This window comes from Coregonus lavaretus, assembly GCF_964263955.1.
Source record: "Coregonus lavaretus genome assembly, chromosome: 6".
NCBI lineage: Eukaryota > Metazoa > Chordata > Actinopteri > Salmoniformes > Salmonidae > Coregonus > Coregonus lavaretus.
The window spans coordinates 21,635,780-21,924,137 of NC_139993.1; positions in this window are offsets into that span (position 1 = coordinate 21,635,780).

Below are 288,358 nucleotides of genomic sequence, written 5' to 3' on the forward strand. Positions count from 1 at the left end.
ACGAGCTGCCCAGTGACACAAGCCTACCAGATGAGCTAAATCAATTCTATGCTCGCTTCGAGGCAAGCAACACTGAAGCATGCATGAGAGCATCAGCTGTTCTGGATAACTATGTGATCACGCTCTCCGTAGCCGATGTGAGTAAGACTTTTAAGCAGGTCAACATTCACAAGGCCACAGGGCCAGATGGATTACCAGGACGTGTACTCCGAGCATGCGCTGACCAACTGGCAAGTGTCTTCACTGACATTTTCCACATGTCCCTGACTGAGTCTGTAATACCAACATGTTTCAAGCAGACCAACATAGTCCCTGGGCCCAACAACACTAAGATAACCTGCCTAAATTACTACCGACCCGTAGCACTAACGTCTGTAGCCATGAAATGCTTTGAAAGGCTTGTCATGGCTCACATCAACACCCAGAAACCCTAGACCCACACCAATTTGCTGATGATGATTGTGGACTACAGGAAAAGAAAGAGGACTGAGCATGCCCCCATTCTCATCGACGGGGCTGTAGTGGAACAGGTTGAGAGCTTCAAGTTCATTGGTGTCCACATCACCAACAAACTATCATGGTCCAAACACACCAAGACAGTCGTGAAGAGGGCACGACAAAGCCTATTCCCCCTCAGGAGACTGAAAAGGTTTGGCATGGGTCCTCAGATCCTCAAAAAGTTATACTGCTGCACCATCGAGAGAATCCTGACAGGTTGCATCACCGCCTGGTATGGCAACTGCTCTGCCTCCGACCGCAAGACATCACTGGGGCCAAGCTTCCTGCCATCCAGGACCTCTATACCAGGCAGTGTCAGAGGAAGGCCCTAAAAGTTGTCAAAGACTCCAGACACCCTAGTCATAGACTGTTCTTTCTGCTACCGCACAGCAACTGTTACCGGAGCGCCAAGTCTAGGTCCAAAATTCTTCTTAACAGCTTCTACCCCCAAGCCATAAGACTCCTGAACAATTAATCATGGCTACCCAGACTATTTGCATTGTCCCCCCACCCCACCCCACAACCACCCCCTATTTTAAGCTGCTGCTACTCTGTTTATTATCTATCTAGTCACTTTAACTCTACCCACATGTACATATTACCTCAATTACCTTGACTAACCGGTGCCCCCGCACATTGACTCTGTACCGGTACTCCCTTTATATAGCCTCCCTACTGTTATTTTATTTTACTGCTGCTCTTTAATTATTTGCTATTTCTATTTTTTACGTATCCATTTTTTTCTTAAAACTGCATTGTTGGTTAAGGGCTTGTAAGCATTTCACTGTAAGGTCTACACCTGTTGTATTTGGTGCATGTGGCAAATACAATTTGATTTTATTTGATTCCAAAACCAAAAATATGTCAGATAACTTTTTGTTCATGGCTCCTTCTTTGTCCCCGTTTCTTGCATATCATCATGTTGGAGGCTGAAGGGGCAATGGAATGCAGTTGACTTGAAAGACGTGAAAATGGAAGTCGGAATTAGCTTAGAATTAGGAATTTGTTTCCATGGCGCCGTACTTAATATATACACTACAGGTCAAAAGTTTTAGAACACCTACTCATTCAACGGTCTTTCTTTATTTTTACTATTTTCTACAGTGGCTTTGTTCTGCCTGTTGGTGTAATGTGCTCCAGTCAGGACGCGCCAAGTCGGAGCCAGGGGAGGTTCAGGCGATCATATGCATGGCTAGTGCCCCCATGTGCCAAGCTCCACAATGAAAGACACCAGGGTGGTGCTTCAAATCTCGGGGTAAGTTCCCCCTCCTGGTCTCAAGAAACAGGGCTACATGCTGCAAACCAGAAATCCAAACATAGGTTGCAACTTGTCTTAAAAGAATGCAGCAAAAACATATTATTTTTATGTTGCCATTTCGATTCGTATAAGTATGATAAATCCTTACCAGAAATATGTCAATTTGTTTATGGCAGGAAGTCAATATGCATGTCTGAGCGGGCTGGCTCATCCTCAATTGAGATGCTACGCTATCATTGTACAGCATTGATAAAGGAAAACAGTGTCTCAAACAGAGGGACTTTGTTTATGGTTACCATTCATGCCATGCACTGACTAACAGTGACTCACCATTGTGGCTCATTTGCGAGTTACTTTCACAGCAAACGTAAACCCATGAGATAATCGGACCCAGGTTCACCATGGAATCGATATGGGAGGTGTGGTTCTAAGTATGTCCTTGTGTTTTGGAACGGCGTATCGTCATCGGAACTACGCATCATCCTCTTCATCTGTGTCGTGTTCCTTTGGCTTGCCGCATCAGTCGATTCCAAAATATGACATTTGTCAGAGATGTAAAACAGACACAGCCTCACACTGATGACCTTTCCAGGATTGCCCCCCGAGCTTCCGTTCCTAGCTGTCTCTTATTATTGATGTGTTAGGGGGAGAGCAGAAATGGCTCAGTGCCCGAGGAGCACAGGAAAGCGGGAGTCCCTTTTATTAAGTATGGGGAAGGTTTTCAGCTACAGCAATAAAGCAGGCTGAGAGGCTGGAGTCTTATCTTGGGCTAAAGGCCTGCCGTTGGCCCGGGCAGACAGGAAGGAAACCGTGACACAAATCCTCTGCCCTTATTCCCATGACGAAAGTTTCACACTTGCCATAAAGAGAAACACTGCCCAAGCTTCCTTCCCAACAAACCAGAGAAGAAATCTAAGAGCTATTTTTACTTCAATGAGCGACTCGACATGAGCAATCTGAGTAAAAGCGAGAGAATAATCTTTATTGACTTATTTTTGTAGAGGAAGTGTGTCTGCAGTTGAATAACTTGTCACAGCTTATTCAGTGGGGCTTATGAGCAACTCTCATACTGGTGTTTGGTGTTCATTGTTAGACGACAGAGAAAAGTGGTTGACCAGTCTCAGCGAAGGTGATGGCGCCAGTCCAAGGCAGTAACTACATATGAGGACACCGAGGTCCAGACCACATAATTTGTCTGGGTCTCAACCTACTGTTGAGGGTTAGAATAGAAGATTACACAAGGTGCAATTTCAAAACTGGGTTGTGCAACTCATACTTTATAATTATCCATCTATCATAGTTTTGGAAGTGTTACAACACAAAGCAAAAGGTATCAAATGAGGGTATGAGGTCCTCTGTAGCTCAGCTGGTAGAGCATGGCGCTTGTAATGCCAGGGTAGTGGGTTCGATCCCCGGGACCACCCATACACAAAAATGTATGCACGCATGACTGTAAGTCACTTTGGATAACAGCGTCTGCTAAATGGCATATTATTATTTATTATTATCAGCTCTGGTGGAAGTATTTAACAAGTGCTACTTTTCTTCGCTTCAGCAGGCTGTAGAGGGACTATGTCCGAACTTGCATACTAAAAACTCCACATAGCTTGAGCGTATTTGATTAATTAATCAGTAGTGACAGCCACAGCATAATTTCGAAACCGATCCCAAAGTGTCAGCTCTGATTTAGAACATGAAACCATTGAGAGAATACAGCAATACTGGCAAGTGCCAGATGAACAATTCAAGTCTGACTCGAGGCTCTCAGATTATAACTATTTAGTGGGGTTCCAAAAATAATCTGTTTGTATTACTTAACCTGACAACTCGCTGCACTTATTTCTAATTCAGACAAGAGAAGGGAAAAAAGTAATCTGGATGTAAAAAAACCTCTTGGATTAGAAGCAAATGTTTTGGAGCTGGCATTCTTCAACAGGTGTTTTCCAATAAAGCCATCGATACATGATAAAAATGTTTGATAAGTTCTAAAGCCTATGTGATGCAGTCATAATAATGACCTATTGGACTTCATATAAGGTGGAGGTGACATGGTCCTTAACTAGCCTCTCAAAGCACTTCATGATGTCAGAAGTGAGTGCTACGGGGCGATAGTCATTTACACTGAACAAAAATATAAACGCAACATGCAACAATTTCAAAGATTTTACTGCGTTACAGTTCATATAATTAAATCAGTCGATTTAAATAAATAAATTAGGCCCTAATCTATGGATTTCACATGACTGGGAATACAGATATGCATCTGTTGGTCACAGATACCTTAAAAAAAGGTAGGGGTGTGGATCAGAAAACCAGTCAATATCTGGTGTGACCACCATTTGCCTCATGCAGCGTGACACATCTCCTTCACATTGAGTTAATCAGGCTGTTGATTGTGGCCTGTGGAATGTTGTCCCACTCTTCAATAGCTGTGAGAAGTTGCTGGATATTGGCGGGAACTGGAACATGCTGTCATACACGTAGATCCAGAGCATTCCAAACATTCTCAATGGATGACATGTCTGATGAGTATGCAGGCATGGAAGAACTGGGACATTTTCAGCTTCCAGGAATTGTGTACAGATCCTTGCAACATGGGGTCGTGTATTGTCATGCTGAAACTTGAGGTGATGGCAGCGGATGAATAGCACGACAATGTGCCTCGTCACGGTATCTCTTTGAATTCAAATTGCCATCGATAAAATGCAAATGTGTTCGTTGTCCATAGCTTATGACTGCCCATATCATAACCCCACCACCAAGTGTTATGAAATATAATGTCATGTAATATTTTAAATTGTATATAACTGCCTTAATGTTGCAGGACCCCAGGAAGAGTAGCTGCTGCCTTGGCAGCAGCTAATGGGGATCCTTAATAAATACAAATACAAATAGGGCACTCTGTTCACAACGTTGACATCAGCAAACCGCTCGCCCACATGACGCCATACACGCTGTCTGCCATTTGCCCGGTACAGTTGAAACCGGGATTCATTCGTGAAGAACACACTTCTCCAGCGTGCCAGTGGCTATCGAAGGTGAGCATATGCCCACTGAAGTCAGTTCCGATGCTGAACTAAGTCAGGTCAAGACCCTGGTGAGGACGACGAGCATGCAGATAAGCTTCACTGAGATGGTTTCTGACAGTTTGTGCAGAAATTCTTCATTTGTACAAACCCACAGTTTCATCAGCTGTCCGGGTGGCTGGTTTCAGACAATACTGCAGGTGATGAAGTCGGATGTGGAGGTCCTGGACTGGTGTGGTTACACGGGGTCTGCGGTTGTGAGACATTGCAGGCGGCAAAATGACATTGCAGGCGGCTTATGGTAGAGAAATGAACATTCAATTATCTGGCAACAGCTCTGGTGGACATTCCTGCAGTCAGCATGCCAATTGCATGCTCCCTCAAAACTTGAGACATATGTGGCATTGTTCATATGGAACATTTCTGGGATCTTTTATTTTAGCTCTTGAAACATGGGACCAACAGTTTACATGTTGCGTTTAGATTTTTGTTCAGTATAGTTCAGTTACCTTCACGTTCTTGGGTACAGGAACAATGGTGGACATTTTGAAGCAAGTGGGGACAAAAGACTGGGGTAGGGAGATATTGATTATGTCCGTAAAAACTCCAGCCAGCTGGTATGCACATGCTCTGAGGACGCGGCTTGGGATGCCGTCTGGGACGGCAGCCTTACGAGGGTTAACATGCTTGAATGACTTACTCACATCGGCCACGGAGACCGGGAACACACAGTCTTCGTGAGCGGCGGGGTCCCACGTCGGCAGCTCTGTGTTGTTTTCCTCGAAGTGGGCGAAGAAGGTGTAAACAACATATCTGTGTTATTACAAGTTATGACACTGCTTAGAATAGTTAGTCACACAAAAGCTCTCTTCTGTTGGTTCTCCGCCAGTATATGAAAGGTCTGTACATATTCCAATGGCTATCTACTGCTCTGTCACTCCTTTTCATTCTGTGTGAGTTCTTTGAATATTAAACATTTGGTTTTTCATAATGTGCTATTTGCTCCACGTTCTTGATCATATACAATGATTGCTGTACATTTCTGAAATAAACATCATATTTTACATTCAAGCATTCAACATCTTCAGTAATATTCCTATAATTGCAGGCATGTGTTTAAAGATGTTGCTAAAAAATACCTTTGGATGCTAAATTAATTATCCAGAGAAAGATGGAAAAATAAATGTATTTTCCCACTGCTACGACATTATATCTGGATCACATAAAACACTATTTTGTGGCATTATCTTGAGAGAAGAATATCTGTCTTCTTCACATGGCACATTGCGTATGCTAGGCTATATTATACAAAATTCGTAATTATGTGTCAAGAAGAGTGATGCGGCCATACAGTGTTATCTTTGCATGTCTTGGCCAAGACAATCTGTAAAGTTCTAGAAAGCATAATATCTGCAACCTGCTGACCCTCACTCTGTTGCTGATAAGACCCTTCAAAGCTCCCTGAAGGTAAGATGGGGGGCTTTTGAAAAGAGAGCAGTAATCACTTCCATATCCTCCTCCTGTTTTTACTGTAGTCAATGTGGCCGGTGCTCTCAAGTATAGAAAGTTCAGAATAGATCCTGAGCCAGATTAAAAGAAAGAGGAACAATCTAGTAGGGGTCCTTTCCCACTAGACTTCTAAGGTCCCTGAGATATCACAATTATTATGAGCAAAATTGCACGCTCATAATGATTAGCCTAAAGACCTGTTGTCCAGGGTTTGCGGAAAGCCCAGTATTGTTTTCGCTGGGGAGAGCTTTGATATACTTGTCAAGTGAGCCGGTTTATGTGCCTTTTTATCTCCTCCTCCTGAAAGTTCGGTGTGTTTTTGTTTTGCTACTGACTATGCACTTCTCGGGCAATTAGGGTGCGATGGAAGAGGACTGATGAGAGTGATATTGTTCCACATCCAGACCCTGTAGAGGAACCCTCCAGAGTTGATCAAGGACCACCATGAGTTAAGCTCCAGGACTATGCTTAGTGCACATCTGCATACAGCAAAGGTTTGCCACATGCTGCACCTATATGCTTCATCCTAAAACTGCTATGATTTTGTCAAATGTTTTGTCAGTCTGCCAAATTGTGGCCTTTATTCCCATGGGCTATAATATAATTCTGAACACTACCTTATATTGTCTGATTTCTCCCCAGAAAATCCCTTAACCAGTGGTTGCCCTTTAAAGGTGAAGCTAACATTTTGATGACTTGGCTACGTATATACACTCACTGGCCAGTATATTAGCTGCACCACCCAGTTCATGAAAATTGATCGCTCCTACAGACAGTCACGTGGCCATGGCTTGCGTTATAAAGGAGGCAGACATGCATCGAGGCATTCAGTTACTGTTCGATTGATCATTAGAATGGGCAAAACGAGTGACCTAAGCGAATTTGAGCATGGTATGATCGTCGGTGCCAGGCGTGCAGGAACCAGTATCTCAGAAACGGACGCCCTCCTGGGCTTTTCATGCACGACAGTGTCTAGGGTTTACCGAGAATGTACAACAAATAAAAAACATCCAGTCAGTGGCAGTACTGTGGGCGAAAAACAATTAGTTGACGAGAGAGGTTGGAGGAGAATGGCAAGAATCGTGCAAGCTAACAGGCGGGACACAACAGACAAATAACCGCTCTGTACATTGCAGCAGACGACCACACCGGGTGCCACTCCTGTCAGCTAAAAACAAGAAGAACCATCTCCAGTGGGCATGCAATCACCAACACTGTACTATTGAGGAGTGTGAAAACATTGCTTGGTCCGACGAATCCCAGTTCCTGTTGCGTCATGTTGATGGCAGGGTAAGGATTTGGCGTAAATAGAATGAGTCCATGGACCCATCCTGCCTGGTACAGGCTGGTGGCATTGGTGTATTGGTGTGGAGAATGTTTTCCTGCACACATTAGATCCCTTGATACCAATTGAGCAACAAACGTTTCTGAAACCTTGTAGAATCCATGCCCTGAAGAATTCAGGCTGTTCTGGAGGACAAGGGATGTCTGGCCTGGTACTAGATGGGTGTGACTAATAAACTGGCCGGTGAGTGTACAAGCGAAAAGGCCACATATGTCAGACATCTGAACAGTATGCAGATGAAGGGAGCTTCTTGAATGTGTCTGCCTCTCTCTGGTACAAAACAGCTTGTCCTGAACTACAGACAAGGGACAGAACATACAGTTCTTTCAATTTTAATATCCTGTAACAACAACCCAATTTGGGTAAATATTGACAGAACACATGTTGGGTTATTTTGACCCAGCCAGTTGGGTCATTTAGTTGGGTTATATTGTTATTGGTGCTGGATTATTGAGCTATGACCAAACGGTTCAGATCAGACGACTGGAGGCATGGCTTAGTAGGGACTTTCAAATAGTTTTTTTGGACCAACCGTGAGAGAAAATATAATTCCGGTTCATGTTCTGTTGTATTGTCTCCTGAGTGGCGCAGTGGTCTAAGGCACTGCATCGCAGTGTTAACTGTGCCACTAGAGATCCTGGTTCGAATCCAGGCTCTGTCGCAGCCGGCCGCGACCGGGAGACTCATGGGCGGCGCACAATTGGCCCAGCGTCGTCCAGGGTAGGGGAGGGAATGGCCGGCAGGGATGTAGCTCAGTTGATAGAGCATGGCGTTTGCAACGCCAGGGTTGTGGGTTTGATTCCCACGGGGGGCCAGTATAAAAAAAAGATCTATTCACTAACTGTAAGTCGCTCTGGATAAGAGCGTCTGCAAAATGTAAATGTATTGTCATCACATCTTAAGGTGGAGCACTGTAGCTTTTCTGAGGCTTACACCAGAGTATGAGTGCATATCCAAAGTTGGGAGAGTTAACACTTTGTTATAATATTTAAATAATAATGTTATCACATTTCTATTAAAATATCTAATGTGCAAAAATATTGAAGGATAACAAAAATATGCAGTGTACAAACTTAACATGAACAGGAATGACATTTACTCTCACGCGTGGCCAAATGTAGCCGTCAGTGCTACTGTGAACCGCATAACAAAATGCCTGCCAAATGGAAGATGTATAAAATAATATATACAAAGTTGATGCAATTTGAATGTCCAAATTTGCTTGAGATGATTTTACTGCAACACTGCTCACTGCATCCACGTTTCTTGACATAGGCATTTCAAAGAGCTGTCAGTCAAGGTGAGCTCATTAATATAAGCTCCCTGCCCACTCAGCCAGTCTTTTTAAACTTCTTGGTAGTTAGCCATGAGATAAAAAGTAAATTTGTTCTAATTTTAATCATTTCGATCCCCCCCAAAAAGTATGGGTGATGTTTCAGTGACTCAAAAGGCTATTTTACATTGGAATCAGAGTTACTGTTCCACACCAGGTTATTTTCAGGAGGTGTGGCCTATTGGGGGTGTGGCTTGCAGATAGTTTCTTTGGGCCACCTGTGAGAGTAAATGTCATTCCTGTTCATCATGTTAAGTTTGTTCACTGCACATTTTTACTTGTTTTCAATGTTTTTGCGTATATAATAGGAATGTATTAATATTATTAAAATATAAAGCTGTAATTATCCCAACATTAGAATATGCATAGTACTTGAGGAACTTATGCTCTTGTGTAAGCCTCATTAAAGCTACGAAATTGTCAGCGCTCAATCTGAGCATGTGATAACAATACAACAGAACAGATGAGCCGGAATGACATTTACTCTCACGGGTAGCCAAAAATAACTTGCTGAAAGTCACTGCCGTACTAAGCCATGCCTACTGTCTTCAACAAAAACAACCCAACTAAGTGAGCCAACTGGCTGGGGCAAAATAACTTAACATGTGTTCTGTCCACTGTTTACCCAGCGCTGGGTTATTTACTCAGCTTATAATTTTTTTGTCTAAGGACAATTTGAGAAATCAGTCAATCTGCTCTTAAAAAATAACCGTTGACCAAGTGGGCGAAGACTGACAATGTGATTCATTGTGCTAAAAGGACAAACACTCAAGTATCTTTTGCCAGCTGGTTATCAACTCTTGAAAGCTGCAGCATCATTAGGCGATGGCTAGGTGATAGTTTGAGAGAGACTGGAGAGACTTTACTCCTATGCATGTAGTCTGGTTATGCCTCTGGTCCATGAAAGTGTGACTGGGAAATGAAGCAGTGTTTACACCTTGATCTCAGCCAAGCAGAACGATGTCTCTGTCAAGGTCTCCAGCGCCCCCAACTCTCCAACCACTTCAAACCTGTTCCATTTGGCCTGAAACAATAAACAGTCTACGCCCTAAAGGGCAGCGGTAACGCCAGCAGGATGGCATGTTAAACAGTGTATCGTTGCCCTTCAGAATAATTCAGGGGCCCGTATTCATAAAGCGTCTCAGAGTAGGAATGCTGATCTAGGATTAGGTCCCTGCTCTCAATATAATCATATTAATTACCATCTAAAAGGCACAACTGTTCATTTATCTAATCCTTCGCCCACTTCGCAAAAATCCCAATGGCACTGGAGGGCATAGCGGCCGTTTTACGGCTCCTGACCAAATGTGCTATTTTGTGTTTTTTTTTTGCACTGATCTTCTTTTTTTTGTACATAATATTTCCGCCATCGTTTCCTATGACCAAAAAGAGCTTCTGGACATCAGAACAGCTATCACTAACCTTGACTTGGACGAGGACTTATACTTCAATGAGTCGGAGGCGAAAGACATATTGATTATCCCGGACCATGCCCAAAACCCTAACACTCGAAGAAGGAGGAGACGGCCCGATAGAGGCCAGTGTGCAGGATACCTGACGAGACTACGTCGGAGAGTGGATACATTTATCCTCCGTTCTATTGGCGAACGTGCAATCACTGGAGAATAAACTGGATGAGCTCCGTTCGAGACTATCCTATCATGTGATCTGAAGAACTGTAAAATCCTATGTTTCTCTAAGTTGTGGCTAAACAAGGACATGGTAAATGTAAATCTAGCTGGTTTTTCTATACATCGGGAGGACAGAATGGTGGCGTCAGGGAACCTCAGGGGAGGTGGTGTGTGTATTTTTGTTAACAACTGTTTCGCTGGAATATGTTCCGAGATTCATCCGATGGCACTGAGGAGTTTATCACATCAGTCACCAGCTTCATTAATAAATGCATCTACGATGTCGTCCCCACAGAGAACGTACGTACATATCCCAACCAGAAGCCATGGATTACAGGCAACATCCTCACTGAGCTAAAGGCTAGAGCTGCCACTTTCAAGATCGAATCCTATTACATATGCTCTGATGCTCGTTGGATGTGGCAGGGCTTGCAAACTATCAGGGATTACAAAGGGAAACCCAGCCATGAGCTGTCCATTGACATGAGCCTACCAGATGACATAAATACCTTCTATGCTCACTTCGAGGCTAGCAACACTGAACACAGAGCACCAGCTGTTCCAGACAACTATGTGATCACACTCTCTGTAGCCGATTTGAGTAAGACCTTAAAACAGGTTAACAAGGCCAGATGGATTACAAGGATGCATACTCAGAGCATGTGCTGACAAGCTGGCAAGTGTCTTCACTGACATTTTCAACCTCTCCCTGACCCAGTCTGTAAAACCTACATGTTTCAAGTAGGCCACCATAGTCCCTGTGCCCAAGAACGCCAAGGTAACCCCGTAGCACTCACATCTGTAGCCATGAAATGCTTTGAAAGGCTGGTCATGGCTCACATCAACACAATCATCCCAGACCCCCAGGACCCACTCCCATACCACCCCAACAGATCTACAGATGATGAAATCTCTATTGCACTCCACACTGCCCTTTCCCATCTGGACAAAAGGAACACCTATGTGAGAATGCAGTTAATTGACTACAGCCCAGCGTTCAACACCATAGTGCCTTCCAAGCTCATCACTAAGCTCAGAACCCTGGAAATGAACACTTCCCTCTGAACTGGATCCTGGACTTCTTGACGGGCCGCCCCCTGGTCATGAGAGTAGGAAACAACACATCCGCCACGCTGACCGTCAACACGAGGGCCCCTCAGAGGTGCATGCTTAGTCCCCTCCTGTTATCCCTGTTCACCCACGACTGCGTGGCCGCACTTGACTGCAACACCATCATTAAGTTCGCCAACGACACGAAAGTAGTAGGCTTGATAACCAACGGCGATGAGACAGTCTACAGGAAGGTCAGCGAACTCTCCCTCAATGTCAGAAAGACAAAGGAAGCCTCCCAAGTGGCGCAGCGGTCTAAGGCACTGCATTGCAGTGTTGCGACATCACTATAGCCTGGGGTTAGATCCCCTCAGCCGGACGTGACCAGGAGTCCCATTTGGCAGCGCAGAATTGTCCCAGTGTCATGAGGGTTTGGCCGGGGGGCTTTACTTGGCTCATCGCGCTTTAGCAACTCCGCCTGTAGGCTGACTTCGGTCTTCAGTTGAACGGTGTTTCCTCCGACACATTGGTGCAGCTGGCTTCTGGGTTAAGCGAGTGGGTTTTAAGAAGCGCGGCATGTTTCGGAGGACGCGTGACTCGACTTTCGCCTCTCCCGGGCCCGTTAGGGAGTTGCAGCGATGAGACAAGATCGTAATCACGAAATTGGGGAGAAAAGGAGGTAAAAATTAAACAAACAAAAAAACTATCAAAAAGACAAAGGAGCTGATCATGGACCGACAGGAAACAGAGGGCTGAGTACGCACCCATCCACATCAACAGGGCTGTAGTGGAGCAGGTTGAGAGCTTCAAGTTCCTTGGTGTCCACATCACTAAGGAATTATCATGGTCCACACACACCAACACAATCGTGAAGTGTGGCTGAAAGGATTCGGCATGGGCCCTCAGAGCCTCAAAAAGTTCTACAGCTACACTATTGACAGCATCTTGACTGGCTGCGTCACCACTTGGTATGTCAACTGCTTGGCATCCGACCGCAAGGCACTACAGAGGATAGTAAGTATGGCCCAGTATATCACTGGGTCCGAGCTCTCTGCCCTCCAGGACCACTATACCAGGCGGTGTCAGAGGAAGGCCCTAAAAATTGTCAAAGACTCCACCCACCCAAGTCATAGACTGTTCTCTCTGCTACCACACGGCAAGCAGTACCGCTGCACCAAGTCTGGAACCAACAGGGCCCTGAACAGCTTCTATCCCCAAGCCATAAGGCTGCTAAATAGTTAGGTAAATAGTTAACCAATAGCTCCCCGGACTATTGCATTGACCCTTTTTGCACTAACTCTTTTGACTCATCACGTACGCTGCTGTTAGTGTTTATTATCTGTCCTGTTGCCTAGTCATTTTATTCCTACCTACTGTATATGTACAGTGGTGGAAATAGTACTCAATTGTAATACTTGACTAAAAGTAAAGATACCTTAATAGAAAATTACTCAAGTAAAAGTGAAAGTCACCCAGTAAAATACTATTTGAGAAAAAGTCTAAAAGTATTTGGTTTTAAAAATACTTATGTATCACAAGTAAATGGAATTGCTGAAATATACTTAAGTATCAAAAGTAAAAGTATAAATCATTTCAAAATCCTTTGATTAAGAAAACCAGAAGTCCATTTTGTAAAGTTTTTTTTTTTTAATTGAGGGATAGCCAGGGGCACACTCCAACACTCCAACATAATTTTCAAACAAAGCATTTGTGTTTAGTGAGTCCGCCAGATCAAAGGCAGTAGGGATGACCAGGGATGTTCTCTTAATAAGTGCGTGAATTTGACCATTTTCCTGTCAAAATGTAACGAGTACCTTTGGGTGTCAGGGAAAATGTATGGAGTAAAAATTACATTATTTTCTTTAGAAATGTAGTAAAGTAAAAGTTATGAATAGTAAAGTAAAGTACAGATATCCCCAAAAAACTACTTCAGTAGTACTTTAAGGTATTCTTACTTAAGTACTTTACACCACTGTATATGTACAGTCGTGTTCAAAAGTTTTGAGAATGACACAAATACTAATTTTCACAAAGTCCGCTGCCTCAGTTTTGATGATGGCAATTTGCATATATGCCAGAATGTCATGAAGAGTGATCAGATGAATTGCAATTAATTGCAAAGTTCCTCTTTACCACGAAAATGAACTTAATCCCCCCAAAAATATTTCCACTGCATTTCAGCCCTGCCACAAAAGGACTAGCTGCCATCATGTCAGCGATTCTCTCGTTAACACAGGTGAGAGTGTTGACGAGGACATGGCTGGAGAGCACTCGAACATGCTGATTGAGTTAAAATAACAGACTGGAAGCTTTAAAATGAGGGTGGTGCTTGAAATCATTGTTCTTCCTCTGTTAACCATGGTTACCTGCAAGGAAACATGTGCCGTCATCACTGTTTTGCACAAAAAGGGCTTCACAGGCAAGGATATTGCTGCTAGTAAGATTGCACCTACATCAACCATTTATCAGATCATCAAGAACTTCAAGGAGAGAGGTTCAATTGTTGTGAAGAAGGCGTCAGGGCCATCTCCTAAAGTTGATTCAGCTGCGGGATCGGGGCACCACCAGTGCAGAGCTTGCTCAGGAATGGCAGCAGGCAGGTGTGACTGCATCTGCACGCACAGTGAGGCAAAGAATTTTGGAGGAAGGCCTGGTGTCAAGAAGGGCAGAAAAAAAGCCACTTCTCTCTAGGAAAAACATCAGGGACAGACTGATATTCTGCAAAAGGTACAGGGATTGGACTGCTGAGGACTGGGGTAAAGTCATTTTCTCTGATGAATCCCCTTTCCAATTGTTTGGGGCATCCGGAAAACACCTTGTCCGGAGAAGACAAGGTGAGCACTACCATCAGTCCTGTGTCATGCAAACAGTAAAGCATCCTGAGACCATTCATGTGTGGGGTTGCTTCTCAGCCAAGGGAGTTGGCTCACTCACAATTTTGCCTAAGAACACAGCCATGAATAAAGAATGGTACCAACACATCCTCCGAGAGCAACTTCTCCCAAACATCCAAGAACAGTTTGGTGACGACCAATGCCTTTTCCAGCATGATGGAGCACCCTGCCATTAGGCAAAAGTGATAACTAAGTGGCTCGGGGAACAAAATATCAAAATGTTGGGTCCATGGCCAGAAAACTCCCCAGACCTTAAACCCATTGAGAACTTGTGGTCGATCCTCAAGAGGCGGGTGGACAAACAAAACCCCACAAATTCTGACAAACTCCAAGCATTGATTATGCAAGAATGGGCTGCCATCAGTCAGGATGTGGCCCAGAAGTTAATTGACAGCATGCCAGGGCAGATCGCAGAGGTCTTGAAAAAGAAGGGTCAACGCTGCAAATATTGACTCTTTGCATAAACTTAACGTAATTGTCAATAAAAGCCTTTGACACTTATGAAATGCTTTTAATTATACTTCAGTATACCATAGTAACATCTGACAAAAATATCTCATAACACTGAAGCAGCGAACTTTGTGAAGACCAATACTTGTGTCATTCTCAAAACTTTTGACCACGACTGTACATATCTGCAGTGCATTCGGAAAGTATTCAGCTCCTTGACTTTTTTCACATTTTGTTACGTTACAGCCTTATTCTAATACCGATTACATACATTTTTTCCTCTTTAATCTACACACAATAGCCCATAATGACTAAGCATATATAAATAAAACACAGAAATACCTTATTTACATAATTATTCAGACCCTTTGCTATGAGACTCGAAATTGAGCTCAGATGCATCCTGTTTCCATTGATCATCCTTGATGTTTTTACAACTTGATTGGAGCCCACCTGTGGTACATTAAATTGATTGGACATCATTTGGAAAGGCACACCCCTTTGTATATAAGTTCCCACAGTTTACAGTGCATGTCAGAGCAAAAGCCATGAGGTCGAAATAATTGTCCGTAGAGCTCTGAGACAGGATTGTGTCGAGGCACAGATCTGTGGAAGTGTACCAAAAAATGTGTGCAGCATTGAAGGTCCCCAAGAACACAGTGGCCTCCATCATCCTTAAATGGAAGAAGTTTGGAACCACCAAGACTCCTCTTAGAGCTGGCCACCTGGCCAAACTGAGCAATTGGGGGAGAAGGGCCTTGGTCAGGGAGGTGACCAAGAACCCAATAGTCACTCTGACAGAGCTCCAGAGTTCCTCTGTGATGGGAGAACCTTCCAGAAGGACAACCATCTCTGCATCACTACACCAATTACGCCTTTATGGTAGAGAGTCCAGACTCCTCAGTAAAAGGCACGTTACAGCCCGTTTGGAGTTTGCCAAAAGGCACCTAATGGACTCAGACCATGAGAAACAAGATTCTCTGGTCTGATGAATCCAAGACTGAACTCTTTGGCCTGAATGCCAAGCATCACATCTGGAGGAAACCTGGTACGATCTCTATGGTGAAGCATGGTGGTGGCAGCATCATGCTGTGGGGATGTTTTTCAGCGCCAGGGACTGGGAGACTATTTAGTATAGAGGGAAAGATGAACAGAGCAAAGTACAGAAAATCCTTGATGAAACCTTTTCCAGAGCGCTCAGTACCTCAGACTGGCGCGAAGGTTCACCGTCCAACAGGACAATCAAGCACACAGCCAAGACAATGCAGGAGTCTCTGAAGTGGCCCAGCCAGAGCGGCCCAGCCAGAGCCCGGACTTGAACCTAATCGAACATCTCAGGAGAGACATGAAAATAGCTGTGCAGCGACGCTCCCTTTCCAACCTGACAGAGCTTGAGAGGATCTGCAGAGAAGAATGGGAGAAACCCCCCAAATACAGGTGTCAAGCTTGTAGCATCATACCCAAGATGACTCAAGGCTGTAATCACTGCCAAATGTGCTTCAACAAAGTACTAAGTAAAGGGTCTGAAGACTTACATTTACAAAAATGTCTAAAAACCTGTTTTTGCTTTGTCATTATGGGGCATTGTGTGTAGATTGATGAGGGGAAAAAATAATTTAATCAATTTCAGAATAAGGCTGTAACGTAACAAAATGTGGAAAAAGTCAAGGGGTCTGATTACTTTCTGAATGCACTGTACCTAATTTACCTTGTACGCCTGCACATCGACTCGGTACTGGTACCCTGTGTATATAGCCAAGTTATTATTAGTAATTGTGTATTTATTCCTCATGTAATTTATTTATTTTTTTCTCTCTGCATTGTTGGGAAGTAAACATTTCACTGTTAGTCTACACCTGTTGTTTACGAAGCCTGTGACAAATAACATTTGAATTTTCATCCTTAATACTTATCTGAGACGCTTTGTGCATACGGGCCAAGGTACCCAATCCTGTCCTTTAAGTCACTTTGTCTCGTCTTTAACTCCTTGCTGCCATTGAGTCCAAAAAGGAAACTGGAGATTTTTTTTGTTGGGGAGGCAGTGTTGGGGAGTAATGAACTAAATGTAGTTCAACTAGTAATTTAACTACATTTTGCTGTAGCTTGGTGGTAGTTGAACTAAATTCAAATGTTGGTAGTGTTTTCAGTAGTTAATACCTTTTTTTGCCATGTAGAGGTGTAGCTAACTACTGGAACTACACACTACGTTTTAGAAAACATTTAATAAAATATGGGTGAATAAGGCAAGAATTTCCTTTCCTTTTCGGCATCAGACCTGTCTAATTCTCACTTGAAACATAGATTTTGTTTTTAATAGGCTAAATTACACATTCTGTTAACATCTGACCCCAGAATGAACTGTTCTTGCAATTTGTAGTCTATGACATTTCAGATTTAGATATGATAATTATCACTAAGTAGTTTTGATGCAGTGAACTACTTTTTCTATGTAACTTTAGTTAAGTAAACTATAGACTTTTTAAGGGTTGTTTTAGTGTAGCTTAACTTCTTTCAGTATGAAATAATTGGTAGCTTGGTAAACTACAGTATATTTTCAGAGTAACACCAACAATGGCGACAGGATGCATTGCAATCTCTAAGATTTGGCTGCCCTCCCCCCTTTCACTCACAGAGGCTGTTAATCACTTGAAACATAGCGATAAGGCCTGAAAACATTACAGAACAGTCTCTTCGAACAGACTGTTCGGAAATGCGGACGCTGTTGTGCAATTCTCTTAGGTTCCCGTTTTTTGGCAAAGTGCAAAGGACTTGGAGTTTCAGAAAGTATAGCTCCGTCTTCCTTAAAAGGGTGTTTATTAGTAATATCATTATCCTAAACGACAGCCTAAATGTTAGCTACAATGTGGCTAGTTGCTCAAATGAAGTGCTTTGATAAATGATTGTCTTAAAAGGGACTTGTCAATCGCTGAGCTGGAAGTAGATGCAGCTGTATGCGGCTGTAGTAAACAAGGTAATTACAAAGCAATTCAGACAAATTACTGTCTCTCTCATGCAACCGTGAGGCAAGCTGAAGAGACATAAAGGACTATATTGGATGACATAAGTTAACCAAATCAACGATAACAATATTAGTCTTTGCCAAAATGTGTCCAGTTCAACATAATTTCCATAATTAAGTTGAGAATTACAAAATAGATACATTTCTCTATTGTTCATGTCTCATTCACTTTCTTCTGCTGCTTAGGTCATACCAGCCAGCACACATACAACAGAGGATCTTTGAAAATCTCTCCCTTTAAATTGGAGTGCTTTGTAAGCTTGCTTCTGGCTAAGCGAGATCAATGCATCTTAAGTGGAAGTGGGGAAATATAAGCCTGCCTTTAATTCATGTGAGGATGTGACCTCAGAGACCAACCCATACGTCGGCATATTGAGCCACTTATCCCCTAGAGAACATCAATAACAAGACTGTTGGTGGGGAACATATATTTAGTGCTGATAGGAAAATGTGCACTGTTTCACTCAGATTTGCCCATGGATCCGACCCAGCGTGAACGATTAATCATTTGAAATACACTGCCCCTGATCTGAGGCGTATGTGTGTCTGTGTGTGTGTACATTTGTGTGTGTATGTTGTGTTTGTGTGTACGTTTGTGTGTGTTCGTTTGCAAGTGCATATGTGTGTGTGGACATGGGAAAGACAGTGGACAAGAGCAGGCCCGGTCGACTCGTCATGCTTGTCTGCTTAGCAAGGGCCGTTTGATCCAAGAACCTCATCAGAGTCTTAGAATATCTTCTGGATCTGCAACCATTACAAGGCCCTGTAATTTGTTCCATACCCCATTCCGAAGTAGGATATCTCTTGTCAGACTCCAAATCTGCCTTCACTTAATTCCCAGGTAGGCTCCTCGTGGCTGGCATCCACTTGGAAGTGAACCCACTGCAAGCGGAGGGTCTGGTTGGTGTTGCGTGTTCAAATTGAGAGAGGATGCTGACCAACAGCAACTGGGATTACACCATGATCTCATATCCACTGATCTCAAAGTCCACAGTTCACTCCCCGACTGTTTGATGTGACTGTGGGGCACTCTTTAGGACAGTACAAGAGTGCTGTCTTGTTTTAGTTTTTGCCATGTGTTTTCCCCTGGATTGATTGAAAGCTGTTCTGTAACAGTTAACATTAAGGTATACTTAAAATTAATTAATAAAGAGTTCATGTGTTTTCTCTGCTATAAATGCCATGGCGCCCAAGTTGGAGCCTAAGTAGAGAGCTCCTGTAAACATGTACATATTTTGTTATTTGTATTAATCTTTTTTTTATCCGCTGTTTTGTTTTTGCTAAAATTAATTTTTATTGCATATATCTGGTGGTTTTGACCCACACACTTGCAGATTAGCTGGCAGGTCAACTATTTTTGGCTTTGGTAGATAAGTAGTCAGCTGCCTGATGTTTTTGTTTGAATTATGCATCTGGACACAGTATCCAGCTTTTTTGTTTCACCTGGCTGGGTCATTTTCACAAAACTGACATTTGACAATTTTTCATGACATTTCCTCTTGGGTCACTGAGAGTACGATCTGTACATATTTCAAAATTATATTTGATCAGATATTATGCATTTTTACCACAATTTCCACAACTTAAGCACTTCGTTACTTATCTCATTACTATTACACATAACCTTTTTTGAATATATTTTTTTGTGATAATCATTTGTGTCAACATGTTATTTATATTATATTTATGTACACATATTTGGATAAAGTACAAAAGTCACACTATCAGATTAAGCCAAAATTGCTAAAGTACATCTTTTAGTTTTCCAAATATTTCCTAAATATTGGTGCATTACAGCAATGATAAGCAGGTTTTGGAGATGAGACTGCATGTTTCGGTAATGAGTGTTGCATAGTTTGCCATTGAAAAACTGTACTGATCTCTATCAGATATTCAGTAACCCAAAAAAGTATCTAAGTGTGTCGTGTTAATCCCAAATGACTTGAATACTAAAATCAAAACAAAACACCAAACAAATTACTAAAATATAAACACAACACGTAAAGTGTTGGTCCCATGTTTCATGAGCTGAAATGAAAGATACCATAAATGTTCCATATTCACAAAAATCTTATTTCTCTCAAATTGTGTGCACAAATTTGTTTACATTCCTGTTAATAAGCATTTATCCTTTGACAAGATAATCCATCCACCTGACAGGTGTGGCATATCAAAAAGCTGATTAAACAGCATGATCATAACACAGGGACAATAAAATAACACAATGCCACAGATGTCTCAAGTTTTGAGGGAGCATGCAATTTGCATGCTGACTGCAGGAATGTCCACCAGAGCTGTTGCCAGAGAATTGAATGTTAATTTCTCTTTCATAAGCCACCTCCAACGTCGTTTTAGAGAATTTGGCAGTATGTCCAACTGGCCTCACAACTGCAGACCACGTGTATGGCGTTGAGTGGAAGAGAGATTTGCTGATGTCAACGTTGTGAACAGAGTGACCCATGGTGGCGGTGGGGTTATGGTATGGGCAGGAATAAGCTATGGAAAACGAACACAACTGCTTTTTATCGATGGTAATTTGAATGCACAGAGATACCATTACGAGATACTGAGGCCCATTGTCGTGCCATTCATCCGCCACCATCACCTCATGTTTCACCATGATAAGGCACGGCCCCATGTCGCAAGGATCTCTATACGATTCCTGGAAGCTGAAAATGTCCCAGTTCTTGCATGGCCTGCATACTCACCAGACATGTTACCAATTGAGCATGTATGGGATGCTCTGGATCGACATGTACAACAGCATGTTCCAGTTCCCGCTAATATCCAACAACTTCGCACAGCCATTGAAGAGGAGTGGGACAACATTCCACATGCCACAATCAACATCCTTATCAACTTTATGCAAATGGTGGTCACACCAGATACAGACTGGTTTTCTGATCCACACCCATACTTTTTTTTAAAGGTATCTGTAACCAACAGATGCATATCTGTGTTCCCAGTCATGTGAAATCCATAAATTAGGCCCTAATAAATATATTTCAATTGAATGATTTCCTTATATGAACTGTAACTCAGTAAAATCTTTGAAGTTGTTGCATGTTGCGTTAATATTTTTGTTCAGTATGCATGTATTTTCAAAAGTAAAAAGTGGACTTGTGAAAATGGGGGATATCCTCCTATAAAATGCAACCGTGCATCAATCTAAACTACATAATAAAAATATCCCCATCAAAATCTTCCAGTTTAAGCTAAAGATATTGCATGGGCTGCCTCTCAATCCACCACATCCGCCTATGTCGGCCTTCCGCATCTGCGGTGGAAGGTGGCCGAGCTACAGCGGTGTTTGTTAGACCATGAGACATCACGAAAATCTGTCTTCTCACAAAACGTCTGTAGCGTCTGAACGGTTTGGCCTACAAACTATTATTATATCCATGGAAATGGGAGACTCTCAAGAACACGATGGTGTTCGCCGTTTTGCTCTACGACCCCCACAAGTGTCACAGGACTTGTCTGAAGGTAACCCATACAAACACATAAAAGTATGTAGGTAGTTTTGTGCCAACAAAAATAAGGGGTTAAATATGTGTCCCAAAAACAGACACTTCAAAACTTTATTCTTTTTCTATTTTTTTCACTGTCTTTTTTTACATTAATTACTGTGTTATTCAATGTGTTTCTATGGGCTATAGTAGTAAATGCCAAATTCTATATTTCATCAAATAATCTTTCAATATATATTTTTTATACCTAATGGGGTCTTAAAATTCCAAATCAAATAGCTAAATGATCAATGGTATGACCATATTAAAACGATTTCATATGTTAGCTTAGTACCCCAATATTTCTCGACAAACCTTAACTGTTGTTTTACAAAAAAAAACATATATACAATAGTCTAAGAAGTGGTCCTAGTAAATAAATAAAGTTATCAGCACAGCACACACATAGACTATACATAAGCATTAGCTTATGATCAAGCCCACTCATGCCTCCATGTTGGTAAGGTGATGGATCTCTGAATTTTTCCCGATTTGAGCTTTTTAGACATTTCAGAAATGAGAAGGACAACTGGGGTAAAGGGGGTGTTTGAGAATAAGAACCTCATTCTGAAGGCATACAGTGAGGGAAAATAGTATTTGATCCCCTGCTGATTTTGTACGTTTGCCCACTGACAAAGACATGATCAGTCTATAATTTTAATGGTAGGTTTATTTGAACAGTGAGAGACAGAATAACAACAAAAAAATCCAGAAAAACGCATGTCAAAAATGTTATAAATTGATTTGCATTTTAATGAGGGAAATAAGTATTTGACCCCTCTGCAAAACATGACTTAGTACTTGGTGGCAAAACCCTTGTTTTTCTAGATTATTTTGTTGTTATTCTGTCTCTCACTGTTCAAATAAACCTACCTTTAAAATTATAGACTGATCATTTCTTTGTGAGTGGGCAAACGTACAAAATCAGCAGTGGATCAAATACTTTTTTCCCTCACTGTATAAGCGAATATATTCACTTAACTTGTGCTCATCTAAGGACTACTCCTCTAGATGATGCATCATGGCTGAATAAAACTTTAGTTAAAAACTGCGTTTTTACAGGAACTTGAAAAAGTGTTGCGGTAATGGTCCAGCGACACTGTTATTATGTAATAAATATCCTAGTTTCATGTAAACCTCAACTAGTTATAAACATTTTATGACATACTACAGCAACTTATTTTGTGTTTTATTAAAATAAATTAGATTATCAACAATAACAAAAAATGTATAAAATTACTGGAGAATTTAATCTGGACACATTTCGGTAATGAATTTTGGGTGAAAATGTACAAAATTCAAGTTAAAATGTTTTTAAAATAAGACAATTTGCCAAAAACTGGACATCTTAGTCTTCAGAATGATTGTTGATTTTTGCATATGCGTCATAGTTTTGGAACTCAATTTGCTACAGACTGGTTTCAGGAGAATCACCCGGCTGCTGGTTCCTAATCTTTCGAGAACATTGTTTCAGGAGTCACCTGAAGATTGAGAGGAATGGGAGATGCAGTAGAGGAATGCAGCTCTGTGACAGAGGGCTCGTAGTAAGGATGACTGGCTACTACTCTGAATGATGTGTGTGATGAGGCTTCTGGCACCCAGAGCTGCTGAGACATCACCCATGTGGGTGCCACACAATGTGAAGGAGAATTCCAGTGGCTACACGACTCAGGCTGATTCACAGATTAGCCTTCAACAAGATCGTTACCAGACTTCATCAACCATTTCCCTGACCACCGTCCTCTGATCAAGCCATGAACTGTCCCTCTCCATCTTTAGAGGATGCATGCACTCAAATACTTGGCCTCTATTGGTTGACCTAGCTAGCTTTAGCTATGTTACTCATGATGCTGTACAGTGCCTTCGGAAAGTATTCAGACCCCTTGACTTTTTCCACATTTTGTTACATTACAGCCTTATTCTAAAATGGATTAAATAAAATCAATTCCTCAGCAATATCCATAATGATGAAGCGAAAACAGGTTTCTAGACATTTTTGCTAATTTATTTCTAAAAAAAGTATTCAGACCCTTTGCTATGAGAATCGAAATTGAGCTCAGGTGCATCCTGTTTCCATTGATCATCCTTGAGATGTTTCTACAACTGGATTGGAGTCCACCTGTGGTTAATTCAATTGATTGGACATGATTTGGAAAGGCACACACCTGTCTATATAAGGCCCCACAGTTGACAGTGCATGTCAGAGCAAAAACCAAGCCATTAGGTCGAATGAATTGTCCATAAAGCTCAGAGACAGGATTGTGTCTAATCACAGATCTAGGGAAGGGTACCAAAAAATGTCTGCAACATTGAAGGTCCCCAAGAACACAGTGGCCTTCATCATTCTTAACCTTTTCACCCATACCAACAAACGGGTCTGTCATTCTACAGTGGTCCCTGCAGTAGCGACAGCATACACAATCATCCAAACCAGAAAAGGTAGGCTACATTAGTCCTAGCACTAACTGAGGAAAGATCTACGTAACACAAGCGGTCATATTTACAGTTGAAGTCGGAAGTCTACATACACCTTAGCCAAATACATTTAAACTCAGTTTTTCACAATTCCTGACATTTAATCCTAGTAAAAATTCCCTGTCTTAGGTCAGTTAGGATCACCACTTTATTTTAAGAATGTGAAATGTCAGAATAATAGTAGAGAGAATGATTTATTTCAGCTTTTATTTATTTCATCACATTCACAGTGGGTCAGAAGTTTACATACACTCAATTAGTATTTGGTAGCATTGCTTTTAAATTGTTTAACTTGGGTCAAACGTTTCGGGTAGCCTTCCACAAGGTTCCCACTATAAGTTCGGTGAATTTTGGCCCATTCCTCCTAACAGAGCTGGTGTAACTGAGTCAGGTTTGTAGGCCTCCTTGCTCGCACACACTCTTTCAGTTCTGCCCACACATTTTCTATAGGATTGAGGTCAGGGCTTTGTGATGGCCACTCCAATACCTTTACTTTGTTGTCCTTAAGCCATTTTGTCTCAACTTTGGAAGTATGCTTGGGGTCATTGTCCATTTGGAAGACCTATTTGCGACCAAGCTTTAAATTCCTGACTGATGTCTTGAGATGTTGCTTCAATATATCCACATAATTCTCCTTCCTCATGATGCCATCTATTTTGTGAAGTGCACCAGTCCCTCCTGCAGCAAAGCACCCCCACAGCATGATGCTGCAACCCCTGTGCTTCACGGTTGGGATGGTGTTCTTCGGCTTGCAAGCAACCCCCTTTTTCCTCCAAACATAACGATGGTCATTATGGCCAAACAGTTCTATTTTTGTTTCATCAGACCAGAGGACATTTCTCCAAAAAGTACGATCTTTGTCCCCATGTGCATTTGCAAACCGTAGTCTGGCCTTTTTAAGGCGGTATTGGAGCAGTGTCTTCTTCCTTGCTGAGCGGCCTTTCAGGTTATGTCAATATAGGACTTGTTTTACTGTGGATATAGATACTTTTGTACCTGTTTCCTCCAGCATCTTCACAAGGTCCTTTGCTGTTGTTCTGGGATTGATTTGCACTTTTCACACCAAAGTACGTTCATCTCTAGGAGACAGAACGCGTCTCCTTCCTGAGCGGTATGATGGCTGCGTGGTCCCATGGTGTTTATAATTGTGTACTATTGTTTGTACAGATGAACGTGGTACCTTCAGGCATTTGGAAATTGCTCCCAAGGATTAACCAGACTTGTGGAGGTCCACCATTTTTTTTCTGAGGTCTTGGCTGATTTATTTTTATTTTACCATGATGTCAAGCAAAGAGGCACTGAGTTTGAATGTAGGCCTTGAAATACATCCACAGGTACACCCCCAGTTGACTCAAATGATGTCGATTAGCCTATCATAAGCTTTTAAAGCCATGACATAATTTTCTGGAATTTTCCAAGCTGTTTCAAGGCACAGTCAACTTAGTATATGTAAACTTCTAACCCACTGGAATTGTGATACAGTGAATTATAAGTCAAATAATATGTCTGTAAACAATTGTTGGAAAAATTACTTGTGTCTTGCAAAACTATAGTTTGTTAACAAGACATGTGTGGAGTGGTTGAAAAACTAGTTTTAATGACTCCAACCTAAGTGTTTGTAAAGTTTCTTCAAGTGCAGTCGCAAAAACCATAAAGCTCTATAATTAAACTGGCTCTCATGAGGACCACCACACGAATAGAAGACCCAGAGTTACCTCTGCTGCTGCAGTTGATTAGAGTTATCAGCCTCAGAAATTGCAGCCCAAATAAATGCTTCAGTGAGTTCAAGTAACAGACACATCTCAACATCAAGTGTTCAGAGGGGACTTTGTGAATCAGGCCTTCATGGTCGAATTTCTGCAAAGAAACCACTACTAAATTACACCAATAAGAAGAAGAGACCTGCTTGGGCCAAGAAACATGAGCAATGGACATTAGACTGGTGGAAATGTGTCCTTTTGGTCTGGAGTCCAAATTGGAGACTTTTGGTTCGAACCGCCGTGTCTTTGTGAGACGCGATGTGTGTGACCGGATGATCTCCGCATGTGTAGTTCCCACCGTAAAGCATATAGGAGGAGGTGCTATGGTGCGGGGGTGCTTTGCTGGTGACACTGTCTGTGATTTATTTAGAATTCAAGGCACACTTAACCAGCATGGCTACCACAGCATTCTGCAGCGATACTCCATCCCATCTGGTTTGGGCTTAGTGGGACTATCATTTGTTTTTCAACAGGACAATGACCCAACACTGCTCCAGGCTGTGTAAGGGCTATTTTACCAAGAAGCAGAGTGATGGAGTACTGCATCAGATGACCTGGCCTCCACAATCCCCCGACCTCAACCCAATTGAGATGGTTTGGGATGAGTCGGACAGCAGAGTGAAGGAAAAGCAGCGAACAAGTGCTCAGCATATGTGGAACTCCTTCAAGACTGTTGGAAAAGCATTCCAGGTGAAGCTGGTTGAGAGAATGCCAGGAGTGTGCAAATCTGTCATCAAGGCAAAAGGTGGATATTTGAAGAATCTCAAGTATAAAATATATTTTCATTTTTTTAACACTTTTTTGGTTACTACATAATTCCATATGTGTTATTTAATTGTTTTGATGTCTTCACTATTATTCTACAATGTAGAAAATAGTAAAAATAAAGAAAAACATTGAATAAGTAGGTGTGTCCGAACTTTTGACATGTACTGTACATACTTCATGCTACTGTAGAAACGACAACACGATATACAGAAAAAAAGGCACTTACTTTGATAGGAGCGCACACATGTCCAAAGTTTTAATTTTTTAGGAAAAGAACAATGGAGGCAATGCGAGCACCAGCCAGAAAATGTGCCATTTCGTGGAAGACTGCGCAAATGTCTGCATACTTGATGGGGAAGGGCTCTCCTCGAAGAGGGAAGTTTGTACGGCTCATTAAAGCCTCAAACATAAATTGTCCGCAACAATGAAATGGGCTACTTCTATGTGAATTAATGAGGAGGCAGAACACACCTCAATTTAAACGGTTGTTAGAAAATACACATTTTTAGAAAATAATTTGAAATTGACAAGTTGAAAACTAGCAGGCAGTGCGTTTTAACTGTCCTGTTGTGTAACGATCACATTTTGGAACAGTGAGTGCATGTCACGCCCTGGCTCTGGACACTCTTAAATGTTGAGCCAGGGTGTGTAGTGTCTATGTTGTATTTTCTATGTTGTTGATCTAGATCGTGTAGATCTATGTTGGCCAGGGTGGTTCCCAATCAGAGGCAGCTGTTTCTCGTTGTCTCTGAATGGGGACCATACTTAGGCAGCATGTTTGGCACTAGTCATTGTGGGATCTTGTTCCGTATGGTTTGTTTTGGTGTTAACCTAGGACTTCACGTATCGTTTGGTTTGTTGTTTTTGTTCGTGTGTGTTAAGTACGTTAATTAAATAAAATGTACGCTTACCACGCTGCGCCTTGGTCCGTCACTTCCTTGAACGATCGTGACAGAAGATCCCACCAAAAGAGGATCAAGCAGCGTGTCCAGGAGCAAACGCCGGAGGTTACGTTAGTAGATGTCCTCCTCGGTTGGGGGAGAATCACGGAGGAGGAGGCCGTCCGTTACCGGAGGGCGATGAATGAAAATGCCCAGGCAGGAGAGGAGAAACGGCGCCAACCGTGCCGACGACGGACACCCGAGAGGCAACCCCAATAAAAAATGTTGGGGGGGCACCCGGCGTGGACGACGGGGCAGCAGGAGGCATGCGACAGGGCGTATCTGCAGACTAGGAGAGGAGGCCACCAGGTTACGGGGGCTATTGGTCCAGAGGGAGCAGGAGTTAATTGGTCAGAGGGAGGAGCTACAGGAGGCGTTAAGGGAGAAGGAGAGTGTAGAGGCACGGCAAGAGGAGCTGGTTAGGCAGCAGAGGGAGCAGAGGTTTATAAGGAAACCCAGTCCCGGTCCTCGCACCAAGCAAGTGGTGTGTGTCACCAGTCCGGTCCGGCCCGTTCCTGATCCCCGCACTAAGCCAGTGGTGCGTGTTCCCAGTACGGCTCGACCAATTCCTGCTTCCCGCACAAGGCCAGTGGTGTGTGTTCCCAGTATGGTTCGGCCCGTTCCTGCTACCCGCACTAAGTTAGTGGTGCGTGTTCCCAGTACGGCCAGACCCGTTCCTGCTCCTCGTACTAAGCCAGTGGTGCGTGTTCCCAGTCCGGCCCGGCCCGTTCCTGCTCCCCGCACCAAGCCAGTGGTGCGTATCCACAGTCCGGCCCGGCCCGTTCCGGCTCCCCGCACCAAGCCAATGGTGCGTGTTCCCAGTCCAGCCTGGCCTCTGCCTGCTCCCCGCACCAAGCCAGTGGTGCGCGTCGCCAGCCCGGTCCGGCCCGTTCCTGCTCCCCGCACCAAGCCAGTGGTGCGCGTCGTCAGCCCGGTCCGGCCTGTTCCTGCTCCCCGCACCAAGCTAGTGGTGCGCGTCGTCAGCCCGGTCCGGCCCGTTCCTGCTCCCCGCACCAGGCCAGTGGTGCGCGTCGTCAGCCCGGTCCGGCCCGTTCCTGCTCCCCGCACCAAGCCAGTGGTGCATGTGTCCAGTCCGGCACGGCCCGTTCCTGCTCCCCGCACCAAGCCAGTGGTGCATGTGTCCAGTCCGGCACGGCCCGTGCCTGTTCCACCGGTGCCTGGTTCGGCACCGGTCAGCTGCTCCACTCCGGAGCCTGAGTAATCCGCTCCACCGGTGTCCAGTCCAGCTCCAGTCAGCGGGACCAGACCAGGGGCGCAACGGGGAGGTGGAGAAAAGGTGTTGGTCACGCCCGGAGCCGGATCCACCTCCGAGGCGGAATGCCCACCCGGCCCCTACCCTCTTGTGTTTGTGTGGCGCGGTCACAGTCCGCGCCTTTGGGGGGGGGTACTGTCACGCCCTGGCTCTGGACACTCTTAAATGTTGAGCCAGGGTGTGTAGTGTCTATGTTATATTTTCTATGTTGTTGATCTAGATCGTGTAGATCTATGATGGCCAGGGCCAGCTGTTTCTCGTTGTCTCTGATTGGGGTCCATACTTAGGCAGCATGTTTGGCACTAGTCATTGTGGGATCTTGTTCCGTATGGTTTGTTTTGGTGTTAACCTAGGACTTCACGTATCGTTTGGTTTGTTGTTTTTGTTCGTGTGTGTTAAGTACGTTAATTAAATAAAATGTACGCTTACCACGCTGCACCTTGGTCCGCTTCATCTTATAACGATCGTGACAGTGCATTCTGACATCACGTGCATAAAACAACTCAAGCTGGGGCGACCGTTAGAGATATTTGGATCTCACGTGTGAAAAGGTTAAATGGAAGAAGTTTCGAACCACCAATAGTCAGGATCGAGGGAGAGATGAACGGAGCAAAGTACAGAGAGATCCTTGATGAAAACCTGCTCCAGAGCGCTCAGGACCTCAGACTGGGGCGAAGGTTCACCTTCCAACAGCACCACGACCCTAAGCACACAGCCAAGACAACGCAGGAGTGGCTTCGGGCAAGTCTCTGAATGTGCTTGAGTGGCCCAGCCAGAGCCCGGACTTGAACCCGATTTATCATCTCTGGATAGACCTGAAAATAGCTGTGCAGCAACGCTCCCCATCCAACCTGACAGAGCTTGAGAGGATCTGCAGAGAAGAATGGGACAAACTCCCCAAATACAGGTGTGCCAAACTTGTAGCGTCATACCCAAGAAGGCTTTAATCGCTGCCAATGGTGCTGCAACAAAGTACTGAGTACTAAAGGGTCTGAATACTTATGTAAATGTTATATTACCGTTTTTAATTTTTTATAAATTAGCAAACATTTCTAAAAACCTGTTTTGCTTTGTCATTATGAGGTATTGTGTGTAGATTGATGAGGGGAAAAAAACAATTTAATTAATTTTAGAATAAGGCTGTAAGCTAACAAAATGTGTAAAAAGTCAAGGGGTCTGAATACTTTCGAAGGCACTGTATTGCTTGTTTGCTTTTTGCTTTTGAAGTGCTTTTGAATATTATGAAAAGCGCTATAGAAGTTTAATAAATTACTATTATTATTATTATAGATTGATTTAAATTTGTTCGGTAACACTTTACATTAAGATATACAGTATAACATAATTTACAAAGCTTTTATAATAAACGTGGTATAAAGACTCATTAACTATCTATAAAGTAATCAACTGTTTATAAACTACTTGTAAACACCTTTTAAGGCCATTCTTACCCCCTCCTGATAGATCTTGTGAGATTGTACAGCAGCTTCAGAGTTACTGTAGAACAGGTAGTTCCTCACACAAAATAATCCATTCATGCTGACTATGTAGTCATTCTTTAACTCCATAGTACTTGACATGGATCCGTATCATGTGTCGTTATTTGACTGCATAATGTACAGGTTTTCTCCGGTCTGCCCGTCTCAGATACCACCAGGGGTTGGAATCGGAATTTTCCTATCGTTTTGTTATGAACAGAAACATTATTTTTTTCAATACATTTCACTGTTCCGACCTGCAAAATATAATTCTGAACCGGTTTGAACCCCCAAAAAAGTACCGGTTTATATTGTTCCTTTCTGTTCCTTTTTAAACCTTTGAAATCGTATTTTTTTTTTACATTAGACATTAAATTACTTCAATCAGTGCGGATAGAGCAGCTTGCTATGGAGCGGGCAAGCTATAGTTAATTACATGCACTTTTGCGGGGTGGGGAGAGAACTAGAGAGGCTCTGGGCATCTTGTTATGACACTGCATTATCTGAGGAGCGGCTTCTTTGGAGGAACTTTGAACGTCTTTGAACTTCCTAGATGGCTTAGCGTTGGACCAGAGCTAGCTACTTCGCTAGCTTGTGTGTGTGTAGAGTGAAACCAGAATTAAAAACATATCTTACCTTTTTGTAGTTAATAAATCCAATGTGAAACTTGATAACTATAGTATCCTTAACTAACATTGAAAAAGTTAATCCATTCTTCTCTAATTAAAAGTCTCGGAATCACGCTTGTAACGTCAGTAGGCTATAGTAGCCTATGGTTTGGAGGGGGAGGGGCAGGTAGCCTACACACCACAGGAGGTTGGTGCCACTTTAATTGGGGAGGACGGGCTCGTGGTAATAACTGGAGCAGAATTAATGGAATGGTATCAAATACATCAAACACATGGTTTCCATATGCTTCATGCCATTCCATTCACTCCGTTCCAGACATTCTTATGAGCCGTCCTCCCCTCAGCAGCCTCCACTGCTACACAAGCACACACACTGGCAAAGATTTTCCACTGGCAGGCAGACACTGGATTCAGTTTCTGAGTGTCAGAGAGGGCTTTGCATAGGCGCCTTGTTAATGCCCAGAACGTAAAATAACGTTATTAACCGGTTCCCATGCTTTTAAAATAACGGTTCTGTTACGGAACAGTATAGATCACTTTCATTCCAGGTTCTGTTTCTCGAAACATGTAGTTATTTTACAGTTTTTGGTTCTATTCCCTGAACAGGTTCCAACCTCTGGTTACCACTTAATTTGAAGTTGTCATCATGAAATCATAGCTCTCAACTTCCATTACTCTCCATTGGATAGTAGGCCTTTTTCTCTCTGTGTACGATAACTATCAATGTACAATGAGGTAGACTTCAGCAGATCCAGAGCATGGCACATATGTTAAATTGTTCTCCTTCCCATACAATGCCTTCAGAAAGTATTCACACCCCTTGACTTTTTCCACATTGTGTTGTGTTACAGCCTGAATTTAAAATGGATTAAATTGAGATTTTGTGTCACTGGCCTACACACAATACCCCATAATGTCAAATTGGAATTATGGTTTTAGAAATTTTTACAAATTAATTAAAATTGTAAAGCTGAAATGTCTCAAGTCAATAAGTATTCAACCCATTATGTATGGCAAGCCTAAATAAGTTCAGGAGTAAAAATGTGCTTAACAAGTCACATAATAAGTTGCATGGACTCACTCTGTGTGCAATAATAGTGTTTAACATGATTTTTGAATTACTACCTTATCTCTGTACCCCACACATACAATTATCTGTCAGGTCCCTCAGTCGAGCAGTAAATTTCAAACACAGATTCAACAACAAAGACAAGGGAGGTTTTCCAATGCCTCGCAAAGAATGGCACCTATTGGAATATGAAAAAAAAACACACACAAAAAACAGACATTGAATATCCCTTTGAGCATGGTGAAGTTATTAATTACACTTTGGATGGTGTATCAATACACCCAGTAACTACAAAGATACAGGCGTACTTCCTAACTCAGTTGCCGGAGAGGAAGGAAACCATGCTCAGGGATTTCACCATGAGGCCAATGGTGACTTTAAAACAGTTAGAGAGTTTAATAGCTGTGAAAAGAGAAAATGGAGGAGGGATCAACAACATTGTAGTTACTCCACAATACTAACCTAAATGACAGAGTGAAAAGAAGAAAGTCTGCACAGAATACAAATATTCCAAAACATACATCCTGTTTGCAATTAGGCACTAAAGTAAAACTGCAAAAAATGTGGCAAAGAAATGAACTTTACCTGAATACAAAGTGTTATGTTTGGGACAAATACAACACATCACTAAGTACCACTCTTCATATTTTCAAGCATGGTGGTGGCTGCACCATGTTATGGGTATGCTTGTCATCGGCAAGGTCTAGGGAGTTTTTTAAGGTAATAATAAACTGAATAGAGCTGAGCACAAAATCCTAGAGGAAAACCTGGTTCAGTCTGCTTTCCAACAGACACTGGGAGATGAATTCACCTTTCAGCAGGACAATAACCTAAAACACAAGGTCAAATATACACTTGAGTTGCTTACCAAGATGACATTGAATGTTCCTGAGTGGCCTTGTTACGGTTTTGACTTAAATAGACTTGAAAATGGCTGTTTAGCAATGATCAACAACCAACTTGACAGAACTTGAATAATTTTTAAAAGAATAATGTGCAAATATTGTACAATCCAGGGCTCCGGGCAGCCGAGCGGAAATGGAGGAAAACTAGACTCCATTCTGGAGACCTTCTCCCTTACCTCACCTCGCTCATCAACTCATCCTTGACCGCTGGCTATCTCCCTTCCGTCTTCAAGAGAGTGAGAGTTGCACCCCTCCTCAAAAAACCTACACCCGATCCCTCCGATGTCAACAACTACAGACCAGTATCCCTTCTTTCTTTTCTCTCAAACTCTTGAGCGTGCCGTCTCTAGCCAACTCTCCTGCTATCTCTCTCAGAATTACCTTCTTGATCCAAACCAGTCAGGTTTCAAGACTGGTCATTCAACTGAGACTGCTCTTCTCTGTGTCATGGAGGCTCTCCGCACTGCTAAAGCTAACTCTCTCTCCTCTGCTCTTATCCTTCTAGACCTATCTGCTGCCTTTGATACTGTGAACAATCAGATCCTCCTCTCCACCCTCTCCGAGTTGGGCATCTCCGGCGCTGCTCACTCTTAGATTGCGTCCTACCTGACAGGTCGCTCCTACTAGGTGGCGTGGTGAGAATCTGTCTCCGCCCTCTCCTATTCTCTCTATACACCAAGTCACTTGGCTCTGTCATATCCTCACATGGTCTATCCTATCATTGCTATGCAGACAACACACAATTAATTTTCTACTTTCCCCCTTCTGATAACCAGGTGGCGAATCGCATCTCTGCATGTCTGGCAGACATACAGTGAGGGAAAAAAGTATTTGATCCCCTGCTGATTTTGTACGTTTGCCCACTGACAAAGACATGATCAGTCTATAATTTTAATGGTAGGTTTATTTGAACAGTGAGAGACAGAATAACAACAAAAAAATCCAGAAAAACGCATGTCAAAAATGTTATAAATTGATTTGCATTTTAATGAGGGAAATAAGTATTTGACCCCTCTGCAAAACATGACTTAGTACTTGGTGGCAAAACCCTTGTTGGCAATCACAGAGGTCAGACATTTCTTGTAGTTGGCCACCAGGTTTGCACACATCTCAGGAGGGATTTTGTCCCACTCCTCTTTGCAGATCTTCTCCAAGTCATTAAGGTTTCGAACCTGACGTTTGGCAACTCGAACCTTCAGGTCCCTCCACAGATTTTCTACAGGATTAAGGTCTGGAGACTGGCTAGGCCACTCCAGGACCTTAATGTGCTTCTTCTTGAGCCACTCCTTTGTTGCCTTGGCCGTGTGTTTTGGGTCATTGTCATACTGGAATACCCATCCACGACCCATTTTCAATGCCCTGGCTGAGGGAAGGAGGTTCTCACCCAAGATTTGACGGTATATGGCCCCGTCCATCATCCCTTTAATGCGGTGAAGTTGTGCTGTCCCCTTAGCAGAAAAACACCCGCAAAGCATAATGTTTCCATCTCCATGTTTGACGGTGGGGATGGTGTTCTTGGGGTCATAGGCAGCATTCCTCCTCCTCCAAACACGGCGAGTTGAGTTGCTGCCAAAGAGCTCGATTTTAGTCTCATCTGACCACAGCACTTTCACCCAGTTCTCCTCTGAATCATTCAGATATTCATTGGCGAACTTCAGACGGGCCTGTATATGTGCTTTCTTGAGCAGGGGGACCTTGTGGGCACTGCAGTATTTCAGTCCTTCACGGCGTAGTGTGTTACCAATTGTTTTCTTGGTGACTATGGTCCCAGCTGCCTTGAGATCATTGACAAGATCCTCCCGTGTAGTTCTGGGCTGATTCCTCACCGTTCTCATGATCATTGCAACTCCACGAGGTGAGATCTTGCATTGAGCCAAAGGCCGAGGGAGATTGACAGTTCTTTTGTGTTTTTTCCATTTGCGAATAATCGCACCAAACCGTTGTCACCTTCTCACCAAGCTGCTTGCCGATGGTCTTGTAGCCCATTCCAGCCTTGTGTAGGTCTACAATCTTGTCCCTGACATCCTTGGAGAGCTCTTTGGTCTTGGCCATGGTGGAGAGTTTGGAATCTGATTGATTGATTGCTTCTGTGGACAGGTGTCTTTTATACAGGTAACAAACTGAGATTAGGAGCACTCCCTTTAAGAGTGTGTTCCTAATCTATGCTCGTTACCTGTATAAAAGACACCTGGGATCCAGAAATCTTTCTGATTGAGAGGGGGTCAAATACTTATTTCCCTCATTAAAATGCCAATCAATTTATAACATTTTTGACATGCGTTTTTCTGGATTTTTCTGTTGTTATTCTGTCTCTCACTGTTCAAATAACCCTACCATTAAAATTATAGACTGATCATTTCTTTGTCAGTGGGCAAACGTACAAAATCAGCAGGGGATCAAATACTTTTTTCCCTCACTGTATCAGTGTGGATGTCAGATCACCACCTCAAGCTGAACCTCGGCAAGACGGAGCTGCTCTTCCTCCCGGGGATGGACTGCCCGCTCCATGATCTCGCCATCACGGTTGACAACTCCATTGTGTCCTCCTCCCAGAGTGCAAAGAACCTTGGCGTGACCCTGGACAACACCCTGTCGTTCTCTGCTAACATCAAAGCGGTGACCTGATCCTGCAGCTTCATGCTCTACAATATTCGCAGAGTACGACCCTACCTTACACAGAAAGCGGCACAGGTCCTAATCCAGGCACTTGTCCTCTCCCGTCTGGATTACTGCAACTCACTGTTGGCTGGGCTCCCTGCCTGTGCCATTAAACCCCTGCAACTTATCCAGAATGCTGCAGCCCGTCTGGTGTTCAACCTTCACAAGTTCTCTCACATCACCCCGCTCCTCTGCACACTCCACTGGCTTCCAGTTGAAGCTTGCATCTACTACAAAACCATGGTGCTTGCCTACGGAGCTGTGAGGGGAACGGCACCTCCTTACCTTCAGGCTCTGATCAGACCCTACACCCAAACGAGGGCACTACGTTCATCCACCTCTGGTCTGCTAGCCCCCCTACCTCTACGGAAGCACAGTTCCCGCTCAGCCCAGTCAAAGCTATTCGCTGCTCTGGCACCCCAATGGTGGAACAAGCACCCCCACGACGCCAGGACAGCGGAGTCACTGACCACCTTCCGGAAACACTTGAAACCCTACCTCTTTAAGGAATATCTGGAATAGTATAGCAGTAATCCTTCTACCCCCCCCCCATAAAAATAAGAGCGTCTGCTAAATGACTTAAATGTTAATGTGTAAGGAGGCTTACCCACAAGACTTACAGCTGTAATCGCTGCCAAAGGTGATTCTAACAAGTATTGACTCAGGAGTGTGAATACAGGTAGGGGGGCTAGCAGGCCAGAGGTGGATGAACGTAGTGCCCTCGTTTGGGTGTAGGGTCTGATCAGAGCCTGAAGATAAGGAGGTGCCGTTCCCCTCACAGCTCCGTAGGCAAGCACCATGGTTTAAGTGAGATATTTCTGTATTTAATTTAAATTTAAATCATGTTTTCACTTTGTGGTATTTTTTTTTGTGATCCAATTGACATTTTAGTCATTTAGCAGACGCTCTTATCCAGAGCGACTTACAATTAGTAAGTGCATACATTTTTCATACTGACCCCATTGGGAAACGAACCCACAACCCTTGCATTGCAAGCGCCATGCTCTACCAACTGAGCTACAGTTTAATCCATTTTGAATTCAGGCTGTTACACAACAAAATGTGGAATAAGTCAAGGGGTATGAATACTTTCTGAAGGCACTGTATATAATTAGAGTAATTTCAATATATATTTAATTCAGTCTTGAGAGAAAAGACATCATTATAATCAAATCCAGGTTTCTTTCAATTAAATGCTGTCTTCAACAATCTGTTTGCTAGGACGACATTAATATCCCTCCTGTCAAGAGAATAAAAAAAATACTAAGCTATAAAATGTACCAAATGTATACTGTAGATCTGTATTTGTATTTGTATTTATTAAGGAGCCCCATTAGCTGCTGCACTCTTCCTGGGGTCCTGCAACATTAAGGCAGTTATATACTATTTAAAATATTACATTACATTGTATTTCATAACACTTTACCCAATACATCTAGTGTGTTCCCTCAGGCCACTACTCTACCATCACATATTGACAATATAACATCCATGTGTACGTGTGTGTCTATATGTATGTGTGTGTGTGCCTGTGTGTGTGTCTCTTCACAGTCCCCGCTGTTCCACAAGGTGTATTTTTACCTGTTTTATAAATCTGATTCTACTGCTTGCATCAGTTACCTGATGTGGAATAGAGTTCCATGTAGTCATGGCTCTATGTAGTACTGTGCGCCTCCCATAGTCTGTTCTGGACTTGGGGACTGTGAAGAGACCTCTGGTGGCATGTCTTGTGGGGTATGCATTGGTGTCCGAGCTATGTGCCAGTATTCCAAACAGACAGCTCGGTACATTCAGCTCGTCGACACCTCACACAAAACAAGCAGTGATAAAGTCAATCTCTCTTCCACTCTGAGCCAGGAGAGACTGACATGCATATCATCAATGTTAGCTCTCTGTGTACTTTTAAGGGCCAGCCGTGCTGCCCTGTTCTGAGCCAATTGCAATTTTCCCAAGTCCCTCTTTGTGGCACCTGACCACACTACTGAACGGTAGTCTAGGTGCGACAAAACTAGGGCCTGTAGGACCTGCCTTGTTGATATTGTTGTTAAGAAGGCTGAGCAGCGCTTCATTATGGACAGACTTCTCCCCATCTTAGCTACTGTTTTATCAATATGGTTTGACCATGACAGTCTACAATCCAGTCTGTGAACTGTAACAGGTGATGACATCCACATTAATTGTAATAAAATCTATCAGTACTCAGGTTACTGCCTAGTGCCTACACGAAAACCAAGTGCATAGGAGACTGTGTGCTTTTCTGTAGTCATGAATAGGTGATTTATTCTGTATTTGGGCCTTGAAGGTCTCCCATTCAAGCTTTGAGATTTATCTCTTCTAGATTCTTACCCAGATCTATGGTAGATTTGGTGTTTTGTATGCGCTGAGGAGAAAATGGGAGATGCTGTTCTCATTAACATTGTATCTCTGTGTTGTCGTGTTCTTTATAGCACAGCCGTTGCCTTTTTGGCTCACGGATTTATCTTCATGACCTTCATTTTCTGTTGGTGCAAATCTGAAATCGCTGGGAATATTCCTACCCTAAAAGCATTAGGGGTTTCCCTCTTACTTACTTTCATCGGGCCCCAGGAACTGCTCCAATGACCCCCAAAAAAGGCTCAACAACAGACTTTGCTTGTTATGGGCTCAGCAAAGGTTGGCTGCTTGTTGGGATTTCCACTTGCAATGCCTAGAAAACCCCCCCAAAATGTTTGCTCAAAGGGGTCGAAGAATGTGCCTCCTCTCTCTCTCTCTCTCTCTCTCTCTCTCCATGCTTTGGGCGTTCGAGGGGCTCCCTCGGCTCCTTCTTTGCTTGTTTTGGTGGCACGCACCACCAAAAGACTGAGCAAACCATACAGTAGATTGTTAAATGTTAGCTTTCTTTCCTAGCGCCCCCATGCAATGCGGGCCCCTTACCTACGATTAATTTATTACACATTCAGCAAGTTTTCCATGGATTCCGTTTTCCCTTGCAAACTGTTTTGGTCGAAGTGTGTTTACACTTTGGACAATAGTCCTAATTCAACCCAGAGCGGCATTGCCCGCGATTTACATGCAAGGGACTGACATTTGCATTGAAAATCAAAGGGTCTGAAGCCAATGACTGTTTCCCCCACGCAGTTACCATAACAAGCAAAGAATTTAAGGAGACTTTACAACCATCTAGATTTACAGTACGATAATACCCAGACGCTCATTGTTTGTCGGTGGCAGTTGGTTGGAATGACCATTGGTTGCAATGACACACACTGATCTGTTACCTACTTCATTCAAGCTATACTCCACAACATGAGGTGTTCTAAAAACCGCAAAACCAAACCCCATCACGGGTTTGAGTCAATATGGTATTTCTTATAGTTCCTTGTCAACAGTGAATAAATACACATGTAATGGCTATCAATCCTGGCAGCCTTTGATAGCTCTGTTAGCAGCAGCTTTTTGACTGGAGGCATTCTGTGGTGAGAAGGTGGTTCTGGTGTTTTTCATACAGGAAAGGGGTTGCCATGTTAGTTTTATCAGTTAGTTGTGGGCCAGCTGTGTAGGCCTCTTTGTCTCTCTCTCTCTCTACCTCTTTAATAGGCAACAGTGGCATTGAGGAAATAATGAATCACGCTTTTAATTGATGTTTTTTATGGAGTTGAGAAAATTGGTTACAGCAATAGGAAGTCGACTTGTATCCTGCTGCTGCATACACCATTGCAGGATGACATACGCTCTAAAGCAGGGTTCTTCAATTCCGGTCCTGGAGGGCCGAAACACTTCTGTTTTTTATTTCTACCTGGTAGTTAATTGCACTCACCTGGTGTCCCAGGTCTGAATTAGCCCCTGATTAGAAGGAGAGGATGAAAAACAGAGGTGTTTCGGCCCTCCAGGACCGGAATTGAAGAACCCTGCTCTAAAGTGATGTCATGTTTGTCACATTACACCTAATCTCTATCCCTGACACTTCCGGCCAAATGCACAGAAGGTCTTGTGGACCAATGCCTCAAACTTGGCCTTCATTAGTTAGTGTTAGGTTTCAAATCTAGTTTTAAGAAGATAAATTGTGGAAATGGGCAGGGTTTAGCAATAATTATGACTTTTTGACTGTGTTAAGTAGTGATGATGACAAATACTTTACTCAGTAAGGTCACTCCTATATAATTATATGTTCACTCCCACTAAGGCCAACTATGAATGGTTGATATCCCAGGCTTATATGTGACCGACCGCCTTGATTTGGTCTTATGTAGCAACATTTGAAGACACAGAGCTACAAAATGGTATTTCATACACTGCATTTAAGGCAACAATGGGAAAGTAATTCTGCTTTGAAAGTTGATAAACTTGTAATCTCACTTTTGAGAAAATGGCATTTGAATGTTTTGACTACCGAGGACCTCTTCAGCATTGTTCACACCTTCATAAGCTTTGGCCCCACCCATCTCGTTTCGCTCTCAGGGCGTTCAGAGGGCACACTTGACGCTCTGGCCAATGAGTAGGGTTGATCCGAGCATTCTGACCTCACAACGGCAGTCAAGCACCCAAGCTAACTGGCTAACATAGGCTAGTTTGTTAGCTACTTCCAGACACAAAATTAGGATTATGGTTCATTGTTTACCTCTTGATAACATGAAAACAGCCTAACCAGCTCTGCTAGGGCGAGTAAAATGGTCAATGAGAGAACACCTCACTGACCATTTTACTCGCCCTAGCAGAGCTGGTTAGGCTGTTTTCATGTTATCCAATTTAATTACACTTTTTTGCCAACGTTTACTGACAGCGGCCATATTCAACGGGTGTTGTGCGTTCATAAATTCATCAGTTATCTGCGCTGTGGCATACTCAGACTGAATTTACGAACGCACCCGAAATGGTTACTTGCATAGTGGAGTCTTTTGTTAAGACATGTAGCTAGCTAGCTAGGTAAACAATGAACCATAATCCCAACTCATGACGTTACTACCCTGTATGAATCTGCAGGTAGCTAACCAACCAGGTTCAATGTTAGCTAGCTAACATTAGGTTCTAACTAGCCAAGCAAATGGCTCTGAGATACGAATAATACGATCATACACGTAACGTTAGCTAGCGAGCCAGCCAGCTAATGTTAGCTAGCTAGCTAACAGTACACTTTAACTTGAAATGAAACCACTTTCTATAAAAATTAGAAACATGTAATATCTGAAAATGTAGCTAGCTAGACTATCTTACGCTTATACACCACGCATGATGGATGCGTCTCCCTGTCACGGATGCTATGGTTGCCCTTAGTTTGAAGATGTAATCCGGACACAGGTGTTTTCTCCATCTCTTTAGCTATCATACTCTAATTCCACTGATTTTAAAACTCGATCCTCCAGAAAGTGGAGAGCATCACTTATGCAGCTCCACTACACCACTCATTATTTCAGCCAATCATGGCTAGTGGGAAGGTTGCTGTCTTTTTCTGTGGCTTAAACAACTAGGCTCGTAATTTAACCATTTTATTCGTATTTACAGATGGCATACACGTTTCTTATTAAGGCACATGAAAGTTCACATTTTCCAGAAGGCATTTCTGCCAAAAAACCCATTTTGATAAAAAATAATAAGTTTATGTTCAAATGGCTCTCCTGTGAAGTACTGACCCGCGACATATGCCTAGTTTCCTGCAACTCATCACATATGTGCTGTGTGTGCAATCGCCTGGGGACAACGTTACACCAAGAAACACTTACCTTGATGAAAGCCCTCAAGCTAAAGAAATTCAAAGTGTCTTTCTTCTGGAACCAAGTTACATGTTCCTCAGTACACAAACACGCACAAAACAAAAATGAGCCATACCGTGCAGTGCTGGGCCCAGTCAGGACACATTCACCCACTCCCCCGCTGAAACATCAGCCACAAAATGTTGGCACCATTGTAACAGGTTGTAATCAAGCCCTGGTCTCCAGCATGGGAACAGAAGAGGAATACCTGATGCGGTGGTCTCAGGTTGGACTACTACAAATCATCTTGGTTCTGACACACACACACACACAAATGCAAGCTTTGCAGGTCCATCAACCCATTTAAATACCTCTCACACCCTACAGTAACCTGTGGATCATGAGAGAACCTTCATAAATCAGCAGAACGTTAAAAACCTATTTATTGACGCTTTATGTAGTGTCCTGTAATACTTAATTTGAAGTGAGACACCTTCGGTCATTCACAACACATCAATAAAGACTCTATATTGCATGACGCTTTACTTAATTTCAAGTCAGACCCCTTTGGTCATTTATAGCACATACATAAATGCCTTGTATGATATGACGCTGTACTTACTATAAAGTCAGACACCTTTGGTCATTCATAACACATACATTAATGCTTTATGATGTAAACACAAATGTATTAACACTTAGGGAATTATAACTGAAAGCTAAAACAAATAAACATTAAAGACATGTTTAAACCATACATTTCCTTTTATTTGTACATTTGATCACATTTCAGGAGAAGACCCAGTAACAAAAGTGTCTAAGTAACAAAAGTTTATTATAAAAACAGGGGGCAGGCAAGCGACAGGTCAAGGGCAGGCAGAGGTCAGTAATCCAGATCAGAGTCCAAAAGGTACAGAACGGCAGGCAGTCTCAGGGTCAGGGCAGGCAGAAACAGGAGACAAAGGGCTGTGAGACATGGGTTTGATCCTAGACACATGAAAAGTATCATGTATACGGAGGGTACGGGGCAACAGAAGATGAACAGCAGAGGGGCTAATAATCTTGGAGATGGGGGAAGGGCTGATACACTGGGGGGAAAGTTTGCGGGACTACACCCGGAGGGGCAGATCTCGGGTGGACAGCCATACCTTCTGCCCGAGACGATGCCGGGGAGCCGGGTTCCAGTGGCGGTCCGCTTGTCGTCGATACATGGAGGTGGTCTTGAGAAGAGCCGACCGGGCTCTCCTCTAGGTACGACGACAGTGGTGGACAAACATCTAGGCCGAGGGTATGCCGACCTCTTCCTCTTGCTCCGGGAAGAGTAGGGGCTGATAACCCAGGGAACACTCAAATGGCGAAAGACCCGTGGCAGAGCAGGGAACGGTGTTGCGGGCGTATTCGACCCACACTAGTTGCTGGCTCCAGGTGGTGGGGTTGGCGGAGACCAGGCAGCTCAGAGTCGTTTCCAGGTCTTGGTTAGCTCGCTCCGACTGGCCGTTGGACTGAGGGTGGAAACCGGAGGACAGGCTGGCCGACGACCCAATGAGTGTGCAGAACGCCTTCCAGAACCGGGACGAGAACTGAGGACACCGGTCGGAGACCATGTCCACTGGGAGTCCATGGATCCGGAAGACGTGCTGCACCATGAGCTGGGCCCTCTCTTTGGCGGAGGGTAGCTTGGGGAGAGGAATGAAGTGGAAGGCTTTGGAAAACCATTCCACAACTGTCAGGATGGCGGTGTTGCCATCAGACAGGGGAAGACCCGTGAGAAAATCCAGGGATATGTGAGACCAGGGACGGTGAGGAACAGGCAGAGGTTGGAGGAGCCCAGCCGGAGCTTGCCGAGAAGACTTGTTCTGCACACAGATCGTGCAGGCGGCAACGAATGCGAAGACATCAGGAACCATGGTAGGCCACCAAAAGCTTGTCGCACAAAGGCCAGGGTCCGACGGGAGCCTGGGTGGCATGCAAGCCTGGAGGAGTGGGGCCATTCCAGGACCGAGGAGCGGACAGCGTCAGGAACAAACATCCGGTTATCTGGGCCCCCCCTGGGGTTTGGCTGGGAATGCTGCGCCCGCTGGACCTGCTTCCCTATTCCCCAACTGAGTGGGAAGGATGGTCTCGGATTCCGGGGGTGTAGCCACGGGGCTATAGCGGCGTGACAGCGTACCTGGCTTGACATTCTTCGATCCCAGTCAGTATGAGAGGGAGAAGTTGAACCGGGTGAAAAGCATGGTCCACCTAGCTTGCCTGGAATTGAGACGCTTGGCGGTGCGGAGATATTCCAAGTTCTTGTGGTCTGGCCAAACAATGAACGGATGTTCCGCCCCCTCCAGCCAGTGCCTCCACTCCTCCAACGCCATCTTTACCCTGAGAAGCTCAAGATTCCTCACATCGTAATTCCTCTCTGTGGTGTTGAGGCGATGGGAGAAGAAGGTGCAGGGATGTAACTTGAGATCCAGGGCCGAACGCTGAGACAGGACCACCCACATTCTGACATCCGAAGCATCGGCCTCCACCACGAACTGGCGGGACGGGTCAGGATGAACCAAGATGGGAGCAGTGGTGAAACGGTGTTTGAGGTCCCGGAACGCCTGATCAGAAGCTGGGGACCATGTGAACAGAACCTTGGGAGAGGTGAGTGCAGACAGGGGGGAAGCCAGGGTGCTGTAAGCCCGGATAACGCGCCGATGAAGGTTGGCGAATCCCAGGAAACATTGCAGCTGCACTCTGGACGTAGGCTGGGGCCAATCCACCACCCCTCTCACCTTCCCAGGATCCATCTGTACACTCCCTGCAGCGATGATGTAGCCCAGGAAGGGGATGGTGGGGCAATGAAATTCGCATTTCTCCGCTTTCACAAAAAGCTGGTTCTCCAGGAGGCTTTGGAGGACCTGTCAGACGTGGAGCATGTGTTCTTGGGTGGAGTGGGAGAAGACGAAGGATGTCGTCGAGGTAGACGAAGACGAACCAGTTAAACAAGTCACGGAGAACATCATTAACCAGGGCCTGGAACACAGCTGGAGCATTGGTATGGCCAAATGGCATGACCAGACACTCGTAGTGACCGCTAGCCGTGTTAAAGGCAGTCTTCCAATCGCCCCCCTCCCGTATCCGCACCAGGTGGTAGGCATTCCGTAGGTCCAGCTTGGAGAACACATTGACCCCCTGGAGCGGCTCGAAGGCCGAGGAGATGAGTGGTAGCCGGTAGCGGTTCTTCACGGTGATGTCGTTGAGGCCCCGGAAGTCGATGCACGGGCTCAGGGTTTTGTCCTTCTTCTCCACAAAGAAGAACCCTGCACCGGCGGGGGAGGTGAGGTGGAATCCTTGGGCGGGCGAATGGAATCGGACTTCCTCTCCTTCCTTAATTCCCGTAGTCACCCATCGATCCGAATGGTTAAGGCGATGAGCGAGTCGAGATCGGTCGGTAGTTCCCGGGCTGCAAGTTCATCCTTTACTTCCTCCGATACTCCATGCAGGAACGTGTCGAACAGCGCTTCCGAGTTCCAGGCACGTTCAGCTGCCAACGTACGGAAATCCACTGCATAGTCTGCCACACTGCGGGATTCTTGTTGAAGCTGGAGTAACTTCCGGGCAGCCTCTCTGCCGGGACAATGGAGCATCGAAAACCTTCTTTACCTCCCGCATGAACTCCTCCAGACTGAAGCATATGGCCGACTGTTGTTCCCACACTGCCGTAGCCCAGGCGATGAGGTACGCATTCCTAGAGTGGCCCGAGGGGAAGGAGGAGGGCTGCAGCTCGATGATGAGCGAACACTGAGCGAGAAATGCCCGATAGGTTCCCGACTCTCCAGCGAAGTGTTCCGGGGGAGGTAAGCAAGGTTCTCGGGAAACTGGGGTGGCAGGAGAGGCCGTGCTGCTGACAGCCGGGTTACTGAGGGGCTAGGAGGTTACCGTCATGGTAGGCTTCCTAACAGACAACCTTCGGAATTGCTCCAGCAATGTGTTAAACACTCGGTCATGGCGTTCGGCCAAGGTCCGGAACCCAAAAGTTTATTACAAAAGCAGGGGGCAGGCAAACGACAGGTCAAGGGCAGGCAGAGGTCAGTAATCAAGATCAGAGTCCAAAAGGTACAGAACAGCAGGCAGGGTCAGGGCAGGCAGAGGTCAATAATCCAGGGTGGTGTGACAAGGTGGTCCTCTGTAGCTCAATTGGTAGAGCATGGCGCTTGTAACGCCAGGGTAGTGGGTTCGATCCCCGGGACCACCCATACGTACAAATGTATGCACACATGTCTATAAGTCGCTTTGGATAAAAGCGTCTGCTAAATGGAATATTATTTATATTATTACAAGGTACAGAACGGCAGGCAGGATCAGGGTCAGGGCAGGCAGAATGGTCAAAACCGAGAAAACTAGAAAACAGGAACATGAAAAAGACAGGAGCAAGGGGAAAAACGCTAGTAGTCTTGACGAAACAAAACGAACTGGCAACAGACAAACAGAGAACACACTGGGGATAATGGGGAAGATGGGCAACACCTGGAGGGGGGTGGAGACAATCACAAAGACAGGTGAAACAGATCAAGGTGTGACACATTTTTTAAACAATATAAATACATGAAGTTTCAAAAATTCAGTAATGCAATTACATTGAACATTACACAGGGCTGTGAATAGCGTAGCTTGTACCTGAGCTGGCGGACGAATGGTTCTTGCCTCTTCCTGCTGGAGGCACTACATGTTGGTTCCAACCTTAAAAGTAACAACAAAGAAAGTTAGCAGGTCTGTTAGGAAATGCCTTTGTCACACCATCTGGATAAGGACATTTCTGTGCTGTGCCAGAAACTCTAAATGGGAAGATAGGAAACTATTAATTTCGTTTCATTATATTCCTCTTTCATTTACAAATCTCATGACGTGACTATGAGACATGGCTGTATCTAGAGGGATTTGTATTTAGCTGAGCCTGCTAGCTAAATCATTTGAAATAACAATTGAAGTAGCTACAGTATGTAATCTAACTCAACACTTTACTACTACGAACTAATTTAAATTACAATAAATAAAGATTAACTTACTTGTCTTTCGTTGTCCAGAGGGAGCACAAGTGGGCAATTGATTTGCGAACTCATCACATGATCAGCGTCTCATGAGCAACACAAAAAAAGTACTAGTTTCGGTACATTTTCCAAATAAAAGTCCCAGACGTAATAGTAGGAAAGTGTCTATACCCATTCATGATATATGAAAAAGAATTGTCTAAACATTAACAATGATTCATATTTGTTCATATTTAAGTGACATTTGCATAAAATGTGGGTTTTAAAACACGTTCCAAGGTCAAATAAATGCCCCCAATGTGAATCACTGTATATGGAATACATATTGGCTTAGCTCAATAACTATTCTGGGTGATGCAGTAAAAGTATTGAAGGGAATACTCAGTATGGTCTGTAGAATGTATATATGGTGTCATTTCCAAACCGGAAAATGTAGGTTAAATTAGTCCTAGCGCTAACTGAGGAAAGATTGATCTAACACAAGCGGTCATATTTAGCTAACTCTGGGCTGACAGAAACCATAATATGAATTAGCTAATATAAATGACTATTTACAAATCATCACGGGTGAACTCACCATTGATCTAAATAATTGAGTAAAACACTTTCTAAAAATGGAAAATAATTGATGATGGGTAGTTTGTGCGTGCAGCCATGTTTGTTTTTTAAGGTCAACCAAAGATAAGAAGATGTGACAAGATGAGTTTGGTCTGTTTGCAGTATACATGTTGAAGGGGGCGTGTTGTCTACCATCATTCACTTCCCTTTATTCACTTCTGGAAGTTTTCTCGAAATGTCACGGATCCCCCCGGTACTGCTGCTCATTCCGTTCACCAGCTCCGGAGGTCTACTTCACCGGCCTTCTAGGCGTCACTGACCTGGTTCATTACCACCAACGCCGGACAATCTTGTCTCATTATGCACACCTGGTTCCCATTCCCCCTGATTAGTCTGTGTATATATGTGCCCTCTGTTCCCCATTGTCCTGGTTGAAACATTGTCCCATGTCCGTTGGTCTCGTGAGTACCGTGTATTGTGCTTTTGTTATTACGGGTCTCGTCCCGTGTATTGTGTAGAGGTTATACCTCACTCTTTTGTTTGGGTTACATTGTTTTGGGCTTCGTCCCCGTCGTTTTCCATGACGTACCTTGTGTTGGGTGGAGTAAATAAAACCCCTAATAGATATTTGTGCGCCTGTCTTCTAATCATTATACAACGTGGCAGAATAATCGACCCATAAAAATGGAGACAGCGGGAAAGGCAGAGCTGACGACCATCGTAGAGACAGTTCAACATCACGAGGACTGTCTCTCTAGACTCGGCAGGGCCATGGACAGCGTGCTGGCAACCATCCTGCGGTTGGAGGGGGAAAGTGCAGTCCCTCCAGTCTCCAGTACCGGTTCTGGCACCAGCCCCAACACGAACACGACCTGCCTCCATCCCATTTTTTTATGTTTTTATTTAACCTTTATTTAACCAGGTAAGCCAGTTGAGAACAAGTTCTCATTTACAACTGCGACCTGGCATCTGACCACCCATCTGAGCCGGTCCTCGGAATACCCCTGTCCCTCCCGGAGCGCTATGACGGCGCGCCAGCGAGATGCAAGGGATTCTTTCTGCAATGCGACTTGTACCTCGCTCGCTACGCCAAGGCTGTCTCCGGGAGAGACAGGGTTTCCAGTCATCTCGGCACTGACCGGAAGGGCCCGGGACTGGGGTGCCGTGGTCTGGGAAATGGGTGGCACCGAGGTCGAGTCCACGAGCGCTTCACCCTCCTCTTCCGCACCTGCACATTGCCCAGAGAGCCGTGCCTACATGCCCACGGGTGTGGGGGACCGCCTCCTTTCCTGGGCGCACACAGCGCCTGTGTCGGGTCATCCTGGGATAGGCCGTACTATCGCCTTCCTGACTGAGAAGTACTGGTGGCCCACCTTGGCTAGGGATGTCCGGATTTACGTCTCTTCCTGCTCCATCTGTGCCCTGTCTAAGACACCCAGACACCTCCATTATGGAAAGCTCCTTCCCCTGCCTGTTCCATAACGACCCTGGTCTCACCTCTCGATGGACTTTTTCACTGACCTTCCCCCCTCCCAGGGGAACACCACCGTTCTCGTCGTTGTGGACCAGTTTTCCAAAGCTTATCGCCTCCTTCCTCTGCCTGGGCTCCTGTCGGCCATGCAAACCATGGAGGCTCTTTTTACACACGTCTTCCGGCACTACGGGATCCCGGGGGACATTGTGTCAGACCGTGGTCCTCAGTTCACCTCACGCGTATGGAAAGCGTTCATGGAACGCCTGGGGGTCACGGTCAGTCTCACCTCCGGGTACGGTCCTCAAGCTAATGGGCAGGAGGAGAGGGTCAATCAAGAAGTGGGTAAGTTCCTCAGGTGTTACTATCAAAACCGGCCGGGGGAGTGTGCAGATTTTCTACCTTGGGCTACGTACGCGCAGAATTCCCTCTGCCACTCCTCCACTAACCTCACTCCTTTCCAGTGCTTGTTGGGGTATCAGCCGGCCCTGGCACCTTGGCATCCGAGCCAGACCGAGGCCCCTGCGGTAGACGAGGGGTTTTGGCGCACTGAGGAGATCTGGAACTCTGTGCATATTCGTCTCCAGCGGGCTGTGCGTCAGCATAAGGAACAGGCCGACCTCCACTGCAGTGAGGCGCCTGTATTCTCTCCAGGCGACCGGTTCTGGCTCTCCACCCGGAACCTGCCCCTCCGCTTGCCCTGCCGGAAGCTGAGCCTGCGGTTTGTGGGACCGTTTAATGTCCTGAGGAGGGTTAATGAGGTAATGTACCGTTTGCAACTCCCTGCTGATTACCGCATTAACCTGACTTTTCATGTGTCTCTCCTCAGGCCAGTGGTGCCTGGTCCCCTCGCTGAGGCTTGACCCAGTGATGGCCCGCCTCCTCCTCTGGACATCGAGGGAGGTCTGGCGTACTCGGTCCGTGAAGTCCTGGATTCGAGGCGTCGGGCGGGGCGTCTCCAGTACCTCATCGCCTGGGAGGGGTACGGCCCAGAGGAGCGGTGCTGGGGTCCTGCATTGGACATCCTGGACGCTTCGCAGACCAGGGATTTTTACCGTCGGCGCCTGACCGTCCCGCACCACGTTTCTGTGGTCGTCCCTGAGGCCGGTAACGTCCCGCTGCTTGTGCAGTGCGTCGGGGGGGGGGTGTACTGTCACAGAAACCCCCTCGGTACTGCTTCTCATTCCGTTCATCAGCTCCAGAGGTCTACGTCACCTGCCTTCTAGGCGTCACTGACCTGGTTCATTACCACCAACCCCGGACTGTCTTCTCATTACGCACACCTGGTTCTTATTCCCCCTGATTAGCATGTGTATATATGTGCCCTCTGTTCCCCATTGTCCTTGTCGATTGTTGTGCAATGTTTGTTGGTCTCGTGATTACCGTGTACTGTGCTCTTGTTATTACAGGTCTTGTCCAGTGTACTGTGTAGAGGTTACACCTCGCTCTTTTGTTTGCGTTACATCCCTTTGATATATATATACACGTGTTTGTTTTGGGCTTTGTCCCCGTAGTTTTCCATGACGTACCTTGTGTTGGGTGGAGTAAAAAAAAAAACTAATGCGTATTCCTGCGCCTGTCTTCTAATCATTATACAGTTGAAGTCGGAAGTTTACATACACCTTAGCCAAATACATTTAAACTCAGTTTTTCACAATTCCTGACATTTAATCCTAGTAAAAATTCCCAGTCTTAGGTCAGTTAGGATCACCACTTTATTTTAAGAATGTGAAATGTCAGAATAATAGTAGAGAAAATTCTTTATTTCAGCTTTTATTTCTTTCATCACATTCCCAGTGGGTCAGAAGTTTACATACACTCAACTAGTATTTGATAGCATTGCCTTTTAAATTGTTTAACTTGGGTCAAACGTTTCGGGTAGCCTTCACACAATCTTCCCACAATAAGTTGGGTGAATTTTGGCCCCTTCCTCCTGACAGAGCTGGTGTAACTGAGTCAGGTTTGTAGGCCTCCTTACTTGCACACGCTTTTTCAGTTCTGCCCACAAATGTTCTATAGGATTGAGGTCAGGGCTTTGTGATGGCCACTCCAATACCTTGACTTTGTTGTCCTTAAGCCATTTTGCCACAACTTAGGAAGTATGCTTGGGGTCATTGTCCATTTGGAAGACCCATTTGCGACCAAGCTTTAACTTCCTGACTCATTTCTTGAGATGTTGCTTCAATATATCCACATAACCATCTATTTTGTGAAGTGCACCAGTCCCTCCTGCAGCAAAACACCCCCACAGCATGATGCTGCCACCCCTCTGCTTCACGGTGTTCTTCGGCTTGCAAGCCGCCCCCTTTTTCCTCCAAACATAATGATGGTCATTATGGCCAAACAGTTCTATTTTTGTTTCATCAGACCAGAGGACATTTCTCCAAAAAGTACAATCTTTGTCCCCATGTGCAGTTGCAAACCGTAATCTGGCTTTTTTATGGCGGTTTTGGAGCAGTGGCTTCTTCCTTGCTGAACGGCCTTTCAGGTTATGTCGATACAGGACTCGTTTTACTGTGGATATAAATGCTTTTGTACCTTTTTCCTCCAGCATCTTCACAAGGTCCTTTGCTGTTGTTCTGGGATTGATTAGCCCTTTTCGCACCAAAGTACGTTCATCTCTAGGAGACAGAACGCGTCTCCTTCCTGAGCGGTATGACGGCTGTGTGGTCCCATGGTGTTTATATTTGCGTACTATTGTTTGTACAGATGAACGTGGTACCTTCAGCCGTTTGGAAATTGCTCCCAAGGATGAACCAGACTTGTGGAGGTCTACAATTTTTTTTCTGAGGTCTTGGCTGATTTCTTTTGATTTTCCCATGGTCAAGCAAAGAGGCACTGAGTTTGAAGGTAGGCCTTGAAATACATCCACAGGTACACCTCCAATTGACTCAAATGAAGTCAATTAGCCTATCAGAAGCTTATAAAGCCATGACATCATTTTCTGGAATTTTCTAAGCTGTTTAAAGGCACAGTCAACTTAGTGTATGTAAACTTCTGACCCATTGGAATTGTGATACAGTGAATTATAAGTCAAATAATCTGTCTGTAAACAATTGTTGGAAAAATTACTTGTGTCATGCACAAAGTAGATGTCCTAACCGACTTGCCAAAACTATAGTTTGTTAACAAGAAATGTGTGGAGTGGTTGAAAAACTAGTTTTAATGACTCCAACCTATGTGTATGTAAACTTCCAACTTCAACTGTATAACGTGACACGAAAGATGATTGAACCATCCCTCACCTTATTGCAATGTATAATGTCAACAAACATGGCGCCACACATAGCTGCAAATAGCTTAGCGTTAGCTCATCATAATCAGTATGACCTTTGTAGTGTATTAGGATTATGTCTTTGTTAATGGTTTTAAGTGGAACTGAAAGAATGTTGTTTATGTTAGGTCAAAAGTAGCCAGTTGTAGGGTGACGCCCCAGGGGAGACAGGTGATTGGACCGCAGAGGGAGCAACCCATATTTTTACATTGTTTATAAGTATATGCTGGAGGCACAGGAAAGCAGAGCAGCCATTACAATTCGAGGACACTGCTCTCCGGGGGATCTTGACTCCTGTAACTCTTGCTGAAAGCTTGTGATATGAATAAAACGTATGATCAAAGGTTCAGTATGAGCGGACTCCTTTGTTTATCAGCAATAATTGCCAGCATTTACTCGATACGACAAATGGCGCCCAACGTGGGGCTGGTCTGCAAATCTTCTTTGTTTCATTCGTTGCCGCCAAGCTAACTCGTTCTGAAGTCATGGCCAGAAAAGGGTGAGTTTTTCCTCACAGCTTTGGAAGTTGTTAGTTTGGATGCTATGTGATTGTACACTGGAGGAATGTACCATTAGGACTGAAATGTGCCTCGTGTGGCGTTATTGCTGAGAACTGGGGGTCTGGCTAATCATTATCAATTGTTGCACTGGTAGACAGGGCAAAAGGGGGGAGAGTAGGCTTGGAATTTTAGAGCAATCGATGGTAGGGATTAAGGCAGATATTGGCAGATGTACAAGGCAGAGATACGTATACATTAGGGCACTGCACCATTTAAGACCCCGGGGTGGGCCATCTAGGAATGGGCCGAAAATCTGTTTGCGCGTTAGAATGTGCATTCGGTGTGTTCTAAAGAATTCGGGTTGATGAGATTTATCTGATTGTGATTATTGCTCATCTTTCATCCGACGGGGTGTCTGCGTGGGGTAATCTCTCAGTGGATTGTCATTGAACCCACGGCATCACAAACGGTAGAGAAATAGACAAAGGAAAAAGGGCAGTGAAGGTACCTGGTGCGTGGGGCCAGCCACAGGTTAGCTAAAGGCTAATGCTAATGCTGATGCTAAATGCTGGTTGTGTTTCATGCCACATTGTACATAAAGGCTAAGGCTAAATGCTAAATGCTAATTGTGTTGCGTGCTACATGCTAACGGGTGACCTTAGGGGGGCCATTGCGATGGAATAAGCCTCTTAAAATATGTTTGTGTGTGTAGAATTCAGAGTTCTATGCAATTGTGAGCTCTGTTAAGTGTAATTGTTTGATTATAAGGTATAAAATGGTGAAGCTGTAGCGGAATGCTAATGGTCTATTGTCTGGGAATCGTATCGTTAAATGTATTTGCGCATGCGTTTAATTTTACGACACTCTGTTACACTGTGTTGCGGGGAGGCTGAGACAAACAAAAAGGAACAAAGAATTAGACATTTAGAGTCTAATGGTGTATTTTGGTTGTTACATCGGCTGTTGGTTAAAGATGAAAATATTTTTGTGACCTATTGAATGGATAAATGAGAGAGATATGTTGACGGATTAAAAATAAAAATAATTAAATAAATAAATTAAATAAAAATGTTTTTGAGCGATCTACAGTGGGGAAAAAAGGATTTAGTCAGCCACCAATTGTGCAAGTTCTCCCACTTAAAAAGATGAGAGAGGCCTGTAATTTTCATCATAGGTACACGTCAACTATGACAGACAAAATGAGAAAAAAAAATCCAGAAAATCACATTGTAGGATTTTTTATGAATTTATTTGCAAATTAAGGTGGAAAATAAGTATTTGGTCAATAACAAAAGTTTCTCAATACTTTGTTATATACCCTTTGTTGGCAATGACACAGGTCAAACGTTTTCTGTAAGTCTTCACAAGGTTTTCACACACTGTTGCTGGTATTTTGGCCCATTCCTCCATGCAGATCTGCTCTAGAGCAGTGATGTTTTGGGGCTGTCGCTGGGCAACACGGACTTTCAACTCCCTCCAAAGATTTTCTATGGGGTTGAGATCTGGAGACTGGCTAGGCCACTCCAGGACCTTGAAATGCTTCTTACGAAGCCACTCCTTCGTTGCCCGGGCGGTGTGTTTGGGATCATTGTCATGCTGAAAGACCCAGCCACGTTTCATCTTCAATGCCCTTGCTGATGGAAGGAGGTTTTCACTCAAAATCTCACGATACATGGCCCCATTCATTCTTTCCTTTACACGGATCAGTCGTCCTGGTCCCTTTGCAGAAAAACAGCCCCAAAGCATGATGTTTCCACCCCCATGCGTCACAGTAGGTATGGTGTTCTTTGGATGCAACTCAGCATTCTTTGTCCTCCAAACACGACGAGTTGAGTTTTTACCAAAAAGTTCTATTTTGGTTTCATTTGACCATATGACATTCTCCCAATCCTCTTCTGGATCATCCAAATGCACTCTAGCAAACTTCAGACGGGCCTGGACATGTACTGGCTTAAGCAGGGGGACACGTCTGGCACTGCAGGATTTTAGTCCCTGGCGGCGTAGTGTGTTACTGATGGTAGGCTTTGTTACTTTGGTCCCAGCTCTCTGCAGGTCATTCACTAGGTCCCCCGTGTGGTTCTGGGATTTTTGCTCACCGTTCTTTTGATCATTTTGACCCCACGGGGTGAGATCTTGCGTGGAGCCCCAGATCGAGGGAGATTATCAGTGGTCTTGTATGTCTTCCATTTCCTAATAATTGCTCCCACAGTTGATTTCTTCAAACCAAGCTGCTTACCTATTGCAGATTCAGTCTTCCCAGCCTGGTGCAGGTCTACAATTTTGTTTCTGGTGTCCTTTGACAGCACTTTGGTCTTGGCCATAGTGGAGTTTGGAGTGTGACTGTTTGAGGTTGTGGACAGGTGTCTTTTATACTGATAACAAGTTCAAACAGGTGCCATTAATACAGGTAACGAGTGGAGGACAGAGGAGCCTCTTAAAGAAGAAGTTACAGGTCTGTGAGAGCCAGAAATCTTGCTTGTTTTTAGGTGACCAAATACTTATTTTCCACCATAATTTGCAAATAAGTTCATTAAAAATCCTACAATGTGATTTTCTGGATTTTTTTTCCTCAATTTGTCTGTCATAGTTGACGTGTACCTATGATGAAAATTACAGGCCTCTCTCATCTTTTTAAGTGGGAGAACTTGCACAATTGGTGGCTGACTAAATACTTTTTTCCCCACTGTATTTAGTCCTGAGTTAAGTCTTATAGCGAATGTGAGTGGGGGAATATTGAATATGGTTGAAATAACTCAGTATTGCATTAACTGCTAAAATATTTTTCTGTGTCTCTGTTCTTTTGTCATATGAGAGGAACGATGGAGAGAGAGAGAGAAAGAGAGGGGGTGCTGACGTATACATCACGTCACGTGACACGACGGAGGATCGAGTCAAAAAGGTTTTGGTACTGGTCTGTTTGCAAAATCTTCCCCTACAGGATATTTGATGTTATGACAATTTCACAGAGGCTTGGCAAGAGACTGATCATTTCAATAAAATTTGCATTTTAGAGTCTCTGGCATCACTTGGGTTTGATTGCAGTTGGGTTGGAAATCGAGTACTGACATTATTCTGTAAAATTAAGATAATTAGGTGCTTATAGAGCAAGGGGGTTTATGGGAATTGTAGTGTTGTAAGGTTAGAGGGCTTTGGTTTTAGGATTGTAGTCTGAAGTTGACTACTTGCATTTGATGGGTTGTGGTAAGATAGCCACTAATTGATACATTGGTAAAATAGGATATAGAAAAAAAAAGTGATTTTAATTATTCATAATTTTTAATAGATTTTTTATTTTAATGTAAAAAAAAATTTGAATAAAATTTTTAATTGAATTTTTAATATTCATATTTTGGTTGATTGATTAAAAAAAAAAAAAAAAAAAACTTTTTTTTTTTGTTTTTTTTTTTGGTTGTTGTTTGGTTTATATTAATAATTAAAGGGGGGAAGCCATAGGCTATATAGTCTAAAATAAAATAAGTCACAATAAAGGAATATAAAAGAGTAGTTACAATGGGGAGAAAGGACAGCAAGGCTATGAAAGTCATTACACCGGTTGATAGAGTTGAGAATAGTAATCCTTTAGTTAAGGGTATTGCTAGGTTATCCGGCAAATGAAACAAAAGTTGCCCTTCATTCTCAAACAAAAACTGATAAAAGATTCCAGCGATAAGATAAACAAAGGTATAGAGGAAAATGCTAAAGGAAGAAAAGGCGACAGAAAAACTAAGGGCAGAAGTTAGTACACCTTTCTCACATACGGATTCAGCAAAAAGACACCCACCTTACGAGAAGGAAGTAGAGCTTAGGGATGTTTATCCTCAGCTTCCAGTGATCATCCAGGAGGGTGATTATTGCATCAGAGATGAAGATGAACGAATAATAGATAGAGGACAAGCAGAAACGACAATAAAAATGAATCCAAAACTCCAGAAGGAAGAAAATGAGATGTCTGGAAGAGAAGAGTGAGGTTAAGGAAGATGGAACTTGAAGAAGATGATGAAGATGAAGATCAGAGTGATTGAGAAGAGATCATGGGTGGATATGACTCTGTGATCAGAACGAAGTTGGCAAGAGAGGAAAGAAGGATACTAGAGATTTGATCTCTGATGGAAGTTGAAGGAAGAAGGATACAAGAGATTCGAGTTCAGATGAAGACAGCGATAAAGAGGAGACTAAAGGTGCTGTGTATTCAAAAGGAGTTTATCCTACAAGGACTGGCACAGAAGAAATAGAAGGAGATATAGACCGATGCTTATCATGCCTGGATAAAGCGAATAGTTTAGAAGAAGTAACACAACTGGATGAACAACTCAAGAAGGGAAGATACAGAAGAAAACCTGCTGAGAAAAGAATCCCAAGAATTGGAGGAGAAGAATACATTGAGGTCAAGGAAAGGCCAATAGTAAGAAGATGATGGAAGATGATATTTCGAGGACAGAACTTAGAATATAAGCTTTTGAAGAATCCTGATATGTCAACAGCAAGAAAGAACAGGATCAAGGAACTCTCAGAAAACTCAATCATACAACTGGTGGAGAAGAGAAGCTTTGGTTATGAAGAATCAGAGGGAACCAAATCAACAATCACTGCTACAGCTTCAACTGAACAAGGCCAACCGCAATTGTACCAGCCACCAAGGGCGGTACCAGGTGTTTCATATCCACAGCCAGTTTCGGGACAGACACAGAATTGGAGAGGAAGAGGACGAGAAGGCTTAGAAGGAGGAGGAAGATTTCAGCTACACTTCCAGCAACTTTCAGAAGAGTGTTATAATTGTGGACAGATTGGTCACTTTACCTGTGAGTGCAATAAGTCAGGAGGAAACAACAGAGGGAATTTCAGAGGAAGATACAGGGGCCAGTCAAGATCATCTGGAGGACCGGTGAACCCCTACAGGGGTCCGGAGCAAGGATTCTAGAGGTGCCTAGAAGATACGAAGGGGGGTGACAGCTGGTAGCACCAATTAGGAAGAAAATATCTAACAATTGAAGTAAAAACAGAGGACTATGAGAAGTGATAGTGAATAGTGGAAAAACTTTTATCTGTGTTCAGCCTAAAGAGGTTAAACATCTCGCTATGTAAAATTAACTAATTAGGATAGGGATTTGAGGTAGTAAAACAGCTAATTACTCTTAAGGAACCAATTGAGCTCTTCTATAAAAAATCTAAGAGGAATTAAAATAGACATACTAATATTAGAACATATACCTATTGCATTGTTGGAAAGAGATGCATGGTGTAAATTGAACTGTACAATAAGATGTACACTAAACGGCTGTCTGGTAGAAGATTTTAAAAGAATAGGGTTTTTGGGAATCATATTTGCTTAAAAAGATAATATCATAGGAAGGATAATAATCTATTAGACTGCCTATTAGACAATCTGTCTGGAAAATAAAGTTAAAAGGGGTGACTGTTATTCTGGGTTACATTCCTACACCAAGAGATTTCAAACTAGGCTAAAAGGTGTTTAGTCGTTTGCCAAGTCTGTGTGTGAAGAAGTCAGAAGCAGGTGGGGACTTCCCAATCACATATTCTAAAAATCTGGTGGTAAAGGGATTTTGTGAATAAATCAGTGGAAAAGGGGTTTTAAAAGTTAGGAGAAAAGATTAGATTAAAAAAGTTAGGAGAACTAGGGTTGAAGGAACTCTAAGACAGTAAGCTAAGTTTCAAAGTTAGTAGTAAGAGAGAGAGAACAGTGGTGAAGGACATTTTAGAGTTTAGTGGGAAGATAGATATGGTAGGAGTTTAGATCTGTTAGGAGCAGATGCATTGAGAAAGTATGCGTTGCTGAATGATAAGAGAAGATTGAGGGTGATTGAGTATCTATATTTACAATTCCCAGCAGGAAGATCAAGGTAATTGTAGGTGTATTTTTTATAATCAAAAGTTTGAAAGTGAGGGTTTAGAGTAGGAAGAGAGAGTGAATGTAAGTTACATTTACGTCATTTGACACTAGTGGTGATAGATGGAAGTACAAGCAAAGAGTTCAAAGCTTTGGGGAAACTAGATGAAGTAACAATAAGGACATTAACACGTCAGTCTATTAAAACAACAGTGAGAAGCAATTTAACTCTTTCAACATTGATAGTTATTAAAGCCATAAATATATCACATTTGATTATAAGGGAACAAATAGCTCCAGCACCAATTTTAGAGGAAAAGACTGTTATTAGGGTTAGGATGAGTGATCCAGCTCATCTTCATTGTAGATGTGAGAGATGGAGTGGAGAGGGGACGTTCCTCCCACATGGAGAGATAATTATGGAGAAGAAGTATTGTTATCAGGACCAGAAGTAGAAGCTGTTGCACCTAGTCAAAGGAAGTATAGTTTGTACAACGATATGAAGTGGAAGAGGGTTATGAGTGATTGTTCATTTATTTTGCGTAATGTTACAGAGAAAGATCAGGGAGAATATATGTGTACTTATCTAGTGCAAGCATTAAAATTTGTTCCGGTTAATAATTATTGGTTAAAAGGCTATGTAATTCGTAAAGTGACGCTTAAAATGGAAGATGTGAAATCTGTTGAAGCTTCCACAGTCACCGAAGGAGTTCAGGAGGAGTAGATTACAGTAGTCACTCCAACAGTAAATAATACACAGAGGATATCGGGAACTTTCCCACTAGAAGTAGTTAAGGGTGTTAATACATCAACTTAATCAACTACTTTAATGGTAACTTTGGAAGGGATTAATGATGCGACGGCAATAACAAATGTAGGAAGTATGACACCGACACCGACAACAACTTTTCTGAAATTAAAGGGGGTAGCAAGAAGGACTCAGGGGTTTATGTTACGGATGGAGAGTGCTGTCAATGATAGTACGAATAGGGTTAAAATAGGAGAGCAGATAGTAGTAGAGAACAATATAGATTCATCTGAAATAGTGAAGGATACTATCATGGAGGTACAGGATGAGGTCTTTGATTTTAATGACAGACAAGGAGAGGTATCTGATCAGTACCGCTCATTAGGGAAGAGAGAAACTAAATGGATGGGTTTGATTCTTCTGTTGTGAAAATTAAAAATGGATGGGCAGGTAGGAATCTTTGGTTCCAGCAGCTAGCTCATTCTGTAAGATCAGGGAGGAATCTTGAGGGTCCATGTCTGTTGAGAATTCCAGCACCAAACATTTTGGAGACGGTCGCTCGACCTCTATCAAGTATGTGTCAATCTTATGCTTTGTCATGGCTGTTGTATCAGCAACAACAATCAGTAACAGATAAAATAATGTCGTTGTCAAAACATTTGTTTAAGCCTAGGTTTAAGTGTTCTTGGTTAAATGAATTACCCTATGGGAATTTGTTAGATGGGAAGGAAAATCAGGTAACAGCGAACCCTGAAGCATTGGAGGTGAAACCATTGAGGGCTAAAAGTTGTTTTTGTTCTAATAAAACATATGATGTAAGGGGTATGTTTATGGGAATATCAGATTGTGATGATTATATGATAACTTTGGGTAAGCATGACCTTAAGGGTAGTAATGAGAAATATAATGTTACTTTTTATGTTCCAGTTAGTAAGAAGAGCAGGACTTTGAGGGTTAAAAGATTAGCTTTTGCCTGACAATGTGACTATTGGGAATTTTAGAGATATTTGGAGGGTTTGTGGTGATGAAGCATATATATTCTTACCCTATGGATGGATAGGATGTTGTTACATGTCAACGTTGAAGCTTCCATATGAGGTTTCTACCATTAAAAGAGGGGTAGCACCAGACACAAATAAATCTGAATCTAGGTTTGGAAATAGGGTGAAAAGGGACATGGCGACATTTCATAGTCTGGGAAGCCTATCATTGGAGGATAATTCTAAGAGAGAAGGGGGGACTTTTTCCATGGTATGGTGTAACATTTTTGGCAGATCATATTGATAATATTAGCAATACTTTGATTCCAGATAGTTCAGATAGTATCACTATGCGTTGAAGAATATAAGGGATGCGTTTGGTAGATCTGAAGGAGCTGGATGGTCAGCGAAGACTTGGTTGCAAGATCAGTTAGGCCCAGTAGGAGCAGTGATGGATTAGATTTTAATGGCAGCTTTGGTAGCACTGTGTGTGATGTTTGTAAGGTGTTACTGACCTTTGAGAAAGCTATGATATTGAGATAGGTTGGAGTAGTGATGCCTGGAGACAACACTCAGATGCCGTTGTTGACTGTTCCTGATCTGGATGAAGATGGACAAGTGGAACTGGATGATAAATATCCTTTTTGAATATTTGATCATTTTTCAATTGTTCAATTTTTTTTTTTTCAATATTAGGGTGATTTTAGTATGATTTTATGAATCAAAAGTGTATGAATGAATCACATTATCCTATTTCATTATTCTATCATTTATATTGATTCATACATCATTTATATATAATTTTTATATTCTTAGTTGATATTGATGTTTAATTTGAAAGTGTTGTTTTGCAAAAGATACTGTTTGGTCTTTTCTTTTCTTCCAGAAGCATTTGGGGGAATATGTGGAGATTGAAATACTCAAACAAGGACAATATGAAGGGACAATATGAAAGGACAATGACTGGAGGAGATGGAGCAAGGAGGGTGTGGAAAGATTCCGATTCCATCATCAACAATACATTGGAAGAGGAGACTACGGGGGAGATGAAGTGTAGTGGACTACATTCCAGTGTCTGCAATGAAATATAGACATATTTGCATGTGTAATACATAATTTGTGTCATATTCTTAGGTATTAATTTTTGTAGAATGATATTTGATGTTATTGAATACATGTGGGGAACTTAGATGTTTCTGTTTATTTCGTGAATGCTTAGGGACAGGGAGTCTAGGCAGTGAGAGGTCCACTATAGGGTCCGATGGGTTGACCAGCCTTGGTGTGGACATTTTTTGGATAGTATTTTGTTTGCTGGGGCTTTCATGTGTATTTAATTGCATCATAGTTTCAAATGCATTTATAAAGATTTATGGATTCATCGGGAGTACCTAGGTGGTTGCCTGGGGCAGAGGGACCGTGAGAGAATTTTACTGTCTTGATTGATGGATGGATTTGGAACGAAGGTTGCCAGACAGTTTTTCGCTCTCACACTCCATAAAGATTTGTTCATATTTCATAGTAATGTATTCACACTTCATAAACAGTTATTCATATTTCATAGAAAGGTATTTACACTCTAGAGAAAAATGTTTTTTTGGTTTAATGTTAAAGATACTCAATAAGATAAATTGTTACTTGTCATAATCCTATTCTGTTTGGTTTCGAGACTTTTAGTTCGTCTCGAAGGGGGGAAATGTAGTGTATTAGGATTATGTCTTTGTTAATGGTTTTAAGTGGAACTGAAAGAATGTTGTTTATGTTAGGTCAAAAGTAGCCAGTTGTAGGGTGACGCCCCAGGGGAGACAGGTGATTGGACCGCAGAGGGAGCAACCCATATTTTTACATTGTTTATAAGTATATGCTGGAGGCACAGGAAAGCAGAGCAGCCATTACAATTCGAGGACACTGCTCTCCGGGGGATCTTGACTCCTGTAACTCTTGCTGAAAGCTTGTGATATGAATAAAACGTATGATCAAAGGTTCAGTATGAGCGGACTCCTTTGTTTATCAGCAATAATTGCCAGCATTTACTCGATACGACACCTTCAAAAAAGTATTTGACACACATCATATGTGTCCATTACAATCTATGCAAGAATCGGAATGCATGATTTGTCACCTGTACTTGAAAACGTGAATAAAACAGTAAATACATTATGCTCCATATATACGGTATACTACAGTAGAAATGACAACACGATATATAGAAAATAAGGCACTTACTTTGATAGGAACGCACACATGTCCAAAGTTATTATTTGTTAGGAAAACAACAATGAAGGCAATGCCAGCGCCAGCCTGAAAATGTGCCAGGGGGAAATTGTTTGCGCTATATTGCAGCATACTTCATCTGGGGAAACACAAGGGAGGTGCTTGGGCTCTCATCAAAGAGAAACCTTTGTCAGGTTCAGTAAAGTCTCAAAAATAAATTGTCCGCAATAGTGAAATGGGCTACTTCTATGTGAATTAATGAGGCAGAACACACCTCAATTCAAACTGTTGTTAGAAAATAAAACTTGTAAGTAAATAATTTCAAATATATAGATAATTAGCAGTATTAACAGTATCTTTGTTTGAGGGCAGCGCGGGTTAACTGTCCTGTTGCATTAAATCATGCGCATAAAAAACTCACGCTGGGGCGACCATTAGAGATATTTTGAACTCACGAGTGAAAAGGTTAAGCATTGTTGTGAACACAGAAAATCAAATTTTGTTGTCTTTCTATCGAAAGGTGTGAAAAACTACTGGGGTACACCAGAAAAAAAAGGGGAAATCTGAAACCTGCAAAAACTAAAAAACGGAAGCAGCAAAAATGTATCACTGATTTTTACCTCTTAAGGATCAGACACTTCTTTTCAATGTCCGCCTAAAATGACATACCCAAATCTATCTGCTTGTAGCTCAGGACCTGAAGCAAGGATATGCATATTCTTGGTACTATTTGAAAGGAAACACTTTGAAGTTTGTGGAAATGTGAAATGAATGTAGGAGAACATAGCACAATAGATCTGGTAAAAATATGTTTTCTATTTTTATTTTTGATGCAGCATTTTTGACATGAATAAGAAAAGCCATACATGCAGATAGGGAGCTGGGGGTAATTTAGATGTTGTCTACAAGAGGGCAACAGTGTACGTGCAAAGTTTCAGACTGACACCTTCAAGAATGAGGGAGCTACATAACATTTAGTATGAAGTCACCCAGGTGTCCCTAACGAGTTTGCCCAAATGTACCCAAGTGGCCTCCAAGTGGCCGAATTGGTAAATTGATACATTTTCAAGTACATAACTATAGAGAACATACAAAAATGCTATGGTAGTAAACAATACAAGTTTACACACTCCCAAGAATGTCATACATGATGGATCATTAGCTTCCCTACATAAAATGTACTAACAGGAGATGCGACGAGAATGCTGATCCAATGCCTCCCAACACAGAAGTGTTTAAGATAAGGGCCAAGTTAGCAGCCAACACTGATCTAATGTCATAAGTGAACACATCACAAACCACACACAAAGTGAACAAATATATATATATATACAGTGGGGAAAAAAAATATTTAGTCAGCCACCAATTTATGCAAGTTCTCCAACTTAAAAAGATGAGAGAGGCCTGTAATTTTCATCATAGGTACACGTCAACTATGACAGACAAATTGAGAATTTTTTTTCCAGAAAATCACATTGTAGGATTTTTTATGAATTTATTTGCAAATTATGGTGGAAAATAAGTATTTGGTCACCTACAAACAAGCAAGATTTCTGGCTCTCACAGACCTGTAACTTCTTCTTTAAGAGGCTCCTCTGTCCTCCACTCGTTACCTGTATTAATGGCACCTGTTTGAACTTGTTATCAGTATAAAAGACACCTGTCCACAACCTCAAACAGTCACACTCCAAACTCCACTATGGCCAAGACCAAAGAGCTGTCAAAGGACACCAGAAACAAAATTGTAGACCTGCACCAGGCTGGGAAGACTGAATCTGCAATAGGTAAGCAGCTTGGTTTGAAGAAATCAACTGTGGGAGCAATTATTAGGAAATGGAAGACATACAAGACCACTGATAATCTCCCTCGATCTGGGGCTCCACGCAAGATCTCACCCCGTGGGGTCAAAATGATCACAAGAACGGTGAGCAAAAATCCCAGAACCACACGGGGGGACCTAGTGAATGACCTGCAGAGAGCTGGGACCAAAGTAACAAAGCCTACCATCAGTAACACACTACGCCGCCAGGAACTCAAATCCTGCAGTGCCAGACGTGTCCCCCTGCTTAAGCCAAATACTTATTTTCCACCATAATTTGCAAATAAATTCATTTTTTTTTTGTACAGTGGGGAAAAAAAGTATTTAGTCAGCCACCAATTGTTTAAGTTCTCCCACTTAAAAAGATGAGAGAGGCCTGTAATTTTCATCATAGGTACACGTCAACTATGACGGACAAAATGAGAAAAAATAATCCAGAAAATCACATTGTAGGATTTTTTATGAATTTATTTGCAAATTATGGTGGAAAATAAGTATTTGGTCAATAACAAAAGTTTCTCAATACTTTGTTATATACCCTTTGTTGGCAATGACACAGGTCAAACGTTTTCTGTAAGTCTTCACAAGGTTTTCACACACTGTTGCTGGTATTTTGGCCCATTCCTCCATGCAGATCTCCTCTAGAGCAGTGATGTTTTGAGGCTATCGCTGGGCTACACAGAATTTCAACTCCCTCCAAAGATTTTCTATGGGGTTGAGATCTGTAGACTGGCTAGGCCACTCCAGGACCTTGAAATGCTTCTTATGAAGCCACTCCTTCATTGCCCGGGCGGTGTGTTTGGGATCATTGTCATGCTGAAAGACCCAGCCACGTTTCATCTTCAATGCCCTTGCTGATGGAAGGAGGTTTTCACTCAAAATCTCACGATACATGGCCCCATTCATTCTTTCCTTTACACGGATCAGTCGTCCTGGTCCCTTTGCAGAAAAACAGTCCCAAAGCATGATGTTTCCACCCCCAAGCTTCACAGTAGGTATGGTGTTCTTTGGATGCAACTCAGCATTCTTTGTCCTCCAAACACGGCGAGTTGAGTTTTTACCAAAAAGCTATATTTTGGTTTCATCTGACCATATGACATTCTCCCAATCCTCTTCTGGATCATCCAAATGCACTCTAGCAAACTTCAGACGGGCCTGGACATGTACTGGCTTAAGCAGGGGGACACGTCTGGCACTGCAGGATTTGAGTCCCTGGCGGCGTAGTGTGTTACTGATGGTAGGCTTTGTTACTTTGGTCCCAGCTCTCTGCAGGTCATTCGCTAGGTCCCCCCGTGTGGTTCTGGGATTTTTGCTCACCGTTCTTGTGATCATTTTGACCCCACGGGGTGAGATCTTGCGTGGAGCCCCAGATCGAGGGAGATTATCAGTGGTCTTGTATGTCTTCCATTTCCTAATAATTGCTCCCACAGTTGATTTCTTCAAACCAAGCTGCTTACCTATTGCAGATTCAGTCTTCCCAGCCTGGTGCAGGTCTACAATTTTGTTTCTGGTGTCCTTTGACAGCTCTTTGGTCTTGGCCATAGTGGAGTTTGGAGTGTGACTGTTTGAGGTTGTGGACAGGTGTCTTTTATACTGATAACAAGTTCAAACAGGTGCCATTAATACAGGTAACGAGTGGAGGACAGAGGAGCCTCTTAAAGAAGGAGTTACAGGTCTGTGAGAGCCAGAAATCTTGCTTGTTTGTAGGTGACCAAATACTTATTTTCCATCATAATTTGCAAATAAATGCATTAAAAATCCTACAATGTGATTTTCTGTAATTTTTTTCCTCAGTTTGTCTGTCATAGTTGACGTGTACCTATGATGAAAATTACAGGCCTCTCTCATCTTTTTAAGTGGGAGAACTTGCACAATTGGTGGCTGACTAAATACTTTTTCCCCCCACTGTATATATATACTATTTACACACTATTCACAATTACAGTATTTAAAACACCCTCAGTCCTCTATTCAAGATTGTTCTGCTGATGCCAAGTCCCATAGCAGTCTCTTTCTGCTGTACTGCAGAGGGTAACAGAACAAAATCAAATCAAATCAAATCAAATTTTATTGGCCACATGCGCCGAATACAACAGGTGCAGACATTACAGTAAAATGCTTACTTACAGCCCTTAACCAACAGTGCATTTCTTTTTAACAAAAAAAGTAAAAATAAAACAACAACAAAAAAAGTGTTGAGAAAAAAAGAGCAGAAGTAAAATAAAATAACAGTAGGGAGGCTATATATATAGGGGGGTACCGGTGCAGAGTCAATGTACAACAAGTAGTGCAGGTGATGGGAGCTTTCTTGTGACACAGATTACAACGACGCCTCCCTGCTGTGCCCTTTTGGCCCTGAGGCACATTCATGTCTGCAATTATGTATTTTGGCTGGTGAACACCACTGGTGCCAGGAGAAGAGGGGACAGAGGTAGAGGGGACAGAAGGTGCTGCAGTGGACTTTGTGCCTTAGTCAGCAAGCTGTGTCATGGGGGTCTGTCCACAGCTCTTAGCCATTTCCTTCTGGAGGATGAATGCATTCACCACAGCAATGTCGATGAAGTGATGTAACATTTCATTGTCTTGTGGAGAACATTGTAGTAGCCTATCAGTGTGTCTGACAGGTCCACACCTTCCATGCTCTTGTTGTAATCCTTTACAGCAGCTGGAATGGGGATATTGTTCTTGGTCCATGCCCCATTAGCGTCCTTCACACGCCTGCTGACATGATCGCCACTGTACGATTTGTGGATAGTGATGCACATGACCACCTCTCTGGCATCCATCCACTTTACAATGAGCAGGTCATCTTTACGCATGCCACCCCTATCAGCCCTCTTAGGCATGTTGTTTACTTTTGTTTTGGGAAAACCCACTCTGTTGGGACGAATGGTGCCACAAGACCATACATTCACTTCCTCAGGTCTGTAAACATGGAAGGGCTTGTGTAAAAGTTGTCCACAAACAGTTTGTAGCCCGTCCCCAGCAGTGCAAAATCCAATAATTCCATAACGAAATCATAACTAAGTCCATTACCGGTGGCTGAGATGGATTTCCCCTCGTAAACAAAAAAACTCCAAGTGTAGACACACAGAATTGGCCAAAACAAACAGTTTGTAACCCCATTTTGTTGGCTTGTTACGCATATATTGCTTGAGGCCAATTCTAGCCTTTGAGGCTACCATCCTCTCATCTATGGACAGGTTCTGGGCAGGCTGAAAATGGGTCTTGCAGGCCTCAACCATGGTGGAGTAGAGAGGTTTGATTTTGCAGAGCCAATCAAAGCTTGCTGTGCTTCTCTTCTTCTCATTGTCGTCGTCAGCTTGTGGGTCACCGATATGAAGCGCCTGCCAGATAGTCAGAAACCTGGTAGAAGACATGACAGTGGTGGGAAAAGGCAGTTGGTAGAGTGTTGATGTTCTCCGGTAGTCCTTCAGGTTTTTCAACTTCACAAGCCCCATGTAAATGACCAGTAAGATGTAACAGCATAGGTCTTGGATGGAAATGGGCTTCCATGTCTCTTTCTTTCCTGCTTGCTTCTTAGCCCCATAATTGTTGGTGTTAGACACCAGCAAACCAAGAACTGACAAGGAGAAAAACATCTGGAAAAGAAGAGGGGGCTGTACTTTCCAGTCATGTCCAGCTGAGGTCCTGGCTGCCTTTTCTTCTAAATGTTGGTGGAAGTGGCTCCACGTCATCCTCTAGCACAGTGTGCCAACGGTCCTGTGCCTCTGTGGTTGCCGCTTGTGCACTTACTGTCCTCCGCTTCTTATCTGGCCTCTTCACACCTCTAGATGGCCGGGCGGGAGTGGGTGTTGAGCCAGAGACAGCAGCATGGGTCAGACTGAATGAACCCGTTTCTACATTTGAATGAGTGGGGGAAGGAGGACTTGAATGTGGTCTCTTTGGAGTTGGCTCCCAGAAGTCATCTGAGTCAGAGTCTTTACCACTATTGAATACTTTTAAAAAATCATTAAGAACTCAAGTTCACTATGACTTATTTTATTATTACCTTTATTTTAGCAGGGGGTGAGCCCTGGATCAATACTTTTACTGTGATGGGTGATTTGAAGGAGTCAGGCGCAGGAGGATAAATCACAGAATACAGTGAGTATTATTCCAGAATACAGAGTTACGCTTTATAGCGTCAAACAGTCCAGTGCGCAAAACAGGCTCACTGGAACAAAGCAGGCACACTGGGAAAATATACCCCGGCAATACAGAATACAAGGAGCTCAACCAAGTTTCACTCTCTTCACAATAAACAATCACCCACAAGGACAAGGGGGCAGAGGGAACAATTATACATGTACTAATGAGGGGATATGAACCAGGTGTGTGTAATAGACAAGACAAAATAAATTGAATAATGAGATGAGATGCGGCAGTGGCTAGAAGGCCGGTGACGACGAATGCCGAAGCCTGCCCAAACAAGGATAGGAGGCAGCTTCGGAGGAAGTTGTGGCATTTACGGATGAGCCCTGCAACAATACATCAAATAAACAACACATATCTATAAACATATATATATATATATATATATATATATATATATATATATATATATATTATATAGATTTTGGAGAACAAAATCATTATTATGAAATATGTATACGAATAGCAAATAAGACACTCGAAAACCACAGCGACAGCATGACATAGTCAACATAAAATACACAGGCTATACATTGTAGGTCTCTATATACACTATCGGTCGAACGTTTTAGAACACCTACTCATTCAAGGGTTTTTCTTTATTTTTACTATTTTCTACATTGTAGAAAACTATGAAATCATGTAGTAACCAAAAAAGTGTTAAACAAATCAAAATATATTTGAGATTCTTCAAATAGCCAACCTTTGCCTTGATGACAGCTTTGCACACTCTTGGCATTCTCTCAACCAGCTTAACCTGGAATGCTTTTCCAACAGTCTTGAAGGAGTTCCCACATATGCTGAGCACTTGTTGGCTGCTTTATTTATTTATTTTTTATTTATTTCACCTTTATTTAACGAGGTAAGCCAGTTGAGAACAAGTTCTCATTTACAACTGCGACCTGGCCAAGATAAAGCATAGCAGTGCGATAAAAACAACAACACAGAGTTACATATGGGGTAAAAAAACATAAAGTCAAAAAATACAACAGAAAATATATATACAGTGTGTGCAAATGTAGCAAGTTATGGAGGTAAGGCAATAAATAGGCTATAGTGCAAAATAATTACAATTAGTATTAACACTGGAATGCTAGATGTGCAAGAGATTATGTGCAAATAGAGATACTGGGGTGCAAAAGAGAACAATAAATAACAATATAGGGATGAGGTAGTTGGGTGGGCTAATTTCAGATGGGCTGTGTACAGGTGCAGTGATCGGTAAGGTGCTCTGACAACTGACGCTTAAAGTTAGTGAGGGAGATAAGAGTCTCCAGCTTCAGAGATTTTTGCATTTCGTTCCAGTCATTGGCAGCAGAGAACTGGAAGGAATGGCGGCCAAAGGAGGTGTTGGCTTTGGGAATGACCAGTGAGATATACCTGCTGGAGCGCAGACTACGGGTGGGTGCTGCTATGGTGACCAATGAGCTAAGATAAGGCGGGGATTTGCCTAGCAGTGATTTATAGATGGCCTGGAGCCAGTGGGTTTGACGACGAACATGTAGTGAGGACCAGCCAACAAGAGCGTACAGGTCACAGTGGTGGGTAGTGTATGGGGCTTTGGAGACAAAACGGATGGCACTGTGATAGACTACATCCAATTTGCTGAGTAGAGTGTTGGAGGCTATTTTGTAAATGACATCGCCGAAGTCAAGGATCGGTAGGATAGTCAGTTTTACGAGGGCATGTTTGGCAGCATGAGTGAAGGAGGCTTTGTTGCGAAATAGGAAGCCGATTCTAGATTTAACTTGGGATTGGAGATTCTTAATGTGAGTCTGGAAGGAGAGTTTACAGTCTAACCAGACACCTAGGTATTTGTAGTTGTCCACATACTCTAGGTCAGACCCGTCGAGAGTGGTGATTCTAGTCGAGTGGGTGGGTGCCAGCAGCGTTCGATTGAAGAGCATGAATTTAGTTTTACTAGTGTTTAAGAGCAGTTGGAGGCTACTGAAGGAGTGGTGTATGGCGTTGAAGCTCGTTTGGAGGTTTGTTAACACAGTGTCCAATGAAGGGCCAGATGTATACAAAATGGTGTCGTCTGCGTAGAGGTGGATCTGAGAGTCACCAGCAGCAAGAGCGACATCATTGATATACACGGAGAAAAGAGTCGGCCCAAGAATTGAACCCTGTGGCACCCCCATAGAGACTGCCATAGGTCCAGACAACAGGCCCTCCGATTTGACACACTGAACTCTATCTGAGAAGTAGTTGGTGAACCAGGCGAGGCAGTCATTTGAGAAACCAAGGCTATTTAGTCTGCCAATAAGAATGTGGTGGTTGACAGAGTCGAAAGCCTTGGCCAGGTCGATGAAGACGGCTGCACAGTACTGTCTATTATCAATCGCGGTTATAATATCGTTTAGGACCTTGAGCGTGGCTGAAGTGCACCCATGACCAGCTCGGAAACTGGATTGCATAGCGGAGAAGGTACGGTGGTATTCGAAATGGTCGGTGATCTGTTTGTTAACTTGGCTTTCAAATACTTTCGAAAGGCAGGGCAGGATGGATATAGGTCTGTAGCAGTTTGAATCTAGAGTGTCACCCCCTTTGAAGAGGGGGATGACCGCGGCAGCTTTCCAATCTCTGGGGATCTCAGACGTTACGAAAGAGAGGTTGAACAGACTAGTAATAGGGGTTGCGACAATTTCAGCGGCTAGTTTAAGAAAGAAAGGGTCCAGATTGTCTAGCCCAGCTGATTTGTAGGGGTCCAGATTTTGCAGCTCTTTCAGAACATCAGCTGTCTGAATTTGTGTGAAGGAGAAGCGGGGGGGGGGGGGGGGGGGGGCATGGGCAAGTTGTAGCGGAGGGTGCAGAGTTGGTGGCCGGGGTAGTGGTAGCCAGGTCTGACTCATTCCAAACCATCTCAATTTGGTTGACGTCGTAGGGATTGTGGAGGCCAGGTCATCTGATGCAGCACTCCATCACTCTCCTTCTTGGTAAAATAGCCATACACAGCCTGGAGGTGTGTTGTGTCATTTTCCTTTTGAAAAACAAATGACAGTCCAACTAAGCCAAACCAGATGGGATGGCGTATTGCTGCAGAATGCTGTGGTAGCCATGCTGGTTAAGTGTGCTTTGAATTCTAAATCAATCACAGACAGTGTCACCAGCAAAGCACCCCCACACCATAACACCTCCTCCTCCATGCTTTACGGTGGGAAATACACATGCGGAGAGTCTCACAAAGACACTGCGGTTGGAACCAAAAATCTCAAATTTGGCCTCCAGACCAAAGTACACATTTCCACCACTCTAATGTCCATTGCTCATGTTTCTTGGCCCAAGCAAGTATCTTCTTCTTATTGGTGTCCTTTAGTAGTGGTTTCTTTGCAGCAATTGACCATGAAGGCCCGATTCACACAATCTCCTCTGAACAGGTGATGTTGAGATGTGTCTGTTACTTGAACTCTGTGAAGCATTTATTTGGGCTGCAATTTCTGAGGCTGGTAACTCTAATGAACTTATCCTCTGCAGCAGAGGTAACTCTGGGTCTTCCATTCCTGTGGCGGTCCTCATGAGAGCCAGTTTCATCATAGCGCTTGATGGTTTTTGCGACTGCACTTGAAGAAACTTTCAAAGTTCTTGACATGTTCTGTATTGACTGACCTTCATGTCTTAAAGTAATGATGGACTGTCATATCTCTTTGCTTATTTGAGCTGTTCTTGCCATAATATGGACCTGGTCTTTTACCAAATAGGGCTATCATCTGTATACCTCACCTACCTTGTCACAACACAAATTATTGTCTCAAACACATTAACAAGGAAATAAATTCCACAAATATACTTTTAAGAAGGCACACCTGTTAATTGAAATGCATTCCAGGTGAAGCTGGTTGAGAGAATGCCAAGAGCGTGCATAGCTGTCATCAAGGCAAAGAGTGGCTATTTGAAGAATCTCAAATATAAAATATATTTTGATTTGTTTAACACTTTTTGGTTAATACATGATTCCATATGTGTTATTTCATAGTTTTAATGTCTTCACTATTATTCTACGATGTAGAAAATAGTAAAAATAAAGAAAAAACCTTGAATGAGTAGGTGTTCTAAAACTTTTGACTGCTAGAGTAGATATATTTATATAAAAGCCATGAGCTATCCTCCCCTCACCATTCTCCACTGGCTTTACCTCCCCTGCACTCACTTTTTTATATATTTACAGACCTACAATGTATTATAATAATAATATAATATGCCATTTAGCAGACGCTTTTATCCAAAGCGACTTACAGTCATGCGTGCATACATTTTTGTGTATGGGTGGTCCCGGGGATCGAACCCACTACCTTGGCGTTACAAGCGCCGTGCTCTACCAGCTGAGCTACAGAGGACCACGTATTAGCATAGCCAATGTGTATTTTATGTCGACCATCACACGCTGTGGCCCTCGAGTGTCTCATTAACTATTGGTAGACATATTTCACCACAGTGAGTACATATATACAGCTCTGGAAAAAAGTAAGAGACCACTGCACATTTTTCTTAAATCAGCATCTCTACATGTGTAACAGCCATTCCATTCCAGTGTCTGTTGAATTCCAACACAGGCACACCTCATTCTACTGAATTAGGTACTGATTAGGTGATCACCTGAACCAAATCTTATTTAACGAGGAAAAGTATAAATACCACTGCTGTGGTCATCACTATCATCTTGCAATAAGACCAACTGGATGGCAAAAACAGTGTGAATAGTACCTCAAAAGTAATATTAATCAAAAAATAACGATTGACCTTGCCAAAAGAGTTGAAAAGGAAAGTTTTGAGTGAGGAAAAGAAGGGTTCAATTATGGCTTTACTGGCAGAGGGATACAGTGAGCGTCAGGTTGCTTCCATCCTTAAAATTTCAATGACGGCGATTCATAAGAACAAGTTCAAGCAGCAGACATTGGGGACAACAAAGCTACAGGCGAAAACGACTCTCTACTGACCGGGATGACCGCCAACTCATTCGAATGTCACTCAATAACAGTAGGACGACATCAAGTGACCTACAAAAAGAATGGCAAACGGCAGCTGGGGTGAAGTGCACGGCGAGGACGGTTCGAAACAGGCTCCTAGGGGCAGGGCTGAAAAAAGAGAAGCAAAGAAGAGCCAGGCTGAAGTTTGCAAAATACCATAAGGATTGGACCGTAGAGGACTGGAGTAAGGTCATCTTCTCTGATGAGTCCAATTTTCAGCTTTGCCCAACACCTGGTCGTCTAATGGTTAGACGGAGACGTGGAGAGGCCTACAAGCCACAGTGTATCGCACCCCACTGTGAAATTTGGTGTAGGATCGGTGATGATCTGGGGCTGCTTCAGCAAGGCTGGAATCGGGCAGATTTGTCTTTGTGAAGGACGCATGAATCAAGCCATGTACAAGGTTGTCCTGGAAGAAAACTTGCTTCCTTTTGCTCTGACATTGTTCCCCAACTCTGAGGATTGGTTTTTCCAGCAGGACAATGCGCCATGCCACACAGCCAGGTAAATCAAGGTGTGGATGGAGGACCACCAGATCAAGACCCTGTCATGGCCAGCCCAATCTCCAGACCTGAACCCCATTGAAAACTTCTGGAATGTGATCAAGAGGAAGATGGATGGTCACAAGCCATCAAACAAAGCCGAGCTGCTTGAATTATTGCGCCAGGAGTGGCATAAAGTCACCCAACATCAATGTGAAAGACTGCTGGAGAGCATGCCAAGACGCATTAAAGCTGTGATTGAAAATCAGGGTTATTCCACCAAATATTGATTTCTGGAATCTTCCTGAGTTAAAACATTAGTATTGTGTTGTTTAAAAATGAACATTAACTTATTTTCTTTGCATTATTCGAGGTCTGATAACACTGCATCTTTTTTGTTATTTTGACCATTTGTCATTTTCTGCAAATAAATGCTCTAAATGACAATATTTTTATTTGGAATATGGGAGCAATGTTGTCAGTAGTTTATAGAATGAAAAAACAAGAATGTTATTTTTACCCAAACACATACCTATAAATAGTAAAACCAGAGAAACTGATAATTTTGCAGTGGTCTCTTAATTTTTTCCAGAGCTGTATATATAGTTCATTTGAGTTACCAGCCTCAGAAATTGCAACCCAAATAAATGCTTCCCAGAGTTCAAGTCACAGACACATCTCAACGTCAGCTGTTCAGAGGGGACTGTGCATCAGGCCTTCATGGTCGAATTGCTGCAAAGAAACCACTACTAAAGGACACCAATAAGAAGAAGATACCTGCTTGGCCAAGAATTATAAGCAATGGACATTAGACCGGTGGAAATGTGTCCGTTGGTCTGGAGTCCAAATTTGAGATTTTTGGTTCCAACTGCAGTGGCTTTGTGAGACGCGGTGCCGGTGAACGGATGATCACCACATGTGTATTTCTCAACGTAAAGCATGGAGGAGGAGGTGTTATTGTGTGGGGGTGTTTTGCCGGTGACACTGTATGTGATTTATTTAGAATTCAAGGCACACTTAACCAGCATGGCTACCACAGCATTCTGCAGCAATACGCCATCCCATCTGGTTTGGGCTTACTGGGACTATCATTTGTTTTACAACAGGGCAATGACCCAACACACCTCCAGGCTGTGTAAGGGCTATTTTACCAAGAAGGAGAGTGATGGAGTGCTACATCAGATGACCTGGCCTCCACAATCCCCCCGACCTCAACCCAATTGAGATGGTTTGGGATGAGTCGGACGGCAGAGTGAAGGAAAAGCAGTCAACAAGTGCTCAGCATATGTGGGAACTCCTTCAAGACTGTTGGAAAAGCATTGCAGGTGAAGCTGGTTGAGAGAATGCCAAGATTGTGCAAAGCTGTCATCAAGGCAAAGAGTGGCTATTTGAAGAATCTCAAATATAAAATATATTTTGATTTGTTTAACACTTTTTGGTTAATACATGATTCCATATGTGTTATTTCATAGTTTTAATGTCTTCACTATTATTCTACGATGTAGAAAATAGTAAAAATAAAGAAAAAACCTTGAATGAGTAGGTGTTCTAAAACTTTTGACTGCTAGAGTAGATATATTTATATAAAAGCCATGAGCTATCCTCCCCTCACCATTCTCCACTGGCTTTACCTCCCCTGCACTCACTTTTTAATATATTTACAGACCTACAATGTATTATAATAATAATATAATATGCCATTTAGCAGACGCTTTTATCCAAAGCGACTTACAGTCATGCGTGCATACATTTTTGTGTATGGGTGGTCCCGGGGATCGAACCCACTACCTTGGCGTTACAAGCGCCGTGCTCTACCAGCTGAGCTACAGAGGACCACGTATTAGCATAGCCAATGTGTATTTTATGTCGACCATCACACGCTGTGGCCCTCGAGTGTCTCATTAACTATTGGTAGACATATTTCACCACAGTGAGTACATATATACAGCTCTGGAAAAAAGTAAGAGACCACTGCACATTTTTCTTAAATCAGCATCTCTACATGTGTAACAGCCATTCCATTCCAGTGTCTGTTGAATTCCAACACAGGCACACCTCATTCTACTGAATTAGGTACTGATTAGGTGATCACCTGAACCAAATCTTATTTAACGAGGAAAAGTATAAATACCACTGCTGTGGTCATCACTATCCTCTTGCAATAGGACCAGCTGGATGGCAAAAACAGTGTGAATAGTACCTGGTAGAACTAATCGAGCGTGTGTGCATAATGCAACTTCCCCTTTGTCCTCTGGAGCTCAGCACAATGGCTTTTACTCACACAAAGGGCCATCACATACTCATGTAAAGACCAGCTCATTGGCTAACTAGCTAGCTATTTTTCAAAACGATTAGGTCATTGGACCAAGATACACTTAATCAAGTGAACACCGCCCTTCTCATTGGTGCGCTAAAATACATTTTGTGTAGCCTATACATCATGCAGAATGCTGATAAAGGTTTGGTTGCCTTTTGAGTATCTGAGGATCACAGAAAAACATAACTTGACCGGGTGAAACAAGGTGTAGCGTTTATAGTACGTCGAAATGCTTTGTTGCAAGTTGAACGAGTCGGAATTCGGGCGGAACGCTGTATACAACATGGATCGTGTTAGGATACAACAATCGATTTTATCAAACAAAACTACACTGGATTTGATCTCTGGGACCCTCAGGATGACAAATCAGAGCAAGATTACTGAATGTAAGTACATTATTTACCTTCAGATGTGAATGTGTCAAGCCTGTCGGCGTGATAAAAGTGTTTTGTTGTTGTGCACTATCCTCAAACAATAGCATGGTATTTTTTTCCGCTGTTATAGCTACTGTAAATTAGACACTGCAGTTAGATTAACAATAATTTAAGCTTTCTGCCCATATAAGATATGTCTATGCTCGGGAAAGTTTGCTTTTGTATACAACGTCATTGTTGTCACATTGTCCGTATTGAGCATGAACTGTCCCGATTACGGGACACAGATCCAGTAGAGGTTAAAAGGCCCTACCAATGCTTTTTGCTGTGCCCTACCAAAAAGGCCCTACCAACGCTTACAGTCTAGTGTGAATACATTTTTACGTATGGGTGGTCCCCGGGAATCGAACCCAATATCCTTGCGTTGCAATGCTCTACCAAGATAGATGCATAAATGGGTTATAAATGCTTTGTTAAGCCACAATGTAATATGATTTATAAGGCCTTTATTAAGCTGTGTTTATGCCACCCTTTATAAAGCACAGGTATGTCATATTTGACAAAGTAGGTTTGTCACATTTATGAACCCTTTATAAAGCATGACCTACGGTTATAGATGATTTGTAACACATTTATGTAGTGTTTAATGAAGTCTTTATGAAACCATTATAAGCTGCACGTAATTTAAAGCAGGACCCATTTTTCTAACAAAAATGAGAAGTGATGCAGACAATCTCTCCTCTACTTTGAGCCAGGAAAGGTCAATATGCATTTTGTTAACGTTAGCGCTCTTGGAACATTGCAGGGCAAGACGTGCTGTTCTGTTTTGAGCCAGCTGTAGCTTTATTATGTCTTTCTTTGCATCACGTGACCATATTACCGGGCAGTAGTCAAGATATGATCAAACTAGAGCCTGTAGGACTTGTTTAGTCAGTTGTTGTGTTAAGAAAGGGATGTAGCTCAGTTGGTAGAGCATGGCGTTCGCAACGCCAGGGTTGTGGGTTCGTTTCCCACGGGGGGCCAGTAAAAATAAAATTATGTATGCACTCACTAACTGTAAGTCGCTTTGGATAAGAGCGTCTGTTAATGACCACCAAAAAAAAAAAGAATGCTGCGCATCTCTTTATCACAGACAGGCCTCTCCCCATCTTGACAACAATTGAATAAATATGCCTTGACCGTGACAAACCAAGAAGTTTCGTTTCCTCAACTTGTTCTATAACCACATTTTTCATAACCAGATCCAGCTAAGGTCTAGAGCTTAAGGAATGATTTGTACCAAATACTATTAAAAACTAAAAACAAAGTTTAGGTAGGCATTGGTCTGAAGCTGAAAAAGGACATTCACAAGAGCGCCGCAATGCCTACTCCACCCATGCTCTACCAAGGTTTTCCAGAACAAAGCTTTGACCTACTGCAGTAGCTATGTTGGACTATCGTACTTCAAACAATGTGTATGCAGGTTGCTAAGAATTCAAACCTTCTCAAACAGCCTAATTTGTCACGTTGTATAATGATTAGAAGACCGGCACAGAAATATGTGGCGAAGTATAGAGCCCACCTGGCCTGTCTCGGGTTTAGCCTCTTCCCTGCCCTGCTGTACTCCAGGTTGCGGTGGTCCGTCCACACCAGGAAAGGGTGTTTGGACCCCTCTAGCCAGTGCCTCCACGCCTTCAGAGCCTTCTTGACCGCCAAGAGTTCCCGGTCCCCTATGTCGTAGTTCCTCTGGGTGGGGCTCTGCTGCTTGGAGTAGAAGGCGCAGGGCAGCAGTTTTGGAGGGGTTCCGGTGCGCTGGGACAGCACTGCCCTGACTCCTACTTCGGAGGCATCCACCTCGACGATGAAGGGGAGTGAGGGGTCAGGATGTGCCTGCACGTAGCGTAGCGAGCAAGGTACAGGTCGCATTGCAGAAGGAAGCTCTTGCATCTCGCTGGCGCGCCGTCAAAGCGCTCCGGGAGAGACAGGGGTATTCCACGGACCGGCTCAGATGGGACGGAGGCAGGTAGTGGTCATATTGGGGCAGGTGCCGGAACCGGTACTGGAGACTGGAGGGACTGCACTTTCCCCTCCAACCGCAGGACGGTTGCCAGCAAGCTGTCCATGGTGCTGCAGAGTCTGGAGAGACAGTCCTCATGATGCTGGACTGTCTCTACGATGGTCGTCAGCTCGGCCTTTCCTGCTGTCTCCATTTTTAGAGGTTGATTATTCTGTCACGTTGTATAATGATTAGAAGACAGGCACAGGAATATGTATTAGGGGTTTTATTTACTCCACCTAACACAAGGTACATCATGGAAAACAACATAGACAAAGTCCAAAACAAACACGTACAGTATATATATAACCCAAACAAAAGAGCGAGGTGTAACCTCTACACAATACACGGGACGAGACCCGTAATAACAAGAGCACAATACACGGTACTCACGAGCCCAATGGACATGGGACAATAATCGACAAGGACAATGGGGAACAGTGGGCACATATATACACATACTAATCAGGGGGAATGGAACCAGGTGTGCCTAATGAGAGAAGACAGTCCGGGGTTGGAGGTAATGAACCAGGTCAGTGACGCATAGAAGGCCGGTGATGTAGACCTCCGGAGCTGGTGAACGGAATGAGCAGCAGTACCGGGAGGATCCGTGACATTATTCATACTCTTTGAGGAGATGCTCCCACAATAATGTGATTTGTACCACATACAGTGCATTCGGAAAGTATTTAGACCCCTTGACTTTTTCCACATTTTGTTACGTTACAGCCTTATTCTAAAATTGATTAAATAGTTTTTACCCCTCATGAATCTACACACAATACCCCAGTAATGGGGTATTGGGCTCCCGAGTGGCGCAGCGGTCTAAGGCACTGCATATCAGTGCTTGAGGCATCACTACAGACCCCCTGGTTCGATTCCAGGCTGTATCACAACCGGCCGTGATTGGGAGTCCCATAGGGCGGCTCACAATTGGCCCAGCGTCGTCTTGGTTTGGCCGGTGTAGGCCGTCATTGTAAATAAGAATTTGTTCTTAACTGACTTGCCTAGTTAAATAAAGGTAAAATAAAATGACAAAGCAAAAACAGGTTTTTAGAAACTGAAATATCACATTTACATAAGTTTTCAGACCCTTTACTAAGTACTTTGTTGAAGCACCTTTGGCAGCGATTTCAGCCTCGAGTCTTCTTGGGTTTGACACTACAAGCTTGGCACACCTGTATTTGGGGAGTTTCTCCCGTTCCTCTCTGCAGAAGAATGGGAGAAACTGCACAGATATTTTCAGGTCTCTCCAGAGATGTTTGATCGGGTTCGGGCTCTGGCTGGGCCACTCAAGGACATTCAGAGACCTGTCCTGAAGCCACTCCTGCGTTGTCTTAGATGTGTGCTTAGGGTTGTTGTCCTGTTGGAAGGTGAACCTTTGTCCCAGTCTGAGCACTGGAGCAGGTTTTCATCAAGGATCTCTCTGTACTTTGCTCCGTTCATATTTTCCTCAATCCTGACTGGTCTCTCAGTCCCTGCCGCTGAAAAACATCCCCACAGCATGATGCTGCCACCACCATGCTTCACCATAGGGATGGTGCAAGGTTTTCTCCAGAAAAGATGCTTGGCATTCAGGCCAAAGAGTTCAATCTTGGTTTCATCAGACCAGAGAATATTGTTTCTCATGGTCTGGGAGTCCTTTAGGTGCCTTTTGGCAAACTCTAAGTGGGCTGTCATGTGCCTTTTACTGAGCAGTGGCTTCCGTCTGGCCACTCTACCATGAAGGCCTGATTGGTGGAGTGCTGCAGAAATGGTTGTCCGTCTAGAAGGTTCACCCATCTCCGCAGAGGAACTCTGGAGCTCTGTCAGAGTGACCATCGGGTTCTTGGTCACCTCCCTGACCAAGCCCCTTCTCCCCTGATTGCTCAGTTTGTCCAGGCGGCCAGCTCTAGGAAGAGTCTTGGTGGTTCCAAACTTCTTCCATTTAAGAATGATGGAGGACACTGTGTTCTTGGGGACCTTCAATGCTGCAGAAATGTTTTGTTACCCTTCCCTAGATCTGTGCCTCGAAACAATCCTGTCTTGGAGATCTACGGACAATTTATTCGGCTTCATGGCTTGGTTCTTGCTCTGGCATGCACTGTCAACTGTGGGACCTTATATACCTGTCCAATCAAGTTGTAGAAACATCTCAAGGATGATGACTGGAAACAGGATGCACCTGAGCTCAATTTCGAGTCTCATAGCAAAGTGTCTGAATACTTAAGGTATTTCTGTTTTTTTATTTTAAATAAATGTGCCCCAAAAAATTTAAACCTGTTTTCACTTTGTCATTATGGGGTAATGTGTGTAGATTGATGAGGAAAACAATTAATTTAATCGATTTTAGAATAAGTCTGTAACGTCCAAAAATTTGGAAAAGGGGAAGGGGTCTGAATACTTTCCGAATGCACTGTATCTGAAAAGTGGGACTCACAACTTCCCTGGTTAAGTGACTCCATAAGGATTCTAATGAAACAAATAGATCATGCTTTTAAGATGTTTGTTAAAAGTCGGCGTAGTGTTGATTTGCAAAGATATAAAGCAATGAGAAATAGTGTGGTTAAGGAACTTATGGCTGCAATCTAGCACTGATAACAGGCAAATTACACGAGTTAAACAATTTCTTTATTCAATCTGTTGAGGACCTTGCCAGGAATTTTAATCACTCAGAGATCAGTGTAGGTACTGTAGAAAATGATGGCATCAATAGCTTCACGATTAGGGAAGTAGGTCATGCAGAAGTCTTGAAAATAATTAATAACTTCAAAACCACCTATTCAAAAGACGCGTTAATTTAGACACAGAAAATATGTAAAGAAATACAGTGACATGCTGGTCAAGCCTCTCACCCACCTGATAAATCTGTAAATAACTACACAGTTTCAAGACGGGTGGAAAAGGGCCCTGGTAACGCTGCCCATTTTTTAATTGGGTGAAGTCGACCAGACATGTAACTATAGATCGATTAGCATTCTCCCAGTTCTATCAAATGTATTGGAGAAAGTTGTTGCAGAGCAGTTATTGGCCTACTTGGAGGATAATCAATTCCTGCATTCACAGCAATTCAGCTTTACGCGTAAACACTCAACCTCAACATAAACAGCTAACCTTTTTCTGATAAACATTCATTGGACAAAGGCAATGTGATTGGGGCTATTTTTCGAGATTTAAGCAAAGCTTTTGACACCATTAATCACAGCATCCTGGTCTGAAAACGTTCAAGGTTCAAATTTTCTAACAGTGCACTAAGATGGTTTGAATCATCTCTCAAGAACAGGAAACAAAGTGTTAGTGATCAATAACATCAGGTCTATAGCTCAGACTAGGATCGGTTCTAGGTCCGCTTCTTTTTAGTTTATACATAAATTATCTTCCTGAGGCATGTCCAGGGGCTAGTATTCAGATGTATGCTGACGACACTGTAGTTTATGCGGCAGAAAAAACATGTCTTTGTGTTACTGATGTGTTGACACAACATATGGTTTCAATTGTAACTCATGCTTGACATTGAATATAAAGAAGACCTTTGTGAGTTGTTTTTCCTGCAGAAAACTTTCTAATGGTAGAGTCACTCAACATTATGATCAAAGGAGAGCGAATCAAGCAGGTTTCTGAGAATCAGACTCTCAGCAAAAATTTTATAAACATGCAAAGAAAATCAGAAGAACAGTGAATGCAATTCTCAACGGTTTCAGGTTAATAAGAAACCGCTTACCCTTTAATACGGCACGTTTGTTTTTACACACAATGATAATTTCACAAATATCATATTGCATGACAATATGGACTCAGGCGAAACTTACAGTAAACTAATCTATAGAATCCCTCTACAATAGAGCTTTGAAAATTCGAGACAAAAAGCCGATAAGGCACCATCACTGCCATGTGCTAAGGAAACATAATTTGTTCAGTACTGAGAGTTTCTGTACATTTCTCAATGTGATTTTGTTTTAAATGCCTGAGTGGACTCGCACCACAATCACTCTAACTCAGTGACCTTATTGCAATCCACAGGTATATGTACTCGGAGGGGCACTAGCTTTGACTTTAGAATTACAATGTGCAGGACAGCACTTTCTCAGTCAACCTTCTCTGTAAAAGGAATATGACTCTGGAACTTGCTTCCAGATGACATTAAGAATGTGCTAAATCTCAATGAATTCAAACTTAAAGTAAGAACCTGGCTCAAATTGCGGCAAATGTGATCACTTATAAATCTCTTAACAGCGTTTCTGGACATGGATAATGCCAGGTTCTGGACTAGAGGACAATGGCTATGCTCCATTTGGCTGGGTCTTTTAGACATGGCTGGGCTTGGGTCTATGTTTTTGAAACTATATTTGGTATTTTTTTGTTGTTGTTTTTGTTTGTTATTGTTTATGTATGTGTGCAGGTATGTATATACATTTATATGTGTATGCACATATACACTCAGTGGACAATTTATTAGGTACACCCATCTAGTACCGGGTCGGACCCCCTGTAGCCATGAAGGGATGCATTCTGGTCAGCAAAAATGTTCAGATATGCTGTGGCGTTCAAATGTTGCTCGGTTCGTATCAAGGGAGCTAACATGTGCCAGGAAAACATTACCCACACCATTACACCACTGCCACCAGCCTGTACCATTGACACCAGGCTGGATGGGGCCATGGACTCATGCTGCTTACGCCAAATTCTGACTTTGCCATCAGCATGACGCAACAGGAACTGGGAATCATCAGACCAGGCGTGTTTTTTTCACTCCTCAATTGTCCAGTGTTGGTGATCGCGTGCCTGTGTTTTAGCCGCTTCTTCTTGTTTTTAGCTGATAGGTGTGGAATCCGGTGTGGTAGTCTATTGCAATAGCCCATCCGTGACAAGGACCGATGAGTTGTGCATTCCAAGATGCCGTTCTGCACACCACTGTTGTACTGCGCCGTTATTTGCCTGTTTGTTGCCCGCCTGTTAGCTTGCACGAGTCTTGCCATTCTCCTTCGACCTCCCTCATCAACAAGCTGTATTCGCCAAGTGGATGGCGAAAGACAGATTCGCATCCTGCTCCGTGTGTTGGTGAGACCGGAAGGAGGGCTGACATTCTGATTTCTTCACCTGGCTGAAAACCTGAGATGGCGCCAAGGGGAGAGCCTGAGGGAGGGAGGCACTCGGGGGGGAACAAAAAGGTCTCATGTGAGCACGGTCACAGAGAGAACTGCTGCACAGGAGGTCCATCTTTTCTTTTTCTGTTAAGCTGGATAAGCTCAGCCAAAGTGCCCTTTCTCCCACCACTGCTAGGCTCATGGTATGACCACAGCCTTGAATCACACTATGGGAGGCACAGAGATTTAGATCTGTAATCATGCAGATCTCTTCCCAAGCATCTGGATTAAGGGGTCCAAGTCCAGTTGCTTCCCCACCTTCTTTAGAAGCTCAGTCTGATAAACCAACAATAAAGCGGTCACACAGAGCTCTGATTGATTGGGCCAAGGCTTTGTACGTCTTCTGAAAAATGGAGTGAGTTGATTCCTAGGGAGTGAGGTGCCGGTGCCATTAATAACATGGTGTAAGGGATTGAGGAGGTTAGCTAGTGACGTCTCCACCATGGGAGGGTTGCCAAACCCAGATTCACCATATTGTGGCTGTCAAGGCTCGGGGTGCCCCTAGCAATAATCCTGTTAGTGAAAGGTTTGTCCCACAAGCTTTTAAATTCCCTGAGGCAAGCTGGTACCGCGGGGAGCAGTTGCTTTATTGGGTCTGTACGAGACGGGAGTATCTTCCCATCGTACAGGTCCCTTAATAGGCCCTGAGCCCCTACGGGAGATGGCCACTCGATGTCAAGTCTAGCCGCGGATAGCTTGCAGACATGGTAGAGCCCAAACTCCAACAGAGGAATGGCGGCTTCACTGCTCTTAGGGCCGTCAGACCTGCGGGCCTGAGAGGGCGGGAGAACGGGGTCGTCAACCTCCATCTCCGGTGCCATCTGGAGGATATCTGTGAGATTAATCCAATAATCATCCTCGTCATCATCTAGCTCGCCTTCCCCTGACACTATGTTGTCAGACAGAGAGGGGAGGGAGTCAAGGCTGTCCATGACCTCGCCATAGCTGGGCTCAGTTGCGGGGAGGCGAGAGGGGCTATTGAGATATATGCTAATTTAATCCTCCTCAGACCTGCCCTAGTCAGCCTAGTGGCTAATAGCTAGCAATGATGAGCACAGTAGAACGCTAAAGCTGCGAGGCTAGTGGGGCTTTAGCTAGCTAGCAGCTACCTTGTGGTGAACATGTGCTGTAGCTAGCCGAGTGCTGGCCGAAGTGAACCGTGTGGGGCAGAGTTAGCCTTCAGGTAGTGTGCTGCCACGACTGAGGGAGCCGTGAAGCTGAGACGGTCGGAAGTTTACATACACTTTGGTTGGAGTCATTAAAACTATTTTTTCAACCACTCCACACATTTCTTGTTAACAAACTATAGTTTTGGCAAGTTGGTTAGGACATCTACTTTGTGCATGACACAAGTCATTTTTCCAACAATTGTTTACAGACAGATTATTTCACTAATATTTCACTGTATCACAATTACAGTGGGTCAGAAGTTTACATATACTAAATTGACTGTGCCTTTAAACAGCTTGGGCAATTCCAGAAAATGATGGCATGGCTTTAGAAGCTTCTGATAGGCTAATTGACATCATTTGAGTCAATTGGAGGTGTACCTGTGGATGTATTTCAAGGCCTACCTTCAAACTCAGTGCCTCTTTGCTTGACCATGGGGAAATCAGCCAAGACCTCAGAAAGAAAAATGTAGACCTCCACAAGTCTGGTTCATCCTTGGGAGCAATTTCCAAATGCCTGAAGGTACCACGTTCATCTGTACAAACAATAGTATGCAGGTATAAACACCATGTGTCAAGAGTGCTGTAGGTGGGTGTAGTGGTGGAATCAAGCTCAGGACACCGAAGTATAGTCCAAAAGACTTTAGTTCAATTTCCAACAAGGAAAATACGAACACACTTGCCCGAAGGCGAAACTACGCACGAAGGCGACAAAAATAAAGGCGCACCAAACATGTGCGTAAATGCTCCAACGCAGTGGAGTGAAGCTCAACCGAGCGAAATGGCAAAATACAAGCACAACACACGACAGACATAAATCAATCACACACAACACTAGACAAACACAACGAGAAACTTATAGGACACTAATTACGCTAAACGAGAACAGGTGTCACAACAAACAGACAAAAGCAAACGAACATGAAACATACAACGGTGGCAGCTAGTATTCCGGAGACAACGAACGCCGAAGCCTGCCCGAACAAGGAAGAGAGGCAGCCTCGGCCGAAACCGTGACAGTACCCCCCCCTTGACGCGCGGCTCCAGACGACCCGGAGGGCGCGGAGCAGGGTGCGTCGGGTGCCCACGATGGAATTCCGTCAGGAGAGACGGGTCCAAAATGTCTCTCCTCGGCACCCAGCACCGTTCCTCCGGACCGTACCCCTCCCACTCCACTAGATATTGGAGACCCCCCATCCGACGTCTCGAATCCAAGATGGACCTCACGGAGTACGCCGGTGCCCCCTCGATGTCCAATGGGGGCGGAGGAGTCTCCCTGATCTCACTTTCTTGGAGTGGGCCAGCTACCACTGGCCTGAGAAGGGACACATGGAACGAGGGGTTAATACTTTTATATTCAACAGGCAGTTGTAATTTGTAACACACATTCGTTCAACCTTCTCAGGACTTTAAATGGCCCTACAAACCGCCGACCCAGTTTCCGACAGGGCAGGCGGAGGGGCAGGTTTCTGGTAGAGAGCCAGACTCGATCACCAGGTGCGTACACCGGTCCCTCACTGCGGTGGAGATCGGCGCTCGCCTTATGACGTCGGAGGGCCCGCTGCAGGTGGACGTGTGCAGCGTTCCACGTCTCCTCCGAGCGCCGCGCCCACTCATCCACCGCAGGAGCCTCGATCTGACTCTGCTGCCAAGGTGCCAGAACCGGCTGGTAACCTAACACACATTGGAAAGGAGTTAGGTTAGTGGAGGAATGGCGTAGGGAATTCTGGGCCATCTCGGCCCAGGGAACGTACCTTGCCCACTCCTCCGGCCGGTCCTGGCAGTATGTTCTAAGAAACCTACCCACATCCTGGTTCACGCGTTCCACCTGCCCATTACTCTCCGGGTGGTAACCCGAGGTGAGGCTCACCGAGACCCACAACCGCTCCATAAAGGCTCTCCAGACCCTGGAGGTAAATTGGGGACCTCGATCAGACACAATATCCTCGGGTACCCCGTAGTGCCGGAACACATGGGTGAATAGTGCTTCGGCAGTTTGCAGGGCGGTAGGAAGGCCCGGCATGGGGAGCAAACGACAGGCCTTAGAAAACCGGTCCACAACGACCAGTATAGTGGTATTCCCCTGTGAAGGAGGAAGGTCAGTAAGGAAATCCACCGAGAGGTGAGACCATGGTCGTTGTGGAACGGGCAGGGGTAGTAATTTACCCCTAGGCAGATGTCTAGGCGCCTTACACTGGGCGCACACCGAGCAGGAGGAAACATAAACCCTCACATCCCTTGCCAACGTGGGCCACCAGTACTTGGCACTAAGACAGTGCACTGTCCGGCCGATACCAGGGTGTCCAGAGGAGGGTGACGTGTGAGCCCAATAGATCAATCGATCCCGAACCTCGAGCGGAACGTACTTCCGACCCTCCGGGCATTGCGGTGGACTAGGGTCGGTGCGTAACGCCCGCTCGAGCTCAGCATCGACCTCCCACACTACCGGTGCCACCAGACACGACTCCGGCAGTATGGGAGTGGGCTCCACGGACCTCTCCTCCGTGTCATACCGCCGAGACAGTGCATCTGCCTTACCGTTCTGTGACCCAGGGATGTACGTGATCTTAAATGTAAACCGGGTCAAAAACATATTCCATCTTGCCTGACGAGGGTTCAGCCTCCTCGCTGCCCGGATGTACTCCAGGTTACGGTGGTCCGTCAAAATGAGGAAAGGGTGTTGAGCCCCCTCAAGCCAGTGCCTCCACACCTTTAGGGCCTGTACCACGGCTAACAGCTCCCTGTCCCCTACGTCATAGTTTCGCTCCGCCGGACTGAGCTTCTTAGAATAAAAAGCACAGGGGCGGAGTTTAGGTGGCGCGCCTGACCGTTGTGAAAGCACGGCTCCTATACCGGCCTCAGACGCGTCCACCTCTACCTGAAATGGTAAAGAGGGATCCGGATGCGCCAGCACTGGGGCCGAGGTAAACAGGTCCTTCAGCCTCCCAAACGCCCTGTCCGCCTCGGCAGACCACTGCAGACGCACCGGACCCCCCTTCAAAAGAGACGTGATGGGAGCTGCCACCTGTCCAAAACCCCGGATAAACCTCCGGTAGTAATTCGCAAACCCCAAAAACTGCTGCACCTCCTTCACAGTGGTTGGTGTTTGCCAATTACGCACGGCTGACACCCGGTCTACCTCCATCTTCACCCCTGACGCAGACAACTGATACCCCAAAAAGGAGACCGACTCCTGGAAAAACAGACACTTCTCTGCCTTAACATACAGGTCGTGCTCCACCAGCCTCCGCAACACTCTGCGCACCAGGGCCACATGCTCGACACGGGTAGGCGAGTACACGAGAATGTCATCTATGTACACAACCACCCCCTGCCCCTGCATGTCCCTGAAGATCTCATCCACGAATGATTGGAAAACTGACGGAGCGTTCATCAACCCGTATGGCATGACAAGATACTCGTAATGGCCCGAGGTGGTACTAAAGGCTGTCTTCCATTCATCGCCCTCCCTGATGCGCACCAAGTTGTACGCGCTCCTGAGATCTAATTTAGTGAAGAAACGCGCCCCATGCAATGACTCAGTCATGGTCGCAATCAGCGGGAGTGGATAACTGTACTTCACCGTGATCTGATTGAGACCACGGTAATCGATGCACGGGCGTAAACCACCATCCTTTTTCTTCACAAAAAAGAAACTCGAGGACGCAGGGGAAGTGGAAGGCCGTATGTATCCTTGTCTCAGAGATTTGTCTATGTAAGTCTCCATAGCTTTCTTCTCCTCCTGAGACAGAGGATACACATGGCTCCGTGGGAGCGCAGCTCCTGCCTGGAGGTCTATCGCACAATCTCCCTGCCTATGGGGCGGCAACCGCGTCGCCCTCGACTTACTAAACGCAATAGCCAAATCCCCATACTCAGGGGGAACGTGCAATGCGGGCACCTGGTTTGGACTCTCCACCGAGGTAGCCCCTACGGAAACGCCCAAACATCGACCCACACACTGGGCAGACCACTCCATCAGAGCCCTCTCCTGCCACAAAATAGATGGGTTATGGGTACTCAACCAGGGCATGCCCAGCACCACCGGATACGCAGGCGAGTCAATCAGAAATAGCTGAATCATCTCCTGATGACCCCCCTGCGCACACATCCTAAGTGGCGCAGTGACCTCCCTGATTAAGCCCGCACCCAACGGACGGCTATCTAGGGCATGAACGGGGAAAGGGACATCAACAGGAAGAAGGGGAATCCCTAAGGCTAAACAAAACTTCTTATCAACAAAATTCCCAGCCGCGCCTGAATCTACCAGCGCCTTATGCTGGGAATGAGGTGCTACCTGTGGAAAACGCACAGGTATACAGAAATGTGCAACAGAGAGCTCTGGGTGAGTGGGGCGCCTACTCACCTGGAAGGAATCCCCAGTGCGGGACCTGTCGTTCTCTCCCCTAGGAGGCCATCCCCAGCACCTAGCCGCGCTGTGTCCTCCCCGACCACAGTTGGTGCAGGAGATGGACCCCCTCGTAAGCCGACCCCTCCTCTCTCTAGCGCCAGCGCCCCCGAGCTCCATGGGGCACGGCTCGGAGGCGCTGGAGGGTGAAATGGACGGACCCCCCTCGGAACGTCCGCGGGTAGCTAGCAGGTTATCCAGCCTGATGGACATGTCGACCAACTGGTCGAACGAGAGGCTGGTGTCCCTACAGGCCAGCTCCCGACGGACGTCCTCGCGAAGACTACATCTGTAGTGATCGATGAGAGCCCGCTCATTCCACCCTGCATCTGCCGCTAGAGTACGGAATTCGAGGGCGAACTCCTGGGCACTCCTCCTCCCCTGCCGGAGGAAGACCAGACGCTCCCCCGCCGCTTTCCCCTCCGGGGGATGGTCAAACACCACCCTGAAGCGGCGGGAGAACTCGTCGTAGGTGATGGTATCCGCGTCGATCCTCCTCCACTCCGCGTTGGCCCATTCCAACGCCTTCCCGGAAAGGCAGGAGATCAGGGCGGACACGCTCTCATGTCCCGTAGGCGCCGGGTGCACGGTGGCCAGGTACAGCTCCACCTGGAGCAGGAATCCCTGACACCCGGCCGCGGTCCCATCGTAGGCCCTCGGGAGCGAGAGTCGAACTCCTCGGGGTTCCGGAGCAGGAATGGGCTGACTGGCCGATGGTGCTGGCAGGGAGGATGGCGGTGGAGTCCCCCAGCATCGGATGGTGGTGATCACCTCCTGCAGTGCGGACCCCATCTGCAGGATCTGGTCACTTTGTTCACGGACCTTGTCCTCCAGCGTCGCCTGGGCTGCTGCGGCTCCTGCTGATTCCATTCTTGTGGTGTGTGATTCTGTCAAGAGTGCTGTAGGTGGGTGTAGTGGTGGAATCAAGCGCAGGACACCGAAGTATAGTCCAAAAGACTTTAGTTCAATTTCCAACAACGAAAATACGAACACACTTGCCCGAAGGCGAAACTACGCACGAAGGCGACAAAAATAAAGGCGCACCAAACATGTGCGTAAATGCTCCAACGCAGTGGAGTGAAGCTCAACCGAGCGAAATGGCAAAATACAAGCACAACACACGACAGACATAAATCAATCACACACAACACTAGACAAACACAACGAGAAACTTATAGGACACTAATTACGCTAAACGAGAACAGGTGTCACAACAAACAGACAAAAGCAAACGAACATGAAACATACAACGGTGGCAGCTAGTATTCCGGAGACAACGAACGCCGAAGCCTGCCCGAACAAGGAAGAGAGGCAGCCTCGGCCGAAACCGTGACACCATGGGACCACACAGCCGTCATACCGCTCAGGAAGGAGATGCGTTCTGTCTCGTAAAGATGAACGTACTTTGATGTGAAAAGTGCAAATCAATCCCAGAACAACAGCAAAGGACCTTGTGAAGATGCTGGAGGAAACAGGTACAAAAGTATCTATATCCACAGTAAAACGAGTCCTATATCGACATAGCCTGAAAGGCCGCTCAGCAAGGAAGAAGCCATTGCTCCAAAACCGCCATTAAAAAGCCAGACTACGGTTTGCAACTGCACATGGGGACAAAGATCGTACAAAAATGTCCTCTGGTCTGATTAAACAAAAATAGAACTGTTTGGCCATAATGACCATCGTTATGTTTGGAGGAAAAATGGGGTAGCTTGCAAGCTGAAGAACACCATCCCAACAGTGAAGCACGGGGGTGGCAGCATCATGCTGTGGGGGTGCTTTGCTGCAGGAGGGACTTGTGCACTTCACAAAATAGTAGGCATCATGAGGATGGAAAATTATGTGGATATATTGAAGCAACATCTCAAGACATCAGTCAGGAAGTTAAAGCTTGGTCGCAAATTGGTCTTCCAAATGGACAATGACCCCAAGCATACTTCCAAAGTTGTGGCAAAATGGCTTAAGGACAACAAAGTCAAGGTATTGGGGTGGCCATCACAAAGCCCTGACCTCAATCCTATAGACAATTTGTGGGCAGAACTGAAAAAGCCTGTGCGAGCAAGGAGGCCTTACAAACCTGACTCAGTTACACCAGCTCTGTCAGGAGGAGTGGGCCAAAATTAACACAACTTATTGTGGGAAGCTTGTGGAAGGCTACCCAAAACGTTTGACCCAAGATAAACAATTTAAAGGCAATGTTACCAAATCCTAATTGAGTGTATGTTAACTTCTGACCCACTGGGAATGTGATGAAATAATTAAAAGCTGAAATAAATCATTCTCTCTACTATTATTCTGACATTTAACATACTTAAAATAAAGTGGTGATCCTAACTGACCTAAGACAGGGAATTTTTACTAGGATTAAATGTCAGGAATTGTGAAAAACTGAGTTTAAATGTATTTGGCTAAGGTGTATGTAAACTTCCGACTTCAACTGTAGGTTAAACTAGATGAGAGAATGGCGCTAGCAATGCTACTGTGTGTCCAGGTGGGATATGCTAGTGAGGTTAGCTTGCTTCGTGGCCTAACCGAGTCTCAATAGCTAGCCGTGAAGCTAGCTACCAACGTAGCCTGAGGAATAGAAAAGCAATGTCTACGCAAAGGAAAAACCTTTCGGTTAGTACTCAACCTCTTGACAGGGTCTGAAGACCTACGCCGGCAGCGATATCCTACATGGTTCGCTTGTGAGCAATTAAGTAGGAAAACAGGGATCCAGTCGTGCTGAGGAGAGCTTTCAGAGAGTAATGCTCTTCGCGAGGAAGATAAGCAAGAATGACCAGAGGGCGGGAGAGTGGCTCCTTATAAGGAGGTGAGGTGCTCACCTCATTTTCCACTCTACCCATCTGTGATACATCAAAATGAGTATTTGAAAGAAAACTTAACAGCCTATAAATAGGGCAACCCCTATTTTCAGAGAATGAAGACCCACTATCAACAGATGTCAGGCAATAAAGTGGAGTTTTTAATCCCCTCTCTGCAAAAAGAAACAAGGTCATATACTGTAAATTTGGCTGATTTCTGCCGCACCTTCCTACTTTAGCTTTATTGATGTTGTAAGCTACAGCCATTTTTGGGAAAAGGGGAGGATATCGCTTTTTGTTTTACAGGAAGGTAGAATCTGGGTCACTTTGGAGATGGTGGTAATTGTTTTGTCTTTGTTGAAGGGAATAATGTATGACAGAAACATAACATTTAGCTAGGTCTTCCCATTATTTCTCCTCTCATTGATGTTGCCATCTGACCAGCTCATACACAGAACAGTTAAATCTGCTCAGTCAGGTGGAGAAAGGTTGACCCTGTGAAAAACTGGTTAATGTCAGCATCAGGGCCCCTTGAAAAGTGTAGCTTTGAGAGTGGGCAGTATGGCAGAAGAAGATAAAGACAGTGAACGAGCAGAGCCTCCCTGAGATCAATTATCTCAGCACCTTTAACACTGAGGCAGACACATCGGGTTTGAATGGAGGGAGCATGTAACACAATGCTGTAGGACACACAATGGAGTCTCTGGTGAGACACACAATGGCTACACAGAGGTTATCTTGTGGGCCCATTTCCACAAGGATCAATAGTCTTACAATACCGAGGTCTGTGGTCTCTATACCACATGGATGTCTGTGTTGAACAAAGCATTTTTTGTGGACTGGTGATGACGCACTGTCACGTTCGTTTAAAGACGGGTCGGACCAAGGCGCAGCGTGATATGCGTACATGTTTATTTAACACGAATAAACAACCGACAAAACAACAACCGAAACAAAACGTGAAGTCCAAAGGTACAACACAACAAACCTTAAATGGAACAAGAACCCACAACTAGACAGTGCCAAAAGGCTGCCTAAGTATGATTCCCAATCAGAGACAACGAGCGACAGCTGCCTCTGATTGGGAACCACACCGGCCAACATAGAAATACAAATCTAGAAAACTCACACCCTGACCAAACTAGCTAGAGTTCTGTAGGCCAGGGCGTGACACGCACATTTGTGAGCACTGATAGTGTCCCACGTCATGTTTTTTCAACTTCTAGGAAGATTACTTTTTTAATGTGATTAGTGATTAATTTATTTTTGCCCCTCAGGTTTAAGGTCATCCCCATAACTTCAATCTTATTTTAATACGGTAAAACTACTCATTAGGTGTGCTTGCTGAAAGCAAAGCACAACTCTAGATTTCATACGTACTCATATTATTAGTAGACTTGTGACAGCAAACGTCCCAGTTTAAATCTTCATTATACTTCTGATTTATTGTAAGTGGGGCTTGCGAAGCAAGAGACCCCCCTTTAAATCTTCAACATTCTTCTGGCTTATTATTATTAGTGGGACTTGTAAAGCAAATGTCCCAGTTAAAATCTTCATCATACTTCATCATACTTCTGACTTATAGTTATTAGAACACTTCCATGTCTGGCTTATCCCCACTTTAAATCTTCAACATATTTAGTGTGACTTGAGAAAGCAGCCACCCCATAATAATGTACCACGTATTTCAGACATTTTATTATTATAGTTATTATTTACAACGCTACTCCTCACACACCGTTTAAGCTACAAACGCCATTCAAACTTTCAAACGTGTAGACTGATCTGGAGTAGGTTACTTGCATGTAACTTTTTGATATATTTTATATTTTAATAGTTTACAAAGTGGAACTGACAGCATTTCAATGTGAAATCCCATTCAAATCTGTTCATATACACCCCCAGGAAGAATATGACACATTTAAAAAATGATATGGTCATTTTCACATTTTTATAAATTCATAGAATGTTTGGGAATTACTTCTAGTAAAGCATTTGTGAACATTCTATAGCCATATAGAGTGGGAAAGTGGCTGTGCGTTTCGACAATTAATAGACACTGCAGTAAAACCTAATAAAAACATTTCTTAGACCGGTGCGCCATAGCCAATCAGAGCTACAGTAGGCCTATATGCAAATAAGCTGTTTGCTACACGGGCCTGACATCTTTCACTTTGAACTGGAAAGTGTGTTTACAGGCAGTAGCAACAGCACGACTTTAGATCATTCGAACGCATTTACCAAAAGCCACAAAATACATCTGAATGGATTTCTGCAAAGATGTAAATACCACAGAAGTCCTCTTACATTTGGGAACTTCACAGTCCTATTGATCAAACAACCATGAAACAGTAGGCTCTCTCCCTCAGTTATGCACATCAACAACAACAAGATCAACAACTAATGCTAGCCAGAACAAGATGAGCTAAAATCTAATGAGGGAACATTAAATAACCCTCTCAAAACTTTTCAGAATTGCACTGATAAACGATGGGGAATACTAGCCTGCTCGTTCTTCTGCAGCTTGCCTGCAAATGCATACGCTAGCCTATTAGCCACATTATGACTGACTTGTGATCATTGCCCTTGCTAGTTTGATTGTATTGACATTCCCAGCCTTGGTTAGATTTGTCAGTTTTTGTCCATTATATTGACTAATTTAAACTAAAACTGTGCATCCCGAATAGGTGGAGGAAGCAAACAATGTACCAGGCCAGCTGTGATTTACAACCTGATAGCAATATATGTTTGACTACCAAGAAATGTGAATAGTAGCCTGTTCGTTCTTCTGCAGCTTGCTTGCCAATGCATACGCTAACCTATTAGCCACTTTATGACTTAAGTCCCCACAAGAATAGTAAACAAACAAAAATGTAACCAACTGGGGACATTTTGTTAGTCCCCACAAGGTCAAATGCTATTTTCTAGGGGGTTTAGGGTTAAGGTTAAAATTTGGTTTAGGGTTATGAGCTAGGGTTAGTTTCAGGATTAGGAGCTAGGTTTACGGTTAAGTAAGTTTAGCTTTTCCGGGAGAAAGACGTCAGTGCCCGCGACACGGCTGGTTTTCCCTTTATAATACATGATTGTCTGGAGTCCCTGCCACATATGTCTAGTTTCTGAGCCGTTGAATTGCGATTCCAAAATTACACTACCGAAAATGACACCGTTAGTGAAAATGAAATGATCGTTCCTATGAGGTAAAATAGTGACTGACACTCAAATGTAGGAATCGGTGTTAATAATGTGTTGTGATGTCTCTACTTATGTGCAGTTAATTGAACCACGAACAGGTATAACAGTTGTAAATACAATGTAATAACACAAATTACACTGTGCCATGTACCATGTGCATGACAATCATTGTAAAGTTAGAATTACATAATTTTATAGCGAAAATAAAGTAATGTTCTTGGACTCTTCAACATTTTACATTTACATTTTGTCATTTAGCAGATGCTGTTATCAAGACCGACTTACAGTAGTGAGTGCATACATTTTCTTACTGGTCCCCCATGGGAATCAAACCCACAACCCTGGCGTTGCAAGCACAATGCTCGACCAACTGAGCCACACAGGACCTCAAAGAAGGGTTCAAATGGACCAATGAACCGTTGCCAGTCGGTGCATCATTCATTGTCCACGCCTTTTCACCAGCTGACCTTCTACTGCTGCCGCTGATTCCAAAAGTCCACTGAGTTTAACCTTTTTCTAACAAGATGTAAACCTTTCCATCCCTCATGGGGAGGATTTCAACAGCTATTATTAGAATGATAAAAGTCAGAAAACCATTCCCATTTTTGGCCCCCGGAGCCAAACGCCTCTTGTCTTTTGGCAACGGCATGAAGCCGTTAAAATTAATTTACCAAAGCATTTGAACTTGGTGAAGGTTAATTTCCTCCCGAAAGCCTGTTTTCATCCCTTCACCTTAGGTACATGCCAAATCAAAACCATTGAACCTGTAAAAACCAAAGCCTTTCTGGGCTGTAGAGCCCTACTAATCCACATGAAAAGGGGAGTCCTCTGTAAGTTTGAGCAGTGACGGTGTAATTTTCTATTGGAATTCCTCGAGTCATCTGTTTATGGTGGCATCCCCAGTCATCCCGTAATAATGCCAAAACACTTGTTTTGTTTGGGGATGTTGGAAAGAATGCGTAGCCATGATAGACTGGTACTGCCAAAGACCCTTGATGATGCCTTGTCCTCCACAACCACTCCCAGATGGTATGCTAGTTTTATGAATACGCTTTCCTAATTATTTTGAGCTTCACTTGTTTGGCACCGAGATGACCGTGTTCTCCGCAGAAATAAACTGTTTACTATTATGAAATGTGGGAAGGTTCACAGCTTTAGATATGGCCTCTCTCCTTTAGGGTTTGTGAGTAGAACCATGTCATTCCACTCGGCGCTGTCATCTGTTCAATGTCAAATCAAGTCTTATTTGTCACATGCTTCATAAACAACAGGTGTAGACTAGAGCTGTTGCAGTGACCGTATTATCACCACACCGGCAGTCATGAGTCATGACCGAAGAAAACTTCTATGTGACCGTTGTGTCATCTTATACACTCTGGACATGTTTTAGTAGTACCCAACTCGTTAACGATCATCAGGTGCTAATGGCCTGGTAGTCAGTGCTCTATTGTCCCTCTAACCACTCTGACGTCAATGCAAATTATATCGAAATTAACATTCAGAAAGTATTCAGACCCCTTGACTTTTTCCACATTTTGTTACGTTACGGCCTTATTCTAAAATGGATTAAAATATTTGTTTTCCTCATCAATCTACACACAATACCCCATAATGATGAAGCGAAAACCGGTTTTCAGAAATTTTTGCAAATGTATAAAAAACAGCAACCTGAAATACCTAGACCCTTTGCTATGAGACTCGGAATTGAGCTCAGGTGCTTCCTGTTTCCATTGATCATCCTTGAGATGTTTCTACAACTTGATTGGAGTTCACCTGTGGTAAATTCAATTGATATGATTTGGAAAGGCACACACCTGTCTATATAAGGTCCCACAATTGACAGTGCATGTCAGAGCAAAAACCAAGCCATGAGGTCGAAGTAATAAAAGGGACATGACAGTCCGCTTGGAGTTTGCCAAAACGCACCTAAAGCCTCTCAAATTTTAAAAACCTGTTTTTGCTTTGTCATTTATGGGGTATTGTGTGTAGATTGATGAGGGAAAAAAACAATGTAATCCATTTTTTTGAAAGGCTGTAACGTAACAAAATGTGGAAATATTCAAAGGGTATGAATACTTTCCGAATGCACCGTAAATAAGGTCCCACAGTTGACAGTGCATGTCAGAACAAAAACCCAGCCATGAGGTCGAAGGAACCGTCCGTAGAGCTCCGAGACAGGATTGTGTCGAGGCACAGATCTGGGGAAGGGTTCCAGAAAATGTCTGCAGCATTGAAGGTTCCCAAGAACACAGTGGCCTTCATCATTCTTAAATGGAAGAAGTTTGGAACGACCAAGACTCTTCCTAGAGCTGGCCGCCCGTCCAAACTGAGCAATCAGGGGAGAAGGGCCTTGGTCAGAGAGGTGACCAAGAACCCGATGGTCACTCTGACAGAGCTCCAGTTCCTCTGTGGAGATGTAAGAACCTTCCAGAAGGACAACCATCTCTGCAGCACTCCACCAATCAGGCCTTTATGGTAGAGTGGCCAGACGGAAGCCACTCCTCAGTAAAAGGCACATGAAAGCCCGTTTTGATATTGCCAAAAGGCACCTAAAGGACTCTCAGACCATGAGAAACAAGATTCTCTGGTCTGATGAAACCAATATTGAACTCTTTGGCCTGAATGCAAGCGTCAGGTCTGGAGGAAACCTGGCACTATCCCTATGGTGAAGCATGGTGGTGGCAGCATCATGCTGTGGGGATGTTTTTCAGCGGCAGGGACTGGGAGACTAGTCAGGATCGAGGGAAAGATGAACGGAGCAAAGTACAGAGAGATCCTTGATGAAAAGTTACTCCAGAGCGCTCAGGACCTCAGACTGGGATGAAGGTTCACCTTCCAACAGGACCACGACCGCAAGCACACAGCGAAGACAACGCAGGAGTGGCTTCGGGACAAGTCTCTGAATGTCCTTGAGTGGCCCATCCAGAGCCCGGACTTGAACATGATCGAACATGTCTGGAGAGACCTGAAAATAGCTGTGCAGCGACGTTCCCAATCCAACCTGACAGAGCTTGAGAAGATCTGCAGAGAAGAATGGGAGAAACTCCCCAAATACAGGTGTGCCAAGCTTGTAGTGTCATACCCAAAAAGACTTGAGGCTGTAATCGCTGCCAAAGGTGCTTCAACAAAGTACTGAGTAAAGGGTCTGAATCCTTATGTAAATGTGATATTTCCATTTATATCATTTTTATATAAATGTGCAAATAAAATCTAAAAACCAGTTTTTGCTTTGTCATTATGGGGTATTGTGTGTAGATTCATGAGGGGGAAAAAAAACAATTTAATATATTTTAGAATAAGGCTTTAACGTAACAATGTGGAAAAAGTCTAGGGGTCTGAATACTTTCTGAAGGGACTGCATGAGCCCTAGCTTGTGCCTTATACAATACATAGCCTACCGCATATTACACATGGCAGAAAAACATAAAAAAATACTGATTTAAGATATCTTTGGTACATAATTGGTCTAGCCTAAATTTAGCAAATTCAGAGTTAGCCTGCAATTATATTGAATTTGTATTTGATTTAGAATATTCTCTAGTAATAGGGCATTTTTTATATTTGTATAATCAATAGGCTGACACATTACCTTTAGCTACAGAATATCTCACCACTGTGAGTTTCCATCTCCCCTCTCTCTCCTTTACTACTTTCTCCAACGTGCCGAGAGAGTTGCTGTCAACAATTTAATAAAATATGTTTAGTTGTGTTCCCGTACAGATTTCACCTGGTTTCCCAAATTAAGCACTGTGTAGCTGCAGGAACAGGGTTGGAGAGCCCATGGCATACAGAGTTTGGGCGGAATATCACCTGTTGTGCAGCGAAATAACCAGAGTAGCCTACCCGACATGAGGGACAGTGGCCTCCATTCGCTTTCCCAGTGCATACTGATGACAGGTCTTTTTTGTATTTCCCCTGTTCATGCCCATTTGATAATGGGCCATTCTAAATCATAACAAATTGTACATATTACAAAAAAGACAATCACTTGATATGATCACTTGATGAGAGAACAGCGTGTGCAGCCTGATGCTAAAAACAGAGCACAAGCTTTTTTTTTTCACAATCTCAAATCATCAATAGCCTATAGATGCATCATGCAGCCCAAACTGTATATATTTTGATTTCTAAGGCATTCTAAGGTTTGTATCATTCACAACTAAAGTTGCCAAAATCTAGCGTATAGGACCTGTTTAAAATAATCACTTTTACGCTCAACATAACCACTTCATATGTAACTCATTTCAGGAAACTAGGCGTAGGAGGCATTTGAACGTAAACATTTGTATTTATGTTTTATTTTTTGGCAGAAATACCTTCTGGAACATGTGAACTTTCATGTGCCTTAATAGCAAACTTGTATGCCATCTGTAAATAATAAAACATAGTTAAATTACGAGCCTAGTTGGTTTAGCCATGGAAAAAGACAGGAACATTCCCGCTAGCCATGATTGGCTGAGATTATGGCTGGGCTGGACATGCCGACAGATGAGTTCTGCCTTGTTGCACATGTCTATCTATAAAATGAGCTTCTCAGTATGTGTAGGTGATGCTTTCTAACATGGCTTTTTTGAAAGATATCACAAAGAACTGCAAAAGTGTTGCTCTCCACTTTCTGGAGGACCGAGTTTTGAAATCAGTGGAATGCCAGGTGAAAGCAGAGTATGATAGCTAAATATGCGGAGGGAGTCAAAAAGAGAACACAGAAGATTGTTGTATAAATCTTCAACTAAGGGCAACCATGGCATCTGTGACAGAGAGGGAGAAGCATTAATCCATGTATACGGGTAAGAGAGTCTAGCTAGCTACATTTTCAGATATTACACATTCAGAAATGTGTTTTCATTGCAAGATAAAGCATACTGTTAGCTAGCTAGCTAGCTAACGTTAGCTGGCTGGCTCGCTAGCTAACGTTATTTGTATGATCTGTGTAGTAATATTATTCATATCTCAGAGCCATTTGCATTGCTAGTTATAGCCTAATGTTAGCTAGCTAGCTAACAAGGAACCTAGTGTGTTAGCTACCTGCAGATTAATGCAGGGTAGTAACGTTATGAGTTGGGATTATGGTTCACTGTTTAGCTAGCTAGCTAGCTAGCTACATGTCTAAACAAAAGACTCCACTATGCAAGTAACCATTTCACTGTACCGTTTACACCTTCTGTATCCTGCGCATGTGACAAATACACTTTGATTTTATTTGATATAGTGAGTGTTTACCAAAGACGGTAATGTGAAGAACAACATGACCTGCACCAAAGTCAAATTAGGTTATAACCGTAGGCCAACTAGACAGTGTCCAAGTTCTAAAATTCTCCAGTAGAATGCCCTGTTTTGATTTTATCACAATTTCTGCAATTAGCTCGCAATTAAGTTGTAAATAATGATCTTGTTGTGAGTTTATTTTCCTGTAATAAAGAATACAAATTAACAGAAGTTAAGACATTGTCAGCTATATGATATGGTCATTATTGAACTGGCTAGCCAGCTAACAAGCTGTTGCTTTTAGTTGCCTGGTTTGCTAGATCGAAATATATACTAAATTCATTTTTAAACAAATGGGTTTGTTGGTGTTAAAATACACCAGTTATGATATTTTGGATCGCCAGTCGTTTTTGTGTTTATACTTTTTCATAACGACAACGACAAATTTGATGTCGGACGACAATAGAATGTTCATGACGTCACTGCGACAACTCTATACAGACATGTCGATAGACGTAGTATAAACCAGCCTTTAATCTTGAAATATTTGGTTGTTTAGTACACTACCGTACTCACTCTGTTTAGCACATGACCTCACATGTAAGTCCTTAAAGAGATGGGTGGGGCTAATGCTTAAGAGAGTGTGAACGATGCTGAATGGCTGTAGACAAAGAAGAGCTCTCCAGTAGGTGTACCAAAACATTCAAGGATCATTTTCTCAAAAGTTGGGTTACAAGTTTATCAACTTTCAAAGCATAATTACTTTCCCGTTGTTCCTCAACTATAGTGTATGATATACACTTTTCTAGCGCTGAGTCTCTACTTTTATCCAATATAAAAAACACCATTTAATATGTTGCTACATAAGACCGAATCGAGCTGGTCAGTCACATATGGGCACTCTCGCTCCGGAATGATATCCTTTCTATTTTATTCAGCTAAGTTAAATTATATTCTTCTTACTATAAAATCATATAATATCAAATAATGGCACGGAACTTATAAGCATACCTTGTCTGCTAAATGAACAAGCCTACAGCCTATGGCATGGTGCATAGACAGATAACATACAGTAGGCCAACTCATATTCTGTTCTTCTTAAATACATTTTCTTCATATCATAATGTTTCTTTAGACTTGCCTAAAATAAATAATGGATTTATTGTGAAGGTGTATATTTAATAGATTTATTATACTTTTTTAAATGTAGATGTTCCAAAGGCACGCATCAGCGGCTTGTTTGCGGGAAGGCCTGGAGATGCTAAACGTGTTTATGTTAATTACCGGTCAATTACCATGAGATCGGCAGTCTTTTGAATGACATTAACCCTAGTGTAGACTAACAGTGAAATGGTTACTTACACGCCCTTCCCAACAATACAGAGAGAAAAAAAATCTAAATAATAGAAAAGTTATAACACAAGGAATAAATACACAATGAACAACGATAACTTGGCTATGTACACAGGGTACCAGTACCGAGTCGATGTGCAGGGGTACAAGGTAATTGAGGTAGATATGTACATATACAGTGGGGAAAAAAAGTATTTAGTCAGCCACCAATTGTGCAAGTTCTCCCACTTAAAAAGATGAGAGAGGCCTGTAATTTTCATCATAGGTACACGTCAACTATGACAGACAAATTGAGAGAAAAAATTCCAGAAAATCACATTGTAGGATTTTTTATGAATTTATTTGCAAATTATGGTGGAAAATAAGTATTTGGTCACCTACAAACAAGCAAGATTTTTGGCTCTCACAGACCTGTAACTTCTTCTTTAAGAGGCTCCTCTGTCCTCCACTTGTTACCTGTATTAATGGCACCTGTTTGAACTTATTATCAGTATAAAAAACACCTGTCCACAACCTCAAACAGTCACACTCCAAACTCCACTATGGCCAAGACCAAAGAGCTGTCAAAGGACACCAGAAACAAAATTGTAGACCTGCACCAGGCTGGGAAGACTGAATCTGCAATAGGTAAGCAGCTTGGTTTGAAGAAATCAACTGTGGGAGCAATTATTAGGAAATGGAAGACATACAAGACCACTGATAATCTCCCTCGATCTGGGGCTCCACGCAAGATCTCACCCCGTGGGGTCAAAATGATCACAAGAACGGTGAGCAAAAATCCCAGAACCACACGGGGGGACCTAGTGAATGACCTGCAGAGAGCTGGGACCAAAGTAACACAGCCTACCATCAGTAACACACTACGCCGCCAGGGACTCAAATCCTGCAGTGCAAGAAGTGTCCCCCTGCTTAAGCCAGTACATGTCCAGGCCCGTCTGAAGTTTTTTAGAGTGCATTTGGATGATCCAGAAGAGGATTGGGAGAATGTCATATGGTCAGATGAAACCAAAATATAACTTTTTGGTAAAAACTCAACTCGTCGTGTTTGGAGGACAAAGAATGCTGAGTTGCATCCAAAGAACACCATACCTACTGTGAAGCATGGGGGTGGAAACATCATGCTTTGGGGCTGTTTTTCTGCAAAGGGACCAGGACGACTGATCCGTGTAAAGGAAAGAATGAATGGGGCCATGTATCGTGAGATTTTGAGTGAAAACCTCCTTCCATCAGCAAGGGCATTGAAGATGAAACGTGGCTGGGTCTTTCAGCATGACAATGATCCCAAACACACCGCCCAGGCAACGAAGGAGTGGCTTCGTAAGAAGCATTTCAAGGTCCTGGAGTGGCCTAGCCAGTCTCCAGATCTCAACCCCATAGAAAATCTTTGGAGGGAGTTGAAAGTCTGTGTTGCCCAGCGACAGCCCCAAAACATCACTGCTCTAGAGGAGATCTGCATGGAGGAATGGGCCAAAATACCAGCAACAGTGTGTGAAAACCTTGTGTAGACTTACAGAAAACGTTTGACCTGTGTCATTGCCAACAAAGGGTATATCACAAAGTATTGAGAAACTTTTGTTATTGACCAAATACTTATTTTCCACCATAATTTGCAAATAAATTCATTAAAAATCCTACAATGTGATTTTCTGGAGAAAAAAATTCTCAATTTGTCTGTCATAGTTGACGTGTACCTATGATGAAAATTACAGGCCTCTCTCATCTTTTTAAGTGGGAGAACTTGCACAATTGGTGGCTGACTAAATACTTTTTTCCCCCACTGTAGGTAGAGATAAAGTGACTAAGCAACATGATAGATAATAAACAGTAACAGCAGTGTACGTGATGAGTCAAACGAGTTAGCGCAAAAAGGGTCAATGCAGATAGTTAAATAGTTAGGTTAAAAGTTGGGTTTAAGTTAAAAGTTGGGTGAAAAAAAGACAAAATCCCTTAAATTGACTTTTTTCAAATCAAACAAATGTCCACGTTGATTCAACGTCATATTGAATTTGGGGATTGAAATGATGTGGAAACAACAGTTATTCAACCAGTTTTTTCCCAATGAGATAGTTCTGCATGTGTAATATGGCTGCCAGTGAACCAAAGGAAAAACAGATGCATAGGGATTACAGTGTAATGTTGTCCATGTTTTTATCTTACATTTGTGTCAGTAAATGTTTCCCCCTTTGTAATGATAAGAAATGTGGTTTTGGTGTGCTAGTAATGATAATTCTGACAATTACCATATGTTTGAAATGAAAGAAAACTAAACATATATTACTTTGCTGCTATGTCTGGTCTGGCAGTTACACATTTACACGACATGTAACTCAATACAGGGGATTGTGAAGATTTCTTCAAAATAATCCCCACAATGTATGGGTTACCTTCAGACGAGTCCCGTGAGACTTGTGGGTCGTAGAGCAAAACGGAGAACACCATCGTGTTCGTGATCTCCTCTTTCCATAGAGTGGTCAAATATTATTTGTAGGCCAAATCGTTCAGACGCTACAGACATTTACGTGAGAAGACAGACACCGCTGTCCCTCGGCCACCTTCCACTGCAGATGCGGTAGATTGAGACGCAGCCCATGCAAAAAATGATATCTCTAGCTTAAATTGACAGATGTTGATGGGGATTTTGATTTTTTTTATGTTACTTAGCTTGGCGGACGGGTTCTCCTTCCAGGTCTCCCTTACAGTCCAAACCATTACCTCATTTGATCTCTCCCGAAGCGGCAGTTTCTCCTGACACGTAGGAACCGAGACACTCACAACAAACAGGTGATTAGCATCAGTAGGGGGAAAACAAACAGTGATGGACCCGATTCCGAACGATGCCTTATGCCGATGCAGAAGATGGCTGGCAGGTGGAGCCAATTGTTGAACAATGGACCCTGCCAGGGCTTGAAGGGTCAATGATTGCTGACAGATGGGGCCCCAAAGCCCCAAGAAGAAAGCAATCAGGTGGGCAAGCGAGATGGTTGTGATCAGGGGGATGCGAGAGCAACATGATGTCAGCCTGAGTCAGCGCAACACACACACACATTACGGCTAAGCTATCCCCTGCCCTCCAGCTAGGCTGATGTAATGTCCCCTGCTGTAATGCCTCATGTATGGGGGTGGGCAGATGTGGGTGGGGGTCACAGAGAGTATTTAACAAGATAACCGTGGACAGGTGCCACAGAGGCTGTCCGGCTCAAAGGGGACCAATACTGTCCGTCTGAAGAACCCGTGCTCGGTTCTGGGGAAATCCCGTCCCTTTCTGGGTGTGTAGATGTTTGGTAGTGCCACTGGTTATGTTGATGATGATTCATGAAGTTCATTGGGTTATTTCCACATTTGATGATTCTGAGAAAGATATGAGAATGAAATTGGACAAATACCTATGCCCAATTTCCAATTTCTCAAGAATGAGAAATACTATGATTAACCTGCTTCAGCTTGTTAACAACATCATGCGTAATACTGGAGACTTGGACCTCCTGAATCATTTCTTACCAATTTCTAAATCTGTTTATGGAAGAACCCAATGGAGAACTGACACAACAGTGGCTCTGTTCACCACGTATGATGCTCGATCAATTACTCAATGAATCACCATTCAGGGAAATGCAACATGAAAGAAAATGAAATTACAGAATAAGATACGGCTATAATTACAAAAATTCCAAGGGAACGCCAGAACACCTGGAATCTCTCGAGTGGAAGTAACATTATTCCATCTGTAGCCATAGCAGAGTCTGAATCCATACAGCTGGCAATCACTTTAGAGAGAGGGAGTAGAAAAAGAGAGAGATCAAAAGAAAGAGAGCTAGAGAATGAGCGCAAGAGAGAGGAGGAAGGGAGACCTACCTATATGATATGGATCAATGGCATTGCCCCTCGGTGGTCCCTAATTAGGCACCAAACGAAAGACAACTGACAGAAACAGTAAGAGACCAACAACACCACCACTACTCTTGTCAAGAGGGCGCAACAGCATCTCTACTTCCTAAGGCGGCTGATGAAATTTGACATGCCGCCCCGGGTCCTCCAAATACTACTGCTGCACCATCGAGAGCATCCTGACCGGTTGCTTCACATCCTGGTACGGGAATTGCTCCGTCCACGACCGCAAGGCCCTCCAACGGGTGGTGAAGACGGCCCAGTACATCACTGGGACCATGCTTCCACCCACCCAGGACATTTACTTGAAACGGTGCCTGAAGAAGGCACGCAGCATCATCAAGTACCCCACACACGAGCTGTTCTCTCCCTTACCGTCGGGCAGACAGTATCGGAGCATGAGGTCTGATACCAACAGGCTCAGAGACAGTTTCTATCTACACGACATCAGACTGCTGAACACTTGAACTGGACTGACCACCTGCTCTGATTCTCCACACCTTAGCACACATCACAACTGCTGCTACCAGATTCTTGTTATACGGATACATTTATGCACTTGCCCCCCCTTCCCCAATACACGTGTAAATGATGTACTATAAATTGTGCCTTCCTGTATTATACTTACGCTACCTGTCAAAAGTTTGGACACATCTACTCATTCAAGGGTTTTTCTTTATTTTTACAATTTTTAACATTGTAGAATAATAGTGAAGACATCAACACTACGAAATAACACAAATGGAATCATGTAGTAACCAAAAAAGTGTTAAACAAATCAAATAGCCACCCTTTGCCTTGGTGACAGCTTTGCACACTCTTGGCATAATAACTATTAGCATATGAATACACATTAGAAACTTTGGTCAATACAGACCTACTAGCAAACAATACTAAAGGCTATTAGTTAGCGTAACAATAGACAATGAGAATAAATAATGCTAATTCATTGAGTTCAAACACAACACATCAAAAGGTAGTAAGTTGAACTTGGAGAGAAACAATTAAATAACATATGAAAGGGCACTTTCATCAATAAGGCATACTGGAAGAAGTGTCCTCTGATGGCTGCCAAACCAAGGAATATTTGGTGTGCTCGGCAGCCATATTTAACCTCTAAAAGTGGTTCTACTAAGCTAGCATATGGAATTGTTTTAAGATGGTTGTCACGCCCTGGCTCTGTGGACTCTTATATGTTGAGCCAGGGTGTGGATTTTCTATGTGTTATTTTCTATGTTGTGTTCTAGATCGTTTAGATCTATGTTGGCCAGGGTTGTTCCCAATCAGAGGCAGCTGTAGCTCGTTGTCTCTGATTGGGGACCATACTTAGGCAGCCTGTTTTCACTAGTTTGGTGTGGGATCTTGTTCCGGAAGGTTTGTGTTCAACCCAGGACTTCACGTATCGTTTGTTTTGTTGTTTTGGTTCGTGTTGTGTACTGCAATAAAATAATGTACGAATATCACGCTGCGCCTTGGTCCGCTTCCTGTAACGATCGTGACAGAAGATCCCACCATAAAAGGACCAAGCAGCGTGCCCAGGAGGAGAAGCTGGCGATGGCTCAGGTGGGCGAATGGTGGTCATGTGAGGACATATTCGCGGGCAGAGGGCCCTGGGCATAGGTACAGGCCCTGGCAAGAGAGGAGAAACGGCACCAACCGTGCCGACGACGGACACGCGAGAGGCAACCGCAATATTTTTTTGGGGGGGGTCACACAGCATGGACGACGGGGCTGCTGGAGGCAGCTACAGGGCGCATCAGCGATTTAGGAGAGGAGGCCACCAGGTTTGGGGGGCTGGAAGGGTGGTTGGCGGAGCCTAGAGGTAGAGCAGAGCCAACTCCCCGTACTCAGGCTAGGCAGCGTGAGACTGGGCAGGTTCCGAGTTATGCGGAGCTACAGATTGTGCCGCGAGTGTTCCGGCACAGTCCTGTACGTCCTGTGCTAGCACCACGCACGTGTCGTGCTAAGGTGGGCATGCAGCCAGGACGGAGTGTGCCGGCTCAACGATCGTGGCCTCCAGTACCCCTCCTCGGTCCCGGATATCCTGCGCCAGTGCCACGTGCTGTAGTGTCAGTACGAGTGCACAGCCCTGTACGTCCTGTGCTGATGCCTCAAACAGAGTGTGTGGAAATAGGCATTCAGCCAGGACGGGTTGTGTCAGCTCTCCGTTCCAGACCTCCAGTCCGTCTCCACAGTCCAGCCCGGCCTGTTCCTGCCCCTCGCACCAAGCCAGTGGTGCGCGTCACCAGCCCGGTCCGGCCCGTTCCTGCTCCCCGCACCGAGCCAGTGGTGCGCGTCGCCAGCCCGGTCCGGCCCGTTCCTGCTCCCCGCACCAAGCTAGTGGTGCGCGTCGTCAGCCCGGTCCGGTCCGTTCCTGCTCCCCGCACCAAGCCAGTGGTGCGCGTCGCCAGCCCGGTCCGGCCCGCTCCTGCTCCCCGCACCAAGCTAGTGGTGCGCGTCGTCAGCCCGGTCCGGTCCGTTCTTGCTCCCCGCACCAAGCCAGTGGTGCGCGTCGTCAGCCCGGTCCGGCCCGTTCCTGCTCCCCGCACCAAGCCAGTGGTGCGCGTCGTCAGCCCGGTCCGGCCCGTTCCTGCTCACCGCACCAAGCCAGTGGTGCGCGTCGCCAGCCTGGTCCGGCCCGTTCCTGTCCCTCGCACCAAACCAGTGGTGCGCGTCGTTAGCCCGGTCCGGCCCGTTCCTGCTCCACGCACCAAGCCAGTGGTGCGCGTCGTCAGCCCGGTCCGGCCCGTTCCTGGTCCCCGCACCAAGCCAGTGGTGCGCGTCGTCAGCCCGGTCCGGCCCGTTCCTGCTCCCAGCACCAAGCCAGTGGTGCGCGTCGTCAGCCCGGTCCGGCCCGTTCCTGCTCCCCGCACCAAACCAGTGGTGCGCGTCGCCAGCCCGGTCCGGCCCGTTCCTGTCCCTCGCACCAAACTAGTGGTGCGCGTCATCAGCCCGGTCCGGCCCGTACCTGCTCCCCGCACCAAGCCAGTGGTGCGCGTCGCCAGCCCGGTCCGACCCGTTCCTGCTCCCCGCACCAAGCTAGTGGTGCACGTCGTCAGCCCGGTCCGGCCCGTTCCTGCTCCCCGCACCAAGCCAGTGGTGCGCGTCGTCAGCCCGGTCCGGCCCGTTCCTGCTCCCCGCACCAAGCCAGTGGTGCGCGTCGTCAGCCCGGTCCGGCCCGCTCCTGCTCCCCGCACCAAGCCAGTGGTGCGCGTCCTCAGCCCGTTCCGGCCCGTTCCTGCTCCCCGCACCAAGCCAGTGGTGCGCGTCGTCAGCCCGGTCTGGCCCGTTCCTGCTCCCCGCACCAAGCCAGTGGTGCGCGTCGCCAGCCCGGTCCGGCCCGTTCCTGCTCCCCGCACCAAGCCAGTGGTGCGCGTCGTCAGCCCGGTCCGGCCCGTTCCTGCTCCCCGCACCAAGCCAGTGGTGCGCATCGCCAGCCCGGTCCGGCCCGTTCTTGCTCCCGCACCAAGCCAGTGGTGCGCGTCGTCAGTCCGGCACGGTCCGTGCCTGTTCCACCAGGAGCCAGAGCAATCCGCTCCACCGATGTCCAGTCCAGCTCCGGCCAGCGGGGCCAGACCAGACCAGGGGCGTTACGGGGGGGTAGAGAGAGAGTGGTGGTCACGCCCGGAGCCGGATCCGCCTCCGAGGCGGAATGCCCACCTGGCCCCTACCCTCTTGTGTTTGGTTGGCGCGGTCGCAGTCCACGCCTTTGGGGGGGGGGGGGTACTGTCACGCCCTGGCTCTGGGGACTCTTATATGTTGAGCCAGGGTGTGGATTTTCTATGTCTTATTTTCTATGTTGTGTTCTAGATCGTTTAGATCTATGTTGGCCAGGGTGGTTCCCAATCAGAGGCAGCTGTAGCTCGTTGTCTCTGATTGGGGACCATACTTAGGCAGCCTGTTTTCACTAGTTTGGTGTGGGATCTTGTTCCGGAAGGGTTGTGTTCAACCCAGGACTTCACGTATCGTTTGTTTTGTTGTTTTGGTTCGGGATGTAGCTCAGTTGATAGAGCATGGCGTTTGCAATGCCAGGGTTGTGGGTTTGATTCCCACGGGGGGCAAGTATAAAAAAAAATATATATATATATATATGTATTCACTAACTGTAAGTCTCTCTGGATAAGAGCGTCTGCTAAATGACTAAAATGTAAATGTAAATGTGTTGTGTACTGCAATAAAAGAATGTACGCATATCACGTTGCGCCTTGGTCCGCTTCCTGTAACGATCGTGACAATGGTCATACCATGGATCATTTAGCTATTTGATTTGGATTTTTAGGACCCCTTTAGGTATCCCACCAATATATTTGAATTTGGCCTTAACTACTATAACCTATGGAAACACAATGAATAACATATTCATAAAGTCCAAAAAAGACAGTCAAAATATAAATCATAAGGAATAAGGTTTTGAAGTGTCTGTTCTATATCTAGGAGACATAAGAAAGGTCAGGAAATATTTGTGTTTTTTTGGTCACATATTTAAACCTTTGTTTTTGTTGGCACTAAACTTCCTCCATACTTCCATTCATTTATATGGGTTACTTTCAGACGAGTCCCGTGACACTTGTGGGGGTCGTAGAGAAAAACGGAGAACACCATCGTGTTCGTGAGTCTCCCCTTTCCACAGTGGGGTCATATTAGTGTGTAGGCCAAATCGTTCGGATGCTACAGACGTTTTCGTGGTCTGACAAACACCGCTGTAGCTCGGCCACATTCCACCGCAGATGCGGAAGGCCGACATAGGCGTTAACTGACGGATTTTGATGGGGATATTTAAAAATGTTACTTAGATTGACACACGAGATTGACACACTTGGTTCAGGAAATGGTTGTTATCTGGCCAAACATCTCTGAACATTGAAATTCTCGATAGGAGCTTTGTCATTTTTAGTAGGGGTATTACGGTTCACCAAACCCACAGTTTGGTACATATTGCGGTTTTGGGGTCAGGGTTTGGTTCGGTTTCGGTTCAGCGGGAAAATGAAATACCAACAGTAGTACTTTTTGGTTTATTTGGCAAAAGATGCAAAACTAACCCAGGAATAGATCATGAGCCAGATGAGAGCACAATCAGGAATAACAACACTTTGTATTTTCTTAAATGAAAACACACGATTACTCATCCACAACAACACTGAAATAAAGTGCAATATGAATGTGAAATCAATATCTAAACATGGCTCAGACATTATATACAGTGGGGAAAAAAGTATTTAGTCAGCCACCAATTGTGCAAGTTCTCCCACTTAAAAAGATGAGAGAGGCCTGTCATTTTCATCATAGGTACACGTCAACTATGACAGACAAATTGAGATTTTTTTTTCCAGAAAATCACATTGTAGGATTTTTTATGAATTTATTTGCAAATTATGGTGGAAAATAAGTATTTGGTCACCTACAAACAAGTAAGATTTCTGGCTCTCACAGACCTGTAACTTCTTCTTTAAGAGGCTCCTCTGTCCTCCACTTGTTACCTGTATTAATGGCACCTGTTTGAACTTGTTATCAGTATAAAAGACACCTGTCCACAACCTCAAACAGTCACACTCCAAACTCCACTATGGTCAAGACCAAAGAGCTGTCAAAGGACACCAGAAACAAAATTGTAGACCTGCACCAGGCTGGGAAGACTGAATCTGCAATAGGTAAGCAGCTTGGTTTGAAGAAATCAACTGTGGGAGCAATTATTAGGAAATGGAAGACATACAAGACCACTGATAATCTCCCTCGATCTGGGGCTCCACGCAAGATCTCACCCCGTGGGGTCAAAATGATCACAAGAACGGTGAGCAAAAATCCCAGAACCACACGGGGGGACCTAGTGAATGACCTGCAGAGAGCTGGGACCAAAGTAACAAAGCCTACCATCAGTAACACACTACTCCGCCAGGGACTCAAATCCTGCATTGCCAGACGTGTCCCCCTGCTTAAGCCAGTACATGTCCAGGCCCGTCGGAAGTTTGCTAGAGTGCATTTGGATGATCCAGAAGAGGATTGGGAGAATGTCATATGGTCAGATGAAACCAAAAAAGAAATTTTTGGTAAAAACTCAACTCATCGTGTTTGGAGGACAAAGAATGCTGAGTTGCATCCAAAGAACACCATACCTACTGTGAAGCATGGGGGTGGAAACTTCATGCTTTGGGGCTGTTTTTCTGCAAAGGGACCAGGACGACTGATCCGTGTAAAGGAAAGAATGAATGGGGCCATGTATCGTGAGATTTTGAGTGAAAACCTCCTTCCATCAGCAAGGGCATTGAAGATGAAACGTGGCTGGGTCTTTTAGCATGACAATGATCCCAAACACACCTCCCGGGCAACGAAGGAGTGGCTTCGTAAGAAGCATTTCAAGGTCCTGGAGTGGCCTAGCCAGTCTCCAGATCTCAACCCCATAGAAAATCTTTGGAGGGAGTTGAAAGTCCGTGTTGCCCAGTCGACAGCCCCAAAACATCACTGCTCTAGAGGAGATCTGTATGGAGGAATGGGCCAAAATACCAGCAACAGTGTGTGAAAACCTTGTGAAGACTTACAGAAAACGTTTGACCTGTGTCATTGCCAACAAGGGGTATATAACAAAGTATTGAGAAACTTTTGTTATTGACCAAATACTTATTTTCCACCATAATTTGCAAATAAATTCATAAAAAATCCTACAATGTGATTTTCTGGATTCTTTTTTCTCAATTTGTCTGTCATAGTTGACGTGTACCTATGATGAAAATTACAGGCCTCTCTCATCTTTTTAAGTGGGAGAACTTGCACAATTGTTGGCTGACTAAATACATTTTTTCCCCACTGTAGGTCTAGCTAAAATGGTATTTTAAAACAAAACAATGTCCACAAAGTGTAGTAGGCCTATATCATAAAAATAACAAACTGTAGAACATTACAGACAGCAGTGCATGGTTTTAAGCTTCAGATTGTATTCATTCAATTGTCATGTTCTTCTTCAGAAAAATAAGCATGTCCACATTCTCTGCTGAGATGGCTGATCTGCTGGCAGTTACAAGGTTGGAGGTTCCTGCTACAGCAAGGTAACACCTTGCCATCTTGGCAACATGAGGGTACTTGCCCCCATTGCACTTCCACCATGCCAGTGGATCAGAATTTAGGGGAATGATATTCTCTGTCTTGTATGAGGTCACCTCTTATTTTATCAGCTTGGAGAATGGTTTGCTCATCTTCTGGGTCTGGAAGAGCTCCCCAAAGAGCTCTGCCAAGGCTAACGTCTTGTGTGGAGGTGGTGCTCCAGATGCCTCTGAATCTGTTTGCTCTGGGGATGAGCTGGCTGCTGTAGTCTCATCTGTGGCTTGACCCTCTGTAAAGTACAATTAGACAACATTTGGAAAGTGAATATGTGACTCACCACCTCTTTTCAGTCTTATGTTGCAAAATTTGAAATTGTGTTTTTTACATTGGCTAAAAGTAGAGACTCAGAGATAGAAAATGGTATATCATACACTGCAGTTGAGGAACAATGGCAAAGTAATTCTGCTTTGAAAGTTTATAAACTTGTAACCCCACTTTTGAGAAAATGTCCCATGAATGTTTTGGTACACATACAGAAGAGCTCTTCTTTATCTACACCCATTCAGCATCATTCTTAAGCCTTAACCCCACCCATCTCTTTAAGGATTCACATGTGAGGCCATGTGCTAAACAGAGTTCACATGTTCATGAAATACGATAGATGGCCATAATCACTCCCAGACACACCTGGCTAACTTGATGGGTAATGTAATCATCTGACGAAGATTCTTAGACATGTATCTAGCTAAAAAATGAACCATAATCCCAACCCATACAGTACATTTACATTTTAGTCATTTAGCAGAGACTCTTATTCAGAGCAACTTACAGTTAGTGAGTGCATAATTTTTTTTTCATACTGGCCCGCCATGGGAATCGAACCCACAACCCTGGCGTTGCAAGCGCCATGCTCTACCAACTGAGCTACTAGAACTACAAATGAATTGTCATAGCTAGCCACCATGCATGAAATGCTGTAGTATGAATCTGCAGGTAGCTAAAGCTAACCACTTAGGTTCAGTGTTAGCTAGCTAGCTAACATTAGGCTATAACTAAAAGTGCAAATATTTTCTGAGATACGAATAATTGTCATGCCTGCTCCCACTCCCCCTCCCTGGCGCTCGAGGGCGCCAGGCTGCCCATCATGACGCACACCTGTCACCATCGTTACGCGCAACAGCGCTCATTGGACTCACCTGGACTCCTTCCCTTTGTTAATTACCTCCCCTATATCAGTCTGTTCCTCTGTTTGATCCCTGTGTCAGCATTAATGTAATTATGTTTCCCCTGTCCAGACGCTGTCCATGTTTTGTTTATGTCTGTTTATATTAAATATTCACTCCCTGTACCTGCTTCTCGTCTCGCAGCGTCTGTCCTCACAATAATATTACTACACAGATCATACATGTAACATTAGTTAACTTGCAAAGAAAACGACTTTGACAAAATTTGAAATGTATCAAATATCAGAAAATTCAGACTCTTACATTTACATTTACATTTACGTCCTTTAGCAGATGCTATTATCCAGAGCGACTTACAAATTGGTGCATTCACCTTATAGCCAGTGGGATAACCACTTTACAATATGTTTTTTTTTTTTTTTTTTCTTTGGGGTGGGGTAAGGGGGGGTAGAAGGATTACTTTATCCTATCCCAGGTATTCCTTAAAGAGGTGGGGTTTCAAGTGTTTCCGGAAGGTGGTGAGTGACTCCGCTGTCCTGGCGATGTGAGGGAGCTTGTAAGGTCCCCCTGCTCAAGCCAGCGCATGTCCAGGCCCGTCTGAAGTTTGCCAATGAACATCTGGATGATCCAGAGGAGGAATGGGAGAAGGTAATGTGGTCTGATGAGACAAAAATTTAGCTTTTTGGTCTAAACTCCACTCGCCATGTTTGGAGGAAGAAGAAGGATGAGTACAACCCCAAGAACACCATCCCAACTGTGAAGCATGGAGGTGGAAACATCATTCTTTGGGGATGCTTTTCTGCAAAGGGGACAGGACGACTGAGGGGAGGATGGATGGGGCCATGTATCGCGAGATCTTGGCCAACAACCTCCTTCCCTCAGTAAGAGCATTGAAGATGGGTCATGGCTGGGTCTTCCAGCATGACAACGACCCGAAACACACAGCCAGGGCAACTAAGGAGTGGCTCCTTTAGAAGCATCTCAAGGTCCTGGAGTGGCCTAGCCAGTCTCCAGAACTGAACCCAATAGAAAATCTTTGGAGGGAGCTGAAAGTCTGTATTGCCCAGCGACAGACCCGAAACCTGAAGGATCTGGAGAAGGTCTGAATGGAGGAGTGGGCCAAAATCCCTGCTGCAGTGTGTGCAAACCTGGTCAAGACCTACAGGAAACGTATCATCTCTGTAATTGCAAACAAAGGTTTCTGTACCAAATATTAAGTTCTGCTTTTCTGATGTATCAAATACTTATGTCATGCAATACAATGCAAATTAATTACTTAAAAATCATACAATGTGATTTTCTGGATTTTTGTTTTAGATTCAGTCTCTCACAGTTGAAGTGTACCTTCGTTAAAAATTACAGACCTCTACATGCTTTGTAAGTAGGAAAACCTGCAAAATCGGCAGTGTATCAAATACTTGTTCTCCCCACTGTATATATACAGTACCAGTCAAAAGTTTGGACACACCTACTCATTCAAGGGGTTTTCTTTATTTTGACTATTTTCTAAATTGTAGAATAATAGTGAAGACATCAAAACTATGAAATAACACATGGAATCATGTAGTAACCAAAAAAGTGTTAAAGAAATTCTTCAAACAGCCAACCTTTGCCTTGATGACAGCTTTGCACTTTCATGGCATTCTCTCAACCAGCTTCACCTGGAATGCTTTTCCAACAGTCTTGAAGGAGTTCCCACATTTGCTTAGCACTTGTTGGCTGCTTTACCTACACTCTGTGGTCTGACTTATCCCAAACCATCTGAATTGGGTTGAGGTCGGGGGATTGTGGAGGCCAGATCATCTGATGCAGCACTCCATCACTCTCCATCTGGGTAAAATAGCCCTTACACAGCCTGGAGGTGTGTTGGGTCATTGTCCTGTTGAAAAACAAATGATAGTCCCACTATGCCCAAACCAGAAGGGATGGCGTATCGCTGCAAAATGCTGTGGTAGCCATGCTTGTCACGCCCTGGCTCTGGGGACACTTGTATGTTGAGCCAGGGTGTGAGTTTCATTTGTATTCTATGTGTTCCATTTCTATGTTGGCCAGTGTGGTTCTCAATCAGAGGCAACGAGTGTCAGCTGTGTCTGGTTGTCTCTGATTGGGAATCACATTTAAACAAGCTGTTTGCCCACAGTGGTTGTGGGATCTTGTTCTAGTTGGTTTGTGTTAGACCGTTGACTGTCACGTTATCGTTTTGTTGTTTTGATCGTGTATCACCTATAATAAATATGTTCGCATTCAACGCTGCGCCTTGGTCCTCCTCTCTTACCGACGAGCGTGACAGAAGATCCCACCAGAACTGGACCAAGCAGCGGGTCCAGGAGCCATCGCCAGGGAAATCCCTAGCGGATATCCAGCGCCTCCTCGACTGGGTCAAGCCGGGTGAGGAAGAGAGGGGCTTGACGTGGAAGCAGAAGGGCGAAAGGCTGGCGAGAAGTATGGAGAGCTGGTCCACGGGTAGGAGTGAAGCCCATAACATTTTTAGGGGGGGGCTAACGCCGTGGACGACGGGCCAGCAGGAGACCAAGACAGAGCGGCCCAGCGGGTTGGCAGAGGAGGCCGCCAGGTTACGGGGGCCACTGGTCGAAGAGGGGATGGAAGGTGTAGAGGCACGGCGAGAGGTACTGGGGTGTGTTACCAGTCCGGTCCGGCCCGTTCCAGATCCCTGCGTAGGGCCAGTGGTGTGTGTCCCCAGTACGGTCCGGCCTGTTCCTGCTCCCCACACCAGGCCAATGGTGCGAGTCTCCAGCCCGGTCCGGCCCGTTCCTGCTCCCCGCACCAAGCCAATGGTGCGCATCGCCAGCCCGGCCCGGCCTGTTCCTGCTCCCCGCACCAAGCCTATGGTGCGCTTCGCCAGCCCGGCCCGGCCTGTTCCTGCTCCCCGCACCAAGCCTATGGTGCGCGTCGCCAGCTCGGTCCGGCCTGTTCCTGCCACTCGCACCAAGCCAGGGGTGCGAGTCGTCAGCCCGGTCCAGCCCGTTCCTGCTCCACGCACCAAGCCAGGGGTGCGTATCGTCAGCCCGGCCCGGCCCGTTGCTGCTCCACGCACTAAGCCAGGGGTGCGCATCGTCAGCCCGGTCCGGTCCGTTCCTGCTCCACGCACCAAGCCAGGGGTGCGCATCGTCAGCCCGGTCCGGCCCGCTCCTGCTTCCCGCACCAAGCCAATGGTGCGCGTCGCCAGCCCGGTTCGGCCCGCTCCTGCTCCTCACACCAAGCCAGTGGTGTGCGTCGCCAGTCCTGCACGGCCCGTGCCTGTTCTCCACACCAAGCCAGTGGTGGGCGTCGTCAGTCCGGCACGGCCCGTGCCTGTTCCACTGGTGCCTGGTCCGGCACTGGTCAGATGCGTTACGCCGGAGCGAGAGCAATCCGCTCCATCAGTGTGCAGTCCAGCTCCGGCCAGCGGGGCCAGACCGGACCAGGGGTACTTTGGGGGGTTGGAGAGGGAGTGGGGATCAGGCCCGGAGCCGGATCCGCCGCCAAGGCGGAGTGCCCACCCGGTCCCTCCCCTGTGGTATTTAGTTGGCGCGGTCGGAGTCTGCGCCTTTAGGGGGGGGTACTGTCACGCCCTGGCTCTGGGGACACTTGTATGTTGAGCCAGGGTGTGAGTTTCATTTGTATTCTATGTGTTCCATTTCTATGTTGGCCAGTGTGGTTCTCAATCAGAGGCAACGAGTGTCAGCTGTGGCTGGTTGTCTCTGATTGGGAACCACATTTAAACAAGCTGTTTGCCCACAGTGGTTGTGGGATCTTGTTCTAGTTGGTTTGTGTTAGACCGTTGACTGTCACGTTATCGTTTTGTTGTTTTGATCGTGTATCACCTATAATAAATATGTTCGCATTCAACGCTGCGCCTTGGTCCTCCTCTCTTACCGACGATCGTGACAATGCTGGTTAAGTGAAATGGTTAAGTGTGTTATATCACAGACAGTGTCACCAACAAAGCACCCTCACACCATAACATCTCCTCCTCCATGCTTTACGGTGGGAAAAACACATAGGGAGATCATCCGCTCACCCACACCGCGTCTCACAAAGTTGGAACCAAAAATCTCCAATTCGGACTCCAGACCAAAGGACACATTTCCACCGGTCTAATGTCCATTGCTCGTGTTTCTTGGCCCAAGCAGGTCTCTTCTTATTATTGGTGTCTTTTAGTAGTGGTTTCTTTGCATCAATTCGACCATGAAGGCCTGATTCACACAGTCCCCTCTGAACAGTTGATGTTGAGATGTGTCTGTGACTTGAGCTCTGTGAAGCATTTATTTGGGCTGCAATTTCTGAGGCTGGTAACTCTAATGAACTTTTCCTCTTCAGCAGAGGTAACTATGGGTCTTCCATTCCTGTGGTGGTCCTCATGAGAGCCAGTTTCAGCATAGCGCTTGATGGTTTTTGAGACTGCACTTGAAGAATCTTTCAAAGTTCTTGAAATGTTCCGTATTGACTGACCTTCATGTCTTAAAAGTAATGATGGACTGTCATTTTTCTTTGCTTATTTGAGCTGTTCTTACCATAATATGGACTTGGTCATTTAGCAAATAGGGCTATCTTCTGTATACCTTGTCACAACACAACTGATTGGCTCAAACACGTTAAGAAGGAAAGGAATTCCACAAATTAACTTTTAAGAAGGCACACCTGTTAATTGAAATGTATTCCAGGTGACTACCTCATGAAGCTGGTTGAGAGAATGCCAAGAGTGTGCAAATCTGTCATCAAGGCAAAGGGTGGCTATTTGAAGAATCTCAAATATAAAATATATTTTGATTTGTTTAACAATTTGTTGGTTACTTCATGATTCCATATGTGTTATTTCATAGTTTTGATGTCTTCACTACTATTCTACAATGTAGAAAATAGTAAAAAGAAAGAAAGACCCTTGAATGAGTAGGTGTGTCCAAAGTTTTGACTGGTAAAATGCCTCTCATGTGATGTATTGACATTCGACATACACCTAGCTTCCTGAAACAGGTCACATAAAAAAATGTATGCTACTGTTATAAAGGCTATGTTCATCAAATCAGAAAATTTAAAGAATACACTATTATCTATTATTTCTAACTACATTTTGTAGTCATATTTAGTCACATTTAACGAATAATCCCAATGTAAACAATACGATACCTGTTTATTCTCCCAGGTCACTGACAGTTTTCAGACAAGTTGCAGTATCCAAGTGAGCGAGGGCCTTGAACCTTGGATCCAGAGCCATGCTTCTGTGTAGGTAGTCCTGAAAGGTGGGGTCAGAGTATATGGTCATCTCTGATTGAAACCTTGACATCTCTGAATGTGGGGCCAGTCTTCATCACATGGTATCATGGATTTCAGGACCATGGTTTTCAGAGGCAGGATCATTGGTGTGGTTTCAGTGCTCATCAGGACTGTTAGGGATTTTAGTGGTTTGAGCACCTTAATGACATCCCAGCCAGTCTCACATTGTCAGACAAGGTGACAATGTCTTTGACATTTTTCATGATGGTCTGTCAGTGCAGGGTAAACTGCAACCTGCTGCCTCAGGTAACGCTCAACCATGTCATAACTTGAGTTCCAGCGAGTGGGGGTGTGTGTGGGGAGCTTGGACATGAGCAGCTGTTGTGCTGCGATGAAAAAAGGACACTAGAGGCTGCCATTTTACCTTATATTTATATTAACAGCATGTGTATTATTTTACGTTTGCCGTTCACTCATGTGCTGTGTTATTTACGTTGACTGCTTTTCACTTAAACTGTTAAACTCTGACACCCTCTGGTGGCATTTTCTAAGTTACACATACAGTTGAAGTCGGAAGTTTACATACACTTAGGTTGGAGTCATTAAAACTTGTTTTTCAAATTTCTTGTTAACAAACTATAGTTTTGTCAAGTCGGTTAGGACATCTACTTTGTGCATGACACAAGTCATTTTTCCAACAATTGTATACAGAATTTTTTGGGGGGACCTCCACAAGTCCAAACGCCTGAAGGTACCACGTTCATCTGTAAAAACAATAGTACGCAAGTATAAACACCATGGGACCACGCAGCCGTCATACCGCTCAGGATGGAGACGCGTTCTGTCTCTTAGAGGTTAACGTACTTTGGTGCAGAAAGTGCAAATAAATCATAGGACAACAGCAAAGGACCTTGTGAAGAAGCCACTGCTCCAAAACCGCCATAAAAAAGCCAGACTACGGTTTGCAACTGCACATGGGGACAAAGATCATACTTTTTGGAGAAATGTCCTCTGGTCTGATGAAACAAAAATAGAACTGTTTGGCCATAATGACCATCGTTATGTTTGGAGGAAAAAGGGGGCTTGCATGCCAAAGAACACCATCCCAACCGTGCAGCACGGGGGTGGCAGCATCATGCTGTGGGGGTGCTTCGCTGCAGGAGGGACTGGTGCACTTCACAAAATAGATGGCATCATGAGGAAGGAAAATGATGTGGGTATATTGAAGCAACATCTCAAGACATCAGTCAGGAAGTTAAAGCTTGGTCGCAAATGGGTCTTCCAAATGGACAATGACCCCAAGCATACTTCCAAAGTTGTGGCAAAATGTCTTAAGGACAACAAAGTCAATGTAATGGAGTGGCCATCACAAAGCCCTGACCTAAATCCTATAGAACATTTGTGGGCAGAACTGAAAAAGTGTGTGCGAGCAAGGAGGCCTACAAACCTGACTCAGTTACACCAGCTCTGTCAGGAGGAATGGGCCAAAATTCACCCAACATTTGTGGGAAGCTTGTGGAAGGCTACCCGAAACGTTTGACCCAAGTTAAACTATTTAAAGGCAATGCTACCAAATACTAATTTAGTGTATGTAAACTTCTGACCCACTGGGAGTGTGATGAAATAAATAAAATCTGAAATAAATCATTTTATCTACTATTATTCTGACATTTCACATTCTTAACATAAAGTGGTGATCCTAACTGACCTAAAACAGGGCATTTTTACTAGGATTAAATGTCAGGAATTGTGAAAAAACGAGTTTAAATGTATTTGGCTAAGGTGTATGTAAACTTCCGACTTCAACTGTACATTTTAAACTACCTTCATTTGATACATTTCGATTTCAAACTATAAGTCTTACAAACACATGCTTAGTACTGTTAGAATGGTAAGAACCATGGGATTATGATACAGGTGTACAGCAAACATGTGACTATTACAGAGCCAGAGCAACAACAAGCAAAGAAAAGCAAAGAAAAACTCCCCATGTTGGGGAATAAGAGGTTTGAAAGTCTAGGTTTGAAATAAATTATGTCACCAATTACCATTCCAAAAGGATAAAAAAGTAATTGTAATATATTTTACCTAATGGTAGCGCCTTAAACAGGCGTAAATTCCCATAGGAAGTGCAATGTGCCATGCCTTCATTTATCTTCTTACAGGAATTATATACATATGAGGAGAAAGCTGGTCATAACCTTTTCAATCATGTAATCAGATCTTATGTCTGATTCCCAGTTCATCCACCCTAGCGATCGGGACTTTCGAGTTATCATGTAGTTTTTTAAATAACACAAAGACAGGCCAAACTTATTTTCCCATTGGAAATGACAAAAATGTGCATATTGATGTATGGTAGCAAAGTCAGCAAGACAAAGGAGCTGATCGTGTACTACAGGAAACGGAGGGCCAAGCACACCCCCCATCCACATCGACGGGGCTGTAGTGAAGCAGGTCGAGAGCCTCAAGTTCCTCGGTGTCCACATCACTAAGGAATTATTACGGTCCACGCACACCGACAAAGTCGTGAAGAGGGCACAACAACGCCTCTTCTCCATCAAGAGGCTAAAAAGATTTGGCATTAGCCCTCAGATCCTCAAAAAGTTATAATTTTACAGCTGCACCATTGAGAGCATCTTGACTGGCTGCATTACTGCTTGGTATGGCAACTGCTTGGCATCCGATTGCAAGGCGCTACCGAGGGTAGTGCGTACAGCCCAATACATCACTGGGGCCGAGCTCCAGTGCTCTATGAATATGACCATAGCGCATGATTTATGAGTTTAACAGGTTAACTCCTTACATTTTCACGTGTGAAATTGAATTGAATTAACCATTTGCTTGCTTTGCATGGTGTGCTGTGATCGCCTGTGAGAAAAAGACTCCATTACAACCCTCTCTATAGCACTTCTAAAGGAAAGTGCTTATTTCAAACGTGTGAGTGTGACTCCCATTGTACATCAGTACATACTCTAATTGTATTTTTGTTGCCCCCTGTGACTGCAGACACGGGGGGACATGCCCGACGCAGCTGCGAGAGGCTAACGATGCTACAACACAGCCAGCTCGGCTTGGAGTGGGGGAGAGGAGAGCCCAGCAGCCAGCCATCGACTACCGTACCAGCCATCGACTACCGAACGAGCAAACGACTACTGTACCAGCTAGCGAGCACCGGACCAGCCAGCGACTAACGAATACCTGCTCGGGTAGAGCTGAACTAACCCTACTTGGGTAGAGCCGAACAAACGAATGAACCCTGCTCTGGTAGAGCCGAACGAACATCAACAAATGCTCTGTGAGTGAAATAACTGTGTCAGACTTCGGATGTGGATGCAGTGGTGGAGTCAAGCGCAGGACAAGGAGGTTCAATTCAAAATGTCTTTACTCAATAAAGCACAGGGAAAACAAAGGCCTCAAAAACAAAGGAGGCGAACGATTACGCACACACGCGTAAACACTAAACATACACGAGACACCGAACGGACAAGCGGACAATATCACACAACTGCAAACAAACCAAAAGGGAAACTTATAGGTGACATAATCAATACTCAATACGAAACAGGTGCACACACAAGACTAGACCAAACAACTATCGAAAACATCCAACGGTGGCAGCTAGTACTCCGGGGACGACGAACGCCGAAGCCTGCCCGAGCCAGGAGGAGGAGCAGCCTCAGCAGAATCCGTGACAGTACCCCCCCCCATGACGCGCGGCTCCAGCCGTGCGCCGACCCCGGCCTCGGGGACGGCCAGGAGGACGTGGAGCAGGGCGCGTAGGATGAATACGATGGAACTCCGTCAGGAGGGATGGATCTAGAATGTCCCTCCTAGGCACCCAGCACCGTTCCTCCGGACCGTACCCCTCCCACTCCACGAGATATTGTAGACCCCCCATCCGACGTCTCGAATCCATGATGGACCGGACTGAGTACGCCGGGGCCCCCTCGATGTCCAGTGGGGGCGGAGGGGTCTCTCTTATCTCACTCTCCTGGAGTGGACCAGCTACCACCGGCCTGAGGAGAGACACATGGAATGAGGGGTTAATGCGATAGTCATTAGGCAGTTGCAACCTGTAACACACCTCATTCAATCTCCTCAGGACTTTAAATGGCCCTACAAACCGCAGACCAAGCTTCCGGCAGGGCAGGCGAAGGGGCAGGTTTCGAGTCGAGAGCCAGACTCGATCTCCCGGGGCGTAGACTGGGCCCTCACTGCGGTGGAGGTCGGCGCTCGCCTTCTGCCTGCGGATGGCCCGCTGCAGATGGACGTGGGCAGCGTTCCACGTCTCCTCCAAGCGCCGAAACCACTCATCCACCGCAGGAGCCTCGATCTGGCTCTGATGCCATGGTGCCAGAACCGGCTGACAACCCAACACACACTGAAAAGGGGTCAGGTTTGTAGAGGAGTGGCGGAGAGAGTTCTGAGCCATCTCTGCCCAGGGGATATACCCCGACCACTCCTCCGGCCGGCCCTGGCAATAGGATCTCAGAAACCTACCCACTTCCTGGTTTACTCTCTCCACCTGCCCATTACTCTCCGGGTGGTAACCCGAGGTAAGGCTAACCGAGACCCCCAAGCGTTCCATGAACGCCCTCCAGACTCTAGAGGTGAACTGGGGACCCCGATCAGACACTATATCCTCGGGAACCCCGTAGTGCCGGAAGACGTGAGTGAACAAAGCCTCAGCGGTCTGTAGGGCAGTAGGGAGACCCGGCATAGGAATGAGACGACAGGCCTTAGAGAACCGATCCACAACGACCAGAATAGTGGTGTTCCCCTGGGAGGGGGGAAGGTCCGTGACAAAGTCCACCGAGAGGTGAGACCACGGCTGTTGTGGAACGGGCAGGGGTTGTAACTTCCCTCTGGGCAGGTGTCTAGGCGCCTTACACTGGGCGCACACTGAGCAGGAGGAGACATAAACCCTCACGTCCTTAGCCAATGTTGGCCACCAGTATTTAACACTAAGGCAGTGCACTGTCCGGCCAATACCTGGATGTCCAGAGGAGGGTCACGTATGAGCCCAATAAATGAGTCGATCACGGACCTCGAGCGGCACGTACGTCCGACCCACTGGACACTCTGGGGGAGTAGGGTCGGTGCGTAACGCCCGCTCAATTTCCGCATCGACCTCCCATAGCACCGGTGCCACCAGACAAGACTCTGGCAGTATGGGAGTGGGCTCAATTGACCTCTCCTCTGTGTTATACCGCCGGGACAGGGCGTCTGCCTTACCGTTCTGGGACCCTGGGATGTACGTGATCTTAAAAACAAACCGGGTCAGGAACATGTTCCACCTAGCCTGACGAGGGTTCAATCTCCTAGCTGCCCGGATGTACTCCAGGTTACGATGGTCGGTCAGAATGAGAAAAGGGTGTTGAGCCCCCTCAAGCCAATGCTTCCACACCTTTAGGGCTTGAACCACGGCTAACAGCTCCCTGTCCCCTACGTCATAATTACGCTCCGCCGGGCTGAGCTTCTTAGAGTAAAAAGCGCAGGGACGGAGCTTAGGTGGCGTGCCTGAGCGTTGTGACAGTACTGCCCCAATACCGGCCTCTGACGCGTCCACCTCTACCTGGAACGCTAAAGCGGGGTCCGGGTGCGCCAGCACCGGAGCCGAGGTGAATAGGTCCTTCAGTTTACAAAACGACCTGTCCGCCTCAGCCGACCACTGCAAACGCACCGGGCCCCCCTTCAGCAGGGAAGTAATGGGAGCTGCTACCTGTCCAAAACCCCGGATAAACCTCCGGTAGTAATTGGCAAAACCCAAAAACTGCTGCACCTCTTTCACAGTGGTTGGGGTTTGCCAGTTACGTACGGCGGACACACGGTCAATCTCCATCTTCACCCCTGACGCGGACAACCGATGACCCAAAAAGGAGATGGACTCCTGGAAAAACAGACATTTCTCTGCCTTGACATACAAGTCATGCTCCAACAGCCTACCCAACACTCGCCGCACTAGGGCTACATGCTCGGCTCGTGTAGAAGAGTACACTAGGATGTCGTCAATGTACACTACCACTCCCTGCCCATGCAGGTCCCGGAAGATCTCGTCCACAAATGATTGGAAGACTGAAGGAGCATTCATTAACCCGTATCGCATGACAAGATACTCATAATGACCTGAGGTAGTACTAAATGCCGTCTTCCATTCATCCCCCTCCCTAATGCGCATCAAGTTATAAGCGCTCCTGAGATCCAGTTTTGTGAAGAAACGCGCTCCGCGTAATGATTCAGTCATACTCGCAATCAGAGGTAGAGGGTAACTGTACTTCACCGTAATCTGATTGAGACTACGATAATCAATACACGGTTGCAAACCTCCGTCCTTCTTCTTCACAAAAAAAGAAACTCGAGGACGCAGGGGAAGTGGAAGGCCGTAAGTATCCTTGTCTCAGGGACTCAGCTATGTATGTTTCCATAGCTGCCATCTCCTCTTGAGACAGAGGATACACATGGCTCCGCGGAAGTGCCGCACCTGTCTGGATGTTTATCGCACAATCTCCCTGTCTATGAGGTGGCAATCGCGTCGCCCTCGTCTTACTGAACACGAGAGCCAAATCCTCATACTCAGGGGGAATGTGCATTGCGGGCACTTGGTTCGGACTCTCCACCGTGGTCGCCCCAACGGAAACACCTAAACATCGCCCAACACACTGGCCAGACCATTCCTTGAGAGCCCTCTGTTGCCACGAAATAGTGGGGTCATGGGTGACTAACCAAGGAAGCCCCAGCACCACGGGATACGCAGGAGAGTCCATGAGGTACAACTGGATAATCTCCTCATGACCCCCCTGCGTCTTCATCTTTAGTGGCGCTGTGACCTCCCTAATCAACCCAGATCCCAACGGGCGGCTATCTAGGGCATGGATAGGAAAGGGTGCATCAACGGGCAGGAGGGGAATCCCTAACTTAGAACAAAATTGCCGGTCAATAAAATTCTCAGCTGCGCCTGAATCGACTAGCGCCTTATGCTGGGAATGAGATGCAACCTGAGAAAATACCACAGGTATACAAAAGTGAACAACAGAGAGCTCTGGGTGAGTGGAGCGCCTACTCACCTGAAATGACTCCCCAGTGCGCGACCTGTTGCCTCGATGCCTCGGAGACCCTCCCCAGCACCTAGCCGCAGTGTGTCCTCCACGGCCACAGCTGGTGCAGGGGACGGCCTCCCTCGGGCTCTCTCTCCTCCTCCTCCCACTAGCGCCAGCACCTCCGAGCTCCATAGGGATCGGCTCGGAGGCGCTGGAGGATGGAATGGACGGCCCCAACTCGGGACGTCCGCGGGTGGCCAGCAGGGTATCTAGACGGATGGACATGTCCACCAACTGGTTGAAGGATAGATTGGTGTCCCTGCAGGCCAGCTCTCGACGAACGTCCTCACGCAGGCTACACCGGTAGTGGTCGATGAGGGCCCTCTCATTCCACCCCGCATCCGCCGCTAGAGTCCGGAAATCCAGGGCGAACTCCTGTGCGCTCCTCTTCCCCCGTCGGAGGTGGAACAGACGCTCCCCCGCCGCTTTACCCTCAGGTGGATGATCGAAAACCGCCCTGAAGCGGCGGGAGAACTCCGCGTAGGTGATGGTGGCGGCGTCTATTCCCCTCCATTCGGCGTTGGCCCACTCCAATGCCTTGCCGGAGAGACAGGAGATGAGGGCGGAAACGCTCTCGTATCGCGAGGGCGCCAGGTGTATGGTAGCCAGGTAGAGTTCCACCTGCAGGAGGAACCCCTGACACCCGGCTGCGGTGCCATCATACGCCCTCGGGAGCGAGAGCCGAATCCCACTGGATTCCAGTGCTGGTATGGGAGGACTGGTCGATGGTGGTGGTACAGTAGGAGGAGGTGTGGGCACTCCTCCTCTCTCCCATCGGCGCAGGGTGTTCATCACATCTTGCATGGCTGACCCAAGTTGCTGGATCCTGGCGTCCTGGCAGCTGAGCCGATCCTCCAGCGACTCGGGCGCCGCCGCTGCTCCTGCTGACTCCATAGATGGTGTGTAATTCTGTCAGACTTCGGATGTGGATGCAGTGGTGGAGTCAAGCGCAGGACAAGGAGGTTCAATCCAAAATGTCTTTACTCAATAAAGCACAGGGAAAACAAAGGCCTCAAAAACAAAGGAGGCGAACGATTACGCACACACGCGTAAACACTAAACATACACGAGACACCGAACGGACAAGCGGACAATTACACACAACTGCAAACAAACCAAAAGGGAAACTTATAGGTGACATAATCAATACTCAATACGAAACAGGTGCACACACAAGACTAGACCAAACAACTATCGAAAACATCCAATGGTGGCAGCTAGTACTCCGGGGACGACGAACGCCGAAGCCTGCCCGAGCCAGGAGGAGGAGCAGCCTCGGCAGAATCCGTGACAAACTGCTGTGTTAGTTTTGCCCTCTGCTCATAGTGGTAGCCTATAGTCCCAACTTCTCGCCGCCTTAAACGTTTCTAACTGGGCGCTTATTAGTTTTAAACAGAACCAATCAAACAAATACTTTAAAAAATATTGTCACTATTGTAAAATTGGAACTTACGTATAATAAATAACCTTTTATTGTACTTTGCTTGTCTCTGTGGTTGTGTTTGCCGTGGGATATTAGAACTCTTGACATCAACTTATCTGATACATGATTTAACATATTGTGGAACATGGAACCTTTATAGAGTAATGGATGTCTTTAAATAAGTGTACAGATTGAAAAAGAAAATAAGGGAGGTCTATACATTCATTCATATACACATTTAGAGCCAAGTCATGACCTAAAATGTACATTAAAATCCAACTTTTGGTTCATTCTTTCTTCATTTACATCAATGCATGATATTTGTAAAAGCTATTACTTAATTCCTAAATCTATTGGTTCTCCATGATCAAATACTTTGTTTCCACACACCTACAGGATACTCAATGTCATTCTGTGATCGGGAATGGGAGAAATATTTGAGTCAGGTGTCATTATTGTTTCAATATGTGTTGTAGTCATGACAGACAAAGACAGTTAGGCAAACCTCACTAAATTGCTACAGTTATTGCAATAAGCATATTATACACTGAGTGTACAAAACATTAGGAACACCATCTTACAATTGAGCACCCCCTTTTGCACTTAGAACAGCCTCAATTCGTCGGGGCAGGGAATCTACAAGGTGTCAAAAGCGTTCCACAGGGATGCTGGCCCATGTTGACTCCAATGCTTCCCACAGTTGACTTGTGGCCTGAGACGAGTGACAGAGTGAAACAGCCGTGTCTGTGTGAAGAAATTAGCAAACTGAAAGCGGCTTGTTCTAATCCAATTGTTGCAGCAGGCTCAACCGATACCCCGCCCGTTTCTCTACAGACAGAAGAACTAGACAATAGTTGTGTAGAGCACACTGTGCTTCATACTCTTTGAGTGAAAGAGAGATGCGTGCTGGCAGCTGAAAATAACTTTTTTCCTGATCACAGATAATTACAAAAAATTCTCCATATCCGTTATCATACTTGTTTTGTCCAAGTACTCAGCACACCCCTACCTAGTTACCATACCCCGTTCAAAGGCACAAATGTTTTGTCTTCCCCATTCACCCTCTGAATGGCACACATACACAATCCATGTCTCAATCGTCACAAGGCTTAGAAATCCTTCTTTATATCATATATTATACAAAATAAAGCAAACTGGATGGAATATGGGGACAAATGCACCAAATTCTTTTTTAATCTTCAACATAGAAATGCTACCAAAAATAATTTACTGAAACTGGTTCCAAATGAGTCAACCATGATTCACCAAATTATATTTTGAAAGAGGAAGCAAAGTACTTTAAGCATATGTTTTGGATTCAGTCTCCTCCATCTCCTCTAACCGAAGCTAATTGTATGGATTTTTTATCTATTGATCATGTAAAATTAACAGCTGTACAGAAAGATGAATGTGAAGGTGAAATTACAGAAGAGGAACTGCTTGATGCAATTAACCTCTACGGGATCGGTGTCCCATATACGGAACGGTTGAGCTGACGTGCGCTAATGTGATTCGCATGACTGTTGTAAGTAACAGCAAACTTTCCAGGACATAGACATGTCTTATATGGGCAGAAAGCTTAAATTCTTGTTCATCTAACTGCACTCTCCAATTTACAGTAGCTATTAGAGTGAAACAATACCATGCTATTGATTGAGGAGAGTGCACAACAACAAAAAAGGTATCACGGCAACTGGTTTGATACATTCACCTCTGAAGGTAAATAATGTACTTACATTCATTAATCTTGCTCTGATTTGTCATCCTATGGGTCCCAGAGATAAAATGTAGCATAGTTTTGTTTGATAAAATCAATTTTTATATTCAAATATAGGAACTGGGTTATACAGTTTGAACCCCTGCTGTCCCTGGCTCCACACCACCCCGCCCGGCCATCTAGATATGTGAAAGTTTGTGTATACGCTAATGATCCTTCGTGTATGACATTCCTGGGAGTGTGTAAACTTACATTTTGTATTACCATAGCATTTTTGTATGTTCTCTATAGTTATGTACTTGAAAATGTATCAATTGACCAATTCGGCACATTTGGGCAGACTTCATACAAAATAGTCCAGGTTTGCAATGCTTCACCGGATCAATCTGAAACTTTGCACACTCTCTGAATTGCGCCTAAACTGCAATATTATATTGTGGCCTTTCTCTCGCATTTCAAAGATGATGGAACAAAATAATTAATAGAAAACACATGTTTTTTTGTTTGTATTATCTTTTACCAGATCTAATGTGTTATATTCTCCTACATTAATTTCACATTTCCACAAACTTCAAAGTGTTGCCTTTCAAATGGTATCAAGAATATGCATATCCTTGTTTCAGGTCCTGAGCTACAGGCAGTTAGATTTGGGTATGTCATTTTAGACGAAAATTGAAAAAAAGGGTCAGATCCTTAAGAGGTTAAAGCCTTTTTAAGTCCAGGAAAACTACAGGGCTAGATGGTATAGCAGTTGAGGTATAACAAACCTTTTTTTGATATACTCAGAGGACCGTTATTACCATGTTTTAACCACTCCTATGTAAATGGTAGATTATCAGACACTTAAGAAGAAGGTCTGATTTCATAATTACTGAAACAGGATACAAGTGGGAAATATAAAGATCCAGTCCATAAAAAAATTGGAGGCCCCTTACACTTCACTGTTGTGATGCAAAAATTCTAGCAAAATGTATAGCGCATAAAATGTTGGACATTATTCATTCTAATCAGAAAGGTTTTTTACATGGACGATACAGTGGAGATAATATAAGGTAAGTACTGGAAACAATAGAAAACTATGAAAAATCTGGGAAACCAGGCCTGCTATTCATAGCTGACTTTGAAAAGGCTTTTGATAAAGTATGACTGGAGTTTATATATAAATGCCTGGAACGTTTCAATTTTGGAGAATATCTTATAAAATGGGTTAAAATCATGTATCGTAACCCTAGGTGTAAAATAGTATATAATGGCTACTTCTCAGAAATTGTTAAACTGTCAAGAGGAGTAAAACAATGTTGTCCACTATTGGCATATAGATGTATTATGGCCATCGAAATGTTAGCTATTAAAATCAGAACCAACAATAATATCAAGGGATTAGAAATCCAAGGCTTAAAAACAAAGGTGTCATTGTATGCTGATGATTCATGTTTTCTTTTAAATCCACATCTTGGATCCCTCCAAAGCCTCATAGAGGATCTAGCTAATTTTTCTAACCTTTCTGGTTTACAACCAAATAATGATAAATGTACTATATTACGTATTAGATCACAAAAAAATTCAACTTTTACATTACCGTGTAGTTTACCAATAAAATGGTCGGATGGTGATATGGATATACTCGGTATACATATTCCGAAATAAATAAATAATCTCACTCCAATAAACTTTAATAGAAAGTTAGCAAAAACAGATAAGATATTGCTACCATGGAAAGGTAAATACCTGTCTATTTGTGGAAAAATCACCTTGATTAACTCTTTAGTAATATCCCAGTTTACCTATTTGCTTATGGTCTTGCCTACACCTAGCGAACAGTTTTTTTAATTACATGAGAAAAAAATATTCCTTTTTATTTGGACGGCAAGCCGGACCAAATTTTACGAGCCTATTTCTATAATGAATATGAATTCGGAGGGCAGAACTTATTAAATATTAAAGCATTAGACCTCTCACTAAACGCTGCAGTCATGCAAAAGTTATACTTAAATCCGAACTGGTTCTCTAGCAAATTAGTAAGAATGTCTCACCCTATGTTCAAGAATGTTTTTTTTCCATTTATTCAGATTACAACCTCTCACTTTCAGTTATTTGAAAAGGAAATCATCTCCCAAATATCGCTATTTTAAAACAAGCCATAGTAAGTTGGTTGCAATTTCAACTTAATCCACCAGAAAGGACAGAACAAATAATGCAAACAATATTGTGGTTAAACTCAGATATACTTATTGCCACATTTTTTTTGGATAAAAATCAAATAAAAAGGTATAATCTCCGTAAATGATGTCATAGGTAGGACTGGTGTTGTTATATCGCACATGCAGCTAACAAAAACATATGGAAATGTCTGCTCTACCCAAAATGACCACCAACTAATTGCAGCATTCACGCAAAAATGGAAGAGGAAAGTGGAAGGGGCAAAAATTTAGGAACTTGTCTGTCGGCCCTGCATTAAAGACCATAATTGGTTAAAGAATACTGTGATAAATAAATAAAAGTATATCAGTTTAATTTAAGGGCCCAAAAATTGACAGCTGTGCCATATAGATTGCAAAATAGTTGGGAAGAGATTTCTGACATACCGATTCCATGGCACATGGTTTATGAACTGATGCACAAAACGACGCCGGATTCAAAACTCATAATCTTTCAATTTAAATTATTATACAGAATTCTTGCAACCAATAGAATGTTATTTATATGGGGGATACAACCTTCCCAGCTCTGCAGATTTTGCTACGAAGAGACAAAATCATTAGATCATTTGTTTTTGTACTGTCCATATGTAGCTTGTTTTTGGTCACAGGTCCAGGAATGACTGAAGAACTGCAATATTTACCTGGAGCTCGCCCTGGAGATAGCACTACTGGGTCATCTGAAAAGTCATAGTCAATCGATAAATAATATAATAATACTTTTAGCAAAAATGTTTATTTTCAATTTACAATCTGTATAAACAATGAGAAATCTTGTGAAACATTACAGCACAGTTGAAATATATAGGGCAAATAAAATCCAATATGCATGGTGTTAAGAGATAGATGGGAGGGGTTGAATGGAGCTGATGGTCGGGACTAATAACAGGTAATAATAAAAAGATAATGTAAAACGTAAAACATACTGTGTCCATAAAACGTATATCGGTTATAGGTTAAGAACTTTTGTGAAAGAGCACAGTTTGAAAGATATGGCAAATAGAAATCAAACCGGATGGACATCAGAAATAGATGGGAGAGGTTGAGGGAAGAGGAAGCACAGGAGTAAAAACAAACAAAATAGAACTATTGTAAAATAGACTGTGTCCATAAAATATATATAGTATATATAAGCTGGAAGTAGAGGACTACACGTTGTTGTTCACTAGTTTACTCCAATTAGGGGAGGGGTGGTAGGGTTAGAAAGTAATTAAGGAAAATACGTATGTATATTGTAATGAATACTCGGACAGAGTGGTAAGATCCAATCGCAGAATTGCGATGCTTTATTAGAGTACAGACAAGGGAATAGCTTAATCGTGGTCGGGCGGGCTGTGGTCAAAACCGGGCCAGGCATAGACAGGCAGAGGTACCAAGGGAGCGGGCTTAGTCGTAGTCGAGGGCGCAGGCACAGGGTCAGAGGACGGTAATCACTGGGGTAGACAAGCAGAGGATTAAGCAATTCGGGGAGTCAAACAACAAGGCGCAGGTCGGGTACACGGGTAATCAAAAACAACAAACACTCTCTCTCTCTCGGAACAAAACGCTTAGCAAGTCACAATGGAACAATACCTCGCACCGACTGAACTTCTGAGCACACCTTATATCCTACCCTAATTACGGACAGGTGTGCTCAGAACTCAGGTGAACCAGATCGAGTCTGATGACTCCCCCTCTCTGTAGATCGGGGAAGTGTCAGACTCTGTCTAGACCCAGCCAACCCCCGATCCCTTACAGTATCCCCCTCCCCAGGGCCGGCTCCTGACGGCCTTCTACCTCTACCGGGTGGTCTTCCTCTGGGTTGGGGTCCGGGATGATCTGGGTGTTCAGCGTGTAAAGTGGCCTTGAGAGCGGGGTCTAGTATGTCCTTAGCAGGGACCCAGGACCGTTCCTCAGGTCCATATCCCTCCCAGTCCACGAGATATTCGATGCCCCCTCGTCTCCGTCTTGACTCCAGTATCTCGTGGACTGTATAGGTGGTGTCCTGTTCATCCTCCAAAGGTGGTGTAGTAGGTTGTTGAGCGATTGGTGGGTACATCGGGCTATAATGGACAGGTTTCAGCAGGGAGACGTGGAACGTAGGGTTTATCCTGTAGTGTCGAGGGAGTAACAGACGGTAGGTGACAGGGTTAATACGTCTCTGTACCTTGAAAGGACCAATGTACCTGGGTTGGAGCTTTTTGCAGCTCCGTCGGAACCGCAGGTCTCGGGTAGACAGCCACACTCGTTGCCCGGATTGATAAGTGGGAGTAGGTCTCCGGCGTCGGTCGGCGTAGGTCTTTTGCTGTTGGGAGGCTTGACTGAGATGTTGATGGGCCGTCTCCCAGACCTGCGCACTCCGACGGAGCCACTCGTCCACCGCCGGTACCATCCCTGATGCGGTATCCCACGGGAACAGGGGTGGTTGATACCCTAGAACACACTGGAAGGGCGTTAGGCGTAGGGAGGTGTGAATGAGTGAGTTCTGAGCATACTCTACCCAAGGAAGGAATCGGCTCCACTCTTGCGGCTGCCGCGAACATTGTTGCCGTAGATATTTCCCAATTTCCTGGTTGAGCCGTTCTGTCTGCCCATTGGCCTGGGGATGATATCCGGAGGTTAGGCTAACCGAGATGCCCAAGCGTTCGCAGAAGGCCTTCCATACCCGGGATACAAACTGGGATCCCCGGTCGGAAACAATATCCTCCGGGACACCAAACTGCCGGAACACCTGGGTAAACATAGTCTCAGCCATCTGAGTGGCGTTAGGCACACGGGTCATGGGCACTAACCGGCACATCTTGGAGAAACGATCGATGACCACGAGAATTACAGTATGGCCCTCTGATTCTGGTAGGTCGGTAACAAAGTCCATTGCAATGTGCGACCAGGGTCGTTGAGGAGTTGGCAATGGCATCAGCTTACCCTCCGGTAGTGCACGAGGTACCTTGGACTGAGCACATACTGGACAGGATAAGACATAGTCTCTGATGTCATCTGTGAGGGAATCCCACCAGTATTTTCGGCTGATGAGTCGTGTAGTTCGAGTGATTCCGGGATGACCAGATCCCAGCGACGTGTGGCACCATTCCATCAGTTGAGGTCGAAGGGGAGCTGGTACAAACACCTTAGACACCGGGGTTTCTGGAGGGGCTGGTTCCGCTTGTAGGCTCTCCTGAATTGTGTCATCGATAGCCCACCTCACAGGACCAGCACGGCAACTCATGGGGAGGATAGGTTCTGGTTCCATGGGTCTTTCCGCGCGCTCGAACCGTCGGGAAAGCGCGTTCGCCTTACAATTCTTGGATCCGGGAATATAAGAGACAGTGAATTGGAAACGGTTGAAGAATAAAGACCACCTTGCCTGTCGGGAGTTCAGTCGTTTCGCACTGTGAAGATACTCCAGATTGCGGTGGTCCGTGAGCACTTGGAACGGATGATCTGCTCCCTCCAGCCAATGTCTCCACTCCTCCAGTGCTAACTTCACCGCCAGTAATTCCCGATTTCCCACGTCGTAGTTCTGCTCGGCCGGATTCAGCTTCTTGGAAAAAAAAGCACAGGGTCGTGATTTAGGCGGCTCACCTTGGCGCTGGGATAGCACGGCTCCCACTCCAACCTCCGAGGCGTCCACTTCCACGATAAACGGCAAGGTAGGATCCGGCTGACATAAAATGGGAGCGGTGGTAAAGCGTTGTTTCAACGTCTCGAAAGCCCGCACTGCCCCCTCCGTCCATTTCAGACCACGACCCTTGTAGCTGGTCATCGCCGACAGGGGAGCTGCGGTTGTGCTGAAATTACGTACGAACCGTCTATAGTAATTGGCGAACCCTAAGAATCTCTGGAGCTCCTTCACCGTCTGGGGTTGAGGCCAGTCTCGTACAGCTTGCACCTTGGATTCATCCAGTTTTACCCCGTCGGGAGTGAGTATGGCCCCAAGGAAGGAAATCGTAGTGACATGGAATTCACTCTTTTCGGCCTTCACGAACAGAGAGTGTTGTCGGAGTCGGTCCAGAACCTGTCGTACATGGGACACATGTTCACTCAGAGAGTTAGAGTAGATGAGGATGTCATCAATATACACTATAACAAAGCGATCAATCAAGTCCCTGAAAATGTCATTCATGAACGCCTGGAACACAGAGGGCGCGTTAGTAAGTCCATAGGGCATGACACAATATTCATAATGTCCTCGATGGGTGATGAAAGCGGTCTTCCATTCATCCCCTTCTCTAATGCGCACCAGATTGTACGCACTCCTGAGGTCCAGTTTACTGTAGATGGAGGCCTGCCCCACCTGCTCGAGGGCTGCTGGAATCAAAGGAAGAGGGTAACGATTTTTAATGGTGATATCGTTCAAACCTCGATAGTCTATACAAGGACGCAGTCCGCCATCCTTTTTCTTAACAAAGAAGAAACTGGATGCGGCGGGAGACGTAGATGGGCGAATGGCCCCTTGCTGTAGTGCCTCATCAATATACTGGCTCATAGATTCTCGTTCCGGCTGTGACAAAGGGTAGATTCTACCGCGAGGAGGTGTAGCCCAGGATAGCAGATCAATGGCGCAGTCCCAGCCCCGATGCGGTGGTAACACGGTGGCCCTCTCCTTGGAGAACACCTGCGCGTAATCCTGGTACTCTGTTGGAACAACAGTAGACACCGCACCCTGCGCATCCTCCACAGTAGACGTCTTGCAAGGTAAATTGAGGCACTCTGCCCTACATACCTCACTCCAAGCCGTGATATCGCCAGATTTCCAGGAGATGACCGGATCATGGGTAACGAGCCAGGGGTGACCGAGAACTAGCGGCTCCCGTGGAGCGGAGATGACAAAAAAAATGATGTTCTCATGGTGTATGGAGCCCACTTGTAACTTGATTACCTCCGTACGGTGCGTAATGAACCCAGAGCCCATGGGCTCACCGTCTAGCGTGTTGACCGGCAGGGGAGGTTGAATTGGGATAAGTTGAACTCCCAATTCCTCAGCGAGACCCACATCCATAAATCTGGCAGCCGCCCCGGAATCGATAAGACCTTCCAATCTGCGCACTCTCTCTCCAACAGATAAGGTAACTGGCACATACATTTGTTTGGATGTGATGTTGCAAACGGGAGTCTCACTCACCGGTTTGGCAGTTCCGAGGCGATATTCTGGGGTACGGTTTGGTCGTACTGGACATTGCCGAATGAAATGACCCGACTGACCACAATACAGGCATAGTCCGTCTTGCCGACGTTGTTTTCTCACCGAACCCTGTAGGGGTGACCGTCCCAGTTGCATAGGTTCCTCCTCAGATTCTCTCCCCCGCTCTGACGATTGCGTAGGACCAGTGACCGAGGGCTCCCGGACTGTGGATACCTTGTGTTGCACTATCAGATTATCAATAGCGATGGCGATGTTGATAAACTCATGTAGCGCAGTGATATCTCCCCGACAAGCCAACTCAGTCTGTACTTCTTTGCGCAGCCCTCTTCGGAAAACGGTGAGAAAAGCAGTCTCGCTCCATCCGCTACCGGCTGCTATAGTACGGAACTCTAAAGCGTAGTCGGCTACTGTGCGACGGCCCTGCCGAAGTTCACATAGTTGGTCGCCCACGCTACGCCCAGATACTGGGTGGTCGAACACCTCTTGGAACAGTCTCTTGAACTGAACTTCCGCATTCAACTCGGGGACCTCAGCTGCCCAAAGCGCAGTAGCCCAATCCAGTGCTCTTCCCGTTAGCAGAGAAATCATGAAATCCACCCTGCTACGGTCATCGGGAAACATAGTACGATTATACGACAGATACAGGGACGTCTGGAGTAGAAACCCCTGACATTTGCCAGGTTCCCCGTCGTACCTTGTCGGTAGAGAAATCGGAGGTGCATGACGAGGACCGACCGTGCTCGGGGTGGTGCCTTCAGCCGCACCAGCGTTGAGTAGCTGCAGGAGTTCATCCATCTGTTTCTCCTGTATCTCCCATCGCCTCTGTAATTCCGCTGGATCCATGGTAATGGCGAGGTATTCTGTAATGAATACTCGGACAGAGTGGTAAGATCCAATCGCAGAATTGCGATGCTTTATTAGAGTACAGACAAGGGAATAGCTTAATCGTGGTCGGGCGGGCTGTGGTCAAAACCGGGCCAGGCATAGACAGGCAGAGGTACCAAGGGAGCGGGCTTAGTCGTAGTCGAGGGCGCAGGCACAGGGTCAGAGGACGGTAATCACTGGGGTAGACAAGCAGAGGATTAAGCAATTCGGGGAGTCAAACAACAAGGTGCAGGTCGGGTACACGGGTAATCAAAAACAACAAACACTCTCTCTCTCGGAACAAAACGCTTAGCAAGTCACAATGGAACAATACCTCGCACCGACTGAACTTCTGAGCACACCTTATATCCTACCCTAATTACGGACAGGTGTGCTCAGAACTCAGGTGAACCAGATCGAGTCTGATGACTCCCCCTCTCTGTAGATCGGGGAAGTGTCAGACTCTGTCTAGACCCAGCCAACCCCCGATCCCTTACATATATGTATTTATATGTATATATGAATGTATGTATGTATGTATGTACGGTACCAGTCAAAAGTTTGGACACACCTACTCATTCAAGAGTTTTTCTTTATACAATTTTTTACATTGTAGAATAATAGTGAAGACATGTTTTTCACAATGTTTTTCCAACAGTCTTGAAGGAGTTCCCACATATTCTGAGCACTTGTTGGCTGCTTTTCCTTCACTCTGCCGTCCGACGCTTCCCAAACCATCTCAATTGGGTTGAGGTCGGGGGATTGTGGAGGCCAGGTCATCTGATGCAGCAATCCTTCACCCTCCCTCTTGGTAAAATAGCCCTTACACAGCCTGGAGGTGTGTTGTAAAACAAATGATAGTCCCACTAAGCCCAAACCAGACACGGTGTCGGTGAATGGATGATCTCCGCATGTGTAGTTCCCACAGTACAGCATGGAGGAGGAGTTGTTATGGTGTGGGGGTGCTTTCCTGGTGACACTGTCTGTGATTTATTAAAAATTCAAGGCACACTTAACCAGCATGGCTACTACAGCATTCTGCAGCGATATGCCATCCCGGTTAAGTGTGCCTTGAATTTTCTCACAAGACACAGCAGTTCGAACCAAAAAGCTCAAATTTGGACTCCAGACCAAAGGACACATTTCCACCGGTCTAATGTCCATTGCTCGTGTTTATTGGCCCAAGCAGGTCTCTTCTTATTATTGGTGTCTTTTAGTAGTGGTTTCTTAGACCATGAAGGCCTGCTTCACACAGTCCCCTCTGAACAGTTGATGTTGATATGTATCTTTACTTGAACTCTGTGAAGCATTTATTTGGGCTGCAATTTCTGAGGCTGGTAACTCTAATGAACTTATCCTCTGCAGAAGAGGTAACTCTGGGTCTTCCATTCCTGTGGTGGTCCTCATGAGAGCCAGTTTCATCATAGCACTTGATGGTTTTTGCGACTGCACTTGAAGAAACTTTCAAAGTTCTTGACATTTTCCATAATGACTGACCTTCATGTCTTAAAGTAATGATGGACTGTCGTTTCTCTTTGCTTATTTGAGCTGTTCTTTCCATGATATGGCATCTTCTGTATACCCCCCTACCTTGTCAGAACACAACTGATTGGCTCAAACGCATTAAGAAGGAAATAAATTCCACAAATTAACTTTTAAGAAGGCACACCTGTTAATTGAAATGAATTCCAAGTGACTACCTCATGAAGCTGGTTGAGAGAATTCCAAGCGTGTGCAAAGCTGTCATCAAGGCAATGGGTGGCTATTTGAAGAATCTCAAATATAAAATATATTTTGATTTGTTTAACACTTTTTTGGTTACTACATGATTATTCTACAAAAATAAAGAAAAACCCTGGAATGAGTAGGTGTGTCCAAACTTTTGACTGGTAGTGTATGTATTTATATGTGTATGTATGTATAAGTATATATAGATATTAGCAAAAAATATATGGGGGATTGGAAGTGATGCAAACAATTACATTGATGGAAGCTTCAATCTATCTGCAATATTAAAGCTGATCTACCCCCTTTATTTTCTTTAACAAAAAACAACAAATCCTTCTTTAACCCGTCTCCTCCCCTTCATCTACACTCCTAATATTGAGTTGCACCCCTTTTGCCCTCAGAACAGCCTCAATTCTTCCGGGCATGGACTCTACAAGGTGTCGAAAGCGTTCCACAGGGATGCTGGCCAATGTTGACTCCAATGCTTCCCACAGTTGTGTCAAGTTGGCTGGATGTCCTTTGGGCGGTGGACCATTTTTGATAGACAGGAAACTGAGAAACCCAGCAGCGTTGCATTTCTTGACACACTCAAATGGGTGCACCTGGCCCCTACTACTAGGGGTGTGCCGATCTCGTCATACTCATATTCATAATCGTATCCATTTTATCACACTTGAAATCTGATTTACTCGTGATTGGAAGTGCGCTTTAAATGCTGGTAAAGCCTATACCTCAAGTGCACATTACTGCGCTATCACTCAGATCGCATCGTTATGTTCCTTCACTCATTCACACACATTGTTCAAAGGTAAACGATCCCGACAGATGAAAATGCACATTAGGGCTATTTACTTACTTAGTTCTATTCAATTATCAACGAAATAGGCAAATAAATATACTAACGCATGGCTGGCTACTACATTTATTCCAGGCACAGATTTAGATGAAGGTAGGCTAATACGTTTGCCCCATATATTGTTTCACTTTCGAGAGGAGCAAAGCTTTTCTCTCGCGACATTTATGCCACAACATTTGTACAATCAAAATAAACTATCTATATTTGTAATTTTATTTTCTACATGATCTGTCGCTCGGTAAACATGCCTGAGCTAGAATAAATAATAATAGCAAGAAGCATTGGCTTGGATCACAACAAAGAACGTTAACGTTACTAGACGTTCGTGTTATACGCCCACCCTTCCTCCTGACCAACCTCCCTCCTTTCGTTTTTGGCTTAAGTAACCCCCTGTCTTATGTAAACATTCCAAACATAACATATTATACTAATTTGAGGGACACAGATGTACATTTATGTTAAGTCTAGCCAGCTTCATTTAGCTACACATTCCATCTCAGGCATCTTCCATATTATGAAGGTGGATATTGATTGTGCACCCACCGCATACTTGAGCCTGCTTGAGCTGGGCTTGTAAATGCGTGTTCAAAAGAGTGGGCAAGTCAGTGCCACTTTTTCATCTGAAATTAAAATTCAAGAAAGGTTATCTTGCAAATTCAGCAGACTATGGTGTGAAATAGGATGTTAGAAGTGCCGTCTTTCTTTTATTACTTATCATTAATGCCATATTTGGTGTGCTTATCAATGCACAATCACCTTTTTCCCCACTCCTATCGATAAAATACTTTTATTAAAGGGGATTTTCACCCTGGGGGAAACTGGGCTTGTTTTCATCATGTCCGAGGCATTTCTAGGTCCGTGAGATGTGTTTCACACATAATTTCCCAGGAGGAAGGCAGGTCTGGGCTTCACGCGCTGAATGATACACCCTATGACGGCTTCCAGTTTATTGATAGGGGGGCAAGATCTGAAAATAAAATAGCCTCTGAAAGACTTCAACTCGTGTGGGGCGGTGCTTCGTGGGCTTTTTTGAAAGGGAAGCAGACACTAACAACACAATCCTTTGGGCAAAACTGAAAGAACTAACCAGACCGCAATGGCTTCAAGTGATTCCTCTCATCAACATTAATTGTAATCCAACAATGTGTACACCACCATCTTGTCTATTTCATGTCTTCTCTCATTGATCGAGACAGGTGTCTGTCATCATGACATGCGACACTTTGGGGTGGACACCCACCAGTCTCGATCAATGAGAGAAGACTTGAAATAGCCAAGATGGCGGCGTACACTTAGTTGGATTACAATTAATGTTGATGAGTGGAATCACTTGAAACCACCTGCAACTGGACAGACAGTTTATGAGACTCCTGTTTCCACAAATCGAGGATGAAGACTGTATCGCCAAGCTAAGGTTGGTCGAACATTCTCTTTGCTACACCAAACAATACCTATCCTGTAACTTCCAGTAATGGATATCGAAATCTTTGGTTAAATAACATTATCTGGTGTAACAATCTGTAGCTACAGTTCTACAGTTCTCTGCACTTTACTTCACCTGAGATACACAGAACTGTACTACACTGTTCATACTGTATTTTTTTGTACGTTACTTTTACCATATAACATTCTTGTTGAATACCCAGTTCTCTTTTTGAGTTAGCATTAAATAGTGTACACTCCCCTGTATTTTAGATTTTGACAAATATACATTCTTTGGATATCTGAATGTCTAACATCTGTTTGATGCTACAGAGCTCTGTACAGCTTATACAGTGGGGAAAAAAAGTATTTAGTCAGCCACCAATTGTGCAAGTTCTCCCACTTAAAAAGAAGAGAGAGGCCTATAATTTTCATCATAGGTACACGTCAACTATGACAGACAAATTGAGAATTTTTTTTCCAGAAAATCACATTGTAGGATTTTTAATGAATTTATTTGCAAATTATGGTGGAAAATAAGTATTTGGTCACCTACAAACAAGCAAGATTTCTGTCTCTCACAGACCTGTAACTTCTTCTTTAAGAGGCTCCTCTGTCCTCCACTCGTTACCTGTATTAATGCCACCTGTTTGAACTTGTTATCAGTATAAAAGACACCTGTCCACAACCTCAAACAGTCACACTCCAAACTCCACTATGGCCAAGACCAAAGAGCTGTCAAAGGACACCAGAAACAAAATTTTAGACCTGCACCAGGCTGGGAAGACTGAATCTGCAATAGGTAAGCAGCTTGGTTTGAAGAAATCAACTGTGGGAGCAGTTATTAGGAAATGAAAGACATACAAGACCACTGATAATCTCCCTCGATCTGGGGCTCCACGCAAGATCTCACCCCGTGGGGTCAAAATGATCACATGAACGGTGAGCAAAAATCCCAGAACCACAATGGAGGACCTAGTGAATGACCTGCAGAGAGCTGGGACCAAAGTAACACAGCCTGCCATCAGTAACACACTACGCCGCCAGGGACTCAAATCCTGCAGTGCCAGACGTGTCCCCCTGCTTAAACCAGTACATGTCCAGGCCCGTCTGAAGTTTGCTAGAGTGCATTTGGATGATCCAGAAGAGGATTGGGAGAATGTCATATTGTCAGATGAAACCAAAATATAACTTTTTGGTAAAAACTCAACTTGTCGTGTTTGGAGGACAAAGAATGCTGAGTTGCATCCAAAGAACACCATACCTACTGTGAAGCATGGGGGTGGAAACATCATGCTTTGGGGCTGTTTTTCTGCAAAGGGACCAGGACGACTGATCCGTGTAAAGGAAAGAATGAATGGGGCCATGTATCGTGAGATTTTGAGTGAAAACCTCCTTCCATCAGCAAGGGCATTGAAGATGAAACGTGGCTGGGTCTTTCAGCATGACAATGATCCCAAACACACCGCCCGGGCAACGAAGGAGTGGCTTCATAAGAAGCATTTCAAGGTCCTGGAGTGGCCTAGCCAGTCTCCAGATCTCAACCCCATAGAAAATCTTTGGAGGGAGTTGAAAGTTCGTGTTGCCCAGCGACAGCCCCAAAACATCACTGCTCTAGAGGAGATCTGCATGGAGGAATGGGACAAAATACCAGCAACAGTGTGTGAAAACCTTGTGAAGACTTACAGAAAACGTTTGACCTGTGTCATTGCCAACAAAGGGTATATAACAAAGTATTGAGAAACTTTTGTTAATGACCAAATACTTATTTTCCACCATAATTTGCAAATAAATTCATTAAAAATCCTACAATGTGATTTTCTGGATTTCTTTTTCTCAATTTGTCTGTCATAGTTGACGTGTACCTATGATGAAAATTACAGGCCTCTCTCATCTTTTTAAGTGGGAGAACTTGCACAATTGGTGGCTGACTAAATACGTTTTTCCCCCACTGTAAGTATTTGATCACCTAACAACCAGTAAGAATTCCGGCTCTCACAGACCTGTTAGTTTTTATTTAAGAAGCCCTCCTGTTCGCCACTCATTACCTGTATTAACTGCACCTGTTTGAACTCGTTACCTGTATAAAAGACACCTGTCCCCACACTCAATCAAACAGACTCCAACCTCTCCACAATGGCCAAGACCAGAGAGCTGTGTAAGGACATCAGGGATAAAATTGTAGACCTGCACAAGGCTGGGATGGGCTACAGGACAATAGGCAAGCAGCTTGGTGAGGAGGCAACAACTGTTGGCGCAATTATTAGAAAATGGAAGAAGTTCAAGATGACGGTCAATCACCCTCGGTCTGGGGCTCCATGCAAGATCTCACCTCGTGGGGCATCAATGATCATGAGGAAGGTGAGGGATCAGCCCAAAACTACACGGCAGGACCTGGTCAATGACCTGAAGAGAACTTGGACCACAGTCTCAAAGAAAACCATTAGTAACACACTACGTTGTCATGGATTAAAATCCTGCAGCGCACGCAAGGTCCCCCTGCTCAAGCCAGCGCATGTCCAGGCCCGTCTGAAGTTTGCCAATGACCATCTGGATGATCCAGAGGGGGAATGGTCTGATGAGACAAAAATATAGGTTTTTGGTCTAAACTCCACTCGCTGTGTTTGGAGGAAGAAGAAGGATGAGTACAACCCCAAGAACACCATCCCAACTGTGAAGCATGGAGGTGGAAACATCATTCTTTGGGGATGCTTTTCTGCAAAGAGGACAGGACGACTGCACCGTACTGAGGGGAGGATGGATTGGGCCATGTATCGCGAGATCTTGGCCAACAACCTCCTTCCCTCAGTAAGAGCATTGAAGATGGGTCGTGGCTGGGTCTTCCAGCATGACAACGACCCGAAACACACAGCCAGGGCAACTAAGGAGTGGCTCCGTAAGAAGCATCTCAAGGTCCTGGAGTGGCCTAGCCAGTCTCCAGACCTGAACCCAATAGAACATCTTTGGAGGGAGCTGAAAGTCCGTATTGCCCAGCGACAGCTCCGAAACCTGAAGGATCTGGAGAAGGTCTGTATTGAGGAGTGGGCCAAAATCCCTGCTGCAGTGTGTGCAAACCTGGTCAAGATCTACAGGAAACGTATGATCTCTTTAATTGCAAACAAAGGTTTTCGTACCAAATATTAAGTTCTGCTTTTCTGATGTATCAAATACTTATGTCATGCAATAAAATGCAAATGAATTACTTAAAAATCATACAATGTGATTTTCTGGATTTTTGTTTTAGATTCCGTCTCTCACAGTTGAAGTGTACCTATGATAAAAATTACAGACCTCTACATGCTTTGTAAGTAGGAAAACCTGCAAAATCGGCAGTGTATCAAATACTTGTTCTCCCCACTGTACATGGAGGAGGCTCAATCAAGTCATCTAGACATCTTTCTTATGTCATTAAAAACTGTACCATAGAGGCTCAGAATAAGTTAGAAGAAAAGCAAAAATAAATGAAGGAACTTATTCAAGAAAGATGACGTGTAATATATTATAAAAATAAAGCAAACTGGGTGGAATATGGGAACAAATGCACCAAATTCGTTTTTAATCTTCAACATTGAATTGCTACCAAAAATAATTTACTGAAACTGGTTACAAATGATGGAGTCATCCATGATTCACCAAATAATATTTTGAAAGTGGAAGCAAAGTACTTTAAGCATATGTTTTAGTTTCAGTCTCCTCCACCTCCTCTAACCGAAGCTAATAGTATGGATTTTTTTTCTATTGATAATGTACAATTAACAGCCGTCCAGAAAGTTTCATGTGAAGACGAAATTACAGAGGAGGAATTTATTGATGCAATTAAAGCCTTTAAGTCCGGGAAAACTCTAGGGCTGGATGGCATACCAGTTGAGGTATACCAAACCTTTTTTGATATACTCAGAGGACCGTTATTAGCATGTTTTAACCACTCCTATGTAAATGGTAGATTATCAGACACTCAACATGGTCTGATTTCATTATTACTGAAACAGGATACAAGTGGGAAATATAAAGATCCAGTCCATAAAAAAAATTGGAGGCCCCTTACCCTTCAGTGTTATAATGCAAAAATTTAGCAAAATGTATAGCGCATAGAATTAAAAAGGTATTGTCGGACATTATTAATTCTAATCAGACAGGTTTATTACATGGACGATACATTGGAGATAATATAAAGCAAGTACTGGAAACAATAGAACACTATGAAAAATCTGGGAAGCCAGGCCTGCTATTCATAGCTGACATTGAAAAGACTTTTGATAAAGTACGACTGGAGTTTATATATACAGTGGGGGAAAAAATTATTTAGTCAGCCACCAATTGTGCAAGTTCTCCCACTTAAAAAGATGAGAGGCCTGTAATTTTCATCATAGGTACACGTCAACTATGACAGACAAAATGAGATTTTTTTTTCCAGAAAATCACATTGTAGGATTTTTAATGAATTCATTTGCAGATTATGGTGGAAAATAAGTTTTTGGTCAATAACAAAAGTTTCTCAATACTTTGTTATATACCCTTTGTTGGCAATGACACAGGTCAAACGTTTTCTGTAAGTCTTCACAAGGTTTTCACACACTGTTGCTGGTATTTTGGCCCATTCCTCCATGCAGATCTCCTCTAGAGCAGTGATGTTTTGGGGCTGTCGCTGGGCAACACGGACTTTCAACTCCCTCCAAAGATTTTCTATGGGGTTGAGATCTGGAGACTGGCTAGGCCACTCCAGGACCTTGAAATGCTTCTTACGAAGCCACTCCTTCGTTGCCCGGGCGGTGTGTTTGGGATCATTGTCATGCTGAAAGACCCAGCCACGTTTCATCTTCAATGCCCTTGCTGATGGAAGGAGGTTTTCACTCAACATCTCACGATACATGGCCCCATTCATTCTTTCCTTTACACGGATCAGTCGTCCTGGTCCCTTTGCAGAAAAACAGCCCCAAAGCATGATGTTTCCACCCCCATGCTTCACAGTAGGTATGGTGTTCTTTGGATGCAACTCAGCATTCTTTGTCCTCCAAACACGACGAGTTGAGTTTTTACCCAAAAGTTATATTTTGGTTTCATCTGACCATATGACATTCTCCCAATCCTCTTCTGGATCATCCAAATGCACTCTAGCAAACTTCAGACGGGCCTGGACATGTACTGGCTTAAGCAGGGGGACACATCTTGCACTGCAGGATTTGAGTCCCTGGAGGCGTAGTGTGTTACTGATGGTAGGCTTTGTTACTTTGGTCCCAGCTCTCTGCAGGTCATTCACTAGGTCCCCCCGTGTGGTTCTGGGATTTTAGCTCACCGTTCTTGTAATCATTTTGACCCCACTGGGTGAGATCTTGCGTGGAGCCCCAGATCGAGGGAGATTATCAGTGGTCTTGTATGTCTTCCATTTCCTAATAATTGCTCCCACAGTTGATTTCTTCATACCAAGCTGCTTACCTATTGCAGATTCAGTCTTCCCAGCCTGGTGCAGGTCTACGATTTTGTTTCTGGTGTCCTTTGACAGCACTTTGGTCTTGGCCATAGTGGAGTTTGGAGTGTGACTGTTTGAGGTTGTGGACAGGTGTCTTTTATACTGATAACAAGTTCAAACAGGTGCCATTAATACAGGTAACGAGTGGATGACAGAGGAGCCTCTTAAAGAAGAAGTTACAGGTCTGTGAGAGCCAGAAATCTTGCTTGTTTGTAGGTGACCAAATACTTATTTTCCACCATAATTTGCAAATAAATTCATAAAAAATCCTAAAATGTGATTTTCTGGAAAAACATTTCTCAATTTGTCTGTCATAGTTGACGTGTACCTATGATGAAAATTACAGGCCTCTCTCATCTTTTTAAGTGGGAGAACTTGCACAATTGGTGGCTGACTAAATACTTTTTTCCCCCACTGTAAATGCCTGGAAGATTTCAATTTTTGGAGAATCTCTTATAAAATGGGTTAAAATAATGTATAATAGTAAATAATGGCTACTTCTCAGAATGTTTTAAACTGAAATTAGCCCACCCAATACCTCATCCCTATATTGTTATTTATTTTGCTCATTTGCACCCCAGTATCTCTATTTGCACATAATCTCTTGCACATCTATCATTCCAGTGTTAATACTAATTGTAATTATTTTGCACTATAGCCTATTTATTGCCTTACCTCCATAACTTGCTACATTTGCACACACTGTATATATATTTTCTGTTGTATTTTTGACTTTATGTTTTGTTTTACCCCATATATAAGTCGGTGTTGTTGTTTTTATCGCACTGCTTTGATTTATCTTGGCCAGGTCGCAGTTGTAAATGAGAACTTGTTCTCAAATGGCTTACCTGGTTAAATAAAGGTGAAATATATATATATATATATTTTTTTAATCAAGGTTGTCCACTATCGGCATATCTTTTTATTATGGCTATCGAAATGTTAGCAATTAAAATCAGATCCAACAATAGCAGCAAGGGATTAGAAATCCAGGGCTTTAAAACAAAGGTGTCATTGTATGCTGATGACTCATGTTTTCTATTAAATCCACAACTTGGATCCCTCCACAGCCTCATAGAGGATCTAGATAATGTTTCTAACCTCTCTGGATTACAACAAAATTATGATAAATGTACTATATTACGTATTGGATCACAAAAAAATAAAACTTTTACATTACCATGTAGTTTACCAATAAAATGGACTGATGGTGATGTGGATATACTCGTTATACATATCCCGAAATAAATAAATTATCTCACTCCAATACATTTTTATAGAAAGTTAGCAAAAGTAGATAAGATCTTTCTACCATGAAAAGGTAAATACCTGTCTATTTATGGAAAAATCACCTTGATTAACTCTTTAGTATTATCCCAGTTTACCTATTTGCTAATGGTATTGCCTAACATTTGCGACCAGTTTTTTAAATTATATGAGAAAAACATTTCCCATTTTATTTGGAACAGCAAGCCAGACAACATTTAATGGGCCTATTCATACAGTGGGGAAAAAAAGTATTTAGTCAGCCACCAATTGTGCAAGTTCTCACACTTAAAAAGATGAGAGAGGCCTGTAATTTTCATCATAGGTACACGTCAACGATGACAGACAAATTGAGAAAAATAAATCCGGAAAATCACATTGTAGGATTTTTTATGAATTTATTTGCAAATTATGGTGGAAAATAAGTATTTGGTCACCTACAAACAAGCAAGATTTCTGGCTCTCACAGACCTGTAACTTCTTCTTTAAGAGGCTCCTCTGTCCTCCACTCATTACCTGTATTAATGGCACCTGTTTGAACTTGTTATCAGTATAAAAGACACCTGTCCACAACCTCAAACAGTCACACTCCAAACTCTACTATGGCCAAGACCAAAGAGCTGTCAAAGGACACCAGAAACAAAATTGTAGACCTGCACCAGTCTGGGAAGACTGAATCTGCAATGGGTAAGCAGCTTGGTTTGAAGAAATCAATTGTGGGAGCAATTATTAGGAAATGGAAGACATACAAGACCACTGATAATCTCCCTCGATCTGGGGCTCCATGCAAGATCTCACCCCGTGAGAAAAAGAACGGTGAGCAAAAATCCCAGAACCACACGGGGGGACCTAGTGAATGACCTGCAGAGAGCTGGGACCAAAGTAACAAAGCCTACCATCAGTAACACACTACGCCGCCAGGGACTCAAATCCTGCAGTGCCAGACGTGTCCCCCTGCTTAAGCCAGTACATGTCCAGGCCATCTGAAGTTTGATAGAGTGCATTTGGATGATCCAAAAGAGGATTGGGAGAATGTCATATGGTCAGATGAAACCAAAATAGAACTTTTTGGTAAAAACTCAACTCGTAGTGTTTGGAGGACAAAGAATGATGAGTTGCATCCAAAGAACACCATACCTACTGTGAAGCATGGGGGTGGAAACATCATGCTTTGGGGCTGTTTTTCTGCAAAGGGACCAGGACGACTGATCCGTGTAAAGGAAAGAATGAATGGGGCCATGTATCGTGAGATTTTGAGTGAAAACCTCCTTCCATCAGCAAGGGCATTGAAGATGAAACGTGGCTGGGTCTTTCAGCATGACAATGATCCCAAACACACCGCCCGGGCAACGAAGGAGTGGCTTCGTAAGAAGCATTTCAAGGTCCTGGAGTGGCCTAGCCAGTCTCCAGATCTCAACCCCATAGAAAATCTTTGGAGGGAGTTGAAAGTCCGTGTTGCCCAGCGACAGCCCCAAAACATCATTGCTCTAGAGGAGATCTGCATGGAGGAATGGGCCAAAATACCAGCAACAGTGTGTGAAAACCTTGTGAAGACTTACAGAAAACGTTTGACCTGTGTCATTGCCAACAAAGGGTATATAACAAAGTATTGAGAAACTTTTGTTATTGACCAAATACTTATTTTCCACCATAATTTGCAAATAAATTCATAAAAAATCCTACAATGTGATTTTCTGGAAAAAAAATCTCATTTTGTCTGTCATAGTTGACGTGTACCTATGATGAAAATTACAGGCCTCTCTCATCTTTTTAAGTGGGAGAACATGCACAATTGGTGGCTGACTAAATACTTTTTTTTCCCTACTGTACATCTCAGTGGCTAGATGTGCCAAGCTTACAGAGACATACTCCAAGAGACTTGTAGCAGTAATTGCTGCAAAAGGTGGCTCTACAAAGTATTGACTTTGGGGGGGTGAATGGTTATGCACGCTCAAGTTTTCTGTTTTTTTGTCTTATTTCTTGTTTGTTTCACAATAAAATATATTTTGCATCTTCAAAGTAGTAGGCATGTTCTGTAAATCAAATGATACAACCCCCGCCAAAAAAATCAATTTTAATACCAGGTTTTAAGGCAATAAAATAGGAAAAATGCCAAAGGGGGTAAATACTAGCTAGACTATCTTACCCGTGTACACATCATCATGCATGATGGGCGCATCTCCCTCTAACAGAGAGAGACGAGAGAGAGAGAGACGGGAGAGGTTGTGTTTTCTCTAGCAGGAGGTAAGCTTGGCTTCTTATATGGTGTTGAGTAAAGCTTAAACCATGTATTTAGATTGTAGGTAGGTATTGTAGTTAGGTATTATAGGTAGTTTACTCAGGTAGTTATTGTAGGTTATTGTAGGTAATTATTGTAGGTAAGGACTGTATTCTGCGGACCCCGGCGAAGCACGAGGCTAGCTTACCCACTACTTGGACCAACAAAGCTAGCTAGCTAGCGGGTAGCTACTGGTAACTTTTAGCAACTGTGGTTAGTTGTTTCCAATGTTATTTCACGCTTAAGAGTACCTGTGATTGAGCCAGCTAGCCGCCACCATTCAGCTGTTTTTCTAACCTCATTATCATTAACGTTAGGTGGTTGGTAGCTGCTGTACTTAATTACGGCTACTGATTGCAGTCTGCCAGTTTGGCTATATACATAGCTTGGGCTTTGTCGAGTAAGGCTTAAACTATGTATTTAGATTGTAGTTAGGTATTATAGGTAGGCATCGTGGGCTGTATATTATTAAGTAGTATAGGTAGGCATCGTGGGCTGTTGTGGGTAGTTGTTGTGTAGTTATTGTAGGTTACTTTTGTATTCGGCGGTGCCGGGTGTAGCACGAAGCTAGCTAGCTAACTCACCTCCTGGATTAGCTGGCGAGTAGCTATTAGCAACGGTAGCAACTAAAAACAATATCCTTTTAGCCAGCTACATTCGTTCGCAGCGACGCCGTTTTTCAAACAAAGTCAACACAGCAGCCATTGCTAGCTAGCCAACACTACCAGCTGGCTGTACTGTAGTAGCTAAATACAATATCTTTGTGCTAGCTACCCAACGTTTAATCATTGCTGCGTTATGAAAGGTAAGCTTGGCTTCTTATATGGTGTTGAGTAAAGCTTAAACCATGTATTTAGATTGTAGGTAGGTATTGTAGTTTGGTATTATAGGTAGCTTACTCAGGTAGTTATTGTAGGTTATTGTAGGTAATTATTGTAGGTAAGTATTGTATTCGGCGGACCCCGGCGAAGCACGAGGCTAGCTTACCCACTACTTGGACCAACAAAGCTAGCTAGCTAGCTAGCGGGTAGCTACTGGTAACTTTTAGCAACTGTGGTTAGTTGTTTCCAATGTTATTTCATGCTTAAGAGTACCTGTGATTGAGCCAGCTAGCTGCCACCATTCAGCTGTTTTTCTAACCTCATTATCCGAGGCATTAACGTTAGGTGGTCGGTAGCTGCTGTACTTAATTACAGCTACTGATAACAGTCTGCTGTAGTTTACAACAATTCTAATTTCTAAAGTGGAAGTTGGGAGAGTTTTATTCGGGTGGTTCAGTGAAACAATTATAGTTTCTGAGGTGGAAGTTGGGAGAGTTATATATTTTTTTTGGTGAGGGAGGCCTGCTCTCTCCTTTCCCAGATGTTTAGTTCATTTCATTCCGATCTCCTCTGCATTATTGTAGCCATCTGCTGCAGCCTGTCAACTATGCCTCTGCCTATCCCTGTTCTCTCCTCTCCTCACAGGCTACACAAACGCCTCACACCGCGTGGCTGCTGCCTCTCTAACCTGGTGGTCCCTGCACGCACCACACAACTGGAGTTCCAGGTCTCAGGCAGCCTCTGGAACTGCCGTTCTGCCGCCAACAAGGCTGACTTCATCCCAGCCTATGCTACCCTCCAGTCCCTCGACTTCCTGGCGCTGACGGAAACTCTGAAAACACTGCTACTCCTACTGCTCTCTCCTCGTCTGACCATGTGTTCTCGCATACCCCGAGAGCATCTGGTCAGAGGGGTGGTGGCACAGGAATCCTCATCTCTCCCAAGTGGTCATTCTCAATTTTTCCCCTAACCCATCTGTCTATCTCCTCATTTGAATTCCACGCTGTCACAGTCACTAGCCCATTTAAGCTTAATATCCTTGTCATCTATCGCCCTCCAGGTTCCCTTGGAGAGTTCATCAATGAGCTTGACGCCTTGATAAGTTCCTTTCCTGAGGATGGCTCACCCTTCACAGTTTTGGGGGATTTCAACCTCCCTACGTCTACATTTGACTCATTTCTCTCTGCCTCCTTCTTTCCACTCCTCTCCTTCTTTCCACTCCTCTCCTCTTTTGACCTCACCCTCTCACCATCCCCCCCTACTCACAAGGCAGGCAATACGCTTGACTTCATCTTTACTAGATGTTGCTCTTCTACTAATCTCACTGCAACTCCCCTCCATGTCTCCGACCACTACTTTGTATCCTTTTCTCTCTCGCTCTCCTCCAACACTACTCACTCTGCCCCTACACAGATGGTAACGCGCCGCCGCAACCTTCGCTCTCTCTCTCCCACTACTCTCTCCTCTTCCATCCTATCATCTCTTCCCTCTGCTCAATCCTTCTCCCTCCAATCTCCTGATTTTGCCTCCTCAACTCTCCTCTCCTCCCTTTCTGCATCCTTTGACTCCCTGTGTCCCCTATCCTCCCGGCCGGCTCGGTCCTCCCCTCCAGCTCCGTGGCTTGATGACTCATTGCGAGCTCACAGAACAGAGCTCCGGGCAGCTGAGCGGAAATGGAAGAAAACTAAACTCCCTGCTGACCTGGCATCTTTTCACTCCCTCCTCTCTACATTTTCTTCATCTGTTTCTGCTGCTAAGGCCACTTTCTACCACTCTAAATTCCAAGCATCTGCCTCTAACCCTAGGAAGCTCTTTGCCACATTCTCCTCACTGCTGAATCCTCCCCCCCCTCCTCCCTCTCTGTGGATGACTTCGTCAACCACTTTGAAAAGAAGTGTTAAGTCTAATGACACTGCTGGTCCTGCTCACACTGCCCTACCCTATGCTTTGACTTCTTTCTCCCCTCTCTCTCCAGATAAAATCTTGCGACTAGTGACTGCAGGCCGCCCAACAACCTGCCCGCTTGACCCCATCCCCTCCTCTCTTCTCCAGACCATCTCCGGTGACCTTCTCCCCTACCTCACCTCGCTGATCAACTCATCCTTGACCGCTGGCCATGTCCCTTCCGTCTTCAAGAGAGCGAGAGTTGCACCCCTTCTCAAAAAACCAACACTCGATCCCACTGATGTCAACAACTACAGACCAGTATCCCTTCTTTCTTTTCTTTCCAAAACTATTGAGCGTGCCGTCTTTAGCCAACTCTCTTGCTATCTCTCTCAGAATGACCTTCTTGATCCAAACCAGTCAGGTTTCAGGACTGGTCATTCAACTGAGACTGCTCTTCTCTGTGTCACGGAGGCTCTCCGCACTGCTAAAGCTAACTCTCTCTCCTCTGCTCTTGTCCTTCTAGACCTGTCTGCTGCCTTTGATACTGTGAACCATCAGATCCTCCTCTCCACCCTCTCCGAGCTGGGCATCTCCGGCGCGGCTCACTCCTGGATTGCGTCCTACCTGACCGGTCGCTCCTACCAAGTGGCGTGGCGAGAAGCTGTCTCCGCACCACGTGCTCTCACCACTGGTGTCCCCCAGGGCTCAGTTCTAGGCCCTCTCCTTTTCTCCCTATACACCAAGTCACTTGGCTCTGTCATATCCTCACATGGCCTCTCCTATCATTGCTACGCTGACGATACACAACTAATCTTCTCCTTTCCCCCTTCTGATAACCAGGTGGCGAATCGCATCTCTGCATGTCTGGCCGACATATCAGTATGGATGACGGATCACCACCTCAAGCTGAACCCTGGCAAGACGGAGCTGCTCTTCCTCCCGGGGAAGGACTGCCCGTTCCATGATCTCGCCATCACGGTTGACAACTCCGTTGTGTCCTCCTCCCAGAGTGCGAAGAGCCTTGGCGTGACCCTTGACAATACCCTGTCGTTCTCCGCTAACATCAAGGCGGTGACCCGATCCTGCAGGTTCATGCTCTACAACATTCGGAGAGTACGACCCTGCCTTACACAGGAAGCGGCACAGGTCCTAATCCAGGCACTTGTCATCTCCCGTCTGGATTACTGCAACTCGCTGTTGGCCGGGCTCCCTGCCTGTGCCATTAAACCCCTACAACTCATCCAGAATGTCGCAGCCCGTCTGGTGTTCAACCTTCCCAAGTTCTCTCACGTCACCCCCCTCCTCCGCACACTCCACTGGCTTCCAGTTGAAGCTCGCATCCGTTACAAGACCATGGTGCTTGCCTATGGAGCAGTGAGGGGAACGGCACCTCCGTACCTTCAGGCTCTGATCAGTCCCTACACCCAAACGAGGGCATTGCGTTCATCCACCTCTGGCCTGCTGGCTCCCCTTCCTCTGCGGAAGCATAGTTCCCGCTCAGCCCAGTCAAAACTGTTCGCTGCTCTGGCACCCCAATGGTGGAACAAGCTCCCTCACGACGCCAGGACAGCGGAGTCACTCACCACCTTCCGGAGACATTTGAATCCCCACCTCTTTAAGGAACACCTGGGATAGGATAAAGTAATCATTCTACCCCCCCCCCCCCCCCCCCCCCAAAAAAAAAAAAATATATAATTGTAAAGTGGTTATCCCACTGGCTATAGGGTGAATGCACCAATTTGTAAGTCGCTCTGGATAAGAGCGTCTGCTAAATGACGTAAATGTGCCCTTGAGCAAGGCACTTAACCCTAATTGCTCCTGTAAGTCGCTCTGGATAAGAGCGTCTGCTAAATGTCTAAAATGTAATGTAATGTAAAAACAGATGCCATGCCACTGTTGCCCTTAGTTTGAAGATGTAATCCGGAGACAGGTGTTTTCGCCATCTCTTTAGCTATCATACTCTAATTCCACTGATTTCAAAACTCGATCCTCCAGAAAGTGGAGAGCAACACTTATGCAGCTCCGCTACACGATACATAAAAAAAAGAAGCTGCATTCGACAGGATTACCAACACAGACTGACCAGCTCAAATAGACAGAAGTCTTCTCTTGGCATGTCCAGCCCACTCATTATCTCAGCCAATCATGGCTAGTGGGAAGGTTGCTGTCTTTTTCTGTGGCTTAACCAACAAGGCTCGTAATGTAACAATTTTATTCGTATTTACAGATGGCATACAAGTTTGTTATTAAGGCACATGACAGTTCACATTTTCCAGAAGGCATTTCTGCCAGAAAATGCATTTTGATAAAAAAAATTACAAAAACGTTCAAATGGCTCTCCTGTGAAGTCGTGACTTATGACATATGCCTAGTTTCCTGAAATGGGTCACAAATGTCTATGTTGAACAAAGGCTTTCAGAAGAACTGTCTACCACTGTAACAAGTAGCCTACGCGTTCCTCATCTTATGAGTTACACAGTTTAGCAAAATGGATGTTTATTTTGTGATTCAACATGTTGGTCATAGCCGAAAGTTCCAGAAATGTCTATGTCGAACAAAGGCTTTCAGAAGAACTGTTTACCACTGTAACAAGTAGCCTACGTGGTCTACGTGTTCCTCATAGGGACAGGATAGGGGGTTGGGGTAGAAGAGGAGGGATCTCATGTGTGTACAAAGCGGTTTGTTTTTCAAATTGATTCCTCCAACCACTGCTACCAGTCTGTCAGGTGTGGCGAGGTCTGGGCATTCCTGAGGTATCAGCGAACTGCCAACCAATCAGGTAAACAGGCCTGGCACCTGCCACAACACGTCACATCCACCACAAATTCCCCAGTCAGGGATGATTCACCCAGCACGTAGGAGCCACAATGCTAGGAGCTAGTTAGAGAGGTCTGACCAATTAGACATCAATGAAATTAACTTTTCTTTTGATGGATGTGTATAGTTTGAACACAATGTACATTTGGCAATGTATTGAGATATAATAAGGATTCTTTGAGGATTTATGAGGATCTGAGGGCCTCCTGAGTGGGAAGCGGTGCTGTCATGCCCTCTTCACAACTGTGTGGGTGTGTGTGGATCATGTTCATTCCTTAGTGATGTGGACACCGAGAAACTTGAAGCTCTCGACCCGCTCCACTACAGCCCCATCGATGTGTATGGGGGTGTGCTCGCCCCTCCGTTTCCTGTAGTCCACGATCAGTTCCTTTGTCTTGCTGATGCAAGTCAGATGCAAGAGCTTAAATTAATTTAGGATGGCTTTTCTTGCAGGAACCTTTTCTCAGCCCTTTGTCTGGGTTCTGACTGGGCTCCTCACAGTTAATTGCTTAGGTAACGTTATGGCAAACCTGAACCCCTAATCTCGTCCCCTATCTCTCTCTTCTCTATCTCCCTCCATCCACCCCCCTCCCTCTCCTATCTTTCCTCTCTCCCTCTCTTTCTCTTCTCTCCCTCACGGTCTTTCTCACACTCTCTGACTCCCTCTCTTTCTCTCACTCACCATCTCTCTCTTTCTCTGTGTAGTTTGCTTGAACTTTCTCCAGCATCCTCCCTTTCTTTAGTGCAAATTGTGTGCAGTGGGAGATCAGCCAAGGGTCAGAAGTATAAAGGGTGTTCTCTACCTTCGTCCCCTCCTACCCCCTTCCCTCGCTCATTCTCTCGCTCTGTTTCTCCAGGTATCTGTCTACGGGATCTGGGTGATTTCACACTCAATCACCGCCAACTTGGGTTTCCGGGAACACACACACTCCAACTCACACTTCCCATTGGTCTAGTAACTGGACACTATATACAAATCACATTTTATTTGTCACATGTGCCGAATACAATGGGTGTAGACTTTACCGTGAAATGCTTACTTACGAGCCCTTCCCAACGATGCAAATAAAATAGTAACACGAGGAAAAAATAAAGAAGAATTAAGCTATATACAGGGAGTACCAGTACCATATCATTGTGCAGGGGTATGAGGTATTTTAGGCATTCAGACCCCTTGACTTTTTCCACATTTTGTTACGTTACAGCCTTATTAAAAAATGGATTAAATATATATTTTTCTCATCAATCTACACACAATACCCCATACTGACTAAGCGAAAACAGGTTTTTAGAAATGTTTGCACATTTATTAAAAATAAAACACAGAAATACAATATTTACATAAGTATCGAGATCCTTTGCTATGAGACTCGAAATTGAGCTCAGGTGCATCCTTTTTCCATTGATCATCCTTGAGATGTTTCTACAATTTGATTGGAGTCCTCCTGTGGTAAATTCAATTGATTGGACATTAGTTGGAAAGGCACAAACCTGTCTATATAAGGTCCCACAGTTGACAGTGCACGCCAGAGCAAAAACCAAGCAATGAGGTCGAAGGAATTGTCCATAGAGCTCAGAGAGAGGATTGTGTCGTGGCACAGATCTGGGAAGGGTACCAAAAAATGTCTGCAGCATTGAAGGTCCCAAAGAACACAGTGGCCGCCATCATTCTTAAATGGAAGAAGTTTGGAACCACCAAGACTCTTCTTAGAGCTGGCTGCCCGGCCAAACTGAGCAATCGAGGGAGAAGGGCCTTGGTCAGGGAGGTGACCAAGAACCCGATAGTCACTCCAGAGTACCTCTGTGGAGATGGGAGAACCTTCCAGAAGGACAACCATCTCTGCAGCACTCCACCAATCAGGCCTTTATGGTAGAGTGGCCAGACGGAAGCCACTCCTCAGTAAAAGGCAGATGACAGCCTGCTTGGAATTTGCCAAAAGGCACCTAAAGACTCTCAGACCATGAGAAACAAGATTCTCTGGTCTGATGAAACCAAGATTGAACTCTTTGGCCTGCATGCCAAGTGTCACATCTGGAGGAAACCTGGCACCATCCCTACAGTGAAACATGGTGGTGGCAGCATCATGCTGTGGGGATGTTTTTCAGCGGCAGGGACTGGGAGACTAGTCAGGATCGAGGGAAAGATGAACGGAGCAAAGTACAGAGAGATCCTTGATGAAAACCTGCTACAGAGCGCTCAGGACCTCAGACTGGGGGCGAAGGGTCACCTTCCAACAGGACAATGACCCTAAGCACACAGCCAAGACAACGCAGGAGTGGCTTCTGGACAAGTCTCTGAATGTCCTTGAGTGGCCCAGCCAGAGCACGGACATCTCTGGAGAGAGCTGAAAATAGCTGTGCAGTGACGCTCCCCATCCAACCTGATAGAGCTTGAGAGGATCTGCAGAGAAGAATGGAAGAAACTCCCCAAATACAGTTGTGCCAAGCTTGTAGTGTCATACCCAAGAAGACTCGAGGCTGTAATCACTGCCAAAGGTGCTTCAACAAAGTACTGAGTAAAGGGTCTGAATACTTATGTAAATGTGATATTTCCGTTTTTTTACATTTATACATTTGCAAACATTTCAAAAAATCTGTTTTGGGTTTGTCATTATGGGGTATTGTGTGTAGATTGATGAGGGGGGGGGGGGCACAATTTAATCAATTTTAGAATAAGGCTGTAACGTAAGAAAATGTGGAAAAAGTCAAAGGGTCTGAATACTTTCCAAATGTACTGTATGTACATAAAGGCAGGGTAAAGTGACTAGAAGTCAGGCTAGATAATAATAAGAGTATTATCTGTGTGTGTGCGTTTGTGTATGTAGTGTACGTGCGTGGGTTTGTGTGGGACTGTCAGTGTAGTGTGTGTGAGTGAGTGTATGTATCCTGTATACAGTATAGTCTTGTGCGTGTGCATAGGGTCAATGCAGATAGTCCAGGTAACCATTTAATTAACTATTTAGCAGTGTTCAAATCAATAAAATCAAATTGTATTCGTCACATGCTTCGTAAACAACAGGTGTAGACTCACAGTGAAATGCTCACTTATGGGCCCTTCCCATCAATGCAGAGAGAAATAAATATATATAATAGAAAAATAATAACACAAGGAATAAATACACAATGAGTAATGATAACATGATCACATACACAGGGTAAAAGTACAGAGTCGATGTGCAGGGGTACGAGGTAATTTAGGTAAATATGTACATATAGGTAGGGATAATGTGACGACGCAACAGGATAGATAATAAACAGTAACAGCAGCGTATGTGATGAGTCAAAAGGGTCAATGCAGATAGTTAAACAGTTAACCAATAGCTACCCGGACTAACTATTTAGCAGTCTTGGGGGGTAGAAGCTGTTCAGGGTCCTGTTGTTTCCAGACTTGTTGCATCGTCACCATTTGCCGGACGGTAGCAGAGTGAACAGTCTTTGGCGGCCTTCCTCTGACACCACCTGATATAGAGGTCCTGGATGGCAGGGTGCTCTGCCCCAGTGATGTACTGGGGCGTCTGCACTACCCTTTGTAGTGCTTGGGGGTCGAGGGCGGTGCAGTTGCCATATCAAGTGGTGATGCAGCCAGTCAAGGTGTTCTGAATGGTGCAGCTGTAGAACTGTTTGAGGATCCGAGGTCCCATTACATTTGACATTTTAGTCATTTAGCAGACGCTCTTATCCAGAGCGACTTACAGTTAGTGAGTGCATACATTTTCATACTGGCCCCCCGTGGGAAACGAACCCACAACCCTGGCGTTGCAAGCACCATGCTCTACCAACTGAGCTACAGCGGACTACATGACAAATCTTTTCAGCCTCCTGATGGGGAAGAGCTCTCGACATGCTCCACTACAACCCCGCCAATGTGGATGGGGGTGTGCTCTCCCTCCTTTTTCCTGTAGTCCACAATCAGCTCCTTGGTCTTACTGATGTTGAAGGAGAGGCTGTTGTCCTGGCACCACACTGCTAAGTCTCTGACTTCCTCCCTGTAGGCTGTCTCATCGCCATCGGTGATCAGGCCTACCACCGACGTGTCATCAGCATACTTGATGATGTTGCTGGAGTAGTGCGTGGCCACGCAGTCGTGGGTGAACAGGGAGTACAAGATGGTACTAAGCACACACCCCTGAAGGGCCCCCTTGTTGAGGGTCTGCGTGGCGGAGGTGTTGTTGCCTACCCTCACCACCTGGGGCCGGCCCGTCAGGAAGTCCAGGATTCAGTTGCAGAGGGAGGTGTTCAGTCCCAGGGCTCCGAGGTTTGTGATGAGCTTGGAGGAGACTATGGCTAACAACCATTCAAACTCCATCTGTGTTTTTCAGATTGTGAGCCAGAATGAAAGCGATACCCAGCGCTATCTTGTATAAGTGTCCAAAAGTGACAAAAGAAAGCTTTCATCTCAGAGACAAAAGGAGTTGTAGTGATAGTCGTAGTAACCGTGGTTATGCCACTAGTGCAGCTGGCTGTAGTTTGACTGGGGGCTGAAGTCCTCAAGAAAGACCTTGACTAAAGGCTAAACTCAGATATTTATATCCATCTTTCAATGCCCAGCTGCAGATACAGTGGCTGAAACTGAAACTCTACCTCTGATACAGATCTATATCTACTTCATTTAAATAGCACATTTTTGGCATGGTGGTCTGCCCTTTTTTATTGTTTAAATATAAACCTGTATATTATTCGAAATATACAAGAGACGGACTGGCCATAGGGCAATTATGGCAAATGCCAGACGCGCTGGTCCATTTTTAGCCCAGTGGGGCCTGTCTAAATTAAGGGGAATTTGGCTAATAATGGGGGCCTCGAGGGGAAAGAAATGGGCCAGTGTGGGGGCCTCAAGGATTTTTTTTTGCCGTTGTGTAGATATGCCCTGACCGATTTCTGGTCCCAGTCCGTCGCAGGCTTTAGGCATATTTATTTACAGTAGCGGGCATGGCAAGAACACACAGTATGGTACATACTGTATGTATAGACGAGAACCAAGAGGATATCCTGATTTTCTAATAAAGAGAAACACATTTTCGTGGCAAAAAAGCATCTAAGTCAATGCGGCATGAACTGTTCATAGGTTCATGCACATTCATGACCTGAATGACACCCACCTACAATAAAACTCATAACAATTCTGGTCATTGTCATTTGAGTTATTCATTTATGTAAATCCCTCATCTTAAGCTATCTTGAGTGATCACATTAAGATACCCTTGGAAACCCAACTCAAATACATACCGTAGTCATGAAAGATAATCAATTATTTCAAATGAAGGAACATGTAGAAAAAGTGGATATGAAGAAGATGATTCTAAACAAGATATTGAATTATTGTTTAAATCAAATCAAATCAAACTTTATTTACCACACGCGCCGAACACAACAGGTGTAGACCTTACAGTGAATTGCTTACTTACAAGCCCTTAACCAACAATGCAGTTTTAAGAAAATAAAAAATGAAGTGTTAAGTAAAAAATAAAAATAGCAAATAATTAAAGAGCAGCAGTAAAATAAAATAACAGTAGGGAAGCTATATACAGGGGGTACCGGAACAGAGTAAATGTGTGGGGGCACTGGTTATACGAGGTAATTTAGGTAATATGTACATGTGGGTAGAGTTAAAGTGACTATGCATTGATAATAAACAGAGTAGCAGCAGCATAAAGCGGGGGTGGGGTGGGTGGGCAATGCAAATAGTCCGGGTAGCCATGATTAGCTGTTCAGGAGTCTTATGGCTTTGGGGTAGAAGCTGTTAAGAAGCCTTTTGGACCTAGACTTAGCGCTCCGGTACCGCTTGCCGTGCGGTAGCAGAGAGAACAGTCTATGACTAGGGTGGCTGGACTCTTTGACAATTTTTAGGGCCTTCCTCTGACACCGCCTGGTATAGAGGTCCTGGATGGCAGGAAGCTTGGCCCCAGTGATGTACTGGGCCGTACGCACTACCCTCTGTAGTGCCTTGCAGTCGGAGGCCGAGCAGTTGCCATACCAGGCGGTGATGCAACCAGTCAGGATGCTCTCGATGGTGCAGCTGTAGAACTTTTTGAGGATCTGAGGACCCATGCCAAATCTTTTCAGTCTCCTGAGGGGGAATAGGCTTTGTCATGCCCTCTTCACGACTGTCTTGGTGTGTTTGGACCATGATAGTTTGTTGGTGATGTAGACACCAAGGAACTTGAAGCTCTCAACCTGTTCCACTACAGCCCCGTCGATGAGAATGGGGGTGTGCTCAGTCCTCTTTTTTTTCCTGTAGTCCACAATCATCTCCTTTGTCTATGGGCAGACTTTATTGCTATTTATGTATTAATGGACAATTATAGTTTTTAATCACAACATTGTAATGGCAGATTCAGGGTAAAACCAACATAGGGTTTCTAGAGAAGTGGGAAGGCCTATGGATTTGCATAACAAAAGATGCATGGTCTTCCACTCCTACTGAAATTCAAAATAAACCGGAATACTCCTCACCGTAATTCTGAGTTTAGTTATCCCCAATTACTGATATACTAAGATTAGTGTGCCCACGCATACTAAGGAAAATGAATCACAGAGTTTCTGGAAATGTTCAGGGTAGTATCAGTTTGGAAGAAATTGATGTGTAATCCCTGACAAATGTCCCTCCCACACACTATGCTATTCTAGTCAAAGATATTCCTATTCAGAAACCTGGTAAGGAACCTGCTATTGCAAAATGTCCACATATTATTTTACCACTGCATGTGGGTGCCATTGGTTGCTTCATGGTGGGACAACAAAGTTCAATCAAAACTATAGTACGATGACATTACATTTACATTTTAGTCATTTAGCAGACGCTCTTATCCAGAGCGACTTACAGTTAGTGAGTGCATACATGTTTTTATTTTTTATCTATGTGCTGGAGGGACAATGTTGCACATTTATCCCCATGGGTTTTGATCTGGAACCAAGCGGGACTAATTTGCCCTGGCTTGCAGTTCTCGTTCAGTGCACCAACCTGTTTCTGATAAGTGCAGGTCTTTTGATTACGTCAACTATCATTAATGGGCGAGGAGGGGGGGTACATGTAGCTTGTGTGTAATGTGTTTGGGCTGTGTCGTAGCCGTCCTGATCTGGTAATTTCACAAGCATAATGCTGTTTGGAAGAAGGGTAATCAGTGTACAATTGTGCCCCTAATGGCTAGCATCTGGCGACTTCAAAACAAAACAGAAAACATCAGTGACTAACGTAATCAGAGGCTGAACGTCAACCAGTTCAGAGTGACAGATGTACTGTATATGTCAGCTGTATATATTGTCATTTATACTGTAATTGATGTTTTTTAACAAATACTTGTTCTTGAGAGCGAGAGCGAGAGCGAGAGCGAGAGAGACACTATGGGCAGACTCCAAATGGACTGGAACATGCTACAGACTGGTGTGCACTCGGATGTGTCTGAGGCAGAGCTGGGCAGTATTTATTTTACATGTATTTGAAATACACTACCGGTCAAAAGTTTGGGGTCACTTAGAAATGTCCTTGTTTTCGAAAGAAAAGCAATTTTTTTGTCCATTAAAATAACATCAAATTGATCAGAAATACAGTGTAGACATTGTTAATGTTGTAAATGGCTATTGTAGCTGGAAACAGCTGATTTTTAATTTTAATATCTACATAGGCATACCGAGGCCCATTATCAGCAACCATCAGTCCTGTGTTCCAATGGCACATTGTGTTTGCTAATCCAAGTTTATCATTTTAAAAGGCTAATTGATAATTAGAAAACCCTTTTGCAATTATGTTAGCACAGCTGAAAGCTGTTGTGCTGATTAAAGAAGCAATAAAACGGGCCTTTTTGAGACTAGTTGAGTATCTGGAGCATCAGCAATTGTGGGTTCGATCATAGGTTCAAAATGGCCAGAAACAAATAACTTTCTTCTGAAACTCATCAGTCTATTCTTGTTCTGAGAAATGAAGGCTATTCCATACGAGAAATTGCCAAGAAACTGAAGATCTCGTACAACGCTGTGTACTACTCCCTTCACAGAACAGCGAAACTGGCTCTAACCAGAATAGAAAGAGGAGAGGGAGGACAAATACATTAGAGTGTCTAGTTTGAGAAACAGGCTCCTCACAGGTCCTCAACTGGCAGCTTCATTTAATAGTACCCGCAAAACACCAGTCTCAACGTCAACAGTGAAGAGGCGACTACGGGATGCTGACCTTCTAGGCAGAGTTGCAAAGAAAAAGCCATATCTCAGACTGCCCATCTTAATCTTTTATTTTTATTGGCCAGTCTGAGATATGGCTTTAGGTGCCTTTTGGCAAACTCCAAGCGGGCTGTCATGTGCCTTTTACTCAGGAGTGGCTTCCGTCTGGACTCTCTACCATAAAGTCCTGATTGGTGGAGTGCTGCAGAGATGGTTTTCCTTCTGGAAGGTTCTCCCATCTCCACAGAGGAACTCTTAAACTCTGTCAGAGTGACCATCGGGTTCTTGGGCACCTCCCTGACCAAGCCCCCCCCCCTTTGTCATTGTGGGGTATTGTGTGTAGATTAATTTGATCCATTTTAGAATAAGGCTATAACGTAACAAAGTTTGAAAAAAGTGAAGGGGTCTGAATACTTTCCGAATGCACGGTAGTGCACTACTTTTGACCAGGGCCCATAGGGCTTCTGGTCAAAAGTATTGTAGGGAATAGGCTGTCATTTGGGACAGTCAGTCAGTATTACACAGTGCTGCAGTGCTTAACCAAAGCCATTAACTAAAACTGGCAATTTGTCAGCATACAACTGTTAACCATTTTACTCCTAGAAGAGAAATTGTTTAATTCTATACATTTCTAAATGTAATACAGTTAATGGTGCACTATGCAGAAATTGCTCAGCCATTTCCTGTTTGCTAAAATTCTAATAGTTCGCCTAAATTCAGTTTATGTGGCAAAACAAGCAAATATAGTGTAGACAATCATTGTACCATCTAAACCGCTGTGAAATATATTTTCCATAACAAAAATAGTGTATTTTAAGCTGTTGGAAGCTGGTGTACAAAACTGAAAAACGGGAAGCATAGAAATAGCGCACATAGAACAGATCTACCTCCTCTTCGACTTGTGTTCAATGAGAATGAAAGATCTATAACTCACACTTCTATGTACATTTGGTCGGGTCATCCAAAAAGTTACATATTGCAGCTTTAAAACATGACATTTCACAACTAGAATAACCTTTTCCTCAACACATCATAAACGAACATACTGTAGATGACAGTGTTTATCTAGGGTGACTGGTACTTATGTAGAAACAGTGAGAGAACAGAATAACAACAACAAAATCCAGAAAAACACATGTCAAAAATGTTATAAATTGATTAGCATTTTAATGAGGGAAATAAGTATTTGACCCCCTCTCAATGAGAAAGATGTCTGGCTCCCAGGTGTCTTTTATACAGGTAACGAGCTGAGATTAGGAGCACACTCTTAAAGGGAGTGCTCCTAATCTCAGCTTGTTACCTGTATAATAGACACCTGTCCACAGAAGCAATCAATCAATCAGATTCCAAACTCTCCACCATGGCCAAGACCAAAGAGCTCTCCAAGGATGTCAGGGACAAGATTGTAGACCTACACAAGGCTGGAATGGGCTACAAGACCATTGCCAAGCAGCTTGGTGAGAAGGTGACAACAGTTGGTACAATTATTCGCAAATGGAAGAAACACAAAATAACTGTCAATCTCCCTCGGCTTGGGGCTCCATGCAAGATCTCACCTCGTGGAGTTGCAATGATCATGAGAACGGTGAGGAATCAACCCAGACTTACACGGGAGGATCTTGTCAATGATCTCAAGGCAGCTGGGACCGTAGTCACCAAGAAAACAATTGGTAACACACTACGCCATGAAGGACTGAAATCCTGCAGCGCCCGCAAGGTCCCCCTGCTCAAGAAAGCACATATACAGGCCCGTCTGAAGTTTGCCAATGAACATCTGAATGATTCAGAGGAGAACTGGGTGAAAGTGTTGTGGTCAGATGAGACCAAAAACGAGCTCTTTGGCATCAACTCAACTCGCCGTGTTTGGAGGAGGAGGAATGCTGCCTATGACCCCAAGAACACCATCCCCACCGTCAAACATGGAGGTGGAAACATTATGCTTTGGGGGTGTTTTTCTGCTAAGGGGACAGGACAACTTCACCGCATCAAAGGGACGTTAAATCTTGGATGAGAACCTCCTTCCCTCAGCCAGGGCATTGAAAATGGGTCGTGGATGAGTATTCCAGCATAACAATGACCCAAAACACACGGCCAAGGCAACAAAGGAGTGGCTCAAGAAGAAGCACATTAAGGTCCTGGAGTGGCCTAGCCAGTCTCCAGACCTTATTCCCATAGGAAATCTGTGCAGCTGAAGGTTCGAGATGCCAAACGTCAGGCTCGAAACCTTAATGACTTGGAGAAGATCTGCAAAGAGGAGTGGGACAAAATCCCTCCTGAGATGTGTGCAAACCTGGTGGCCAACTACAAGAAATGTCTGACCTCTGTGATTGCCAACAAGGGTTTTGCCACCAAGTACTGAGTCATGTTTTGCAGAGGGGTCAAATAATGATTTCCCTCATTAAAATGCAAATCAATTTATAACATTTTTGACATGCGTTTTTCTAGATTTTTGTTGTTGTTATTCTGTCTCTCACTGTTCAAATAAACCTACCATTAAAATTATAGACTGATCATGTCTTTGTCAGTGGGCAAATGTATAAAATCAGCAGGGGATCAAATACTTTTTTCCCTCACTGTATGCATGGGAGAGAGAAACTTTAAAATGGCAGCTCACCAGTAGCCTATGGATTTTACCCTGAGATGGGCAAATATGTGACCTGTTTCAGGAAGCTAGGCAAATGTTGCACATCACTACTTCACAGGAGAGGCATTTGAATGTCTTTTTTTTCATAAAAAAAAAATACAATGCGTTTTTTGGCAGAAATGCAATCTGGAACATGTGAATGTTCATGTGCCTTAATATCAAACTTGTATTCCATCTGTAAATATCTTTAAAAACATTTTTAAATCAGGATCCTAGTTGGTTTAGCCACGGAAACAGGAACAGAAACCTTCCCGCTAGCCATGATTGGCTGATATAATGGATGGGCTGGACATGCCGGGAGATGAGTTTGGATTGGTCTGCCATGTATCACGGTTCTGTCTATAACGCGAGCTGCTCGGTATGTGTTGATAATTCTTTCTACTGCAGCTTTTTTGAAAGATGTTAGCCATCGAGAACTACAAAAGTTTTGCTACTTTTCTCAACAACATTGATCCGTTGAATTTAGCAGGAGTTATCGACAGATCAGTTGGAAAAAGTTGTGATGGGCTACTTTGTGCACACGCCACGGTCAGTGTGAACCGGAGTGACTTTTTATTTATTTATTTTTTATTTAACCTTTATTTAACTTGGCAAGTCAGTTAAGAACAAATTCTTATTTACAATGATGGCCTACCAAAAGGCAAAAGGCCTCCTGCGGGGACGGGGGCTGGGATTTAAAATAAATATAAAAAAAGAGGACAAAACACACATCACGACAAGAGAGACCTAAGACAACAACATAGCATGGCAGCAACACATGACAACAGAGCATGGTAGCAACACAACATGACAACAACATGGTAGCAACACAACATGGTAGCAGCACAAAACATGGTCCAAACATTATTGGGCAAAGACAACAGCACAAAGGGCAAGAAGGTAGAGAAAACAATACATCACGCAAAGCAGCCACAACTGTACTTGTATTTATTATTAGATCCTGGGTTCCAGCGAAATTAAGGCAATTATATATTTTAAAAACATTACAGTACATTCATAACAGATTTCACAACATATTAAGTGTGTGCCCTCAGGCCTCTACTCTACTACCATATATCTATAACACAAAATCCATGTGTACATGCATGTATAGTGTTATGTTATCGTGTGTTTGTATGCATGTGTCTATGTTTGTGTTTCTTCACAGTCCCCGCTGATCCATAAGGTGTATTTTTATCTGTTTTTTAAATCTAATTTTACTGCTGGCATGAGTTACTTGATGTGGAATAGAGTTCCATGTAGTCATGGCTCTATGTAGTACTGTGCGCCTCTCATAGTCTCTTCTTGACTTCTGGTGGCATGTCTTGTGGGGTATGCATGGGTGTCTGAGCTGTGTGCCAGTAGTTCAAACAGATAGCTTGGTGCATTCAACATGTGAATACCTCTCACAAATACAAGTAGTGATGAAGTCAATCTCTCCTCCACTTTGAGCCAGGAGAGATTGACATGCATATGATTAATGATAGCTCTCTGTGTACATCCAAGGGCCAGCTGTGCGGCCCTGTTCTGAGCCAATTGCAATTTTCCTAAGTCCCTCTTTTTGGCACCTGACCACATGACTGAACAGCAGTCCAGGTGCGACAAAACTAGGGCCTGTAGGACCTGCCTTGTTGATAGTGCTGTTAAGAATGCAGAGCAGCACTTTATTATAGACAGACTTTTCCCCATCCTAGCTACTGTTGTATCAATATGTTTTGACCATGACAGTTTACAATCCAGGGTTAGTCCAAGCAATTTCGTCTCCTCAACTTGCTCAATTTCCACATTATTCATTACAAGATTTAATTGAGATTTAGGGTTTAGTAAATTATTTGTCCCAAATAGTCCCGTGTAGCTCAGTTGGTAAAGCATGGCGCTTGCAACGCCAGGGTTGTGGGTATGATTTTATTTATTTATTTTTATGTATGCATTCACTAACTGTAAGTCGCTCTGGATAAGAGCATCTGCTAAATGACTAAAAATCTAAAATGTAAATACAATGCTATTCGTTTTTGAAATATTTAGGACTAACTTATTCCTTGCCACCCATTCTGAAACTAACTGCAGCTCTTTGTTAAGTGTTGCTGTCATTTCAGTCTCTGTGGTAGCTGATGTGTATAGTGTTGAGTCATACACATACAATGGGGAGAACAAGTATTTGATACACTGCCGATTTTGCAGGTTTTCCTACTTACAAAGCATGTAGAGGTCTGTAATTTTTATCATAGGTACACTTCAACTGTGAGAGACTGAATCTAAAACAAAAATCCAGAAAATCACATTGTATGATTTTTAAGTAATTAATTTGCATTTTATTGCATGACATAAGTATTTGATACATCAGAAAAGCAGAACTTAATATTTGGTACAGAAACCTTTGTTTGCTATTACAGAGATTTTAAGTTTACAGTAGGTCTTGACCAGGTTTGCACACACTGCAGCAGGGATTTTGGCCCACTCCTCCATACAGACCTTCTCCAGATCCTTCAGGTTTCGGGGCTGTCGCTGGGCAATACGGACTTTCAGCTCCCTCCAAAGATGTTCTATTGGGTTCAGGTCTGGAGACTGGCTAGGCCACTCCAGGACCTTGAGATGCTTCTTACGGAGCCACTCCTTAGTTACCCTGGCTGTGTGTTTCGGGTCGTTGTCATGCTGGAAGACCCAGCCACGACCCATCTTCAATGCACTTACTGAGGGAAGGAGGTTGTTGGCCAAGATCTCGCGATACATGGCCCCATCCATCCTCCCCTCAATACGGTGCAGTCGTCCTGTCCCCTTTGCAGAAAAGCATCCCAAAGAATGATGTTTCCACCTCCATGCTTCATGGTTGGGATGGTGTTCTTGGGGTTGTACTCATCCTTCTTCTTCCTCCAAACACGGCGAGTGGAGTTTAGACAAAAAAGCTCTATTTTTGTCTCATCAGACCACATGACCTTCTCCCATTCCTCCTCTGGATCATCCAGATGGTCATTGGCAAACTTCAGACGGGCCTGGACATGCGCTGGCTTGAGCAGGGGGACCTTGCGTGCGCTGCAGGATTTTTATCCATGACGGTGTAGTGTGTTACTAATGGTTTTCTTTGAAACTGTGGTCCCAGCTCTTTTCAGGTCATTGACCAGGTCCTGCCGTGTAGTTCTGGGCTGATCCCTCACCTTCCTCATGATCATTGATGCCCCACAAGGTGAGGTCTTGCATGGAGCCCCAGACCGAGGGTGATTGACCGTCATCTTGAACTTCTTCCATTTTCTAATAATTGCGCCAACAGTTGTTGCCTTCTCACCAAGCTGCTTGCCTATTGTCCTGTAGCCCATCCCAGCCTTGTGCAGGTCTACAATTTTATCCCTGATGTCCTTACCCAGATTTCTGGCCTTGGCCATTGTGGAGAGGTTGGAGTCTGTTTGATTTAGTGTGTGGACAGGTGTCTTTTATACAGGTAACAAGTTCAAACAGGTGCAGTTAATACAGGTAATGAGTGGAGAACAGGAGGGCTTCTTAAAGAAAAACTAACAGGTCTGTGAGAGCCGTAATTCTTACTGGTTGGTAGGTGATCAAATACTTATGTCATGCAATAAAATGCAAATTAATTACTTAAAAATCATACAATTTGATTTTCTGGATTTTGTTTTAGATTCCGTCTCTCACAGTTGAAGTGTACCTATGATAAAAATTACAGACCTCTACATGCTTTGTAAGTAGGAAAACCTGCAAAATCGGCAGTGTATCAAATACTTGTTCTCCCCACTGTACATAGACACAATGGCTTTACTCAAAGCCAGTGGCATGTCATTAGTAAAGATAGAAAAAAGTAAGGGGCCTAGACAGCTGCCCTAGGGAATTCCTTATTCAACCTGGATTTTGTTGGAGAGGCTTCCATTAAAGAACACCCTCTGTGTTCTGTTAGACAGGTAACTCTTTATCCACAATATAGCTGTCATTAAGTGTGTCCATGATTGAGTCTTTGAATGAAGAGATGGAGATAAAACTGTCCAGTTTGAGTGTTTTTTGCAGCTTGTTCCAGTCGCTAGCTGCAGCAAACTGAAAAGAGGAGTGACCCTTGGGATGTGTGTGCTTTGGGAACCTTTAACAGAATGTGACTGGCAGAACGGGTGTTGTATGTGGAGGATGAGGGCTGCAGTAGGTATCTCAGATAGGGGGCAGTGAGGCCTAAGAGGGTTTTATAAATAAGCATCAACCAGGGGGTCTTGTGACGGGTATACAGAGATGACCAGTTTACAAAGGAGTATAGAGTGCAGTGATGTGTCCTTTAAGGGGCATTGGTGGCAAATCTGATGACCGAATGGTAAATAACACCCTTACCTGCCGATCTATAAATTACGTCTACGTAATATAGCATGGGTAGGATGCTCATCTGAGTCAGGGTTAGTTTGGCAACTGGGGTGAAAGACGAGCGATTACGATAGAGGAAACCAAGTCTAGATTTAACCTTAGCCTGCAGCTTTGATATGTGCTGAGAGAAGGACAGTGTACCATCTAGCCATACTCCCAAGTACTTGTATGAGGTGACTACCTCAAGCTCTAAACCCTCAGAGGCAGTAATCACACCGGTGGGGAGAGGGGCATTCTTCTTACTAAACCACATTACCTGTAGTTTGGAGGTGTTCAGAACAAGCTTAAGGGCAGAGAAAGCTTGTTGGACACTAAGAAAGCTAAGAGCGTTTATCACAAAATCCGGGGAGGGGCCAGCTGACTATAAGACTGTAACATCTACATATAAATGGATGAGAGAGCTTTCTACTGCCTGAGCTATGTTGTTGATGTAAATTGAGAAGACCGTGGGGCCTAGGATCGAGCCTTGGGGTACTCCCTTGGTGACAGGCAGTGGCTGAGACAGCAGATGTTCTGACTTTATACACTGCACTCTTTGAGAGAGGTAGTTAGCAAACCAGGCCAAAGACCCCTCAGAGACACCAATACTCCTTAACAACAATGGAATGGTCTACCGTATCAAAAGCTTTGGCCAAGTCAATAGAAATAGCAGCACATCATTGCTTAGAATCAAGGGCAATGGTGACATCATTTAGGACCTTTAAGGTTGCAGTGACACATCCATAACCTGAGCGGAAACCAGATTACATACCAGAGAGAATACTATAGACATCAAGAAAGCCAGTCAGTTGATTATTGATACGTTTTTCCAACACTTTTGATCAACAGGGCAAAATAGAAATTGGCCTATAACATTTAAGATCAGCTTGATCTCCCCCTTTAAATAAAGGACGCACCGTGGCTGCCTTCCAAGCAATGGGAACCTCCCCAGAGATGAAAGACAGGTTAAAAATGTCAGAGTTAGGCTTGGCGATGATAGGGGCAGCAACCTTAAAGAAGAAAGGGTCTAAACCATCTGACCCAGATGTTTTTTGGGGGTCAAGTTTAAGGAGCTCCTTAAGCACCTCAGACTCAGTGACCGCCTGCAGGGAGAAACTTTGTATTGGGGCAGGGGAAAAGATGGAGGAGCATCGGAGGTAGTCGCATTAGAAGGGGTGGGAGATGAGGAAATGTTGGATGGGCAAGGAGGCATGGCTGAGTCAAATAGGAATCCTGACTTAATGAAGTGGTGATTAAAGAGCTTAGCCATGTGCTCCTTGTCAGTAACAACCACATCATCAACATTAAGGGACATGGACAGCTGTGAGGAGGAGGGTTTATTCTCCAGGTCTTTAACCATTTTCCAGAACTTCTTGGGGTTAGACCCACAGCGAGAGAACTGCTCCTTAAGGTAACTAACTTTGGCCTTCCGGATAGCCTGTGTGCACTTATTTCTCATTTGCCTGAATGAGAGCGTCAGCCTGAGTATGCGTGTGCCGAGCCTTTCGCCAAATGGAATTCTTGAGGTGGAGTAACTCTTCCAGATCATGGGGGCTGAACCTGTTTTTAATTCTCATTTTCTTTATGGGGGCGTGTTTGTTAACAATACCACTGAAAATATAAAAAAAGAAGGTCCAAGCGTCTTCGACAGAGAGGATCAAGCTAATTCTATACCAATTTACAGAGGCCAGGACTTGACACAACGCTGGCCAAACAAGATGTAGCTACAAACAAAACGTAGTTAAATGGTTACAGTCTGCCATGAAGCGTTCATCCATGTGTACGGGTAAGAGTCTAGCTACATTTTCAGATATTATACGTTTACATTTTGTCAGAAAGTTGTTTTCATTGCAAGTTAAAGCGTACTGTTAAGTAGCTAGCGAACGTTAGCTTGCTGACTCGCTAGCTAACCTTATGTGTATGATCTGTGTATTAATATTATTCAAAGCAGAAATCCATTTGCAGGGGGCCTCCCGAGTGGCACTGTGGTCTAAGGCACTGCATCGCAGTGCTAGCTGTGCCACTAGAGATCCTGGCTCGAGTCCAGGCTCTGTTGCAGCCAGCCGCTAGCTATCTCGACACTTTCTGTTTTTGATATTGCTACTATGCAAATATGCAAGTAACCATATCACTGTACCGTTTACACCTTCTGTATACTGTGCATGTGACAAATACAGGTAGACTTCATTTGATATAGTGTGTGTTTACCAGAGATGGTAATGTGAAGAACAACATGACCTGCACCAAAGTCAGATTAGGATATAGGCCAAGGACTAGATAGTGTATTTTTACCTGGAGTTTTTCTTAATTGTAGGCTACTACTTTTACCACTTTTAGTCTTAAAATCTTTGGTTGTTTACTACACTACTCACTCTGTTTGGCACATGGCCTCACATGTGAATCCTTAAAGAGATGGGTGGGGATAAGTCTTAAGATGGTGTGAACTATCCTGAATGGGTGTAGACAAAGAAGAGCTCTCCAGTAGGTGTACCAAAAACATTCACGGGCTGTTTTCTCAAAAGTGGGGTTACAAGTTTATCAACTTCGAAAGCAGAATTACTTTCCAATTGTTCCTCAACTGCAGTGTATGATATATAATTTTCTAGCTCTGAGTATCTACTTTTATCCAATGTAAAAAAACACAATTTTGCTATATAGGACCGAATCCAGGTGGTGGGTCACATATACTTTCTTGTTACAATTACACAATGCTCTGAAGACCAATGGATCAAAATAAAATACCAAATACTTTTACAAAGTATTGTATTGAATCAAAATACAATTATTTTATATTTTCAAAGTACATTTGCAAGTACATGCCTTCACTAAAACAATATTCTTAGTAACGGTAATTTGTTATTATTTGTTATGAATGTAATATGTGGTTGTTTATCTACCTTAGTTGAATGCACTGACTAAGTCGCTCTGGATAAGAGTGTCTGCTAAATTAGCAAAATGTAAAAGTTTATGTAAAATTAAACAATTGCAAAGTACACTGGGTAATATTATTTGCCTGTTTCGGGGGCGGAGCTCTTTAGAATAATGCCCAGCATGCTTTGCAAGTGTTAATTTTTACATTCACATTTTGGTAATTTACCAGACACTCTTATCACACCATAGGGCGTCAGGTAGCTTAGTGGTTAAGAGCATTGTGCCAGTAACCGAAAGGTCGCTGGTTCTAATCCCTGAGCCAACTAGGTGAAAAATCTGTCGATGTGCCCTTGAGCAAGGCACTTAACCCTAATTGCTCCTGTAAGTCGCTATAGGGTGAAAGGCAGCCACAAAATTTTGAACCGCTATAAAAAATGTTATATAAAAGTATTGTTGTATTTTACAAACAAAATAAATAAAAAATGAGAGGTTTCATCATTTTCTTGTTACAAAATACATTGGATTGTAGTTCAGGCCAGTAAAATACAAATGACTAAATACTCAAAAGTAATTGAAATACGTATTTCAAATACATGTAACAGAAATACTGCCCATTTCTGATTATACCTGTCATGTTAATCAGTATGATAGAATAGGGCTTAGAAGGACCACTGCCGAGGCTGCTTGGTGTGTCCATCCAAATAGGTTTCCGTGTGGATGCCTGTTCTTAAGTAGGTACAATGGCTCAGGCGAGTGGATGGATGCCTATGAATGCAAAACCAATCAACAAGGATAATGGGATTTACTATTTTCCCTTTTTACACCCCTTAAAAAATCAAAGAAGCATGATCATTTCCGCCTGGTTATTGAGAAATGCTACCAAGAGTGAGAGAGTGACACCTCACACACGGACATACCCACGAGCATGAGCACACACACACACACACACACACACACACTCAGCCATCTCAAACCACCCCACTTTGCTCATACTGCACTGTCAGAAAAATTGTCATTCCCCACTCATTCCCTCATCCCAGTGGATGAGAAAGGTGGGCGGTGTGGTGGAGGCTGATTTGGGTTGGTGTGAGGTTGGAGACAATAGTGTCAATGACCTGTAATGCACTTGGACCCTAATCATCCAGAGACACACACTGACACCTCCAGGAGCCCCAGGGGCCCTGTCGAACCATTGGGCCTGCAGACGGCACTGTGACTAAATCCCACTGTGTCAATGCAAGGCATCGTGGGAGTGATTTATGTCTCATAGGGGGGACACCTTTCTGGATCGCTGTCTATAATCCTCTGAGCAAAGTCTTGAAAGGCCATCGAAGGCAAATCACCTGGATGCATTGACTTTAAGCTATTTATTATTAAGAAAGTAGTTTGAATGCTCATTTCAGTGCTCATTCATAGTAAGTACTGTAGTTTGAGTGTGCGTTTTCACTCACAACATATCTTGCTAATATCGCATAAACAGTGACATTCTGTCAGTCATCTGTTGATTCATTAGTTTGCAGTTCAATAGAATGTTCGCAACACCTAACATGGAGCTCTGATTCCGCTATCCGATGTACCACATTCGCAAAATGTCACGGCAGAGGAATTGTAGGCTACAGTGACTAAACGGTCTGACCCCAGAAGACAACCGGGGTAATTCCGTCTTGCGACAATTCCTTTTATCTTCGGTAGACTGCAAACAACTCAGCTGCCAAACAGCTTCCATTGACTTTTCCCTCCTTAGACTGACAAACGTCCGACCAACCTCTACATGTGAGTTGGTGATGTCTTCTGCCACTGACTTACCCAGTTTTTTGCCATGTCCTTGCGTCCAATTTGACACCGTGATCTCCTGGGAGAGCTAAAGGGAAAGGGGGGCAATGCTTTATATTAGTGGCTTCACTATCATTCATTCTCGCTCATCCCAGATTGGTGGCCTTTTTAAAGGTTAATTGCGCAAGCTAATTGCTCTCTCTCCCTTTAACTAATGAGGGTCCTTTCCTAAGATGACGTCATTGGTTGGCCAAAGCAACATATCTCTCTGGCCACCTTGGCGATAGCATTACACTTCAGAAGGGCACAGGGAATGTCTGTGAAGTTTGTCCATTGGGGAAGTCGTGACATAACAATTGGCACACAGACTGCATTTAAATTATAGATTTTCATTGACTAGCCTCGCTCAGTAAATTACCTGCTAAAGTCGATAAATAGGCACTACGCATTCATACTATCTACATTAGTTTGCCACAATCTAATAAAGCTCTCAGAGATCTATGTCGATTCAGAGTATATTTGGGAAGACTTTTATAAAAGTCAATCACCCCAACGACCATGCAAACAAAAGGATTTAATGGGGCGCATTAAACGCTCAATGTCACCTTCAGTCCTCTGAGAGCGATAACACACACGTCAGATAGTGGGCCCTTCATCATTCCCTCCCTTCATCTCTCTATCCATCCATCCATCCATCAATCAGAAGTCAAGCCCAATCGAGACAGCATTCATGCCAGGGAGCACTTATTTTCCAACCATTCCAGTTTAATAGCAGTAATATCATGAATCTGAACCATAGCATGCATGGTCTAACCCCTATAGAGCGTGTATCTGTTTGTCATGCATCCCTGAAAAGTAATGAAACAGGAGGATAAATGTTTGTGAGGATGTGGAAGTATGTTACGCAATGCATTATTCGGTAAGTCTTTATTTGGATTGTCCATCTATACATGCTCAACAAACTAATAACTATCATCAACATTGCAACTGCATGTCTGTACTTAGGTTTTGAAATATACTATATATATATACAAAAAATATGTGGACACCCCTTCAAATTAGTGGATTCTCTATCACTGTATACAGTGGGGGAAAAAACTATTTAGTCAGCCACCAATTGTGCAAGTTCTCCCACTTAAAAAGATGAGAGAGGTACACGTCAACTATGACAGACAAAATGAGAAAAAACAAATCCAGAAAATCACATTGTAGGATTTTTAATGAATTTATTTGCAAATTATGGTGGGAAAATAAGTATTTGGTCAATAACAAAAGTTTCTCAATACTTTGTTATATACCCTTTGTTGGCAATGACACAGGTCAAACGTTTTCTGTAAGTCTTCACAAGGTTTTCACACACTGTTGCTGGTATTTTGGCCCATTCCTCCATGCAGATCTCCTCTAGAGCAGTGATGTTTTGGGGCTGTCGCTGGGCAACACGGACTTTCAACTCCCTCCAAAGATTTTCTATGGGGTTGAGATCTGGAGACTGGCTAGGCCACTCCAGGACCTTGAAATGCTTCTTACGAAGCCACTCCTTCGTTGCCCGGGCGGTGTGTTTGGGATCATTGTCATGCTGAAAGACCCAGCCACGTTTCATCTTCAATGCCCTTGCTGATGGAAGGAGGTTTTCACTCAAAATCTCACGATACATGGCCCCATTCATTCTTTCCTTTACACCAGGGGTGTCAAACGTCCGGCCCGCGGGCCGGATCAGGCCCGCAAACGGGTTTAATCTGGCCCGCGAGATGATTTTGTAAAGTATAAAAATGCGCTGCAATTTTTCAATAAAATAAACTGCTGTTCCAATTGCGTCCACTGGATGGCGCAACAGCAATTGTGTTAAGCAAGCAAACTGTTTATACCGGGGCAGAGCAAGTAGGTCAAGTCTGTGTTTACTCACAGCCGAGACATCAGTGACGCTGCAGTGAAAGCTAGCTACCTCATTGCTAATGAAATCGCAGTGGCTTCAAAACCATTTAGTGAGGGTGAATTTGTAAAAACATGCATGATGAAGGCAGCTGAGATTGTGTGCCCTGAAAAGCGTCAGGCTTTTGTAAATATCAGCCTGACAAGAAACACAGTTGCAGACAGGATTTCCGATCTTTCAGTGGATTTGGACAGCCAGTGGAAGCAAAAAGTAAAGTCATTTATTGCGTTTTCGGTTGCAATTGATGAAAGCACGGACATTACAGATGTTGCACAACTGGCCATTTTCATCCGCGGAGTTGATGACACATTGACCGTCACCGAGGAGTTCGTGGAGTTGGTGCCGATGACAGATACAACGACAGCAGCTGATATTTTTACCGCACTCGTCGGCGCGCTGGACAGGGTCGGAGTGGACTGGTCCCGCGCTGTCAGCCTGGCTACAGATGGTGCGCCCTCAATGATCGGGAAAAAGCAGGCGTTGTGACAAAGTTCAGAGAGAAAGTGCAATCTGCAAATGGAGGACGTGATTTTTTGACTTTTCACTGTATTTTGCACCAGGAGGCTTTGTGTTGCAAGTCATTAAAGATGGATAACGTCATGAAGGTGGTCATCCAAACTGTTAATTTCATCCGATCCAGAAGCCTGAATCACCGTCAGTTTGACAGCCTTCTCAGAGAGAAAGACCACATCTATGGCCTGCCATACCACACTGAGGTAAGATGGTTAAGCTGAGGTGCTGAGGCATTTCTTTGATTTACGAGAAGAAATTGAACAGTGTTAGAATTCCATTCCGCAGAATGGATGCAGGACTTTGCATTTATGGTGGATGTTACAGAGCACCTGAATAACTTGAACAAACAGCTGCAAGGGCGCAACAAAGTTGTCACGCAGTATTATGACAGCATACGTTCTTTCAAGTTGAAGCTGTCATTGTGGGAGACGCAACTTGCCGGTGGTGATGCAGCTCACTTCCCCTGTCTGAAAAATGTGTGCGCGACCCAACATGTGGCAGACATGAAGCGGTTCAAAGATAAAATAACGGGACTGTTACGGGAGTTTGAGCAACGCTTTCAGATTTTTGGTGAACTGGAGAAAGACTTCAAAGTTTTTTGCTCGCCATTCACCGTGAATCCCTCTGATCTGCCCGTCAGTATCCAACTTGAAATAATAGACTTGCAGTGTGACTCGGATTTGAAGGGCAAATTTGCCGCAGCTGGCTTGGACACATTTAATCAGAATCTCTTGCCAGGTTACCCCAACTTGACAGCCCTCGCTGCAAAACTGTTGTGCATGTTTGGAACCACATATCTTTGTGAGCAAGTTTTCTCTGTAATGAGCATAAATAAAACAAAGCTGCGCTCAAGGCTCACGCACAAGCACTTGAATCACATCCTGAAGTTGGCTGCCACTCAGGATGTGACGCCTGATATTGATGCGCTGGTGAAAGCTAAAAGATGCCAGGTATCAGGAGTCAAATAAACTATGCAACCCCACTTAAAGTGCTACATGAGACACCCTGATATAGTTATGTGATCTGTGATATACTTCTGTGAATTACTGAGGCGTTGTGTGTTTGTGTGTTCTTTGTCCTCAGAACTTTCAAATAACTTGAGGTGTTTTATGATTAATAGTGATGTTGTGCTTTTGGACACACTGTCCTCAGGCTCCAGCTTTATGTTTATATGTTTTTATGTTGATGTGCTATTGTTTTTAATTGATTTAACCTATTCTTGACTCTGTGGTTCTTGCACTTGTTTGGGGAACAGGATTTCATTATTTTTATCTACATTTCTGCCTGAGAAATGACCCCCTGATATAGTTCTGTGATCTGTGAAACAGTTCTGTTAATCACTGAGGCATTGTGTGTTTGTGTTCTTTTTCTTTAGAATTTTCAAATAAACTTGACGTGTTTTATGATTAATAGTGATGTTGTGCTTGTACTATTTTGGACACACTGTCCTCAGGCTCCAGCTTTATGTTATATGTTGATCGTATTAAAACAAAGAAAACAATCTGCAGTTGTTGTTTTTAAGTTATATATACCATGATTTTTCCGGTCCGGCCCACTTGGGAATAGATTTTCCTCCATGTGGCCCCTGAGCTAAAATGAGTTTGACACCCCTGCTTTACACGGATCAGTCGTCCTGGTCCCTTTGCAGAAAAACAGCCCGAAAGCATGATGTTTCCACCCCCATGCTTCACAGTAGGTATGGTGTTCTTTGGATGCAACTCAGCATTCTTTGTCCTCCAAACACGACGAGTTGAGTTTTTACCAAAAAGTTCTATTTTGGTTTCATCTGACCATATGACATTCTCCCAATCCTCTTCTGGATCATCCAAATGCACTCTAGCAAACTTCAGACGGGCCTGGACATGTACTGGCTTAAGCAGGTTGACACCTCTGGCACTGTAGGATTTGAGTCGCTGGCGGCGTAGTGTGTTACTAATGGTAGGCTTTGTTACTTTGGTCCCAGCTCTCTGCAGGTCATTCACTAGGTCCCCCCGTGTGGTTCTGGGATTTTTGCTCACCGTTCTTGTGATCATTTTGACCCCACGGGGTGAGATCTTGCGTGGAGCCCCAGATTGAGGGAGATTATCAGTGGTCTTGTATGTCTTCCATTTCCTAATAATTGCTCCCAAAGTTGATTTCTTCAAACCAAGCTGCTTACCTATTGCAGATTCAGTCTTCCCAGCCTGGTGCAGGTCTACAATTTTGTTTCTGGTGTCCTTTGACAGCTCTTTGGTCTTGGCCATAGTGGAGTTTGGAGAGTGACTGTTTAAGGTTGTGGACAGGTGTCTTTTATACTGATAACAAGTTCAAACAGGTGCCATTAATACAGGTAATGAGTGGAGGACAGAGGAGCCTCTTAAAGAAGAAGTTACAGGTCTGTGAGAGCCAGAAATCTTGCTTGTTTGTAGGTGACCAAATACTTATTTTCCACCATAATTTGCAAATAAATTCATTAAAAATCCTACAATGTGATTTTCTGGAGAAAAAAATCTCAATTTGTCTGTCATAGTTGACGTGTACCTATGATGAAAATTACAGGCCTCTCTCATCTTTTTAAGTGGGAGAACTTGCACAATTGGTGGCTGACTAAATACTTTTTTCCCCCACTGTATATAGTCACTCTGCCATTTGTCTTTGTCGGTCATTGTAAATGTTACTTGTTTTCCTGAGAGGAATATCTCCTACTATTTCCTGAGTACTTTATATTTTGCACATTGGGTTCGCCCTGTGCCTTTTTGTTTATGAAGATATATTTTGAGCACAATGGCGTTTGGGTTTCGTTCCGCTTTGATCTATGGTGCTTAAATACATTCAGTAGTTCTAAACCTGCGACTGCCCCTGCCTACTCTTCTCTACACTAGTGACACCAGTAGCTCACCTATGAGTAATGTAGACTTACCTGACAGAACTATATTATGATTATTTGTATCAATTGGGTGGCCCTTGTTTTGTGAACTCTGCCATTACATGTGCTGCTGCAGTAGGCCTCACAGCATAAACTTTGCTAGACCAACACATTGCTCTCTTGCTAGACGCTCAATTAAAGGGGAATTTCACAAAATAACCAAAACGTTTTAGTTTTTTATCCAGACCTAAAAAATGGTCTTCTGATGGGATTGAAGCGTTGACATGGACTTAGAATATCAATTTATGTTGTTTCTCTATGAATAATTGTAATATTGAGAGTGAAAAACTGAAACCCAAAACCAGGAAAAATAAAACAGAGAAAACTGAATTTGGGAAAACACAAAATATAATTGTATGGGGCCTGTTGTGCCAAATACTGTTTATTAACCATTATTTTAACAAGCATATTGACATAAAACACATATCTTGTACACCAAGGACCCAGGGAAGAGTTGAAGGGTATAGGAAAATAATGTGCCTATTTCAAAGCTATAGTAAAATAGTAGCTCGTGACATGTTTAATTTTTTAAAAGTAGTTCTCATGCTAGCAAAGGTTGGAGATCCCTGCATTAGGATATCTCCAGCTTTGGAATCGGCTATCTTCTGTGTTGCTTCTAAGTGGTGCTTGACTCCTTCACCTTAGACACACACACTCACTGTGATTATTGCACAGCCATCTGCAGTCACCTCACACTGTACTAAGGGCCTATCCCAATTGTTACTCTATTCCCTATAGGGTGCACTACTTTTGTAGTAGTAAAAGTAGTGCACTACATAGGGAATAGGATGCCATTTAGGACACACACATACGTTTCCTATAGGGGAGAGAAACCTTGGCTGAGTTTGCTCTGATGTCAATGCATTAAGGTAAGAATAACACATCCTCAAAGACATACAGTATACCCACACTACTGCATGACTAAAGTGCCATATAGTGAAATCACCGGGCCATTGTCTGGAGAAAAGACAGACAGACAGACAGACAGACAGACAGACAGACAGACAGACAGACAGACAGACAGACAGACAGACAGACCTCCCTCCCTCCCTCCCTCCCTCCCTCATCTTGGCTGGTGGGATAGTTAGCTTCTTTTGTTATCACAGATATAGGGACATTGACATAGATGCATAAACACAGGTAAAGAAACACACACACACTACTAGAGTGCAGGTCAAAAGTGGCCAGATAGACACATACAGTAGACACTCACACTGGTAAAAAATATGGAGCCGAATGACATTGTAACCCTGTGTGTAGCTCCTAGCCAACTTTGCAGTATTTTTTTGTGTGTGTGTGTGTTATTTCTTACATTATTTACTCAGAACTTCTTTGCATTATTACCTACAGCCGGAAAAAACTTTGGGATATTAGATCTGCGGTCACTCACCAGCATGTTGACCAGAAATTCAACTTCCCTGAATTGGAACCTTTGTTTGAACTTCCTGAGGCAATTCCATTCATCCCAGGGGCTGCTCCAAGACACCGTCACTGGAGAAGAGGAATAAGAAGTGGGCTCTTGGTCAGACTATATTACTCGCTAACGTTCAGTCCCTGGACAATAAAGTAGACGAGCTAAGGCCGAGGATCTCCTTCCAGAGAGACATCAGGGACTGTAACATACTCTGTTTCACAGAATCATGGCTCTCTCCGGAAATACTGTCCCCGTCCATTCAGCCAGCAGGGTTCTCCGTCCATCGTGCGGACAGGAAGAAAGAACTCTCAGGGAAAAAGACAGGTGGTGTATGTTTCATGATTAACTACAGTGATTGTGGTAACGTACAGGAACTCAAGTCATTTTGTTCTCCCGACCTGTAATACCTCACCATCAAATGCCGACCGCATTACCTCCCAAAATAATTATCTTCGGTCATCGTCACGGCCGTGTATATTCCGCCTCCCAATTCGACACTGCGATGGCTCTCAAGGAACTACACTGGACTTCGCGCAAACTGGAAACCACATATCCTGAAGCCGCATTTATTGTAGCTGGGGAGAAAGGCCCTCCCTTCGGCAAATCTGCTCCTCCCCTCCTATATGCAGAAACTAAACAGGAAGTACACATGGTAAGGACAGTTCAACGTTGATCTGACCAATCAGAATCTATGCATTAAGATTGCTTTGATCACGCAGACTGGGATATGTTCCGGGTTGCCTCTGAGAATAGTATTGATGTACATTGCATTCGGAAAGTATTCAGACCCGTTGACTTTATCCACATTTTGTTAAGTTACAGCCTTATTCTAAAATTGATTAAATTGTTTTTTCCCTCATCAATCTACACAAAATACCCCATAATGATGAAGCAAAAACCTGTTCTTCGAAATTTTAACAAATTAATTCAAAACAAAAAACAGCCTTGAGTCTTCTTGAGTATGACGCTACACCCATGTATTTGGGGAGTTTCTCCTATTCTTCTCTGCAGATCCTCTCAAGCTCTGTAAGGTTGGATGGGGAGTGTCACTGCACAGCTATTTTGAGGTCTCTCCAGAGATATTCGATCGGGTCCGAGCTCTGGCTGTGACACTCATGGACATTCAGAGACAAGTATCGAAGCCACTCCTGTGTTGTCTTGGCTGTGTGCTTAGGATCGTTGTCCTGTTGGAAGGTAAACCTTTGCCCCTGTCTGAGGTCCTGAGTGCACTGGAGCAGGTTTTCATCAAGAATCTCTCTGTACTTTGCTCTGTTCATCTTTCCCTCGATCCTGACTAGTCTCCCAGTCCCTGCCATGGAAAAACATTCCCACAGCATGATGCTGCCACCACCATGCTTCACCGTAGGGATGGTGCAAGGTTTCCTCCAGACGTGACCCTTGACATTCAGGCCAAAGAGTTTATTCTTGGTTTCATCAGACCAGAGAATCTTGTTTCTAATGGTCTGAGTCCTTTAGGTGCCTTTTGGTGAACTCCAAGCGGGCTGTCATGTGCCTTTTACTGAGGAGTGGCTTCCGTCTGGCCACTCTACCATAAAGGCCTGATTGGTGGAGTGCTGCAGAGATGGTTCTCCAATCTCCACAGAGGAACTCTGGAGCTCTGTCAGAGTGACCATCAGGTTCTTGGTCACTTCCCTGACCAAGGCCCTTATCCCCCGATTGCTCAGTTTGGCCGGGTGGACAGCTCTAGGAAGAGTCTTGATGGTTCCAAACGTCTTCCTTTTAAGAATGATGGAGGCCACTGTGTTCTTGGGGACCTTCAATGCTGCAGAAATGTTTTGGTACCCTTTCCCAGATCTGTGCCTCGACACAATCTTGTCTCGGAGCTCTACGGACAATTCCTTCGACTTCATGGCTTGGTTTTTGCTCTGACATGCACAGTCAACTGTGGGACCTTATATAGACAGGTGTGTGCCTTTCCAAATCATGTCCAATCAATGGAATTTACCACAGGTGGATTCCAATCAAGTTGTAGAAACATCTCAAGGATGATCAATGGACACACAATGCACCTGAGCTCAAAGCAAAGAGTCTGAATACTTATGTAAATAAGGTATTTCTGAATTATATTTTTAATACATTTGCAAAAATGTCTAAAGACCTGTTTTCACATTGTCATTATTATGTGTTGATTGATGAGGGGAAAAAATACTGAGTTCATCAGGAAGTGCGTAGAGCAGGGATGGGCAACTCCAGTCCTCGGGGGCCTGATTGGTGTCACGCTTTTGACCCAGCTAACACACTTGACTCCAATAATCAACTATTCATGATCTTCAGTTTAGAATGCAATGAGTTTAATCAGCTGTGTTTGCTTGGGATGAGGGAAAAGTGTCTCACCACTCTGGCCCCAGAGGACTGGAGTTGCTCATCCCTGTCATAAAGGATGTTGTTCCAACTGTGATGATTAGAACTTATCCAAACCAAAATCTATGGCTAGATGGCAGCATTCACGCAAAACTGAAAACGCGAACCACCGCATTTAAGCAAGGTGACTGGGAACATGGACGTGTAACAACAGACCAGCTATGCCCTCCGTAAGGCAATCAAACATCCAAAATGACAGTACAGGGACAAAGTGCCGTCGCAATTCAACGTCTGAGACGTACAGTATGTTGCAGTGACTCCAGACAATCACGGATTATAAAGAGAAAGTCAGCCACGTCGCAGACACCAACGCCTTGCTCCCGGACAAGCTAAACACCTTCTTTGCCCACTTCGAGGAAAACACGGTGCCGCAAACTCGGGCCACCGCCGCTCACAAAGACTGTGGGCTCTCGTTCTCCTTGTGCGACTTAAGTAATTTAAGCGTGTTAACCCTCGCAAGTCTGCCTGACCAGACGGCATCCTAAGCCACGTTCTCAGAGCATGGGCAGACCAGCTGGCGGGAATGTTTACGGACAAATTCAATCACTCCCTATCCCAGTCTGTTGTCCCCACTTGCTTCAAGATGTCCACCATTGTTCCTGTGCCCAAGAAAGCGAAGGTAACTGATCTAAATGACTATTGTCCCGTAGCACTAACTTCTGTCATCATGAAGTGCTATGAGAGGCTAGTTAACCTCCACCTTACCCGACACCCTAGACCCACTACAATTTGCATACCGCCCCAACAGATCCACAGATGATGAATTCGCCATTGCACTGCACACTACCCTATCCCATCTGGACAAGAGGAATAACTATAGTGCCTTCAGAAAGTATTCACACCCCCTTGACTTTTTCCACATTTTGCTGTGTTACAGCCTGAATTTAAAATGGATTAAATTGAGGATTTTGTCACTGATCTACACACAATAACCCATAATGTCAAAGTGGAATTATGTTTTTCTAAATTTTTACGAATTAATCAAAAATGAAAAGCTGAAATGTCTTGAGTCAATAAGTGTTCAACCCTTTTGTTATGGCAATCCTAAATAAGTTCAGGAGTAAACATGTGCTTAACAAGTCACATAATAAGTTGCATGGACTCACTCTGTGTGAAATAATAGTGTTTAACATGATCATTAGATGATAACCCCATCTCTGTACCCCACACATACAATGACCTATAAGGTCCCTCAGTCGAGCAGTGAATTTCAATCACAGATTCAACCACAAAGACCAGGGAGGTTTTCCAATGGTTCACAAAGAAGGGCACCCATTAGTAGATGGGTAAAAAAGCAGACATTGAATATCGCTTTGAGCATGGTGCAGTTATTAATTACACTTTGGATGGTGTATCAATGCACCCAGTCACTACAAAGACACAGGCGCCCTTCCTAGCTCAGTTGCCGGAGAGGAAGGAAACCGCTCAGGGATTTCACCATGAGGCCAATGGTGATTTTAAAACAGTTACAAAGTTTAATGGCAGTAATAGGAGAAAACTAAGGATGGATCAACAACATTGTAGTTACTCCACAATACTAACAGAAATGACAGAGTGAAAAGAAGGAACAAAACATCCATCCTGTTTGCAATAAGGCACTAAGGTATTACTGCCAAAAAATTGTCAAAGAAATGACGTTTTTTTCCTGAATACAAAGAGTTATGTTTGGGGCAAATCCAACACAACGCATTACTGAGTACCACTCTTCATATTTTCAAGCATGGTGGTGGCTGCATCATGTTATGGGTATGCTTGTCATCGGTAATGACTAGAAAGATTTTTATTATAAAATAAACGGAATAGAGCTAAGCACAGGCAAAATCCTAGAGGAAAACTAAGTTCAGTCAGCTTTCCAACAGACACTGGGAGACAAATTCACCTTTCAGCAGGACAATTGCCTAAAACACAAGGCCAAATATACACTGGAGTTGCTTACCAAGACAACATTGAATGTTCCTGAGTGGCCTAGTTACAGTTTGACTTAAATCGGCTTGAAAATCTATGGCACGACTTAAAAATGGCTGTCTTACAATGATCAACAACCAACTTGACAGAGCTTGAATAATTATTTTAAGAATAATGGTCAAATATTGTACAATCCAGGTGTGCAAAGCTCTTAGAGACTTAGCCAGAAAGAGTCACAGCTGTAATCGCTGCCAAAGTTGATTCTAATATGTATTGACTCAGGGGGTTGAATACTTAACTAATCAAGATATATTTGTGTTATATTTTCCGTAAATCAACTAAATACAGTTTTTAGAATTTTTCTTCCACTTTGACATGCAAATATTTTGTGTACATCGATGATAAAAAAAAAGACAATTAAATGCATTTAATCCCACTTTGTAACACAACTAAATGTGGAAAAACCCAAAGGGTGTGAATACTTTCTGAAGGCACTGTATATAAGAATGCTGTTCGACTACAGCTCAGCCTTCAACACCATAGTGTCTTCCAAGCTCATCACTAAGCTCGGGGCCCTGGGTCTGAACCCCACCCTGTGCATCTGGGTCCTGGACTTCCTGACGGGCCGATCCCAGGTGGTGAAAGTAGGCAACAACACCTCCGCTGATCCTCAACACGGAGGCCCCACAAGGGTGCCTGCTCAGCCCCCTCCTGTACTCCCTGTTCACCCATGACTGCGTGGCCACGCACGTCTCCAACTCAATCATCAAGTTTGCAGATGACACAACAATGGTAGGCCTGTTTACCAACAATGACGAGACAGTCTACAGGGAGAAGGTGAGGGCCCTGGTGGAGTGGTGCCAGGAAAATAACCTCAACGTCAACAAAACGAAGGAGCTGATTGTGGACTTCAGGAGACAGCAGAGAGAGCACGCCCCCATCCACATCGATGGAGCCGCAGTGGAGAGGGTGAAAAGCTTCAAGTTCCGCTGCGTGCACATCACTGATAACCTGAAATGGTACATCCACACAAACAGTGTGGTGAAGAAGGCGCAACAGCACCTCTTCAATCAAATCAAATGTATTTATAAAGCCCTGTTACATCAGCAGATGTAGAAGAACCTCAAGCAATGCAGATGTAGAAGAACCTCAGGAGGAAATTCAGATTCGGCCCCTAAGACCATCACAAACTTCTACAGATGCACCATTGAGAGCTTCCTGCAGGGCTCTCCAGAGGGTAGTGTGGTCAGCCCAATGCCTCACCGGGGGCACACTGCCTGCCCTCCAGGACATCTAGAGCACCCGGTGTCAAAGGAAGGCGAAGAAGATAGCAAGCCAAGTCGGTCGGGTGAGGTTGTGGTTGTGTTTTCTCTAGCAGGAGGTAAGCTTGGCTTCTTATATGGTGTTGAGTAAAGCTTAAACCATGTATTTAGATTGTAGGTAGGTATTGTAGTTAGGTATTGTAGGTAGTTTATTTAGGTAGTTATTGTAGGTTATTGTAGGTAATTATTGTAGGTAAGTATTGTATTCGGCTGAGCCCGGCGAAGCACGAGGCTAGCTAACCCACTACCTGGACCAATAAAGCTAGCTAGCTAGCGGGTAGCTACTGGTAACTTTTAGCAACTGTGGATTGTTGTTTCCAATGTTATTTCACGCTTAAGAGTACCAGTAATTAAGCCAGCTAGCTACCTTCCATTCAGCTGTTTTTCTAACCTCATTATCTGAATGAAGCATTAACGTTAGGTAGTTAGTAGCTACTGTACTTAATTACAGCTACTGATTGCAGAAGACCAATGTATTCTTGTCTGCCACCCAGACAGCTGGCGTCGGGTAAGTTTGGCTTTATACATAGCTTGGGCTTTGTCGAGTAAGGCTTAAACTATGTATTTAGATTGTAGTTAGGTATTGTAGGTAGGCATCGTGGGTTGTTGTGGGTAGTTATTGTATGTAATTATTGTAGGTTAGTATTGTATTCGGCGGTGCCGGGTGTAGCACGAAGCTAGCTAGCTAGCTAACTCACCTCCTGGACTAGCTGGCGAGTAGCTATTAGCAACGGTAGCAACTAAATACAATATCCTTTTAGCCAGCTACATTTGTTCGCAGCGCTCTCCGCACTGCTAAAGCTAACTCTCTCTCCTCTGCTCTTGTCCTTCTAGACCTATCTGCTGCCTTTGATACTGTGAACCATCAGATCCTCCTCTCCACCCTCTCCGAGCTGGGCATCTCCGGCGCGGCTCACTCTTGGATTGCGTCCTACCTGACCGGTCGCTCCTACCAAGTGGCGTGGCGAGAAGCTGTCTCCGCACCACGTGCTCTCACCACTGGCATCCCCCAGGGCTCAGTTCTAGGCCCTCTCCTATTTTCACTATACACCAAGTCACTTGGCTCTGTCATATCCTCACATGGCCTCTCCTATCATTGCTACGCTGACGATACACAACTAATCTTCTCCTTTCCCCCTTCTGATAACCAGGTGGCGAATCGCATCTCTGCATGTCTGGCAGACATATCAGTATGGATGACGGATCACCACCTCAAGCTGAACCTTGGCAAGACGGAGCTGCTCTTCCTCCCGGGGAAGGACTGCCCGTTCCATGATCTCGCCATCACGGTTGACAACTCCGTTGTGTCCTCCTCCCAGAGTGCGAAGAGCCTTGGCGTGAACCTGGACAATACCCTGTCGTTCTCCGCTAATATCAAGGCGGTGACCCGATCCTGCAGGTTCATGCTCTACAACATTCGGAGAGTACGACCCTGCCTTACACAGGAAGCGGCACAGGTCCTAATCCAGGCACTTGTCATCTCCCGTCTGGATTACTGCAACTCGCTGTTGGCTGGGCTCCCTGCCTGTGCCATTAAACCCCTACAACTCATCCAGAATGCCGCAGCCCGTCTGGTGTTCAACCTTCCCAAGTTCTCTCACGTCACCCCGCTCCTCCGCACACTCCACTGGCTTCCAGTTGAAGCTCGCATCTGTTACAAGACCATGGTGCTTGCCTATGGAGCTGTGAGGGGAACGGCACCTCCGTACCTTCAGGCTCTGATCAGTCCCTACACCCAAACGAGGGCATTGCGTTCATCCACCTCTGGCCTGCTGGCTCCCCTTCCTCTGCGGAAGCATAGTTCCCGCTCAGCCCAGTCAAAACTGTTCGCTGCTCTGGCACCCCAATGGTGGAACAAGCTCCCTCACGACGCCAGGACAGCGGAGTCACTCACCACCTTCCGGAGACATTTGAAACCCCACCTCTTTAAGGAATACCTGGGATAGGATAAAGTAATCCTTCTACCCCCCCCCCCCCTCCCCCTTAAAAAATAAAATAAAAATAGTAAAGTGGTTATCCCACTGGTTATAGGGTGAATGCACCAATTTGTAAGTCGCTCTGGATAAGAGTGTCTGCTAAATGACGTAAATGTAAATGTAAATGTAAGATCATCAAGGACTTCAGCCACCCGAGCCACAGACTGTTCACCCCGCTACCATCTAGAAGGCGGATACAGTACAGGTGCATCAAAGCTGGAATCGAGAGACTGAAAAACGGCTTCTATCTCCAGGCCATCAGCCTGTTAAATAGTCACCACTAGCCGGCCTCCGCCCAGTACCCTGCCCTGAACTTAGTCAATGTTACTAGCCGGCTACCACCCGATACTCTACCCTGCACCTTAGAGACTGTTGTCCTATGTACATAAACATTAAACACTGGACACTTTAATAATGTTTAACCCACTTCATATGTGTATACTGTATTCTAGTCAAGGCTTGTCCTACAGTATATAACTACTGCTGTACACACCTTTTATATTCACATACTGTCCATACTGTCTATACACACCATCATATACAGTACATACAGTATATATTTATATTCCAGACTGACATTGCTCGTTCTGATATTTCTTTATTTCTTTATTTCTATATTTTGTGTATTGTTTTGTATTGTTCGGTATTACTGCACTGTTGGAGCTAGAAACATAAGCATTTCGCTGCACCTGCGATAACATCTGCAAAATATGTGTACGCGACCAATAAAATGTTATTACATTTTTGATTTGTTGGTTTAGTCAGAGCATGAACGCATACTGTATGCCCCTGACTGAACAGAACACACACTCACAGACCAAATGAGATCTCTATAAAAAAACAACCCAGCTGCCCTTTTTCAGTCTTTTAATAAGAGCCCTGACTTTGTAAGGAGCGTTCGATAACCAAACCCAGGTGAGGGAGGTGTTCTGCAGAATGTACTGTACCATGCAAAAGACTAAGTCTGAGATCTGACAATTTCCCATGGTTTAGGGGTCCCGGCCAGACTGGTGTAGCCCCGGCACTCCCCCTCTACATGCTTATTCGCACTCCACTTCCCCCTTGGGAAGCCCTCTACAAACACTTTGCAGACACAGGAAGCTGGTAAAGGGTGAAAGAGGAAGCTGGGCACCTTGGAAACTATCGGAGTGATCTTTAACAAGTCGGTGAGCCGCTCTTTTGATTTAACAGCACGTGTGTCCACTCCCCCACACCCCCTATTATGGCCTTGTCATTATAAAAACAGTGAGTCAGGGGCCCCGGTTTTGAAGTCGTCTGTTTATATGGACCAATATCTCCAGATGACGGGGGGAATGCAAAATAACATCACCATCTGACATTAAAACCATACAGCCCTGTCTGAGAGGAGGACACCAAAGGAGCCCTGTTAGGCAGGTGCATCATGGGATATGAGTGTGCAGTTAGTATCTCGTTTATGACAGTCATTAAGAGGTTGAACCCGGGATGAGGTTATCCGCTATTAATGCTCACCACATTTTTCCTTTAGTCTACAGCAGCTTCTCCGCACCGGTGACAGCAGGAAGGTAACGGTATGGATGCTTGACCAGACAGGCATCCCCAAAACTGTCACTTATCGCGCTGCTGCTGGAACGCTCAAAGCCAGCTCAAATGAAGCTCAAAGACATAGCGACCAGAGAGAAAGGTACTGTGTCTCTCCCTGCTTCGAGAACCATATTCCACTCCTGCGTCCTGTGTCTGCACTGTTCCTTTACTTCTGTCGAGCCACTCTAAATTTTGCATTTCATGTGGTCAAGCGTTCGGGAAAATAAACAAAATGGAATCAAATTTCAAAATTGGGTTTTGTTCCTACGTCTGGGTGTTTCAGCGAGTGACTGTGACGTGCTGCATTGTCGACGTATGCATGCAAATCCTTTCAACAGCTGTTCAGTGTTTATTCACAAGGCAGTGCAGAACGCATGTAGGGTTTTTGGTGTCTTAGCTTGCTTATGGGAAAAAAATATAGCTTGTTATTTCAAATGTAAGTAAATACAATAACGGTGAGTATATGGCTGAGTAAAATTGTGGCAAAGGCCAAACTCTAAGCTGTGCGTCATAAAAATAGATTTTTAAACACTGTCATGCGTCAGTGTGTAGTGGTAGGACGGAGTCAGGCGCAGGCCACAGAACTTGGTCAACGACGTACTTTACTTATCACAAGTAAAGAAACATATAAAATACAGACTCACAATGCAAAATGACAACAAGACAACGAACAATCACGCACAACACCATGAGAGAACCAGAGGGTAAAATAGGGAAACAAATGAAGTAAATTGGAACCAGGTGTGTACAATAAAGACAAAACAAGTAGAACACAGAAACATAGATCGGTAGCAGCTAGTACTCTGGTGACGACGAACGCCGCAGCCTGCCCGAGCAAGGAGGAGGAGCAGCCTCGGCTGAATTCGTGACAGTACCCCCACCTTGACGCGCGGCTCCAGCCGTGCGCCGACAGTGGCCTCGAGGACGCGGAGCAGGGCGAGTCGGATGACGAAGATGGAAATCCCTCAACAGGGAGGGATCGAGGATGTCCCTCCTAGGAACCCAGCACCATTCCTCCGGACCGTACCCCTCCCACTCCACGAGATACTGCAGGCCCCCCCCCCCGACGCCTCAAATCCAGGATGGAACGGACCGAGTACGCCGGTGCCCCCTCGATGTCCAGTGGGGGCGGTGGGATCTCCCGCACCTCAGACTCCTGGAGCGGACCAGCTACCACCGGCCTGAGAAGAGACACATGGAACAAGGGGTTAATACGGTAATCAGGAGGGAGCTGTAACCTATAACAAACCTCGTTCAATCTCCTCAGGACTTTAAATGGCCCCACAAACCGCCGACCCAGCTTCCGGCAGGGCAGGAGAAGGGGCAGGTTTCGGGTCGAGAGCCAGACCCGGTCCCCCGGTGCATACACCGGGGCCTCACTGCGGTGGCGGTCGGCGCTCGCCTTCTGTCACCTGATAGCCCATTGCAGGCGTACATGGGCAGCGTTCCAGGTTTCCTCCGAGCGCCAAAACCATTCATCCACCGCAGGTGCCTTGATCTGGCTCTGATGCCATGGTGCCAGGACCGGCTGATAACTTAGTACACACTGAAATGGAGACAGTGGAGGAGTGGCCGAGGGAGTTTTGGGCCATCTCTGCCCAGGGGATGTAAACCGACCAATCCCCCGGCCGGTCCTGGCAATAGGACCTCAGAAACCTACACACATCCTGGTTTACTCTCTCCACCTGTCCATTACTCTCGGGGTGAAATGACGTCCATGAACGCCCTCCAGACCCTTGATGTGAACTGGGGACCCCGATCAGACACTATATCCACAGGTACCCCGTAGTGCCGGAAGACGTGAGTAAACAGGACCTCCGCAGTCTGTAGGGCCGTAGGGAGACCGGGCAAAGGAATGAGACGGCAGGACTTAGAAAACCGATCCACAACGACTAAGATCGTAGTATTCCCTTGTGACGGGGTGAGGTCCGTAACGAAATCCACCGATAGGTGTGACACGGCCGTTGTGGAACGGGTAGGGGTTGTAATTTCCCTCTGGGCAGGTGTCTAGGTGCATTGCACTGGGCACACACCGAGCAGGAGGAAACATAAAACCTCACGTCCTTAGCTAAAGTAGGCCACCAGTGCTTCCCACTAAGGCAGCGCACTGTCTGACCGATGCCAGGATGACCAGAAGAGGGTGACGTATGAGCCCAATAGATCAAACGATCGCAAACATCAGACGGAACGTACACACGACCCACTGGACACTGGGGGGGAGTGGACCGATGTCCGCATCAACCTCCCATACCACCGGTGCCACCAGACAAGAAGCCGGAAATATGGGAGTGGGTTCCCTGGACCGCTCCTCTGTGTCATACAGCCGGGACAGAGCATCTACCTTAGCATTCTGGGAACCTGGTCTGTACGAGAGGGTGAAAACAAAACGTGGAAAAACATGGCCCACCTAGCCTGGTGAGGGTTCAGTCTCCTCGCCGCCCGGATGTACTCCAGATTGCGGTGGTCAGTCCAAATGAGGAAAGGGTGTTTTGCCCCCTCAAGCAAATGTCTCCATGCCTTCAGAGCCTTTAACAACAGCTAACAGCTCCCGGTCCCCCACATTATAGTTACGGTCCGCCGGACTGAGCTTCTTCGAGAAGAAAGCACAGGGGCGGAGCATTGGTGGCGTACCCGAGCACTGAGACAGTACAGCTCCTATCCCAGCCTCGGATTAGTCCACCTCGACTATGAATGCCAAGGAGGGATCAGGATGAGCCAGCACAGGAGCCGAGGTGATGAGAGCCTTCAGGTGACCAAAAGCCCTGTCTGCCTCAGCTGACCACTGCAGGTGCACCGGTCACCCCTTCAGCAAGGAGGTAATGGGAGCCGCTACCTGACCAAAGCCCTGGATAAACCTCCGGTAGTAGTTGGCAAACCCTAAGAATCGCTGCAATTCCTTAACCGTGGTTGGAGTCGGCCAATTACGCACGGCTGAAATGCAGTCATTTTCCATCTCCACCCCTGACGCAGACATGCGGTAGCCTAAGAAGGAGACGAACTGTTGAAAGAACAGACATTTCTCAGCCTTGTTCATGTTCCAACAGTCGACCAAGCACCCTGCGCACCAGGGACACATGCTCGGCTCGTGTAGCGGAGTATATGAGAATATCATTTATATACACCACTACACCCTGTCCGTGCAGGTCCCTGAAAATCTCATCGACAAAGGATTGGAAGACTGAGGGAGCATTCATCAACCCGTATGGCATGATGAGGTACTCATAATGACCAGAGGTGGTACTGAATGCTGTCTTCCACTAATCCCCTTCCCGGATACGCACCAGGTTGTACGCGCTCCTGAGATCCAATTTGGTGAAGAAGTGCGCCCCGTGCAATGACTCCGTCATACTAGCAATGAGAGGTAGTGGATAACTGTACTTCACTGTTATCTGATTGAGACCTCGATAGTCGATGCACGGGCGTAAACCTCCATCCTTCTTCTTCACAAAAAATAAACTCGAGGAGGCAGGTGAAGTGGAAGGCCGAATGTATCCCTGTCCCAGAGATTCTGAGACATATTTTTCCATAGCCGCCGTCTCTTCCTGTGACAGAGGATACACGTGACGCCGAGGAAGTGCAGCACCCTCCCGGAGATTTATCGCACAATCCCCCTGTCAATGGGGTGGTAATTGAGTCGCCTTCCTTTTACAGAAGGCGAGAGCCAAATCGGCATATTCGGGAGGAATGTGCATAGTGGAGACCTGGTTTGGACTCTCCACCGTAGCTGCACCTACGGAAACACCTACACACCTCCCCGAGCACTGACGAGACCATCCCTTGAGAGCCCTCTGTTGCAACGAAATATTGGGGTCATGAGAGGCTAACCAGGGAAGCCCCAACACCACTGGAAACGCGGGAGAATCGATCAGATAGAGACTAATTCTCTCCTCATGACCCTCCTGCGTTTTCATCCAGAGTGGGGCTGTGACCTCCCTAATCAGGCCTGACCCTAAAGGGCGACTATCTAAGGCATGGATAGAGAAGGGCACATCAACAGGCACAATAGGGATCCCTAATCTATGTGCAAATAGACGGTCCATAAAATTCCCAGCTGTGCCTGAATCTACGAGCACCTTATGCTGGGAATGCGGGGAAAACTCAGGAAATTCTCCATGAACACAAATGTGCGCAACAGGGAGCTCTGTGTGAGCCGGGTGCCTACTCACCTGGGGTGGTCCACCAGTGCCCTGCCTGCTGCCTTGACTCCCTGAGGACCCTTTCCAACACCAACCAGCAGTGTGTCCTCTGCGGCCACAGTTGGTGCAGGAAACAGCCTCCCTTCCGGTCACCCTTAGATCAGCACCTCCGAGCTCCATCGGTGTAGGGTCGGAAGTGCTGGGGAATGGAATGGACGGAGCCTGATCTGGATGTCATCGGGTGGCCAACAGGTTATCCAGTCGTATCGATAAATCTACCAGCTGGTCCAGATTAAGGGTGGTGTCCCTGCAGGCCAGCCCCCGACAAACGTCCTCCCGTAGGCTGCATCGGTAATTGTCGATCAGGGCCCTCTCATTCCATCCCGCGCTGGCTGCCAAGGTCCTGAAGTCCAGTGCGAAGTCCTGTGCGCTCCTCCTCCCCTCTCTGAGGTGGAACAACCGTTCCCCCGCCGCTCTCCCCTCCGGTATATGATAAAATACCGCCCGGAAACAGCGGGTGAAATCCTCATAGCGCACCGATGCTGCTTCTATACCTCCCCACTCAGCGTTGGCCCACTCGAGCGCTTTCCCCGACAGACAGGAGATGAGGGCGGACACGCTCTCGTATCCCGAGGGAGCCGGGTGGATGGTTGCCAGGTAGAGCTCCACCTGGAGCAGAAACCCCTGGCACCCGGCAGCTGTTCCATCATATGCCCTCGGGAGCGAGAGCCGAATCCCACTGGATCCAGGTGGTGAAAGGGTGGACAGTGGTGTGGAGTGAATAGTAGTGGAAGGAGGTGTAGAACAACCCCCCTTCTCCCATCGCTCCATAGTCTGTATCACTCGATCCATGGCTGTGCCAAGAGTCTGTAGCATGGTCGAGTGCTGCTGGATGCGTTCCTCCACCGATCCTGGAGGAATGGATGTACCTGCTGACTCCATAATGGGTGCGTGATTTTGTCATGCGTCAGTGTGTAGCGGTCGGACGGAGTCAGGCGCAGGACACAGAACTTGGTCAACGACGTACTTTACTTATCACAAGTAAATAAACATATCCTCCACGCAGGGAAGAAAATACCAACTCACAATGCAAAATGACAACAAGACAACAAACAATCACGCACAACACCATGAGAGAACCAGAGGGTAAAATAGGGAAACAAATTAACGTAAATTGGAACCAGGTGTGTACAATAAAGACAAAACAAGTAGAACACAAAAACATAGATCGGTAGCAGCTAGTACTCCGGTGACGACGAACGCCGAAGCCTGCCCGAGCAAGGAGGAGGAGCAGCCTCGGCTGAATTCGTGACAAACACGCAGGGACTGTTTCTTGTAAAGATGAATTTCTTAAATTGCTTCAACCATTGAACTGTGTCATTTAACTGAAATGTGTAATTACGCTTAAAGCAATTGCCAGCTTTGATGTGACCTTGTTCATTGTCTAGCCAACATATTTATATCAGAGGACAAAACATGCTAGCTTTATTATAAAATATTTGAAAACATTTTAATGGGAATATAGTGCTTTCACTACTTTCAAACACATTTGTAAATCAAACATCATGATAAGTATAACACTGTCAAATTGGTGTAACAGTGAGCTAACAGTGACAAATAGCATGATCACAGTCTGAGGTAGTCAGTGTAACAGGGCTCTCAAAGAGATTGAAAGTGAGGACATCAGCTGAACCAGAGTGCTGTGTGAACAGCGACAGTCAGGGAGTCTGAACCCTAACATAAAGCGCCCATACAACACCCAATACATGACCTCACACACCTGAGAAAAAGGAAATACATCATATTACTCTCAAAAGCGGCACCTCCACCTATAGACGTAACAATAATGGAAATCCCAGCACCAAATGACACATCAATTGGGGTCTGGAATCCTAGGTGCCTCACCATTGAAGAGGAAGTGAAGTCAAAGGATTTCTATATCAAGGAGGGAGGGTCTTACAGCCTCTGTGAAGACCATCCTTACTGGCACCAGGTCAGCTCCACATCACTGGAAGGGACACCTGCTTCTTCGTTGTGTGGACCACCAAAGGTTCCATCACCATCCCCATACAGTGTGACGACGTCTGACATACTCATATTGCTCCTAATGTCAGTACCTGTTTTCAGGGAAGCCAATGGTGGAAAAATATTACACATAGTTCATACATACTGTCACGATCGTCAGGGAGAGACCAATGCGCAGCGTATTGAACGAACATGGTATTTATTATCTTCAGTGATAACATACACAACCAACAAAACAAGAAACGACTCGTGAAGTCCATGGTAACAATGACCAACTGGAACAAAAACCCACAAACACAAAGGGAAAACATACAGTTTAAATATGGCTCCCAATCAGAGACAAACAGCCAACAGCTGACACTCGTTGCCTCTGATTGGGAGTCACTCAGGCAAAACATAGAAATCAACAAACTAGAACCCCCAACATAGAAATAAACCACATAGAATAAACACACCCTGGCTCAACAAATAGAGTCCCAGAGCCAGGGTGTGACACATACACAATAGGCTCCTAGAATAGGTTATATTATATACAGTCCAGTCAAAAGTTTGGAAACACCTACTCATTCCAGGGTTTTTCTTTATTTTCACTATTTTATACATTGTAGAATAATAGTGAAGACATCAAAACTATGAAATAACACATATGGAATCATGTAGGAACCAAAAAAGTGTTAAACAAATATTTTATATTTGAGATTCTTCAAATAGCCACCCTTTGCCTTGATGACAGCTTTGCACACTCTTGGCATTCTCTCAACCAGCTTCACCTGGAATACTTTTCCAACAGTCTTGAAGGAGTTCCCACATATGCTGAGCACTTGTTGGGTGCTTTTCCTTCACTCTGCCGCCAGACTCATCCCAAACCATCTCAATTGGGTTGAGGTCGGGGGATTGTGGAGGCCAGGTCATCTGATGCAGCACTCCATCACTCTCCTTCTTGGTAAAATAGCCCTTACACAGCCTGGAGGTGTGTTGGGTCATTGTCCTGTTGAAAAACAAATGATAGTCCCACTAAGCCCAAACCAGATGGGATGGCATATCACTGCAGAATGCTGTGGTAGACATGCTGGTTAAGTGTGCCTTGAATTCTAAATAAATCACAGACAGTATCACCAGCAAAGCACCCCCACACCATAACACCTCCTCCTCCATGCTTTACGGTGGGAACTTCACATGCGGAGATCATCCCTTCACCCACACCGCGTCTCACAAAGACACAGATGTTGGAACCAAAATTTTTCCATTTGGACTCCAGACCAAAGCACAAATTTCTTACGGTCTGATGTCCATTGCATGTGTTTCTTGGCCCAAGCAGGTCTTCTTATTATTGGTGTCCTTTAGTAGTGGTTTATTTGCAGTAATTCAACCATGAAGGCTTGATTCACACAGTCCCCTCTGAACAGTTGATGTTGAGATGTGTCTGTGACTTGAAATCTGTGAAGCATTTATTTGGGCTGCAATTTCTTAGGCTGGTAGCTCTAATGAACTTATCCTCTGCAGCAGAGGTAACTCTGGGTCTTCCATTCCTGTGGTTGTCCTCATGAGAGCCAGTTTCATCATAGGTTTTTGCGACTGCACTTGAAGAAACATTCAAAGTTCCTGACTGACCTTCATGTCTGACTGAGTTCATCAGGAAGTGTATAGGGGATTTTGTTCCCACTGTGACGATAAAAACCTTTCCAAACCAAAATCTGTGGATAGATGGCAGCATTTGCGCAAAACTGAAAGCGCGAACCACCGCATTTAACCACGGCACGGTGACTGGGAATATGGTTGAATACAAACAGTTCAGTTATGCCCTCCGTAAGGCAATCAAACAGGCAAAACGTCAGTAAAGAGACAAAGTGGAGTCGCAATTCAATGGCTCAGACACAAGATGTATGTGGCAAGGACTCCAGACAATCACAGATGACAAACACCGACGTCTTGCTCCCAGACAAGCTAAACACCTTCTTCGCCCGCTTTGAGGATAACACACTGTCTCCGACAAGGGCCGCTCCCGAGGACTGTGAGCTCTCGTTCTCCGTGGCAGACGTGAGTAAGAAGTTTAAGCGTGTTAACCCTCGCAAGGCTGCAGGCCCGGACGGCATCCCTAGCCGAGTCCTCAGAGCATGCGCAGACCAGCTGGCTGGAGTGTTTATGGACATATTGAATCTCTCCCTATCCCAGTCTGCTGTCCCCACTTGCTTCAAGATGACCACCATAGTTCCTGTACCCAAGAAAGAGATTGTAACTGAACTAAATGACTATCGCCCCATAGCACTGACTTCTGTCATCATGAAGTGCTTTGAGGGGCTGGTTAAGGATCATATCACCTCCACCTTACCCTACACCCTAGACTGCCAGCAAAATGCATATTGCCCCAATAGATCCATGGATTATGCACTCCACCCAGTATCCTGCCCTGAACTTTGTCACTCGCCGGCTACCACCTGGTTACTTAACCCTGAACTTTAGAGACTGCTGCCCTATGGACATAGACATGGAACACTGGTCACTTTACCCATTTCATATGTATATACTTTATTCTAGTCAAGGCCATCCTATTCAACTATTGCTGTACATATACTATTCTATCATACGTACTCTTCAGATATACTACATATTCTATCCACATACTGTCCATAATGTCTATACATCCCATCATATACACTACCGTTCAAAAGTTTGGGGTCACTTAGAAATGTCCTTGTTGTGTTTGCTAATCCAAGTTTATCATTTTAAAAGGCTAATTGATCATTAGAAAAACCCTTTTGCAATAAAACTGGCCTTCTTGAGACTAGTTGAGAATATGGAGCATCAGCAATTTTGCGTTCGATTACAGGCTCAAAATGGCCAGAAACAAATAACTTTCTTCTGAAACTCGTCAGTCTATTCTTGTTCTGAGAAATGAAGGCTATTCCATGCGAGAAATTGCCAATAAACTGAAGATCTCGTACAACGCTGTGTACTACTCCCTTCACATAACAACGCAAACTGGCTCTAACCAGAATAGAAAAAGGATTGGGAGGCCCCGGTGCACAACTGAGCAAGAGGACAAATACATTAGAGTGTCTAGTTTGAGAAACAGGTGCCTCACAGGTCCTCAACTGGCAGCTTCATTAAATAGTACCCACAAAACACGAGTCTCAACGTCAACAGTGAAGAGGCGACTCCGGGATGCTGACCATCTAGGCAGAGTTGCAAAGAAAAAGCCATATCTCAGACTGGCCAATAAAAATAAAAGATTAAGATGGGCAGTCTGAGATATGGCTTTTTCTTTGCAACTCTGCCTAGAAGGTCTGCATCCCGGAGTCGCCTCTTCACTGTTGACGTTGAGACTTGTGTTTTGCGGTACTATTTAATGACGCATGATCATTACACAGATGCACCTTGAGCTGGGGACAATAAAAGGCAGCTCTAAAATGTGCAGTGCAGTTTTGCCACACAGCACAATGCCACAGATGTCTCAAGTTTGCAATTGGCATGCTGACTGCAGGTATGTCCACCAGAGCTGTTCCCAGAGAATTGAATGTTAATTTCTCTACAATAAGCCGCCTACAACGTCGTTTTACAGATTTTGGCAGTACGTCCAACTGGCCTCACAACAGCAGACCATGTGTAAACATGCCAGTACAGGACCTCAACGTCCAGCTTCTTCACCTGCGGGATCGTCTGAGACCAGCCACCCGGACCGCTGATGAAACTGTAGGTTTGCACAAACGAAGAATTTCTGCACAAACTGTCAGAAATTGTCTCAGGGAAGCTCATCTGCGTGCTCGTCATCCTCACCAGGGTCTTGACCTGACTGCAGTTTGGCGTCGTAACCTCCTTCGATGGCCACTGGTACGCTGGAGAAGTGTACTCTTCACCGATGAATCCCGGTTTCAACTGTACTGGGCAGATGGCAGACAGTCTGTATGGTGTCGTGTGGGTGAGCAGTTTGCTGATGTCAACGTTGTGAACAGAGTGCCCCATGGTGGCGGTGGGGTTATGGTATGGGCAGGCATAAGCTACGGACAACGAACACAATCACATTTTATTGATGGCCATTTGAATGCACAGAGATACCGTGACTAGATTCTGAGGCCAATTGTCATGCCATTCATCCACCGCTATCACCTCATGTTTCAGCATGATAATGCACAGCGATCTGTACACAATTCCTGGAAGCTGAAAATGTCCCAGTTCTTGCATGGCCTGCATACTCACCAGACATGTCACCCATTGAGCACGTTTGGGATGCTCTGGATCGACGTGTACGACAGCATGTTCCAGTTCCCGCCAATATCCAGCAACTTCGCACAGCCATTGAAGAGGAGTGGGACAACCTTCCACAGGCCACAATCAACAGCCTGATCAACTCTATGCAAAGGAGATGTGTCGCGCTGCATTAGGCAAATGGTGGTCAAACCAGATACTGACTGGTTTTCTGATCTACGCCTCTACCATTTTTTAAAGGTATCTGTGACCAACAGATGCATATCTGTATTCCCAGTCATGTGAAATCCATAGATTAAGGCCTAATATATTTATTTCAATTGACTGATTTCCTTATATGAACTGTAACTCAGTAAAATGCTTTTTGCATTTATATTTTTGTTCAGTGTATATATACTGTATTTATACTCCGGACTCCGACATTGCTCATCCTAATATTTCTATTTTTCTTAATTCCATTATTTTACTTTTAGATTTGTGTGTATTTTTGTGTATTGTTAGATTTTACTGCACTGTTGGAGCTTGGAACACAAGGATTTTGCTACACCCGTAATAACAGCTGCAAAATATGTGTATGCGACCTATACAATTAGATTTGAAACTTTATCTGGACAGAAAACTGATTGTTTATCATAACACACTTTGGACAATGTGACAAGTGGTCCCTCAACAACCAATCTTAAGTCATGAGAACTGTACACAAACATGACAAACATACTACGCAAGATATATCTACATATTCATTGTTGTAACATATTTGATAAGTTACTGACCTGTCCGTCCACAGGCTCGATCTGCTGTAGTCTATACAACTGGAAACGTGTGCTCAGATCACACTGGCACAGGATGTCCATGCACCGGATGGCCTGATGGACTGGAAAACAAAAAGATGTGGTCAGTGGTGGGTCTTTTTCAATGCCATATCAACATCTTTATCTGGACAGAAAATACATTGTTTATCATAACACAAACCCACCTTGGACAATGTGACAAGCGGTCCCTCATTGTTTGTTCTTGTTTCCCAATCAACAGTCTTGATCTTCTTCTTCTGCCATGGTGGATGGTAAGTACAGGGCCATTTCTCTTTCCCACCAGAAAATGGCAGCTACAGACCGGAGTGTTGTCACTGGGTTTTCGGTCCGCCCATCTAAAAAAATGTTTTGTATATATATACTTTTACTAGCTAGATAAGTTGATTATTAAAATGGTAACATCTATATTGAAATGCCATAACCCAAAGACTTGACTATAGTAACGGTAAAATAGACTGGGCTTTGGTCCATCTGCACATCTAAAATCCTAATATGTGGATGGGACATTTCTGCTGGGATGGAGGAATTATCTGGAATGCTCAACTAGATTATCAGGACGGTCTAGGGTACTATTTGCCCTTAGAGGTGAAGTATTGCGATGAGCTATATGACTGTACTTCTGATTCGAATTCTCAAGAGGAAAGTTAAAACCCTTAGCCGTGAGGTCAGTGATAGGGGGATTGTCTGAAAGGGACGGACATGCAGGGATGTAACATAAAGATTTTGGGCACTGGCCAGCATACCAACATTTCGACATTCATGTCCGAAATCTGTGGCATGCGATGTTTGTAAAGGCAAAATTTCACTGCTGTGTCAGGCTAATTCTCAGAGCATGCGCAGAACAGCTGGCAGGCATATTCACGGTAATTTGCATACCGCCCCAACAGATCCATAGATGATGTAATCTCAATTGCTCTCCACACTACCCTCACCCACCTAGAGGAAAACCTACGTGAGAATGGTGTTCATTGACTACAGCTCAGCGTTCAACACCATTGTCCCCTCCAAGCTCGTCACCAAGCTTAGGACTCTGGGTCTGAACACCTCCCTCTGCAACTGGATACAGGACTTCCTGATGGGCCGACCCCAGGTGGTGAGGGTAGGCAACATCACCTCCGCCACGCTGACCCTTAACACAGGGGCCCCACAGGGGTGTGTGCTTAGTCCCCTTCCTGTACCCCCTCTTCATCCACAATTGCGTGGCCAAGCACGACTCCAACACCATCATCAAGTTTGCTGACTAAGTTTGGCATTGCCCTCAAATCCTCAAAAAGTTATACAGCTGTACAATTGAGAGCATCTTGACTGGCTGCATCATTGCCTGGTATGACAATAGCACCGCCCTTGATTGCATGGCACCATAGACTATTCTCTCGGCTTCCGCACGGCAAGAAGTACCGGTGCATCAAGTCTGACACCAACAGGCTCTTGAACAGCTTCTATCCCCAAGCAATAAGACTGATAAATAGCAAACAAAATAGCTACACGGACTATCTGAGTTAACCTTGTAAGTTTATTGACCTTTTATTTTTGCACTGTCTCTATGCACACTTACAGTGCCCTACACACTCACACACACACTCCATCATCTGCTCACTCATACATAATATGCACAAACATTTAAACTGACACTACACACACGCACACCCACTCACATACAAGCTGCTGCAACTCAATTTATCTTATATCCTGTTGCCTAGTCACCTTACTCCTATACAGTACATATCTACCTCCATCACACCAGTATCCCTGCATATTGTAAATATGATATTGGAACTGACCCTGTATACATAATGCCTGATCTGTCATCAGCTGTTGTGGTGACTTTTTCTCGAAATTTCTTTTACGCAACTCTTTTACTTGTAAATTGTCCCTGAAGCTTGCTTTAGTTCTAACCTCAACCCTAAACCTTAGACCCTGTGAAATCCCTTTTTTTATTACATTCCATTGTTAAGCCACAAGATAAAGATGTATAGTTACTATTCCAAATATGTAAACATGAAAATTACGTAATATATATTAATCTCTGCATGTAAAAATGTCATGGAATGTGTTTGATCAATTATTCACATTTTTATTGGAGGCTCACTCGTAGAGCGTATGCACAAATGTATGAGTGTGGCAACAAGAATTCTTCCAACAAACGTCATTGATGTTGTTCTCTGGCCTCCCACATATACATCCTAACAATGGTCTATATGCCATTGAAGTCCTTTCATGTGTGCACAAGCATTGTATAAAATGACTCGTACGGTGGAGGAACTGAAAGCACAGCGGTGGTCCTTAAAGAGTGGGGAACACTAAACCAAGGCACAGTTTCCCATATTATCATAATTTATACAGATGTGACATAGAGTACAGTGGAGGCTTCCGTGATATGGGGGTCTCAGATTGGCGAGCCAAAATAGACTATCGGTGCCCGCTAGGCTGCCTTGCTTAACTATCATATGGATAGTGTTCATTAGGGCACGCAATGGGCAAAGTATATATATATATGTATTTTCTTTAACTGAATATGAAAATTAGCATTTCTTTTTGGACAAATCCATGTAGTCCCTCCCTGTTTGAATCAGTTTTCTTCCATTTGTTCCCTAATGAAAACAGCCCTGAAATAATGTGTTTAGGGGAGTGTTTGTGTGACACCGTCCCTGGCACAGCTGTACCAGGTTTACCATCAGAAGAAGGCATAAATCGCTCAATAAGATCTGGTTGTTGTACTAAAGGAGATTATTGTGTACAGCTGGCAGGATGTTCTATTTGCAAGCATCAAGGCCATGCCGAGTACTGTCACCTGCTGGCCCTGATATTCTGTGCTATGGGAATCTATTTACTTCATTTACATGTGGCCTACCAGGGTCATGATCATTAGGGCATGCAACAGATTGTCTTTTTAAATCGTTTTGCTATTGGAAATGAAAATGTTTCTTATTGGATATATCCAGGTATTCCCTCCGTTTCAGTCTATTCTCTTCCGTTTGCTGCAGATGAATAGTCTCTCTAGACCAGTGGATGCTGATGAAATGAACAATTGAGGAGGATGGGAGACCCATGGTATAGGCGTGAACCACACGGAGCGTTTCATAAATCGTCAAAGACTAATTATTTTAACCTAAAGCATTTAATAAAGACATTTATAGTACAATATTATTGGGAATGGGAATGAGAGGGCTACACAGTGTTGGGAAGGGATCACAGCAGTGATTGAATGAGGGTATGAGGCATGAGTTGAGGTGTTTAGAGGCTTGACTTGAGTGCAGGACAGGGGTTGAGGTGTTCATAGGCTTCAGTGCAGGACAGGCTCATCATGGATGGAAGGTGTTGGAGAAGAGCTCAACTCTTCCACTGAGGGCAGGACAGGATTTGACTGGAAAGACAAAACACAATAACACAATACACTACAGTTAGACAAAAGAGCTAAGAATGAGTTAGTCCAAGTGAGGAGTAAAATCATTGATGTGTAATAATGTGATTGTGTATGTGATTGACTCTACATACAGTAATGAGAGAAAATTGACAGGTCTACTCACAGTGCTTGGAGAGGAAACATTCAATGTGCCAGTGGATGAGAGGGCACATAACACGTGGCTTCAGTTCATGTCAGGAGAGAGTTGACAATGGTAGTGGAGTGGTCATAACCTCTTAAATCGGGGAACAGGAGGGGACTTAGCTGTAAAAACAAATAGCACATACATTCCATTACAGCAGCGCCATCATAGGTTTGGGCAACAAGTTTCTCCATGAAGTTAAACTCCGACATCTCAGAATTCACAAAGTCAAACAGAATATGCATCTCGCCCACTTCACACATCAAAGTAGCCCAAGAAACGTTCCTGAATTAAGCCCTAATCATCCACATACCTGACGATAACTGACAAGTGCGAGCAGATTGGTGGCACCATAGGTCCCAGAGTGGTGGGGCAATTTTTTCCATCTGGGGCCCGGAGTTTTTCCATATCTAGTAACCTAACCAGGAAAACTCTGGACCCTATAGTGTATAACAGTGATTAATCAGTTGTAAAAAGGTTTCATACAGGTTATGATTGTACCAATTTTTCTAATCAGGTCACACGGTAAAAAAAAAAACTCATGTAAAAAACTACTGGCCCTGGGGAGGATGAAAACCCTGTCACACTTCAGCAACCTTGTAATTGTTCATATTAATTATATTTAGACTAGACTAACAGGGGGGGTTTCCTCTACCCAGACACAGATACAACAACTGATGGACAATAGATGTCACAAGGCTGAGTTTGCTTTATGCATGTTTGCATCATGCAGGCTTATGCAACTGTAGGCCTAATTGAAATTTAACTCAGTCTATGTCATCACTATTATGTTGATTGATTAATTCCAGTTAATAATTTTGGATTGAAAAGGTATAGGCAGCCTAGCCAGCCCAAGTTGGAAAATAAACAAAATTTGATCACATACATCACACATAAAGTTCTAAAACCAAGAAAACAATCTATAATCTACCTCTTCCATCTTCTGTAGTTTGAATAAACTAATTTGAATTGAATGATATCCCAAAAATGCTCAACTATCACTCTTGACTCTCAATCTGTATCGAATATGTCACCAACTCACCAAGCGTCTTAACACATAGAACCCCCATAATGCTCTGTGGCACAACCTCGATACACCACACTGGGTTCGTTCTCTGATCCTAATCCTATGATTGGATGGACAACATGTCAGTTCCTTTGATTGGTTGGAGGACGTCCTCCGGAAGTGATTATAATTACCATGTAGGTCTATGGAAGGGGGTAAGGCCTACGAGCCTCCTAGGTTTTGTATTGAAGTCAATGTAGCCAGAGCAGGACTGGAAATAGCTGTCCTCCGGCTACACCATGGTGCTAGGCTAGAGTGGCTAGACTGTGTTGTTGAGACTTCCTAGTGTGGTCATCGTCGGGTGAGGTTGTGTCTCTCTCTGGCGGGAGGTAAGCTTGGCTTATATGGCTTATATACATAGTTTGGGCTTTGTCGAGTTAAGTTTAAACTATGTATTTAGATTGTAGTTAGGTATTGTAGGTAGTTATCGTGGGTTGTTGTATGTAATTATTGTAGGTTAGTATTGTATTCGACTGAGCCCGGTGAAGCACAAACCTAGCTAACCCACTACCTGGACTAGCTAGCGGGTAGCCACTGGTAACTATTAGCAACTGTGGATAGTTGTTTCACGCTTAAGAGTGCCTGTAATTACGCCAGCTAGCTGCCTACAATAATTACATACAATAATGCCTACCATTCAGCTGTTTTTCTAACCTCATTGTCTGAAGCGTTAACGTTAGGTAGTAAGTGGCTACTGTGCTTGAAATGTAGCTAGCTTGTTGCTACCTGGATAGCTACTAAACAATAGCTGGAACGACCTAGCGAACAGACGAGAACTGGCTGAGTCAATTCAGTGGCTAGCTTTGCACTTGGTTAGCTAACAGTAGCTGCTAGGGGTAAGTTATAACCTACATTTGTGTTTTGTTTTTACATACTGGTAGCCAGAGTCGTTCAAGGGAATTCGGGACATGGGTGACTAGTTAACGTTAGCTTGGCTCTCTGTGTGTGTTCGTGCCGTGGGAGGAGGGGTTTCTTCGTTGGCAGAAAGCAATGGCTAGCTAGTATGCTAACAATTCTAGCTAACTAACTGGCTGAATAAGTTGACGACGGACTCGCTCAAGCTGTCGGGACTAACCCACAACGTTAGACACGGACACGAATTTGTCTGCTTGGCGTGTTGACACACTGGTGGTTTGTTGTGGCCGAGTATTGGTGCTAAACCGTGTTGTTGGAGTCCAGCATGCTAGTTGGCTGTGGCGTCATATGACTAGGTGCCCTAAACGGTTTTCACGGAAGAATACTGTACCAAGTTAGCTAGCTGAATAAACGAAGTTAGTCTATTCCTAGAAAACATTGAACCGCTGTAGTTTACAACAATTATAGTTTCTGAGGTGGAAGTTGGGAGAGTTATATTTGGGTGTTTCAGTGAAACGTAAGTGAGGGAGGCCCCGCTCTCTCGCTTTCCCAGATGTTTAGTTAATTTCATTCCGATCTCCTTTGCATTATTGTAGCCATTTTCTGTAGCCTGTCAACTATGCCTCTATCTATCCCTGTTCTCTCCTCTCCGAACAGGCTATACAAACGCCTCACACCGCATGGCTGCTGCCTCTCTAACCTGGTGGTCCCAGCACGCACCACCCACGTGGAGTTCCAGGTCTCCGGCAGCCTCTGGAACTGCCGTTCTGCAGCCAACAAGGCAGAGTTCATCTCAGCCTATGCTACCCTCCAGTCCCTCGACTTCTTGGCGCTGACGAAAACATGGATTACCACTGAAAACACTGCTACTCCTACTGCTCTCTCCTCGTCTGACCATGTGTTCTCGCATACCCCGAGACCATCTGGTCAGCGGGGTGGTGGCACAGGAATCCTCATCTCTCACAAGTGGACATTCTCTCTTTTTCCCCTGACCCATCTGTCTATCTCCTCATTTGAATTCCATGCTGTCACAGTCACTAGCCCATTCAAGCTTATCACCCTCCATGTTCCCTTGGAGAGTTCATCAATGAGCTTGACGCCTTGATATGTTCCTTTCCTGAGGATGGCTCACCCCTCACAGTTCTGGGTGACTTCAACCTCCCTACGTCTACCTTTGACTAATTTCTCTCTGCCTCCTTCTTTCCACTCCTCTCCTCTTTTGACCTCACCCTCTCACCGTCCCCCCCTACTCACAAGGCAGGCAATACGCTTGACCTCATCTTTACTAGATGCTGTTCTTCTACTAATCTCACTGCAACTCCCCTCCATGTCTCCGACCACTACTTTGTATCCTTTTCTCTCTCGCTCTCCTCCAACACTACTCACTCTGCCCCTACTCAGATGGTAATGCACCGTCGCAACCTTCGCTCTCTCTCTCCCGCTACTCTCTCCTCTTCCATCCTATCATCTCTTCCCTCTGCTCAAACCTTCTCCCTCCAATCTCCTGATTCTGCCTCCTCAACCCGCCTCTCCTCCCTTTCTGAATCCTTTGACTCTCTATGTCCCCTATCCTCCCGGCCGGCTCGGTCCTCCCCTCCTGCTCCGTGGCTTGACGACTCATTGCGAGCTCACTAACAGGGCTCCGGGCAGCCGAGCGGAAATAGAGGAAAACTAGACTCCCTGCTGACCTGGCATCTTTTCACTCCCTCCTCTCTACATTTTCTTCATCTGTTTCTGCTGCTAAAGCCACTTTCTACCACTCTAAATTCCAAGCATCTGCCTCTAACCCTAGGAAGCTCTTTGCCACATTCTCCTCCCTGCTGAATCCTCCCCCCTCCCTCCCCTCCCTCTCTGTGGATGACTTCGTCAACCATTTTGAAAAGAAGGTTGACGACATCCGATCCTCGTTTGTTAAGTCAAATGACACTGCTGGTCCTGCTCACACTGCCCTACCCTATGCTTTGACTTCTTTCTCCCCTCTCTCTCCAAATGAAATCTTGCGACTTGTGACGGCCGGCCGCCCAACAACCTGCCCGCTTGACCCTATCCCCTCCTCTCTTCTCCAGACCATCTCCGGTGACCTTCTCCCTTACCTCACCTCGCTCATCAACTCATCCTTGACCGCTGGTTATGTCCCTTTCGTCTTCAAGAGAGCGAGAGTTGCACCCCTTCTCAAAAAAACAACCCTCGATCCCTCTGATGTCAACAACTACAGACCAGTATCCCTTCTTTCTTTTCTCTCCAAAACTCTTGAGCGTGCCGTCTTAACCAACTCTCTTGCTATCTCTCTCAGAATTACCTTTTTGATCCAAACCAGTCAGGTTTCAAGACTGGTCATTCAACTGAGACTGCTCTTCTCTGTGTCACAGAGGCTCTCCGCACTGCTAAAGCTAACTCTCTCTCCTCTGCTCTTGTCCTTGCAGACCTGTCTGCTGCCTTTGATACTGTGAACCATCAGATCCTCCTCTCCACCCTCTCCGAGTTGGGCATCTCCGGCGCGGCTCACTCTTGGATTGCGTCCTACCTGACCGGTCGCTCCTACCAAGTGGCGTGGCGAGAATCTTTCTCCGCACCACGTGCTCTCACCACTGGTGTCCCCCAGGGCTCAGTTCTAGGCCCTCTCCTATTCTCGCTATACACCAAGTCACTTGGCTCTGTCATATCCTCACATGGCCTTTCCTATCATTGCTACGCAGACGACACACAATTAATATTCTCCTTTCCCCCTTCTGATAACCAGGTGGTGAATCACATCTCTGCATGTCTGGCAGACATATAAGTGTGGATGAAGGATCACCACCTCAAGCTGAACCTCGGCAAGACGGACCTGCTCTTCGTCCCGGGGAAGGACTGCCCATTCCATGATCTCGCCATCACGGTCGACAACTCCGTTTTGTCCTCCTCCCAGAGTGCAAAGAGCCTTGGCGTGACCCTGGACAACACCCTGTCGTTCTCTGCTACCATCAAGGCGGTGACCCGATCCTGTAGGTTCATGCTCTACAACATTCGGAGAGTACGACCCTGCCTTACACAGGAAGCGGCACAGGTCCTAATCCAGGCACTTGTCATCTCCCGTCTGGATTACTGCAACTCGCTGTTGGCTGGGCTCCCTGCCTGTGCCATTAAACCCCTACAACTCATCCAGAATGCCGCAGCCCGTCTGGTGTTCAACCTTCCCAAGTTCTCTCACGTCACCCCGCACCTCCGCCCACTCCACTGGCTTCCAGTTGAAGCTCGCATCTGCTACAAGACCATGGTGCTTGCCTATGGAGCTGTGAGGGGAACGGCACCTCCGTACCTTCAGGCTCTGATCAGTCCCTACACCCAAACGAGGGCATTGCGTTCATCCACCTCTGGCCTGCTGGCCCCCCTACCTCTGCGGAAGCACAGTTCCCGCTCAGCCCAGTCAAAACTGTTCACTGCTCTGGCACCCCAATGGTGGAACAAGCTCCCTCACGATGCCAGGACAGCGGAGTCACTCACCACCTTCCGGAGACACTTGAAACCCCACCTCTTTAAGGAATACCTGGGATAGGATAAAGTAATCCTTCTACCCCCCCTTACCCCACCCCAAAGAAAGAAAAAAAATATACATATTGTAAAATGGTTATCCCACTGGCTATAAGGTGAATGCACCAATTTGTAAGTCGCTCTGGATAAGAGTGTCTGCTAAATGACGTAAATGTAAATGTACTGTAGACCTTCATTGCAAAACAGTGTGTTTTAATCAGGTATTTGGTGACGTGAATATATTTAGTTTTATCTAAAAAGGATTACTTTTTTAATGTTTCATTATTTTGAATTTTTCGGAAATTCACTGAGTAGGATGGTCTTCCCCTTCCTCCTCTGAGGAGCCTTTCACTGCTCTAGACAGACGGCTTGCTTCCGGCAATGTATCAATGCTCCAGCTAAAATGTCTTTACAAGTAGCGGCGTCAGTTGGGACAGAGAGGACGAGTCGGAAATTGGAAGCACGTCACCGTTACGTTACTTCCGTATCCGCTTGCTACCCTAGCTAAACATGAGCACAATTCCCGCCTGCATTTTAAGCCCCACCCACCCAAACTCGTGATTTGTTGGGAGAGTTGTCTGTAAAAAAAAATCCCTTTTCGAAATGTCAGAGAGAAGCCGACATCCTCCCCAGACCTACATCCTCCCCAGACCTTGTGCCGTTGCCGATAGGTATCAAGCTAGAGGGAGAAAGTCCCCCAATCCCTTTCTGCCAATTGTGTCACCATTATCTGATCTATCTTCACAACAGAATGGACAAAAATAGCATGGCATCAAAACAGTTCAAAAGTGCAGTTTGTCCTTGCCATTGATGTGGGAAGTGCCAAGATGTGGTCTATAATAAGAAGTTCATCTATGATAAGTGGTTTAGAGCAGGGATGTCAAACTCAATCGCCACACAGGCCTTATTGAATAACACAATGAATTTGCAGGCCAGATATAGCCTATATGTTGTTGTTTTTTTACAAAAAAACGTGGATACAACTATGACTGGTCATTGTTTTATTAGAAAAAATATGCCCCTTTATAATGTCCACTTATACAGTGCAGTGTCTTCAGAAAGTATTGACACTGTTGACTTTTTCCACATTTTGTAGTGTAACAGCCGAAATTTAAAAAACAATTTTATGTCACTGGCCTACTCACAATACCCCATAATGTCAACGTGTAATTATGTTAGTAGAAATGTTTACAAATTAATTAAAATGAAAAGCTTAAATGTAATCAAACCATTTTATGGCAAGCCTAAATAAGTTCAGGAGTAAACATGTGCTTAACAAGTCACATAAAAAGTTGCATGGACTCACTCTGTGCAATAATAGTGTTTAACATTATTTTTGAATGACTGTACCCCACACATACAGATAATTGTAAGGTCCCTAAGTCGAGCATTGAATTTCAAACACTAATTCAACCACAAAGACCAGGGAGGTTTTCAAATGGCTCGCAAGTAAGGACACCTATTGGTAGATGGGTAAAATAAAAAGCAGACATTGAATACCCTTTGAGCATGGTGAAATTATTAATTAGACTTTGGATGGTGTATCAATGCACCCAGTCACTACAAAGATACAGGCGTCCTTCCTAACTTAGTTGCCGGAGAGAAAGGAAACCACTCAGGGATTTCATCATGAGGCCAATGGTGACTTTAAAACACTTACAGAGTTTAATGGCTGTGATTGGTGAAAACTGAGGATGGATCAACAACATTGTAGTTACTCCACAATACTAACCTACATGGCAGAGCGAAAAGAAGGAAGCCTGTACAGAATACAAATATTCAAAAAAAAAGCAAAGAAATTGGCAAATAAATTATTTTTATGTCCTGAATACAAAGCGTTATATTTGGGCAAATCCAACAAATCACTGAGTACCACTCTTCATATTTTCAAGCATGGTGGTGGCTACATCATCTTATTGGTATGCCTGTCATCGGCAAGGACAAAGGGAGCATTTTAGTCTAAAAAGAAATGGAATAGAGCTAAGCACAGGCAAAATCCTAAAGGAAATCCTAGTTCAGTCTGCTTTCCAATGTTCATGAGTGGCCTAGTTACAGTTTTGACTTAAATTGGCTTGAAAATCTATGGCAAGACTTGAAAATGGCTGTCTAGCAATGATCAACAACCAACTTGACAGAGCTTGAATTTAAAAATAATAATGTGAAATTATTGTACAACCCAGGTGTGCAAAGCTCTTAGAGACTTACCCAGAAAGACTCACAGCTGTAATTGCTGCCAAAGGTGATTGTAACATGTATTGACTCAGGGATGTGAATACTTAAATAAATTAAATATTTCTGTAAAATTTCTAAAAACATCGTTTCACTTTGTCATTATGGGGCATTGTGTGTAGATGGGTGAGATAAAACAAAATGCAATCCATTTTGAATTTAGACTAACACAACAAAATGTGGAATAAGTCAAGGGGTATGAATACTTTCTGAAGGCACTGTATAAGTACATAGCTACTTTAATTACCTCGTACCCCTGCACATCGACTCGGTACTGGTACTCCCTGTATATAGAGTGGTGAGGAGGAGGAGGAGCTCCGCGTACCCTTCGTATCCAGTAGTATTTTAGCCATTAATTGTAGTAATTGCTCTCTGTAGAGATGCTATTTTCTCAAGTTTTCTCATGTCAGTTAACTCGCGACATTCCTGGATTATTCATTATATTAATAAAGTCCAATTTAATCAACAAATACGTCACTTTAAAAAAGGTTGAGGGCTCAAGACTGTGCATACACTGCATTCGGAAAGTATTCAGACCACTTGACTTTTTCCACATTTTATGACGTTACAGCCTTACTCGAAAATTGATTAAATAGTTTTTTTCCCCTCATCAATCTACACACAATACCCCATAATGACAAAGCAAAAACAGGTCTTTTTTTTGGTGCAAATTCCTAAGAAAAAATACAAACTAAAATATTCATTTACATAAGTATGCAGACCCTTTACTCAGTACTTTGTTGAAGCACCTTTGGCAGCAATTATAGCCTCGAGTCTTCTTGTGTATGACGCTACAAGCTTTGCACACCTGTATTTGGGGAGTTTCTCCCATTCATCTCTGCAGATCCTCTCAAGCTCTGTCAGGTTGGATGGGGAGTGTTGCTGCACAGCTATTTTGAGGTCTCTCCAGAGATGTTCAATTGGGTTTATGTCCGGGTTCTGACTGGGTCACTAAAGAACATTTGGGAACTTGTCCCGAAGCCACTCCTGCATTGTCTTGGCTGTGTGCTTAGGGTAGTTGTCCTGTTGGAAGGTGAACATTCGCCCCAGTCTGGAGCAGGTTTTCATCAAGGATCTCTCTGTACTTTGCTCCGTTCATCTTCCCCTTGATCCTGACTAGTCTCCCAGTCCCTGCCACTGAAAAACATCCCCACAGCATGATGCTGCCACCACCATGCTTCACCATAGGGATGGTGCCAAGTTTCTTCCAGACATGACGCTTGGCATTCAGGCCAAAGAGTTCAATCTTGGTTTCATCAGACCAGAAAATCTTGTTTCTCATGGTCTGAGAGTCCTTTAGGTGCCTTTTGGCACACTCCAAGCGAGCAGTCATGTGCCTTTTACTGAGGAGTGGCTTCCATCTGGCCACTCTACCATAAAGTCCTGATTGGTGGACTGCTGAAGAGATGGTTGTCCTTCTGGAAGGTTCTTCCATCTCCACAGAGAAACTTTGGAGCTCTGTCAGAGTGACCATCCTCACAGACCAAGGCACTTCTCCCCCTATTGCTCAGTTTGGCCGGGCGGCCAGCTCTAGCAAGAGTCTTGGTGGTTCCAAACTTCTTCCATTTAAGAATGATGGAGGCCACTGTGATCATGGGTACCACAATCCTGTCTCTGAGCTCTACGGACAATTCCTTTGACCTCATGGCCTGGTTTTTGCTCTGACATGCGCTGTCAACTGTGGGACCTTATATAGACTTACCGTGTGCCTTTCCAAATCATGTCCAATCAATATCATTTACCACAGGTGGACTCCAATCAAGTTGTGGAAACATATCAGGGATGATCAATGGAAACAGGATGCACCTGAGCTCAATTTCGAATCTCATAGCAAATGGTCTTAATACTTATGTAAATAAGGTATTTCAGTTATTTATTTTTAATACATTTGCAAAAATGTCTAAAAAACTGTTTTTGCTTCGTCATTACGGGGTATTGTGTGTAGATTGATGAGGAGCCTTTTCTATTTCATCCATTTTAGAATAAGGCTGTAACGTAACACAATGTGGAAAAAGTCAAGGGTTCTGAATACTTTCCGAATGCACTGTTTCTGGCTGTGTTGGCAAAGTCACTACATATCCTATTGAGCCAAGCGGAGAAAGGCTGCCCGTTGTCACAGTTCCAAGACCAGTCAAAACTAAACTTGGATCTGCGTTAAGTAGCAATGATATCATTCGCTACCGTCGTCTTAGAGTATGACAGATATCTCAAACAAGTCATGACTATTCAACAAAACAATAAAACAATTATTAATGTTCAAGTTTCTTTCCAGCGAATTTCTTAGTTTCATGATTGTATAACTAGCAAAGGAGTTTTGAAGTTTAGGGTGCAGTATTTATGAAGTTTGGCAATGAGGACAAAAAGTAGCATAGTTCAGCTAGCCAGCTAGTTTAGCCAGGGAAAACTGGGGGAAATGAGCTCGGGCCCAGTGCACATGTGCACCCAGGTGCGCACTAGGCTAATTCAGGAGACAGTTTGTAGTTTTTATGCCCTTATATCAGGAGCTGGCAGCGAAAAGTTTGATTAAACAATTCAGAGACTGAAACGAATAAATCAGATGACTTACAGTATATTTAAGGAGAGCAAATCAATATACAATCCCAAAATCAGCTGTAACTGGCAACAGTAAAACAAAGCTTAAAATGATGTTTAGAGGGCATGGTTATGGCATTGAACTGAGCGGACGTGTTTCTAGTGCTCTCCTGCCATCTTCGGTTACATTTATTTTAAATCCTCGTAACACGAACAGCAATTTTCTTGGACATTGTCAGGCATATCCACATCCATTATGAATTGACTCAAACATAGTCCTCCTAAAACAAGAAGAACATCTCGCATCGACAACGTGGTTCAGGCTAGGCCAGTTAGCCCTGCTAATTCAGCTAGCTCTACTAACCCAGTTAGCCCCTCACACCACGAGTCTGACATGGCAACCAATGATGTTGACGACCTAAACCAGAACCATAGCAAAGGGGTTTTGAAAGCAATCTCTGCCATGAGGGCAGACTTTTCCACCAAACTCGAAGGTGTTCTAACAGGGATTAGTGAGGTTAAGTGTGACCTTCAAGCCTACTTCACGCACTTGGATGAAGCAGAGGAACGCATTAGCATGGTGGAAGATACTGCTGTCACTGTCAAAACAACGACCGAAAAGTTGGAAAAACAGGTGGTGAACCTTACTTCAAAACTAAGCTCGCTTGAGAACCACCACAGGAGGTCTAATTTGAGACTGGTTACCCGAAACTGTGGAAAATGGTGACCAGTTGCGTTTCTCGAGAGATGGCTTCCCGAGGCATTGGGGCCGGACAACTTTCCGGACCCCCTGCGCATTGAAAGAGCCCACAGGCTCGAGAAGCCACCCCTCTCCTCGAGTCCTTATCATGAAATTTCTCAACTTTCAAGACAAAGTCATGCAAAAAGCCAGGGCCAAGGGCAAGGTGATGTACAGGGACCAAGAGATAATTTTCTTCCCTGACCTATTCGTGGACCTGCACCGAAAAAGAAAAGGCTACGACAGGGTCAAACGCCAACTCAGGTCCCTCAACATTGCCTATGGAATAGCCTTCCCAGCTAAACTATGTCTGAGTTACAATGGAAGGTCACACGAGTTTGAATCTCCCTCTCAAGCCAAGGCTTTCATCCGTGACATACAACGTGAATCTTCTTCCTAGTCATGTTGCCGCTGTGATGTTTTCCACCACTCTGGACTACGGATAATTAAACCATCTTGGATTATGTGACTAGAGATAAGATAACTAACATTAGGCAATTTATTAGCTGCTACTGTAGCTAGCATAGCAGTTAAGTGAATAATATGGCAAGCTAGCCCACTCAAAGTGTCCTTATATTATTTTTAGCCTGTATGTGCTCATCAGTTAGCTACGTTTGTTCCATATGACAGGCGAGATAGCTGTCAATTGAACGTTGGACTTCAAGTTTAAGTTTATTTTTGTTATGTTGATAATTCTCTTCCATTGGATTACATGAGACACTGTAAAATGCCGGTGAAGATGTTTAGCTCCATGTCAATGGAATCTAAATGGCTAACGTTACCTCACTTATTTAGCCAGTGAGCCATAACATAGCGGGACCTTATTCATTCATTCTGCACCACGAGAAGCATCGGGACTACTTTCTATAAAGACTTAAGTTTCGATCATATCCTTGCACTAAAATTATTGACACTCACGTGCAAGCCTGACATTAACGTGTGCAAAGGGCCTTTGGATAACGTAGCACATATTCAATGGTATCTATTTTTCTCACGTAGCCTGGTCATTTCTGATCTTTGATAATTTTTTGGGTTTATAAACTTATCATGGTATACTATGTTAACGCTATATGTATGGTCATGTTTTTACTTGGTAGCTACTAGCAACAGACCCTGTGCTGCGGATCATCTACAACTATTTTGGACTGTCCATACTGTAACATTAACGTTAGTCTCAGGCTTCACTAACTACCGTTACTGTTTAAGGTGGAGTTATTCTTTGCTACCTTTCAAAAAAAGACTATGTGATATTTCACATAACATCTTCCTGGATATGCCTTTTGTTTTGTTCTTGAGGAGTAATAGCCAAGAGAAGGCCGGAGACACTTTGCATTGTTTAGAGTCGCTTAGGTTTGACTGCTCCCTTTAATAGATTTTATATTTTTTAAATTTTTAGTCATTTAGCAGACGCTCTTATCCAGAGCGACTTACAGTTAGTGAATACATTTTTTTTTTTTTATACTGGCCCCCCGTGGGAATCAAACCCACAACCCTGGCGTTGCAAACGCCATGCTCTATCAACTGAGCTACACTGTTTCACCTCTCATTCTCTTGGTGTTATGGTTTTAATTCACAAATATGTCCTGTTTCAAGTGGATAATATTATAACTGATACAGCTGGTAGATACACTTTGATACTGGGAACTCTTTTGAATAGAGTATTAATCTGGTTAATGTTTATGGTCCTAATGATGATAATCCAAAATTCTTTGAGAATGTATTTCTATTGATAGCCTTCCTTCCTGGTAAAGTCCTAATGGCAGGGGATTTAAATTGCACTCTTGGTCCTACACTAAGTCATACACTAAGTTGACTGTGCCATTAAACAGCTTGGAAAATTCCAGAAAATGATGTCATGGCTTTAGAAGCTTCTGATAGGCTAATTGACATCATTTGAGTCAATTGGAGGTGTACCTGTGGATGTATTTCAAGGCCTACCTTCAAACTCAGTGCCTCTTTGCTTGACATCATGGGAAAATCAAAAGAAATCAGCCTAGACCTCCACAATTCTGGTTCATCCTTGGGAGCAATTTCCAAACGCCTGAAGGTACCAAGTTCATCTGTACAAAAAATAGTATGCAAGTATATACACCATGGGACTACGCAGCCGTCATACTTCTCAGGAAGGACACGCATTCTGTCTCCTAGAGATGAACGTACTTTGGTGCGAAATGTGCAAATCAATCCCAGAACAACAGCAAAGGACCTTGTGAAGATGCTGGAGGAAACAGGTACAAAAGTATCTATATCCACAGTAAAACGAGTCCTATATCGACATAACCTGAAAGGCCAGCAAGGAAGAAGCCACTGCTCCAAAACTGCCATAAAAAAGCCAGACTACGGTTTGCAACTGCACATGGGGACAAAGATCGTACTTTTTGGAGAAATGTCCTCTGGTCTGATGAAACAAAAATATAACTGTTTGGCCATAATGACCATCGTTATGTTTGGAGGAAAAAAGGGGGTCTTGCAAGCCGAAGAACACCATCCCAACCGTGAAGCACGGGGTGGCAGCATCATGCTGTGGGGGTGCTTTGAACGCAGAAACATCCCTCTTTAACGTAGGCCAAAGTAAATGTCTCAGTATGTGATTGTAGGTTTTCCTCATGCCCAAATGTCCAGCAACATCATCATGGGAAGATTTCAACACCAATTCACGAAACTTACTGGTACAACAACCTGACTAATAGCCTCCCCCACAAAACAACTACCATGAGGCACCCATTTTCTCATCGGGACATCATCCTGGAGAAAATAGCCATGGGCAACATCTCCCAACTGTTCCACAGGCACAATTTGGCCAAGTGACTCTTCTAATGTGGGGTCAGCCCACTGCTCATTGATTAGATCGGAGCAGGGAACAGATAACAGGATAACAGGGAAAGTAGTGACAGATTTCTCTGTAACATTATCATTATCCGGCGCAGTGACCAGGTCGCCACGGCTCATGGAACGCGTCACAGCGCACGCAGAGAACACCTCTGGGAAACTCAGCGCGCTCTCATCGGTAATCGCTACAAACGACGGCTTTGCGGAAACCACTAGAGATTGAGACACGACAGGCCATACACGCTCACCAGCCAAGTTATTCCCAAGGATAACGTCATTACCCTCAACAGGCAATGAAGGACACACCCCTACAACAACCTCTCCTTTCACCAGTTCAGAATCCAACATCAGTTTATGTAATGGAACTGACAGCGTGTTCAACCCGATTCCCCTAATTTAAACACTATTCCCCAAATCAGTCTCAGCAGAGAAGGGTAACACAGACTCTAACACAAACGACTCAGAGGCACCTGTGTCCCTCAGGATCTTCACTGGCACTGGGTCGTTACTTCCTAACAGAGACACAAAACCCTCCGTAATGAAAGGTAAATAATCTGGGTCAATTGGGCTTAGGTTTAACGTTAGCGCGAGTACTCCATTTACCCTTAGCCCTGAGAACAGGACATTTGTTTTTCCAATGACCTGAACCCTGACAGTAGTGACACTGAAGTCAGCTTTACCACGGGAGCCAGGCTCAACCCTAGATGAATGAAGCTCTGCCCGTGAACCAGAGTATCTCGGTGGGTGATGCCCAAATCTCTCCGAACGCCCCCACTCACTCCGAATTCGGGGCTCTGCAAAACCACTTTTGTGAGTCTAAATATACTCATCCACCAAAACCACAGCTTCAGAGACAGTCTTCACTTTTCGTTCGTTAAGGGATTGTGTCCTTAAATTGCTCTAGCATTATCAGATCAAACAGCCCCTGGAAAGTCATAACTGCAGAGGCGGAACACCCGCGATTAAACTGTGAAGATAACTCTTGTGTAAACTTAACATGAGTGTTTATCAGCCCTTTTTAAAATTCTAAATTGTTGGCGGTAAGCTTCATGAACCAATTCATGAATCTGTAAAACCGCCATTTTAACCTTATCATAGCTGACACTGTCGGCTACACCAAGAGCTGAATATGCTTCCTGCACTTTACCAGTCAACACACACTGCAACATTTAAAGTGCGATCAGAATCAGGCCAACTCCTAGCGTCAGCAACACGCTCAAACAACAAAAATAATGTCTCAGGGTCCATCTCATTAAATTTTGTCAACAGCCGTAGGTTTCCAACAATATAAAATGTGTCCGGGGCACGACCGAGAGAGCAGCGACCCCTAGATAAATCAGGGTCACCTTTCCAAAGCAAACTGTCCCCCGAGAGCATTCCATCGCTAATTAAGTCTAGCCGCTCTTGTTGCAGCTTGATTTTAGCGTGCTCCAATTTCTGTTTAAATTCCAATTCCTTATCATGCTTAACACGATCAGCACGCTCCAAATCCTGTTTAAATTCCAATTCCTTATCAATCAATTTTATTTTATATAGCCCTTCTTACATCAGCTAATATCTCGAAGTGCTGTACAGAAACCCAGCCTAAAACCCCAAACAGCTAGTAATGCAGGTGTAGAAGCACGGTGGCTAGGAAAAACTCCCTAGAAAGGCAAAACCTAGGAAGAAACCTAGAGAGGAACCAGGCTATGAGGGGTGGCCAGTCCTCTTCTGGCTGTGCCGGGTGGAGATTATAACAGAACCATGCCAAGATGTTCAAAAATGTTCATAAGTGACAAGCATGGTCAAATAATAATCAGGAATAAATCTCAGTTGGCTTTTCATAGCCGATCATTAGAGTTTAAAACAGCAGGTCTGGGACAGGTAGGGGTTCCATAACCGCAGGCAGAACAGTTTAAACTGGAATAGCAGCAAGGCCAGGCGGACTGGGGATAGCAAGGAGTCACCACGGCCGGTAGTCCCGACGTATGGTCCTAGGGCTCAGGTCTCTCAGTTGGCTTTTCATAGCCGATCATTTAGAGTTGAAAACAGCAGGTCTGGGACAGGTAGGGGTTTCGTAGCCGCAGGCAGAACAGTTGAAACTGGAATAGCAGCAAGGCCAGGCGGACTGGGGGCAGCAGGGTGTCATCATGCCCGGTAGTCCTCCTTATCATGCTTAAGACGATCAGCACGCTCCAAATCTTGTTTAAATTCCAATTCCTTTTCATGCTTAACACGATCATGCTCTAGCTGTAACAGAAGCAGTTCTTTCTGCTGTTTAAAAGAAAGACTACTAGGGCTAACAGACGGCAGTCATTGTAGCGAAATGGGGAGACGGCTGGGGAGGTGGCGAGTCCTCGGCAGAGGCTGCCCCAGTGGTAACTAAGAGTATACCACTCTCCAGCAGAATGGCCTTCAATATCAACAGCTGTTCTTTAGTACATAATTCTAACAGTTCCTATGATGGAACGCGAATGAACTCGTCTATATTAGACGCCATAGAAAAAAAATCTCGCTCTTCACCTCTGCTGAGCACACCAGACCGGACCACAACAAGAGAAGCGCCAATCACACTGGGCACCACAGGAGAGAGATGAGATATATAAGGAGCTTCCCCGAATCCTACAATAGCTCAACCCTAGTCTTCGTGCGGATTCGTGGTGGGTAATTATGCACTGTAGCCCGCTGGCACGGAAAACCCCCCCAGCGCTCTGACAGATCCCCCCGTAACCACGGATGTGCCCCCGAGACAACTGCTCCGTCCACGGACACCACACAAAAATAACAAACAAAAAGAACCATACCCAACGTATTCCAAAGTGGAACACGACGATAAGCCTAACAGGGGAAAAGAAAGGCTATAGCTCTGGGTAGCAAATGGCACTACCCTAACCAAATCTCCCACTGAGGTACACAGCAGATTGTACTCGCCTCCTCAGACCAATATCCCAACAGCGAGTAGAGCAAGAGTTTCCAGCCTAGGCAGGGGCCTGGAAACTAACCAATGTTCCTCTCTCCAACGCAGCACACAACCAACTATCCACCGCAGTGGCAAGTTTACCAAAACAAACAAACAAAGGAAACCAACACTGGGCCTTCCAAACAGTGCAACTCAAAAAAGCGAGTTCCTACAAAGTTTATCAAAACACTAACTCCACGTTTTCTCCCAAACAGAATACACTTACCAGTTAGCGTAACGACATTAGTATTAGGCCCACTGGCATACTTTTCCAGGCAATGCACCTATTTGATGAGGTCACCGGACAACCTAAATCACTGATATGTCTCTAAGGCAGTATACCGAACACTTATAAGACTAGGCAGTGAATACCAACCAAAGCGCATCCCAATTAGCATTAACCCATCACAATGCAAAAATAGACTATATGCCAAAATGTCTAGGAACCAACCTTATATCCCAGATGAGCCCCCACTTGTTACAAACCGGCTCGTAGCCCGTAACAAAGAGGAGATAAATAAATAAACATATATTTATTAAATAAAGTAAACTATATACAAGTAACAATGGTGTGTGTAGTCAGTAGTGTAAGTGAGTGGATGCGTGCATAGATTATGATAATGAGGGGTGTTGAGAGGTGCCAAAAGAAACAAACACAAAGAATTCGCAAAATTCCACAACAAAAAACAGCATGTGTGCATGGAGAGTCTATTTGACGTCTTCTTCTTCAGTGGAGTTTATCGGTGGTTGGCATCCAACGTTATGGTGCATTACCGCCACCTACTGTACTGGAGTGTGGGCCAGCGACAGGGAGAAACTAAATCCTACCTGCCAGCCCCGTTGCTCTTAAAAAAGATAACAAAATATTTGAGACTATATCTAATGACGTTCTACTCAATATACTCTTTAAACTAATTTCCTGTATCCCCTTCTCCCTCATAGTAGATCTCATCCTCTCTCTTTCCCTCTGATACTGCCCACACTGTAGCAATACATGCTCCACGGTCTCTGTTTCCTGACAATAATCACACTTTCCTCTTGGATGCTTTCCCATCACATTTAATGTCTTATTCAACTGGCTGTGTCCCACCCTTAATCTTGTAAAAATAGCTTCCTCTCTTCTGTCCCTTCCTGCCGTCCTCCCCTCCCTGACTTTCCTCTGTACTTAAATAAATGTCTTCACTTATTATCTCTATTCCACTGCTCCTGCCATCTCTGCACCATCACTGTATATATCAGTCTTTTTGCCTCTGCCTTGCTCATTGAAACTTCAACATCCCCACTACTAAGTGCTTGTTTAGCCAGTTCATCTAATGCCTCGTTCCCCTCCACCACCACATGGGCTGAGATCCAAGTAAATCTTATCTGTATACCCATCTGTTTAATCCTGCCATGGGTTTGTAGCACCTCATAAAGCAGGTCTTATCTGCTACGTGAGCTAACGAACTGGAGACTCATTAACGCTGCACATCAATCAATCAATTTTATTTTATATAGCCCTTCTTACATCAGCTAATATCTCGAAGTGCTGTACAGAAACCCAGCCTAAAACCCCAAACAGCTAGTAATGCAGGTGTAGAAGCACGGTGGCTAGGAAAAACTCCCTAGAAAGGCGAAAACCTAGGAAGAAACCTAGAGAGGAACCAGGCTATGAGGGGTGGCCAGTCCTCTTCTGGCTGTGCCGGGTGAAGATTATAACAGAACCATGCCAAGATGTTCAAAAATGTTCATAAGTGACAAGCATGGTCAAATAATAATCAGGAATAAATCTCAGTTGGCTTTTCATAGCCGATCATTAAGAGTTGAAAACAGCAGGTCTGGGACAGGTAGGGGTTCCATAACCGCAGGCAGAACAGTTGAAACTGGAATAGCAGCAAGGCCAGGCGGACTGGGGACAGCAAGGAGTCACCACGGCCGGTAGTCCCGACGTATGGTCCTAGGGCTCAGGTCTCTCAGTTGGCTTTTCATAGCCGATCATTAAGAGTTGAAAACAGCAGGTCTGGGACAGGTAGGGGTTTCGTAACCGCAGGCAGAACAGTTGAAACTGGAATAGCAGCAAGGCCAGGCGGACTGGGGACAGCAAGGTGTCATCATGCCCGGTAGTCCTGACGTATGGTCCTAGGGCTCAGGTTCTCAGAGAGAAAGAGAGAACGAGAGAATTAGAGAGAGCATACTTAAATTCACACAGGACACTGGATAAGACAGGAGAAGTACTCCAGGTATAACCAACTAACCCCAGCCCCCCGACACATAAACTACTGCAGCATAAATACTGGAGGCTGAGACAGGAGCGGTCCGGAGACACTGTGGCCCCATCCGAAGAAACCCCCGGACAGGGCCAAACAGGAAGGATATAACCCCACCCACTCTGCCAAAGCACAGCCCCCGCACCACTAGAGGGATATCCTCAACCACCAACTTACAATCCTGAGACAAGGCCGAGTATAGCCCACAGAGGTCTCCACCACAGCACAAACCAAGGGGGGGCGCCAACCCAGACAGGAAGATCACGTCAGTAACTCAACCCACTCAAGTGACGCACCCCTCCCAGGGACGGCATGAAAGAGCACCAGCAAGCCAGTGACTCAGCCCCTGCAACAGGGTTAGAGGCAGAGAACCCCAGTGGAGAGGGGAACCGGCCCGGCAGAGACAGCAAGGGCTGTTCGTTGCTCCAGAGCCTTTCCGTTCACCTTCACACTCCTGGGCCAGACTACACTCAATCATATGACCTACTGAAGAGATAAGTCTTCAGTAAAGACTTAAAGGTTGAGACCGAGTCTGCGTCTCTCACATGGGTAGGCAGACTGTTCCATAAAAATGGAGATCTATAGGAGAAAGCCCTGCCTCCCGCTGTTTGCTTAGAAATTCTAGGGACAATTAGGAGGCCTGCGTCTTGTGACCGTAGCGTACGTATTGGTATGTACGGCAGGACCAACTCGGAAAGATAGGTAGGAGCAAGCCCATGTAACGCTTTATAGGTTAACAGTAAAACCTTGAAATCAGCCCTTGCCTTAACAGGAAGCCAGTGTAGGGAAGCTAGCACTGGAGTAATATGATCAAATTTCTTGGTTCTAGTCAGGATTCTAGCAGCCGTATTTAGCACTAACTGAAGTTTATTTAGTGCTTTATCCGGGTAGCCGGAAAATAGAGCATTGCAGTAGTCTAACCTAGAAGTAACAAATGCATGGATTAATTTTTCTGCATCATTTTTGGACAGAAAATTTCTGATTTTTGCAATGTTACGTAGATGGAAAAAAGCTGTCCTTGAAACAGTCTTGATATGTTCGTCAAAAGAGAGATCAGGGTCAAGAGTAACGCCGAGGTCCTTCACAGTTTTATTTGAGACGACTTTACAACCATCAAGATGAATTGTCAGATTTAACAGAAGATCTCTTTGTTTCTTGGGACCTAGAACAAGCATCTCTGTTTTGTCCGAGTTTAAAAGTAAAAAGTTTTCAGCCATCCACTTCCTTATGTCTGAAACACAGGCTTCTAGCGAGGGCAATTTTGGGGCTTCACCATGTTTCATTGAAATGTACAGCTGTGTGTCATCCGCATAGCAGTGAAAGTTAACATTATGTTTTCGAATAACATCCCCAAGAGGTAAAATATATAGTGAAAACAATAGTGGTCCTAAAACGGAACCTTGAGGAACACCGAAATGTACAGTTGATTTGTCGGAGGACAGACCATTCACAGAGACAAACTGATATCTTTCCGACAGGTAAGATCTAAACCAGGCCAGAACTTGTCCGTGTAGACCAATTTGGGTTTCCAGTCTCTCCAAAAGAATGTGGTGATCGATGGTGTCAAAGGCAGCACTAAGGTCTAGTAGCACGAGGACAGATGCAGAGCCTCGGTCTGACGCCATTAAAAGGTCATTTACCACCTTCACAAGTGCAGTCTCAGTGCTATGATGGGGTCTAAAACCAGACTGAAGCATTTCGTACACATTGTTTGTCTTCAGAAAGGCAGTGAGTTGCTGCGCAACAGCTTTTTCTAAAATTTTTGAGAGGAATGGAAGATTCGATGTAGGCCGATAGTTTTTTATATTTTCCGGGTCAAGTTTTGGCTTTTTCAAGAGAGGCTTTATCACTGCCACTTTTAGTGAGTTTGGTACACATCCGGTGGATAGAGAGCTGTTTATTATGTTCAACATAGGAGGGCCAAGCACAGGAAGCAGCTCCTTCAGCAGTTTAGTAGGAATAGGATCCAGTATGCAGCTTGAAGGTTTAGAGGCCATGATTATTTTCATCATTGTGTCAAGAGATATAGTACTAAAACACTTAAGTGTCTCTCCCGATCCCAGGCCCTCGCAGAGCTGTGCAGATCCAGGACAGCTAAGCCCTGGAGGAATACGCAGATTCAAAGAGGAGTCCGTAATTTGCTTTCTAATGGTCATGATCTTTTCCTCAAAGAAGTTCATGAATTTATTACTGCTGAAGTGAAAGCCATCCTCTCTTGGGGAATGCTGCTTTTTAGTTAGCTTTGCAACAGTATCAAAAAGAAATTTTGGATTATTCTTATTTTCCTCGATTAAGTTGGAAAAGTAGGATGATCGAGCAGCAGTGAGGGCTCTTCGGTACTGCACGGTACTGTCTTTCCAAGCTAGTCGGAAGACTTCCAGTTTGGTGTGGCGCCATTTCCGTTCCAATTTCCTGGAAGCTTGCTTCAAAGCTCGGGTATTTTCTGTATACCAGGGAGCTAGTTTCTTATGACAAATGTTTTTCGTTTTTAGGGGTGCAACTGCATCTAGGGTATTGCGCAAGGTTAAATTGAGTTCCTCAGTTAAGTGGTTAACTGATTTTTGTCCTCTGACGTCCTTGGGTAGGCAGAAGGAGTCTGGAAGGGCATCAAGGAATTTTTGTGTTGTCTGAGAATTTATAGCACGACTTTTGATGCTCCTTGGTTGGGGTCTGAGCAGATTATTTGTTGCGATTGCAAACGTAATAAAATGGTGGTCCGATAGTCCAGGATTTTGTGGAAAAACATTAAGATCTACAACATTTATTCCATGGGACAAAACTAGGTCCAGAGTATGACTGTGGCAGTGAGTAGGTCCAGAGACATGTTGGACAAAACCCACTGAGTCGATGATGGCTCCGAAAGACTTTTGGAGTGGGTCTGTGGACTTCTCCATGTGAATATTAAAATCACCAAAAATTAGAATATGATCTGCTATGACTACAAGGTCTGATAGGAATTCAGGAAACTCAGAGAGGAACGCTGTATATGGCCCAGGAGGCCTGTAAACAGTAGCTATAAAAAGTGATTGAGTAGGCTGCATAGATTTCATGACTAGAAGCTCAAAAGATGAAAACGCCATTTTTTTTTTTGTAAATTGAAATTTGCTATCGTAAATGTTAGCAACACCTCCGCCTTTGCGGGATGCACGGGGAATATGGTCACTAGTGTAACCAGGAGGTGAGGCCTCATTTAACACAGCAAATTCATCAGGCTTAAGCCATGTTTCAGTCAGGCCAATCACATCAAGATTATGATCAGTGATTAGTTCATTGACTATGACTGCCTTTGAAGTGAGGGATCTAACATTAAGTAACCCTATTTTGAGATGTGAGGTATCACGATCTCTTTCAATAATGGCAGGAATGGAGGAGGTCTTTATCCTAATAAGATTGCTAGGGTGAACACCGCCATGTTTAGTTTTGCCCAACCTAGGTCGAGGCACAGACACAGTCTCAATGGGTATGGCTGAGCTGACTACACTGACTATGCTATTGGCAGACTCCACTAAGCTGGCAGGTTGGCTAACAGCCTGCTGCCTGGCCTGCACCCTATTTCACTGTGGGGCTAGAGGAGTTAGAGCCCTATCTATGTTGGTAGATAAGAGGAGAGCACCCCTCCAGCTAGGATGGAGTCCGTCACTCCTCAGCAGGTCAGGCTTGGTCCTGTTTGTGGGTGAGTCCCAGAAAGAGGGCCAATTATCCACAAATGTTATCTTTTGGGAGGGGCAGAAAACAGTTTTCAACCAGCGATTGAGTGCTGAGACTCTGCTGTAGAGCTCGTCACTTCCCCTAACTGGGAGGGGGCCAGAGACAATTACTCGATGCCGACACATCTTTCTAGCTGATTTACACGCTGAAGCTATGTTGCACTTGGTGACCTCTGACTGTTTCATCCTAACATCGTTGGTGCCGACGTGGATAACAATATCTCTATACTCTCTACACTCGCCAGTTTTAGCTTTAGCCAGCACCATCTTTAGATTAGCCTTAACGTCGGTAGCCCTGCCCCCTGGTAAACAGTGTATGATCGCTGGGTGATTCGTTTTAAGTCTAATACTGCGGGTAATGGAGTCGCCAATGACTAGGGTTTTCAATTTGTCAGAGCTAATGGTGGGAGCCTTCGGCGTCTCAGACCCCGTAACGGGAGGAGTAGAGACAAGAGAAGACTCAGACTCAGACTCCGACTCGCTACATAATGGGGAAAACCGGTTGAAGGTTTCTGTCGGCTGAATGAGCGACACCGGTTGAGCATTCCAACAGTATTTCCCTCCAGAAGCCATGAGAAAGTTGTCCGGCTGCGGGGACTGTGCGGGGGGATTTATACTAACGTTACTGTCTGTACTTACTGGTGGCACAGACGCTGTTTCTTCCTTTCCTACACTGAAATTACCCTTGCCTAACGATTGCGTCTGAAGCTGGGCTTGTAGCACAGCTATTCTCGCCGTAAGGCGATCGTTCTCCTGTATATTATGAGTACAGCGACTGCAATTAGAAGACATCATGTTAATGTTACTACTTAGCTTCGGCTGTTGAAGATGTTGACGAACCATGTCCAGATAAAGCGTCCGGAGTGAAAAAGTTGAATAAGGGAAAAAAGTTGCGATGGAAAAAAGGAAAATAAAGTAAAATTGGCAGCTAAAACGCACAGGAAAATGACTCTTCTGTCTCGGGATAAAACGTCCGGGGTGAAAAAGTTTAACGAAAAAAGATGAGTGAGGACAAAACTAAAAAGTTGGTAAATTTGTTGAACACAGAGATTGATTAAACGTTTATTAAAAGTAAAACGTGAATAGTTTGGCAGGTAGCCAAGTAGCCAAGTATGAATCAGAGCAAATAACTACTCTGTCTTGTTTGACTTCCTCCACCAACTGCAAGGCCAACAGTATGACCATCAGCTCCGTGGTATATACAGCCAGATGATCTGTAATACCTTTCCTGACTTCCACCCCACACTCCTGCACTTCAAATGCTGACCCAGTACGTCATTACATTTACATTTTAGTCATTTAGCAGACGCTCTTATCCAGAGCGACTTACAGTTAGTGAATACATATCTTTTTATACTGGCCCCCCGTGGGAAACGAACCCACAACCCTGGCGTTGCAAACGCCATGCTCTATCAACTGAGCTACATCCCTGCCGGCCATTCCCTCCCCTACCCTGGACGACGCTGGGCCAATTGTGCGCCGCCCATGAGTCTCCCGGTCGCGGTCGGCTGCGACAGAGCCTGGATTCGAACCAGGATCTCTAGTGGCACAGTTAGCACTGCGATGCAGTGCCTTAGACCACTGCGCCACTCAGGAGCTCATGGCCTTGGATCTTTTGAATCATCTGTGTAAATGGCCACAAAATCCTGATACACAGTATCCAGACGTCTCTTAAACAAATCAGATGGATCAACACCCTCCCCACCTTTCTGTAGTCTCTCCAACACTTCTAGATCAACTACTGGAGGCGGGAGTAGCCATGGTGGATTTACAGGATTAACTACCATTGGACTAAACTCCCTTCCCATACAGTCCCATCTCCTTCACCTGGGTATTACTCACCCACCCAAAGCTCGTGTTCTGTCTTCGCTTCAATGAGGAATGCCCAGCCCCCCACTCCTTCCCCGTCAGACAGCGCATCACATTTAGCACCTTCTTACACTTTCCCACCACGCTCTCAATGTGTTCTGCCCAGGTCAGTCTAGTGTCAAAGTATACCCCAAGGAACTTGAAGGCCCCAACCCTCTCCAAGTTTCTCCCATATAACCTCAAGCATACCTCATCTCCCACCTTCCTCCTGGTAAAGAACACTGTTTGAGTTTTCTCTACAGATAACCTGAATCCCCACATTCATGCCCATCGCTCTACCTCATCAATTGCTTCCTGTACCTTCCTGACTATGGATGGCACATTTCTTCCCCTCTTCCATAAGGCCCCATCATCTGCAAATAACGACCTCCCTATATCCGGCTGTACCTGAGAGTAAACATTATTGATCATGATTGAGAACAACAGAGGACTAATCACGCTCCCCTCTGGTGTACCGTTATCCACCAGGTAGCTCCCTGATAGAGACTTCCCCACCCTCACCTGGATAGACCTTCCAAACTGGAAATCCTTTATCCAGTTGTACGTTCTTCCTCCTACCCCCATAATATCAAGCGTCATTAACAACCCCTCCTTCCACATCATATCATACGCCTTCTCCACATAGAAAAAGACAGCTACAGCAGTCTCCTTGTTCACCTGAGCCTTCCTGACCTCTGCTTCTAAGCAGAGCACTGGATCCATAGTTCCCCTTACTTCCTGAACCCACTCTAATGTGGCGATACTAGCCCTCTGCTCTCCAGGAAGTAAGTTAGCCTCTCCGTAATCATACGTTCCATAATCTTACATACATGTGATGTTAAAGCTATTGGCCGATAGCTTGTTGACCTCGTTCGATCCTTCCCGGGCTTCCGGATTGGTACCACTACTGCCTCCTTCGAACTGCCTGGTAGTTTCCCCTCCTCCCACACTCTGTTGTACAACACCAATACCTTATCCAGTGCCTCATCACTAAGATGGTCCAACATAACATAGCACACCTCATCTTTCCCAGGTGAAGTTAACCCAGCCTTACCTATTGCTCGTTTCACCTCTGCCATGGTAAATGGTGCATTCAACGCATCATTTACATCCTCCCTCGTATCCATCACTCCAGGACAAATGCTTTAGCCACCATCTCTGCCTTCTCCTCATATGTTACTGCCACATCCTTCCCACTCGTCAACACTGGATAATCCTACTCCCTTCTGAGCCCACTCATTCTCTTAATCATCCCCCACAATTCTCCCACAGGTGTCACCCTTCCAATGGTGTCACAGAACCGATGCCAACATGACCTCTTTGCCTGACGGATAGTTCTCCTCACCAGGGCCTGGGCCTGCTTATACTGAATCAGATGTTGGAAGTTGTGCGTCCTTTTCAGTACTCTAAGTGCTGTTCCTACTCCTCACCATTGCCCCACATTCCTCTGTCCACCATGGGACTGCTTTCCTCCTCCTCCCTGAACTCTTAGGTATAGCCTCAGTAGCTGCCCCCACTAACGCTGTTCTCACCCAGTTATTCATACTATCCACATCCCCTCTCATATCCACCCGAGCCATCACCTGCTCACTCAGCTCCTGAAACTGATCCCACTTTGCCCTTCCAAACACCCACCTGCCTACTCCATCCACTGACACCTCCTCCTCCCTCCGGCCTACTGTGCATACTATGGGGTAATGATCACTCCCTACTGTCGACTCCTCCCATACCTCCCACTCACATATTCCTGCCATCGCAATAGATACCAGAGTGAGGTCCACTCTTTCCCTGTGGCTACATCAATCCTGGTCCCTCGGCCATCATTCAGGCACACCAGATCTTTCTTTTATATCAAATTTTCCATCACTTGGCCATTTCCATCCATCTGTTTATGAAGGAGGCACAACCCCCCCCTCCCCCTATATCTCTGTCCCTACGAACCACTACATATCCCTGTATGATAAACTCCACAGTCGGTTTGAGTCATGTTTCCTGCACACAAATCACATCAGGCTTAGCTAGCATATCTACAATGAACTGCTTGAACTCCTGCCCATTAGCTAACAGGCTTAGAGCATTCCACTGTAGTACTACCACCATAACTAAGATCCAGTAATACATGACTCCACCCTCGGCTGATTAAGATAATCTCAAACCTCTTCCCATGTCAACCTTGTCATACTCAAATATCTCCCAGCAGCTTCCACTATTAGCTTAATCCTCTCTGTTTTAGACTCTACTTTATCAGTGCTATTGATAGCTCCTGCTAAGAACGTCACCAGCTTTCTCTTTTCTATGTATACCATATCGCCGCCCACCTGCCCCGTAATCCCCGGTCTAGATGCTCCTACCCATCTCTCCCTTGAACATATTTCTCCCTGGATCTGGACCACCCTCACTGCCTCAGTATTTGACACCATTCTCTCCACTCTCACGTGTTGCACCTCCACTGCCTGCTTCATAGCCTCACACCCACTATATGCCACACTATGAGCACCCCCACAGTTGCAGCACTTTGGTTGTACACCATCCCCACACTTCCCATACTCATGCTCCCCTCCACACCTGTCACCCCTCTTTTTCTCTTTACAGACTGTTGCCACATGCCCAAACCTCTGGCATTTAAAACATCTTAAAGGCTTCTGTACATAAGCCCTCACATAATAACTCATATATCCTATTGTTACTTTATTTGGCAGTACCCGGTCCTTGAACTGTAACAGAATAGACGCACTATCTACCCTAACTCCACCCCTTGTTGCGTGCAATCTTTGAACATTCACTAGAACACCTCCTCTCAAATTGTCCCTTAGCTCTTTAGTGCTAACACTCACAGGCACTCCTGTTATCACCCCTTTAAACCACTGTTTCCCTGCTTGATCAGACCAGCTGCTCGACTCTACCTTACACTTCCCTATTTGCTTCACTCTGAGAGCTTTTTCCCTCTGCTCCATGTCCTTACAGAACACCAACAAGCTCCCATCTCTTAACAACTTCCCCAATCAACTATTTTATCACAGCCGTCAACCTTATCGGACTCATCGCCCCAACTCCCCCTTCCTCCCTAAGCTTCAGAATCACTTTATGCTCCTCCTCACCTCCATGTTCCCTTCGTGTCTTATCTTGCACTTCCTCTGCTCTTTCTACATCCAAACTTCCGCTAGCGTTGGAAGCTAGGTTGCTCTCCTCAAACTTCCTTTTCTGCCTCCTCTCTGCCTCCATAGATCTCTCGCTCCCCTTCAAACCCCTACTCCCTTTCTCTCCCGCTTTCTTTTTCTCTTTCTTACTCCCTCCTTTATTTGTACCGCTATTTTCCATACTTGCTTCACTTTCTTTTCCATCACTATCTCCTACCATCTCTGACCCATTCACAGCACAGCCGTGCCAAACCGCCGCCACACCGAGTAAAGTTTGTTTTTCAATGATTTATCCCACCTACTCCTCTAACCTTCTTCCATGTCCGTCTCTTTGATGTATTGGGGGGAAGGTGTATTTATCCCCGGGACATACCCAAGCCCAGGTGTGTCCCATTTCGCTGACGACCCTCCCATCTCCGCCTACCCACATCTTATTAAGGAAAACAAGAGCAAAGCGAAAGAATTCGGCAGACAGTACAGTGCACTTTCACTCCATTCTCCACCTGACTCTCTACCAATGCCACCAGATTATTATTTTTATTGTTGTTATCTATTCGGTAACATTCTACAAGTAAATGTAAGAAATAAAATACCAACAATTTTTTGGGGGGGCTTCACTATCAACTTGTTAATTTAGCAGATATCACTTGTGTATATTCAGTCGACACATATATTTTAAGAATATAATGGAATATAACAGATCATTTTCATTTCTCTTAGAATAAAAACCTTACAGTGTAACAACAGCTTTAGTAAGTAATAAGCTACGGTCCAGTTACAGCTTCTTCTGGGTGTGTGCGGGACAGAGGAAGAGCAATTCTGTCACGGATTCTGCCGAGGCTGCTCCTCCTCCTTGCTCGGGCAGGCTTCGGCATTCGTCGTCCCCGGAGTACTAGCTACCACCGTTGGATGTTTCGATGTTTGTTTGGTTTGGTCTGTCTGTTGCACCTGTGTCCGTTTGTGTCTAATTATGTGTCCTATAAGTTTTCTGCTTTGTGTATGTGAGTTTGTGTGTTGTTGTCCGCCTGTCCGTTGATGTCAGAGTTTTGTACTCATTTAGTTAGTGTTTTACGCACTGCTTGCGTAATTGCTCGCCTCCAGTGTTTGAGGCCCGTTTATTTTTGTATTGTATATTTGACTAGTAAAGTCTGTTTGACTGAGCTTCTGTGTCCTGCGCCTGACTCCGACACCGCATCCACATCAGCCCCATTGACAGAACAACACACCTCTCATGGAGTCAGCAGGAGCAGTGGCGGCACCCAAGTCGCTGGAGGATCGGATCAGCGAGCAAGACGCCATGATCCGGCAACTCGGGTCCGCCATGAATGAGGTGACGAACACTCTGCGCCGATTGGTAACTAGAGAGGTGCCCACACCTCCGCCCACCTTACCATCACCATCGGCCAGTCCTCCCATCCCAGCACCGGAACCCAGTGGAATTCGGCTCTCGCTCCCGAGGGCGTATGATGGCACCGCAGCCGGGTGTCAGGGGTTCCTCCTGCAGGTGGAACTCTACCTGGCCACCATACACCCGGCGCCCTCGGGATACGAGAGCGTCTCCGCCCTCATCTCCTGTCTCTCCGGCAAGGCGTTGGAGTGGGCCAACGCCGAATGGAGGGGAATAGACGCAGCCACCATCACCTACGCGGAGTTCTCCCGCCGCTTCAGGGCAGTTTTCGACCATCCACCTGAGGGGAAAGCGGCGGGGGAGCGTCTGTTCCACCTCCGACAGGGGAAGTGGAGCGCACAGGAGTTCGCCCTGGAGTTCCGGACTCTAGCGATGGATGCAGGGTGGAATGAGAGGGCCCTCATCGACCACTATCGATGCAGTCTGAGTGAGGACGTTCGTCGTGAGCTGGCCTGCAGGGACACCAACCTATCTTTCGACCAGTTGGTGGACATGTCCATCCATCTCGATACCCTGCTGGCTACCCGCGGATGTCCCGAATGGGGGTCGTCCATTCCATCCTCCAGCACCTCCGAGCCGATCCCTATGGAGCTCGGGGGTGCTGGCGCTAGAGAGAGGAGGAGAGAGAACCCGAGGGGGGCCGTCCCCTGCACCAACTGTGGCCGTGGAGGGCACACTGCGGCTAGGTGCTGGGGAGGGTCTCCAGGGAGAGGGAACAACAGGTCACGCACTGGGAAGTCATTTCAGGTGAGTAGGCGCCCCACTTACCCAGAGCTCTCTGTTGTTCACATGTGTATACCTGTAAGATTTCCACAGGTGGCACCTCATTCCCAGCATAAGGCGCTAGTCGATTCAGGCGCAGCTGGGAATTTTGTTGATCGTAAATTTTGTTTAAGGTTAGGGATTCCCCTCCTGCCTGTTGATGCTCCCTTCCCTGTCCATGCCCTAGATAGCCAGCCGCTGGGATCGGGGTTGATTAGAGAAGTCACAGCACCACTTAAGATGAATACGCAGGGGGGTCATGAGGAGACCATTCAGTTATATCTGATCGACTCTCCTGCGTATCCCGTGGTGCTGGGGCTTCCCTGGTTAATCGCCCATGATCCTACCATTTCGTGGCAACAGAGGGCTCTCATGGAATGGTCTGCCCAGTGTGTAGGGAGATGTCTAGGTGTTTCCGTGGGGGCGACCTCGGTGGAGAGTCCGAACCAAGTGCCCGCAATGCACATTCCCCCTGAGTATGAGGATTTAGCACTCGTGTTCAGCAAAACAAGGGCAACACGGTTGCCACCTCATAGACAGGGGGATTGTGCGATAGACCTCCAAACAGGAGCAGCACTCCCGTGGAGCCATGTGTATCCTCTGTCTCAAGAGGAGACAGCGGCTATGGAGACTTACATAGCCGAGTCCTTGAGACAGGGATACATACGGACCTCCACTTCCCCGGTGTCCTTGAGTTTCTTCTTTGTGAAGAAGAAGGATGGGGGTTTGCGCCCGTGTATTGATTACCGTAGTCTCAATCAGATCACGGTTAAATACAGTTATCCTCTTCCTCTGATTGCGAATATGACTGAATCATTACGCGGAGCGCGGTTCTTTACAAAGTTGGATCTCAGGAGCGCCTACAACCTGGTGCGCATTAGGGAGGGAGATGAATGGAAAACAACATTCAGCACCACCTCGGGTCATTACGAGTATCTCGTCATGCCATACGGGTTAATGAATGCTCCTTCAGTCTTCCAATCCTTTGTGGACGAGATCTTCCGGGACATGCATGGGCAGGGTGTTGTGGTGTACATCGACGACATCCTAGTGTACTCTTCTACACGAGCCGAGCATGTAGCCCTTGTGCGCCGAGTGTTGGGGAGGCTGTTGGAGCATGACTTGTATGTCAAGGCAGAGAAATGTTTGTTTTTCCAGGAGTCCATCTCCTTTTTGGGTTATCTGTTGTCCGCGTCAGGGGTGAAGATTGAGGTTGACCGTGTGTCTGCCGTGCGTAATTGGCAAACTCCAACCACTGTTAAAGAGGTGCAGCAGTTTTTGGGTTTTGCTAATTACTACCGGAGGTTTATCCGGGGCTTTGGACAGGTGGCAGCTCCCATTACGTCCCTGCTGAAGGGGGGTCCGGTGCGTTTGCAGTGGTCAGCTGAAGCGGACAGGGCATTTGTTAAACTGAAGAACCTGTTCACTTCGGCTCCGGTGCTGGCGCATCCGGATCCCGCTTTACCATTCCAAGTAGAGGTGGACGCATCAGAGGCCGGTATTGGGGCAGTACTGTCGCAACGGTCCGGCACGCCACCTAAACTCCGCCCCTGTGCGTTCTATACTAAGAAGCTCAGCCCGGCGGAGCGAAATTATGACGTAGGGGACAGGGAGCTAAAGGTGTGGAGGCATTGGCTTGAGGGGGCTCAACACCCTTTCCTCATTCTGACTGACCACCGTAACCTGGAGTACATCCGGGCAGCTAGGAGATTAAACCCTCGTCAGGCTAGGTGGAAGATGTTTCTAACCCGGTTCATTTTTAAAATAACGTACATCCCAGGGTCCCAGAACGGTAAGGCAGACGCCCTGTCCCGGCGGTATGACACAGAGGAGAGGTCCATTGAGCCCACTCCCATACTGCCGGAGTCTTGTCTGGTGGCTCCGGTGGTGTGGGAGGTCGATGCGGAGATCGAGCGGGCGTTACGTACCGACCCTACTCCCCCAGAGTGTCCTGTGGGGCGGACGTACGTTCTGCTCGAGGTTCGTGATCGGCTTATTTATTGGGCTCATACGTCACCCTCCTCTGGACATCCAGGTATTGGCCGGACGGTGCACTGCCTTAGCGTGAAATACTGGTGGCCAACGTTAGCTAGGGATGTGAGAGTTTATGTCTCCTCCTGCTCGGTGTGCGCCCAGTGTAAGGCGCCTAGACACCTGCCCAGGAGGAAGTTACATCCCCTGCCCGTTCCACAACGACCATGGTCTCACCTCTCGGTGGACTTTGTGACCGACCTTCCTCCCTCCCAGGGGAATACCACCATTTTGGTCGTTGTGGATCGGTTTTCTAAGGCCTGTCGTCTCCTCCCAATGCCGGGTCTCCCTACTGCCTTACAGACCGCTGAGGCACTATTTACCCATGTCTTCCGGCACTACGGGGTTCCCGAGGATATAGTGTCTGACCGAGGTCCCCAGTTCACCTCCAGAGTCTGGAGGGCGTTCATGGAACGCTTGGGGGTCTCGGTGAGCCTTACCTCGGGTTACCACCCAGAGAGCAATGGGCAGGTAGAACGAGTTAACCAGGATGTGGGTAGGTTTCTGAGGTCCTATTGCCAGGGCCGGCCGGAGGAGTGGTCAAGGTATATCCCCTGGGCAGAGATGGCACCGAACTCTCTCCGCCACTCCTCCACCAATCTAACCCCTTTCCAGTGTGTGTTAGGGTATCAGCCGGTTCTGGCACCATGGCACCAGAGCCAGATCGAGGCTCCTGCGGTGGATGAGTGGGTTCGGCGCTCGGAGGAGACGTGGAACGCTGCACACGTCCATCTGCAGCGGGCCATCCGTCGACAGAAGGCGAGCGCCGATCTCCACCGCAGTGAGGGCCCGGTGTACTCACCGGGAGATCGAGTCTGGCTCTCGACTCGAAACCTGCCCCTCCGCCTGCCCTGCCGGAAGCTGGGTCGGCGGTTTGTGGGGCCTTTTAAAGTCCTGAGGAGATTGAACGAGGTGTGTTACAGGTTACAACTGCCTATTGATTATAAGAATATTAACCCCTCGTTCCATGTGTCTCTTCTCAGGCCGGTGGTAGCTGGTCCACTCCAGGAAGGTGAGATAGGAGAGACCCCCCACCCCCACTGGACATCGAGGGAGCTACGGCGTACACGGTCCGGACCATCTTGGTTTCGAGACGTCAGATGGGGGGTCTCCTGTATCTCGTGGAGTGGGAGGGGTACGGCCCGGAGGAACGGTGCTGGGTGCCTAGGAGGGATATCCTAGATCCATCCCTCCTGACTGAGTACCACCGTGGTCATCCCACGCGCCCTGCTCCGCGTCCTCCTGGTCGTCCCCGAGGCCGGGGTCGGCGCACGGCTGGAGCCGCGCGTCAAGGGGGGGGTACTGTCACGGATTCTGCCGAGGCTGCTCCTCCTCCTTGCTCGGGCAGGCTTCGGCCTTCGTCGTCCCCGGAGTACTAGCTACCACCGTTGGATGTTTCGATGTTTGTTTGGTTTGGTCTGTCTGTTGCACCTGTGTCCGTTTGTGTCTAATTATGTGTCCTATAAGTTTTCTGCTTTGTGTATGTGAGTTTGTGTGTTGTTGTCCGCCTGTCCGTTGATGTCAGAGTTTTGTACTCATTTAGTTAGTGTTTTATGCACTGCTTGCGTAATCGCTCGCCTCCAGTGTTTGAGGCCCGTTTATTTTTGTATTGTATATTTGACTAGTAAAGTCTGTTTGACTGAGCTTCTGTGTCCTGCGCCTGACTCCGACACCGCATCCACATCAGCCCCATTGACAAATTCTTACACTATTCTAAATTAAATCACTCTCTTCTTCTTCTTCTTCATCCTCATCATTCAGTTCTTTCAAATTCAATTGTAATACATTTTGTCACTCCCGTTCAACAACTCCAAATCGCTTTTGCATGTGCTCCAAAGGGATAACTTGAAATAACATGATATAGGTAAATTATATAATCAAAAGGAAAATGTTGATTATTTAGTAGCCTAGTGGATATAAGTATTTTAGGCATATCATGTGAATTAGGCCTCATGTAAAATCATTGTCAAAAGCACAAGAGATACTGTTGCATGACAAACAGGTTCTGTTATATTACAATATAATTTATCTGCCAGTTTGGAACAGTGTAAACAACACTAAATAAAGTATAAGTAATACCAGAGTCTGTTCTAATGAAAAAAAACAATTGTAAAGCCTTTAATACACCATAGACAAGTTTAAAAACAGCCGGATTTGTGAAATTACATTACCCGACATTTTGCGGTTGCATGAGGCTTGGTGATTAGAGAATAAGCAGGATATTAAAAAAACACTTCAAAATAAGTTCAAATCAAATCAAATCACATTTTATTTGTCACATACACATGTTTAGCAGATGTTATTGCTGGTGTAGCGAAATGCTTGTGCTTCTAGCTCCGACAGTGCAGTAATATCTAACAATTTCACAACATATACCCAATACACACAAATCTAAGTAAGGAATGGAATTTAAGAATATATATATATATATGGACAAGCAATGACAGAGCGGCATGGACGAAGATACAGTAGAATATTATAGAATACAGTATATACATATGAGATGAGTAGTGCAAGATATGTAAACATTATTAAAGCAACTAGCGTTCCATTTCTTAAAGTGGCCAGTGATTTCAATAGGCAGCAGCAGCCTCTAATGTGCTAGTAATGGCTATTTAACAGTCTGATGGCCTTGAGATAGAAGCTGTTTTTCATTCTCTCGGTCCCAGCTTTGATGCACCTGTACTGACCTCGCCTTATGGATGATAGCGGGGTGAACAGGCAGTGACTCGGGTGGTTGATGTCCTTGATGATCTTTTTGGCCTTCCTGTGACATCGGGTGCTGTTAGTGTCCTGGAGGGCGGGTAGTTTGCCCCCGGTAATGCGTTCGGCAGACCGCACCACCCTCTGGCGAGCCCTGCGGTTGCGGGCGGTGCAGTTGCCTTACCAGTCGGTGATACAGCCCGACAGTAAGCTCTCAATTGTGCATCTGTAAAAGTTTGTGAGGGTTTTAGGTGCCAAGCCAAATTTCTTCGGCCTCCTGAGGTTGAAGAGGCTCTGTTGCGCCTTCTTCACCACAATGTCTGCGTGGGTGGACCATTTCAGTTTGTCAGTGGTGTGTACGCCAAGGAACATGAAGCTACCCACCTTCTCCACTGCGGTCCCGTCGATGTGGATAGGGGGGTGCACCCTCTGCTGTTTCCTGAAGTCCACGATCACCTCCTTTGTTTTGTTGACGTTGAGTGAGAGGTTATTTTCCTGGCACCACACTCCCAGAGCCCTCACCTCCTCCCTGTAGGCTGTCTCGTCATTGTTGGTAATCAAGCCTACTACTGTTGTGTCGTCTGCAAACTTGATGATTGAGTTGGAGGCGTGCTTGGCCACGCAGTCATGAGTGAACAAGGAGTACAGGAGGGGGCTGAGCACGCACCCTTGTGGGGCCCCAGTGTTGAGGATCAGCAAAGTGGAGGTGTTGTTTCCTACCTTCACCACCTGGGGGCGGCCCGTCAGGAAGTCCAGGACCCAGTTGCACAGGGTGGGGTTCAGACCCAGGGCCTCAAGGGGGTAGATCAGCTTTAATATTGCAGAAAGATTGTAACTTCCATCAATGTAATTGTCTGCATCACTTCCAATCCCCCTCAAGCTTAATGAGGAGCTTGGAGGGTACTATGGTGTTGAATGCTGAGCTATAGTCAATGAACAGCATTCTTACATAGGTATTCCTCTTGTCCAGATGGGATAGGGCAGTGTGCAGTGTGATGGTGATTGCATCGTCTGTGGATCTATTGGGGCGGTAAGCAAATTAAAGTGGGTCTAGCGTGACAGGTAAGGTAGAGATGATATGATCCTTGACTAGTCTCTCAAAGCACTTCATGATGACAGAGGTGAGTGCTACGGGGCGATAGTCATTTAGTTCAGTTACCTTTGCTTTCTTGGGTACAGGAACAATGGTGGCCATCTTGAAGCATGTGTGGACAGCAGACTGGGAAAGGGAGAGATTGTCCATAAACACACCAGCCAGCTGGTCTGCGCATGTTCTGAGGACGCGGCTAGTGATGCTTGCGGGGGTTAACATCCTTAAATGTCTTACTCACGTCGGCCATGGAGAAGGAGAGGCCACAGTCTTTGGTAGTGGGCCTTGTCGGTGGCACTGTGTTATATTATAATGCAGGGTTTAAGACAAATTTTTTCTGCTTGTGTTTATCATGCAGTGTCTCCTCTTGCTACAGCTAATTTTGTTTGAATTATTACACTACCAGTCAAAAGTTTGGACACACCTACTCATTCAAGGGTTTTTCTTTATTTTTACTATTTTTTACACCTGGTAATTGTGTGGTTCCAAAGGATAAAGCCTCACCTTCAGATGGATGTGTGGTTTCAGAGAGAAGCCAGCTGCGACCCTGCGACCAGGCACGGTGGATGACATCCTTTTCCTGCACAGCAATTTGAAGAAATCCAACTGTTTTTGAAGTTATTGTTTTAGTATATTTATTTGTTGTCTATTATTAGAAGGCTCTTTTAAGCGATTTGAGTTGTCAATGTGCCGCCTTGCATTGTGAAAAAAAAAAAATCTGTTCTTAATTCATGGCATGGTTTCTTTTTAGCCAAATGTTGAATAGACATGTAGACAAATTAATTAATGCAGGTAAATAGGAATAATAGCCTACTGTCTGTAGTTTTAAAAACAATTTGATAAAATGATATTATTTTGTTGGGTAACGGATCGGCTCTCGGAACTCATTAAAAGGCGGCTTCTATCGTCAATATAATCATTAATTCAGAAGGTTAAACCCAGAGGGCTTAGGCCTGCAGTAAATTAAATTAGATTACCAGGCTAATTTTTCATTAGGTTATAATAATCCATGCTGTAAGAAGGTGTGCTGTGAAGGTGTGGTGCAGGAATCAAGCGCAGGATGCAGGAACTTAGTCCAATCGACTTTAGTGAACCAAAACTCAAAAACTAGTCAAAAGAGCTAGGATACGAGCGATTACGCACACAGGCGTAAAATCAAACAAAATAACAATAACGCACAAACACGTGCGAGAACCTCTCCAACACAGAGGAGAGAACGAAGCACAGACATACACGACAGCAAGTTCAATCACACACAGCACATGACAAACACAACGAGAACTTATAGGACAATAATGAACGCTAAACGATAACAGGTGTACAACATCAAGACAAAACCAAACGAACATCGAAACATACAACGGTGGCAGCTAGTACTCCGGAGACGACGACTGCCGAAGCCTGCCCGAGCAAGGAAGAGAGGCAGCCTCGGCCGAAACCGTGACACATGCCTTCTGGGAACGTTATAAAGTCCAACAGTTATGGGTGTTACACATTTGGCTATCAGAAGTATTACAACGGAAATTAACTTTTAATCCGTCTGTCTGCATATTTCAAGACATGGCGTATAAGGGTGCAGTGAGATGGGTTGGACGATACTTTTCTCGTCAATCATCTTGAAAAAAACGTATATTTAAAAACTGAAAACAACCAAGCCTTTATATGCTTTATTATCCAAATGTTGAAAGCGCGTGTGGGCGACGGAGAGAAACAAAATGGTGTAGTTTGAGGCCATATGGCGGAGAGTGATGCGGGTGCTGGAGATGGGGGTGTGAGCAGTTGGGTCTGGGTAGGTGTGATGTAGTTGTTGTTTGTATGTGTATGTTTTTTATTGTCTAAAAAATACAATTTTACAAAAATAAATAAATAAGGAAAAATGACAAGCTTGCAACGCATCTGATTATTCATTATGAATAGGATTTATTTGATTTATTTCGTTTACATTCTTCATTGTAACCACAATGTCACAAATAATTGAACACACACAACATGAGCAGACTAACTTGGTCAAAACATTTCTTTATGAAAGACTATCAGAAATAATGTTGGTACTTATTTATTTTGATCCAAAGCCACGAATGAGTGAGTCACTCAGCTTTATGCTGACAAATATAGCTAGACTCTTGGACTGAAACAGTCACACCTCCATTAATTTACAAACAGGTAGTCAATTTGTGCCCCAGTTCAGACTACCAATAGATCAGCGTTCTAACTCCCCATTGTGATAGTGTGGTGCAATGACAGAATGACGCAATTTACCACAATCAGCCTCCATCTACAACAAATGATCGCGGGATAAGCTCGAAAAGTTTTTTCACCCCTTTTTCATGAAATCCAATTGGTAGTTACAGTCTTGTCCAATTGCTGCAACTCCAGTACAGACTCAGGAGAGGCAAAGGTCGAGAGCCATGCGTCCTCCGAAACACGACCCTACCAAGCCACGCTGCTTCTTGACACACTGCTCGATGCACCAATGTGTCGGAGGAAACACCGTACAACTGCCGACCGTGTCAGCGTGCATGAACCCGGCCCGCCACAGGAGTAGCTAGTGCGCGATGGGACAAGGACATCCCGGCCGGCTAAACCCTCCCCTACCCGGACAACACTGGGCCAATTGTGCATCGCCTCATGGGTCTCCCAGTTGTGGCCGGCTGCGACACAGCCCGGGATTGAACCCGGATCTGTATTGAAGCCTCAAACACTGCAGTGCCTTAGACCGCTGTGCCACTCAGGAGGCCCCAAGCTCAAAACGTTTAATTCCTCTAGGATTTTGCCTGTGCTTAGCTCTATTCTGTTTCTTTTTAGCCTAAAAAAACTCCTTAGTAGTATTTCTGAATAGGGGAAGCACTAGAATCTTTCATTAGGAACTTTGTTGAGCAGAGAAGCGGCCATGGGATGACATGGTTACGAGTTATGTGATCCCAGGGCACAGTCCTGAGGTAGAAGTAAGAAAATATTCCTTCAGGAGATAAAATTAAATGTGTTAAAAAAAATCAAAGAAATCAGTGGACTGGTAAAACAGTTGGTTATGATTGGGAAACCAGCTATACATTTACATTTACATAGGAACTACCATGTAGGTACAACATTTCAAATTACATACAGTAATTAAAAAATATTTTGATGGAGAAGAAATTACTCTTTTATTTCCTGAGTGTGTGTGTATTGACGAGAGATTTGTAATATGCGTTGTCAACGAGTGACATTTGAAGTGTGACACTCGTATAAGACGTTAGGTCTCCCATATTCTCCAGTAGTAAATTGGCAGACGCTTCAGTATTGGTTCTAATACAAGGTATCAGGTGCCGTGAACAATTAAAAGGCACAAATACCATAACTACTCTCTGGGGAAGTGGATATCACTACCTTGGATTTTTTTTTTTATGGGCATATATTAAAACCGTGAGTGAGGAAATCTAAACACTCTGGACACCGTCGAGAGAGGCGCAGAAATAACTATCATAGAAGAGGTAAACTATAGCAAAGCCATAGAGGCACTAAAAGAAGTGCAAGAGCATTCTACCAATTCGTCTCGAATATGAGAAAAAAAATCAAATCATGGATCAAATTGGACAGCATTTCCCTTCTGATGGAAAATTCCAATCTAATAAAGAATGCTATTGTGAGTTGGCACAATGACATAAAAGACAAATCAAAAGCTCAATACACCAACGTTTTTATGTCAGCGTTCTATCAACAAAAAATAAAAACCGATAAAGCCAAACTTAGTAGATGTACTCAGCATAATTTGTGATGTAAATTGAGTATATAGTATGCTTATTAAGCTCATGGATACAAATTAATTGCTTTAACTAATTATGACAAACTTTTCAAATAAGTTACATTATACATTATGTTGGCTGACAATTTGTTAATGAAATCAAATCAAATCAAATTTGATTTGCCACATGCGCCGAATACAACAGGTGTAGACCTTACAGTGAAATGCTTACTTAAAGCCCTTAACCAACAATGCAGTTTTAAGAAAATAAAAAATAAATTGTTAAGTAAAAAATAGATAAGTAAAAAATTAAAGTAGCAAATAATTAAAGAGCAGCAGTAAAATAACATAACAGTAGGGAAGCTATATACAGGGGGTACCGGTAGAGAGTCAATGTGCGGGGGCACTGGTTAGTCGAGGTAATTGAGGTAATACAGTGAGGGTAAAAAGTATTTGATCCCCTGCTGATTTTGTATGTTTGCCCACTGACAAAGAAATGATCAGTCTATAATTTTAATGGTAGGTTTATTTGAACAGTGAGAGACATGTCAAAAATGTTATAAATTGATTTGCATTTTAATGAGGGAAATAAGTATTTGACCCCCTCTCAATCAGAAAGATTTCTGGCTCCCAGGTGTCTTTTATACAGGTAACGAGCTGAGATTAGGAGCACACTCTTAAAGGGAGTGCTCCTAATCTCAGCTTGTTACCTGTATAAAAGACACCTGTCCACAGAAGCAATCAATCAATCAGATTTGAAACTCTCCACCATGGCCAAGACCAAAGAGCTCTCCAAGGATGTTAGGGACAAGATTGTAGACCTACACAAGGCTGGAATGGGCTACAAGACCATCGCCAAGCAGCTTGGTGAAAAGGTGACAACAGTTGGTGCGATTATTCGCAAATGGAAGAAACACAAAATAACTGTCAATCTCCCTCGGCCTGGGGCTTCATGCAAGATCTCACCTCGTGGAGTTGCAATGATCATGAGAACGGTGACGAATCAGCCCAGAACTACACGGGAGGATCTTGTCAATGATCTCAAGGAAGCTGGGACCATAGTCACCAAGAAAACAATTGTTAACACACTACGACGTGAAGGACTGAAATCCTGCAGCGCCCGCAAGGTCTCCCTGCTCAAGAAAGCACATATACAGGCCCGTCTGAGGTTTGCCAATGAACATCTGAATGATTCAGAGGAGAACTGGGTGAAAGTGTTGTGGTCAGATGAGACCAAAATGGAGCTCTTTGGCATCAACTCAACTCGCCATGTTTGGAGGAGAAGGAATGCTGCCTATGACCCCCAATAACACTATCCTCACCGTCAAACATGGAGGTGGAAACATTATTTTTTGGGGGTGTTTTTCTGCTAAGGAGACAGGACAACTTCACCGCATCAAAGGGACGATGGACGGGGCCATGTACCATCAAATCTTGGGTGAGAACCTCCTTCCCTCAGCCAGGGCATTGAAAATGGGTCGTGGATGGGTATTCCAGCATGACAATGACCCAAAACACACGACCAAGGCAACAAAGGAGTGGCTCAAGAAGAAGCACATTAAGGTCCTGGAGTGGCCTAGCCAGTCTCCAGACCTTAATCCCATAGAAAATCTGTGGAGGGAGCTGAAGGTTCGAGTTGCCAAATGTCAGCCTCGAAACCTTAATGACTTGGAGAAGATCTGCAAAGAGGAGTGGAACAAAATCCCTCCTGAGATGTGTGCAAACCTGGTGGCCAACTACAAGAAACATCTGACCTCTGTGATTGCCAACAAGGGTTTTGCCACCAAGTACTAAGTCATGTTTTGCAGAGGGGTCAAATACTTATTTCGTCATTAAAATGTAAATCAATTTATAACATTTTTGAAATACATTTTTTTTCTGGATTTTTTTGTTGTTATTCTGTCTCTAACTGTTCAAATAAACCTACCATTAAAATTATAGACTGATAATTTCTTTGTCAGTGGGCAAACATACAAGTTTTGTAGAGCAGGTAGAGTTGTGGGTAGAGTTAAAGTGACTATACATAGACATAAACAGAGTAGCGGCAGCGTAAAAGAGGGGGTGGGGTGGGGGGCCAATGCAAATAGTCCAGGTAGCCATGATTAGCTGTTCAGGAGTCTTATGAATTTGGTGTAGAAGCTGTTAAGAAGCCTTTTGGACCTAGACTTGGTGCTCCGGTACCGCTTGCCGTGCGGTAGCAGAGAGAACAGTCTATGACTAGGGTGGCTGGAGTCTTTGACAATTTTTAGGACCTTCCTCTGACACCGCCTGGTATAGAGGTCCTGGATGGCAGGAAGCTTGGCCCCAGTGATGTACTGGGCCATACGCACTACCCTTTGTAGTGCCTTGTGGTCAGAGGCCGAGCAGTTGCCATACCAGGCTGTGATGCAACCAGTCAGGATGCTCTCGATGGTGCAGCTGTAGAACCTTTTGAGGATCTAAGGACCCATGCCAAATCTTTTCAGTCTCCTGAGGGGGAATAGGCTTTGTCATGCCCTCTTCACGACTGTCTTGGTGTGTTTGGACCATGATAGTGCGTTGGTGATGTGGACACCAAGGAACTTGAAGCTCTCATCCTGTTCCACTACAGCCCCGTCGATGAGAATGGGGGCGTGCTCAGTCCTCTTTTTTTTCCTGTAGTCCACAATCATCTCCTTTGTCTTGATCACGTTGAGGGAGAGGTTGTTATCCTGGCACCACACGGCCAGGTCTCTGACCTCCTCCCTATAGGTTGTCTCATCGTTGTCAGTGATCAGGCCTACCACTGTTGTGTCGTCGACAAACTTAATGATGGTGTTGGAGTCGTCCCTGGCCATGCAGTCATTGGTGAACAAGGAGTACAGGAGGGGACTGAGCACACACCCCCGAGGGGCCCCTGTGTTGAGGAGCAGCGTGCTGTACCTACCCTTACCACCTGGGGGCAGGATCCAGGATCCAGTTGCAGAGGGAGGTGTTTAGTCCCAGGGTCCTTAGCTCAGTGATGAGCTTTGAGGGCACTATGGTGTTGAACGCTGAGCTGTAGTCAATGACTAGCATTCTCACTTAGGTGTTCCTTTTTTCCATGTGGGAAATGGCAGTGTGGAGTGCAATAGAGATTGCATCATCTGTGAATATGTTGGGTGCGGTATGCAAATTAGAGTGGGTCTAGGGTTTCTGGGAAATTGGTGTTGATGTGAGCCATGACCAGCCTTTCAAAAAATGTAATGGCGACAGACGTGAGTGCTACAGGTCGGTTGTCATTTATGCAGGTTTTCTTAGTGTTCTTGGGCACAGGGACTATGGTGGTCTGCTTGAAACATGTTGGTATTACAGACTCAGTCAGGGACATGTTTAAAATGTCAGTGGAGACACTTGCCAGTTGGTCAGAACACGTCCTGGTTATCCGTCTGGTCCTGCGGCCTTGTGAATGTTGACTGGCTTAAAAGTCTTACTCACATCGGCTACAGAGAGCGTGATCACATAGTCATCCGGAACAGCTGATGCTCTCGTGCATGCTTCAGTGTTGCTTGCCTCGAAGCGAGCATGGAATTGATTTAGCTCATCTGGTAGGCTTGTGTCACTGCAGCTCGTGGCTGTGCTTCCCTTTGTAGTCTGTAATAGTTTTGAAGCCCTGCCACATCTGACGAGAGTCGGAGCCGGTGTACTACGATTCAGTCTTAGTCCTGTATTGACTCTTTGCCTGTTTGATGGTTCATCGGAGGGCATAGCGGGATTTCTTATAAGCGTCTGGATTAGAGTCCCACTCCTTGAAAGCGGCATCTCTACCCTTTAGCTCAGTGCGGATGTTGCCTGTAATCCATGGCTTCTGGTTGGGGTATGTACGTACGGTCACTCTGGGGACGACGTCATCGATGCACTTATTGATGAAGCCAGTGACTGATGAGGTGTACTCCTCAATGCTATCGGAAGAATCACAGAACATATTCCAGTCTGTGCTAGCAAAACAGTGCTGTAGCTTAGCATCTGCGTCATCTTACCACTTCCTTATTAACCGAGTCACTGGTGCTTCCTGCTTTAGTTTTTGCTTATAAGCAGGAATATAGAGTTATGATCAGATTTGCCAAATGGAGGGCAAGGGAGAGCTTTGTACGCGTCTCTGTGTGTGGAGTAAAGGTGGTCTAGAGTATTTTTTTCCTCTGGTTGCACATTTAACACGCTGGTAGAAATGAGGTAGAACAGATTCAAGTTTCCCTGCATTAATGTCCCCGGCCACTAGGAGCGCTGCCTCTGGATGAGCGTTTTCCTGTTTACTTATGGCCTTGTACAGCTCATTGAGTGCAATCTTAGTGCCAGCATATAGGACTGATGGAAGAGGCAGTTTACTCGCTCGCCATCGGATCCTTACAAGGCACCCCGACCTACGTCCACGATATCTCCGTCTCTTTCTCATGCGAATGACGGGGATTTGGGCCTTGTCGGGTGTCTGTAGAATATCTTTTGTGTCCGACTCGTTGAAGAAAAAGTATTCGTCCAATACGAGGTGAGTAATTAATGTCCTGATATCCAGAAGCTCTTTTTGGTCATAAGAGATGGTGGCAGAAACATTCTGTACAGAATAAATTACAAATAACACGAAAAAAGACACATAATAGCACAATGGAATGTTATTAAATTGTTGCCTGCAGCACAGTTAGTCACCAACACTCTGGATAACATGAAAAAAGCTTAACCAGTTCTGCTAGGGCGGGTAAAGTGGTCTGGAAGTAGCCAGCAAGCTAGCCAACTTTAGCCAGTTAGCTTGGGTGCTTGACTGCCGTTGTGAGGTCAGAGAGCTTGGATCAACCCTGCTCCTCGGCCAGAGCGGGCAGTGTGCGCTCTGAACGGTCTGAATTTACGAACACATCGTTCGAACACAGCTGCAAAAAGACTGGGTACGTGAGTACATTGATAGAATGTGTACGTCTGCTTTGATAGCAGGTTTGAAACTATCAAAACAGATATTGCGGGGGTAGCGGAAAAATACCGAAGCGTAGTGTGTGGGGCCGTTGGTCATTGGGAAGGTGAGTGTAGCAGGGCAATAGAGCTCGAAATGGGATAAATTTAGAATAGGGAAAGTATTATTTACAATGAGATAAGGCAGAATCGAAAGCTATAAAACTACTACCCATGTCTCTGACCATAGGACAACAATACCCTGATAATGTTACTATATGACGCCGGATGTGGAACTAATTTTGGGGTTGGAAGATTCTATGTGAGATGATAAGGGAATTAATTCTAAAAGGTAACAAGTTAAAATTACCAGGCCAAACACTTTTTGCACGCTCAGAAAACCTTGGGGGTTTTAATCTCGTGAGACACTTTATTCTGTCTTATTCTGAAATAGATTTATAGAATTGACGAAAGGGAGGAGGGGTCACGAGTAATTAAAGTGGTCTCCCGGTGAACAGAAGTTATCATGTTTTGTTTGTCTGTAATTTAAAACTTTTTTGTTCACCTGGTAAAGTAACGTTAGACGGAAAGACAGAGGTAGAGTATAGTAGAGATTGTAGAGGGAAACAAGTGTTAGAGTGGAAGAGAAATGTACTTGGTGATGGTGATTGAGAGGTCTTCTGAGTTAAAGGAAACAGAGATGTAGACTAGTGAAGGTAACAAAGGAAATGGAAAGTCGTTTGAATTGTTTGGACTGATTAAGATTTAGCAAAGTGAAAACTAACGAAATGTTTATTTTCTCTCCCTTTGAAATGTTTCCCGAGGCTGTTGCCTTGGGAGAGTAGTTAGTGAAATTCTGCAGTTTTATAAAGTATAAAGGTATCCGGATTTGGCCATAAAGGGAGCTCCCAAATAAGTAAGGCCTGACCATTGGTTTGTTTGTTTTTCCCCTACGTTTTACCTCACACACCAGCACACACAACCCACCATTATTATTATTTTTGTTAGTGGTGTTAATACCGTGTTTGATTTATTGTGTGGGGTCTTTTTTAATTTGGTTGTAAACTGGGTACGCAGAATGATGGAAATGTTTGAAATGTTTTTAAATAGTTTCTGAGATACAGGGAAAGAAAAGGGAAAGAAAACACTTAATGGGGTTGAATGACCTTTGTTCTGACTTCCAGATAAGGCCTGATTACCCTCACTAGAAAGACTGGAGACATTGGGTGTGATTTAAATGGACTATGTAAACACTAATAATTAGGGAGAAGTTTATAATTTAGCAGTAGTCCTATGTGTGATTTGGAACATGAGAAGGAGAGAGAGAGAGCGCTGCCCCTGAATGAGGGACACTGGTCTCTAGTCTATTTTACCATTACCTTATGGGATACAATTATTTCCTTATGGAGTTATTAAGAGTAGTAATTATAATTAGATGTATTATTCTAATTAGGTTATTTTTGATTTAACAGACAGTGTTGTTGTTTTTAAATTTCAGGTCCCCTGGGGCCTTTGGTAAATATGCACATTTGTTTTCTTCACATCTGCCTATAAAATGAAGAAATATATGTTGGTAATGGTTGACAGTTACTCCAAATGGATTTAAGTTTTTCCCACCTCGAGTGATATATGTGTATTGTTTTCCCCACCTCTAGTTTTATATGAAGAAGTGTATTGCTGTGTTGTTGTGTTTGTTTGTTTTTGTTTTGTTTTGATACAAATCTCACCAGATTAAACTGGCGCCAACGAAGATGCCGGCCTCGCGACTACCTCTTAGGAAACTTTGCAGTATTTTTTTTTTTTTATGTATTATTTTTTACATTATTAGCTCAGAAAGTGTTTTGTATCATTACATACAGCCAGGGGAAACTATTGGATATCAGAGTGGCGGTAACTCACCAGCATTACGACCAGGAATATGACTTTCCCAAAGCAGATCTTTTGTTTTCTCTCCCCAGGGCAACTGAACTGATTCCAGTGGCTGACCCAAAACATCGCCGGCGGAGGAGAGGCACTCGGAGCGGCCTGCTGGTTTGACTTAGGAGGCGCGCACACCACCCACCGCTTCCAAGTATACTACTCGCTAATGTTCAGTCTTTGGTTATCAAGATCGATGAACTGCGGGCAAGGATTTCTTTCCAGAGAGACATCAAGGCATGTAACATACTTTGTTTCACGGAAACATGGCTCTCTTGGGATATTCTGTCGAAATCGGTCCAGCCAGAGGGGCAGTTCATCGCGCAGACAGGAATAAATATCTCTCCGGGAAGCAGAAGGGCGGAGGTGTGTGTTTCATGATTAGTGACTCATGGTGTAATTGTAGTAACATACAGGAACTTGAGTCCTTTTTTGACCCGACCTAGAATCTCACAATCTAATGCTGACCGTATTATCTCCCAAGAGAATTTTCTTCGGTTATAGTCACGGCCGTGTATAATCCCCCTCAAGCCGATACCACGACGGCCCTCAAAGAACTTCACTGGACTTTATGCAAACTGGAAACCACATATCCTGAGGACTAGGCTGCCGAACACTTTGAACATGTGCCATTTGAAGGACGAACAAACACTATCTGAAGAAGAACATGAAGACACGGCAGAAGGATGAGTGCCGGGAGGGAGGGGGGATGGTCAACTGTGTCCGTAATTGTTTATTTGGAGTATCAGGTTGATTGTGGAGGTCTGCATACTGCAAAATGTATAGTAATTTAGACTAAGAATGCATTGAGATACCGATCTGTCATTAACATGCCACTCGCGACAGTGTAAGACAGGGTTTTGTTTTACCATGTTATCAGAATTCTAATGTTAAAGCACATCAATACATATGGCTTTCTGGATGATACAATACAATTGACTTGAGCATGTTTTAGTATGTTTATAACTATGTAAGTGGACTAGCAGTAGTGGCTAACGTGTTATGGGTAACATAAAATGATTTATGTGCAAATGTATTTGTAGCCTGAGGCTAAGTACATACTGGGCATGTGTTTGAGACAGAATGTTTGCATAAGAGTGTGCCAAATGATAGGTGACCATTGCTGTACATTCATACCCCAGGGTGAGAGTAACTTGACTATTGTAGTGGAACATCTGAAAGAGCTCAGCAGTAATCTCGCAAACAAACACCAACCGAAGCGATTGCTTTGTGTTTGGTGAGGAAGTATGTACTGATGTTTAATTAATATGTCATTTCCCCTCATATTAATGCTTGTTTGATGAAAAAGTCATTTCCTATTAGGTTGAGACTTGGTCTCAAGAGTGAGGATATGTAGAGGAAATTAAATAATTACATATTATGCTGTTTAATTAGACATACTATGCTGTTTTTTACTTAGATAATTGTCTATTGATTGATGCTAGTGTTTTTTACTGATACAAACTTGTCTTGTGTGAATATGTCATAAATCTGAGCGTGGTGATTGTTGAGCCGCTTGGGTGTGACTGCAGTATGTGACCTGTGTTTACGATCGGCAGGAATTTAGCTATGTGGGAATTGCAGGGAGGAACAGAGAATGGTGGTGATACAACTCTGTTCCCAGGGCCTGTTCTGAACATCTGACAACTGTCACATAGATAAGAGGAGGTACTTTCTATAAAAGGAGAGAGACAGCTCTGTTCTTTGAGCTTTCAACTCTGAACTATTCTTAGTAATGGTTGATTACTTCATTTTTGCAAATCTTAAAATAAAGTTATTGTTTGAAAGAATCTGAAGTCTCTTCCCGTAGAATTTCTCTCACACCTCCCTGGTCTTTGTGGTTGAATCTGTGTTTAAAATTCACTGCTCAACTGAGGGACCTTACAGATATTTGTGACTCATTTCAGGAAACTAGGCGTATGTCGCACGTCACTACTTCACTAATGCGTTTTTTGACCGAAATGCCTTCTGGAACATGTGAACGTTCATGTGCCTTAATAACAAACATGTATTCCCTCCATAAATATGAATAAAATTGTTAAATTACGAGCCTAGTTGGTTTAGCCACGGAAAAAGACAGGAACCTTCCCACTAGCCATGATTGGCTGAGATAATGGATGGATTGGTCTGCCATGTAGCATGCTACTGTCTGTAATATGAGCTGTTCAGTATGTGTTGATAGTCCTTTCTACCGCGCCGTTTTTGAAAGATATAACTTTAGCCATCAAGAACTACAAAAGTTTTGCTACTTTTCTCAACAATATTAATGCCCTAAATTTAGCAGGAGCTATCAACAGATCAGTTGGAAAAAGTGATGGGCTACTTTCTGCACACGCCATAGTCAGTGTGAACCGGAGTGACTTGACACAGCTCTGGCCAAACAAGATGTAGCTACAAACAAAATGGAGTTAAATGTTCCAGTCTGCCGTGAAGCATTCATCCATGTATATGGGTAAGTGTCTAGCTACATTTTCAGATATAAGTTTCTAATTTAGTTAGAAAGTCATTTTTATTGCAAGTTAAAGTGTGCTAGCGAACGTTAGCTTGCTGGCTCGCTAGCTAAAATTACATGTATGATCAGTGTAGTAATATTATTCGAATCAGAAACCCATTTCCATTGCTAGTTATAGCTTAGTGTTAGCTAGCTAACATTGAAACTAGTTTGTTAGCTTTAGCTACCTGCAGATTCATACTACAGCTATGACAATGTTTGTATTGGTAATAGTATGAGTTTGGATTATGCCGTTCATTGCTTAGCTAACTAGCTACATAGCTAGCTACATCTCTAAACAAAAGACTCCACTTCGACCGGATTATTGCATGACACATCAAATTAGCCAGGTGTATCTGGAGGTGATTACGGCCATCTATTGTATTTCATTAACGTGTACATGTCTAGACAATAGTGACCCATCCACTTAGCTAGATGTGGCTGGGGGGTGGTTATAGCATTTCCTTCATATGACCCATCAATTTAGACAAGTGTGTCGGGTAAGCATCATCTAATAATCATAAAATATTTACAAAATATTTTTATTTGGACACTTTCTGTTTTTGATATTGCTACTATGCAAGTAACCATTTCACTGTACTGTTCACACCTTCTGTATCCTGTGCATGTGACAAATACACTTTTTATTTGATATTGCTTGTGTTTACCACAAGGCCTCACATGTGAATCCTTAAAGAGATGGGTGGGGCTAAGGCTTAAGAGGGTGTGAACGATGCTGAATTTGTGTAGATAAAAAGGACCTCTCCAGTAGGTGTACCAAAACATTCAAGGACCATTTTCTCAAAAGTAGGGTTTTTTAGGTAAGTTTATCAACATTTTTCCTCAACTGCAGTGTATGATATACCATTTTATAGCTCTGAGTCTCTACTTTTATCCAATGTAAAAAACACAATTTAAATTTTGCTACATAAGACCGAATCGAGTCAACTGTGTTGGGTACAAATATGAGGTAGTCATTAAAAAATTTGAATTGTTAAGTACATTTTTACTACTGAACTTATTTATGCTTGCCATACCAAAGGGTTGAATACTTATTGACTCAAGACATTTCAGCTTTGTAAACATTTTTTAAAAGATAATTCCATTTTGTGTAGACCAGTGACAAAAAATCTCAATTTTTTACCCCTTTTTCATGATATCCAATTGGTAGTTACGGTCTTGTCCCATCGATGCAAATCCCGTCCAGAGTCGGGAGAGGCGAAGGTCGAGAGCCATGCGTCCTCTGAAAGACGGCCCTGCCAAGCCACACTGCTCACTTAACCCGGAAGCCAGCCGCACCAATGTCAGCGTGCATGCGCCCTGCCCGCCACAGGAGTTGCTAGAGCGTGATGGGACAATGACATCCCGGCCAACGCTGGGCCAATTATGCGCCGCCTCATGGGTCTCCCGGTCGCAGCTGGCTGTCGACACAGCCTGGGATCGAACCCAGGTGTGTAGTGACGCCTCTCGCACTGCGATGCAGTGCCTTAGACCGCTGCGCCCCTCGGGAGGCCCACAAAATCACATTTTAATCCATTTAAAATTCAGGCTGTATCATAACATAATAGAGTTTGGGCGCGCCGCCATGTTTGTTTTTTCAGAGTCAACCAAAGATAAGATGAGTTGACAAGACGGGGTGATAGTATGCATGTCGAAGGCGAAGGGGGTGTGTTGTCTACTATCATTAACTTCCAGAAGTTTAGTCGAAAGATGAGTGAACCATCCCTTCACCTCGTTTTGCTTTAATATCTTTGGTCTGACTAGGGCTGGTGGTGGTCACGAAATTTCGTCAGCCGATGATTGTCAAGTAAATAACTGTCAGTCTCACGGTAATTGACGTAAATTAAGATAAACACATTTAGCATCTCCTGGCTTCCACAGATAGCCTACAAGCCACTGATGCAGACCACTGATGCAGACCAAGCCACTGATGCAGATCCATTATTCATTTCAGACAGGTCTAAAGAAGCATGATATGAAGAAAATGTAGTCTATTTCAGAAGAACAAAATAACATACTCCTGATCTGGCTATGCCAAATGGCTGTGGGCTACACTAGTTCATTTAGCAGACAAGATTTGCTTAGAATTCCATGGCATTATTTTATAGTATGAAGAATACAATTGAACAAAGCTGAATAAATAGAAAGGATATTTTCTCCAAATGATTTGAGGGAGTGTGCACATGCGGTTATTCTGTGTTGAGCTGTTAACAAAGAAATAGATACTCCTGTATGCTTAATTTAGAGTTACTAATGTAACTTTAGTTGTTCTACAAACGATGGGCTATATGTTTTGATTTTTAATACATTGTAAGGCTGCATGATGCGACTCTAATGAGGATTTGAAAAAAGTTGCTTGAAAGGCATGAGCTCTGCTTTGTTTTTTTGTGCAGGCTGTACACACTACATCAGTCAGTCATTCACAATTTGACAAGCACTTGATAATGCCTCGAATTTCACGGCGGCATCCCCTTTGTGTGGCCGTAATGCACCCTAAAATAATCCATGCCTTTTGCGGCCAGTGGCCGTTGTGCCCTTGGCCCAGAGTGCTGCATTGTGCCCTTCTCCCTGAATGCTGCGCGCTCCGAAGCACCTCTCACTCACAAGCAGGGACGGCTTGTCCAATAGGGCGATATGGGCGACGCACTGCCAAACGGGAAAAGGAAGGGATTTTTTTTCTAATCAATTATATCACGGCAACAGCAGTTATCAGTGTTCACGTCTGATCTGCCAGCCACTAAATGTCAAATCAGGCTAAAGTCGTGCTTCAAATGGCCCCGCCCGTTTTCTGGGCGATTTCAGTCAGGTTGAAAATCGCCCAGAAGTCTCTCATAGCCTGTCATGTAAAATCTATTTTTTTCACATTTCAAAGCTTTCAATACATTCTCTATGGGTGTCTGTGTGCATGCACTTACGCGCTTTCGTCATACGTGACGTAACGTTGAACGTAACTAAGACAATGGCGGATAGCAGCGTCTATGTTGCGACCTGCAGTGTGGCGTTATTTTATGTTTTTAATTTGTAGACTTAGTTTACAAACATTCTGCAAACATTCTGCTTTGGACTGATCTTCGGTTTTGGACTGATCTTGTTGATCGTGTACATACCCGCTACGAACGGACTAAATAATGAAAACGCTGCTGGCAGCGGAATCCCAATACAGCTGGGAGACTTGGCTGGATGACAGAGTCCCGGACAGAGAGGTGGAGCCGGCCACCTTCACCCTGGTCAGAGCGGACCGCGATCCTGGTAAGAGAGCGACTCTGTACCCCGACATTGAACTGCTTTCTGTGTCATTGAACCTTACTATTGTTGATAAAACAAGTTTACTGGAGAACGGAGAAAAAGTAGAGACTTTTGGACAAGGTGGATAATTGTATAATATAAGGCAGTTTATTCAGAGGTAAAGATATCTGGAATCGCGTGCACGGACCCGTTCGTCAAACTCGTAGGGAGTTTATCAGAAGAGCCCCTAAACATTGTGTGCTGACATTTTATACAATAAAATGAAGTAGGTTGAATCTAGTAGTTCTGATCTTCTGATTGGTCCTGATGAGTTGGGCGATGTCACCTCCAGGCTAGTGTCACTGTTGCATTGGCTCTGAGTCGGGTTCTCTGTCTTCAGATGTTCAGCCTAAGAGAAGAGGATTTGTGTGTGTGTGTGTGTGTTTGTTATCAGTGTGTGTGTGTGTGTGTGTGTGTTTGTTATCAGTGATGATGTGTGTGTGTGTGTGTGTGTGTTTATCAGTGATGATGTGTGTGTGTGTGTGTGTGTGTGTGTGTGTGTGTGTGGGTGTGTGTGTGTGTGTCCTCAGGGCAAGAACTCGTGAGTTGGAAGAACTGAGAGACCTATGGCGTGGGTGTTATCCTTAGCCACCTGCTGACAAGGCTGACAAGATAGGACTCTTGTTCATTGTATTGAATACAAAGGCCCAACACAAAATGGGTCATGCACAAGATTTTAGTCAGACCAAGCTATAACATTATATATTTACTACGACAGTACATTCAACCAAAAGCTAATATAACAAAGGCATCAGAGATTATTTATAATCTGTCACAGAAACTGGAATCCATCTCCCCAGATCAGTCAATAAATGCTTCTGGTATTGACTTATATGCTGCCCCTGTCTTCATGTTGTTGCTGGACATATCTTTTTTTAAATGTGTGTAGGTCACCTAAATCATCAGAAAAATTGCCCCTCCTGAGAATTTTTTCAGGAGCCGCCACTGCTCACAAGGCTCTCCATCATGTGATCGGGTCTTTCTCACAGGCTACAAGTGAAGACAGACACATCGTGGACGCCAACTGCGTGTGTCCTTATCCAATTCCGAGGTGCATATTGAAAATATTGGAAGAACTGTCCACATTTATTTTTCGTCAGCCAACAAGATGAGTAGGCCTAATGGCAAAAGCACAAGCCTATGTCAATCTACTATCCACCAAAATACAAAAGTTGACCTATTCTATTCTGTGCTAGAAATAAATATTCCAACATAGTCTGGGACAGTTGTGGGATGCGATAGATCCCAAATTAATACAACCACTAGCATCAAAAAACATTTTTTATGCAATGTGGCTGACACAATAGATCAGAATATTTAGCTTTCAATGTTGATAAACTATTAGGCTATTTCTTCACATTATAAGCGCATCAATGCGCACATGTCAGTAGGCTATAAGCACAAATTGTGATGAGGTGGTGTTGAAGGAGTCAGGCGCAGGAGGGTAAATCACAGAATAACAGGCTTTAATCCGCAAAATACAGGTTTACGCAGAAATGCGTCAAATACACTCCAGGGCACAAAACAGGTGCACTGGAAAATACAAGGCACACAGGTCGATACAAAATACACGAGCTCCACCGAGCTTCACTAACCTCCACAAAAACACTCACCCACACAGACAAGGAAGCAGAGGGAACACTTATACAATGACTAATGAGGGAATAAGGACCAGGTGTGTGTGATTGAAGACAAGACAAATGGAGTGATGTTAAATGGATCGGCAGTAGCCAGTAAGCCGGTGACGCCGAACACCGAAACCTGCCTGAACAAGGAGGGGAGGCAGCCTCGGCGGAAGTCATGACACAAATATTCCATTAGCGGGAAAACACCATTATCAAAAGTGACCGCAAATGCGATTATGCATGCAATGCGTTTATTATAAAGGTGAATTTTTATGGAGAAAATTATCTTCCCCAAACTTGAAACTCAGGCGCTGCTTATGTATGCCAGCTCTGCTCTACACCCCTTGTAAAGCGGATTAATGTGCTTAATTTTAAGAATTTATCTGGCCACATTAGTTGTTATTCAAACCTTATCAAAACCTATAGGCCTATGGGCTAGGCTTCATGAGGTGTGCGACTATGATTCGAAAAAAGTCGCAAAAATATATAATTCACAATTGATAGGCTAATATTGTCACCCATCAGACTATTCTTGATTTGATCTTGTCTTTACATATACTAAATAATATATATGTGAAATTTGTTTTGATTTAGAATGGACCATTATCATGCACCTACCTCAAAACAGAGGCAGCGGGAAAAAAAATATGTCATCTATGCACTTAAATAGGGAATGGAGGATGATTTTCCTGTGGTTCATTTTCATGCCAGCCAGGTAGGCTATACTCATGTTGTAAAGATAAGCAATGTGCTTAATATTAGGAAAGTTGAGAAATATATATAGTAGGCCTAGCCTATAGAAAGCTGATGGGATCCTCCTCTTTTTAATAAAGGCCATCACTCTGTTTTCTTGTGCAATTGCATAGCGTATAGAAATGCTGTGCAACATGAGCTCATGGGCTCTCATGAAGTGTTTGATTAGATTATCGATTACATTTGCATTGATGTCAGAGTGATTAGAGGGACAATATAGCGCTGAGTACCCGGCAGTTAGCAAGTTTGGTAGGCTACTAATGATCATCAGCAGCATCAGAGCTTGGAGAAGCCTAATTACCGTGACTAAACGGTCACGTGGAATTTGACTGACTTCATGACTCGTGACCGCCGGTGTGGCGGTAATACGTTCACTGCAACAGTCCTAGGACTGACAGACGTTTATGTGACACCCAGAATGCATTGAATGATGTCAACAAACATGGCTCCACACAGAGCCGGCAAATAGCTTACCATTAGCATATCATAATCAGTATTTTACACACATCATGTGTCCATTACAATCTATGCAAGAATTGGAATGCGTGGTTTGTCACCAGTACTGGAAAACGCGAATAAAACTGGAAATAAAACAGACTCGATGCTGTAATCGCTGCCAAAGGTGCTTCAGCAAAGTACTGAGTAAAGGGTCTGAATACTTATGTAAATGTGATATTTCCGTTTTTTATTTTTAATAAATTAGCAACAAATTCTAAAAACCTGTTTTTGCTTTGTCATTATGGAGTATTGTGTGTAGATTGATGAGGGAAAAAAACTATTTAATCAATTTTAGAATAAAGCTGTAACGTAACAAAATGTGGAAAAAGTCAAGGGGTCTGAATACTTTCCATAGGCGCTGTATGTAGCTAGTGGGCTAAGCTGTAGAATTAGCTATGTATTTCAAAAGGAGACAACTCACAAATGTGAAAATTCTGGAGATTTTTGTAAATTCTGACAATGAGTCAACAATATGAAAGTGAGGATTCAGATTCTGACAGTGAGGAGCTGCCCCCCAATATTGTGGCCATTGAGAACCCTGTATCCGAGGCACCCTTGACCACCGATGAAATCCCAGGTCCCTCTGAAGATACTGGTGGTGATAGAGGCAGACCAACATTGGGTGAAATACAGGAGGTCTGCGGTAGCTGGAAGGACTCCAGCAATTTGTCCTAGTCTGGATTGCAAAACCCATTGCCATCACCCTCTGAGGCAGAGTGCTTCAAGCTGTTTCTGACAGAGGAGCTGGTTGGAGACATAGTGGAGGAGACCAATCGCTATGCCTTGGAGAAGAGAGAGCCACAGGGAAGGTGGACCACCTGATGGGAGAGAGAAAGATCAAACCAGACTGTGTGCTTGACTATAATCGCAAAATAGGGACAGTGGTTAAGGCGAACATGATAAAGAGCTTTGTGGCATGCGCTCGGAAAACACCAAGTGTTTTTTTGTATTTGGACATTCAGTTCACATACAAATAACATATAGTTCCATTATGCAATTAAATTGACAATATCTCACCCACCTCCCCACTCCCTCATCATCCTCTCCACTCCCTCATCCTCCTCACTGCCTCTCCAAACAGTATGTGGCTATCATACAAAAGCTGACCTCAATCTTCGGCAAGAAAGATGTCCAATTCCAGTTATGATTTTGGCAAATTATGTTCAATGCTGTTTGTTTGTGTAGTTTCAAGAGGAATTATTTGAAATTAGAATACAATGTCAAGATATAGCAATAAAACAATATTACAATGAAGTAACATAATAACACTGCTATAAAAATAAGTTGCATTGACAACATGAAAATTATGAATGATAAACATAAGAAACAGTAACTGAAGAGCTCCACAAGCGATCCACAAGGGCCAATGCAATGGTCATGATAAGGCTATGGCAGCTTTAAAGGATACATAAGCTAATACTTCACTGACACCATTAGCATTGTTTTACAGAACTAATAGAAGAATGAAGCTATAAAAGCACAATTGATTATAACACCATAAAGGTTATGAACTTAGTACCTCGCATGTCCGCGGTTATAAAGGAATCACACAGAATGCATTATGCTCCATACATACAGTGCATTCGGAAATTATTCAGACCCCTTGACTTTATCCACATTTTGTTACGTTACAGCCTTATTCTAAAATGGATGATTTTTCCCCCCCTCATCAATTTACACATAATACCCCATAATGACAAAGCAAAAACTGTTTTTAGAAATGTTTGCAAATGTATGAAAAATAGAAAAACTGAAATATCACATTTACATAAGTATTCAGACCCTTTACTCAGTACTTTGTTGAAGCACCGTTGGCAGCGATTACACCCTCGAGTCTTATTGGGTATGACGCTACAAGCTTGGCAGACCTGTATTTGGGGAGTTTCTCCCATTCTTCTCTGCAGATCCTCTCACGTCGCTGCACAGCTATTTTCAGGTCTCTCCAGAGATGTTCGATCGGGTTCAAGTGCGGGTTCTGGCTGGGACATTCAAGGACATTCAGAGACTTATCCCGAAGCCAGTCCTGCGTTGTCTTGGCTGTGTGCTTAGGGTCGTTGTCCTGTTGGAAGGTGAACCTTCGCCCCAGTCTGAGGTCATGAGCGCTCTGGAGAAGGTTTTCATCAAGGATCTCTCTGTACTTTGCTCCGTTCATCTTTCCCTCAATCGTGACTAGTCTCCCAGTCTCTGCGGCTGAAGAACATCCCCAAAGCATGATGATGCCACCACCAAGCTTCACCGTAGGGATGGTGCCAGGTTTCCTCCAGTCGTGACGCTTGGCATTCAGGCCAAAGAGTTCAATCTTGGTTTCATCAGACCAGAGAATTTTGGCCTTTTGGCCAACTCCAAGCGGGCGGTCATGTGCCTTTTACTGAAGAGTGGCTTCCGTCTGGCCAATCTACCATAAAGGATTGATTGGTGGAGTGCTGCAGAGATTGTTGTCCTTCTGGAAGGTTCTCCCATCTCTACAGAGGAACTCTGGAGCTCTGTCAGAGTGACCATTGGCATCTTGGTCACCTCCCTGACCAAGGCCCTTCTCCCCCGATTGCTCAGTTTGGCCAGGGACCCAGCTCTAGGAAGAGTCTTGGTGGTTCCAAACGTCTTCCATTTAAGAATGATGGAGGCCACTGTGTTCTTGGGGACCTCCAATGCCTGCAGACATTTTTTGGTACCCTTCCCCAGATCTGTGCCTCGACACAATCCTGTCTCGGAGCTCTACGGACAATTCCTTCGACCTCGTGGCTTTGTTTTTGCTCTGACATGCACTGTCAACTGTGGGACCTTATATAGACAGTTTTTTGTGCCTTTTCCAAATCATGTCCAATCAATTGAATTTACCACAGGTGCATTCCAATCAAGTTTTAGAAACATCTCAAGGATGATCAATGGAAACAAGATGCACCTGAGCTCAATTTCGAGTCTCATAGCGAAGGGTCTGAATATTTCTGTAAATACATTTTTTTTTGTTATTCTTAAAACAGTTTTTCCTTTGTCATTATGGAGTATTATGTGTAGATTGATGAGGAAAATAATAATTTAATCAACTTTAGAATAAGGCTGTAACATAACAAAATGTAGAAAAAGGGAAGGGGTCTGAATACTTTCCGAATTCGCTGTACAGCTATAAAATAGGGTCCAGCGCAAACATCAAATTGTAGGGAGAGAGGATTGACATAAATATGCAGCTGGTGATCAAGAATATTAATAATAATAATATGCCATTTAGCAGACGCTTTTATCCAAAGTGACTTACAGTCATGTGTGCATACATTTTTACGTATAGGTGGTCCCAGGGATCGAACCCACTACCCTGGCATTACAAGCGCCATGCTCTACCAATTGAGCTACAGAGGACCACAAACTTACTTTGCATGCTCACCAGCAATGGGGCATCAAGCAACAAATATTAGCATAGGCCTACTGGTCTTTTGTTATGTTAAAATTGCTTGAAATTAATAATTGTGTTGCATTTGGAATTTGTTGCTAAAATGTATTAATACATAATAAACATTTGTTGTAGACGAAATAATGCCAAGGGCTGTCTGGTCGTCTCAATAAATAGACAAATATTTTGTGACCTTGGGACTATAAGGTTCTATCTGCACTAAGCATAGTTCTCAGAACTGTTTTGTAGTGAATTATTTTTTCAGAACCCATTAAGGTCCTCACCATAAATTAACCTAAAGTACAGACTATCAAAATCCTGAGACATTTGGAAATTCATTTTTTTTAGGGGGGTGCAATAACAGATAGAACCTTATGGCGCCGAAATGTCAATCTGGGTTCAGCCATAAGGTTCTATCTGACACTTCTGAATTAGACATGTTCAGTTTTTAAGAAGACTGTAGCTATTTGAATACATAAATGATAGAATAACACTACTTTACCAAAATAGAGTCAGAACACATCATCAAATACATTAAGAATGTATTATGATCATTAGACAAATTACTGTCTGAACAACGATGTGACATCATTTACTTTAAGATTTTACAGTGTTTTTTTTGTGCTTGCATGCCATTATTGCTGGCAAGACTAATCTAGACCATACTCATAGGGAGATGGCAAAGACATGTTCTGATTGGTCCGTCTGTATTTGTTCAGAATTGGATTACAGAAAGAACCTTATAGCGCCAAATTCAAATGGGTTTATGCAGATAGAACTTTCTAGTTTTCATTTTTTTCACTTAAAATATACGTTTTCAAAAAGAACCTCACAGACATATGAAGAACCATCTAAAGATCTATTATATGTGACTAACTAATGTTGGACAAAAACGTCAGATAGAACCTTATTGTCCCAAGGTCTCGATTTGTAGTTGAACAAGTCATTGCATGTATAGATTTTTTTTAAACTTGACTTGAGACTTGACTTGGAAAAACATATGACTCGACTCGACTCGACTTGACTTGCTCTTAGAATGCACGACTTGGACTTGACTCGAGACTCGACCCATCTACTTGGGACTCGGGGGTCGTAAGGGAGCTGTTGCCAGATGAGGGATTCTCCAGGGGTTCTCCTCCAAGCCCTGCCTCCGTGGCTTCTCCACCGCCACCGCTACCATGGAGCTAGTTTCCAGAGCTTGAGTGGAAATTGAGGCTGTTTTAATGAAACTGAGACCACACAAGAGGCCCATAGGTATACAACTTTCCCACTAAAAGTTTATTGAGTTATTTTTGTTGCGGATCTCGATGCCCGGTCCAATTTGGTCCCTAAAAATAGAGCCGATGTAGTTGCTTACCATGGGTCTCTCACCATAAAACCGCTCACTGAAGCGATGGGTGCCAGGCAGGTAAAAAAGGAGCGAGATCCTGAGAATATTCCATTGAGCTGGGTTTCCCACAGTTCAGGAAGTGGAGAACCCAGGGGTGTGTCTACTCTACTCTGCCGTTTGGCTGGCAACACTTTAAGACTTTCCCCAGCAAAGGGCCACAGGGGTCTCCATGTTCAACAAATCTGGAGCACATTTCAAATCACGTAGTCCCTCCTTCTTCTAACCCTTTTTTCACTCTGAATTATGAGCGTTCAGGCAAAGTTTTGCCATTGTGAGATTTATTAGAGGTCTCCCAGAGGTTCCGAAAGGAACTGACACCCGGACAAGGATTTGCAGTGGGGATATCCTGAATGACGGCCAGCACAGCCGTCTTGGGAAATGACGAGAAGGATTCACTCTTGTTGAGTGCTCAGTCTGAGCGGGGATATTTATGTCTATCCGCTAAGGGCTCAACCCAGCTCTTAATGATGGGAAAACACTGGGGAATCACGCATCCCCGCTTGATGATGGGCAGATGGGTAATAGAGAGCTATAATTAGCTGGTGAACCCTTAAAGAGTGTGGTAGGACAGCATCCGTCATACTGCGAAGTCAAACACGGGACCCTTTCCTTGTTACCCTCAGACTTGTCCGGAGGGTCAAATGGGAGAGATGATGTCAGACGTCACAGGGAGGTTTCACAGGCACATCAAAGTCACGTCACTCAGGATGGAAATCCTTGATTGGCATGGACATTCTCAACAGGAGATGAGGTCTCCCCTTAATCCCCATCCCCCAACTTTGGTTAATTATCTGACAGATTTGATTAAAGGACGTCCCTTTAATTGAGAATGTCGCTTTACATTTTCTTGAATGTCTTTCCTAAGTTATTGTAGAAAGTGAAATATAGAGAGGATATGAGTATTGTTTGCCTCTGCTCAAAGCCAGTACCTTCCACCCCCAAATATCCAGCAGATTTTAAAGATGTTGTCGAAGCCCAGATGTTGCATCATTGGATTCCCTGTCTACCAAGATCAGCAATTCAAGAGTTGGGGAGACTCATTGAAAATAGGGAGGGGTGTTGGGGATAAAGCCAGGGGTGCCCCAAAACTGTGATTGAGAGGATAGGGATCTAATGATCATAATACATTCTTAATGTATTTGATGATGTGTTCTGACTCTATTTTGGTAAAGTAGTGTTATTCTATCATTTATGTATTCAAATAGCTACAGTCTTCTTAAAAACTGAACATGTCTAATTCAGAAGTGTCAGATAGAACCTTATGGCTGAACCCAGATTGACATTTCAGAGCCATAAGGTTCTATCTGCTATTGCACCCCCCTAAAAAAAACTAATATTCACTCTATGACTGTAATTCCATGACTAAACAATTTGTTTTATTTGTTTCACTTTTCCTGAACATTTTGCCCAGTTTATACTGTGTGATTATGGCAGCAGACAGTCACTACTCAGCTACAGTGCCATCCCAGCACTGGTACTCCACTGAATCCTAAAAATCCAACAGCTATCTGAATACATATCTGCCTGAACTACAGTATCTTGATATTACTATTTCACAATCATTTCATTAGAGAGAAAGAAACAAGTAGGGTGTGAGGCAAAACATGGCATATGTGAGCATTGTACTGCCTCTGCCTAGAGGCTTTTGTGGCAAGGTCTGTTAGATGCTCGCCTCTGCACTGTAAGGCCACAATTGATTTCCCACTGCAGCTCTTCCTCTCTCCCATTACAGTAGCAAATCCTAGATTTGTGTAGTTCCTTTAGTGTTTTTTTTGTGTGTTAATGTTAGGTGGTCCTCAATGGGCCTTTTGACACTGTGTTGATGTCAGAGTACACCCAGCTGCCATCTCCTCCCTTTGTGACCCCATTGTTTTAAGTTTATTCATCCCTGTTTCGGTTTTAGTCCAATCTGTTCTCCGGCCTGTCCTTGGTGCAGGGTCAGGAGAAAAGACCTCCGCGAGACTGAATTGTCTTGGCGGTCGTGGCCCTTTATTTCCTATGTGCATGGCGGATCACACGCAAATGTCCTCTGTGGAGTTAGCGCCGGCCCACCCAGTGGACCAATCAAGGACTGCCCTCGACCTTCCCCATCACACCCTGTAGCACCGAAGCGAGTGTTTTATGGGTGGGAGTCGGTACAGGTCAGAACAGGGGAAGAAATTCCTGTAAACATTCACTTCCGTCCAGGTCAGACAAGGGAAGCGGGGCGAACAGGGAGTATCGTCATGCGAATTGGGAACGTCCTGCTCACGGGAAAGACTGGCTGTGAGCAAGACAGGAGGCTGAGAACTTTCTCCCCCTGCAAGAGTGCAGAGCCTGGCACGTGCGCCACATTTACGTAAAAGTCGTCATATCACCTACAGTGGGGAGAACAAGTATTGGATACACTGCCGATTTTGCAGGTTTTCCTACTTACAAAGCATGTAGAGGTCTGTAATTTTTATCATAGGTACACTTCAACTGTGAGAGACGGAATCTAAAACAAAAATCCAGAAAATCACATTGTATAATTTTTAAGTATTTCATTTGCATTTTATTGCATGACATAAGTATTTGATCACCTACCAACCAGTAAGAATTCCAGCTCTCACAGACCTGTTAGTTTTTCTTTAAGAAGCCCTCCTGTTCTCCACTCATTACCTGTATTAACTGCACCTGTTTGAACTCGTTACCTGTATAAAAGACACCTGTCCACACACTCAATCAAACAGACTCCAACATCTCCACAACGGCCAAGACCAGAGAGCTGTGTAAGGACATCAGGGATAAAATTGTAGACCTGCACAAGGCTGGGATGGGCTACAGGACAATAGGCAAGCAGCTTGGTGAGAAGGCAACAACTGTTGGCGCAATTATTAGAAAATGGAAGAAGTTCAAGATGACAGTCAATCACCCTCGGTCTGAGGCTCCATGCAAGATCTCACCTCGTGGGGCATCAATGACCATGAGAAAGGTGAGGGATCAGCCCAGAACAACACGGCAGGACCTGGTCAATGACCTGAAGAGAGCTGGGACCACAGTCTCAAAGAAAACCATTAGTAACACACTACGCCGTCATGGATTAAAATCCTGCAGCGCACACAAGGTCCCCCTGCTCAAGCCAGCGCATGTCCAGGCCCGTCTGAAGTTTGCCAATGACCATCTGGATGATCCAGAGGAGGAATGGGAGAAGGTCATGTGGTCTGATGAGACAAAAATAGAGCTTTTTGGTCTAAACTCCACTCGCCGTGTTTGGAGGAAGAAGAAGGATGAGTACAACCCCAAGAACACCATCCCAACCGTGAAGCATGGAGGTGGAAACATCATTCTTTGGGTATGCTTTTCTGCAAAAGGGACAGGACGACTGCACCATATTGAGGGGAGGATGGATGGGGCCATGTATCGCGAGATCTTGGCCAACAACCACCTTCCCTCAGTAAGAGGATTAAAGATGGGTCGTGGCTGGATCTTCCAGCATGACAACGACCCGAAACACACAGCCAGGGCAACTAAGGAGTGGCTCCGTAAGAAGCATCTCAAGGTCCTGGAGTGGCCTAGCCAGTCTCCAGACCTGAACCCAATAGAAAATATTTGGAGGGAGCTGAAAGTCCGTATTGCCCAGCGACAGCCCCGAAACCTGAAGGATCTGGAGAAGGTCTGTATGGAGGAGTGGGCCAAAATCCCTGCTGCAGTGTGTGCAAACCTGGTCAAGACCTACAGGAAACGTATGATCTCTGTAATTGCAAACAAAGGTTTCTGTACCAAATATTAAGTTCTGCTTTTCTGATGTATCAAATACTTATGTCATGCAATAAAATGCAAATGAATTACTTAAAAATCATACAATGTGATTTTCTGGATTTTTGTTTTAGATTCCGTCTCTCACAGTTGAAGTGTACCTATGATAAAAAATTACAGACCTCTACATGCTTTGAAGTAGGAAAACCTGCAAAATCGGCAGTGTATCCAATACTTGTTCTCCCCACTGTATTTATACAGAAGCTGTCACATAATGTTTTTGACTAACAGGAGACCGTATATAATCTTTTAATTCCGTGATGTAGGAACTAATCCTCTCTAGATAATCACACCCTCTGTATCTTTTTGTTTATAACTGATTTAATAGGAGGTGACAGTCGTATCCGTGGCTTACTGTATGCAGAGATTAAAGATCATGGATCTTTACCCTGTCAAAGGGTAGAGTAACCTGGGCTCTCATTCTGTCTTTCTTCAGTTGCTTTACCAGGCAAATCAACTCAGCCCTTCGAAATGCACTTAGATTAATTAAACTGGTACTTTGTAGGAAGCAGCTATAATTGTTTGGTTCAGGTATCCATCTGTGAAAGTAAATGAAATACTAGCGGCATGATTCAATCGTCGGAGACGATACAGTTTCTGTAAGAGAAACCACTTGTGATATGCGCATTTACGTTTGGTGGTTTGGATCGCCAGAGGAAAAGGGAAGGAAAAATAACACTCCTCTACAAACAAAAGTGTGTCCAGGGCTTCGTTATAAGATTACCTAGAGAGAATGACCTTTTGAAACCACAAAGACTGCTCAATAAGCCCCCCCCCCCACCCCCCAACAAATAACGCAAATGTCACTGTTTTATTTTCCTTTGAATCTTTATCTAATGTGCTCTAAAGGGCAAGCCTCAAGCGGAGGAGGAATGGAGTGCGTCGTAGCGAGGCCTACTCGGCAGTGACTCTCAGAGCTTGCTGTGCCAGCGCTGAGGCATCAACCTCCTCCACAATGCCAGCCCAGCAGGGTAAAGGCCGACACAGTGCCACAGCGACTGTCATGAAGGGAAAGAACACAATAACCCTCCCTAACTACACCAGACATACATTACCCCCCATCCTCCTACCTACCTCCCACTCCCCTCTTTTCCCAATTTCTCACGCTTTCTTGTACATCGGTAGAGGGTCACAGTTTATGGAGACATGGCAATAGAGGAGAGGGAGAATCATTTCCGTTTGTAATGTAGTAAATAGAGATGATGTAAACCAGCAGCTGTTTTGCCCTGCTGGGCATAAAACCAATGTTCTAAAAGGGTAAGTGCAGTTGATAAGGCTTGAAAAGAAAGTAGCTTGACCATGGAGAATAAGAGGTGCCCCACTTTTCTACTTTCAAGGCAGATTTAACAGAGTAAGCAAAATATTGACTTTAGACTAGAGTACCCACAAAGGGGTGGAGTATGCTTTTTTGCAACAGTCTGTTTTGGTGTATTTCATTGGGTTTGAACCAAAGGTCACAAATGAGAACATACAGACAGCAAAATGTAATATTGTACATTTGTCAAGATAGCCATCCAACGTTGTGGTGCCATTTAGACGTCAGCCAAATTTGCCATTGCAAGACAAAAGCCCAGTATTTTGGAATACTGCCCAACGGTGTCCTAAACCCAATAAAAAAACAATTGGCCAGTGTCAAGTCAGACTGCTTCTGTCAGTCCCTCACAGACTTTCTGACTTACCCAGGGAAAGAAAGCAGACAGTGTTTTGGACTTACGCACCACCTTTCCCAACCCTGAAATCCCTGAAATTATGTAATTGGCCAGTGGATGTCGCAGGTATCTCCTGCACAGATAAATCAAAGCAGCACAACACAGCCTCCCAGGACCAGGCCCACCCTGGTCTGGTGAATGGGCTTCCCATAGTGCACCTCTCCTCTGCACCTGACACAGCCCTGTTGTGGCTCCAGGCTACCACCCAGCATCTCCCCCTAACCAGACATCCAGGGTTCAACTAGTATTCGTTTTGTTTCAAATACTTTTGACTGTTTGATTGAGCCTGCCAGGAGTGCTGGATTTCTGGGTTTGCACTTATGGGACTATTCCATTGGATGTTGAATAGTCAGGCAAGTTCAAGTGCAGCTAAAGTATTTTAAAGAGAACATATACTATTTGAACCCTGGTCTGCCCCTAACTTAAACTGTCCCTTTGCAACTCAATAAAAACACACCTCTTGCTTCACTCAATTCATGCTTTCTTTGGTATAGCTGATTCAAAATAAATCCCTGTTGCTTCAGTGAAATTAATCCTTGTGCGTGTTCATCCCAATGAAAGAGATGTACAATAACATTGCTTTAACTACCCCTTTGTTGTAAGTTCGCCCCAGAGCCCCCCAATAGCCTCACACCCAAAAGCCTCACCCCCACCACCATCATTTTACCCCCTACCAGAATGAGACTTCTTCCAGCTCACGGCTGGATAAAAAATAAAGCCAACAGGCTCATTCTGACCCCAAAATAACCCCTTCTCACACCCAAAATATGCCTTGTACCCTCAACTCTCATGGAAAATGGACTTCCAAACCTGCAGGCTGCTCTCCTCCTGAATAATTGACTTTTCATAAGCATCCCGTTTCAGTTCCTACAGAAACATGTTCAACTTTTGTGTGATCCCTTTAATACTGATTACCTCAAACAAAGAGTCATATTAGATTGACCTCAGGTGTGGGGATATATTTTATGCCTCGATGGTTTATCTTATAATATGATACTTTTGTTATTATGTTTCTTAATTTTCTTGACAGGTGACATGCGAAAAAGAAAGTCAGAAGCTAAGTCATCTGAAGGGTTTTTGGACTGCGTTCTATTCACAGCAGTTTTCATCAAATCGCCCCCAAGAAAAAAGAAAGAGGGAAAGAAAATACTTGAAGTGGATATTTTGACTTCTTAATAGAGCATACAGAAAATATGGCAGCACTTCCCACTTACACTTTTCAAGTGTTCCAAATAACTCAGCAAAATGGCCAAGCAACTTGTTGATGGCTTACTTGCTGTCTATGACATTGACAGCAAGCATGTACTGAAATATGATACATCATGATATGATATCATTAGATAAGCTGACATAGATAAGGAGTCATAGTTTATAGTACTGGATCTGAAAGAGGAAACCAGTGCTCATAAAAAAAGTGTTTTCAAACTTCTGACACTCAATGCTTCTTTGAAGTTCCAAAGGTCAAATTTTGCATTTTCTTGATTGGGCAGATACCATTTGGGACACAAGTTATGTTGAAACACTCTCATAAAAGCTGCTAGCCTCTGAGATAGCTTGCATTTGTGCATGTCACAAATGCAGCTTCTGATGTGTTTTTCTGATTCTCGAACAAAGCTTTGACCAAAGTTTTACTATAGTATGAGGAACAGAACTTTAAAAAAGTTTGCTGGGAAAAATATACAAAAGTTGTGAAGAGAAATGGTATTCTACATTACCCTACTTGGAATGATATGAAATAGCAATCACTGTTACTGCCCAAGTACCCAGAACTCACCAATTCCTGCTGTAACAGATTGTCAGTAGCTGAGTGTAGATGTGGTGAGGAAATCAAGCGCAGGAAACACGGGCGTTCGTCAACAGACTTTAGTTAACAAAATGCAGCACCAAACAGGCGAACAGCCAACCCAACCGGGAGGCAAAATACACATTACGCAAAACACACACAGTGCGTAAAATGAAGATAGCGCACACAGTGCGGACTCTCGGAAAACAACAAACACGAGAGTAATACAAAAAGAGCAACAGCTTGACAATAAACAATACCACATAACACCTGCCCCCACACACGAAAACTAAATAGGCAACCAAATCAAACACTAACAAGGGACAGGTGTACAAACAGACAAAACCAAACAAACATGAAACATCGAACGGTGGCAGCTAGTACTCCGGGGACGACGACCGCCGAAGCCTGCCCGAACAAGGAGGAGGAGCAGCCTCGGCCGAAACCGTGACAGTACCCCCCCCTTGACGCGCGGCTCCAGCCGTGCGCCGATCCCGGCCTCGGGGACGACCAGGACGACGCGGAGCAGGGCGCGTAGGATGACCCCGATGGAACTCGGTCAGCAGGGACAGGTCTAATATGTCCCTCCTCGGCACCCAGCACCGCTCCTCCGGGCCGTACCCCTCCCACTCCACGAGATATTGGAGACCCCCCATCCGGCGTCTCGAATCAAGGATGGACCTCACAGTGTACGCCGGAGCCCCTCGATGTCCAACGGGGGCGGAGGAGTCTCTTCTATCTCATAGTCCTGGAGTGGACCAGCTACCACCGGCCTTAGGAGAGACACATGGAACGAGGGGTTAATATTCCTGTAATCAATAGGCAGTTCTAACCTGTAACACACCTCGTTCAACCTCCTCAGGACTTTGAATGGCCCCACAAACCGCCGACCCAGCTTCCGGCAGGGCAGGCGGAGGGGCAGGTTTCTGGTCGAGAGCCAGACTCAATCTCCAGGTGCGTACACAGGCCCCTCACTGCGGTGGAGGTCGGCGCTCGTCTTATGCCGACGGATGGCCCGCTGCAGATGAACGTGGGCAGCGTTCCATGTCTCCTCCGAGCGCCGCACCCACTCATCCACCGCAGGGGCCTCGATCTGGCTCTCGTGCCAAGGTGCCAGAACCGGCTGGTACCCTAACACACACTGGAAAGGGGTTAGTTGGGTGGAGGAGTGGCGGAGAGAGTTCTGTGCCATCTCGGCCCACGGAACGTATCTCGCCCACTCCTCCGGCCGGCCCTGGCAATAAGACCTCAGAAACCTACCCACATCCTGGTTGACACGTTCAACCTGCCCATTACTCTCCGGGTGGTAACCCGAGGTAAGGCTCACCGAAACCCCCAACCGTTCCATAAACGCTCTCCACACTCTGGAGGTGAACTGGGGGCCTCGATCAGACACTATATCCTCGGGTACCCCGTAATGCCGGAAGACATGGGTAAACAGAGCCTCAGCCGTCTGTAGGGCAGTAGGGAGACCCGGCATGGGAAGGAGACGACAGGCCTTCGAGAACCGATCCACAACGACCAGGATGGTAGTATTCCCCTGTGAGGGGGGAAGGTCTGTAACAAAATCCACCGAGAGGTGGGACCAGGGTCGTTGTGGAACGGGCAGGGGTTGTAGCTTACCCCTGGGCAAATGTCTGGGCGCCTTACACTGGGCACACACCGAACAGGAGGAGACATAAATCCTCACATCCCTGGCTAACGTTGGCCACCAGTACTTAGTGCTAAGGCAGTGAACTGTCCGGCCGATACCTGGATGTCCAGAGGAGGGGGACGTATGAGCCCAATAAATGAGGCGATCGCGTACCTCGAGCGGAACGTACGTCCGACCCACTGGACACTGTGGAGGACTTGGGTCGGTGCGTAACGCCCGCTCGATCTCTGCATCGACCTCCCATACCACCGGTGCAACCAGACAAGACTTTGGTAGTATGGGAGTGGGCTCAACGGACCTCTCCTCCGTGTCATACCGCCGAGACAGGGCATCTGCCTTCCCGTTCTGGGACCCAGGGATGTAAGTGATTTTAAACACAAACCGGGCTAGAAACATAGTCCAGCGGGCCTGGCGAGGATTCAGTCTCCTAGCTGCCCGGATGTATTCCAGGTTACGGTGGTCAGTCAAAATGAGGAAAGGGTGTTGAGCCCCTTCAAGCCAATGCCTCCACGCCTTTAGGGCCTGTACCACGGCTAACAGCTCCCTGTCCCCTACGTCATAATTCCGCTCCGCCGGACTGAGCTTCTTAGAATAAAAAGCACAGGGGCGGAGTTTAGGTGGTGTGCCAGACCGTTGTGAGAGAACGGCCCCAATACCGGCCTCGGACGCGTCTACCTCTACCTGGAATGGTAAAGCGGGATCCGGATGCGCCAACACCGGCGCCGAGGTAAACAGGTCCTTCAGTCTCCCAAAAGCCCTGTCCGCCTCAGCTGACCACCGCAAGCGCACCGGACCCCCCTTCAACAGAGACGTTATGGGAGCTGCCACCTGTCCAAAACCCCGGATAAACCTCCGGTAGTAATTCGCAAAACCCAAGAACTGTTGCACCTCTTTCACAGTGGTTGGGGTTTGCCAATTACGCACAGCTGACACCCGGTCAACCTCCATCTTCACCCCTGACGCAGACAACTGATAACCCAAAAAGGAGACCGACTTCTGAAAGAAGAGACATTTCTCTGCCTTGACATATAGGTCATGCTCCAACAGCCTCCTCAACACTCGGCGCACCAGGGCTACATGCTCTGCTCGGGTAGAACTGTACACCAGAATATCGTCTATGTACACGACTACTCCCTGCCCCTGCATGTCCCGGAAAATCTCATCGACGAAGGATTGGAAGACTGAGGGAGCATTCATTAACTCATATGGCATGACGAGATACTCGTAATGACCGGAGGTCGTGCTAAACGCTGTCTTCCATTCATCGCCCTCTCTAATGCGCACCAAGTTATATGCGCTCCTGAGATCCAATTTTGTGAAGAACTGAGCACCGTGTAATGATTCCGTCATAGTCGCAATCAGAGGAAGTGGATAGCTGTACTTCACCGTAATCTGATTGAGACCGCGGTAATCAATACACGGGCGCAGACCTCCATCCTTTTTCTTCACAAAAAAGAAGCTTGAGGAAGCGGGTGAAGTGGAGGCCCGTATGTATCCCTGTCTCAGAGACTCGGCGATGTAAGTTTCCATCGCCTTCCTCTCCTCTTGAGACAAGGGATACACATGGCTCCGCGGGAGGGCTGCTCCTAACTGGAGATCTATCGCACAATCCCCCTGTCTATGAGGCGGCAGCTGAGCCGCCCTAGTCTTACTAAACACCAGTGTCAAATCCTCATACTCGGGGGGAATATGCAGTGCAGGCATTAGATTCGGACGTTCCACCGAGGTCGCCCCTATAGAAACACCCAGACACAGCCCCTCACACTGAGCAGACTACCCTTTAAGAGCTTTCTCTCGCCACGAAATAGTAGGGTCATGGGTAATCAACCAGGGAAGCCCCAGCACCACCGGATACGCAGGAGAGTCAATCAGATAGAGCTGAATCGTCTCCTCATGACCCCCCTGCGCCTCCATCTTAAGGGGCGCTGTGACCTCCCTAATCAACCCAGATCCTAACGGACGGCTATCTAGGGCATGTACAGGGAAAGGCTTATCAACGGGAAGGAGAGGAATCCCTAATTCTACACAGAACTGGCGATCTACAAAGTTCCCAGCTGCGCCTGAATCGACTAGCGCCTTATGCTGGGAACGAGGTGCTACCTGTGGAAAACAAACAGGCAAGGTTATGTGAACGACAGAAAGCTCTGGGTAAGTAGGGCGCCTACTCACCTGGGAGGACTCCCCAATGCGTGGCCTGCCTTCACCTCCACCGGGGGACCTTCCCCCAACACCTAGCCGCGGTGTGCCCTCCACGGCCACAGTTGGTGCAGGGGACAGACGCTCCCCCGCCGCCTTCCCTTCTGGTGGATGGTCGAACACGGCCCGGAAGCGGCGGGAGAACTCCGCATAGGTGATGGTAGCGGCGTCCATTCTCCTCCATTCGGCGTTGGCCCACTCCAACACCTTGCCGGTGAGACAGGAGATGAGGGCGGAGACGCTCTCGTGTCCCGAGGGCGCCGGGTGTACGGTGGCGAGGTAGAGCTCCACCTGTAGCAGGAACCCTTGACACCCGGCAGCGGAGCCGTCGTACGCCCTCGGGAGCGAGAGCCGAATCCCACTGGGTTCCGGAATGTGGACTGGAGGACTGACCGATGGGGATGGTCCGGTAGGTGGGGGCGTGGGTACCCCGCTGCTTTCCCATCGGTGGAGAGTGTTCATCACCCGATCCAAGGCATGACCGATCTGCTTAATCCGGTCCTCCTGTCCACGAAGACGGTCCTCCATGACCTCTGTCGGCGCGGGTGCTCCTACTGACTCCATGATGTGATGTGGTATTCTGTCAGTAGCTGAGTGTAGATGCGGTGAGGAAATCAAGCGCAGGAAACACGGGCGTTCGTCAACAGACTTTAGTTAACAAAATGCAGCACCAAACAGGCGAACAGCCAACCCAACCGGGAGGCAAAATACACATTACGCACAACACACACAGTGCGTAAAATGAAGATAGCGCACACAGTGCGGACTCTCGGAAAACAACAAACACGAGAGTAATACAAAAAGAGCAACAGCTTGACAATAAACAATACCACATAACACCTGCCCCCACACACGAAAACTAAATAGGCAACCAAATCAAACACTAACAAGGGACAGGTGTACAAACAGACAAAACCAAACAAACATGAAACATCGAACGGTGGCAGCTAGTACTCCGGGGACGACGACCGCCGAAGCCTGCCCGAACAAGGAGGAGGAGCAGCCTCGGCCGAAACCGTGACACAGATCCCAGAAATGTGATTTTTTTCCCCACCAGAAACACTGAAAACTCTGGATATGATTCTGGAGGTTGTAATTCCAGAGCATTCTGAAACATGGAGAGCCGGTATTGAATAGGCAACAAAATCCCTTACTAAACTACATACTAAAAAAGGCATATTTCCATCTAATATGAATGTCCCATATATTTATGTTTCTTATTATAGGATCTGATGTTATGACAAAATGATCAAGTTTGTGATGTTTTTCCATTACCCAGTGACATACTGTGACTATTCTCTCACCACTGGTCATTTTGTCTCATCTCTGCAGTTACTTTAGTAGCCATATTATGAGATGTTGTGACGTTCAGAGCGACAGGACCTGACCGCGATTCGGATCTAAAAGGTCAGATCACTTATCTGGATGTCTCTGTCTGCTCTTTTTATAAACTTTATATATGCTCCTTTGCATTGATAGAACATTTGTCAGTTTAACAACCGGATTACCGGATACATATCCGGGTGGAGATGTGTGTGTGTATGATTAGACAGTTCTTTGAGTGTTTTTGTTCTTGACACCTGCAGTACAAGCCCTCCCCATCCCCAAGCCTCTGTAAAAGCCACTTTGGAAAGCCAAATACTGTCAGGGATCCATTAAAACAACTCTGGACTCATGTAAATTAAGTAGTTTAGAGGAAAGGCCAACAGATTGTTCCTCTGTTGGGAGTAAATAAGTGCCTGAATCTCATTTATAAGAGGCAGACATTCATTAGCATACAAACAGTGCATTGTTTACCGGAAGTCATGCATTTTACAGCTCGTGGAAAGGATACAGTGGTTGAAGATACAGCACATTACAATTTGCTGATATAGGCTGTTGATGCAGATCACTAACCACTCTCTTCATTGCAACGTGTCTTTAGACTTTGTTCAAACCTGTTGTTTAAAATTATTGTAGAATTCTAGTAGAAAAACATTACTTTTGTTTTCCGTGGCCTTTTATGGAATCTCAAATAGCGCATATAAAACAATAACCTATGTCTGGAACTCATATAGCAATAATCTCCTTTCTGTCAGCGACGGCTGCCATGTGGGTTGCTAATCCGGCTATTTCCAAACCATTTTGCAATTTAATAAGCCTTTAAACATTTCTCACCCAATTACAAGGGGAAAAGGCCACTTTGGAATGTATAAACAGCTACATCTTCTTTCACGAGATTTGTATTTCCATACAAAAAGGAAAGTATGCCAGTAAAAGGTACAGTAATGGGGTCATGTGTCATGTCATGTTTAACCTGATTTGTCCTGTCACAGACAGAAGGATGGGTCCTGGCCTTCATAAATGTATAGCTGATACTTGATGACTAATTAAGTATCCCCTTTACCTAATTCACATGACCCTCAGGATCCAAGGACAGACTACTGTAAGAGATTATAGCCCCCCATTCCCGCAGAAACTTTAAGCACCAGCATAACTGTTGCCAGTAAGGCTTTATAAGGCTTTTGCGTACAGTTGGATCACAGAGTTTCTAAAACCAGAGGCGCAACATCGCAAAACTTCTGGGAACGCTTGCGAAACAGACCAAACAGACCAGGCCGGGGTTTGGTGTTTGAGAAGTCAATGAGAGAAGTGAAAAACTCTTCCGTAGTTTAACATGTTCTCGAAATCTAAAGGGACAACCTAGATTCGAGCCAATGTCTTAAATAGTTGAACATGTTATTACTCCAACCTTATATCGGAGGAGTGATTTTGTTCTGACGGCTTACACAACGACCGTTACACCCGATGCCGTGTTTCTACACATGAGCTTATCTAGCCAACGGTCGCCATGACATCGCCTACAAGTGTGATCAGGGATTTCTATTGGAGAAGCAGTTTCTGCCTATCTTCAGACTGTACTGTCTTTGGTTGGATTCTGTTGTCTCACCTCTGACACAGTGCATCTTTGGTTTAGGATTGTATTGAGGCAATACAATTGTATTGGTGTTTGAATTAAGGATCATCCGATGGCCTTAGATGACAAACTGTATGTGCACCTGTACTGGTCTGGAGGTTGGAGGAAGGGAGGGGGTGGGGGTTAGTGGCGGATGAAGTCAATGCACAAAGGTTATTATCTCAATTCCTGAGCTGCTTCAGTTGAATAAGGCTGTTCAATTAGTGTGTAAACAACTTTATGAGACCTGAGTGAGGGTCTTTTGGGGGCCTGTATGATAAAACTGGGTCTGTATGACAACTCAGTTCACTTAACTGCTTGTTATTTTATGACGCATTGCTCATAGGACGTGTGTACACCGCAAGCCTACCTATTCCTGAACATAGATTGTGGTCCTGTTATAATGTCTTATGTAGCTGTTATAAAGGCTTTAAGAATGCGTACATAAGGGGGTTTACTGTACAGTAAAGCTCAACCGACTTTTGCAGCACCAGCCGTAGTGTTATTTCTGTACAGGATCAGAGGTGGTTTGCCTCTGTGTCCCCATATTAAACCTGGGGGAGTAAAACCTGTTTCATCTGAAGTAAGTTCAACCCTCCGGGTCGGTCTCCGTCTCTCGTCTTTTAGCCCCCGTTCCCATGCTTGGCTGGTGCGGTAACGCAAACCCAAAGGGAACCACTGTAAAAACATCTCCGGTTACCACCGTCTCTGTGGCTTTGTTCCTGTACAGATTTTAATGATTGAAGCGTTTGAAGTTGTGAATGAAAAATGACAATACACAAGGCCTGACCTGAGAAAAGGCCAGTGAGAGCATTCATTCGCAATTACAAACCGCACAAGGATACGAAAACAGAGGGAAACAGAGCGAATGCCCCAACGGAGCTATATAATACAGAGAAGTATGCTGATTTGCTAGTTTCTGCTTTTTATGCAACTCATACTGACATGGCCATTGTGTGTATGTGTGTGTGCGTGCGCGTGTCTGCTGTCTCTCTGTCTGTGTGTGTCTGAAAGACAAAAAGGATTGAAATGAATGCCTGGAATATCCTCTCCTAATAATGTGAGATACGACCCGGTATTTGTGAAGTATTTGAAAGTATTTGCTTAGTCCAGAAAATAACAGACGCGACATCCCAAAGAGTGTAGAAGTCTGTTTACTAAAAGGACAACCTCTGGCTTGAGATGATAAAGCCCAAAGTCTCTTGCTCCCTGTATGAACGCCTCATTAGAAAATACACAAATACAATGGCTCATCTGACGTTCTGCATTCTATTAACTGGACTAATGGGTAATCGACTGCCTGCATTATCATATGGTGATGTTCTACATGAAATGAAAGCAAAGCATTTTAATGGTCTGTCACAGGCCGCAGTGCTGCTGTAGCTTTGTACTGTGTCAGCAAACTCAGGACACACACATACGTACACAGACACACACGCACACACACACTCTCTTTGTCTTTCTCTCCCTCTATTTATACCTTGCACACACCCTACTACCTATACAATTACAGATGACTATACGTTTTGCCTTGGGAATAGTAGACACTTTATGGGCAAGATACTGCACTGAAAAATAAACAATTTAGTATGGTCGTGAAAGCCTACAGAGATTGATAATAAAATGTTGCTCTACTAGGTGTAGACATCCCAAGCACTTTACCTTGAAATTAATGGTTAGCATTATCGCTTTTTCCATTTGTAAATATTACTCTTGCGCTAGTCATTGTATTTGTTTATGTATGTTTGTGTGTGTGTGTGTGTGTGTGTGTGTCTCTATGTATATTTGTGAGAGAGAGAGAGAGAGAGAGTTGGAAAGAGTGTGTTTTCTCCTCTTTCACCATGTCTTTGTCTCTTTCTCATTAGTGCGTCCACTCAGTGTTGTGGCAATGAAAGCCACAGGAGTGGGACTCCCCTCTTCCTCCTATTACACCACCATAATAGAGAACATCTCCTTGGCCCATTAAAACTATGGGAGCGTAAAGAGGTGGCCAGGTATAAGAGCACTAATCCTGTGTTTACGCAATCACACCACTGGGGGACGCTCTGCGGCCCCCATTATTCTCAGCCAAGAGGTGGAAACTGGATGGAATTCGAAGGCAACTCAGGGTACTAACCGTATCCCCAAAATGGTGCTCAAAGGTTCAATAGTGGAATAGTTATTGCGGTATAGCAGAAAAAGCAGTGAAGGCTACCGTTTGGGTGAAGAAATGAATAGCAGATTGTGGATTTTAAGATAGAGAAGGCCAATGTTCAGGGAGCCGCTATTCTGTTTTATTTTTGTCATCGTCAGTGAAAGGCATTGTTTAGGGTCCGACATGATGAGAACATTCAAAAGTAGAGCTTTCGGTCATGTCGAAGCGATGTTATACTCCTTGGCTCTGTTTAGTGGATTTACAATAAAAGTATGACAACGCCTCCATCAGAAGAAAGCATCCATAAAACATCCCTCTGTGTGGAAAGAACACGTATTAAGATGACCAGATGTGCTATACATGGAGATGACACCATGGTGGCCATTTTGGGCCTCCCATCAAAAGCCACATGTGTTTTGTTGTCTGATCTGGCTCTTCACAAGAGAGCAGAAGTTTTTGCAGCATAGCCAATATGAAGGCCCAGGAAGAACAGAGGTACGTGACAACCTGATGCTCTGGTGTCTAATACTTTAGTGCCACTCCTGTCATCTTTTGGAGCACCGGGTGAAGGTCTGTCTGGTTATGAGGAGGAGGATGGGGAAGAGGAGAAGAGGTGGACATAAGCCTTAATAGTCTGTCTGTATGTCTGTCTGTGTTTGTGAAAGAGCTCCGGGTGTTGATGGATAAGCTAGCCACTAGCGAATTCACTCTCTCTACACTACCCAGACCACCCACTTATCACCCCTTAATCATTAATGCAATGTTGCAGCAGTATCCAAGTAACTCTGCTGCTATGGAGATGAGGGCCAAGCATGGTTGGGAGAACGTTGCGTGTTAGTCAGGTTGTGCCTGCAGCTCTGTGGGTGGGAAAGTTGGCAGCCGCTTCAGACAAGCTCCAGCTCCAGTCTGGTCTCATCCCTGTCACAAAAGAGACCACAGCGGCATCGTCATGTCGGGAGCGCAGCAGCTAAATGCTTCAGGGGTGACGCCACATCAGAACTATTTGCTTATATTGTCGTGTAAAAGCTCACAAACTGACGCAACGTCAGACCAGTGTGGTTGAATAAGCCAGAGGATGACATGGTGTTTTGTAAGCAAAGCTATTAAAAGCGAGGATGTTCTGTGTAGGCTACAGCTTTTCCACTGTGTCTGCTAAGTGGATTGAGGCCATGAAAGCCAAACACATTTGTAATGTTTCATTCAAATAGCCCACTTGATCATAATAACGATGTCCCAGGATGGGATATCATGATATTGCTTATGTGGTTACAATAGCTGGATTTGGTTTGGATATAAAACAGATATCTGGCCTTAAATATTGGACTTTCAAGAAACATAATAGTTTTTTCCTGTATGCTGAGAACATAACCTTTTTTAAACTTAATTTTAACAAAGTGACACACTTGTAGGGATATCTACTGATACGACATCCAATGCCTTATAAGTATGTATGATGGAAGTCTAAGAGACATCCTGGGTACTGTACTGACCTATGTTCCAGTGCCAGGAAAGAAGTCCTCACCACCGAGTCTAGGTCCCGGCCAACGCAGGTTAGAGAGCGGCTACTGGTCCCTGTCCAACGCGACCCTGCGCTTATTCTCTCGTGAAAGCCACCCAGTCGGCCCCACGAACCCTCAAACCTCAAGGTTTATGTGAACAAGCTCCGTTTTGAATGGGAATCCAGAACACCAGTCACGGTAATAATAGACCTCTCTAAAAGGTTGACAAGAAAACAGTGAACAGTTCAAAGAACAGAGGGAAAGACCCACCTCGTTTCACCTCTCCTTCCTCCCTGCAGGATTTGTGAGAATGTATTTTAATTATTTATTACTTTCTCCGTTTTGATTATAGGGGTCATTCTGCTCAACTACTGTTTGTTCTGGAGGTCATTCGTTGTGGTATGAGCTCATTTGGGAGCTAGAGAGGAAGACAAGGCTTACACTCAAGCCGTAGGTCCTAAATTAGTAGCAAATATATAGACTCTCACCTGTCCCTTAGCTAAAAGTATTTGGAGTGAGTAACATGCTCCAAGATGCACGGCCCCACGGGCGGCTTCTTCTGAAATAATATTTCGACAGCAGTTATGGACGCAAAACGGCGCCGGCCTCACATCTCGGGTTGTTCCCACGAAAATGCAGTGTTTTTTTTTTACTCTTTGAAGGTAGCATGCATAGCGGTCAAGGATTATTATGAGCCTACCCATTTCCTTTGGACAGCTGAGAGGTTAGAGTGCTGCCTCGATGAGATATAGTCGAAGTACATGTTTACCCATACATAGGGGTTGTAACGATAGTAACAGAAAGCTTGTCTGCTGGGTAGCCATTTTGTTTTCCCATAGTGATTTCTGTCATGAGTAGGAGTAGTTGACCCTAGACACTGATCTTGGGTCAGTTTAGCATTTTCCCGACTAATGGTTAAGATAAAGATTAGGGGAGGGGAAGTTGATCCTAGATCTGTACCTAGAAGAAACTTCATCACAGAGCTTAGGGGCACCTGGGAGATCACTCGACATGCCTCATGGCTTCAGAATGGGAAAGAAGGGGCCGAATCAGCATTCCAGCAGCATTAAAGCCTCCATGATGAATTTAATAGTCTCATTCTCATTTAAATCAAACCCATTCTATCCACTTAACAATGCATCCCAAAGAGCCTAGTAAAACCAATGAGCTGATGAAATAGACAAACATTTGTCGCCATACCCAAATGGCATATGTTTTCCTCACTGCGACTGCACGCCACATCACCCTTCAGTGTTAATTTCGTATCTTTGGCTGTCCTTTTCACAAAGTTGGCGAAGTTCACTTTCAATATTCTAGTTGTTGTCTGCACTGTTGTAATGGTATAGAACTGGTGCTGTATTATGTACCGTCACCTTCATTGATCTGGAGTTGTTTTCCGTTTGACAATATGCGTCATCCATCATCTAGTCTCTGCTCTCACTGGACTGGCAATGTCTTCAGCTAGTCAGTCAGAGGGAGTGAACACTGTGTAGTTTGACAAATACTGCCCTGGACCATCTCAGAGCCTGGATGCTAGGAGGACATGCCATGTCATAATTCAGCGCTGTTATTGCCAGCCATATATGTACCTGTAAGGATGCTGCTGATGTTTATACACCGAAGCCTACACAAGCAAATTAAAATGTATGGTGCAATTGTAAACAGCTGTCACACAGCCCGGCTCGAACAAAGAGGATAACGAATTAACACCTTGTCTGGCACGGACACATAGGCTTCGGGTTCCTCCAGGTAAATGGGTGCTGACAGTGTGGAGGCACTGGTGGGATGGGAGAGGATAATTAAGTTGACGGCTCGTGCGGCTTCCCCTGCCTACCCTTCGGCTTGCGGAGCGCAGAGGCCTGTAGGCGCCTGCCTGGGCCACAAGCTCCCAGTTCCCTGGGGAAATGAGTCTGCACAGCCCAGTCAGCCCACAGTGGGATTACCTCAAGAGGCCTTCTGTGGCCCTCAGCTCCATGGCTGTCAGTGATTGAGACTGCATCACCCACTGCTGCTTTTTCTCCTGGATGAGGCATCTAAGAAATTTGGAGGGGAAAGTATCCTGGCTGGCTTGTCTCTTCCTCCCTATAGCATTCCTTTAGCATGTTCCCCAGAGGACCGAATGTGTGTGTGTGTGTGTGTGTGTGTGTGTGTGTGTGTGTGTGTGTGTGTGTGTGTGTGTATGCAGATGTGATATGCGTGCCTCTCTCTCTGTTTATTAAATTCTCCATCACATTTACTAAGAGAGATTGATGTTTGACACAGTTGACTGTGCCATTTATGAACCGTGCCAACTACTGTTGTTACTGTTCATAATTATTTGGCATCTCACACTCAAGATATAATTGTCAAGCAGTTTTGTAATAGTCTTCCAAGGGAGGTGATTTTCCCCCCACAAATAAGTCTCTACTTTAGAATCCTTATAGAGATCATTGGTGCAGCTGCTTTTGGCATTACATGAATGTACATACACTGAGTGTATAAAACATTAAGAATATCTGCTCTTTCCATTACATAAACCCTATTTGGACGGGATAGGTTTTACTGGGGGAGCTCAGGTAATGTAATTATGTGCACGCGCACAAATCACCACATCCGTAATTTTAGTCCCGTCCGAATCTGCCATTTCAGTAATTTTTACTTGGCAGCAAGGTTATTATCCCAGCCCTAAAAACCTACTGTTTTTCAGCAAACTCCCAGGTCCTCTGTTAATAGGTATCCCGTACGAATCATCATCCCTGTGTTTTGAGGGATCTTACAGAGTTTACCAGGTGCTGCACCCAGTTTGGGTAAAACATAGGAACAAATTGATACTTAAAACAAAGTGCTATGCGCGTAGCCTACAGATGAATTAACTATTTTGTCACATATCAGTGCCATACTGATTATTCATTGTGCCAATGAATTGATAAATTGCCAAATACGTCAAGTAAGTCTGCAAAAGTTACAGTTCATGGTTCTTATTGATATGCATTATTATTTTGACTTTCTCCGAACTGAAGGCCTTAAGGCCTATATTAGGCTATCCCTAGACATTTGAAATATATTCATGCCTAGAAGAGACTCCAGGCTTTCAACATAGCGGTCAATTTTGAATGAGGAAAAAAAAGAATTACAGGGGCAGTTTGGTAAAACTAATCCCTTCTGAATCGTCCACTAGAAAAAACGGACATGCTGGGGAAATAATTACATCACCAACGTTCTATAGTAATACTAGTCTCGTGTGAATAGGGTTATAGACTGACCAGGTGAATCAAATAAAAAATCTAATAAAATTGTATTTGTCACATGCGCCGAATACAACAGGTGTAGACCTTACAGTGAATGGTTACTTACAAGCCCTTAACCATCAATGCAGTTTTAAGAAAGAATACCAAATACCAAAAAAAATCACACAAAAAATACAATATAAAATAATACGAAATAAAAGTAACAAATAATTAAAGAGCAGCAGTAAAATAACAATAGCGAGGCAATATACAGGTGATACCGGTACCGAGTCAATGTGCGGGGGCACCGGTTAGTCGAGGTAATTGAGGTAATATGTACATGTAGGTAGAGTTATTAAAGTGACTATGCATAAATAATAAACAACAGGTGAAGGCTTTGATCCCTTATTGATGTCATTTGTTAAATCCACTTCAATCAGTTTAAAAGAAGGGGAGGAGACAGGTTAAAGAAGGATTTTTAAGACTTGAGACAATTGAAACATGGATTGTGTATGTGTGCCATTCAGAGGGTGAATGGGCAAGACAAAATATTTTAGTGTCTTTGAATGGGGAATGGTTGTAGGTGCCAGGTGCACCGGTTTGTGTCAAGAACTGCAATGCTGCTGGGGTTTTCACTCTCAACAGTTTCCTGTGTGTATAAAGAATGGTCCACCACCCAAAGGACATCCAGCTAACTTGACACAACTGTGGGAAGCGTTGGAGGGAGGTGTTCTTAATGTTTTGTATACTCAGTGCATATGTGCATGTGTGCTCCACTAAGTGGCATTACAGTCTTTTGAATTGATGGGACTGAAGTTGAGTGGTCCAAAGGTCGTTTAAATTATATGCTGGCTATCAGGTTTGGGGTCAATTCCATTTAAATTCCAGTCAATTCAGGAAATACTCTGATATTCCAATTCCAATTCTCTTCTAATCTTTTCAATGAGGAACACACAATTTGGTTTAGTGTCTGAATTAACTGGTATTTCAATGGAATTGACCCCAACCCTGCTGGCTATATTCACATTTAACAGACATAAAGCTACCTTTTTTTAAAGGAAAATAACTCAACTTAGTCAGATAAGGGTCCAAAGATTTTATACAATGTATTTGCATATTGGAATGCTTCAGATTTAAGCCTGTGAATCTGTCAAAATGTTTTAATTCAGCCTGAGGTCTGACTGTATAGCAATGTGTAGTAGTGTAGTGTACTGTACTGAAATCTGAAAAAGTGAGTGAAACATCACAGGATAAATCTGAAACATCTTCATAGTAACACCAGAGGGTGCCACACAAGCTCCTTATGACGTTTCAAAGCCAGTAAAGTAGCTGTATTTCCAGTAAAGACAGATCTGTTGTCTCTGTGAGGGGTTAATTAAAGGCAGTGTCAGACAGGCATATGGAAAGTGTTGACAGATGTAAGGCCCCCAGATGTGCTCTCATCCTGTCTGTGACGCCGACTCGGTGGTCCCCATGTGTCTGCAGTTACAGTGACAAACTGGCTTCTGGTACTGCCTGCAACAAGGACATGTACACATACACACACAAACACGCATGTACGCACACAAACACACACAGATACTAACTAACTAACTAACTAACTAATTATTTAGACAATTGCATATACTTAAGGCTGGATTATGTGATATTGTACATAGACGGCTCGTACGGCTTCCACCGCCTACCCTTCGGTTTATGCAGCACACCAAAACGTGCACCAAAAGGTGATTAATAATTTGACAGAGAAGTCACTATGAGTCAATAAGATGATATGTTCACAATTTTATGGTAATGATGACGATTGATTTTAATCATAGTGGTACTTTTATCTTCAAACTGAGTCCTTTCCCGGAATCAACTCAGTTCAAGACTTTTCTCCACCACATTTCCCCTTGCCCTCTTACTCCCCTACACTGTACATCCCAAGGAATGTCTAACTCAAATACTTCTAGTAAGTTGAACTCCAAGTCAATGAAAAGTCAGTATTACTTAAAATGTTTGTTGTACTGACTCAAAACGAAAGGAGAAGTTACATCAACTAAGTAATAATAACAAATTAACTTTTTACCCACTGCAGGTTGATAAAAAAA